The sequence below is a fragment of the Eupeodes corollae genome, chromosome 3 (assembly GCF_945859685.1).
Source record: "Eupeodes corollae chromosome 3, idEupCoro1.1, whole genome shotgun sequence".
Taxonomy (NCBI): Eukaryota; Metazoa; Arthropoda; class Insecta; order Diptera; family Syrphidae; genus Eupeodes; species Eupeodes corollae.
Window position 1 is genome coordinate 43,229,820 of NC_079149.1, and position 203,579 is coordinate 43,433,398.

The 203,579-nt window shown below is 33.4% G+C and overlaps 8 protein-coding genes across 16 annotated transcripts; 2 read left to right on the forward strand and 6 right to left on the reverse strand.

Annotated features, from left to right (window-relative positions):
* Positions 1 to 2,906: 2,906 nt before the first annotated feature.
* Positions 2,907 to 15,137, reverse strand: LOC129950158 (ubiquinone biosynthesis protein COQ9, mitochondrial). The gene is made up of 4 exons (XM_056061999.1): positions 14,964 to 15,137; positions 3,423 to 4,144; positions 3,142 to 3,351; positions 2,907 to 3,073 (listed from the first exon to the last, which is right to left on the reverse strand). Exons 1-4 carry the CDS (start codon positions 15,022 to 15,024, stop codon positions 3,035 to 3,037), a joined length of 1,032 nt encoding a protein of 343 aa, XP_055917974.1. The 5' UTR covers positions 15,025 to 15,137; the 3' UTR covers positions 2,907 to 3,034.
* On the reverse strand, positions 12,678 to 14,755 carry LOC129950157 (glomulin). Its single transcript, XM_056061997.1, has one exon. The coding sequence runs from the start codon at positions 14,550 to 14,552 to the stop codon at positions 12,753 to 12,755; it is 1,800 nt and encodes a 599-aa protein (XP_055917972.1). The 5' UTR covers positions 14,553 to 14,755; the 3' UTR covers positions 12,678 to 12,752.
* Positions 15,138 to 20,288: 5,151 nt separating the features above from the next.
* On the forward strand, positions 20,289 to 192,260 carry LOC129950155 (F-actin-uncapping protein LRRC16A). Of its 5 annotated transcripts, none has more exons than XM_056061995.1 (23): positions 20,289 to 21,062; positions 129,321 to 129,418; positions 164,281 to 164,331; positions 164,397 to 164,525; positions 164,654 to 164,737; positions 172,540 to 172,766; positions 172,833 to 172,994; positions 173,065 to 173,162; positions 176,066 to 176,253; positions 176,325 to 176,402; positions 176,463 to 176,644; positions 176,809 to 176,960; positions 177,027 to 177,278; positions 177,344 to 178,073; positions 180,413 to 180,575; positions 182,384 to 182,458; positions 183,193 to 183,213; positions 183,576 to 184,095; positions 184,152 to 184,499; positions 184,561 to 184,674; positions 184,745 to 184,801; positions 185,198 to 185,466; positions 191,180 to 192,260. In XM_056061995.1, exons 1-23 carry the CDS (start codon positions 21,026 to 21,028, stop codon positions 191,267 to 191,269), a joined length of 4,125 nt encoding a protein of 1,374 aa, XP_055917970.1. In that variant the 5' UTR covers positions 20,289 to 21,025; the 3' UTR covers positions 191,270 to 192,260. The 5 variants fall into 5 exon arrangements, with proteins under 5 accessions (XP_055917970.1, XP_055917969.1, XP_055917971.1 ...); XM_056061994.1 differs by lacking the exon at positions 20,289 to 21,062 and adding an exon at positions 82,233 to 82,385 and having other exon boundaries at positions 183,576 to 184,053; XM_056061992.1 differs by lacking the exon at positions 20,289 to 21,062 and adding an exon at positions 82,234 to 82,385.
* On the reverse strand, positions 59,115 to 77,298 carry LOC129950159 (uncharacterized). Of its 2 annotated transcripts, XR_008782086.1 has the most exons (6): positions 77,121 to 77,298; positions 66,569 to 66,680; positions 66,226 to 66,488; positions 60,066 to 60,215; positions 59,823 to 59,993; positions 59,115 to 59,415 (listed from the first exon to the last, which is right to left on the reverse strand). XR_008782086.1 is itself a non-coding variant. In XM_056062000.1 (4 exons), the coding sequence occupies exons 1-4, from the start codon at positions 60,345 to 60,347 to the stop codon at positions 59,239 to 59,241; spliced, it is 567 nt and encodes a 188-aa protein (XP_055917975.1). In that variant the 5' UTR covers positions 60,348 to 61,480; the 3' UTR covers positions 59,115 to 59,238. The 2 variants fall into 2 exon arrangements, 1 of the variants encoding a protein (XP_055917975.1); XM_056062000.1 differs by lacking the exons at positions 66,226 to 66,488; positions 66,569 to 66,680; positions 77,121 to 77,298 and adding an exon at positions 60,279 to 61,480.
* LOC129950161 (uncharacterized) lies at positions 157,336 to 157,995 on the reverse strand. The gene is made up of 3 exons (XM_056062005.1): positions 157,821 to 157,995; positions 157,591 to 157,746; positions 157,336 to 157,508 (listed from the first exon to the last, which is right to left on the reverse strand). The coding sequence occupies exons 1-3, from the start codon at positions 157,911 to 157,913 to the stop codon at positions 157,431 to 157,433; spliced, it is 327 nt and encodes a 108-aa protein (XP_055917980.1). The 5' UTR covers positions 157,914 to 157,995; the 3' UTR covers positions 157,336 to 157,430.
* On the reverse strand, positions 163,014 to 166,852 carry LOC129950160 (uncharacterized). 4 transcript variants are annotated; one of them, XM_056062001.1, is made up of 4 exons: positions 166,802 to 166,852; positions 163,500 to 163,611; positions 163,269 to 163,424; positions 163,014 to 163,167 (listed from the first exon to the last, which is right to left on the reverse strand). In XM_056062001.1, exons 2-4 carry the CDS (start codon positions 163,590 to 163,592, stop codon positions 163,084 to 163,086), a joined length of 333 nt encoding a protein of 110 aa, XP_055917976.1. In that variant the 5' UTR covers positions 163,593 to 163,611; positions 166,802 to 166,852; the 3' UTR covers positions 163,014 to 163,083. The 4 variants fall into 4 exon arrangements, with proteins under 4 accessions (XP_055917976.1, XP_055917977.1, XP_055917979.1 ...); XM_056062002.1 differs by having other exon boundaries at positions 163,500 to 163,614; positions 166,798 to 166,833; XM_056062004.1 differs by having other exon boundaries at positions 163,500 to 163,614; positions 166,802 to 166,819.
* Positions 192,261 to 201,275: 9,015 nt separating the features above from the next.
* LOC129949537 (probable U2 small nuclear ribonucleoprotein A') lies at positions 201,276 to 202,182 on the forward strand. The gene has a single exon (XM_056061058.1). The coding sequence runs from the start codon at positions 201,381 to 201,383 to the stop codon at positions 202,128 to 202,130; it is 750 nt and encodes a 249-aa protein (XP_055917033.1). The 5' UTR covers positions 201,276 to 201,380; the 3' UTR covers positions 202,131 to 202,182.
* LOC129949538 (GEL complex subunit OPTI) lies at positions 202,181 to 202,964 on the reverse strand. Its single transcript, XM_056061059.1, has 3 exons — positions 202,748 to 202,964; positions 202,553 to 202,656; positions 202,181 to 202,486 (listed from the first exon to the last, which is right to left on the reverse strand). Exons 1-3 carry the CDS (start codon positions 202,853 to 202,855, stop codon positions 202,291 to 202,293), a joined length of 408 nt encoding a protein of 135 aa, XP_055917034.1. The 5' UTR covers positions 202,856 to 202,964; the 3' UTR covers positions 202,181 to 202,290.
* Between the last annotated feature and the right edge of the window lie 615 nt (positions 202,965 to 203,579).

Consider the following 203,579-nt stretch of genomic DNA (forward strand, 5'->3'; position numbering starts at 1 on the left):
AATTCATTGTCATGACAATTTTTTTATGATCCGAAATCTTGACAACTTTGTAAAATTGTCAGGGAATTTTATAAAGTTGTCAATTTTTTTACGGGACCGAATTTATACAATTGTCAGGTTTGTCATTTACAAATTGTCACCTGTCACCTGTCGCACCTGTCAATATTTATGAAATAGGGCCCTGGCTATTAAGAGTGGGGCTCGCCGACCACCTCCAAAGATATCTCTGCCATAACTTGAGGAATGTTGGTTTTAATTCGTTTAGTTTAGGTCTCATGTTTTGTGTAGTCTAACAGACAAAATGTAATGATTTTTTCAAAACGCACGATGTTGGTGGCCAACGGAATTTTTTTTTACACTTCAGAATTTTCAGAAAGTAGTAAGCTTATAGCAAGCGTCAAACTACGATCAGAGGCTCATCATAAGTGCATGTGTTAGTTGTTGGTAAAAAATAAAAATAATACAATTTTAGCCTAACACACGCACAAAATACAAAACATAATTAACATTTAATTATTACCATTGAATAATGACATTACAATTAATTGTAATTATTGAATGCTATTACATAAAATAAAATAAGAACGTTTACGATAGTGGAGCACTGGTTCTAAAAAATGATTTTAATCCAGCCTTATTTAAATTTAAGTCTATCAATGAACAATTTAAGTTATTAAATTCAATCGACTTAAAGCTTCATTCTTCCCACAGTTAGTTCTATGGAAGTCAATATGTATAAAATCAAATGTACGCAGGTGATGAGTTTCGCCTCGGTAAATCAAATGTACACAAGATAGCAAATAAGGTGCACCAATTTCACCAATGATTTGATGAAAAAATACTAAGTCAATTTTAACACGCCTTTGATGGCGAGATTGCATTTGAGACTTAAAGAAGCAGAATACGATGTTCATAGTAAGGCAGATCATAAGGATCATTCCAAGGAATACCTTTTAGGACAAAGCGAATGAAATTATGTTGAATTGATTCAACACGTTTTCTATGAATTTCGTAATAGGGAGTCCATACCTGCAAAGCATATTCAAGATGAGGACGAACATGACAATTATACAAAGAAAGATTAACATAGGGATCATTGAACTCTTTTTTCCAGCTTTTTATAAAACCAAGCATATAACTTGCTTATTGCTAAGTGATGCGTAAATTCTAAGTTGGAACAGAAATGAACACCTAAATCTTTAAATGCGGAGACGCGACAGAGTTTTTCCTGTGATCAAATGCGCTACTGATTAGTTTTTTAGTAAAAGTTGTTGTCTGGCATTTTAAAGGGTTTAGTGAAAGGTTATTTTCCCCACACCAAAATGTGAAACTTCCAATGTCGGCTTGTAAAAGAATACGATCATGGGTGGACTTTATTATTTTAAAAATCTTCGTGTCGTCAGCAAAAAACGAGACGTTCACTTGAGCTTTGACATGACCATACGTCGTTAATAGACATGATGAACAGAAAAGGGTCAAGATGGCTTCGCTGAAGAACACCAGATTGAGCAAAAAAAAAAATTCAGAATGACAAATTCTAAATTTTACCTCAAAGGATCTGTTTTCAAGGTATGATTTAATCCAAGCTAAGAAAAATGGTTAAAAACCAAGAGCTTTAAGTTTAAATAAAATAATTCCGTGGCTTGGTTGGTCAAAAGCTTTAGAAAAGTCATTGTATACACAGTCAACTTCATAATATTGTTCTAAAGCGTTTGAACATACATATGTTTGAGAAGGTCGCATTCACAAAACTAGTGGCTACATAGTCATGGGATTCTGATTGGCTAAATCTAAATACAAAAGTAGTAGAAACTTCCCCTCCGTAGTAACGTAACGTTTCAGACGTTTCAGAGACAAAAGATAAGTTAAAGTTATCAAATCAACAATGTTTCTTATTTTATATATTTGCATTTGTCAATAATATGACAGTTCCAGATTGACTAGCTTTGTAATGTAGTTTTGCATTCACAAAGCTAGTTGAATTTTGACTAAGTGGCCACTAGCTTTGTGAATGCTTCCAATGTAATGAGATTTGTAACGGTTGATCTTTGATTAACAAAACCATGTTGCTGTTTGCAAATGAGATTCTTACTAAAACACTTTAGGAATGCAAGAAAGCTTTGCAATGGGTCTGCAGTTGCTTGTATCCGAATTGTTACCTTTCTTCAAAATTGGTGTTAGAAATGACCATGTGAAATTACGTCACAAGAAAACTTCTCACCCAGTGAACTATAATAAGTCGATTTTTGTGACTTGTCATGATCTTCAATCGCCAACAAAAAAAAGTTATTGAATTTCTGCGAACGCCATTAAATCAATATATTTGATTCATCAGCAACACATCCATTTGCAATTTGTTAGACTTAGCGTGCAATACGATGATGCACATTCCTTGCGACTTACGATGCACGATTATACTAGCTTCAAATTTCTTTACAATTTCTTTTTGTATGATTTTCAAGCGATCCATTATATTTAATGGCAAACATTCAAGTAGTTTCAACTAGATTAGTTGGACAGCTATCAAATGCACCCTCTAGCAACTTAACACCTCGAAATGAATGACCCTTTCTTTTACTTAAATCATGTTTTAGAAAAAGGTTAATATACAAAACTTTACGTAAACATCCCTTAGAAGTGACTTTTAACCGAGTAGAACAGATTCAACCGATTTCGTTTTAAAGTAAAGCTTCCCTGTCAAGAAATTGGTAAGATTTGGCTTTTAACAAAATATGCAAAAATAGCATATTGTGTATTTTATTTCATTTTAGTATGTAGGTACATTGTATAGAATATTCATTAAACATTCCCAATAATTTAAGCATTTCGTTTTGGATCATTATTATCTAATATTAACATAATAAAAATAGTTCCTCCTTTTAAGATGGGTGGGTAAGTATTTTGTGTTTTTGTTTTGTTTTTATATTCTATCTGGGCTAAGCTTAGTGACTTTTATAGTATGTTTGTTTTTGGTTGAATTTTTGTTTTGTCCGTTGCATAGCTTAACGAATGGATTTTCATTTATTCCAGAGAATTATCTTCGATTATAGTTAAGTCCTAAGATGTTTCGAGCCTGAAAAAATAAAAATGCAATCAAAACGCAATTCGCTTATGAGTTTTTGAAAATAAAAGACAACTCACTGTGACGAAGGCAGAATTAAACGATCTCTGGAAGTTATTAGTCATATCACCTGTCTGTGCGAGTACCATTTGAATTTGGGCAGCTTCTTCCATTCGATTTTTTAAGAATGTCCATGTCTCTTGGTGATCTGGAGATGAGTCTTGCAACATGAATACTTCAACCATTTTGAAAATTGTCGCTAATCCAACTCGTCTAGTATACCAACCAAACTGAAATTTTAAACAAAATAAAAGGGTCAAACAATTTAGAGTCCCTAAATAAGACTTTAACGTTTACTCACATCAACTGATCTATCACCAGAATAATAGCACATATCATCAACCATTGTCAGAACCTGTGCCAGTGATGTCGGTACATTAGGTGGCAGAGCTATCAATGCCATCGCTTGGGGCCAATGACTTTTGTATGGTTCTATCATCTGCAAACGAAACTTGACCGAACGAATCAGGAAGTCTAGAGGATCTGCCACTTCTTTCTGTCCATTGTTTGTTTCAGCTTGCATATGCTTCAACAGAGCCTCATTGCACTTGCCTACGAAATGTGAGACCAGCTCATAACCACCACTGGGGAACATTCCGTGCACTTCACTAGGATAACCAGCCTCCTCGGCACCTTGAATTATTGCCTGACGTGACCAACCTTCTGCAGGAACATGTTTTAAGGCGGCATCAAGTATTTTCATACGAACTATATCGGTTTTGGCTTGTCGAGCATTCTCTTGCTCCTTTTCGTCGGGAGGTGATTCACTCTGTTGCTTGTTGAATTCTTCCTCCCGTTTCTCCTCCCTAGCACGGAATTCATCGATATTTGTGGATTTAGATGTGCTTTGAGTGCCAGTTGTGAAATTTCTGCTAAAAGAGTTATAACGAGTGCAATATGGCTTTGTTAACTTTGGACTAGACGGCTGTTGTTCCTGCGTGTGCTGGTGCTGCTTGTGAAAAAAGGCTTTTAATGCTGAATTGGTAGCAACAGTTGATGTTGGCTGCAGTAAATTATTTAAATCTGCAAAGTATGAAAATAAAGAAAGTCTTAAATTTTATATTAATTATTGTTGACAACTTAAGAACATTTTAATGACCCGAATAGCATATCAATGATAATTTATGAGCATTATGCATGCAAACTACTTTCATCACGAATTAATAATTCGGCTAAGTCATTTATTGCTCCGTTGAATATTTTTGTTTTCAAAACGTACATCTATTTATTGATGTAACGCGCGCCGTATATCGGTGCTCGAAGCGATAAAAACAATACAGGTTAGTATATATTTATGATGATAATACTTTGATGTAGATTAATTATTTATCATTACAACAAATGACAGTCTCTTTACATACCATAATAATCAAGTCAACAAGAACACCAATTGAATGACTAATCATTATTATGCAATAAATAAATCACACAATATACAAAGTTGAAGATAAAATATTTTGAATTAAATTAGGCCAATCACGTTTTGGTGTCATAAACAATAACAGGTGCTGAATTGAGTTTATAAATTAGATGATGCTGTTTTTAGATTCAAAAACAATAATCAATTTATGAATATTATAATATATTTTTAGTAAAGAATTTATAGATTTATGAATAAGGAAGGGTAGACTTTAAATTTATTATTATTATTATTTATACGAGCGAGCTGGTACTATTGGATTGGGCTTTGAATAACAAAATTAATAAATTTTTTCATCATTGGACTTTGATGAACTCTGGGTTTTTATTTTATCAAAAATGATTCTTTACCGGAATAACTAACCGCAGTGACCACAACATTTTTTCGATAAGAAATCTACTTAAAAATTAAATGTTTGTTAATTGGTAAGGACATTTAAAAAAATGATGGAAAATAATTTATCAAAGTTATGGGTTTAGCTTCAATACTTGTTATGCGTCGAGGAATATTGAAAAACGTGATCAAAAATAAAATCAAAATTGCAAAGGAAATCAGACAAAATGAACACCCAGACTAAAGCATATTGCACATGAAATTAATTTATTATCCTAACATAAGTGTCAATTGGTTTATTATAATTTAATTGTGTTTTTGCTTGAAATTAACTTTTTGAAATGTGTAAAATCACATTTGTTTGTCCATTCGTTGTTCGCTCTCATGTGCAAAGCCTTTAAGACGAGCTAAACTACAACTTGGGTACTACAATCATCATGTTTATCTTGTATCAATCTTGGTTGGAACATTTTAAGCTATATATAACGTTTCCCTACGAAGAGGGAATCTAGATGATAGACATATAACGTGAATGTAATACTATTTGGAACATTTCATATTCGAGGATAATTTCTTTAAATAGGTACCGCAAAAATATGTACTTAATTTCGTCAAATCAACTTATTTGAAATACATACTGTACAACAGAAATTGGAAATATTGATTTCTTTTTGTAATTAACTTTTATTTTAATTACAATTTATAGTTTTAATTTTTATTACAAATATGTACATAATTTTTAATTGATCACTTCTACACCAAAATTAAACGAATTTATAATTGACAAAAATGCGCTTACTGATAAGTTATTTAGGGAAAAAAACTTTTAAATTACAGTTTAGATAATTGATTTATTTATGTATATATTAATTCAAAGCAAAACGCATACAATATCTTAGAATTTGAGGAAACTATTTTGTAACATCGCATAAAATTTAATTGGCGAAAATAATATTTAATTATATTTTTGTGTAATGATTACTGAAAAAAAACAATGATTACTGCTTTTGGGTAATTGTTTTTGTTAATGTTTTTTATTTATCTGAATATGGTTTTTACAATAGTATCTGCGAAGCCGAAGCTTCTCTACAGAAGAATATTATCAATTATATTAAAATGAAAGTTAGCAAAGTTTACGATTTTATATAAGGTGCAATTTCAAAGTTATAATTTAAAAAAAAAAAAGAATAAGTATCGATTATAATAAAAAAAGGTATAAATATTTAATCTGTACAATCAATGAAATATTTTTTAGTTCTTTTTTCTTTTTTTAAACATGAAAATTTCTCTTGGTAGTCCGTTGATTATACTTGGTACGGTGTGTTGAAGTTTACGTCATCGGTAGTTGTTGTAGTTCCATGGTATCTGTAACATTCCTTGTGCACGTTTTCTGGGGTTGAGTTGATGTTGAATTGGTTGTTTAAATCGGTTATCATCAAAGTATTCTATTATGGTTGTCATCTTAAAAATATCTTCAACTTGTAGTGGCTTAAAAAGTGTGTCATACGTTTGTCAATAATTGCTGTTAATTTGTCTTTTTTTTAGGTGGATTTTAATTTTTTGAATTTTGATAATATGGCTTTTACCTGCATTACCCTAAGCAAGTATAACATATTGACTCCTAGATTCCATCAACGAGTAGTACACTTGTTTTGAAACATCGTGGTTAATGTGGTATTTTAGATGAGATAGTGCAAACCTCGCTTTCTTTAGGTCCATTCTCAATACTTGTAGTTGTTTAATAATTCGATGGATTGTTTTTGCGTTTTAGGGCATTCATCAGTCTGTAAATAAATCTTTTGTTTTGTCGGTTTAAACTGTGGACTTATGATATGCATCATTTTTGTTTTTGATGCATTTTTCACCAAGCCGTTGTTGTGACAATATCTAAATGCCATTATGAATTCTTCTTGAATTATCTTTGTTGCCGTATCAAGAGAACTATGGCGAACGACAATAGCCGTGTCATCAGCAAAAGCGAAGGAAATACTCTGTTTGAAGAGTCGTAGCAATTCGTTAGTGTATAAGACAGACAAAATGGGATCCAGTTCAGATCCCTGCGGAACTCCATATCTCATCACTTTTTTCTCACTCACAGATTTTAACACAAAATATTCTGTTTTGCAGATATTCTGCCAGCCAATCAGCCATAGAGCCTCTAATTCTTCTTAGAGCTTTAATAAGATTTGAGTGATTTAATGTGTCAAACGCCTTACTAAATTTTTTGAAGATTACTAATACGTGATGTCTCTTATCTAAACTTTCGTTGACACAATTCGCAAACTCACCAAGTAACTTTCCTATATTTTTACTCTTCTGAAAACTGTACTGGCTTCTATAAATCAATGCATGTTTGTCAACAAAACGTTGCAACCTGTTGGCAATCACACCTTCCAAAGATTGTTCAATAACTGGAAGAATTGATATAGGCCTATAGTTGTTTAGGTGGTCCTTTGCTCCTCCTTTGTAAATCGGCCATACAACTGCTGTTTTTAAGGTAGATGGAATTTTTGATTGATTTATACTCAAATTATTTAATTTGCATAAAATAGGAGGAAATGCATCCTTATAGCTTTTTATATCAATTGCTCTGATTCCATCAAATTCTGGAGCCTTATTTTCTCCAAGTGTATCTAAAATTTTTTCAATTTTAGTGACATTAGTTGCATATAAAAATATTGAACTGTCATCTCTGTTTTAATTTGTTTCCAATGTTTCGTCGATATTCGTTTTCTTTTGTACTAGTATTTCGTTAATTAGACTCCATGTTTTCCTAGAATCAGTCTTAAATTGTATAAACTTGTTCTTGTAACAGTTTGATTTTTGTAATTTTATGTGTTTATTGATTTCGTTACGTAGGGTTTTTTTACGATTTAATACGCTGAATTTCTCCGATTATTTTTCCATCTTCTGTATAGAATATCCCTTTTTTACATTAATCTACTAATGTTGTTGTTGTACATGTGTTGTTTTGTCTTTTTTTTAACTATCTTTCGATGGTATGTTGATTTTTTGTATATATTATCCAATTTTTGAAATAGTCTATTGTACATCCTCTCTGCATCTTCTTTATCCAAAACTTCTCTCCAATTTTCTTCTCTAATAAGCTGGTTAACTCTTGAGCTAGAGATGCATAAAGAAAATGGAATTTCTACTTTGTTAAGTAGAATATGCTCGATTTTTGGTCCCTTGCTGAAACCGGGTGGTCTATAAATTCCAATAACGATGTAGTTATGTTATCTTCAAACCGAAAAAAATGTGTTAAAATTCTTGGAATTTTCTTTAAAAAAAAAAAAACAACTAAAACCTGGTACAATTTGATTTTTTTCAAATTTGTAAAACTCTTAAAGCATTAAAAACCTTAAACAAAAATAAATACAAAAAATTGAAAACAAAAAACGACACTGACTTTTAAGTTGTTGAAATAGTGCTGTTAATATTTTGTAACATTCAAAGAAATTCTTACATAAAAAAAAAGTCCTACCAAAAATGCTATTTTATTATAGCTATCAGTAAAATCCATCAGTAAAATATGAAACAGGAGGAATATGAAATGTTTTACTGATGAGTTTATAGCAATCAGTAAATTTACGTCATTAAATGTTGTTTTCTTCCGATCATAACATCGAACTCCGCGCCTCAGACAATTTGATTACTGTTGCTTTCATCAGTAAAATTTTTAATGATGTGATCATAACAGTACAAAATTGGAACACCAACGAAATGGAATTTTTTCTGTAACATGTTCAAAAACTAAAAACTAAAATTTTACTGATAGCTATAACCGGCCCCTTATTTAAATTTTTGAATATTTTTTTCACAGATTGCAAAGTCTTTCAATTTCTTAGAGCCCAAAAAATTGACTTGTTACTCAAAATATTATTGATGCGAAGTTATTAGTCTTGGTCGAATACCTGCCACTTTTTTTTTAAACTTTGGATTGTAATAAGTTTGTTAATTTATCTGTTAATCACATTATTTTTTGTAATCAAATTAAATGATTTAATTATTAACTTTCCATATTAAGTTTTTGTAATGGGTCCAATTTGTCAAATTGAAAACTTTAACATTTCTCGACGTTTCAAGGGCCCTAGAGTCGAAATAAAAGATTTTTAGAAAGATGTCGTGCGTGTGCACGTACGTTCGTACGTCCGTACGTTCGAGACGTTTTTTTCGTCGTCCATAGCTTAAGAACCAGAAGAGATATCGATTTCAAATAAATTTTGTTATACAGATAATAGGGCAGAAAGATGCAGAAGGGGCTCTCTTGCGTGGGTGGTATTTTTGACCATAGCAGTTTGAAAAAAGGTGAAAAATTTGGGTAACCCTAAATATCTTACGAACCAAAAACGCTAGAGACTTGAATTAAATTAAATCCAAAATTTTACGACTAAAATATGATTTTATCTCCAAAACAATTTTGTGCAACGAAGAATAATGTTTTTGACATCTGATAAAATTTTGAGAAAAATCGAATTGACAGTTTTTTACAAAAAAAAAAATAAAATAAAAAAAAGTTTGTAAAAGTTGATTTTCGACTCAAATATCTTTTCAAAACTTTGAGATATTGGCTTTAATTTACTTTTATCTTTCAAAAAATATTGTTGTCAACATTCAGTAAAATTTTAAGAAAAATCGAATTGACAGTTTTTTTACAAAAAAATAAAAACCGAAAAAAAATAACAAAAGTTGGTAAAAAAATGATTTTCGACTCAAATATCTTTTCAAAAATTTGAGATAATACCTTCTAACTAATTTTTACTTATAAGAAACATTGTTTTCAACATTAGGACAAACTTTAAGAAAAATCAAATTGACAGTTTTTTTTACAAAAAATAAAACTCTAAAAAAAAAGCAATGCTAAAACTTGGTAAAAATTTAGTTTCGACTCAAATAGCTTTTCAAAAATTTAAAATATTGGGTTCAAACTTATTTTACTTCACAGAAAATATTGTTTTCGATATTCAGTAATTTTTATATAAAAATCCAAGAGTCCGTTTTTTCATAAAAAATAAAATCTACAAAAAATAGTACGCAAATTTGGTAAAAATTGATACGAGTACGTGTAGACAAACTTTTAAGCAAGACAAATCGACTTCTTGATAGAAACTTTAAAATAGATAGTGGCAAAGGGGGTTTATCTCGCTTTAACGATACAAGACAGCATTGAGTTTTCGAAGCATTACATTCTACACGGTTTTTGATTCCTAATTGTACAATGCTGTCAAGATCAGAATTTAATGAGCCTATCATACGCTGCTGTTGATAGTCCACATCCAAAGCACAAGGATGCGAATCTAAAAACGAATATGAGAAGCTGAGGGTACTGTCATCAGCGAAACAATTAAGTGGGTAAGATTCAGACAAAAGATCATTTATAAAAATATGGAAAAGTGTCTGAGACAAAACGGAGCCCTGGGACAAACCAGCGTTTATTTTGTGAATATCAGATTTGAACCCCTCCAATACTGCTTGAATTGAACGGTCGAAGGGTTATTTCTAACCCAACGAAGAAGGGATTCATCAATACCAAAAGCACGCATTTTCGATAAGAGAGCTTGATGCCAAACACTCTCAGGTAGCGTCGAATTAACAGCAAACTGTGCTGCAAGCAAATTGGCTTTATCAATCGAGCTTGCATAGGGAGTGTCATTGTGGGCAAGCGTTGGAACCGAGGATGACGTGGTGTTTCGTACGTTTTTTACAAATGACCAAAAGTTTTTAATATCTTTGGGACATTGTAGTAGTGTTTACCTTAATTATTGATCATGCAAAAATTTGGTTCGTCGAATATGAATTTATTCGGTTTTTCTCAGTCGGGTTGGCTTTATAACAACGGAAACTTACATCTATGAACCTAATAACCTTTTTACAGCTCGAATCAAACCATGAGTTCTCTTAAGGTTTGATAAATTTTACCCTATTCGGGATAAAATTTCTCATTCCACAAAGAATTAAATTTGTAACCACATCTGCACTGGAAGAATTCATTGAGAAGTTGGCTTCCTCATAGGAGTTTTTTCTTTAACTGGGTTAACACATGATAAATTTGCAGATATGATACAATGGTCTGATGTGCCTAGAGGCGGTAATACACTGATTGTGTATTTATTAGGGTCAGTGTTAAGAAACAAGTCTAGGGTGTTTCCGGATTGACCTGCAACGTCAGGAATTCGTGTTGGCTCATCGACAAGCTGAGTTAATTGATTTAACTCAGCAAAGACCTTAACATACCTTCCTTCCGGTGTTGAGTGGCCAGAATAACGAAGCCAACACGAATTGTGTACATTGAAATCGCCCGCAATGACGATTTCAGTTTGAGGATAATGGGCAACAATTCTTTGAATGGAGTCGGACAGAGCATCGAATTCGTTAAAAGTTGAATTTCTGTACAGATTTGGACTTCGATATAAGAAACATGCGTGGATGACGTGCTTATGTACCGCAAATTTTAACCACATGAAGTTAAAGTTTGTGTTAGAGCACAAACCATATTGTGGCTGAAGTTGGTAAGCAACATCATTTCTTATAAATACGGCTAATCCATGGTGGAAAAAGAATAATGGCACTAAGCTATACCCATTTAGATTAAATTCCAAATGATCGGAATCTTCACCTATCTAAGTTTCACTTAATGCCAAAACAGCTGGCCTGTTTGTTGCGGTGTGAACATATGCGGCAGAGAAGTTCTTTCTAAGCCCACGAATGTTTCTGAAATCAACTCTGAATTCATCCAGCATTATAATATTCAAAGACTAATAAAAACACTACTCGGACAATTAACTATGATGAATAATCTGACAAGCTTCCAATTTATATCGTACGTCTTTTAATAAATAAAAATAGTGCAAAAGCAAAAATAATGAAGAGGATTATAATCTGAAAAGAACGCCCAAAAAAGAGGCAGACAAAAACATTACTTGGGAAGTTACAGAAACTGTATCAGCTTCATGAGCAACAGATTTAGAAAAGCCCCACAGATCCTGCTATTTTTGGAAAATGTGAAGTACTCATACATCAAAGGAGAAAAAACTAAGTACACTAGCAAGAAGAAAGCAACTTTCCCTTTCTGGGGAAGATACGATAAGTGTCGTTCTTTTGTTGTAAAGCTCAATAGTTTTTGAACCTATTTATCAAAAACTTTAAAATACCAAGTTATTGCCAATCTATCCATTCCAAAAATAAAGACCTATTTATTTTTCTTATCATATAAATTTGAAGGTAAATATTTATTGATTGGCAAGAATATGAGCAATCTATGGAGGCTTGCTTTTAAAAAAAAGTGTTAATGAACCGGCTTCTTTCATATAAACCACCGAAATTTATTTCTATTTGCTTAGATCATGAACCTCAAAAAATCCTCAAATAATAATCTTCTCATATGCATTAAAAAATAATCTACAAAAATGTGAAACACTAAATAAATAACAATAACTTCCAAAAGATGATGACTAATTTTGGTTAACCGAATTTTGCAAAACCATAATCTTACGATAACAAGTTGCTAATCAGCCCAGACTAGACCGGACCACATTATCTAAACAAACAACAAAATAAACAGTTTTAACAAGATGTTCCACTCCTAAAGTATTTCCCCGCTTTTAAATGTGCAAATGTCATCATTCTAGTAGTCAATCTAGTGTTCTATGAATTCACACCCCAATCTATGCATCGATTGTAAGAGTTAAGACAAACATAAACACTCCACCTACTTAAAGTGCCCCTGAAATCAATTAACACTTCCAAGTCTCTATAAATATAAATATTTAGCAAAAATTTAAGAAAAAAAAAACAACAACAAAATTGCATTTAAAAAAATATAATAAAATTTATTAAGAGAGATTTTCTTTCATGATTTTTAGTTTGGATTTTTCATTTTTATTTCTTCTTGTGTCTTTTCTCAACACATTCTGTAGCGCGTGCCAATAGACATTTCAATAAATCTAATGACGTCAATCCCTGATCCAATACTTCCACCTTTCTTTCGGGGTCCAGAGCGAGAGAAACATCTGAGCCATTCAAAGCAGAAACGCTCAACATTTGTGCCATACGATCGTATTCCTCGTTCAAGCCTTTGTTGTTCTTCACTGTATTCTTTTCCAGCTCGTAATGAGCCACCGACATATTGATGGCCATCCTCAGCGGATCAAGGAAATCTTTTTCGATTTTTTTGTTTACATCCCAGAATCCAGTCAAGTTCTTTTCGTCAGTTATGGCAAAGAATCGAATTGCATTTAGAGCCGGTATGATGCGATCAGAGTTCTCGATTAGGTCCGTTTCGACTCCTTTCTGAAGGACACAGATTTGTTTGAGAATAAAATCTGAAAACTCCTCCCCAGAATAGCACGCTGGAAGTTTCTCTACACCGCTGGTGGCTAGTTTCACAGCTACTAGGTCCTTGTATATCGTTCCGAGATATCCCTGCAGTCCGGGATGCTTCACACTCAGCAGGAGAGATTTGATGGTGACGCATTTTGATTCATCGCTAAATCGAAGGATATACTTCTTCAGAAGCTGAACTGCAGACTGACGAGAACTCTTAATGGACGAGTATGCAATAATCTGGGAGAGAACACGAGTGAAGTTTTGGTGAATTGGCTCGAAGAGGCTCTTGTCGGGTATTTGCAATTCGCCCATATTATCGATAGTCTTGTGGCAAAGGAGAAGTCCCCGCTTCTGAAGAGTGGGCGCCTTGCGCGATAGGAAATCGGTGACCAAGTACAGACACGATTCGAAGATGTACACTGGGCAGTATATCTTGGGAGCGGATTCGAATCCAATCTCCTCAACAATAAGCAGATAGTAGAATATTCCCATTGACTCAATAGGCAACTTTTCCTCCATTTTGAAGATATTCTCCGTGGATGTCAAGTCATCGAACTCTTCTGGCGGATGGGACTTGTTCTTGGCCTTCTCCTCCACCAAGCTCAGCAGATAAAAGGGATCGTCGAGAATTCTGGTGGCCGCTTTGACCAAAGACGCTGCACACTGCATTGTGTAGGTGTTGGTCAGCTTTTCATTCTTAGCCAGGTCCAGATAACACAAAGGTTTACCCAGGAGCTGCAAGAAAAAGCAGCACAGAACGTTCCTGCGGTTAATCGTCTTCGATTCGTCGTCTTTATCTTTTAGAACATCCTCAAGCAGAGGCTCATAGAATAGAGCCAGGGTGATATAGTTAGCCAAGACTTTCAAGACATCGTCATCCTGTTCGAGGAGCTGTTCCTGACGTTGATTATAACCACTCACTACGTAGCTGGGAAGCTTCAACTCAGTGATTCGGTTCACGATCGAGTTCAGTGTCCATTCAAGCGCCCGAGATTTGTCCGACTTCAAACGAAGCAGACAGATCTGCAGACATTTCAAAGCCGTAGTGAAGACATTCTCCGACGGACTCTCCTCGACAATCTGCAGCAACTCGAAGAGCACTTCCTCGGCTTGGGAGTGCGTTGCCGCCAACTTCATAACCTCCTCACAACAAGTATACAACTCAAGGTTATTCTTGTAGTTCTCATCGTTGAGATGCACCAAAAGGATTTCCAATAAGTCTGCAGTGATAAGTTTGAGTGTTTCAAGGTTCTCCACTTGCTCCGAATGAAATAGACCAAGAACTTTGTCGTACTCTTTGTTTTGTAAACATTTTTTCACATTTTCCAAAAGTTTTTCACCTTTTGCGGCCATTTTTTGGATGATTCACTCGATTAGGAACGATTATATCACTGGATGGAATGAGTTTTGTATGATAATAGTGATTTGTGAATGAATTTGGATAAAAAGCACAAATAAATCGACTTTTCTCCTTGAGATTTCTAAAATTAATGAAGACGAAGAGCAAGAGATGACACACAAACACATACCGGCGCACCAAATTGGCTGTCAGCTGTCAGAATAATTTTGACAGCCCAAAAAAAAGGAGAATCGAGAACCTACTGAGAGGAGAGAGAGCGAAAAAACGACAGGAGAACAACTTTTTTTGCATTTTCTTTTTCCAAAAGTGGTGTAATAGGTTTAGCTGAGGGATTTTTGCGCGGTGGGGCTTTTCTAGGGTTTGTTTTGCAAATGGAAGGTTACGATGATTTTATTTGAACTTACTTGAGTAGAGGAGGATTTTTTGTAACTTGGTTATTCGATTAAATGCGCTTAGATTTGCCATAATTCGTTTGGTGGTCTCGAGGATTAACCTGCGCACACTTTTTTTGAATTCTATTTTTTACTTTCGTTTTCTTTTTAAGCGAAGTGTCATTGGTGACAACCGTTTAAGAACTGCTGAGCAGAACAGGGATGGTGGTTGTTTTTGTAGGGGCAAAATGCGATGGCTGTGTTCGTATGGTAGGTTGAATAACGGTCGATGAAAACGTAGTAGATTTTATTTGTTATGAATTAAGCTGGCCATACACGAGTGCTGCGGTAGAATGAGCCAATTAATATGTGACGGATCTTAAACCATCAGTGTAAAACTTCCAAAAAGAAACTATAATCAGACAAAAAGGAATGGAAACAATATAAAACACTCACCCACCTTTAACATTCTTGTTAAAACTAGCAACTTTTCATAAATCAAAATTTTCAAACAGTACTTTGTGTTATATGGCCTAAAATATTTGTGACCTAACTATGGTTTTTAATTCCAGATCATTTATCATAATCGTTTTCTCACTTTTTTACAATTTTTTAAAAGGTTGACTACAAGCTTCACACTAATACAAAAGTTAAGGCATTTGCTTAGAATAGTGGTTAAATATTTGATATATCGTTTAGCAGTTTTAATTTATCGATTATAATGTTATTCAAATGAATTCCATATGAGTGGTGAAAGTAAAAGTTCATAAACAAACATCTTACTTACTTACTTAAGGTGGCGCTACAGTCCTGTGTGAACTAGGGCCTCACCCAATAATATTCTCCATCTAGCTCGATAGCTCGAATCCTAGCTAGATGTCTCCAGTTTCGCGATCAAAGTTGGTCACTTTTCACTTGTGCGTGCCACCTGATCCGAGGTCGTCCTCTACTGCGCTGTCCTGTGGGTGTGGATTCGAAGACTTTCCGGGCCGGAGCATTATTTTCCATGCACTCTACGTGACCCTGCCATCTTAGTCATTCTACTTTTACCCTTCTGGCTAAGTCTCCGTCGCTGTACAGCCCTCACAGCTCGTCGTTCCATCTTCTCCTCCACTCCCCTTCGATGCATACGGAACCGTAGATCACACAAATAACTTTTCTCTCAAATCGACCCAAGGTGCTTTCATCCGCTTTTGTCATAGTCCGTGCTTCTGCACCGTATAGCAGGACGGGAATGATAAGTGTCTTATATAGCAACACTTTGGTCCCTTGAGAGAGGACTTTACCACTCAATTGCTTACTTAGTCCAAAGAAACAGCGGTTAGCAAGAGTTATTCTGCCTTTGATCTCTACACTGGTGTTGTTTTCTGTGTTTACAGCGCAGCCTAGTCAGACGAAATCCTTGACTACCTCAAAGTTACGTCTGTCGAAGGTGACGTTTTGACCAAGACGTCGGTGTTGTATGTCCTTTCTTGACGACAGTATGTACTTTGTTTTGCCTCATTAACCGTTAAACCCATTTTTGCCGCTTCTGCCTCAATACTCACAAAATCTCCTTTTCAATATCATTAGCATATGCTAGTTATTGGACAGACTTTTGAAAGATAGTGCCTCTAGTGTTGATGTGTGAGCTCTGCAATATTCTTTCAAGCACGATGTTAAAAAAATTAACATGACAGCGCATCACATATACAAACATCTGGACCACACCAAACATGAGCAAGCCATCCAGACTTACTTTAACTTCAATTGACATTTAAACTTCGAACTTAACTCCTCATATTTATTTTAATATACTACTATAAACAAAGGAAATACTGCGTTTAAGTAGTTATTATCACAGCAAAATTTTATTTTTGATCTGTGTTTGTAAATTGACAACTGAAAAAGTAAATCATAACAAACAAATGTAACGTAAACTTGCTGTCCAGAAAAATGTCGATTGATACCATAAATAAAGAATTTATAGATACCTAAGATGAGTTTGAGGTACCCGTGGCATGATGGTTAGTGCGTTGGACTGTCATGCTAGAGGTCTTGGGTTCGATCCCTGCCTATGCCATCTAAAGTCTTTTCACGGGTACTGCCTCTTGCGAGGAATTGACAAATTCTCCAAGAGTAACTATTGTCATGAAAAAGTGCTTTCTCAAAAATTAGCCGTTCGGAGTCGGCATATAAACTGTAGGTCCCCTCCATTCCTGACAACATTACTCGCACACAGGAATGGTTGAGAGTTGTAAGTCACTAGGCCTTGGTTCTCAACGGACTGTCACGCCACCCAATTTTATTTATTTAAGATGAGTTTGAGTTATGTCGTGATCTGCAAGGAAAAGAAAAATATAAAAAACACGGTTTAATCCATTTATATTAAGCGACAAGGATTTCAATAAAAGATATCGTTTGGATATAGAAACAGGCACATTCATTATTAACTTACTTAAAATTGGATAACTACGAAGTAAAGAGGATAACACGTTTCTGAAAGTCTCCAGGTTTTAACAGCATCTATCATAGCCAGCGGCCCTCATATCGAACCAAAATTTTTTTGTTTACTATCATCGTAACATCATTTCCATTATCGTCGACAATGTTGATGTGCCTACAAATCGCTTCTGTGACTACGACCAGTTTAACCTAGGGTTTTACTTTTACTTTTGAGAAACACATTTCATGACGACTATTACTCTTGGAGGATTTGTCAAAATAATATCTATAAACATGTTTAGCATCATTCAAGACTTAAAAGGTTTTCCAAAAAGACGTTTTATTCATTTCCCACGTTTTGGGCAGCTTTCACTTTTGAATATGTCATCTTTTGACATTTGTCAAGTGAAAAATACCAATTACCACAAAATGCATATAACTATACATTGAAATTGTCAAAGACGCTGCTGAATGCAACACAAGTAAACGGAAGTTTGTAAGACAAGTTTCCTGTCCTCGGAAAAGTGATCTTAATTTCCAACCGAGAAATCAAGGTTTATGTTAATACTCCAATAGGCTTTTCACACCAAACTCGAAAACCTTCATCGAAAACTCAAGTAGTCCCAAACATGTTTGGTAATCCACAAGTTTTCGTAAACCACAAGTTTTATATAAAACCTCACGAAAACTAAATCCAATTCAACGTTGAACTAAACAAACAAACCTTTCGAAACATTCAGCGCTCAAATTAATGTAAAAAAAAAACAGCTCTCGGCTGCTGTCAAAACAAATATTCCATTTTGAAATAAATTTGGTCGTGGTAAGTAATATGATTTATACAATTTCCTTACAAAATAAGAATTATTGCTTTTTGTTTTTTATTAACAGAATATGGAACATTTTCTAACGTTGAGAATAAAAGCTCCGGTGACTATTTGCGGCACTGACAGTTCTTTTATGATCCTCCGGAGTTTCAAACGCTCTTTGTTAAACGAGGAACCGGAATCCGCTAAGGCTACTGGATGGCGTGACGACCCAAAGGACGAGGAAGACTTGCTCATAGTTAGTAATGACGTTTCCAAGGGATTCGTCTTCCAACTCGTCGCCACAAATATGTTCGACGATTTCGCTTACTACCTGGAGAAGGACTTTCCGGTTACTCTGTTCAATCACAAGGGTTTGGGAGATATGAGAAAGGCTAACGCTAAGTCACAGCGAGCTAGGAAAATTTGAACCAAAATATGCCACAATGTGGGAATCGTTGTTCCAGTGAATAAAACCACAACAGTGGCTATCGCCTGTTGATGGGAAGATACCAACATCAAGAAGATCCTCAGTGCTTTGGACAAGCCAGGCAAGTCCTCAAAGGAAGAAGCGAAAGAGATAGTCATAGAGAATCTGCAGCCCATCATTACAGCTTCAGTGATCGCTCTGGATGAGTGTGATTTTGGTACGAATCTGGGACTAGGAATGGACGTTTTCTGCTCTGGCCAGAAGTACCTACACGAAATCGTTTAGAATCTTCTCAACCCCGCCTATAAGCTGCTTGAACAGCCACAATACATGGCAATTCTGAAGGCATATTTGACCAACAGATGCAAAAGCCATAAGCAGTATTTTTGATTAAATTTGTTGTAAAAGAAGAAGAAAATTTTTTAAATAAAATTATTTTTTGTTGTAACAGTTTTGCTTATTGTTGATTCTAAGATATATTTTCTAAACAATTAGCTTGTGAATTAGTGAATTGTTTGGACCGCTTGAAGTGAACAAAGAGGATAGCTGCAGCCAAGCGAGCTTCTAGTTCTTGTTGGTTCATGTCATGGGCCCATTCCACCCGTCCCTAGAACTTCAGTTGAAACTCTTCTTCGAGACGAGCTAGTGTTACGGCCTTGTCTGCGCTTATATGCTGGTCTATCACAGCACAGGAAAGGATTATTGACTCAAGGGTGTCGACGGCAAAGAAAAATAGTTAGAAAAATGTTTGCACTTCATGAATTTTTAAAAAATTGAATCTTGAGAGAATACATACCATATAGAACACCTTCACTGTGTGATAGAAAGTACTTGGATATTTTCATTTTATCCGCATCCAAGACGGCGGGTGGAGGTATACTGGCAGTTTTTTATACATTGGTATCGCAAAGTTTGTAAAACCACTCAATGACGGGATCCCAATCGTTCTTTTGGAGCTCGTATAGATCTTTGCCTTCCTGAAAATCAACTTGATAAGTACCTACATAAGCCTAAAGTTTGTATTATGCTTTTCCAGATCCTTTAGTTCATTGCAGAGCATATCGAAAGTTTTCCGGCTTATTCTGAAATTTTTTTTATCAATACAAAATTTGACCGCCGGTGTTAAACAAATTTAAATGTCAAATGAAAACGTGAAAATGTTCGGGGTGAACGATTTACGGGTTTTTGAAAACTCTTTTTGGGTTTGGTGTGAAAAGCCTATAAAATCAATTCAGGGCCTTAAAGATGAAGTTCCCTCCTTTTTGGAATGTAACAAGTTTAAAAATTTTGCCTCTTATCCGAAAATTGAATTAAAGTAGAAAGCTCTGCGCAAAAATAGCATAAATTAAGTGTGTTCAATTTTTGATTTAAATAAATAAATTGTTTCATCTAATTGCTTAAATTTGAAAATTGCAAGCAACCCGTTTTTCAAGTTAGATTTTGTATTTAATATTTGTATCACTCTTTAACAGCCCTGTTCTTGTATCACAACAAAAATAACAACACAGTTCCTCAAACTGCCTTAAATTGAGTTTCTCAAACATTTTTGTATTTTTCTACACATTCTCGCATCTTCTTCGTCAAAAATTCCATGCAAAAGAGGAAAAAAACAAAAATAAAGCACCAGAATATACCAACAAAACGTAATCCCGTTCGTTAAAAATTAAATAAATTGAAAGAAAATGTGAAAATTTTGATTTATTTAACTTTTCTCCAGTCGACTTTAAACTTTCACCGAGGCTTGGCCGTGCGTTTACATTTACACCAAGTGTTTGTCCCATCTTCCAGAGAATATATTCATCTTCTTCCTGCAATTTACATATTGCCATCGGCAAATCTATTCAATTAAATTCTTTTAAAATTAAAAATCCTAAATTTTACATAAAATCAGTGAGCAAACGTCAATTATTATCTCGAGTGAAAATCCTTCGTGCAACTTAAAATTCCAGCCGAATGCTGTGAAAAAAAGGGTGGAAACCCAGTGAAGCAAAAGTGTGAACGTGAACGTGAAGTCGACAAAATAAAAGTGCGAAAATGCACAAACAAATTTTGTGTTGAAGAAAAAAAAAGAAAAATAAAACTCCCACAAAGCAGAAAAGGAAGGATGAGAAAATAATAATAATTTGGATATAATTTTATTCCCAATTTTGTGTGCTGGTGCTGCTGCTGCTGCCGTGGTGCGTCGTCGTCGTGTTGTTTTATTCACAAACAAAAAAGGATAAATATTCCCTTTTCCGCTTCTTACCTAAATCAGAAAAAAGTGAATTGAAATACCTAATTGAAGAAAGATAAAGATTTTTTTTTTTGTTGATGGTTTATTCATCTTCGGCGGCGGTCGGTCTTTGTCTTTGGAATCAATTTTTTGCGAATTAGATTTTCCGGGACTCGAATAATTGTGAATCGGCAGAGGCAGAAGGAGCAGAGAAATTCGCAACAAAATGTCGACGCGGTCTCAGTTGACAAAGGATTTGAACGGTGAGATGAAAATAAGTGCTGACACTTTGTCAGAATATTAGTACCTTTTATTTAAGTTGTTCTTTTTATTTTTTGTTTTTGATAATTCCAACTGTCATACTTTGGCGAACTAAAATTTAAAACATACGGTTTTCATATGTGAAATAGATTAATAGGACTTGTTTTGAAAAATTTCAATTTCGTATAGAATTCGTAAGGTTTAACTTCAATCGTTTATTTTGTTTTGGTTGTTATAAGGAAATTAGACCATTCTTGTCTTTGTAAAAGTTACAACAAAAAGTGCTTGGTCAAATAAGCCGTTCCCTAACAATATTACTCGTCCACAGGAATGGTTAGTAGTTGTAAGTGACTAAACCCTAGTTCTGAACGGACTGTTGCGCAGCCTTATATTTTTTTTGTTTAAATTAATTTAAATAGCAGGGGAGTCAACTATCGACCAAATATTCACACTATGGCAGATCTTCGAAAAAAAACCGCGTATGACAGCATCCATAGGGAAGAGCTCTACAGAGCATTGTCTAGTTTTGGCATCCCTGTCAAACTTATCCGTTTGTGCAGAATGACGATGGAGAATGCATGCTGCTCTATCAAGGTCGGAAAAGATCTCACCGATGCATTTGATGTTAAAAAAGGTTTTAGACAAGGCGATGCACTGTTATATGACTTCTTTAATATCGTTCTGGAAAGAATTTCGCAAAACTCAACACTAGAGGCACAATCTTCCAAAGGTATACCCAATTAATATTGGAAGATCAAAGCTTGATGTCAGTGAAGCGTTTTTGAGCATGAAAATCCAGAAATTCAAGAACGAAGTTGGTATTTCTGCCAATTAAACTTTAAAATTCGTACGACCTAGTTTGATTGTATAATCTTTAGTGGACGAAAAATTTCAAAGATTAATAAAGAATCGACAAACTACGGTTTTCGCAAAGACGCCCACACACACTTTTGATCCTTTGCTTCCAAATAGTTAAAAATTTTCAAACAATTTCCCTCTCGCCCGCCGAGAAGGTGCGTCACAAATGTGTAAACTGTTTCTACAAAATTAACCATTTTTTAAGTGGATTGGAACTATTTCAAAACGTTATTTAAGCGTGTATCCTTTAAAAGTAACAGCTGGCCAAATAGCGAGCTATACCAAATAAACCAAACAAATATTTATCCAAAAACTAAATATCTAATTTTTTGTTATCCATAATATGCGAGTGTACATTTTATTCAACATTCCTATTTAGCTTGTATAAAAGTTGATTTTTTAGAGGTGTGGTTGTTAAAAATAAATAAAACACGTATAACTTAATGTTATAACCAAGAACTAAGCTTTTTTATAAAGTTTTTAAATTTGATAACGAGAAAGTAACCGCCGGCCGGGTCTTTAATAACTTTTAGCGGAGAGCCCAATTTTCGATCAATTTGTTTGCGGCTATTGGGGTCACATGTTAGCAAAAAGCCGCCAAATATTGTATTCCAAGGCGTCAATCTTCTCGGGCTTATTTGCGAAGACAAGAGACTTAACATAACACAATACAAAATAGTCCAGCGGTTTTTAATCGCACGATCTTAAACGATGTCAAAAAGACCAACTCCGAAAAAAAGTTTTTTTTTTTAGTTTAAAAACCACACGTCTTAAAAAAACCCTCAAAAAATTGAAAGCTTTAGATTAAAATGGAAATAAAATCACAGAAGTTAAAAGTAAAACAAAAGACCCAAAGACTTGGATTTGAATGGAAAGAAAGTAACAAATTCTGCGATATTTTTGATGCTACAAACTTAACTATTCCTGTTTTGAGTTAAGTTCCGAATATTTTGGAATAATCCTAAAAACTTATAACAATCATTGTACATCTTACAATGGCAAGTGAAAGGGGATCTTAAAAAAGAATAAAACAATTTGCCCTATTAGCAAGAATATGTTTCAATAAGTCATTTTCACTCTAAGGCAAAACCCCACTGTTTTATTTCATCGAATTTGAAACACACTTTAAAATATAGGGTCCGCCAAATAACTCGTTTTTTGTTTTGAAAAAGGGCGCAAAACATCGAGTGCAGCTTTGGCTGTGTGGCACGTAGCGCCGTTTTGTTGAAACCAAATGTTGCCAATATCCTTCCTTCAATTGAACAAAAATTCGTTCAACATGACCCGATAACGATCGCCATTGACTGTAACGGACACTCCTTGCTCATTTTCGAAGAAAAATGACTCTATTATGCCTCTAGACCGAAATTCACACCAAACAGTGACTTGTTTTGGGTGTATCGTCTTTTCGATGTATGCGTGCGGGTTTTCTGTGCCCCAAAGGCGACAATTTTGCTTCTTTACAAAGCCTACTTACTTACTTAAGGTGGCGCTACAGTCCGGGGCAGACCTGGGCCTCAACCAACATGCGTCACCCGAAGAATTTTTCTCTCGAAGCATCCTAAGACGTTCTCATCTTTCTTTGACAGGATCCAGGACTCAGCGCCATTAATGAGAACCGGGATAATAAGTGTCTTAATGATGGTGATTTTAAATGCTCCAGAGAGGACTTTACTTCTCAATTACCTTCTAAGTCCAAAGAAGCAGCGATTTGCAAGAGTTATTCTTCGGTTGATTTCAGCGGTGGTGTTGTTTTATGTGTTTATAGCGGTGCCTAGGTAGACAAAATCCTTAACTACCTCGAAGTTACAGCTGTCCATGGTGACGTTTTTTCCAAGAAGTCGTTGTTCAATGTCCTTTTTAATGAAAGCATATGCTTGGTCTTGCCCTCATTGACCAATAAACCCATCTTCTTTGCTTCCGTCGCAATGCTGAAAAACACTACACTGACATCACGCTTTGATCTTCCAATTATATCAATATCTTCTGCGTATCCGAGTAATTAGATGGACCTTTGGAAGATTGTGCCTCCAGTGTTGAGGGTTGAGTTTTGCACAATTCTTTCCAGAATGATGTTGAAGAAGTCGCATGGCAGTGCATCGCCTTGTCAAAAAACCTTTTTTGACATCAAATGCATCGGTGAAATCTTTTCGGACCTTGATAGAGCAGCATGCATTCCACATCGTCATTCTGCACAAACGGATAAGTTTAACAGGGATGCCAAAACTAGACATTACTCTGCAGAGCTCTTTACTATAGATCCTATCATAGGCGGCTTTAAAATCGATAAAGAGATGGTGGGTGTCGATTTGAAGCTCCTGGGTTTTTTCCAAGATCTGTCGTAGAGTGAATACTTGGTCGATAGTGGGCTTTCCTGGTCTGAAGCCACATTGATAAGGACCTATCAGGTTGTTGACGAACGGCTTCAGACGTTCACATAATACGGCTGAAAGGATCTTATATGCAATGTTAAGGGGACTGATGCCTCTGTAGTTGGCGCAGTTTAGACGGTCTCATTTTTAATGTATCGGCCTAACTATGCTGAGATTCCACTCATCGGGAATGCTTTCTTTCGACCATATTTTGCAGATTGACTTCAGTTTAGATATAGCTATCTTCACTTCGTCTAGGTCGGGTAGGCTTTTGTTTATCTGCGTTAAGTGGTTCTATCTCCCTTACAGCGGAATTCGGTTCGCCATCACCGTTATATAATTTGGAGAAGTGGTCTTTCCATATTCTCAACAAAAAGAATCAAGATCAAAATGAGCTTCATCTGAAAAATCGGCATCTTTTCAAAGTCGATTGCAGGCAATATTTTCCAGCGTTGTTCAAGCGTATACACAACCATATTCGTTCAGCGGAAGAATACAACTAATTAATTGTCAAATCATACATAAGCTAAGTCACGAAATAAGCACTAGTTGAAAAAATGAGCGCTATATAATTTCTAAATTCAGAATAAAAACTATAAATGCAATCCGAATACTCTTATGGAATTTTCTGATATTTGTTTAAAGTTTAATGGTTTAGTTCGAATTTAAAAAAAAAAAGAAAGATTAAATTAAATGCCACTAACTTAAAAAAAAACTAAAACAAAAAGTGGCATCACTGTTTTCATTTAAGAAAGATATTGTGCCAACGAAGTAAGTAAATTACACTAACAAAAACCAGAACAGGATGAGAAGAACAGTAACTGTAATTAATGGAGAAATCAATTTTGATTTATTACACAAATTAAAGGATAGCTGGTTTTGGTAGGAACCCATATAACCATATAAGGGTGCAGCAGTCAGTGTTGTTATTTGTTAGTCCAATGTTTCAATAATTGTTATCCTAATTAGGAATTATTACGAATTCTCTTGTGGTAGTTATTGGTACATTGTTTTGTTTCCACTTTGTGAGTAACCATTAATTCCTGTAACCAGCATAACTATTATACTTACTCCCTAAAATGTCGATTCTGATCCATATACATTTTTATTATATTTTTCAATGTTGTGTATTAACAACGAACCAACAAAATAACAACGGCGCATGGGCATGACGAATTCAATGTTCCTGCTGAGCTGAAGTGCTGAGTGCCGTTCCGTTTTCTCCCAGATTCTGTTCTGACTGATTCTCTGGTTTTTTTCCTTTCGGTTACATATTTTTGATTGTTTTTACTGGTTTTCTGGTTTTCTTTGGAAGACTTTTTTTTTCTTCTCATCCATTTTATCGTTTCTCTTGTGTTGTTGTTGGTTTCTAGTGGTGGTATTGGTGTTGTCCTGGTCCTGGTCGCACAATTCAAAAAGGGAATAAAAACCGGCATTTTCATCTTCATAATCGTTATTCCACTTTGCTCTGGATCTTCATCGTGTTTATGTGTTGCTGCCATTTGAAATCATTTTTTTGTTTCTTACTTCCACAGAAAGGTTTATGGTAGGAAGGAACGTTTTTGGGAGTAAGAGATTCATGGTTCTGGATTTGTGATTCCAGATTCAGAACAGAAATCAGTGAGTCAAATGACACTTTGCACTTCACTTCAACCATGAGCATCACAGAGAGGAGTCTTCCTTTGTTTTGTTCGTCCTGCCACCTGTGTATGATGTGTACATTGTGTTGGTTCTTGATGAATTATTTCATATTCTTTTTTTTTCTTTGGCCCTTCATCGTTCCTCTACGTTTTTAGTCGTTGATTGTTTCAGGTGTGGAAAAAAATTATAAATTCTTAAATCACTGAGAAAGATCCTTTTGAAGCCCTGATGACAATAACGACTATACGAACGCGACGACGACATTCTACCAACATTCTCGTAGGTTATATATTTATACATTTCAAGTTAATGGAAGTCTCATGGAACGTAGAGTATGGCCAATTGTTTATTTATACAAGATGTGTAAGGATGCGCCTTTGCTCTGATGATGGGTGGATCTGTATTAATACATTTTAAAGCAAACACAAATAATAATAAAAAATTAAAATAAAATACCGTTGGAGAGGAAAGTGGATGAATTTTGAAAAGAATAAATTCCCCCCACAGCAGGTAGGATCCTATATCTATGTACATATTCATACCTACCCGCCTTCTAGGGGGTGCTTTTACAAGGAGTTTTGTTTTATTTATGAGAATTGTTTGTTTGAATAAAATGATATCTTCACCATATAATGAATGGATATGGATACAATACTAAGGGGGGAAAATATGATACTCTCGGTCTTGGTTGCATGAACAAGTACCAAGATATTTCTTTGATTGTGATGTTTGAAATGGATGTTGGGGTTGAATTTCATTACAATATGACCTTGGAATGAAAAGTATATTGCAAAATGGATGCTAAAATTAAATCTTAATAAAAGTGTTTCAATGAAAATTGAAAAAATTCTTATGAATGGGGTTGTTGGACTAGGAACAAATTTAACATTCTCTAAGAGTTTTTCTTTTTTTTTCAAACTTCTTAAAATTATTTAATTTATATGTAAGATTTTCGTTGGTTTTCTAAGATTCTAGATTGGTAAATTTCTAAGATTCTACATTTTTCGAGGAAAGGACGTCAGGTAAATTTCTTTAATTTTACAGAAGTATTATTAAAAAACTTAAATGAACTGTATTTAGAGTAATGATATTCCTTAATTGTATGTCGAGACACCGTTACATGTCTTAAAAACTATGTTTTTGCCCGCTTTATAGGTCGGTAGGATAATTGGTCCGTTTTTCTTTAAAAACGATACTGGCCACAACGTAACACTCCAAAAACTATAAATAAATCGATAAAACCTGTAATATAAATCGGAGCGAAATGAAATTTTGGCACTCATGTGTGGTTTAGGGAAACACACACGCATTATTATTCTAATTAAAAATAACAATTAGAAGATGGTCTCAATTGGGTTATAAAGGGATCAGATGATATCATGATCATGTGGAAAACATCCTCATTTGTAGATAGCCGAGAACATTTCCTGGAATGGTGTGTTCTGTAATATTTGTAGTCCTTATTTCTGCTTTCCTGGGCCTCTTCTGAAAGCGAACCCACTAACAAAGATGCACTTTGTATTAGTTCTCTCCGTGTAATAAGATTTTATGACCTGTTGCAAGCATATGATACCAAGGGTATAACGAAATCCCCAATTTAGCTGTCTCTTCAGAATAAACCCTAAATTTATCGGTATCAATTGAAAAATTGCATCAAATTACTTCCAATATGATGATGTGATGTATTGCCGTTATTTTTTGTCCCAGTTCCTTGCTTTACAACGTCAATTTTGATACCAACCTTTTCGATGAATTCAGCTTGGATTCGTTTTTTCCCACTTCTTTAATAGGACACGAATGACCTCATATGTTCTCCATGATTAAAGGCTTAAGTTGTAGCCGAGGTGCAACCCTTATTCCATAAATATAATCCTTGCATGCAGTGATGATATTTCTAATTTATCTTCATCTTCATTCAACATCTCGGTACTGATCTTAGATAAATTATTCATCTCTCTACCACGAGGAGAATCAGATAAAACTTCTGTCTTATTATTATTACTTTCTAATTTAACCACAAATTCACTATTTAACAAGTATATAGTTTGGTTATAACTAACAAACATGTATCGTAAGTTTAAATTGAGAAAAGATTCTTTTTTTTTTAATTTATGTTTTTATCAAAAAAATGTCATTTTCGCTCAAGGAAGGATACTCTTGACACACATTTTTAACTTAAGCATATACTCTGGAAAGTTTCCTGATGATTTAAAAAAACGTATAATAGTTCCATTATTCAAAAAAGGAAGTAAAACAGATAAAGGAAATTATAGACCAATAACTTTGTTGTCTTTAATATCGAAATTGTTTGAGAAGGTAATTAAAAAAAGAATATTGTTTTACCTTAATAAAATAAACTTTTTGAGTCCATTCCAATTTGGATTCAGGGCTGGGCTTTCTACTGAGGAGGCTCTTCTGGAATTTTGCTGCATTTTACAAGAAAGTTTAGATGCTAAGAAAAAGTGTGCTGGACTATTTGTGGATATTACTAAAGCCTTTGACATACATACTCTTGGATAAACTGTATAAAATTGGTTTTCATGGATTCATCTGAATATTGCTGGAGTCTTATCTAAAAATTATATCACACAATGTAAAAGTTGGGTGCACTTCACCCAACTTTTTTCACTTCCTTTCAGAGGTAAAGTCAGAGCCTTTGCCGATGACCTTGGAATTGCATACTGTAGCAATAGACTTTTGAATCTAATTTCAGATATTAACTATGATATTCACTTGCTAAGATTTTAAGTTGCTAAACATGAGTTAATTGTGAGCAACAAAACAAAGTTAATGTTTTTCAGCCTAAGAGGTAGTATCTCTCCCGACATACCAATAATTTTTCATTCTCACGATTGCCTCAGTCATAAGTTACTTTATGGTGAGTGTAATGGTCATCATACTCAATCATACCATCCCAACGTTATAGGCAGTGGAAGCTGTTTTGAAATTAAAATAGTTGAAGACTTTAAGTACCTCGGCATCTATATTGATCAAAACCTTAACTGGGACAAGCACATTTCTATTTTAAAAAACTATCTTCTCTCATCCACCCGTTGTTTCTACCACCTGAAAAAACATTGCTCTTCAAATTTGTTGAATATGATTTGCTTTGGCATTTTTCATTCCAAGTTGCAATATGGAATACCCTGTTGTGGCGGTGCATATGTCAACAAACTACAGCTACTCACCGTTATTCAAAAATCAGCTATTCGTAACGTTTGTAAAACCCATCGTTTAACACCATCAATGGAACTTTTTAGGTCTTGAAAAATTCTTCCCGTTAGACATTTATATTTTTTTTAAAGTTTTAAATTTTTTTTTAAAAAGAGCTGGATATTTGGAAAGTCCGAATTCCTCCTATATAGTAAATATCCCATATTTTCGTACGACAAGCTACAGGAACTCCTATTCCATTGCTTCCTGCAAACTTTTTAACACGCTTCCTATAGAAGTTCGTAAAAAAAGAAATATTGGCGCGTTTTTTAAAGAAATAAAGTAATGGCTTCTTGCCGTAGACCACCAAGAAATAGAAACTTTGCTACGTTACACTGTCTCAAATTAAACTTATGTAAATAACCAAATACGATTTGTTTGCTAAAACTTAACTTTTAAAAAAGATTTTTTTTAATTTTCAAATTTATTTTTGCTAATACTATTTTTATTTTTTTAATTTATAATTTTCAATGTATAATATATATTAAATTTTATTCTTCCATTATATTTTTGTAACCCCACACAAAATAAAATCGATGTGGCATCACCACTATTTTTAAAAAATAATTGTTGTCACTAACTATTCTTATTATACAATGTTATTGTTAACCATGTATTCGAGCGCAATGTAATACATGAATTTATTAATAAGAATAAAGAAATTATCGATCTATCTATCTCTTCGTATAGAAACGATTCTACAAAATTAAGACTTTTAATTAGAACTTCAAAACAGTGTAACTTTAAACAAACTGTGACATGGCAATTTCTTTTTATTTATTCCTAACACCTTGCACAATGAACTTTATAATGACTTTGTATTCCATTTTGTTTTATGTATATATATTAGTGACAACCAAACTATTCTTATTAGTTCTTCCCTATCCTGAAAGGGTTTTCCGGAAAATGGTCTTAAAAGAGAAATTGTTTGTTTTTTATTCATATATCAATTCATATACCTAACATCAAGTATTAGGAAAACCCCATATGCATGTAACACCACAAAATCAACTTTTTTATTTTACCTGGCCCTATTTTTTGCGTAATGTCATACAATACAAAATTTAAAGATTATACCTGATTTCTGTTCATATTTTATTTAGGTACTTACATATTGTTTAATAAATCATAATTTTTTGTATTTTTATTGTAATTTTTTAAATAAAAGTTAGAAAACAATTGGAAAATAAGGCAAAAAAAAAGTTTTGAATATCTCACAGGTTAGTCAATCAATTTTTTATTTTTTAAAGAAAGGAACATGTATTTTCTAAAAATTGAGCTCTTATCTAGTAATAAGTGACAAGTATTTTCGAAGAAATTTTAATTTTTCGGGATCTATCGTCGTCAAAACCGTATTTTTTAAGACGTGATTCACGTGAACAAAATTGAACATAAGTCAGAGGGTTGGATCCAGAAGGATTTAATTCTTTTTGGACTAGTTAGGTGAGTATTTTTGCTTTTAAGTGAATGTAGTCAAAGCGTGTAGGCAAGTGTAGCTAAAATTGTAGCTCTAAGGAAAAAACATTCAAATTCTGACTTATCTAAAATATACATACATATATATATATATATGTATATGTTTTTTCTTAAGCTTAAAGTACATGTTTTTGAAATAAAAATAAAAATTCTGACTTAAAATTTTATAAACGCTATTTTTCGTGCCAAGAAGTTAGTGCAAGAAAATATAGGAATTTCAAAATTAAAAAAATGGTAAATGTAGAGCCCTGTATTTTTCATACTTATGAACAAAAATTGCTCAAATTTTTAAAAATCAGTTGGTCTATGATTTTTAAAACTATAATAATAATAATAATAACTTCATGTTAACACTTTAATTTTTTTGATTTATTTCCGCATTTAAATCACGATTGGCAACATGGAGGACAATATTCGCCTCATTATTGCCGATATACGGCCACAAATATTACCAAAAGTAATCGAAAATCCAAAGAGCCATGGAAACTGGCTGCCCCCCCCCCCACTTCCAGGATAACTCCAAATCCGTTAATACAACAAACTGTCCTGGTCGGGTATTAACTTAACTTTTCCCCAAGGTCTTGTTACAAAAGAAGAATTGACATGGGTTCTCAATAGTTTTGAAACTTATAAATCTCCAGGTCCAGATCAAATCGTACCAGCTGAGCTACAACTTACCATTGATATGACTTTGCCCATCATTGAGATGATCTTCAAAAGTTGTATAAATCTGTTCTATATACCTCAGCGATGGAGAGATGTAAAGGAAGTTTTCATTCGGCAGCCAGGAAAATGCTCGCATGTCAACCCTAAAGATCTAAGAATTATTAGCCTATCATCATTCATTCTCAAAATTCTGGAACGATTGATTGATATCCACTTACGTAATAGCATGGATAAGAGACCATCGATGTCTCAGGTTGCTTACTGCAAAGGAAAATCGGTAGAAACAGCCTTACATACTCTGGTAAGAACTATCGAATACTTCCTAGAGCAAAAGGAATATACTATGGTTGCCTTCCTGGATATTGAGGGCGCTTTCAACAAAGTTGACACATTCGCTATCTCTTCTGCTATGACGACCCTAAATGTCGAATACTCAATCTGTGAGTTGATTAATCTAATGCTAAAAGGCTGAATCATCAAGTCTAAGATGGGGGAATCTTGAACGAAAAAGAGGCACTTCGCAAGGTGGTTTCTGTCCCTTCTCCTGTGGAACATAGTCGTTAACGAACTTCTAATATCCCTTGAGAGGAAAGGCTACAGAGTGGTTGCATATGCCGATGATATTGCTATCGCCGTCACAGGAGAACATATCCTAATACACTGAGAGACCTCCTCCAAAACCCACTCAATATGCTCACTAGATGGGCTAATCACTGCGGACTTAGTATTAATCCTCCAAAAACAGGCCTCGTCCTTTTTACAAGATCCCAGTAATTGTACCTTCTTTAATAAAAGGAGTACCACTAATTTTTACCAATGAAGCCAAATATCTTGGTCTGATATTGGAGTTGGAAATCCAATATACAGGAAAGAGTTAAAAAAGCTACAGCAGCTTTGCAAGAAAGCCATAGGAAGCAAATGGGATTTTCAACCTGGCATAACCTACTGGCTATACACATCGGTCATCCGACCAATAGTTATGCACGGGGTTGAAGTATGGTGGACTGCACTGGAGAAAGTCACATACTACGACAAACTCAGCAGAGTCCAACGCACTGCATCTCTCTGAACCACACCCTCAGCAGCGTTAAACACTCTTCTCCATCTGACACCCATCGAAACTTTCAGCAAAAAAGTGGCAGGGAGTACAGCTATAAGACTCAACGTCTCATCTCAATCGATTAACAATAATGTGGGGCACTCCATCATTTTGAACCTTTTCGATTCTATACCAAAGTACATAGACTACACTATTCTAAAACCCCAATTTAGAAAAAACTTCCAGGTATCCATTCCATCCATAGATGAATGGGAAGACCAAAAAAGTCCTGGATAACAAAAGTATTCATTTTTATCCAGATGGATCCAAGACAATTGAGGGAGTTGGTAGTGGTGTGTACTTAGCAAAGCTTAATCTAAGCATCTCATTCAGCCTCCCTAATCATTGTAACGTCTTCCAAGCGGAAATACTAAATCCGCAGCCACGTTAACCTAACCTAACCTAGTCATTCACGGTTCTCCACCAAAACAAGTTTAAAAGGGTCAAACTGCAGTGACGATGCAACCAATTATTCAAAACGCTGATGACATAAGATTAATACATTCATAAGACTATGTTTCACAAACATAACCAACGTTTCAAGCCAGGTTAAGGTATCCAGATTTCTATCTAGACGCGTTAACAACTTCAACGGGCTCAAGAGGATGGGCTGGCCTGCCTACTTTTCAAACTTGCATAAGAATTGTCAAAAAGTCCACACAACTATTGCCTTACGCATATAATATTCACATGTTTGTAAGAACCCAACCAGCAGTACAGAACTCAACAGCAATAACAGTAGGTGATCATGAATTTAAAGTTTTCCAAATATTTACTTACCCTGGGTCAGTGATAGCTTCCGATGATAAGATAGAAGAAAACATACGCAGGCGTCTCCCTAACGCCAACAGAACCTTTTATAGCTTATCAAGAATCTTTGAATCCAAAAATCTCACCTTAAATTCCTAACATCTTTTGTATAAGACTATGATTCTACCAGTACTCAGTATGGATTCAAGATTTGATTGCTCAGGCAAGGACACCCTAATACTTATCAGCGTTCAAGAGAAAAGTCTTACGGATATTAGTTGAAACCATTAGTGAGGAAGGATAATTCCAGAAGAAGTATGAGAATGAGTTATACCAAATATACTGGGAAGCTGATATAGACATAGAAACAAAACACATGTAACGAAGAAGAGTCCTACCGGAGAGTCTTTGTAGAAGACAGTGGGAAAGACCGTGTCCGAATTTTTTAAAACTAGTTACACTTTAGGTTCACGGAGCATCCAAAAACCTTGTCTTCTTGGTACCCAAAATGTGTCGGTGAACTGTGAATTAAAAAATGTTTTTTTTTTTGTAATTGATCAAAAAACAACACACTGTCGTAAATGTAATGTCAAAAAATACAGTTTTCATAAAAATCCGACCAATGCTCGAAAAATTAAAACTACATCCATAAAAGCTTTATTTATCATTTTTTATCCCTGGACCATACATTAAATCCTTCGCTTCTTCTTCTTACAATTCTAGTTGTCCAGTTCCTTAAGCTACTGCTACATCTTCGAGCGTTATTTATTTTATCAGAAAAATTTCGTCATACCGGCTGTTCGAATAATCAATTCCATATTTTTCATAATATACACCAAGCCTTACCGCAGCAAAAAAAGTAACTTCGGTTTAGAAATAATTTTCAACTTAATAACAAACTGATGAAATTTTTTTTAAAATTTAGAAAATGTTAAATCCATTTTTAGCAATTTACTAACATCATACATCTTACTATCTCTTTACATTTTGCTAAAGTTAGAGTCACGGAATGTCTGCTTTAACTTTTGGCAATGTACTTAATCCATATGGCATTTGCCATTATCCTAAACACAAATTTCTTAGCAATTTTACTTGAAAGGGTTTGTTTATTTTTAATAATAATTGTATGAAGGATAAAGGATTGATGAGGAGTGTAAAGTAGCATTTTTCTTATGAAGAAGTAAACCAAGTTTTGAAAAATCTTAAAGAGCAGAAATCACCAGGTCCAAATGGCATTCCCATTGAACTTTTTAAATACGCTACAAATGAACTGAAGGAACAAATGACAACTGCTTTTAATAATATAAAGAAGCAATAATATTCCTCATACATAAAAAAGGAAATATAGCCGAGCCAGCTTATAATAGAGGAATATGCCTTCTTATTGCATCCTATAAGGCATTTACAAACTCTGGAATAATAGAATGGCACCATGGATTGAGAGTCAAAAACTTATTTATGAAAATCAAGCTGGTTTCCGTAATGGTTACTCAACCGTAGACAACATTTTTGTGCTTCAGAATTTTACTGGCACATGCCTAGAACAAAAAAAGAAATTATTCGCCTCCTTCATTGATCGAAGAGCTCTGTTATATAAGCTCTACAATACTGGAATGAGTTATAATTTTGGAAGGGTACTCGAAAACATGTATGAAGAAAACCGATCAGCGGTTCGCAACAAATATGGGAGTAAGACAAGGCTGTTCCTTCAGTCCTTACCTGTTATCTTTGTTTATCAATGACCTCACAGACTTTCTACCAGGAGGAATAGAGTTTGCTGGGGTGTAATTTAAAGCTCTCCTTTTTGCAGAGGACGTGGTATTATTAGCGTACTCGTCCGAATCATTACAGCTGATGATAAACCTTTATATGTACTGTCGAACTTGGAATTTCCCGGTTAACCTCGGAAAGTCAAAGGTGATGATTTTAAAAAAACCAGGTGTAAGATTATGTAGAAACGAGCAATGGCATTTCAATGGAGAACCAATTGAAGTTGTAAAAAACTACGAATACCTTGGTATGACGATTACTAGTAATCTTAACATGGAGTTTCATCTAAAGGATAAACTTGAAAAAGCAAAAAGTGCAATATGTGCTGCATGGAAAAGATGTTTTTCAAATAAATTCGTTGACCATACCGTTAAATACAAAATTTTCGTTGGAGTAGTGGAATCGGTGTTGCTGTATGCTGCACTATCTTGGGGGTATAGTCAACATGAAACCGTAGAGAAACTCTTGAGATACTATATTAAAAGAATTTTTGGACTTCCAAGTACAACACCCAATTAATGCTGATAATCGAAACAGGCATTTCACCTTTATTTGTTAAAACTTTGAAGCTTCACGTAGATTACATACTGAAAGTTCATGAGATGCCAGACGAAAGACTTCCCAAAATTGTTGCCATTAAAGCTAAATTTATGGTTAGGTAAACTTGAGGAGTTTGCGAGTTACTGATGGATGATATTATTTAAGGATATCAAACGGAAGTCAACCAAAAGATATGCTCTATGAATTCATTTCCAAGGTGGATGGTATAAATAAGGCTACATATTCCTTTCACCGATCGTTGAACAGCACCCTGAACCACAATTTGTGTGAACAAAATTATTTCAGCAACCACAAAAGCCAAGAACTAATATCGGCCATCTTTAAAATGAGGGGAGAACTCATAAAGCTTAACTACATACCACATCGTTAGGGATTTACCTATCTATTGCATATTTACAACCTCGCGGAGCCAGAAGATGTAGTCCACTTTATTGGTAGATGTCCTGTTCTTAAGGAAACTCGTAGATTGTATCTAGGCAGTGATATTAAATCTGAATCTGAAGTAAGAGCACTTTTAAATTGTGAATAAGATGTAAAGCTACTTCTAAACTATTATAAACAAGCAATAACTTACCAAAACAATATTAAAAATGAAAATTTTTAATTTCAAAACAATTTAGCTACAATTTATTTTGTAAATGATGTAAGATGTAAATAAAACACAAATTTCTTTTTATTTTTTATTAAATGCCAATCAAGCAGGCTGCAAAAGCCATGCTTAATGAATTATGTACAAAAATAAAAAAAAATTTGTATCATAATGAAGAAAAAAATAAAATCATCATCATCTATCTATCATTGTTTTGTTTAAAATTATAAAATTGTTTTCGGATGACGAAGATTTCTAAACTATGTATGTTTTATGTTCCCAACATATCTGTTCGAAGAGCAGTATAATGGACAATTGTACTCTAGGTATAGGTTTGACAAGTGAAAATTTCGTTTCTTGATTCACAACCTTGACACCCAATACTGATTTTCAAATCGTAGGCTTAGTTTTCCAATTACGGTAGGCTGATGTTGGCAACTAAGCAACTACGTACAATTAATATTATAAGTTCAGTATATGGAATGTTCCTGTTTACAGTTGGGAATTCCAATTAATAGGTCGATTTTTTTGCTTACCAACTATCAGACTTGTTCAGATTCCAGTTTTTAATAAAAGAAATAAGTCAATTACTCGTTACCAAACGAAAATAAAGGTTTGAAATTTTGGAGTCGCTAGTTAAATGCTTATTATTCAGAAAATTACTACTTAGTAAAGTGTTAAGCCCTTAACAATAGGTTGTCCAAAACTTTGCACTAATATTTTTTAATATTTTAAACCTTTCCAAAAATTGTGTATAAAGTGTTTTAACGAAGCCAAAACGTGTATTTATAAAGTAAGGAATCAGGTTTAAACACTATCACTAAATTCCATTCTAATCAAATTCAATAATGCATATTAACATATTATTATTTTGACATTTTGCTTTAAATTTATCATATTATGCAAGATCCATTGTTCAGAATTAATCTTCATAATGCACCTGTCTGCTTCAGGTTCTTGAAACAGAAAAAAAATAATAATAACAAAATCAATTTCAATTCAGTGACACACTCTTGGGGCTGTTGACATTAACCACGTTTACTGTCTGCCATCTCACATCCGAGGGGTGCTTTTTCTCTTCAAGTTGACATTTGAAAAAAACGAAAAAAATATAAAAACAACATAGTAAAGGTTGGGATGGTAGGTGTATTGAAATTTTGTATCTTATGCAATTTGATGAGATGTTTTCTTCATTTTTTTTTAATATGATGTCTCTTCATCATCATGAAGATTGAAAGCGAGTAAAATTGATTTTGACTCGGCAATTAGCATAAACAAACATTATTTTTTTTATTTTTCTCAAGCCTCCCACCTTGTCGTGATTTTATAGATAGGGACGAGTTCTTGTTTTTCACCATGTTGTTGTTGTTGTTGTTTTTCATAATAATCTGCCTTATGCATGCATGCACGAATACATTTTGAAGTAAACAACATTGTCAAAGTGTTTCACATGCATGAGTTAATGTTTAAGAGTTATTTGCATATTTTAATACTTCCTCTGCAAGAAAATCAGATTCTTGGATAGTCAAAGTTGTTTTTTCATTCTGTATATAAATATATTTATAATAAAAAAGGTTGTAGGTACCTATAAAGGCAAAAATTACGTAATTTTGTAATAAATATATGTTTTTGAGTTTGGTTGGAAAAGAGAAGGTGGATAAACCCCACGCGTTATTGTTTAATACTTTCTTGCTTTTTTTATTTGGAGACAGGTAGATGGGTATATCACATGAAAAAATACAAATTTCCATGCCTTTTATATGGTAATATAATGCTTTCATCCTTTGTGGAAAAGTAGGTCCCCAAAAAACACCATCACAGATTTGTGATGTGTATCTGTACAAGAATGAAAAAGTATCAATAATATGCTTTACACACAATTCGACATCTGAAAAAGGCGTCATTCTCCCTTTACTTTTGCTTAGCAGTGATACAAGAAAAAATATAAGAATTCGGAAACAATTTTGATATTTTTTTACCAGAGTTAATTAAGTCACAATTTCCTATAGATATTTTGTTTTTCAATAAGAGGTTTCATTTTGAATATCAAATTATTTAGACAGTTGACACTTTTGAAACTGTTATCTTTTAGCATTTAACACATGTAACGAAACAAGACCAGGAACAAATATAAGTACGAAATCCAATAACATTTTTAATCGAAATGTTCGGTAAATTTTGAACGATGGCAATTTTAGAAAATATATTTAACTACAGCTTTGTGAAACAATTTGTTGTATAGGATCAAAAATACACAACTTATGGTAAAAAAGTAAAACGGTTTTTGGGTCTATAATACCATTTTAGATAGGATTTTCTGAGTATGTAAGATTTGTGTACCTGATTTTTCCTCAAAATGATTTAGGCGTTTTTTTTGACTATTCCAAATATTTTTGTCTTGAAATTTTTCTTTTCGCAATTTGATATAAAGTTCAATAAAAAAGGGGTCAACCTCGGAATGAGAGAAATACCGAATAAATGTCTGCACATTGTAATGAGTAGGAAATATTGAGTCTGGTAAAGCATTCCACATTCGTGTAGCGCGACAATGCGTGATGACAAGTGAACGGTCTTCTTTTTTTCTCAATGTCTTAGTTGGAGTGTCTCAGGGATCTATCCTCGGACCAATCTTCTTCTCACTATATGTAAACGAGCTTCCACAAGTTCTTAAAAATTATCTGATTCATCTTTATGCTGATGATGTACAGCTCCTTATAAGTCGACCCTTGCAAACAATGATGCCGTAGGTTTAATAAATGAGGACCTGCTCCTCATTCTACAATGGTCCAAAAGGACCATCTTTGCTTAAATCCTCTCAAATCAACAGCTCTTCTGATTAATAGCAAAACCTTTGATTTTTCAGTCCTAAACCCCTTAAAGCTTGAAGGCGAAGTCATTGACAATTTCAGTACTGAAATTTAGGGATAATTTTCAATCGTACCCTTACATGGTTACATGGAACGACCACCTTAATAGTTCCATTGGAAAAGTCTATGGTAGTCTTCGTGCTCTACAGTTCACTCGAAGTTTCATTCCTACTAAAACTAAATTGGTACTTGCCAAAACTCTTTTACTACCTTTTATGTTATATGCCTGTGACGTTTTTTGCAACTTAGACTCTGCCGATAGCCGCAAATTAAATGTTGCATATAATAACATTACCCGCTAAGTCTATAATCTGCGACGGTATGACCACATATCGAAATTTGCACAACGTATATCTGGCTGTAGTCTTGACAGTTTACTAAACTTCCGATCGGTGAGCTATCTGCATAAAATCATTCAAACTAAACAACCAGATTATCTACATAACAGGCTGAACTTCCCTCAGCCCTCTCATTACTGAGCGTACATTTTTTGTCCATGTTACACGCCTTTGGAACTCCCAATAAGTCATTAATGTGAAGCTAGTGATTCGATTTTTAACATTAGCTCCCAAAATCCATTTTATAGCATCAATCCCCAATAATAGTGTTCTACAACATACCCTTTCTGTTATTGTACTTCATTTAAGACACAGTTTAGATTACCTGAACCGGTCTCAATAATTATTTTAGGATCTTTAATTGGTCACTATGCTTCCTCGATAGTGACGTTAACGTCAGCGCTAATATGATCACAAGTTTGATCCTCGTGGGAATGAGAACTTTTATCCCGAATAGGGTTAAAGCCATCAGACCTAAGAAAAACGCTTGGTTCAATGCGAGCTGTAAAGAGGTTATTATGTTCAAGAAAGTAAGTTTCCGTTGTTTTACGGCCGGAAACCCGGAATAAGTTCAAGCAAGCCAGGAAGGGGTGCAACTTCCATATTCGACGGACCAAATTTTTACATGACCAAAAATTACGGCAAAAAATACTGTAATGTCTCAAAGGCAGCACAAATTGTTGGTCATTTGTAAAAAAATATGAGGAATTCTTCCTCTTCCTCGATTCCTACGCTCGTTGTCAATGGCACTCCATTTTTTAGCTCTTTAGAGAAAGGTAATCTGTCTTATGACTCCGCCTGTCATCGAGCGCGTTAGTGATTCTATGGAGCCAATCTTTTTTCGCACTTGCACTGTGGCGAGAGTCCTAAAAGATCTTAACATACATAAATGCGCTAGTCTGGATGGTATCCCCGCTGTTGTTCTGAAGAGATGTTTTTCAACGCTGGCAAAACCACTGCGTAAGCTTTTTCATCTCAAGGCTCGTTCTGAGCGGATGGAAAACCGCATTTGTCCAGCCTATTCCTAAAAAAGGTGCATCTTCCTCACCCTCAAATTACCGACTGATTGCACTTACGTCCCTTCTTTCCAAGGTCATGGAAACGCTGATTAATTATCAACTCAAGAAATATCTCGAAGATCGAAAGCTTCTTAATGATCGACAATACGTCTTTCTTAGCAATATGTCCACTGGTGATCTCATGGTTCATCTCACCGAACAGTGGAGCAAATCTTTACATCCCTTTGAGAAAGTAAGATTATTGCACTTGATATTAAAAGCATTTGAAATGTCTAGCATCATTTTATTTTATTTTAATTTTATTTAGCTTAATACAAGCTATGAAGCTATCAGGCACTCTTATCGAAAATGCGTGCTTTCGGTTTTCATGAATCCCTCCTTCATTTGTATTTGTAATTAGTAATTACCTTTCGAATCGTTCAATACAAGTTGTATTGGATGGATTCAAGTCTGAAAACCACAAAATAAATGCTGGTGTGCCTCAGGGCTCCGTTCTATTTCCAACACTCTTTCTAATTTTTATTAATGATCTCCTGTCTGCAACTTCTAAACCAATACATTGTTATGCTAACGATAGTACTCTTAGCTTTTCGTATTCATTTTCAGACTCGCATCCCTCTTCTTCGGAGGTGGAACTGAAACGAAAAAATATGATAAGCTCATTAAATTCCGACCTAAACAGCATTGTTCAATGGGGATTAAAAAACCGCGTGGAATTTAATGCTTCCAAAACGGAATGCTGTCTTGTATCGTCAAAGCGAGATATACCCCCTTTGCCATTATCCATGGAAGGCACTTGAATCGAAGAGAAACGATAACATACGCGATATCGCCAAAAATGCCGCAAGGTGTTTGGGTTTTCTAAGGCAATGCAAAAAGATTTGCTCCCCCTCTGATCTGGCTGTTATTTACGAGACTAACATACGTCCAAAGCTTGAGTTTAACTCCCATATATGGGATGGTACTCCTGCAACTTACTTAAGCATCTTGGATAGTATTGAACGTAGAGCATTCAGATTGATTGGTGATATTGCCATCGTAAGATCATTTACGTTGCTTGAACATCGTCGAAATGTTTCTTGTCTCACCCTATTTTACAGTTATTTTGACGGTTTATGTTCTAGAGAAATAGCCAGTTGCATTCCTCCCCTTAAACATTTCAACCGTAAAACTCGCACTTCTAGGAATGCTCATCAATATACCCTCGAGCCCAACTTCGGTCGTAATATGATGTACAGAGATTCGTTCTTAAGCCGTACTACGCGAATGAACCTTGCCACACTCTGTCTTTTCCAGCCATTGCAATGTTCAGGAATTCAAAACCAATGTGCACCCACACCTCCTTTTAAGCCCTCTCTCCCTTTCCTAGTGCTCACACTGTGTCTACATAATAAGGGTAGTAATATCCCCTTGAGTGTACGCTTATTATATACAAAAAAATTATCTGAAAAAACTGTACGAGACTTTTTACACAATGTTTTGGAACACCAAAAGGAAGGTATAAACTAATTTCCTGATTAATATCTCTCATTTCGTTGTGAAACTCTTATTTTACTTTACTAAAATCATATTTAAACAACGTTTTAGTTCGGTTCTTCCAATTGTTTGCGTTAACTATTGCATAATGAAATCTTCTACACCATTATGTTAATTTCGAATCATTAAAATCAACTCAAATGGATCCATGAATCAAAAACTGTCAATAATATCTTAACAATAGTTGACAAAACATCAGATAATGTCATGATAGAATATTAACACTTTGCCACAGGCAACTCACATAAAAAACTATAAAAGAAGATGATAGTCCAGCATCCCATTAATAGGTCATATCACACATAAATTATAAAAAATCGATACCTATAGATAGAAAACAAATAAAAATATATATACCGTTCATACTTATGATGACGTTATCCAACATTTCTATCCTATTAATTAATTTATTTCAAAGACACAATTTATTAAGAGTAAAAAAGTGAAGCTACGAGTAAATTAATAAATTTATCAAGTTAATTAAAATACGTATTAATTTGAAAACAGTTTTTTCGTGGTTCTTGATGTAGAATTTATTTTAATAAATTTGAATTTTTGTTTGTATGAAATTAAAAGAAAAAAAACAGGGTTGAGTGGGCTTAGGTTAAATTTAATTAAAAGATAAATATCTTATCGAATTTAAGAACTCCATCATCAAAACAGATAATGTCAAGAACTTCACTCTGGGTTTTAATTGCTTGAGAGAGACTATTCTTCATTTTTTTGTTTGTCATATAATTGGAATCTCATTTAACTTTTAACTTGCGTGGTGATATTTACGTGGGATGCTAATATAGGGCTATAAAAGTTTTCATTTTGCTATTAAAAAAGAGGTGTATCTTTTACGAGAAATCAATGAGGATATTTATTTCATGGTAAAGAGGATGGTATACCATTTACAATGGAACACGGTATCAGCTAAAATGTTTGCAGCACCATTCATGAAGTGTTCCACTACAAATTCGCACATTTCCGGCAGTATGTCCTCGTTAACTTTACGACTTCTATTTTCAAGTTCATGAATCGGTTGTAAAGCATTGGCATATACCTTGTATTTCACGTATCCTTAAAGAAAAAAGGCAATAAACTCCAGTGGCCAATTGTGATTGCCTCTCTATGACTTGACACGTACAGGACGTTTTTTTTTTAAATTCCAAAACGTTGCCTACATCAATATCAACGACAACAATTTCATCTACCTTGTTTTCGAATAAATAATATCCTGCACATCACCAGCCTAAAAAAACGCAAACTTTTGAGTATCATTCTCGAGTTCCGAAAGCAACAATACTGCTTATTAACGTAGTCGATGTGAAAATACGCATTATCACATTTAATAAAAATCCGCAAAATTTTGAAGCATTTCAATGGTCACTTATCTTTTATTCAAATTAGAAAAACTCAAATCCATAATCTTCCCTACGTTTCGTTGGACTTTCCCAACTTCTTCAATGGTAGTTTATTGAGTTAATGTAAAAAAACAAATTTTCACACAATTTACTTTTTTGAAACTTTCATAAATTATTTGTAAAATTTTAATATTTAGGTTATTTAAATTTTGAATATAAATATAAAAGTAAAAATGAACACCTTTAGCGAACACTAAAGGGATTTGTGTATTCCTTTAATATGCCAGAGACACAGTGTGAGCATTAGGCAAAGAGGAAAGTGTTAGATAGGAGGTGCCGGTGTACATTGATTTTGAATTCCTTACCATTGGTAGGGATAGGGAAAGATAGAAAGTGGCAAGGCATTCCACATTCGCGTAGTACGGCTAAAGAATGAATCTCTGTACTTCATAGTACGGCCGAAGTTGGGCTTAAGGTCAAACTGATGGGCATTTCTAGAAGTGCGGGTATTGTCATGCAAGGGGTCTTGGGTTCAATCCCTACCTGTGCCAACTTTGTTTAAAGAAATAAATTTTCGCGGGTACTACCTCTTGCGAGGAATTGACAAATCCTTCAAAAAAGTGCTTCATGAAAAAGTGCTTTCTCAAATTAGCCGTTCGGATTCGGCCTAAAATTGTAGGTCCCTTCCATTCCTGACAACAGTACTCGCACGCAGGAATAGTTGAGAGTTGTAAGTCATTAGGCCCTGGTTCACAACGGACTGTTGCGCCACCCAATTTATTTTTATAATGAAAAATAAATAAAGAAGTTAAAAATTATTTTGAATTTTTTAAATTAAATACTATGCCATTTTACATTAAATAAAATAACTACTTAGTTTTACATTGTATCCGTTAAAAATTTTCTTCTGTTATTAATACATTTATGAAGCCTTTCCCGGAAGTTTTCCATTGCTCGTCGAGTCATTTGTTGTGTAATGGCTGCTTTATCCTGAGTGATTGCCTCCTTAAGTACTTCCAAAGGTTTTTGGCGATGAGTGTAGACTTGGGCCTTTAAATGTCTTCAAAGAAAAAAATCACAAGGTGATAAATCGGGGGACCTTGGTGGCCAGGTAATGCCTCCTCGTAAAGAAAGAAGATGCCCTCTCTCAAAATGGTTAGTGAACGCCGTGAAGTGTTTGCTGTGGCTCCATCTTGTTGGAACCAGACTTCTTTATGATTCCTAATAAACTGATCTAAGTTTGGTTGGAGGAAGGTCTCAATCATGTTACAGTAGCGATCCGCATTAACTGTAAATTTTTGCCCATTTTCTTCAAAAAAATACGGACCTAACACACCAAATTCAGCAACAGCACACCAAACTGTCACATAAGGGCTATGAAGTGGTCGTTGATATATTTCTTGATGATTTTCTGTTGCCCAGTATCTGAAATTTTGATTATTTAAGTACCCGATAAATGGAAATGGGCCTCGTCAGACGAAATTAAAACACCACTAACGGGAATGTTTTGAAGAATGTCTTCACAAACAGCTCTGCGAGTTTCAAAATCTCTCTCACGTAATTCTTGTGCGATCATCATTTCTTAGGGATGCGTATGACGATGTGTGTGAAAAATTCGTTTTACACTCCTATTAGACAATCCAAGGGCAGCTGCATGTTTAAGTGCTAAACGCCTCGGAGATTTCTGGGTAGCCGCACTTACACGTGCCACATTATCCTGCGTTGTTCCGGTTAAAGGTTGGCCAGACGATTTTCTCTTTAGCGCAGAACCCGTCGCTCTAAAGTATGATAACCAAACTTGAATTGTTTTTCTATCCGGAACACTATCATGTCCAAGTTGAAATCGAATGCGAAATGCTCGCTGAGTTGTAATCGCAGAACCACAATTACGGATATATTCCCTACGACAGATTTGCGATGCTCACCGTGCCACGCCATTGTGATTACTAAAAACGGCACGTAGACCTCTATTTATCTATATATCCGGAATACCATTTTATCTATAAATAGCTTTAAATATAAAAGTCTAAAAATACGGGATGTTTTTTTGCCGGATCCTGTATATGTCAGCGGGTGGAGTTTTTGTGTGAAATAAACTTTAAAGATTACCGACGAAAAAGTGCTTTAAAAGTGTCAGCTAGATGGTCCACCATTTCGAATTAAACCTCTTATTAGAAAACCGTTTAAAAGAGAAAAATTCAAAAATTGAAAAATAAACCAAACACCAAAATTATACCCTTTGAAATAGCTTGGAACCAGGTCATTATTTATAAGGCAAAACTATCGGAGTTTAGTTTTTTGATGTCCTTAACTCCTTTTTGTTTAAATTCAACACAAACAATTTTAGGAATGACTTAAATTTTGGTTGAACCATATTAAAAACATTATGTTATTAACATATACAAATATTTTCTGGCATATGGCATTGAAGATTGGGCTTCAAGAAAGCTATTATGTAAGACCAATTTTGGATCTTTTCTAGCATACCTGATCGTGCATAGCGCGTGAAATGTTTAATTCTTACTGGGCAATTGTTGCTAACTCAAAACAAAAATAGGTTCATTTCTTGATATAACTCGTCGGTCAACAAACGTTTCGCAAAGTAAATTGATTCGCATTGTTTATATATATATACTAGCTGACCCGATAAACGTTGTTTTGTCATATCTATAATTTCTGGAGAATATATAAGTGAAAAAGGTTTAGAGCACTGTTTATGGTGACCAAATATTAAAATAACAACACACCAATCAATTTTGTTTAATTCATTAAAATTAATTATTTAAAATTATATACATATTTCTAATTATCATAATACTACAAAAAAAAAAAACAATATCAATTCCTTAATGCAACAGAGTGTACAATATTTTGTATGATCCCATCTTTCGCCTATACAAACAAATTGAATGATTTGCCCACTCAAGAAGGTCCGTAAAGCTGAAAACATCACATTCGAATTTCCAAATTCTAATGATGCAGAAATGTATTCTTATTATGCTAATTTAGTGCTCTAATTCTGACTTGGTTAAAAAATCCATTCCCCTTCAAACTTGTGGTGTTCCACCTTCACTTCAAGCACATGAAGTGCTCAAATGCCCGGTAAATCCAATGAGTTCAAAAACTCAGTTGGATAAGTTACAGCTTCGTTAACATCACAAACTTTATCAATAGATTTGTATAGAACCAAGCCTCCTGGTAACAAATGTTGTATCTTGAGATTTAGTAACTTTTTCAGTAGTTCACGATTCAATTCGGTGGCTATTAAATGAGATGCATTTCGATTTGGTGAAATGACTGACTGATAAAGTAGATAAGAACCTATTATCAGACCTACAGAATGTATATGCAAAATTTCATTGAAATTGGTTAAGCCGTTTCGAAGGAGCATGGCAACTAACACTGACAGGAGAATTTTATATATTACATTATATTTTTCTCCGAATGAACACCTGTGGAATCGTTTTCCAGAAGCGATCGCTATGCTATGCTAAATGCTTTGATGACGTCTTCTGTATGTAAACGGTATCAAATAGTGTTTTAGTTTTGGGACGTATTGGAGTCCAAAGAGCATCATTAACCTTATTCTTCAGTTTATGAAATAAAGTTTGGTAATCAGAAAGCTAGATTTGGAAATACGTTTTCTAGATTTTTGACAGTTATCCCTAAAGAAAGTTCTTTAGGCCTGAAATAAAGAACACCCTATATTTACATTGTAATATAATTTTTCCAATGTCATCTATCGACAAAATTCTGTTCTTTTTATATAAGACAAAGGATACAGTTGTCGTGAATTGAAATTTCATCTTAAAAATTGTTTAACTATCACATCCGGTTCTTAAAATATGTAACTTTAAAAAATGAGTCCCAGCATTACATATTTCTTAACAAAAAAATGTTAGGTGAATTTTTTGTCTTCCAGATGCAATTTAAATCATTTTAGTATCTTAACTAGTTTTTGAAAACTCTCATTTAACATTAGTCTTTACTTGACTCAATGTGAAGTTTTTAGCAAAATTTGATATTATAGTTTTGAATAATACGCAAATATCCGTACTAAAAAAAAAGTTCAACACCTTTTATAAATTTTTTAATATACATATGTACATATTTCAAAAACCTGATAAATTTGAATATAGTTTAGACTTCGACATATTCGTTAAAAGAACAAAAATCCTTTGCCTTATTCTGTCGAAATCCATTTAAGCACAAATTGTTTAATTTTTTTTCAGAATTTTGCAAGACTGATGAAATCTAAAAACTTATCAAGATTTTTTGAAAATTGTATGAAAGAACTATAAATATTTCAACTGGTGTTTGAAAAAAAAAAGGATTATTGATTTGAAAAACTATTAGGAGTTTTATTGGAAACAGCTACTTCATGAATTTAAAAGCCTTCTATTATGTGTATTTGTGTTTATTATTTTGGAGTCGAAATTTAATTAAAGTCATGAAAACCCATAAGGAAAGTGTAGTTTTATTGGAAGTAACACAACCTTTTCGATCATTGTATTTAGACTGGATGGGGTCAAAATACCGTAAGGATCATAATACTGTATTTAAAATGCTATGTCTCAAAATACTGTGTTTCAATGCTATATGATCAAAATACTGCACTTCAATATTCTGTATTTCATAATTCTGTGTATCAAAATTCTGTATTTCGAAATGCTGTAAATAAAGCTGAAAAATAAAAATTTACAGAATTTCGATATACAGAGTTTTGAAAAGGAAAACTTAAAAAAAAACATAATAATACTTTTTCAAACATTATGCTATTAATAATATAATTCCCTTAAACAATAAAATATGAACCTATAATCATTAATACCAGCCACGAACCGAAGCCTGTAAAGACGATCAAGGAAACATCGTAATAGAACCACAGTCGATGCTGAGAATATGGAAAGATCACTTCTCCAAATTATATAACGGCGATGACGAACCGAATTCCGCTGTAAGGGAGATAGAACCACTCAACCTCGGCGACGCAGATCAACAATTCCGCCTACCCGACCTAGACGAAGTGAAGATAGCTATATCTAAACTGAAGTCAAACAAAGCTGTTGGAGCTGACGGCATCGCTGCCGAACTATTCAAAGCAGGAGGCGATAACTTGGTAGGGAGTATGCACCAAGTTACCAAAGCATGCCCGATGCGTGCAATCGCAGCATAGTGTGCCCGATACAAAAGAAAGGAGACCCTCTAAACTGCGCCAACTACAGAGGCATCAGTCTCCTTAACATTGCGTATAAGATCCTCTCTGCCGTATTATGTGAACGTCTGAAGCCATTCGTCAACAACCTGATTGGTCCTTATCAGTGTGGCTTCAGACCAGGAAAGTCCACTATCGACCAAATATTCACACTACGGCAGATCTTGGAAAAAACCCAGGAACTTCAAATCGATACCCACCATCTCTTTATCGATTTTAAAGCCGCGTATGACAGCATCTATAGGGAAGAGCTCTACCGAGCAATGTCTAGTTTTGGCATCCCTGTCAAACTTATCCGTTTGTGCAGAATGACGATGGAGAATGCACGCTGCTCTATCAAGGTCGGAAAATATCTTACCGATGCATTTGATGTCAAAAAAGGTTTTAGACAAGGCGATGCACTGTCATGCGACTTCTTCAACATCGTTCTGGAAAGAATTGTGCAAAACTCAACCGTCAACACTAGAGGCACAATCTTCCAAAGATCCATCCAATTACTCGGATACGCAGATGATATTGACATAATTGGAAGATCAAAGCGTGATGACAGTGGAGCGTTTTTGAGCATTGCGACGGAAGCGAAGAAGATGGGTTTAGTGGTCAATGAGGGCAAGACCAAGTATATGCTGTCATCAAAAAAGGAAACTGAACGACGACGTCTTGGACAAAACGTCACCATGGACAGCTATAACTTTGAGGTAGTTAAGGACTTTGTCTACCTATAGGCACCGCTATTAATGCAGACAACGACACCAGCGCTGAAATCAAACGAAGAATAACTCTTGCAAATCGCTGCTTCTTTGGACTTAGAAGGCAATTGAGAAGTAAAGTCCTCTCTCGAGCATGTAAAATCACCATCTATAAGACACTCATCATCCCGGTTCTCATTTATGGCGCTGAGGCCTGGACCCTGTCAAAGAAAGATGAGAACGTCTTAGGATGCTTCGAGAGAAAAATTCTTCGGGCGATTTTTCGTCCCGTACGCATAGATGGAGAATGGAGGAGAAGATATAACGACGAGCTGTACGGGCTGTACAGCGACACTGACCTAGTTAGCAGAATCAAAGTCCAACGGCTTAGATGGCTAGGTCATGTAGAGCGGATGGACATCAACGCTCCAGCCGGGAAGGTCTTCGAATCTAATCCCGAGGGACGGCGCAGTAGAGGAAGACCGCGACTCAGGTGGCGCACCCAGGTGGGAGAGGACCTCAACCAACTTGGCGTGCGAAACTGTAGACAGCTAGCTAGGGACCGAGCTGGCTGGAGACGCTTGTTGGTTGAGGCCCAGGTCCGCCCCGGACTGTAGCGCCACCTTAAGTAAGTAAGTAAGTAATCATTCTTACCTAAGTCTTTAAATTAATAAAAACCAAACTTATTACTCTGTCAAAACCTCCAGTATGATACATTATTATGAGATACCTTATTTTGACAACACAGCATTTTGAGATTCAGTAATTTAAATGTACAGTATTTTGAAATACAGATTATTAAGCGTTTAGTATATGGTTTGTGTAGATGTTTGTGTAGATGTTGATTTCGTGGTGTTTGCTGTGTGGTAGGTAGCGCCGCGCCGCCGAGCCATCTTGTTGGAATAACATGTCGTCTAGGTCCATATGGTTCAATCTTGGCCATACAAAATTAGTTATCATCGTAATTTAGCGCTCGATTTTGACTGTGACCGCCTCACTAACGTCTTTTTTAAAAAAAAGTACGAACCAATTACGCCGCCAGGCCAAAATCTTTTTCGAGGATGCGTGGTGGTGTCGTCACTAAAGATGATTTTTGAAGCCTAGTCAGCGAACAAACGGCACAGCGTTGTCTTTGGTAATGAACTTTAAGCTCCTAGGACAGTTGAACCTTGTTCGGGTGTAGACTCAAGTCCCGACGCAAAATTCGCCAAGTTGAAGTTTGTGAAAGGCAGAGTGCACGTCGAGGAATAGACTGCCTCGGGTTCTGCTGTACACTTTCACGGACCGCGCCAAAGTTCTTGACCGTATGGGTGTTGGCTGCTTGTTAACTTCCCACAGGAAGTTATTGTAGGGTCAAGGTCCCTAGAGTCGAAATAAAAGATTTTTAGAAAGATGTCTGTGCATGCATTTGTACGTACGTTCACGATTTTTTTCGTCTTCCATAGCTCAAGAACCAAAAGAGATATCGAGAAAGATGCAGAAAGGGCTCTCATGAAAATTGCGTGGGTGGTTTTCTTACGATAGCAGTTTGAAAAAATTTTGGTTAACCCTAAATATCTTACGAACCGAAAACGCTAGAGACTTGAATTAAATTTTATATAATATATTGTAACGTGATATCAAAGAAGTATATTTTTTGGAAAAAATCCATCTAACGGTTTTTTTATAAATCAAAAAAACTGAAAAAAAAATGTATCACCTCCAAAATTTGACTACTAAAATATGATTTCATCTACAAAACAATTTTGTGCAACGGAGAATAATGTTTTTGACATCTGATAAAATTTTGAGAAAAATCGAATTGACAGTTTTTTGTATAAAAAATAAAAATCTAAAAAAAACATTACTCAATATAGGTTGAATATCAATTCAAATATCTTTTCAAAAACTTGAAATTTAGGCTTCAAACTTATTTAACCTTATAAGAAATATTGTTTTCAACATTCTGAAAAATGTTTAGAAAAATCGAATTGACAGTTTTTTTTTTACAAAAAATAAAAACCTTAACAAAAAATTAATAAAAGTCAATAAAAAATGATTTTCGACTCAAATATCTTTTCAAAACTTTGAGATATTGGCTTTAATTTACTTTTATCTTTCAAAAAATATTGTTGTCAACATTCAGTAAAATTTTGAAAAAAATCAAATTGACAGTTTTATTACAAAAATTAAAAACCAAAAAAAAATTAACAAAAGTTGGTAAAAAATGATTTTCGACTCAAATATCTTCTCAAAAATTTGAGATAACAGCTTCTAACTAATTTTTGCTTATAAGAAATATTGTTTTCAACATTCTGAAAAATGTTGAGAAAAATCTAATTGACAGTTTTCTTACAAAAAATACAAAACCTAAAAAAAAAGTATAAAAGTTGGTAAAAATTGATTTTCGAATCAAATATCTTTTCAAAAATTGTAGATATTGGCTTTAAACTACTTTTATCTTTCAAAAAATATTGTTGTTAACATTCAGTAACATTTTGAAAAAAAATCGAATTAACAGTTTTTATACAAAAAATTAAAAACCAAAAAAAAAATTTATCAAAAGTTGATAAAAATTGATTTTCGACTCAATTATCTTTTCAAGACTTTGAAATATTGGTTTCAAACTTATTTTATTTCACAGAAAATTTTGAAAAAAATCGAATTGACAGTTTTTTTTACAAAAAATAAAACTCTAAAAGAAAACAATACTAAAACTTGCTAAAAATCTACTTTCGACTCAAATAGCTTTTCAAAAATTAAAAATATTGGCTTGAAACTTATTTTATTTCACAGAAAATATTGTTTTCGATATTCAGTAATTTTTATATAAAAATCCAACAGTCCGTTTTTTCATAAAAAATAAAATCTAGACAAACTTTTAAGCAAGACAAATCGACAGAAGGGATGGGATGTTATCAGTGTGGGTCGCATCCCAGCCTATTTTTTACTGAACCGTTCGTATCAAATTTGGCCACCAAACGCTGAAGAGTTGACTGTGAAGGGCCACTACGTCTACCGTAAAATGAGAGCAATGCGCCCAACGTTTGTGTTAACGAACACTCATGTTGCTAATAAAGTTTTATCGTTTGAAGGTACTGTTCAATGATTTGGCATAAACAACTAATAAAATAAACAAAAGATTTGACAGATGCCATCACAACAAAATGGCCGCCAAAAAGACCCTATTTTATAATCATCCAGTATCATACAAAATTTTTACCATACAGTTTTTTTAAAATACAGCATTTCGACCCGCTCCCATTCAGACTTCCCCCAACGTACATCATTCGATTCGATAGACAGTCTCACAGTTTCCACTTTTCCTTTCAGCTTTAAGTACTGCTCACATAACATTCAGTCTCTAGAAATGATGACCACTTCTTGAAAAAGATACATAAATATTAATAACAAATTATGTATTTAGGTCTACCTCTAAGAGTAACTTCTTTATAATTTAATTTATTTTATTTATTGCATACGTTCATTTTTTCAACAACAAAAAAAACTAAAATTAATTAAAGAAATAATTTAAATGGAAATAAAGTCTGAATTGTTATTAAATTGACGTCAATTGCAGCGTACACTATGAATGATCACTATTCATTCTCCATCATCATCATCTTCCACCCATCTATCCACCATCACAAGTCATAACCACAGACATTCGTTTGTCATCGTTATGATTGCTTCCATCAATTTAATTCTAGGGAAATCTTCAAAACCATAATACATAAATATACATATATGATATAGTTATAGTACATGTAATTTTAAAAAGATGTCATTTGGGACCAACTTCAATGATGGGAGTTGACTCGACAATTAGCCAGATATACAATAGTATCTCTTTTCATGCAACTGGGATCGGGTTCGTGATTGTGAGGAGTCACTGGGACAGTTTGTCATTTGTATGGTATACTGGCCTGAGATGATGGCTGCTTTTGCTGCACTAATTGAAACAAATAACAATTAATTTGAACCAACCATCATTTAAAAAATAAAAAAATTAATAAAACAGCAAAAGAAGCAAGAAGACAATATTTAAATTTATAACAATAAAACAAAAATAAAACCAAAATGTCGCCAGCTGGTTTATAATGGGTTCAGACGAGGCGACTCTCCTTTGGTTCTTTATTTTGTTTATTCGAGGGACGACTACAAGAAGGAAAATGAGTCATCTCATCACTAAACAACAACAACAACAAGATAAACAAACCCAGAAGCAGCAAATTCCATCCTTTCTTTTGCATATCAATTGATTTATTTTGTTTTGTCTGTTTACACGCAGACATCTCAATGTGGTGAGCAATTCCTCCTTCAATTCACTTCAAGCCCAATAATATATAAGTTTTTATTCCCATTGAATGTCTTCTATTTAAATCCAACTCAATCAACTGAGTTTTTATTTAAGTTTTTTTTTTTGTATTTTTCTGTATAAGCAAAAATAAAAAAAATAAGAAATAAGTAATTTATTTTTAAGGGGCGTTTTGATTTTTATTTTGTTTTTGTTGTAATTGTTGGTGTTGTTGTTGTTGTTTTGTAATCAACGAATGTCATTGTTTTTTCTGTTGTGAGTTTTTTTGTTTATAAAAGAGAAGAATAGTCAAGAATTATTAAAAGAATGGTTGTTCGATCGGGATGAACTTTTGTGTTTTCCAACGCGGTGCGACGCACGAAGAATGAAAAGTTTACTGACTATTGTTGAAGTTTTTGCAGCATTGTCAGAAATGTATTGCAACAGAAAACATAATGGAAAATTATTTGAGGTTTTGTTTTTGAAAACAGGAAGAAGTATCAAAGTTATATTTTCACGCCGCCACAACCGGGAAGTTTTTATCGATAAGAAGTTATTTTAAACAATTGTATTTCTCTACAATAAAACTCGCTTATCCGCAACATTTTTTTTTATTCCCGAGTATTTTTCTTCAATTTACCTTTAAAACACTTCAATAAGGTAAAATTTGGTGTAGTGAAATAATCCAGACTCTTGAAACATATTTTTGGAAAAGTCAACCTCATAGAAAAAACAAAATTTTCAAAAAAATGTTAAGTTTTCAATTGCTTTCAATGGAATAAATCTCCAAGCAATCAATTTATATAAATATTGCAAAAATCCCCAAGAAATATCGATATCCACAACTTTCAATTTCAAATAATGTGTCCACATGAATATGTTGAAGTACTTAATCATACAATTTAATTGCATTATCCACTATTTAAATATAATTACTTAGGAGAATTTGGCTGAGATTATTTTTAACATGCAATTCTCTGTTAGGAATGAGGTTCGTAAATTTTACCAAAAGGTAAAAAAACATCCCAGGGTACCAGCCAACAACCGAAGCCTGTAAATCGATCAGGGGAACATCGTAGTAGAACCGCAGTCTATGTAGAGAATATGGAAAGACCGCATCTCCAAATTTTATATAAGGCGATGACGAACCGAATTCCGCTGTAAGGGAGATAGAACGACTCAACCTAGGCGACGCAGATCAACAATTCGGCCTACCCGACCTAGACGAAGTGAAGATAGCTACATCTAATCTGAAGTCAAACAAAGCTGTTGGAGCTGACGGCATCGCTGCCGAACTATTCAAAGCAGCAGGCGATAACTTGGTAGGGAGTATGCACCAACTCATCTGAAAATATGGTCGGAAGAAAAGAAAGCATGCCCGATGCGTGCAATCGCAGCATAGTGTGCCCGATACAAAAGAAAGGAGACCCTCTTAACTGCACGAACTACAGAGGCATCAGTCTCCTTAACATTGCCTATAAGATCCTCTCTGCCATATTATGTGAGCGTCTGAAGCCATTCGTCAACAACCTGATAGTTCCTTACCAGTGTGGCTTCAGACCAGGAAAGTTCACTATCGACCAAATATTCACACTATGGCAGATCTCGGAAAAGACCCATGAGCTTCAAATCGATACCCAAAATCTCTTTATCGATTTTAAAGCCGCCTATGATAGCATCTATAGGAAAGAGCTCTGCAGTTTTGGCATCCCTGTCAAACTTATCCGTTTGTGCAGAATGACGATGGAGAATGCACGCTGCGCTATCAAGGTCGGAAAAGATCTCACCGATGCATTTAATGTCAAAAAAGGTTTTAGAAAAGGCGATGCACTGTCATGCGACTTCTTCAACATCGTTCTCTAAAGAATTGTGCAAAACTCAAACGTCAACACTAGAGGCACAGCCTTCCAAAGGTAGATCCAATTACTCGGATACGCCATTGATATTGACATAATTGGAAGATCAAAGCGTGATATCAGTGGAGCGTTTTAGAGCATTTCGACGGAAGCGAAGAAGATGGGTTTAGTGATCAATGAGGGCAAGACCAAGTCATCGAAAGAGGACATTGAACAACGACATCTTTGACAAAACGTCACCATGGGCAGCTATAGCTTAGTGGTAGTTAAGGACTTTGTCTACCTATGCACCGCTTTAAACACAGTCAACGACACCAGCGCTGAAATGAAACAAAGAATAACCCTTGCAAATCGCTGCTTCTTTGGACTAAGAAGGCAATTGAGTTGTAAAGTCCTCTTTCGAGCATCTAAAATCACCCTCTATAAGACACTCATCATCTTGGTTCTCATTTATGGCGCTTAGGCCTGGATGTTCGAGAGAAAAATTCTTTGGGTGATTTTTGGTGCCGTATTCATAGATGGAGAATGGAGGAGAAGATATAATGACGAACTGTACGGGCAGTACAGCGACACAGACCTATTTAGCAGAATTAAAGGACATCAACGAAAATCGAACATGATGACTACAAATTGAACTAAACCTTAAAAATAATCCTGATAGTTTTTGGAAATTCGTTGATCGTAAGAAGAAAACATGTGGGTACCCTAACTTAATGACTGATTCGACATCAAATAGGAATGAGCTGAGAATAATTGCGAACATGTTTGCAAACTACTTCAAAGATGTTTTTGTAGATTATAATAATATGAGTTTTCCATTAACACACATTTACCACTGCTATAAAATTCCCCCACTTAAATTCTATCAATTTTGATATAAGTAAAGATACTGTCCCTAATAGTATCCTACAACTTGACGAATGTTTTAGTCCTGGTCCCGACGGTGTACGGTCAGGTCATCCATTTTAAGGAAATGTGCTGCGTATTTAGCACACCCGTTATGTGTCTTTAAGTGACTCGCTGTTTCCTTCCTTCTGGAAGAGCTCCTTCATAATACCAGTACACAAAAAAGGCCCTAAAACGAAATAATAAGCTACCGACCTATTGCTAAACTATCTGTGATACCTAAACTGTTTGAGTCTATCGTATGTAGCGTCCTTTCTTTTCAATGTAGTTAAATTATATATGTGATAACCAGAATGGTTTGTTAAAGCGTTTAACTGTTACAAATCTGTTTCACTTTACGTCCTTTTGTTTAGATGTTTTTGAAAAACTTGAACAAGTAGATTGTATCTTTACTAATTTCAGCAAGGCCTTTGGCAAATTGTAACGACTATTTCATAAACTGGATCTCCTCATATTTGCAGAATAGACGTTATAGTTTTAAATTTAGTAATGAGTGTTCAAGTTCATTTGTTGTGAATTCTGGTGTCCCCCAGGGTAGTCACCTTGGTCCTATTCTATTTGTTTTATTTATAAATGACTTGGTTTCGATCATACAATATATGCTGATGACATTCAAATTTTTAAGATAATTAATTCTACATCTGACTGTCTTTTCTTGCAAGAAGACTTAATATTATTCAGGGAATGGTGCAATAATCTTGTTGACAAATGCAAAACCAAGAGTTTATCACTCAAAAAAATTCCAATCGTTTTTAGTTACATGTTTGATTCTTGTCCTTTAAGTAGAGTATATGCATTTTCTGACATGGGTGTTGCCTTAGATTCTTAACTAACATTTAATAAACAAATTTACTTCATAGTTCATATTAAAGCAAATAGAGTTCTGGGTTTCATTAAGAGATTTGATCGTGATTTTCGTGACCCTTATGTTTTAAAATTACTTTTTGTTTCATTTGTGAGACCAGTCCTAGATTATGCTTGTACAGTATAGTTACCTTACTAAGCCGTACACGTCACAAGACTCGAAGCCATTCAGAAAAGATTTTTGCGTTTTTGTCTACGATCCCTTCCGTGGTTTCATAATATTCAAAAAAACATTACCGCCTTATTCACAAAGACTTTCTCTCATAAATTTCCCTTCTCTGACAAATCATAGAATGTACTTGTAGTTTTGCTTTAGTTTTGGAATAATAAACGGACAAATTTCATCACCACTTGGTAGTTTAAACTTTAGTTTAAGTCGTTCAAGTATAAGACTCCAGAAACCATTGAATATTGATTTAAGCAGAACAAACTATGGTTTGTACTTGTATTAATTCACCAAATGATAATATTAAAAGTATTAATTGCAAATAAATATGTTTAAACAGTCTGGTTTAAGTTTTTTAGATTTTCAGTATACATTAAGAATTGGTAACGTTAGTATTTAACGAATTATAAATAAATAAAAATTGCACTATTGACTATTTTTTTAAATATGGTTGTCATATTGATTATTTTAATAGTCAATGCTACAATTTGGCCAAATTTCAAGTTGACCATTGACGGTTGTTAATATGACAACTTTTTTTTATGTGAAGTTACTTAATATATGAATCCCAAGCCGTTTCCACTTTACAGCACATGAATATCAACACAAGATTATCAAATTTGTCTACATACAACTGTATGCAATAAGTACGATTAGTTTTTTGAAGTTAATTAGTGTTTGACCTTCAACTGATTTTTCGAATGGAGATTAGCTGCCTGAACATTGAAAATGTTGCAGAATTCCTTCTGTCCGCAAGCTTTACCGAACACAAGACTTTATGAGGGCTAATAGAATTATTCTAAGATGGTTGAAAACGCGCTTCGAACAATGCATGGTCATGTCGAAAAAACAAACACTTAAAATTAGTACTCCAAAATCTTCGATTAGTGACGAGGCCTTACTGATTTTTTTTGAGTATTAAAAAGGATTATTGAAAACCAGTTTTGAGTGACTATTTAGGCCTTAGAAAATTTGAATCGCTATTGGTGTGAGACAAGCTAATTTTGTTTAGTCTTAATTCGTTATCTTTTCTTCAAAATTTCGAATCATATAGATGTGTAATCATTACGTTCAATTTAGGAGACCGCTCTGTGAACAAAGTTTCTAATCGATAGAAGGGAAAGAATCCGAAACATAAACAAGATTAAAATCTTAACAGGAAAGGACTTTGCAACGTGTTTTGAAAATAAGAACAGAAGTTAAGACAAGTGTATGTAATTGGCATGGAATTAATAAATATTTAAAAACTTATAAACAAGCACATGATATTTTGTGTCCGCATATGCGAGCTATTAAAACAGTATTTCTGCGATCTGCACAACAAAATCGTACTTCAAAGGTGTTTTGGGGCGTTTTTCAATAGCCTTAGAAAAACAAATTAATAGTCGTAAACCACACTTTTTTGAGATTCAAGCCTTTCCGAATAAAATTGTGATATATTTAAAAAGAAGTCATGAAAGTTTTTTCCGAAATAGTTTTTTTTTTTAAACAATCACTTCAGCTGCTACATTTCTTAAATTTTAAATGCTAACTATACTAAATTAGCAAATATGGAATTAGTAGTCCACAATAAGTCCACAGTAAAAAATAAATTGGGCGGTGCAACAGTCCTTTGTGAACTAGGGCCTTGTGACCTACAACTCCCAACCATTCCTGTATGCGAGTAATGTTGTCAGGAATGGAGGGGACCTACAGTTTAAATGCCGAATCCGAACGGCTTATTTTAGAAAGCACTTTTTCATGACAAGAGTTACTCTTGGAGAATTTGTCAATTCCTCGCAAGAGGCAGTACCCGTTGATAAACTTTAGATGGCATAGGCAGGGATCGAACCCAAGACCTCTGGCATGACAGTCCAACGCATTAACCATCACGCCACGGGTACTACTAAGTCCACAATACTTGTATCAAAAAAATTTCATTCCGAAAATTTAAATTTATACAATAACATACAACAAAATTTCAATTTCACTTGTTTCTTATTATTTCAGAATTTGTATATATTTAGTAAAAATTCAAGTCAACTTAAGTTTTTAAACAAAAATGTCAATTTTACAAAGTTCACTTTATCAATAAAAGATATGATGGTCTTTTGCAGTAGTTGTTAATTCTTTTTCCTCCATAAGCCTCCAATCTCGAAAAAAGCCTGAATGCTAAAAACTATGGTCGGTTTGTTATCGATATCAACAATTGGTTCAAGATCATAGCGATATTCTCCTTCTGGTAGCAGAAGCCTTAGACTGCTAAGATCCAATTCCATGTTTTTGATTATTAGCCAACCCTGTATAAGAGAATAAGAGTTACTTTTTTTTTAATATGATTTTTCTTTTAGTCTTCTAACAAAAGCCTTGAATGCAGTTTAAACCGAACGAAAAATTCCGTTGTGGAAAGTGATACCAACAAAATATTCCGTTTCATTTCTTCGGCGTTCAAATCAATCAAAAATCATTAACGCAAAATTTTAAACAATCCATTGTTAAGGGTTTAGCATTTAACTATTTATAGCTTTTCTTAATATTTAACAATTAACTATATATCTTTTTCTAAATCCTTAGCAAATTTATTTTAAAGGGTGCACCTGAACAGGTCTTAACAGTGACGTTTCGTGAACTTAAAATGTAAAAAAACTGAAATAACTAGTAAATGGCTTAGTTGTTGTTGTTCTAAATATTTCGGTATAAAAATTACCTCATAAGGACAAGTGTGATTAAGATTTGTATATTTTTGTCCAATATTCATTAAAATATTTAAATACGGTGATTTAGCTTTGTTTACAAATTTTTGACAGAAGTCTTCTGTAACATTCACCAAAAATGGTCGATAGATAACATTGAACTTTTTATGCATTTGATGGTGTAGCTATAGAAAGAAAAAAAGAAATATTTAAAAATCATGTTTGAAATAAAAAAACACAAAAAGTATAAACCCTACCATCATATTATCCAATCGCTTTGAAAGCTGACCAATCATGGTCACAACGGTCTTATAACGATTTATTGGCTTCGATGAACATGAATAATTTGTAAAAAATGATTTTTCATGTATGATGCAGACAACTTTTTTAAAATTTCCATTTTGGTCCTAAAATTTTTAAATTAATCAAACAAATTAAATATATTTAAGTATTTTTTTTATTTTACGCACATCACTAGTCACTAATATTGTTAATGTTACTAAAATTCCCACAGCGATGAGTGAACAATTTAGTCTCATTTTTGTTACTATTGGAAATTTTATTTTAAATACATTTGTTTATAAAGGATTTACTTAACAATAATTATATTATAATTAAATGTTTTGTATTACATAAAGTGCTTTTTAATTTGAAAATAATTAAAAGTTTTGTTATTTAAAGATTCTTCAATTTGATTAGAAAATAAAAAAATATTTTTGATAAATAAAATAATCTGAATATTTACGCATGGTTGATAATAACTTAATCAATAATAAATTACTAAATAATAATTGAGTTAAATTTTTAACAGATTTATGAAAACAAGAAATAAAATCTGTGCCAAAATGTTTAAGCCAAGCGATTTTATTTTCCGTTAAATTGTGATTCGGTTTGTCCGTAAATTAAACAGAAAGAAAACCTTCAGTAAGTCCAAAAAATGTTAATAAAGTTAAAAAATTGCAATAAGTAAAACAAATTTTTTAAATCTAAATTCTATTTTTTGTTTTTGAAATATTTAGGTAAAGGCAAATTTTGTATTCAAACAACCATTTTAATTGACATTTTTTATTGGGTCACTTAATTCTGCTCAGCAGCATTAATTATGAATCAATTTTCCTAGAATAAGATGCATAAGTACCTAAGAAATTTCCTTAAGGGTTAGATTCGCAAACCACGGCATTTTTTATAAAGAGTTTTCCAATAATAGGTTTAATTTTAAATGCCCCTCTATTTTGACAGCTGTTACCATAAAAGCTGTTATATTTTGACATTCGAAAAGTTAAAACTAAGCCATTATCAAAAATTGAATTATGTACCCTTTAACGAAGCATTGTAATTGTTTAAGTTCACTACAAATGTGGTGAACACTTTTCATTAACAGTTCCCAGTTTCGAAAGAAAAGTTTGCTGACAATGTTGTTTTGCAAGAAGTTGAAAATTGGTCATTGGGATTATGTGATGTGAAGGTGTTACCTTTGGACTTCTTTCTATAGAACCACCACTGCTCTAGAATCAAGATCTTACAAGTGGAATTCGGTAACTTATCGAAGAGAAATATGCACAAATGCTCGAAATGGTGATGGTCACCCTGTAACCGTAGCCGTGGCAGACATTTTTTAATATTAAAATGGAAAATCATATTTAAAAATTCTGCACCACTAAAAATGATTTTTTTGTCATCCACTAGAAACCTTCAAAGTGATATCCGTGAGTGCATGATTAGTGAGTGCGTATTGCTATCACGCCAGAGGTCTTGGGTTCGTTCAATCCCTTTTTATGAAATATCGACAACTGATTTTTCTTTTTAAGTTTTAAGTTAATTTATGGTAAGTTTATAGTTGTAATACAAAGTTTTTGAGGCATGGTTCTGATTAATCCCTCAACATTGTATCCTTCATTTAGAACTCCCATTCCGGAGTTGGTATGAGTTGCAGTCGCTGATTGTTTGATACAGTGTATTTTCAAACACTTCTGTAACTATTTCAATGTTTAAGTCACAGTGTAAATCGCTATTTCTCATATCCTAAAGACTTTGTTTTGAATTTTTTGGATAGGTTTAGGCAGCTCTTTTCTATTGACCAATACATTCTTCTGTAGTTTAGTTTTAGTTAATTTTTATTGACTTTAAAAGATACAAACACAGAACATTATATTCTTAATTGTAAGATTACACAAGTCTTTAAATCGTTTCCGAAGGCCGTCTACCAAACTGACATTATTTTTTAAATTTAAACATACGAAAAAAAGCTGATTAGATACAATTCAATTAAATAATCCTTATAATTTTCAAACTTTAAAACCTTAAAAATTGTGTTCAACTATTCTGGTTCTATAGCGAAGAGCGTTCAATGAGTATTCATACAAAAGGTCCCAACCTAGTTCTCCATTCAAGATGTTGATCGGTTCTTCTAAACCGAGTACATCTATCCCAAAAATAGCGCAATCGGAACTCCTTGAGTATTGGACAAACTCGCAGGAAATGAAATTTGATTTGTTGTGTACTGTTTTTGGCCAAGAAGTAGGTGTTGTGGTTTAAGAAATAATGCACTTTACTGTAGTAAGATCTGTAAATAGATGCTTCAGTTTAACTCATAAACTTATCGTACATCATGTTGCCGACTTTTTTCAGCAGGTCATCAAAATTCAACTTAAGCACCTCGATAATTTCGTCTGCTGATATTGAAAAGGTAGTTGAGCATTCAATTGCCAGATTCGTCTACTCTTTAACACACTTAACTTCAGAATTAATAGCTTGAGCGAGTACTATTCGCGGAATTGTTTCCTCACCTATCGCCAAAACTCTTGACTAGTAGTTGAAATGTAATTTAAGTGTGTCTAAAAAGGGCGTCGTACTTGGCAACTTGAAAGTACTGTTAATTAAAAACCGGAGGAACTTTTCCACAGCTTTAAACGATTGATACCCTCATACTTGCACTCCGTAAAACTGTATTGCAACTGTTGTATCTCGAAATACTCTGTGTTTAGGTATTTGCTACATTTCTAGTTTAGTGCTTCTCTTTTTTTTTTTTGATGTGCTCTTTCCATTTAAGCTTTGCATTCAAATCCATTTCAAGGTATTTGGCAATTCTGTAAATAATTGTACGTCCAAACACTTACTTTATCAACTACTTTTTGTGTACCAATATTGCAGTATCCTCAGCAAAGGTACCCATGATACGGTTAGTATCCACTGGCATAATTTTTATAAATAAAAGAAACAAGTGTGGTCCAACAACACATCCTTGCGGTAGACCAGCTTTTATTTCTTTAGTTTCGAGTAATTTTGGTCGTATTGTACTCTTTAAGAGTCTGTTCGATTAGATTTCAGTAATTTGTAGTACTGCTTGTGGAAGTTCCTATGCATTTTGCACTCAAGCCCCAAGTGTCAAACCTTCAAGTGACTTTTCCACCAGGTTGGCAGCTGGTTTTTTGATTTTTGGTAAAATTTTCAAACAATAATTAGATTTCTGAAAGTTTTATTTAGCAAATAATGAATGTCTTGAGCCTAAGAGCCAACAAAGATTTAAAACAGCTTTGCGCTACTAAAAAAATAAGCTACAACAAAAACCTTGCATATCAGCTATCATATCAGTGGCGGTAAAGTATGAATATTACCCTCGAAGCTCAGACTCTAAGAGCTCATTTTAAAACTCTGTTGTCGGCTGCTTCATACTTTCACCTTTGCATTACAGAACACGTGTGTTTCCGACCTGGACTGCTCAATATCGTTAAGTGAATTGGAAATAACTCACGAAAATAAACAACAATAAAGCACCTGGAAGCGATGGAATACCAGTAAAGTTTTTCAAAAATGCGAACAATAGCTTAAAGACCTACATTCTGGATTTCTTAAACCGCCTCTATGAGAATGCTTGTGTTCCTTCAAATTTCACAAAAGCCCTCATTTTCACAATAGTTTAGAAAGGAGATCTTAATCATCCTGAGAACTACAGGGGAATATCCATTCTCATCTCGCTTAGAAAGATATTTGCTAGAATTCTTTATGAAAGATTATCTAGCTGGACTGAAAGAACTAATCTTCTCAGCATATTTCAAGCTGGCTTCCGTTCTGGGATCACCACTATGGATCACATATTTGACTAGCTTAGCTAGAAATTAGATTGAAAAAAAAAAAACAAAAAACTTAATTTCTGTTTCGTTGATTTCAAAGCTGCATTCGACACAGTAAACAGACAGGATTTGCTTCTTAAGCTCTCAAACATGGGAGTATCAAAAAAAAAATGTATGCTGTATTTTCAATTTCTGAAATCTTCAAACGCAGCTTATGGCATGGATCTAAAAAGTCAGAGTAGTTCGAAACAACGGCAGGTGTTCCACAAGGATGCATTTTGAACCCTCTGATATTCGCTCTGTTTATTGATGATATTCCTGATATTCTACCGGGTTGCGTAATCTTTGCGGAAACTCTTATCAAAGTTTTGCTCTATGCTGACGATTTGATATTACTAGCTGACAATCCTTTTTCACTGCAACTTCAAATTAATAAATTACAGTCGCATTGTCAAACATGGGATCTGAAAATTAACGTTCAAAAAACAAAAACAATGATATTTGAAAACCGACGATGTAGAAGAGCTTCTGAAAGCGCCTGGAGACTTGGTAGCGAACGTTTTGAATGTGTACGTGAATTTAAGTATCTAGGAGTTCTGTTTACATATAACTTAAACGTTTCCAAGCCTCACAAGGAAAAAAGCAGTGAAGCTTAGTTAGCACTGAATTCAATGTGGCCGACTTTTTTTGCAAATCCCGATATTGACCATTCGTCAAAATTCAAGGTTTTTAATGCTACAGTCAAAACCTGTATGTGCTATGGGATACGAGCATTTGGGGTTACTCCGGTCGAAGAATTTCAGTTGGTCCGAAGACATTTTCTTAAACGCATTTTTCGTTTGCCGAACTCCACGCCGACCTACGCGATTCATGTCAAAACAGGATTACCACCAATCTATATAAGAAATCTTAAGGCTACTTTAGACTATTATACGAGTGAGAAGAAGTGATACCAGTCTTCATAAATTGATATGCATCACCTTTCAGGGAATGGAACCGGCTGGCCCTCATGACATCGCGTTTTTAATAACTGAACGAAATCTGCATGAGTGGCATGATTTTTCTGCGACTATCATCTCAAGAATAGATGGCGCAATATTTGATCAACACTTGACCAGAGCATCATCTTCTACTTCTAGAAATATTTATAGCAAACTCAATCACCAAATACCTACGGAGGAAAGCTATTTGAATGTTAAAAACTCAGCCGATTTAATAAATACAGTTTTTAAAGCAGGGGTGCAAATTCTCAACCTTAATTTCATCCCCCATAGAGTTGATTTGCTGCAAATTTGTAACCAGTGTAACAGAAGAGAACTAGAAGATGTTTACCATTTTATAGCTGTGTGCTCGATTTTGCAAGAAATTCGGCGATTGTATTTCCAAGAAAGTTTTTTGTCTATCAAAAGTCTTCTCGAAATATTAAACGGTGCTCGGGTTTGGTATAAATTGTACAAATTATGTAAACATGCTCAAATGTACCGAAATTGTTTCTAAAATAACACGTGTGCTCAGTTAAGAATCCGAAATCTTTTTCAATATTTCAATATTCCACCCTGTCAATTTATATTTTGTCTTTACTTGGTTTAAAGTTTGACCTTGTGTTTCACCCTGCTGATGGATTAACATGACCTTTAGCAAATAAATTGCTTGAACCATCTTAGATCGATAAAATGCGAACAAAATATTAAATTACTAGTACTGCCCAACTGGACCTTAAACGTTTTAAAATGTATACAAATCTATTTTCACAAACCAAAAAGAAAAGTTAATTTCAACCCGGGTTAAATCCTTAAGTATGTGATTCGTTTACTTGGGATTAACTTTTAACTGAACTGAACGCACGTTTTTTATATCTTATCTGTACCCTCCAGTTAGACGTTATCTTGATTTGATTAAAACATTGTCTTGTGTTTGAGTTAGCAGCTCTGATGTTTTAACTTACCACTGAAAAACGGGTGCTAAAAAAACCCACCCCATATTTAAAGCATGAGGTTTCTAATATATTTACAGGAAAAAGTGACACATTATGTTATATACTGAATTTAAAAATGTGTGTTGTTTTCTCCCAAAGGAACAAAAAAACAACTTTGTAAACCTTGAGGCATATACTCTACAAAAACGAGAACTTTTCATCTCGTTTAATATTTCAGAAAAAGAAAAATACAACGTTTTTAAATATAATACCAGAAAATTTGTATGTAAATGTAGGTATAGAAAAAATAATATACATAATTTTCATGATGGCCCGTTTTTTCCACACAAAGGACACGCTTTTCATATACATACATTTATAATGTAAAATTATTTAGATTTGCTTCTTTTATTTTTCCACTCAACAACCTACCGTCCTACCGTCCAATCCACTTGCAATAATATTAGCAGAGTTCCATGTTCCACCAACCAAACTTAAAAACCAACCAACAACGACATCACTGAAAAATATCAAAAAATATTTAAAAAAAAAAGTATAAAAAAGCAAATCTAGGTCAGAACATGAGAATTTTTCATTCTTAAAGCTCAGAGCGGTTATTGCCACATTGCTATGGAGCCAAAGGGGTTTATATTTTTTCTCATTTCTTTCTTCTTCTACTCGAACTACGTCTTCTTCTACAATTCAACAAAATTATTTAAAAAAAAAGAAAAAATAAATGTTTAAGAATAAATTATTAAAAACCACAACAACAAACCACTGAAAAATAGTGTACAATGTTACACCTGGAGCCGAAGTGTCTGTCCCATTCTCATTGTTGAGGATTGTACATAGAATTCTGATACTGTTTCGAGGGGCGATGATGGGTGCTGGAAATAAAGTAATAATCTTCATAAAGTAGTTGTTTTATATATGGACTTTTGTGGTAATTTGATTCTGGTGAAGGAGTTGTCTGGCTCTGGACTATTAAAAATGTAATCACGTAGTAGTTTAGCAGAAACCAAAAAAGAAGCAGAAGCAGAAGCAGAAGTAGAGGAGAGCTCATTAATGAAGTATCCATCACGTGATGGTTACACCTCAGCTCCAGGTAAAGATTTGCACAGCACCCAACGTACGGTGGAGGCGAGGTTCGGTTGGTCAATCATTGACCGACAACCGGCCATCAGGTGCATTAGATATAATTATTCCCAACTTCATCATCAAGCACCTTAACTATGTATCCACTCTACCGACGAGAGACCGAAGGAAGGTGGAGGAAAATCAATCTGACAGATGAATCAAATTGGAAGTGATATCGATCTGTGAGTCGTGGAAGATGGCTTTTTTTTCTGTTTTTGGAATGAGTTCTGACACTAATGGCCATAAATGAAGTGAAAAGTTGTGTTTACCCTTTCATATATACTCAGGTATACACTTTTATACTTAACGGAAGTTGAAACGACAAGAATTCCTTTTAGGCGAAATGATGTTTCAGGATAATGGAGCAGGTGACAAATTAATTCTGAGTATCAACCAGATATGAACGCTGTACTACAGTACATTTATATATTTAGATGAGGTGTTTTATGAGACTTAAGCGAAAGCTCTAACCGGAGATTAAAAAGAAAAATATTTTAATGCTAAAATATTCCGCAAAAGATGATGGGCGGGTGGTAAATGATGATATCCTTTGAAGAGTTTGAGGAATTCTAATCATTTTGAAGGATTAGATTTTTTATATTTAAGGGGTGTTTTATAAGACGTGTGGTTTTCAATCTAAAAAAACTTTTCTCAGAGTTCTTCTTTTTGACAGCTGTCACTTGATTTATGCTCAGTTTGCTTTAAGCACAAATAACTTATGTGTTCGCGTGACGTATCAATTAATTTACTGAAACTTTATCTTGCGTTATGGGCCTGGGTCGCACAGTGGTGCGAGAGCGGAAAAAAGTCTTTTAAAAAAGTCATATCTATCCTATTGAGCTTTATGTTTAAGTACTCTTAGATAACCCTAGCGTATGATTTGAAAGTATTTTTTAAAGTGAAGTCAAATATAATAACAACCGTATGTTGTGAATTCAATACATTAAAATAGATTCAATCGAAATTCCTTATTCAGTGTTTTGTAGTTGACTTATTACTAATGGTCATGATGTTCAAAATCTTCGACCATATTTTGTTTCTAAGGGAATACCCCAACTTAATTTCTGAGCAAATAGAAAATGTGCTGTAAGAATTAAAGAAACGTTTTATGTCTCATTTTTTAAGCCAATAGAACGCAGTTCATAGAAAAAAAAGTTCACTCATTGGCTCGAAGAAGTTTTCGAAGCAGAAAGTGTATTGCCCAAAACGTCAACTAATATGGGAAGGCCATGAAAGATTTTTGACGAATGCTGTGATCGAGCTAAAAGGTATAAGAGGAATGAAATTAGAAATATATTTTCCCAAGAAGAGATAAACTATGCATCAACACCAGAGAGCTTTTCCGGATAAGACATCAAAACCGTCAAATTTTAGAAAAATGTCAATAACTTTGTTTCTAATTATCAACCAAATTTTGACCAAATATGTATAAGACTAATCTTAATGCTTTAATTTGGTATTGATGAATCCCTTCTTCGTTGGGTTAGAAACTACCTTTCGGACCGTTCAATTCAAGTAGTATTGGACGGGTTCAGATCTGATATTCACAAAATAAACTCTGGTGTGCCCCAAGGCTCCGTTTTGTCTCCGACGCTCTTCCTCATTTTTATAAATGATCTTTTGTCTGAAACTTCTAACTCACTAAATTGTTTCGCAGATGACAGTACCCTCAGCTCTTGATACTCGTTTTTAAATTCTCATCCTTGTTCTTCGGATGTGGACTACCAACGGCAGCGTATGATAAACTCAATCAATTCTGATCTTGACAGCATTGTTCAATGGGGAATCAAAAACCGTGTAGAATTTAATGCTTCGAAAACTCAATGCTGTCTACTGTCGCAAAAGCGTAACCCTCCCCTAAAGCCACTATTCATGAGAGGTACTGGCATCGAGGAGACTGAACAGCTATCAGTCCTAGGTATGTGCATTACAAACCACTTGTTGTGGAGTTATCACATATTTGACATCGCCAAAGATGCTGCTAAGTGTTTAGGTTTTCTTGGACGATGCAAGAATTTTGTACCCCTTCTGATCTGGCTATAATTTATAAAGCCTATATTCGTCCAAAACTTGAGTGCAATTCCCATATTTGGGCAGGTGCTCCTATAACCCGCTTGAGTCTGTTGGATAGAATTCAAAAGAGAGCTCTAAAAATAATAGGTGACCGTTGTCTAACTGATACTTTTGCATCTCTCGAGCACCGTCGTAAGGTTTCATGTCTCTTATTATTTGATCGCTGATTCCATAAGCAATGCTCTAATGAAATAACCAGTTGCAGTTTACCCTTGAGACCAATTTCGGTCATACTGTAAAGTAGAGACATTCTTTTTTTAGTCACACTACACGAATGTGGAATGCTTCACCAGACTCAATATTTTCCACTCAGGCAGGCATTCAAAACCAATGTGCATCGGTATCTCCTTTCAAATCCTATCCTCCCTTCCTAATTAATCGCACTGTGTATAATCATTATAATGGTATTCATATCCCCTTGAGTGCTCGTATAATATAAAAAAAAGAACATGTTTGCCAAATTTCATTTAAATCCGTTGAACCGTTCATATTAAACAGACTTTTTTCCGCTCTCCCATACAAACCTTTTTATTTTTATTTCTTCTTGAAAACCACATATCTAAAAAAGCACCATTTGCACAACTATTAAGGATTGATATTTGTGGAAAACCTTAACTTGTCGGTAAAAATAGTTTTAATTTGTTGTTGTCAAATTTTCGTTTAGATTGGTTATAACTTAATAAAAATTATTCAAAAATAAGCTTTATCTATGAATTCAAATCTAAATTGTAAAGTTTGTTCAGTTTAAATAATTTCTTAAATATTTTCAACACAATTTTCATAATCAAATTACCATAATTTAAGATCAAAAAATAAATAAATTTATTGTGCTCAATCGAACACAGAAAAAATCAATGTTTTGACAGATTTAAATCAGGAATGAAATTAATTAATTTACTAATATAAAATCCCATTAGTCAAAATAACGCATGCGCTTTTTTTTAAATGTCGAATAAAAACATTGTTGACATTTATAATAAGAAAATGCTTTTGAAACGTCAGTTTTTTACTGTAGGTAATTCAATGAACGAAATCAGTTACCAATAAAGTTGTTTAGCAATTGCAATTAAAGTCATGACAAAGAGTTGTTTTAAAATGTTTAGAAAAATAACTTTAATTTTTTAAGAATAGAAGGAATTTTTAAAATCGTGACTTTAGTCAATTGAAGAAGTTTTGACTTGAGTCGGATTATTAAGACTATTGACTTAAAGTCTACTACTTTTTTGACTGATTCAGTCGTTGAAAGTCATCAAACTATCCGAATTTTCATCGAAAAATTATCTTCAGTAAAGAGGTCCTTTTTCACCTCCAAGACTTCGCTAATATAATAAACAATAGTGTCGAATTTGGAACTTGGAAACCACATGCTTGATTGTTGACAAGCCTTTCTGTTTTCAAGGTATGGCAGTATGGCTATAAACCGAGATAAATTAAATAACGTCCAACATTGAACTTGCCAATGTATAAGCGAATCGCTGCGCAAGACCCCATCTGCGGCACTCGACACCTTACTCTACCTCACACCTCTTGACATATTTAGCAAACAAATAGCTGCAATCTCTGCTATTCGCCACAAAGCTTCGTCGCAGTGGACTAACAACAACATTGGCCACTCCGAAATTCATAGCAATTTCCAGATTTCTTTACCTCACAGATCTTTTTGGGAAGATAGGACATTCCTGGAAGATGGGTCAACCCATTTTTATACAGATGGTTCAAAATCAAAAGAAGGAGTTAGTGAAGGTGTGTACTCTGAACGACTGAAATTAAGTATCTCATTCCGTCTTCCCATCATTGTAGCGTGTTTTAGGCGCAACTTTTGGCAATAAAAAAAGTCTTGTCCTGGCTTATAGAAAACGTGATAACAACATCTGATTTCCGTATTTTCTTAGATAGTCAGGCTGCTATCAAATCCCTGGACTCTGTCTCTACGAGGTGTGGCAATTAAGATCCGGGAATTTAGTTCTAATTTAAAAAGTGGCAACACTTTTTCATTTGTTATCATCTGCCTAAGAAGGGGGATCTTCCTTTTAGTTAGAGTTCTAAGTTAAAGTTTAAAGCACGTTTGGTTTGCGTTTTATGCGTGTTTTTTAAAAGTAACTTTTTTAGTGGCGTAGTAAAAATGTGTGACTTAAATTACAATCAATTAAGTGAAATCTGGCGAAAAACCCTCGGAAATCCTCCGAAAATTGCAGGTTGTCTATGGAGACGATAGCATTTCAAAAACGCGTGTGTTTGAATGGACGAAGCGGTTCAAATAAGGGCGTGAATCGGTGGAAGAAGATCCATGTGAAGGAGCTCCCGTCACCTCTCGTACCGTCGCGAATGTTGATCGTTTGCGCATGTTGATCACGTCTGACCGTCGCCTAAGCATTCGTGCATTGTCTTACGAGTTAAACATCAACCAAAAAAAAAACGGTTCGCAAGATGTTATACGAGAATTTGAACATGCGAAAGATGTGCGCAAAGATGATGCCTTAAGTTCTCACCCATGAACAAAAACAAATGCGAAAATCGATTTGCGAGGATCTGTTATCTCGCTTCCCAACGTTACCTCATCCACCCTATAGCCCCGATATTGCTCCCTGTGACTTTTTTCTATTCCCCAAAATGAAGTCGCACCTCAAGGGAACTCATCACGGCGGCGCGTACAGAAGGTCCAAGAAGCTCTAACCGTGGTGTTAAACGGGATAACTTCGGAGGACTACCAAAGGTGCTTCCAATCATGGGAGATACATTGGAATCGTTGTGTAGAGTTAAAGGGAGATTGTGAAGGTCGATAGTTAAAATGTTCCTAAAACTTCATTTTCTTGTTTTTTATTGACAAATTCCCGGAATTTAATTGCCACACCTCGTACAAACTCTATGACAATCCATAATTGTCGATCGTCTTTAATGGAGATGGCACAACAGTTTAATACTCACCTGTGCTGGGTGCCGGGCCAAAGAGACATTCCAGGTAACTGTAAGGCAGATAAAATCACCAGGAACGGTACAGTGCAGCCCATCCTACCACGTTTGGCACATACTGGCATAACAATCGATACTTAAACTGTTTCTAATGCAAGACGCTGTGATGAGGGCAGGCACCAGATGAAACAACATCACCAAGTGTCAGGACAAAAAGCATCTGGCCAACACTGGAATTAAAACGTTCAAGGTGCTTGTCATAACCGGACACTGTCTAATAGTAAAGCACGCCACGCGACTAGGCGTATTCTCAAATAGCTTTTGTATGGATGAAGAAGAGAAGGAAACAGTTCTTCTTTGACGATCTAAATGATATAAATATTAGCATAATCAGTCTCACGTTTCGTAAGGGACTCAAACTGGTTCCATTGAGCTTAGGAGGAAGCCTCAAGATTGATGTGGTATCAAAATGGGCCATTAAACTGGCCTAAGTGTGTCCGTTTCCATCTTGGACAGCCACTTTAACCTAACACAACCTTGGTCTGGATGCGGAGATACGTCCCATAGAAGTATCGAAACAAAAACTTTCCAAGAAAAGTTACCTCAACGTGTTTTTTTCTCGAATATCTAACATAACTGATCACCGAGATCTTGTGATTAAACAACTTTAAACTTTTTAATGAAGGCCACGTAAAATATATGGTCTATTCCATTACTCCTTAATTTATTCAAGACCTTAAAGATGGAATTATCATTATCGTTATAAGCTTACCGATTCTACTTTATAATGAAATAAACATCCCTTGATTTTTCTTAAAAATACTACTTTGAAAAATAAGTATATATAAAAGTGAAACCCATTATTGGAAAACCCTACTTATTGTAATTTGTCTAATTCCCTAATCGAGGAACCCCTGCCCGCACAAGACTATTGTACAATTTCCCTAGATTTAAACCACAACCAAGTGTCAATATCAAATTTTCAAGTTGTGTGCTAGAGAAATTCAATTAAATCGCTTTGTGCGGTATCAAATCCATATCAAATTCAAAAACACCATCTCGATGCAATTCTTGTCACTGACACCTTGTTTCTTTTGCGGTCGCGGTCTTCGTAGTTGGTGGTAATTTGCTTCCATTAATTCATCAACTCTCTTAAATCGTTCATCTCCTTTAATGTATGACTATATTTGAGCATATGACACGTGTTTGATGCAAGGCTCGTGTTCCTCCAGCAAACATTCGTGACCTGCCACTTAAAAAAGAAACTTTTATTTTTCAAATTGACACAGAATCGTGTGCTGTTGCATGTGCAGCTATGGGTGCACTATTAATCGCAAACGAAATCTTCAAAAGATACAAACATAGATCTGAATAGCAGAGTCAAGATGTTCCATCTGTGAGATGTGTAGTGTACTGACGCTTATGTGTACATTGTAGGTACATCGGATTCGTTTGAAGCCATGCGATTGCGATGTAGGTAAACATCAACTTTAAGAGGAGAGGTACAAAATTTTCCAAAATCGTATCTAACTACACTTATGTTTATATGATATAGCACTTTTCTGTGGGTTTGTTGTAGGTGCTTCAACTTCCACTTTGTTGCATAGTCAACTGACTCAAACTCCGATTCCACATCCACCTTCACCTTCACCTCCCCCCCATTTCACTGAAGCTTGAGATCTGTGTTGTGGAAAAATAATTGGCAAACACAGATGATGATTATGATTATATGATGATGATTCAAAGTGAAACTTTTTGTGGTTGACCTATATTTACTAATATTTTATTTTATTTACTTATTTTTTTCCTCTATATGCACAAAACTAATAAATTTATGGTTAGAATTTATTTTTATTTTTGGCATAAAGACATCATGCAGTCATACACAAATAATCCACTTAGGTTATTTTTTGAAGTGCATTAAAATTCCAGAATTCTACAAGTGGTTCTGGTGTTTGGTTTATTTTTTTTTTTTTTGTATTTTTGGGAGGAGGGATAACCTAGTTTATAGGAATTTTATTTATTTTTAATTTTCAATGTTTTCTTTTGGTTCTATATTTAATCGAATAGTGTGGAATTTATCTTGAAAAAGTAGCTTAAGAAGTTGACAGTTTTTTATTCTATCTTGTTGGTGTTGTTGTTTGGGATTTTAGGTGCTGGGGAAAGATTATTTTTTATTTAATTTTTTAATGGGATCATAAAATTTAGGACAGATAAGGTTTGAAGTGTGGTTCTTTTATTGTGTTGCTTGGGGGAGATACCTAAACATGATTTGGGATTGTTGTTCCCTTCACAGTTGTTTTTTTATTGGATTTTAATGGCTAGTTAATGGTTTCTAATTAACAGTCAAACCGGGATAAGTGAGGAAATTTGAGTGACATTCCAGAATTCTGCTGATGCTCAATTACAAGTAGGGAATTAACATTTTATGGAACAAGTTCTTCTTTGTGTTAAATTTAAAGTAGGTAATGAAAAAAGTTTAACAATGGAAATAAAATAAAACAATTATTTTATTGTTAAAATATAAACACTTATTTTGTATTTTCCATTGCAAGTTATTGTCATTGTTGAAATTTATAAAACTAGACTTTGGTAGAACAATTTCAGAAAAGGGGTTTAAAAAAAATCTAGTTTTTTATTATAAATAAAAAGAAATAACTATTTGGAGTCTTTTTGTCATACGAATACAGTAAAGTTTTTGAAATATGGTATAATTAAAATAATCTAATTGAGTTTTTTTTTTACAAAAACGTAAGTAACAAAAAATACTAATAAATTATTAAAACGTTTCGAATACTTCGCACAAAAAATAATGGGCTTCAATTAAACCAATCAAATTAGGCTTTTCTTATAGGTTTTAATGGCTATCACTAAAATAACCATTTATTTAAAACTTTTTGAGGCTATGTTAATTGATGAAGCAGTTTATTTTAATAATAAAACAAGTATCCTTCTCTTCAATATTTAAATCTATGTTTAAATCAAAGTTTCATGTTGCATCAAACATGTTTCAAGAAACATGTTGCATCAAACGCATTTTCTTGCGTCAAACTTGTTTCATCAATGTTGATGCCTTAAACTTCTTCAATGTTCGACTGCATTCAATAATCCATGTTTCACGTTCGTAGTATCTTTCAGAATATTCAGCTGCCATTCCTTAAAAAAAATGTATTTTGTAGGAAATGCAGAATTCAAAGAAATATGCGAGGAAAAAAAACAGAGTTTTATGAAATCGAGGCTCTTAAACTTACGAACTGCAAAGATTCCAAGGAGTTCTAGAGGAATTAAATGGAGCGAAACCAAAAATCAGTTTCAAACTGAATATCGATGTATTGTATAATCACTTCATGTTACTTTTGAACCTAGGACGTCTTCCTCTTCATATCCAATACGCTAACCCTTCGAAATCGAATGATATTTTGGATAGTGTCATAACTCTTGATGAAGTTAAAACCGTATAAGTGAAATTGAAGGACGGAAAAGCTGGATGACCTGATGGTATACCACTGGAATTCTTTAAATATGGAACAGAAAGGCTAACTTTAAATTTAACATAGGCTTTAATACAATTTTGGATACTGGAAGTATTGCAGAACAATTGCAAAATTCTTTAATTTGTCCCATACACAAGAAAGGCAACATTGATGATCCATCCAAATACCGTGGGAAATCCTTTCTCAACGCCACCTACAAGATATTCGCAACATTATTAAATAACCGATTGACCCGTTGGATTCATGATAATGAGTTGCTTGGGAAATTTCAGGCAGGTTTTAGAAGTGGCTACTCGGATATGGACAATACTTTTGCACTGCAAAGCATAGCGGCAACCTCTATTGAACAAAAAAAGAAGCTCTACGTATTTTTTTGCTGATTTCAAAGCAGCTTTTGATACCGTTGAACGCCGATCTCTATTCTTCAAGTTTTACAATTATGGGATGTCAGGCAAATTTGGGCATGTACTAGAAAGCATCTGTGACGAGTGTTTCGAATTGAAGTGTTTCGGAGTGTTTCGAATTGAAGATGGGAGTCAAGCAAGGATGCAATTTAAGTCCAAATTTGTTGTTTTTTTCATAGAGGACCTGATTGATTTTCTTCACTCATCAAAGCTTTGCTTTTTGCAGATGACGTCATATTGTTCGCTTACTCGCCCGAAACCCTACAGTTGATGATTAACCGACTAAATGTGTATTGCGGGTTATGGAATCTGAAAGTTAATTTGAGCAAATCCAAGGTGATGATATTCCAGAATGGTTCTGGAAGAACAGCTAGGAATAAGAAATGGCACTATGACAGAGAACCAATCGAGATTGTTAAAGCCTACAAATATCTAGGATTTAAAATAGCCAGAAATCTTAATATGGAAAAACATCTTACAGAAAACCTGATTCAATCTAAAAATGCAATATCTGCAACATGGAAATGCTTCTCAAACCAGTCAATATCACATAGTGTTAAATATAAGGTCTTTATTGCAGTGGCGGAACCTATTATGATGTATGCAGCACAGGTATGGGAGACGTTTGAAACGGTCTAAAAACTTCAGAGGTTCTTCATTAAAAGATGCTTTCTTTTACCGAAAAAAACACTCCAAATTATATGATCTCAATTGAGACAGGATTTCCACCGCTCTTCATCAAAACTATTAAATGTCATGCCAGATGAAAGACTCCCAAAATTCTGTCATTGAAAACAATTGAGAAGAAAAATCTGTGGTATAAGAAGCTAGAAGACCATGCTGCCTATTGTAGAACAGACTTTCGAATAGTTGATGAAAATGGTAACTACTGCCATGACGACCTCCGGAATCTTATTGCAAATTTATATGAAAAACTGAGAGCCGACGCTATTAATGAAGCTACATCCTTGGTGCATAGATCTACGGACAACCATCTATGTAAATCAAAATTTATGCGAATGTAACTACTTTCGAAATGAAAATAAACAGGAGCTCATATCGGCAATTTTCAAAATTAGAAGTGAAATGACAAGCCTTAATTATATACCACATCCCAACTTATTCTATCGATTTGTTGAATCAATCACTTTGAAAAGCCAATAAAGTGCTGAACATGTTGTATAGTCGGATAATATTTTCCTTACCGCACTACACGAATGTGAAGCAGTATTTCTCTCTCTTTCCGCAATGTGGTGTGCAGGAATTTTCTTTTATTTACAACAACAAACTTTTCTGTGTAGGTACTTACAGTTCGAATTGAGTCTGATGATTTGGAACTTTCTATAGTTTTCAACTGCGCTTAGTCCTTAGTTACCTGCTATAAACTATCACCTGTTGTTTTAGTTTTCCTCACATCCCAATATTTTCCTCGTACTTATAAAAAATGGTTTTTTCCTTACAAGCATTTCAGACTTTTAAAATACAAACGTAATAACACTCTTTCCGCCGAGAGGTAACTGCAGTCACTGAACGCATAACACTTCCTTTTCGAGAGTAGTTTTCTTCTATTAAGCTTTTTTACTATCAATGCCTGATAAAAAATAAAAAGCGTTATTAATGAATTTATATTCTACGTACCTTTACTTTTATATTTTTGTTTGTTGATTTTCTTATCGATATTTTGATAGGGAATTATTTCAAAGAAAATGTTGTATTATCAGTTTAGTAAAATAATTTGCAGTTTGGCATTTTCCTTTTTGATTGCGAATATCGACTTCATATAAAAAGTCCATCCAATAAACAAACTAAGATTTGAAATGATAAATACCTGCAGTTAGTGATATTAAGTTGATTTTGTTTAGTTGAGTGCATCGCAATTGTTATTTCCCTTATCTTAATTTATTGATTAAGTTTTAAATTTTACCGGCATGATTTTTATAGCTTTTATCGGACAATACAAATTATTATTGTCTGCAGTATTGTTGTGCTTTATGTTTATTAAATCAAATGCAGTAGCTTACTGCGTAATTGTTAACACATAGGAAATGATGTGACAAATGCAAGGTCTAATTTAGGTCCCATTATTTTCTTCCAGGAAGGCTGACATTTAGAAACCCACAAACTGTTAAACAATGCATTTTGTTTTCTTAAACAATATTTTTCATTCGAAGTTTCTTATTTTTCAAGTCTTTTTGTAAGCCCTTTTTATCCCCAAAACCTCTTTATTGTAAAGGTTTTCGATTTTAAGTGAAATCCACATTTCCTTTATACAAAAATAGAGGGTATTAAGTTTCAATAATTTAAGATTAAATTTGTGGCTGTTATCTTCAGGTTAGACCCATTTTTGTATATCAATGTTTATAATATTAATAGTCATAACAAAAACATTCTTTTCCGATAGAAATAAAAATACCCTACATTTGTCGATTTGATATGCGGCTTCGGGATATTCAAATCAAACAAAACGGTCTTTTATATTTTATTATTATTATCTTATCATCAACTTTCAAAGATAAATTAAAATAAAAAAAAGCTCAATTCTTCGTCGAAACCAAATACCAACTCTAACACAGTGGATCGCTTTGGTCTAGAATATGGTAGAAACTTTAAAACTTTTAAAAAGAAAAGCAAATATTACGATAAAACAAAAAAATAAAAACTAAAATAATAAAATAAACACTACTTAAATTAAAACACAAAGAAATAATACCAACAAAATAAATTTGAAAATACGTAAAATAGAAAAAAAAAAAAACAGAATTACATAAAATTAAATAAAAAGGAAAACGATTAAATGAAATAAAATATAAAAAAAGGCTCAAATGGGCTCAATTGCTTATAAAATAAAATTGCCTGAAGTTAATATCACTATTGTTCTATTACTATATTCAGCCAAAAAAACAGTTTTTGCCTTTTTTTCTTATAGGTTTTTATTTAAAAAAAAACGTCAATTGGTAAAATATTATCTACATTATTATAAAGCTGAAGTTTTTGGTTGTTTCCTTAAATGCTTTTATCTCAAGAACTACTGCTCCGATTTGAAAAATCCTCTTTATTGGAAAGACTATAGGCTATCTTACATCACCCACCAATAAAGAGTGTTTCAAAATCGGGGATTTTTTTCTAAAACCATCATGCCACGGTAGTACCCATTGAAGCGTCGAATATGGTGTCGACCTGCTGGTATCGTATCCATCGTATCCAAGAAGCGGCTCCTTTCTGGATCTTTTTCTGTATGACAACAGACGACAGTTACAGACAAAGTCGGTATCACCCTCGAAACTGATTACAGACAGTCGAGTACCACAGTGATCACTGCGGACTGGCTGCTGTAATGCAGATTCCGAACGAACGCGTGGAAATGGAAGAATACGTTGCAACGCACTCTTATAATTACAGTAAGATTCGGTGGTCTCGTTTTCCCAATGCCTTAGCGAGAGAACTTCGTTCGAGTGACATAGCGCCACCAAACAACAAAAACCTGACAAATACAGAAATTGACCAACATTTACAACAAATGGACGAAACAATAAAACGAACGATGCAACGGACAATACCAAAGTACAAAGAACGGGACCAAACGGACGCTTACAGAAGAGTGTGGCTTACTGACAAGACTCAAAAACTTGTACAGACGGCTTACAGACCCACACGACTTGGAGGTTAGGACACTGAAGTCGTCAATAAAAAAATGTCAATCTGTAGATTAAGGAGAACTACAGGTTATCAATTAACAAGTACTGGGACCGTAAGATCCGGTCAGTTAATTCCAGTGACCCTAGTATGTTCCCTAAAATCAACAAGATATTCAGAAAAAAGAACGATAATGACCTTCCGTGTCTGCAACTCCAAAGAACTGAAGAGAACAGAGACGTACTCAGGATAGCTCAAATTGATCCAAAAGAAGCCATCTTTGACGATGACTTTTACATAATTGAAGATCCGAAGGAAAAAGTGGGGGCGGTGGGAGCTGCTTTCCAGCAAATGTACAAGGTGAATGTTAGCATCCGCCCCAACCACGACCTGGAAAACAAAGCCCTACTTAATCACTTTTACCTTCGAAATGATTTGACACAATGGCGATATGAGAACCGCTGTTCAATGACGATTCCTTTTCCAATGCCATAATCGCTGAGCAAACGGGACCAAGTCCCTTGTTAGTGACGAAGGTTGAGCTTCAGCTCATCTTCAATTCAATACAAAATAAAAAGTCAGCAGGTGTCGATGGTGTATCCAACGTTGTACTAAGGCATTTACCGATGGAGGCAATTGACATTTACACCACACTCTTCAATAATGCGCTGAATAATATGCATTGGAAGACGCTGTGGTTCATCCCCTCCCAAAAAAGGGAAAGCACAACTCCAACCCGTCAAATCTTCGATCGATAAGTCTTCTTCCGAGTATCAGCCAAGTTTTCAAAAAGATCGTCAATAGGGCTCTGACTAAGTGGGCTGCGGACAACAAAATAATTCCGGATAAACAGTTCGGGTTCAAGGCGGGTCATGAAAAAATTCATGCTGCGTCTAAACTCGTTTTTGATATCCAATGGAATAAATCAAAACAACAATGCACAGTTGCTGTTCTGGTTGATTTGGAAAAGGCCTTTGACACCGTATGGTTAGAGAGTCTTTACCTAAAACTGAGCAGGATTGGCATAAGCAAACCATTGTTGTATATGCTTTATGATACCATTCTGTTCCGGATTCCGTTGGCTAGGGCCACGAGGGATACGTGCAACAATTGGCACAAGATGGTCATCGTTGATCTTCACGAGCAGCGATTAGCAAGCAAAAGTTTAGTGAAGTACCTCGGTATCTGGTTAGATCGCTCTGACAAAATGGCTGTTTTACAGCATTCGGCTTGACCCCAGAGTGAAGGTTATTTCCTACATGACCCTCATACGGCCGTTGATCGTTTATAGTTGTCCTGTGTTGTTCAACGTTGCCCCTTCCCAGATGAAGAAGTTTCGGGTGTTCGAGCGGCAGTCCTTACGACGCTGTACCGGCTTATATCGAACAGCCGAATCTTCTTACGTGCATTACTATTCCAACGATGTCCTATACTACGGAGCTCGAATCAATAGAATTGACAATTTCGTGATAAAACTCGTTCGAGGTGATCTACCCAACGACGAGTATTTTCAGAATGCACGCTTGAGCGGCTTCATTCCACTAAAAGCATTCCTCTTCTTAGATAGATGCGGTCTGATACAGCATAGATTGGCAGTTCCGCTAATCTACCAAGTCAGACGACGAATCGTGGATAGACGACTCCTGTACAAACGGGACGTCATGGCACAAGACGGAGCAGATCTTCGGGTTCAAGGGCTAATATTGAAATTCGTTTTTTTTTTTTATTTTAATAGATCTTAAGGCCGAAAGGCATTAGAATTTAGTATTATAGTTTAACTTACAGTGTCCGTATTGGACCAGTAAGTAAGTTGTAAGTTATGTTTAATCAGGCTAGTTTTATGAATTTTTGTCTAGCTTTAAGATAGGTTTAAGATTGAAGTAATAAAATGAATTTAAAAAAAAAGTGTGGTGGACTGTAATGCCAGAGGTCTTGGGTTTGATCCCTGGCTGTGCAATTTTTTTCACGGGTACTTCCTCTTGCGAGGAATTGACAAATCCTCCAAGAGTAATTCTTGTCATGAAAAGTGCTTTCTCAAATAAGCCGAATCGGCTTTAAACTGTAGGTCCTCTACACTAGGCCCTAGTTCTCAAAGGACTGTTGGTCCACCGAATTTATTAATAGTTCTAAGAAAAGGCCGTGAAAGCATATATCAATCTTTTAAGGTTCGCTCAATATAACCTTTTTTATGATAACCAAATTTGTTCTAAAATAGTATCAAATAAAAAAAAACTTGAAAAAAGTACCGTTATTTTTTCTCAGGATAGTTTAGTCGAAAAACAATGTTTGCCATTATTTGTGGTTAATATCTTGTAAAAAACACTGTCATTTGAATTTTATGCATATTTTACTAGATCCCAAGGGTAATATAATTCAATAAATAAAAAAAAAACTAATTCGAATTAAATGGAATGTTGTACAATTTGAAAACTATTTTTAAAGCTATTATGTTTTGCAACATTTTTATATTGAAAAACAAATTTTGCAGTCAAGTTGCATATTAAATTATTAAAACAAAGAATAATTTAAAATGCAAAACATTTAAAAATTCCAATTAGCAGTTTTAATTTGTATCTAATTTTTACCAAATTTCTTATGATACACCCCACTATATACGATAAACGAACGATAAGAAATATTGTAAAATTAAAAAAGTATACGCTAAAAGCCCTCCATTCAAACCAAGTCAAAAGCAGTTCTTTTTTAACGTTTAATGAAATTAGTTGAATTTTTAAAGAAAAGTTTATTAATTTCCTGTGAAGTTTAAATAAATATTATATTTTGTTTTGTATAAAACCAACAATAACCGAATAAACATCTGTTTCCCTATATTTTTTGTACAAAATGTATACAAAAGAATTAATGAGTCATGTTATCGATTATATAAAAAGTATAATTGAGATACAAATTGTTGATGGTAGCAGAAGCAAACAAGATGAAGGTAAGAGTCAAAAGAAAAATTTTGATTTATAATTAAGTACCTAAGTCCTACACTAGGTAAACCTACCTTGAGCCTACGCTCTACTCTCCTCTCAATTAAACCAAGATCAAAATCTGATTTTGATCAATTTGTATACAAAATAAACAAAGTGTGTGTATTTTCATTTCATTGAGAAAGGAAAACAACCAACAACAACAACAATACAATTATTTGAAATGCGTGATGTAAATTAAATCAGTAGATACATTAAAGTTTGTAAAATGTACATCCGTAATTTAACTCGCACTAAACAACAACAAAAAACATAACACTCCATCGCATGTCTTTCACACATCATTAAGGTTTTGTTAATTTTTTAACCGTTTTTCTTTCTTTCTTCTTTCGAACTCATTTGTTTTGCTATTTTGAAAAAAATGAAAGCTTATTTTCATATCCGAAGTGAAACTTTTTAAATTGCGAAATTCGCAACTTATGTGTATCTAAAAACATAGGTTTAAAAAATGTATAAAGAGAAAGATAAAAATGTAATGGATGAGGCACGATATACGCGAATACAATTTGTTGTATTATTTTTAAATAATTCAATTATTGTATTTTAATTCGTGTTATGATTGTTGTGTATAATAATAATATAAGTGAGTCATTGTTAGTAGGTGATTGTTTTACACGAAGGCAAGTACTACGAGATAAGGGCTCGGTTTGTTTTGCAGTTCCGTGTGCATGGCTGTAGTCTACATTGACTTATCGATTTTTCCAAAACTCGCAACTAAAATTTTACTTGAAAATACTGCATTAAGTTGCAGTGCCTTTAAAAGTTAACACGTTTTTAAGGTTACATAGGGGGTAATTTAATTTTTGGATTTAAGTTGGTGAAATGTCAAATATTATTTGAAAGTCTGCCATTTGTGTATAAATTAAACAACAAGCTAACAACTGAAAAATTAAAGGCTTTTAAGTCGACTTAAGTGGTTTTAGCTATTTATAATTCCTTTGTATGTTTTCAATCCTCAAAGAATTAGTCTTCTTTATAAATCATTTAAAACAAAAGAGTTATGACATTTTGTAAAATAGGTTAAGCTTAATTCGTGGGGTATACTTAAGTAGGGGGTGATTTGTCTTATGTATCAATTTATTTTATTTATCTGATAATAGTTTATGTGTTCAATATTAATCAAAAAAGCAAAATGTCAACTTAAGATGTTTTTTGCATTTACAATTTTTATATTGGCTCAACATGTATTACCATATTTAGTAAATACAAAAAAATGCTTGGATGCGTCTTGCTTATAAGTTTGTAGATTTTCTTGTTGGGTTAAGAAAGTTATCAGTTGAATTATTCTTAAAAAATTTTAAGTTACCAACAATATTTTTCATATGAAGGAATAGTTTAGTTTGAAAATCTAGCTTTGTTAAATTTTTAGTCAAAAACGAATTTTCAACAATTTTTGTAGCATTTCTTAAATTTTTACAAAATTAGATGAATGAAATTAATTTGAGAGATATCAAGAACCGAACATCAATTTTTACCACATTTCCTTACAATTTCTTGTAGATTTTATTTTTTTTTTTATGAAAAAAACGGACTATTGGATTTTTATAAAAAACTACTGAATATCGAAAACAATATTTTCTGTTTTCGGGGCGTTCTATCCGAACGACGAGTATTTTGAAAGTGCACTCTTGAGCGGCTTCATTCCGCCAGAGGCATTCCTCTTTTTAGAGGAATAGATTGGCAGTTCCGTTAATCTACCACGTCAGACGAAGAACCGTGGATCATGGCACAAGGCAGAGCAGAGCTTCTTCCGATCAGTAGGGATGTGTCCGAACGGAACCGAACTGATAGGGTGAAGCAGGAGAACCAGTTTTGGTGGCTTCAATCGGCACTTGATAATGGGTAGTCGGGATGGGGTTTTAAGCCTTAGCCGGCTTACATACTTGTTTTATAGTTTTAGGGTTCAGTTTAAAGTAGAATAGGCATGGTGGCACAAAAAAAAAATACAAAAAAAAATAAAAAAAAAATTAAAAAAAAAAAGAAAAAAAAAACATGGAAAATAAACAAAAAATTAAAAAAAAAAAACATACAAAAAAAGACAATAAAATATAAAAACAAAAAACGTTAGATTTGCTGCTGTGGTTGTTCTAGTTTTAAGTAGTTTAAAGGTAGAATAGGTAGTTTAAGTTAGTTTTAAGTTTTATGTTAGGGACCTTATTTTAAGTAGTTTTTAAGTAAAAATAAAAAGGATATTGATATTCGTTTTTTAAATTTTCTAATTAATACAAAAATAAATAAAATTGAATTGAAGTAAAAATAGAATAGAATAGAAAAATAGGCCGAAAGGAAAAGAATGGATTAAAAAAAAACAGTATTTTCTGTGAAATAAAAAAAGGTTTGAAGGCAATTTTTTTTAATTTTTGAAAAGCTATTTGAGCCAAATTAAATTTTTAACAAGTTGACAATTTTTTTTCAGTTTTTTCGATTTATAAAAAGCCGTTAATTAGGTTTTTGTCCAAAAATATAATGGTTCGGTATCACGTTACAATATATAATATAAAATGTAATTCAAGTCTCTAGCATTATTGGTTCGTGGGATATTTATGGTTAACCAAAATGTTCACCTTTTTTTAAACTGCTATGGTAAAAAAAGACCCCATGCAATTTTCTTGAGAGTCGTTTCTGCATCTTTCTGCATTATTATCTGTATAACAAAATTTATTTGAAGTCGATATCTCTACTGGTTCTTGAGCTATGGACGACGAAAAAACGTCGCGAACGTACGGACGGACGAACTTACGTACACACGAACGTATACACATCTTTCTAAAAATCTTCTATTTCGACTCTAGGGACCTTGAAACGTCGAGAAATGTAAACAATTTTTATGCGACAAATCGGACCCATTACAATAACTTAAGTAAAAAAAAATATTAACAAATTAAATTAAATTGGGTAGGAACCAGGGCCTAGTGACTTACAACTCTCAACCATTCCTGTGTGCGAGTACTGTTGTCAGGAATGGAAGGTACCTACAATTTTAGGCCGAATCCGAACTTCTAATTTGAGAAAGATCTTTTTCATGACAAGAATTATTCTTGAAGGATTTGTCAATTCCTCGCAAGAGGCAGCACGCGCGAAAATTAATTTTTTTTAAGTTAAGGTTTCACACGCAGGTATTGAACTCAAGACTCCTTGCATGACAGTCCAACGCACTAACCATCTTGCCACGGGTACTGCTATTAATATTATTAATATTGATAAATGTTATAATAAATATTAATAAATGTAATAATTATTTATATATCCATATATGTACTCGTATGTAAAGGCAACATTACTGAAAACTATATCTTCATATCCCTCTTAATTTTTGTAACAAAGATTGCAAGTTAAAAATCTGCTTTTGAAAAACAATACAAATACGCTTAGAAGATTTTACCTTTTGAACATAGATATTCCTCATAATCAACCGTTGCGTTAGAAAGCAATTTGTAAAATTGTAGAGAAATTATGAAAAGAGTGAGAAACTTAGGTCTGTGCATTAGTGTAACACTATGTCTTCGTCGGTTCCGACGCTCGTTTTCAAGCTCGATTGGTAAAGCTAATTTGCTTGCTGCACAGTTTGCTGTTAATTCGATGCTGTGACATAACTCCGCCTGTACTTGAAAGCGTAAACGATTCAATGGGACGAATCTTCTTTCGAACTCGGTCAGTTTCTAAAGTACTTACAATTCTTGACATTCAAAAATCCGCTGGCCCGGATAGTATCCCCGCTATTTCTATGAAGAGGGGTTCGTCAACGCTTGCAAAACCACTGCGTAAGCTTTTCAATCTGTCCTATTCTACAGGTCTCTTTCCGGTCCCTAAAAAAGGCGAATCCTCCTCACCATCTAACTATCGTCCAATTGCACTTACATCTCTTCTTTCCAAGGTCATGGAAACGCTGATCAATTTTCAGCTTACGAAATATCTTGAAGAACGGAAGCTTCTTAATGACCGGCAGTATGGCTTTCGTTGCAATAGGTCCACTGGTGATCTCATGGTTTATCTCTCCGAACAGTGGAACAAATCTTTACATCGTTTTAAAGAAAGTAAGATTTTTGCACTTGATATTTCAAAAGCATTTGATAGAGTTTGGCATCAAGCTCTCTATTTGGTATTTGGTATTGATGAATCCCTTCTTCGTTGGGTTAGAAATTACCTTTCGGACGGGTTGAAATCTGATATTTCGAAATTAACGCTGGTGTGCCCCAAGGCTCCGTTTTGTCTCCGATGCTCTTCCTTATTTGTACTCGTATAAATGATCTTTTGTCTGAAACTTCGAACTCACTAAATTGTTTCGCGGATGACAGTACCCTCAGCTTTTCATATTCGTTTTTAAATTCTCATCCTTGTCCTTCGGATGTGGACTACCAACGGCAGCGTATGATAAACTCATTTAATTCTGATCTTGATGGGGAATCAAAAACCGTGTAGAATTTAATGCTTCGAAAACTCAATGCTGTCTACTTTCGCAAAAGCGTAACCCTCCTCAATGCCATTATCCATGAAAGGTACTTGCATCGAGGAGACTGAACAGCTATCAGTCCTATGTATGTGCATTATAAACCACTTGTTGTACAGTGATCACATATTTGACATCGCCAAAAATGCTGCTAAGTCTTTAGGTTTTCTTCGAAAATGTAAGAAATTTTGTACCCCTTTTAATCTGGCTATAATTTATAAAGCCTATATTCGTCCAAAACTTGAGTACAATTCCCATACTTAGGCAGGTGCTCCTGTAACTCACTTGAGTCTCTTTTACAGAATTCAAAAAAGTGCTCTTAAACTGATAGGTGACCGCTGTCTAACTGAAACTTTTGCATCTCTCGAGCACCGTCTTAAGGTTTCATGTCTCTCATGATTTTATCGCTACTTCCATAAGCAATGCTCTAATGAAATAGTAGCCAGTTGCATTCCTCCCTTCAAACAATTCAACCGTAATACTCGTTGTTTTAGTTTACTCTTGATCACAATTTCGGTCGTACTGTAAAGTACAGAGATTCTTTTTTTAGTCGCACTACACGAATGTGGAATGCTTTGCCAGACTCAATATGCATGTTACTTAAAACATACAAATTTACATAAACACAATCTAAAAAAAAAAGGGCGTATTTTTTTTTTGAAATTTTGAAGTACAGAATTTTTTCCTACTTTATTTTGACCCTACAGAATTGACATAAGTACAGTAATAATGCACATACAGTGTTTTGACACCAACCCAGAAATAAGTTCCAATAAGACTTGAGGTTCCAAAAAGAGAGGGCAACAAACCACACTACATGACCAATTTTGGAACTAGTACGTGAGAAAAATCATTATTCAAGTTTTGGCGAAGTCGATTGTTCAACAAAATCATGCGATTTCACAATGTTAATTTTTGTTAACAAATAATTTCCGAACTTTAGACGATAAACCAAATTTAGTCCAAGTTATGGCCGAGATATCTCTGAAATGTAAGAAAAAGTGTTTAAAAATTACCTCAAAAGAATCGCATGCTGCGAATCTTCCTAAGGCGCCAATTTAAAGTGTTTCACACTTAATGCCAAAGTCCATATTTTGTAATGAAGTAAAATGCTTATGTAAAAAATACACCGCTGTGTTTTTTTTTCCATCAATCTGGAATAATAATGCCTTTAAGGTTTAAAGGTGTGATTTGTGGACCAAGTAATAAAATATCCAAAAATCACACATCATATTTATAGTGTTTACTTTTCGTTTTTTTTTTTGCACTTCAGAATTTCAGAAAGTAGTAAGCTTATAGCAAGCGTCAAACTAAGATCAGATTCTCATCGTAAGTGCATGTGTTAGTTGTTAGTTAAATTACAATAATGTGTTCGTTTCCAATTTTTGTTCACCCTTCTTAACGTACAAAGATCAAAATACTAACTAAAATATACTTTTTTTTCAATTAATATTATTTTCTAAAATATGTTCTTTTTTACTTTTTATTTCAGGTATGTACCTCTTAACAAGAAACACAACCCAATACTGTGCCTAATCGTGTTAAACGAACTATTAAATTGTCTTAATGGAGGCGAAAAATAAGACAATGATCAAATAATGCTCTAATTCCCTTGAAATAATTGCATTAATTAAAAATATTCACTATATTCAACTCAACACAGCTTCACTATGTCATGATGACCAAATTGTAGTTGTATGTATGTAAGAAAACACAAGCACACAGGGTGGTACACAAATTAATTTGTTTATATCTTGTGTGATATTTTTGTGGACATCATTTTAAAGCAGATCCTTTTAACAAACTCCTAAGCGAATTTAATACAGTCGGTCAGATGTTACAGACTTCTATGGAATCATTTTTCATTTCCTCGTAAAAAGTAAAAAAATTGTTCTACGCCAGCATTTTCCAACACTCTTTATTGACTTTTGAATTACTTTGTTTTTAAACAATACTTTATGAAAATAATCCTTTTCTTTGATCGGTTATACCTCAGTAACCAGCAGTACACAAGTAACTAACTAAGAGCAGTTCTGAAAATAGAAATGTTTTTCTAAAAAATCTCATTTAAATAAAGCACACTTTTCGTTTCAAAATCGGTGTGTTGAAGATGAAATTGATTAGTTTTTTTTAAATAAAGTAAAAAATATTTTAAATCTTTTTACCTTTGGTATAGAATCAATTATTTACTTCAGTTTCTTTTTCGAAAACTTTCAACTAAAGTTATAAAAATGTTTCCAATACAAAGTTTAAAATGTGTCTTTTTTCTATAATTTAAAGTAAATATGCAGTCTTGAAATTAAATTGAGTCTTGAAAACTCATCATGTGATAACTACTTTCTTTTATACTTTTTCAACAACCTTTAGTAGTTATTTTATAATGGTCCAATTTTTAAATTAAAAATTTTGATATTTCTTGTTTCAAGTTCTGTTAAAGTTGTCATTTTGTTTTATTTTAAATGTAGCTCTAAAGAATATTGCTATCGACTTTAGTGACATTAGGGTGGTGTCCTTTCGCCTCTTCTATGGCTTCTGGTCATGGATACAATTCTCGTTAAATTAAAATGTTGTGGAGTGCCTACGCGAATGATTTGGTGCTATTGGTGTCAGGAAAGTACACCTCTGTGATTAGGGAAATCAAAGAGTCAGCTTTGAAGAAAGTTAGCAACTGAGCCACGAGTTGTGGACTAGGAGTTAACCAAAGTAAAACTGAACTGTTGCTCTTTGCCACCAAAACTAAAGTACCGCCCTTCACGCTACCTCGACCCAACGGTCAAATCCTATCATTGTCTTCTAGTGCAAAATATTTGGGAGTTATACTCGACCCTAAACTAAACTGGAAACTAAATATTGAAGTACGGGTTAAGAAGGCATGTGTTGTCTTCTACGCCTGCAGCAAAACTTTCGGCAAAAAGTGGGGACTTCAGTCGAAGATGAGTTTATGGACGTACACAGCCGTAGTACGCCCAATCTTAACATATGGTTCGATTCTGTGGTGGCCTGCTCTTAGCAAAGCCTAAAATATTAATAAGCTAAAGAAGGTTCAGAGAACAGCTTGCGTGGGCACCACAGGGGCGTACTTGCCCAACGGACGCCTTAAACGTTATTTTGGATCTTCTACCAATCGACCTTTTTATGAAATACATAGTTTCCTGCAGCGCTATTAGGTTGAAGGAATCAAATAGCTGGTTGTCAAAACCTTATGGTCACAGCAACAGTACGAAATTGATTCCCTCAGATATTATCTCGGTAGACACTGACTACTGCACTCCTACTTTGAGCCTTAGTAAGGGTTTTAAAGTTATTTTCCCATCCAGAGAAGATTGGAAGCATGACATCGTGTCGATAGGTTTCGACGCAACCACTGACTGCTCAAAGATAGAGTGCGGAGTTGGTTCTGGGATCTTTTCTGAGTCCCTAAATGTAGCCAAATCCTTTAGGCTTCCTGACTTTGCTAGTGTTTTTAAGGCTGAACTGCTGGCAATAAGAGAGGCATGTAAGACACTTAAACAAAACCCAGGCAGGCAGCTGTCAAAGCCATTAACTCGGCCATATCCTCATCTGAATTGGTCCAGCAATGTCGCGATGAGCTTGCGACCCTGAATATTAACCTCAGTGTCACCCTGATCTGGGTTCCGGGCCATAGTGGTATCGTGGGAAATGAACGGGCTGACGAGCTAGCCAGGCAAGGATCGGCCCTTCATAGCTCACTTGCGGAAATGGTGGACATTCCTTTTCTATCTACCAAACTGAATCAAACCGAAGGTGGAGCAATTTACCCAACTGCATTATATCTAGGAAGATATGGCCCACGTATAACAAAACCCGTACAAACAATCTTCTTCTTGCGGTTTGTACCGGACATTGGCCTATAGGAGTTCATGCAGAGAAGTTGGGTATCTCTTACAACACCTTTTGCCGTAGCTGTAGTGACCAAAGAAAAATCCATTTCCTCTGCAAATGTCCTGCTTTGGCAAACACAAGAATGAAATACTAAAAGCATTCTTTCAAGAACTCGATGAGCTATCTCAGACAAATATTAGAGACCTAATCTTTTTTCTCAATGCGACAAAATGGCTCTAACATAATTGCTATGAAGCTTCTCTATCAATCTATCCCTTTCAATCAAAGGTCAAACGAGTTTTTGGTATCAAAACGGCGCACTACAGCGCTAATTAGATCTCAGGCTAGATTGCCTTGAGATCGCCATTTCTACCTACCTACCTTAGTGGAATTTTGTTTTTGTTTAAAAACGGTCAATAAATTTTTGTATAACCAAAATAAATTCAAAATTTAAAAAATTTCCAGACTTGTTAAAATAAAATAATTTTTTTTTTACCATAGCAATTTAAAAAATAGGTGAACATTTTGGTTAACCCCAATATCTGACGAACTAGTAACGGTAAGGACTTAAAGTAAATTTTAAGTTATATATTGTAATGTGATACCAAACAAATATATTAAAAAAAATATATATTTAAACAACCAAGTAAAGCTTAACAACTCTGCAGAGATCACAGATTAACGGTTTTTTTATGAATCAAAAAAACTGAAACAAAATTTGTCACCTCGAAAATTTTACGAATACAAATTGATTTTATCTCCAAAACAATTTTGTGCAACGAGAAATAACGTTTTAAACATCTGGTAAGATTTTAAGAAAAATCGAATTGACAGTTTTTTTTATAAAAAATAAAAACCTAAACAAAATATTACTCAGAGTTGGTTAAAATATTGATTTTCGACTCAAATATCTTCACAAAAATTTTGATATTATGGTTTTTTAACTAAATTTATCTTATAAGAACTATTGTTTTCAATATTCGTTCAAATTTTGAGAAAGTAGTTTTTTTTACAAAAAATAAAAACCTAAAAAAAAATTAATAAAAGTTGGTAAAAATTGATTCTCAACTGAAATATCTTTTCAAAACCTTAAAAAATTGGCTTTAAACTACTTTTATCTGTTAAAACATATTGTTATCAACAATCACTGAAATTTTGAGAAAAATCGAATAGACAGTCTTTTTTACAAAAAATAAAAAAACTTAAAATAAAATTTAACCAAAGTTGGTAAAAATTGATATTCGACTCAAATATCTTTTCAACACTTTGAGATATTGGCTTTAAACTACTTTCATCTTTTAAACAATATTGCTGTCAACATTCATTAAAATTTTGAGAAAAATCAAACTGTCAGTTTTTTTTTACAAAAAAAAACAATACTAAAATTTGGTAAATTTTTTTTTTCGACTCAAATAGCTTTTTATAAATTAAAAATATTTGCTTCAAACTTATTTTATCTCACAGAAAATGTTGTTTTCAATATGTAGTAGTTTTTTTTATAAAAATTCAGCAGTCCGTTTTTCATAAAAAATACAATTTACAAAAAAATAGTACGCAAATTTGGTAAAAATTGATGTTCGGTTGCGGATATCTTTAAATTTAATTTCATTCATCCAATTTGTATTTGTTTATATAAGAAATAAATTTTTTTAAGAAATGCTACTAATTCAACTGACAACTTTTTTAACACAACACGAAAACCTACAATCTTTTAAGCAAGACAAATCGACAAACGGGATGGGAAGTTATCAGTGTGGGTCGCATCCCAGCCTTTTTTTCAAATTAATAAAATGTTATGCATAAATGTACCTTTTATAAAATTAAAAAGTGGGTAACTCAAAAAATGTCATTTTTTTTAAAGTTTGATTTTTAAATTGATCTTATTTTTCAACCCAAAAAAAATTTTTAAAACATTTCAAATATAAATTAAATTAAATAAACCACATTTTTAGTAACACTGCATTTTATATAAAATTTTAAATATATAAGTAATTACACACCCTCTTAAAGCCGAAACGATAAACAACCAAACAAAGCTTAACAACTCTGCAGAGTTTACAAATTAATCCTTTCCGGCTGCTGTTGATGACGGACTCCCAAAATAATTTAAGGCTATCGCAAAATGTCTGTAATAAATTCTTAATTACGTCAGCATAACATACATACATATGTACATACATATGTACATACATATGTACATCCCAGCCAACTGTATATATAGTCCTGTTTTATTTTTTTTTAAACTCATGGGAACATGAATGGTTTGTGGAAACATTAATTATTTTTGACCTTAACTGCACTGCCTCTGGTAATGGTACTAGAGCGATACTCTGGACTATTTAAGTCTTGGGTCAAGGTTATTCTAGAATACGAGCAATGCGCGAATTGTCTTTTAATGACAACATCACCATTTTTGTATTTATTTGAAGAAAGTCTGTGATGTGCGTTCATTCAATGATGACAAAATAAATACAAAAAAGTGTCATTGGGGTCTAATCCCAATGGACCAAGTCTACTTTTATATTGTATCTGGAACATTTTGAAATATTATCATTATGTATTTTTCTTCCCTCAGTTTTTTTGTTTGTTTGTTTGTTTTCACTGTGTGCCAAAATCTCTGTTATTCGTTGCCATTGTGGTCATTTTGTGTAAGGAATTAAGTATAATGGAATTTATAATTAACCCTTGAATAATAATTATAAAGATCAAAGACCTTATTCGAAGTTCTTTCATTGAGAAAAAAAAAACAACGAGGGAAATGAAGCCTTTAAAAAAAGTTGAATGGTTGTAATTAATTAAATTCTTGGACTTATTACTCATTCGAATAATACTCTTTTGTCTGCATCAGTTCTTCAGTTATGAAACGACTTTTTTATTCTTTAGGAACTTTATATTATTATAGGTCAAGGAGTTTTGCATTTTTGTTTGTTGGTCAGAAAGAATGAGTGATGGATGAGTTATAAGTACCAAAATGGTGTGTTATTATCATGGGCATGTGTTACGTGTGTTTGTATTTTGTGGTCACGTTGCGAATATAATTTGCCAGGAACCAAATTGTTGAACAACTTTGAGATGAACTTAACGCAATGTAATAAATTTCAGGCATTTGAAAAATTAAAAAGTTGGCATCAGAGAGATTTGTTTCTAAGTTTGTTATGACTTGGCAGAAGTTGTTACCACATTTTGTCGGATACGTTAAATAATTAAGATGTGTTTCTTTATTGAGCATTTACATATCTACGAGTATGTATTTATATTTTATACTCATTTGAAGTGAGTCTTTACAAATCGTTAAGAAAAAAGTCCTGAAAATGTTGATGCCATTAAACGCAGCTGGTTTTTTGACAACAAAGTTGTACGTTTGTTTATATTTTCGAGAATTTATAGTTATGCAATTTTATACGCGTTATCTTTGCTAGTAGGCATTAAGCTGCCTCAAAGATTTTGTCTTACTGTAATATGCACCTATACCTACTTTGAGCTTGTACACAAACAATTATTGAGCAATTTTAGCATAACGTGTCAGCCTTTTTTTATCGTGCTGTAAACAAAACGATCGCAATTCAACTAACCATATCAAGTTAGTGACTAACTGGGTTTATTATTTATATAAAGTAATCACTTTTCAAGTTTCATATTAGGCAAATGACCGCAATAACTTAAACAGGCCAAATGTTTGCTTTCGAATTGTGATTTTGATGACACATAGTTACAGTTACTAACTAGATCTGTAATTTCCACACATATTTTCATAATTTTTGACATAAGTATAGCTTATTAAAATGTCGGAATGGGAAGAAGTATGAACAAATAAATAAACAGAAGTGCTCTTAAAAATGTTTAGATGATATTTTTTGCAATTGTCAAAAAAGTCTCGATTGAATTTTTCTAAAAAATTAAAAAAAAAAATAATACCGACAAAAATGTGTACAGATGAAATAAGTTTTTTCTTAGGTCCTCATACCTGTTAAGACCGTTGGGGGCCCCTTAAGGGGCATAGCGCCTCTACTACGCCTACGCGCCATCGTTTACGGTTTCCGGAGATGCGTTTCAGCTACCTCCAACTCTTGCCTAGTAAAGCTGATGCCGCCTCGACTGTCGTGCGCCATGCGCTTCTCGATCGTCCAGCTCTTCTTCCTTCTTGTGTGAGTGGGTTCCACTGCATTGCTTGGCTTGCAATGCAGTCTGTACCCTTTCGAATCGTATGTAAAATCCATTTCTTCGTATTATAGATTCTATAGGTTCCTGACCTGTCCTGCTATGAAGGACCTAATTGGAAATACGGTTTGGCCAGAAAATCACTAGGATCTTACCAAGATATCTATTTACGAAGGTTTGCAGTTTCTTGTTATGGCTTTAGTGACCTTTCAAGTGCTGCACCCATAAAGAAGCACAGATTCGTGCGAAACAGTCGTAGCTTTGTTCTTAAGCTGATAGAGTTATTCCTCCAAATTTTTGACAGCATACCGAAGGCCGCTTTTGCTTTGCCTATACGGTCGATGACGTCTTGTTCGGTTCCGCCTTCGATGAAAACGATGCTTATTGAAAGCTCTCCATTTTTTCCATCGGTCGCGAGAAAATATTTATTTGAGAGGATGGTCGGGTTTCGAAGTTGATCTTTTTTGTTTTGTCGAAATTAATTGTCAGCCCCGCAACTTCAGCTTCTCTCTCCACACTTGTTGTCATTTGATGGAGGTCCATGATCCTATGAGAAAGTAAGCAAACATCGTTCGCGTAATCCAAGTGCTTTAAATAGGATGTCAAAGTCTATTGGATCCCTCCGCTACCTGACAGAGCTGAGCGCAGTACATCGCTTATCACCAACAAAAAGAATATTGGCGACAGAATACAGCCCTGTCTGACTCCGCTTCGGTTTCAAAATCATCTGACAACCTACCATCGTGCAGAACGTGACACTTGGATCCACCATATGTTGCTTTAATAATAGCAATTAGTTTTTCTGGAATGCCTATCCTCCGCAAAGCTAACCAGATATACTCCCTGTTAACGCTATCAAAGGCCTTCTCCAAGTCGATGAATAGCAGGTGTAGTGGTGATCGATATTCAACGCACTGTTCAATAATGATCCGCAGGGAGTCAATATGTTCAATACAGGAGGATCCAGCGCGGAATCCTGCTTGTTGGGCATCGAGTTTGGCCTCAAAGTGTTCTCTGATGCGTTCCAGTATAACTTTTGCTACTATTTTGGCAACGGCTGGTAGAACGCAAATTTCTCTCCAGTTTGTGTCAAATGTAAAAAAAGTCACAGCTTTTTTGATCGTAAAATATCCGGTTTGAAAAAATATTTTTCTTAAGTGCTTTTTTTTTATTTAATAAAACAAATCTGACAGTTGATTTCTTTTAAACTAATATTAATTGTATATGACGTTATAATATGTCAAACAAAATAATGCATCCCACGAATGAAAGTATCTCGAACGAACGTGCGCAGTGAAAGTTTTTGTCTGTAGTCAGAAGAACCCAGAAGTAGCGTAACACTTATTCTTAAATTTGAATTAATACAAATTGCTTTTAAAAAAGTCCGTAAATCTGCATGTTCGTGATACCTTTTTTCATCGGCCATATCTCAGGAACCTGTAAATATATCGGCTTCAACTAAGTTTGTGCATTAAAAAAGAAGTTTCTGACATCTGGAAAAATTTTAGAAAAACCGAAGTGGCAGTTTTTTCTAAACAATAGAAAACAAAAACAACATTTATTTTAGGGTCGAATATCCTGCCAACGATTTAAAATAATGGTTTTAAACTTATTGGTTTTTAACATTTGGTAATTTTTTTTTAGAAAAATTCAATCGACATTTTTTATTCAAAATCAGAATCCAAAAAAAAAATACACAAAATTGATTTTCGACCCCAATATCTCGAAATCAATTTAAAGTATTGACTTCAAATTATTTCATTCTATAAAAAATATTGCTGTTGACATAATTTAATTTTCTTGAAATAATTTAAGCAGTGTCTTTGTTATAAGAAATACAAATTGTCAAAAAAAATGGTTTTCAACTTAAATATCTCGAAAACACATACGTACACTGAAATCAGACTTATTTTTTTTTCAAATTCAAAATATTTTCATTAAATTTTAGCTAATGTCTTAGAAAAGTCTAATTGACAAATTTTTTTTTACAGAAAACGAAACCTAAAAAACAACTAAAAATTGTGAAAAAAATTGTCTTTACAACTTTTTAAATTTTACACAAAATGTAAATAATATATTCTAAAACTTTTGATTACGACAATAGTGAATGGACATAAATGAGAAATTATCTGAATTTAAGAATTGATTTTGAAAATTAAAAAAAATAAGAAGGGAGGTGTCGTTTTAGTTAATAATATACACCTTTACATTTTTCACTTGCGACAAAGCATTCGTAAAAAGATTCAAACTCAAGATTTTTATCAATCATGACTTTACGATGGTAGAGAAGTAAAAAAAAATGAGGGTCCTCCGATTCCGTCTGTCTGTCTCTCTGTCCTAGGTCAAAACATTGACTTAAAATTGGAAAATCAGGTTTTGAGTCAATGTGCGTTAAGCGTTTTCTTAACATATATTTAGTTGGAAAGGAAGAATTTTATAGGTAGGTAGGTAGAAATGACGATCTCAAGGCAACCTAGCCTGAGATCCAATTTGACCTTTGATTGAAAGGGATAGATTGATAGAGAAGCTTCATAGCGATTATGTTAGAGCCATTTTGTCGCATTGAGAAAAAAGAAAGAATGCCAGCATTTCATTCTGGTGTTTGCCAAAGCAGGACATTTGCAGAGGAAATGGATTATGGTTTCACTTTCTCTTTGGTCACTACAGCTACGGCAAAAGGTGTTGTAAGAGATACCCAACTTCTCTGCATGAACTCCTATAGGCCAATGTCCGGTACAAACCGCAAGAAGAAGATCGTTTGTACGGGTTTTGTTATAGGTGGGCCATATCTTCCTAGATATAATGCAGTTGGGTAAATTGCTCCACCATCGGTTTGATTCAGTTTAGTAGATAGAAAAGATTTTACCCTTCATAGCACCAAGAGGAATGTTAACCATTTCCGCAAGTGAGCTATGAAGAGCCGATCCTTGCCTGGCTAGCTCGTCAGCCCGTTCATTTCCCACGATACTACTATGGCCCGGAACCCAAATCAGGGTGACACCGAGGTTAATATTCAGGCTCACAAGATCATCGCGACATTGCTGGACCGATTTAGATGAGGATATGGCCGAGTTAATGGCTTTGACAGCTGCCTGACTGTCTGTAAAGAGAGCTGCATTTCGGTTTTAGTTTGGGTTTTGTTTAAGTATCTTACATGCCTCCTTTATTGCCAGCAGTTCAGCCTGAAAAACGCTAGCAAAGTCAGGAAGCCTAAAGGATTTGGCTACATTTAGGGACTCAGAAAAGATCCCAGAACCAACTCCGCGCTCCATCTTTCAGCCGTCAGTAAATATGGTTGTTTCGAAACCTATCGACACGATGTCATCCTCCCAATCGTCTTTCGATTGGAAAATAACCTTAAAACACTTACTAAGGCTCAAGTAGGAGTGCAGTAGTCAGTGTCTACCGAGATAATATCTGAGGGAATCAATTTCGTTGTGTTGCTGTGACCATAAGGTTTTGACAACCAGCTGTTTGATTCCTTCAGCCTAATAGCGCTGCAGGAAACTATGTATTTATTAAAAAGGTCGATTGGTAGAAGATCCAAAATAACGTTTAAGGCGTCCGTTGGCCAAGTACGCATGCCCCCTGTGGTGCCCACGCAAGCTGTTCTCTGAACCTTCGTTAGCTTATTAATATTATAGGCTTTGCTAAGAGCAGGCCACCACACAATCGAACCATATGTTAAGATTGGGCGTACTACGGCTATAAAATCATCTTCGACTGAAGTCCCCACTTTTTGCCGAAAGTTCTGCTGCAGGCGTAGAAAGCAACACAGGACTTCTTAACCCGTACTTCAATATTTAGTTCCCAGTTTAGTTTAGGGTCGAGTATAACGCCCAAAATCAGTTGAAAGAATTTTATAGGAATCAATTTAAAATCCCATCCCGTCTGTCGATTTGTCTTGCTTAAAAGATTGTAGGTTTCCGTGTTGGGTTAAAAAAAATTGTCAGTTGAATTATTCTTAAAAATTTTAAATTACCAACAATATTTTTCATATAAAGAAATAGTTTAGTTTAAAAATCGAGTTTTATTAAATAGATTTTTAGTCGAAAAAATTTTGTTTACCAATTTAAGTAGCATTTCTTAAATGTCTACAAATTGGACGAATGAAATTAATTTGAGAGATATCAAGAACCGTATATCAATTTTTAAAAAAATTCATGTAGATTTTATGAAAAACGGACTGTTGGATTTTTATAAAAGACTACTGAATATCAAAAACAATATTTTCTGTTAAATAAAAAAAGTTTGAAGATAATATTTTTAATTTGTGAAAAGCTATTTGAGTCAAAAGTAAATGTTTACCAAGTTTTAGTATTGTTTTTTGGAACGTTTATATTTTTTGTAAAAAAAACTGTCAATTAGATTGTTCTGAAAAATTTACCAGAAGATAAAATGATTTAAAATTATTGTTAAATTTTCAAGGTGACAAATTGTTTTTTTTTTCAGATTCAGTTTATAAAAAATACCCTTAATTAGATTTGTATGAAAAAAATCCAATATATTTTTTTTGGCATCACTTTACAATATATTATATAAAATTTAATTGAAGTCTCTAACGTTTTTGGTTCGTAAGATATTTACGGTTAATCAAAATGTTCACCTTTTTTTAAACTGTTATGGTAAAAAAAACACCCACGCAATTTTCTTGAGAGCCCTTTCTGCCTTATTATTTTTGTAACAAAATTTATTTGAAGTCAATATATATTCTGGTTCTCGAGCTATGGACTGCGAACGCACAGCCATCTTTTTAAAAATCTTTTATTTCGACTCTAGTGACCTTGAAATGCCAGTTTTCAATTTGAGAAATCGGACCCATTACAATAACTTTCTATTGGAAGTTTAAAATGCTCCAATTTCCTTAAAGATTGTTTGGACTTTTTGGTTGCGGGTGTAGCCACGTTTTAAACAGTTTATGTCAAAAAAGTCTCGAAAACTAGAAATATATAAGTACCACATAAGTTTTCGACTTCAGAAAATAATGGTTAACTTCTGTAGCGCTATAAAATTTCAATGATATGTTAGCTAAAGTTTGTTTTACGAAAAAGAGAATATATATCTTTAAATTCTTTTTTGAACAACCTAATATTATTGTCAATATTTTTTTCGACTCCCCTTTTCATCCTTAAGTTCATATTTATATATGTAAAGGAACAAAGATAAAAACATGTCCCTTACTACTATAGTAAAATTACAACTCATGCGAAGTAATAATCCTTCATGTGTCATTTACTCGACTTAACTCAAAATAAAAGAAGAACAAAAAGATAAGAACATAGCTTCCAAAACAGTCCCTAAGTTATAAGTAGTAAAATAATAAAAAAATGTCTAAGTCAACAATTTCATAAATCCCTGACGACAAGACGGCAGCAGCAACATGCAAATAAAATATAAGCCAACATCAGTAATTCCAATAACTTTTATAGTCTGGTCGGAAACTTTTACGAATTCCGTAAAACGTAAACATTGCGTAAAATGTTCTAATTACGATTAAGTTCCTGATAGTGGTGAATAAAGTTCTTAGTTTTCATCAATACGCTTAAAATGTTAGAGCTTCTCATTTGAAAAAATAAATACATTTTATTACAATTTTTAAGGATAATGTTATTTTTAAAAGAATTTTAAGATGTTCCGTTTTGAATAGCCCGTTTAAGCATCTGCCAATTCTGAAGCTGTCAATGTTTTGACTTGTTTAAATTACTAAAAATGTAACGATATACTCATTGAAATTGTTTTAATTCACTAAAAAAAGGGTAAAAGAACAATTGTGGAAAACCTTTTTTGTCGATTCCTCGTCGATGCTGGGAATTAAGTTTTCTACAGACAACATTATTTTGTATTTTGGATAAGGACTTTGTTGGATCTCCAACGTAGTACCTTCGCTGACCAAGCCCTTCAAATGAACCGAAAAATCATCATCAGTGATGTGGCTTCTCTTTATCTTGGAAGCTACGTTAAAATTCTAAATTTTTAACATTTTGAACTCGAAAAATCAAAAAATGATTATTGAAAAGTCTTCCCTTCTTCACCATTGGGTAAGGTTTTTGGCCTGGGTGGCAATGTGATTGGACCATATTTATTGCATATGCGTTAATTGTTTGCGGAAAATTTCATGAAAACGATACGATGTTGGATTCGTAGGTGTGGCGGAAATTTTTCCATTCTTATTTTCTTCTTTACAATTAAACCTATTCTTGTAAAACTGTGTTAAACCGATGTTCTTATAAACAATATAAAAGGGTTTTTGCAGACCCCCCTCTCTTCACCCCTATTTTCTCTTAGTTTTATCGCAGTACTCGAATTCTCAGACGTGTTTATATGTCTACCCTGAGTTTAGATTCGGACGTTCGTTGCCGCACAACAAGAATGTGGTATGCTTCAGTCAATTTGATTTTCACTCCAGTTCGAATTTTTGAAAACAAATATGGACCTTAAATTGTTCTATACTCAAATCGCATGACCTTGGTAGAAAATTCACATTACCAACCTCAAATCATTCATTCAAAATGTCAATCGTGGTAATGCGCATCGCCGGCCGCCGTCCTGCCGGAACCACATGTTGTCTAGGTCCATATGGTAAAATTAGTTATCGTTGTTATATAGCCCTCACTCTTAAAGGTCAGTCAGGGAACAAACGGTGTTGCCTTTGGCCATGAACTTTGAGCTTCTGGGTCATTTGGATCCTGTACACTTTCACGGACCCCGGCGATATGTTCTCGGCTGATCTTGCGTTCCTTGAACGTACGGCTGATTGTTTACTGAACCAATCGTCTCAAATTTGGCTACCAAACGTTGAAGACTCGACTGTGAAAGAAGGGCCACCACATCTACCGTAAAATGGGTGCAATGCGCGAAAGCTTACATTAAGTAACATACATTTTGATAATAAAGTTTTATCATTTGAACGTGCTATTCAATCGTTCAACTTGCCATGATGATTGGGCATGAACAAATGAATATTAAACAAAAGATTTGACAGATGTCACCAAAACAAAATGGCCACTACGGGGAACCAAAATTTGCCGACGCCATGAAAAAATCCTTTACTTGAACGGCGACGTTGCAAATGTTGCACAAAATCAATATTTCAAGTTAAAATATTATTCACTTTGAAATTCAATTTGGTATTTGATATTGAAAAATGCAACTTCTTCACTTGGACTATTACAGTATCATAATGAATCAAGGCTTTTTTATTCCAAACCGATGTTATGCGGCCTCGGCATTTTCCCATAGTCTCATCTCATCGAGATTCTGCCAAACAAAAAAAAAGAAGCTGAAACAACCAACATTCATCCGTCACCACAATTTCAGTCGTTCATCCATCGCATCGCATCGTTTCGTTCAAATTCAAACTCCGACTCGAGCTGCGAATCTATGTCATTGGACATTGTGTCAGTGGCATATACTTCGTTGCCGCATATTTATACAACATGTTGAAATATCATCATCATCATCATCGGGAGGGATAAAGAGTTTGTTCCTCACTTAATGCCTACCGCAGTTCATTTAAAGAATTTGCAACATAAACTCAGGCATACTACATCACTTCTGTGTTTTTGTATATCATCTGAATTTGTGAACCTTTTCGTCCTTCCAGTTCTTTTATCCTTCCTGGGTTTGGTTCCTTTATGTGTACATAGAAACATAACACATAATAAGTAATGTACATTATGTTATAGCTTTGTGTATTTTATTATTTAATGCTGATGTGTTACTGTGTTACAGTTAAAATCCTTACATGACCTCGTACATATTTATGTGACAGAACCGAGGACATTTTGGAGATAATAATTTGTGTGGATTTTTTTTTTGAATGTTTTGAAGAGTTTTGAGTTTTCCGGTGTTGTCAGCTGAAGTTGAGGAGGGATAAATTAATATTATATTTAAATGAAATATTAGTGAATATTTTTTGGCCTGTTGTCATTATTATATTTTTTTTCTTTTGGGATATACTTTATAAGTTTTATGGAAAATGGTTATGTTAAGTTGAAATTATTGTCAGGAGGCAGGCTGATGATAGGGAACATAAATATTGCATAAATATATTTTCCTTTTTCTGTGATATTATTTTTTACAAAATACATATAAAAATGAATGTACTATACAACAGATGAGGAAATTAGGTCGGTATTGTTGGTTTTTTAAGCCTCTTTGTCTGATGATAAAATGATTCTTAATTTGAGTGACAGGTTTTTTTTTTGTTGTTGTTATCAGAGTCCGATGTCCTTTATTTTTTTATCTATAGCATAGATACAAATTGAACATAACAAAGTTTGCATATATGTTTAGGTAGATATTTCATTGAAATAGAATAGTTTGTGCAGACTTGTTATGCATCCGAAGATGAAATCGGTTATTGAACTTGTTTCCGTCCTACAGTGAGTTTTATCTCGTTTGTTTAAGGAAATTAAAAAAATAACTTTTGGGTTTGGGTTTAAAATAGAAATCAATATGGTAAAAATCTATATAGGAACAGTTTTGGAAAAAAAAATTATAGAAAAAATAAAAATAAACAAATTATTTGTGAAGAGTAGGAAAATGAAAACTACATAGATAGATTTTCAACAACTTATTGCTTAGATACAATAACTTTTTTTTAAATATAATAATAGGAAAAAATGATACAAAATAGACTTCTAATTAAAATGTTGCTTCCTCCTGGAAAAAATAATTATTAAATACAAAAATTAGAATGGTACTCTTTTTGTAGCGAGAAAGTAACTTAACGGCAAAAGTATTTCAAATTCTTTGAGTATTTCGTAGTGGCACTATTATTATTTATAACTGCCTCCACTCTTCGCCCCATCGAATTCACCAATTTGGTACGTGTCTCTACGGGTATGAAGTACCATTCTCTTTGGATTTTCGACCACAATTCGTCTTTATTTTTGGTTTTATAATCTGCGATCCTTCGCTTTAGGATGCCCCAATAGTATTCTATTGCAGAAAGATATCCTCGATGGAATTAGTAAACAAAAGGAAGCATTCTTCAAGAACAAATTTTACGATAATAGGTCTAATCCAAAACAGCAATGGAACATCATAAACAATCTTTTAGGAAATCAAAATGGTGGCAATGAACTTAAACGCATAGAGTTTTCAGAAAATATGGTTTCAGAAAGCGATGCGGATATTGCAAATAATTTTAATCTGTTTTTCAAAGATGTAGTTAAAAATCATACATCAAACATCGAAAATGTTTGTCTAGAACATCCAAATGATGATTTAGTTTTGTCTTCCTTCTTTTTTAGTGCGGTTACCGTAAATGAAATATCTCATGTGATTGCTAACTTGAAATCAAAAACTTCCTTTGGAATAAATGGCTTAAGTAGCATAGTATTAAAAAAAATAAATGTTTTTATAACAAGACCCTTATCATATATTGTCAACTTAAGCTTTGAAAGTGGGGTATTCCCAAAATGCCTTAAAACTGCAATTATTATCCCGATACATACAAAAGGTGACACAACAGACCCTAATAACTACAGACCAATTTCGTTGCTATCTGTTTTCTCAAAAATTTTTGAAAAATTAATAACTAAAAAAATGCTTAAGTTTCTTGGTAAATATAGAATTCTCAGCTCTTTGCAATTTGGATTCATGAAGGGTAAGTCTACCGGAGATGCAGTAGTGACTCTCTTGGAAAGCATCAATAATGAACTCGATAAATCAAATAAATCTGGTGCTCTGTTTCTTGATCTGACGAAATAAACTTTACAGATATGGATTCAGAAGTAACATTTTAAATTGGTTCTCATCCTATCTTCAAAACAGGTCCCAGCATGTGCGAATCGGTACAACTATGAGTGATTCGATCACTAGTGCATGTGTAGGCGTCCCCCAAGGGTCAGTGCTCGGGCCTTTACTTTTTATTATTTATATAAATTCAATTTTTCAGTTGCCTTTGAAAGGAAATATGGTTGCTTTTGCTGATGACTTAGCCCTTTCGTATTCTGCACCTTCTGTTGATGGAATAAAAGTTTCAATGAACAGCGATCTATCTATTTTGGCAAACTGGTTTAAGTATCATCAGATGGTGCTGAGTAGCAAATCCAAGATTATGTACTTTTCCTTGTCAAATGAGATTTCTGTTGAAAATGTTGGTCTTCATGACGCAAGATGTGATCATTCTAGTTGTGCCTTTTCTTGCATGCCACTTGAATGTGTAACAGAATTTAAATACCTTGGCATAATACTAGACTCAAAACTGAACTGGAAGTCACACATTATGAGTGTTAAAAAAATATGTATATTGTTTTGAACAAATTCTTTCTCTTGCGAAAAATAGTACCAGCAAACCTGCTAAGATCTATTTATTATGCATTAGCTTACTCTCGCTTAGAATATGGTATTTCCTGCAGGGGTAGTGCATTTGTCAGCAACCTACAGCCTTTAATCATAGCCCAGAAGAAGATCATTAGAGTAAAGCTTCACAAACCTAGATGGGAACCATCATTTCCGAGGTTAAAATAACTCAATATATTACCACTTCGGCATCTTTATGTTTATAAGGTATGGAGACTGTTCTATCTACGGGGTGGTCACAATACAGTAAGAAGAAATGAAATAAATCGTTCGTTGAGATCATCATCGTCTACTGTGACTACCAAAAGAACTAGAACAGAGCATATTAGACGCTTCTGCACTGTATAATATATAACAGCAATAGCCAATGCCATAGGTTCTTAAAAAATCTTACAATTTGGCTCTTTTCTAAATCAGATGTGGAAGACTTAATGCGTGTAGTAGCTTGACCTCTTATACATACCACGACAACCTAAACCATAAAAAGATATTTTTACTTGATTTATTTAAATTAATTGCCATCCATAATTTTAAATTCATATCTCATTATAAATTCATATTCTCTCTCACAAATTCCTTGCCCAATCCTGAAATCTTCATCTGATGCAAAAATATATCTCTTTTTTTTGTAGTGTTCTCTCACTCTCTTACAGCAATAACTTCGACGCGGTTTTTCATCTAAATTAAAAGTATAATGAAAACGCACTTTACACTGGTATCCGTACCACAAAGTGCATGATACCTTTTCATTTTATAATTTTTATTTTTTTAGGTCGGGGGATTGTAATGGCCATTCCATAACATTGATTTTTTTTTGTTGTAAGTATTTTTTAGTAATTTTTAAGGATTGATTCGGGTCATCACCCTGCATTAATACCATTTGATTGGCACATCTTCTTCAGTTAATGTTATCATAACTGAATTTAAGATGTGGACATAATCCACATAGCACATCTCATCTCTGATCCAAAATATTGGACCTACACCAGATGCTGAAAGGTGCCCTCAAATCATTACGTTCCCACCACAGTGCTTCACTGTCGCTTCACTCGTCCTGGTAGACTTGCTTCTATAAGCTGAGTTCTGTCTGTCTTAAAGAAGGAATTGGTTTATTTTTACATATTCTTACCAATAGTATATCAAAACTCGAAGAAGTCTATCTTTTTCTTCATCTTTTTTTTTCTTTAGGTATAAATGTAAAGTTTCAAATACTTTTTTCTTCGAATAGTTTACAGTTTTTGAAATTTCAACCATCGTTTTTTCAGGTTATCTAAGTCTTTTCATCACTTCGCGTTCAAAGGGAGTATAATGTTATCCCAACCCATATTTCATAAATTATAGATGACTTTTAAAAATGTTGTAGTTAGAATTTTAATACTGTATACAAATAGAAAAGTCTAAAGAAACTAGAAAATGTCCGTGTAAAATTACTTTTAGAGATAGGAACTTCTAGCATTAAAAACTAGAATTACTCAAGTATGAGAAAATGTTATTAAAATTACCTCAAAAGAATCGCATGCTTCGAATTTTTTCGAGGCAGAATTTGGAATAATATTTATTATTATATTTTTTCTATTTTCGCAATTAATGATTTGTCAAATTTAAAATGTTGACAGTTCTCCACGTTTCAAGGTCCCTAGAGTCGAAATAAGAGATTTTTAGAAATCCGTACGTCCGCGACGTTTTTTTCGTCGTCAATAACTCAAGAACCTGAAGAGATATCGACTTCAAATAAATTTTGTTATACAGATAATAGTGCAGAAAGGGCTCTTAAGAAAATTGCGTGGGTGTTTTTTTATAAATCAAAGAAAAAACTGAAAAACAAATGTTTCACCTCGAAAATTTTACGACTAAAATATAATTTCATCTCTAAAACTATTTTTTGCAACGAAGAATAATGTTTTTGACATCTGATACAATTTTTAAAAAAGTGTTTATTACAATTTTTTTTTATAAAAAATAAAAACCTAAAAAAAATCATTACTCAAAGTTGGTAAAAACTGAATTTCGAGTAAAATATCTTTTCTAAAACTTGAGATTATGGCTTCAAACTTATTTTATCTAATAAGAAATATTGTTCTCAATATTCAGTAAAATTTTGAGAAACATCAAATTGACAGTTTTTTTTACAAAAAATAAAAACCAACAAAAATGGATAAGAGTTGGTAAAAATTGATTTTCGACTCAAATATGTTTTCAAAAATTAAAAATATTGGTTTCAAACTGTTCGAATCTCACAGAGCATACTGTCGTCGGCATAACTATTTTAACAGATGTACATCTCTTGCTCTTGTTAATAAGTATGTTATAATAGATCACGTGATGGTCATACTCAGGATGGTGTTCTGATGCAAGACTGCTCTTTTTGTATTTAAAGTGCTATTTTCAGAGTGACAAAACTATTTTGACGGATGTTCTTCTGTATGCTTGGTAAGTTAAAATAATTTCTTTTACAAATTTAGAGCATATATCAAAAAGTTGAATTTATTAAGGCTCTGATTTGTGCAAAAATGGTTAAAACGGCAGAACTAAGTATTGAGGTTGGAGCATCTATCGTCGCAAGATTTAATTCCGCCGTGTCTATTAAACAAATATGCAGAAAACTTAATTTATTAAGACAAACCGTACACTTCCAAATTAACAAACATAAAAGAACGAATTCTGTCAAAATCTAGCACGGATGAGTAGAAAACGAAAAACTACTCTAAAAGAAGACAGGCACATTTTAAGAGAATTTACCAAAAATCCTGCATTAATCCCTAAAAACTTTGAGCTTGAAATGAAATCCCCCCAAAAAAGTTTCGTTAGTGAAAGAACAATTCGCAGACGTCTCAAAGAATATAATTTTAACAAAAACTAATTAAAAAGATTGAATATGTATAAATAAGCCTCTTAGCTTCTGGAACAAAGTTTTATAGACTAATGAAAGTTCCTTTGAGTTTCATGGATCACCTTAAAAGAAATCTGTTCGAATGCGGAAAGAAATGCATACAAATTTTGCTCCAGTCTTGGAGACCATTTCCCATGGTGGTGGATCAGTAATGTTTTGGTGATGCATTTCTGCAAGCGTTCATAGGGAAATAGTCTCAATCGATGGCTACATGAACCAAAGCAAATATTTAGATGTGTTAAATGAGAACGCATTTCCATTTGGCGATAGACTCATTGGAAACTCTTTCATTTTTCAACAAGATAATGCCCCTTGCCACAAAAGCAAAATGATCACCAAGTTTCTGAACGACATTAGGTTAGAAAAAAACAACTGGCCACCCCAAATGACTTAAATGTCATAGAAAATGTATGGGCTTATATAAAAGGAAAGAGGAATTCATCATTGAGTCGCAGGAGGGGTGAGACTATTTTTGAGGTGAAAACTCTTTGGGAAGAAATACCTCAAGAAATGCTCCAGAAACTTGTAGAATCAGTTCCAAGATGACTTTAAAAAGTCATAGATTCTAAAGGAGGCTACATTTTCTACTAATTTATCAATAATTTAGTTTTAAGTTCTAAGAATTGCGTTTTTTTTTAAGTTAAAATAAAACTATCAAAATAATTATGCCATAACAAAGAGAGATTTTTATTTTTATTCACTAATTAATCTAATTATAATAAAATAATTGTGCCATTAAATTATGTCTTTTTTGCTTAATATCCAATTCCTATTTCAGTTTTGCCAAAAAAATCTTTTAAATATCAAAATAACAAGATATTCACTCTGTCAAAATAGTTATGCCGACCAATGTATTGTTTTCGACACTCAGTAAATTTCTTATAAAAATCCAACAGTCAGTTTTTTCATACAAAATTTAAATCTACCAAAAATAGTAAAATTGGGAAAAATCGGTTTTCGACTTAAAATCTCGTTAACTAAAATGGATTTTGAAATAAAACTATTTCATCATATATGCAAAATATTGTTGATAATTTTTATTTTTGTTAGAATAATTCAACTGACAACTTTTTTTAACAAAACACGAAAACGTACAAACTTTCAAGCAAGACAAATTGGCAAATCAGTCGCGGGTCGCATCCCAGCCTCTTTTTAGCTTTACTTTCGAAACCGAAAACAATATGACCCATGCATTATTAATTGTTTTAAAAATATAAAATATTATAATCTGTCAACTAAAAAAAAAAAATCAAATGGGGTGGCGCAACAGTCCTTTTTGAACCAGGGCCTAGTGACTTACAACTCTCAACCATTCCTGTGTGCGAGTACTGTTGTCAGGAATGGAAGGGACCTACAATTTAAGGCCGAATCCGAACGGCTAGTTTGAGAAAGCACTTTTTCATGACAAGAATTACTCTTGAAGGAATTGTCAATTCCTCGCAAGAGGCAGTACCCGCGAAAATTATTTTTTTTTAAATTATGGTGGCACAGGCAGGGATTGAACCCAAGACCTCTTGCATGACAGTCCAACGCACTTTTTTTTTTTTTTTTTTTTTTTTCAAATTCATTTTTATTTATTCAATCTTAAACCTATCTTAAAGCTAGACAAAAATTCATAAAACTAGCCTAATTATCCATAACTTACAACTAACTTAATGGTCCCATACGGACACTCTAAGCTAAACTATAACACTAGTTACTAATGCCTTTCGGCCTTAAGATCTATTTTACTTCAATTTAAATTTTATTTGTTTTGTTTTTATTAGAAAATTTTGAAAAAACTAATATCAATAACCTTTTTTAATTTATTTTTACTTACAAACTACTTAAAATAAGGTCCTTAAATAAAACTTAAAAACTAACTTAAACTACCTATTCTACCTATAAACTACTTAAAACTAGAACAACCACAGCAGCAAATCTAACTATCTAACATTTTTGTTTTTCATATTTCGTTGTCTTTTTTTTTTTTTTTTTTTATTTTTATTTAATTTTTTTAATGTTTTTTTTTTTTTTTTTTTTTTTTTTTTTTTTTTTTAATGTTTTTTTTTATTATTTTTTTTGTTTTTTTATTTTTTTTTTTTTAATTTTTTTTTTTTTCGTGCCACCATGCCTATTCTACTTAAAACTAAACCCTAAACATAAAACAAGTATGTAAGCCGGCCAAGGCTTAAAACCCCATCCCGACTACCCAATATCAAGTGCCGATTGAAGCCACCAAAACTGGTTCTCCTGCTTCACCCTATCAGTTCGGTCCCGTTCGGACACAGCCCTACTGAACCGAAGGAGCTCTGCTCCGCCTTGTGCCATGACGTCCCGATTGTACAGGAGTCGCCTATCCACGGTTCTTCGTCTGACGTGGTAGATTAACGGAACTGCCAATCTATCCTGTATCAGACCGCATCTATCTAAAAAGAGGAATGCCTCTGGGGGAATGAAGCCGCTCAAGCGTGCACTCTCAAAATACTCGTCGTTCGGATAGAACGCCCCGAAAATTAAATTGTTGGTCGAAGACATAGCTCTTGCAATGTGACCTCGAACGAGTTTTATCACGAAATTGTCAATTCTGTTGATTCGAGCCCCGTTGTATAGGTCCTCGTTTGAATAGTAATGCACATAAGAAGATTCGGCTGTTCGATATAAGCCGGTACAGCGTCTTAAACACTGCCGCTCGAACACCCGAAACTTCTCCATCTGGGAAGGGGCAACGTTGAACCACACAGGACAACCATAAACGATCATTGGCCGTATGAGGGCCATGTAGCAAATTACCTTCACTCTGGGGTCAAGCCGACTGCTAAAAAACAGTCGTTTCGTCAGAGCGAAGGCTCCTCTGGCCCTGGTCAGAGCAGCATTTATATGTCTGTCGAAATATAAATACTGATCTAACCAGATACCGAGGTACTTCACTACACTTTTGCTCGCTAATGGCTGCCCGTGAAGATCAACGATGACCATCTTGCGCCAATTCTTACACGTATCCCTCGTGGCCCTAGCCAACGGAGTCCGGAACAGAATTGTCTCTGACTTCTGGACATTTATTTTCAGTTTCCAGTCGTCGCAATATCGCTGAATCTTGTCGAAATCACGCTGCAAGAGAATTCTAATAACCTCAACCTTTTGGGCCGTTCTGTACGCAATTAGATCGTCGGCGTACGCAATTGCCTTTGTAAGACTACCTATCAGGTCGCTGGTGTAAATGCTGAAGAGAATCGGCGAATTCACCGCTCCCTGTTGAAGACCATTTTTAATTGAGAATGTTGTGGTAGAAGTTACATTGCCACTTTTGACAACAAACTTTCTACCGTTAAGCATATCATAAAGTATATACAACAATGGCTTGCTTATGCCAAGCCTGCTCAGTTTTAGGTAAAGACCCTCTAACCATACGGTGTCAAAGGCCTTCTCCAAATCAACCAGAACAGCACCTGTGCATTGTTGTTTTGATTTATTCCATTGGATATCAGAAACGAGTTTAGACGCAGCATGAATTGTGTCATGACCCGCCTTGAACCCGAACTGTTTATCCGGAATTATTTTGTTGTCCGCAGCCCACTTAGTCAGAGCCCTATTAATGATCTTTTCGAAAACTTTGCTGATGCTCGGAAGAAGACTTATCGACCGAAGATTTGACGGGTTGGAGTTGTCCTTTCCCTTTTTCGGGAGAGGATGAACCACAGCGGTCTTCCAATGCACTGGATAATATGCATTATTCAGTGCATTGTTGAAGAGTGTGGTGTAAATGTCAATTGCTTCCGTCGGTAAATGTCTTAGCACAACGTTGGATATACCATCGATACCTGCTGACTTTTTGTTTTTTATTGAGTTGAAGATGAGCTGAAGCTCAACCTTCGTCACTAACAAGGGACTTGGTCCCGTTTGCTCGGCGATTATGGCATTTGCCAAGGAATCGTCATTGAACCGCATGAAACCGCGGTTCTCAGATCGCCAATGTGTGATATCATTACGGAGGTAGAAGTGATTAAGTAGGGCTCTGTTTTCCAGGTCGTGGTTGGGGCGAATGCTTACATTCACCTTGTACACTTGCTGGAAGGCAGCTCCCACCGCCTCCACTTTTTCCTTCGGATCTTCAATTATGTAAAAGTCATCGTCAAAGATAGCTTCCTCTGGATCTATTTGCGCAGTCATGGAGTACGTCTCTGTTCTCTTCAGTTCTTTGGAGTTTAAGACACGGAAGGTCATTATCGTTTTTCTTCCTGAATATCTTGTTGATTTTGGGGAACATACTAGGGTCACTCGAATTAACTGACCGGATCTTGCGGTCCCAGTACTTGTTAATTGATAACCTGTAGTTCTCCTTAATCAACAGATTGACATTTTTTATTGACGATTTCAGTGTCCTAACCTCCAAGTCGCGTGGGTCTGTAAGTCGTCTGTACAAGTTTTTGAGTCTTGTCAGTAAGCCACTCTTGTGCCTACGTAGTGCGTCAATTGTCGCGTTTCTGTAAGCGTCCATTTGGTCCCGTTCTTTGTACTTTGGGATTGTCCGTTCCATGGTTCGTTTTATTGTTTCGTCCATCTGTTGTAAGTATTGGTCGATTTCTGTATTTGTCAGGTTTCTGTTGTTTGGTGGGGCTATGTCACTCGAACGAAGTTCTCTCGCTAGGGCATTGGTGAAACGAGGCCATCGCATCTTACTGTAATTGTAAGAATGCGTTGGAACGTATTCCTCCAACTCCACGCGTTCGTTCGGAATCTGCATTACAGCAGCCAGTCCGCAGTGATCACTGTCGTACTCGACTGTCTGTAAGCAGTTTCGCGGGTGATTACCCACTTCGTCTGTAACTGTCAGTCTGGTGTCGTACAGCAAAAGGTCCAGAAAGGAGCCGCTTCTTGGATACGATGGCCTTTCAGTAGCCAGCAGGTCGACGCCATATTCAACGCTGTAAAGATTCATCAAATTAAAAAGATGATTACCTCTAGGATTACTATGTTGATTTCCCCAATCTTCATGTTTTGCGTTCAAATCACCGGCCAAGATGAAACAGTTTTCTTCCAAGCTCAGTTTAAGTTCCCTAAAAAGAATCTCGAGTTCTGATGCAAAGTAAGTGACCTGCGGAGCTCCAGCCGCATAAGCCGCAATCATATACATCCGCTTTCCTTGAGAGAGAGAGATGCATACAACGCAAACTTCTAGCGTCTTGAGCTTTCGCAATTCATTGTTGTATATGACTTTATAATTAATGCCTTTTCGTATAAAGAGAGCGACACCGCCCCCTTGAGTGGAGTCGGGCCGGTCTCTTCTTACGATATTGTAATTTTTATGAGTCAATTTGTGTTTGTGGTTTAGCTTAGTTTCGCTAGCCATAAACACATCGGGACTGTAGTCTTTCAACAATTGGAACATATTGGCTCTTCGTTCAATCCTAATCAGTGAATTTACATTCACAGCTAGGACTTTTAGGCGCGTCTCCGGCAGCGCGCCCATTATGGTCTAAATTGCGCCAGGCCAGGCAACAAAGAGTAGAGATGATCTACCCTTTTGCCTTGCTCCTTTATCTGACTTTGCAGTCCTGTTAGTTGACCTTGAATGCTCAACAACAAGGCTACAATGTCAGGCTGCACCTCTGGTGCCTTAGGCACAGGGGCCTTTGGGGCAACCGTTGGTGGAGCCTGTCTCGTGTTTCCACTCCCTGACACCATTTGGGCGTAAGAGAATTTGGGATTCACGAATTTTTGTGTTGGAGCCTGTCGAACTGTTCGACTTCTTTCGGCTTTTTGACTGGCCTGTTTTTGTTTAATTTCTTGGACCTTAGGGCAACCCCTATAACTAGCCGGGTGCCCTTGGTTTCCGCAAAGGACACACTTGAGCAGGGTCAAATCCTCAACCCGCTCATTCCCCAGCTTGCACTCTCCTTCTTTGTGGGTTTCTCCGCACCTCACACAACGCAACTGCATATTGCAGTTGGCATTGGCATGGCCAAACCTCTGGCACTTCGTACATTGTAGAATGTCGTCGTGCCTTTTTAATGTCTCCCAGCGTACAGCTTGATTGTCGAGAGATTCGATTCTCTCGACACTACTAAAACTGCTTTGGGGCGATAATGTTACGAGGAACATTGGCAGCCTATAACCCCCTCGCCTGGACTTCACCGTAGTGAAAGGCTTGACCCCGATAAAATCGAGATCGTCACTGGCTTTTTGGCGGAGCTCAGCTAAGAGCTCCTCTGGTTCCGTGCAGGAACTTATGCCCTTCAGAAGGACCGTCTTAAACTTTTCACTTTTGGGTGTGTAGCTGAAGAACTCAGCTGTGGCCTCTTTAAGCAATTCTTTTACTAGCTTGTATTCGGCCAGTGAGAAGCACTGGACCGAATAGCTCTTTTCTTTTTCATTCAAAATTTTTATAAGAAATTTGCCCTTAGTGGCCGACTTACATACCTGTTTTATGTCCTGTATGTCAACCCGGTAGGTCCTAATAGGTGGCACCTTCTCCTTCTTGGGCTGTGGTTGTTTCTGGTGTTGCTGCTGTTTCTGTTGTTGCTGCTGCTGTTTCTGCTGCTGCTGTTTCTGCTGCTGCTGTTGTTGCTGCTGCTGTTTCTGCTGCTGTTGTTGCTGCTGCTGTTGTTGCTGCTGCTGTTGTTGCTGCTGCATTGCTTTGCTTGATGTCGATGGGCCCTCAACATCCGGGCCTGTCACTGCTGATGGCGGTTTTTTCTTTTGCTCCGCTCCTGTGTTTTTATTAGCGGGCTTGGGTTGTGATTGTTTTTGCTGCTGTGGTTGTTGTTGCTGTTGTTTCTGCTACAGTTGTTTTTGCTGCTGTTGTTTTTGTTGCCGTTGAGCTGCCTCTTGTTGTCGGCGTGCCTCTTGTTTTACCTTCAGCTGCGTGAGGAGGGGCTCCATTTCCTCTTTGAGCTTTCTGAGGTTTTCCTCAAATTGGCTGATGGTTGCTTGTTTGGCTTGCAGGGCCTTTACAAGTCTTGTCTCATCTTGGAGGTCCGCCTCTACCTCCAAAGCCTTCGTTGTCGGCGGGACTGTCTCTGGCTCCGATATGATTAAATCCATATTCGGAGACCTGAAAAGCCCCTCCCCACCTTCGGATACATATTCTGTCTTCTCAGACTCGGCGTAGTCTGAGAATTCACTTTCAGTTGTGATTCCTTCTTTAGTCTTCTCCATTTTTTTTCTCATATCACGCCGCTTAGCTGAGTTGGTTCTTTCAACTTTATTGGGACTGTGTTTTTTTAGCTTCCTCTTCTTATTAGAAGTTGCTTCCATCCACTGGTCAGATACCTGACCAGATGTTGTTGCTGTTATTATTGGTACCGCTGCTGGCACCACCGTAACATCACCTGATGTGTTGGCAGAGGTATCTTTCGATACCCCTGCTTTTCTCTCCCTCTCCATCAGCTTTTCTTCCCAATCAATGAAGTCGACAATTTCTCGATTGTGGAAAAAAGCAAGAATGTTTTTCGTGCACTCCGCACGGGATTCGAACCCACGACCTCTGGATCCGTCTTCGGACGCCACCTCAACTAGGCTACCGATTAGTTAGTAAAAGTTGTGGCTTACTGCCTTCTTAAATAAAAAGCCTTACAAATGCACTTTTAATTTGAAATTATCTACTATCCACTTTTAAACACTTGTTAACTCTTTGAAAGTCAAATAACGACTGTCTGCAGACGCCACCTCCACTGAGCTACCGATGAATTTAAAAAAGTTGTGGCAACTTGCCAACTTTAGATTTCCTAACACACTTTGAATTGTTTTACTTGAAACTAAAATAAAAATAGCACTTCTTCACACTTTGGAAGTCAAAGAACGACTTAATATGACAGTCCAACGCACTAACCATCATGCTACGGGTACTACTGTCAACTAATACAAATAATTATCAGTTTGTATTGTTTTTTTTAGGCTCAAATCAACTGTTCATATTTTTTGGCTAGTCTGCTATAAACAATTACAAAAATCGTGAAAGGCCATATCACTTTTCTAAATCATAATTATTTAAACATAAATCAAATTGTCAAATTTTAGATATTGAAAAACCTAATTCAAGCTATGAAAAAATGTATAACATATTCCTGACAATTTTTACTTCCCATAGAAAGTATTTGTAGTCGGCCCGATTCGCTAAATTAAATTAAATATATCAAGGTCCCTTGAATTTGAATAAAACGTTTTAAAAGCGATGCTCATTCTATGTAAGCATATTCGTACATTCCCAAAAACCAGTATAGAAATCGACTCCAACTAAATGTTGTTTTACAAATAATAACTTCAAAAGATGCAGTGAGGACTTTCAAAAAAATTGAGTGATGGGTAGAAAAAGACTAACTATTTTAAAAAAAATAAAGAATTTAGTTGGTTCCAAATATCTCTCGAATCAATAATGCTAACGACTTTAATTATATTGTACATTAAACATTGTGACGTGACACCAAATTGGTATAAATTCAAAGAAACATAAGCTAATGTTTTTTATTTTATTTTGTTTTATAAAAACTAAGACAAAATATTTGTTCTCTCAAAAATTGTCCGAACATAAAATGATATTACATACTTCCGAAATAATTGTATTCATCAATGAGAGTTTTCTCAAAAAAAATAGTTAATACAAATGGTTTTCGACTTAAATATCTTGTCAACAATTAAAACTGACTTCAAACCACTTTCATTTAATAAAAAAATTGTTCATTTAGTAAATTTTTAAGAAAATCAAAATGAATCCAAATTAAAAAGAAAGAGGCTGAGATGCGACCCAGCCACACTGACAACTTCCCATCCCGTCTGAGGATTTATCTTGCCTAAAACTTTATCATAAAAATAGTTTGTGTGAGATAAATAACTTTAAGTCAATATCTTTCTTTATTCTTCTAACACTTGAGTCATAAACCATTTTGTATCAGATTTGTGTATGTTTTCCTGTTGGGTAAAAAAAAGTTGTCAATTGAATTTTTCTAAAAAATTAACTTAAAGTTAACAACAATGTTTTGCACATGATTAAATAAGTTCGGTTTCAATGTCTGTTTTTGTTCCCGAGATATTTAGTGGAAAATCAATTTCTAACAATTTTAGTATAATTTTTTGAAAGTTATTATTTCTTTCTAAGACTGTTATCTTACGATATCAATAAAAACAGTATAAAAGCATTGTGAATCAATAATTTTATTTATTCAAGAGATATCGAGAGTCAAAAATGTCGTTCTTCGATGCATAACATTATTTCGGAGATAAAAAACCGATTATTGATTTTTTTTTTCAAAATTTTATTGGTTTGGTAAATCTAATATTTTATATATTTTTGGTTAACCAAAATTTCCGCTTTTTTTAAATTGAATTTTTTGCATTATTATCTGTATAACAAAATTTATTTGAAGTCAACATCTCTACTTGAGCTATGGACGACAAAAAGAACCTGCCCGACTTAAACCTTTTATTAAGATTGTAGGGACCTTGAAACGTCGAGAAAAGCCAACATTTTCAATTTAACAAATAGGGCCGATTACAATAACTTCCAATGGGATGTTAATAAAAAACTACACAAAATTGGTAAAAACTGATTTTCGAAAATAAAAAAAAGAATTGACTTCAAAATCATTCCATAAAAAAACTTTCGAAAATGCTACTAAAAATTAGTTAAAATTGGTTTTCGACTTAAATATCTCGGGAAAAGAAAAAATATTGAAAACAAAATTATTTTCATCATACTAAGAATATTGTTATTAACAATTAGTTTTGTTTTTAAGAAAAATTTAATAAACAACTATTTTTAGAAACATCAAAAAACTACAAAAAATAACTACAAATTAGAGAAAAGAAAACCTTTTTTGTAAAACTTTTACAAATATCTATAAAAGGACACATCCCAACCACTTTTTTGCGTTTCTAACATTGAAGAAGAAGTACATTTCTAGAGGCACTTTTTTTTAAAAAAGGATCAATACTTTAACTAATTATTTCCCAATTCATACTTCTAAGAACTAAACATTTTTCCTTCTATTATTTTTTAAAAATGTATTTCCTATATATTTTTTTTTTCAAATTTGATGTATTTCACATACAACTGTTTCCAACGTGCCTCATAGCTTTGGAACCATACGAAAAAAGTTCGTGAAATTAAACCCTTTATATTATTAACACACTAGATCCTCTCATGTTTTTACGTTTTTACATACGAAGTATTCCTTTGAACTTTTCTACTTTTACTATTGAATTTTGTGTATTCCAAAAAATAAGAATGATTGAATTTCAATTTTTTTAAGGACTTATTCCCAATTTACCCTCTGATGGTAGTTAACAGGCACAAAAAAAAAAATCAATACAAATTCTATCGCATTTACCACCCATTGGGCTGCCTATACAAATTGCTTTTTCGAACTCACAGCTTCGTTTTCAAATTTTTGTATATTGCACAAAGTTTATTGACTTGTTTTTCAAGGGCTCTTAAAGAGAATTCTATGCAAAACAGAATTGAAAAAAAAACTACTAAATCAGCGTTAATATCGCACATTCTTTTGCACGCAAAAATACAAAATTGAATATATAAACAAAAGCGAAACTCATTGAGAAGTCCATGAACCACTTCACAAAATCCGATCTCCTATTCTAGTACTCGTAGTCGTCGTAACTCGTAACTCATATAAATCCTATCCTATGCGATTGAATTGAAAGCAAGAGCATAAAGATTGTGTATGTTTCTCTCTTGAGAAACCACTGACCGGCATAAAAATGTGGCAAAGAGCTATTAATGATATAAACAAACAAATGCCCCCTCCCCCCCTCAGCCGTGCCGCCACCTTTCGCTAATACTAGAGTGGAGACCTCTTAGACTTTTATAGCTTTTAAAGCCAGTAGCACCAAGTAAGCATCAGCAGCAACTTACCATTCACCATAAGTTTTTTTTTAGAGATTAGTATTAAACCATCCAACTATACCAACCATACCGCCCGGCCCGAGAGCGAAACAGTGAACAAGAGGAGAAAAGAAGAGAAGGAGGAAAGAAGGTGAATTGCAAATCGAAACTGGGTTAAACATTTGGCCTGCTTTTGATTCTCGAGACTAAAAATAGAACCGATACTTAGGGCCCCTGTTTGACGGCTTCATATATGTATGTATGTAGACATTCCACAGCGAAAATGTGAGTTCTATATCAAAGTTCAAAGTAAGAGCTTAATGGAATGTTTACACCACAATCCACTTTCAAGTGTACTCTGTTGTGTACTACTACTATGAACTAGGTATAGATTTACAACCAAGTTTATAGGCACGTTTAGTTTACGGTATTTAGGTTTAACGGTGCACTTTTTCCACACAAGTGCTTAGGTTCTTGTATTTTCTAAATATTTAAAAGCACAAGAAAGCTAGTTCTTAATTAGCAACACTTGAACGAACGGAACCGAACTTATTACTCGAATCCGAATGAATGATGACTTGACTCCATTGCGTTCGCGAGAATCAAAAAGAACGAAAAAAAAAACGAACAAACCATTCGACACGGAACAGAAGAAGTGAATCATATATGAAATGTTGATGGCCAATTATTTTTGGCTAGACAAAGGATAGACGCAGATACACACTCATTTGAGACGTCATCGTTCCTCTACGTTGTTGTCGAATATGAGCACTTAGCGTTGCGAACGTGTTGATATTTTTAAATATTTTCAGCCGGGGGAATCGAAATTTTTCAACCAAAAAAGAGGGGGAACACAAATAGATGGGAAAATACTGATAGCTTTTTCATATACAGTCTGCAGTACAGGGTGTCAAGTTCAATGTTAACGCCGCCACCGAGCTGGAAGCTATCGCCACCGCTACCGCTTACCGGCAACTTAGTATATCATCGGGCGTCGTTCGCACACATAGTTTATACACACAGTATCAACAAACGTCAGCGTTATTGACGTAATGGAAGGTGGTGCTCGAATATGAATTGTGTGTGGACTGACCCTATCATACGAAAAAAGGTGAAACCCAACAATAAAAAGGTGGATTTGACGTAAATATATACGAGATTATGAAAATATGATACCTACTCATTATAATAATGCTTTCACATATCAGAGGAAAACGACTGATGTGAAAAGTGCTTATAAAAAAAAGGTGCAGCATTTCGATTTTCTTTCATATTTTATTTTTTAATTGATGGTTCAGTGGACTTATTGCATTTCCGCTGTTGATATAACGACGGAAATCATTGATATAATGTGATTGTTATTGTGGGATTATTTGAATTCATCTTTCGAAATGATATTCATGGATTTAATGTAACTAACTCATGACATGACAGTGAAGAAGAGATTATTTTTTGTTTGTAAAACGCGTTAACATTTCCATGGAGATTAATACAGTTGAATCCATATTATTGTGAGTGAGGAAGTGTAATTATGTGATTAATACCTGTCTATGTGTTAGCCGAACTTTCTATCATAAAATCTAATTAAAATCATATAGACAACGTAATGTATGCAGCTATGTGTACACACAAGTTCTTTGTGTTTACTCGTATAGTATGTAAAGGATCAAATTAAACATAGATGATATGTTCAGTAGTTATGATAAAATTAATAGCTTCCATAATATGACTTCTATCATCTGACAAAGTTTGGAAATTCCTATTGGAAAACCTTTCAAAAGTTAACTATGGGTATAAATAGTTAAAAAGAGATATGAATATTAAAAGCCTTTCTGTGAAAAATTGTAATTTTATATTCGATAACTTTCATTTTTAATTAATGTTTTTTTTTTTTTTTGTTAGTGTAACGTTATTTAGGTCAAATTACTCCCAATATCTTTGCTATGAAATATAAAAATTGTCATTTTTAACAGTACAATAGCTTCACGTTAATTTGTATTTAATAAACAAATTGCAGTGTGACAAGTAGGGAATGTGATTTTCAGTAAAAATAAAAACAGAGACAATATGAATAGAATAAAAATGAAATATCTATATTTCAATATTATCACGTTTGATTTCTGATTTGATTGGATTTATTTTTAGAGAATATTGAAATTGTAAACACATATTTTACTTACGTCGTATTGTTGGTATTTTATGCTTCAAATGGGAATTTTATAAAATTCATATGTTTATTGGAAAGTTCATAAGTTGCATTGTTTTTGCTCGTGATTAGGATTAAGGATAAGAAGTAATTCAAAGAAATAAGGTGTTGAAAATGTTAGGAATACGAATTTGACGATACTTCAAATAAATCTAATGCATTTAATGTAACTACTTTATTTTCTTTAGGTACAAATAAAATAAAATGCACGTTTAAAATTATTTTCTGTTGTAAGCTAGGTTTAAGTATAAAAAAAGATCAATAAATATTTATTTAAGTTCTGATTGTACCTTTCCTAAACAAAGCCCTTCCTGTTTGAATTGTTAACAGCTACCAGAAGTATTTTAATGTAAAATCTTTTACAACATAATACCTGTATTTTAAAATTAAAAATGTACCCGTAAAAAAGTTTTTGTTTTTAAATTAATATTTAAAAAAACCTTAGTTTTTAAAAATTTGTATTTGAGAATCTAAGCGAATTCCACCCACGGTTTTTTGCGTAGATCTGTAGACAAAAATCTCTAACTCTTTTTTAAATAATATAATCTTAGTGGCCAATTTATGTCACCAAAACGTGCACATTGATTTTGAATTCCTGAATATAGCAATGACTTGGAAAAACAGAGTGTGGTAAGATATTCCACATTCGCGTAGTACGGCTAAAGAAAGAATCTCTGCATTTGACTGTACAGCCGAAGTTGGACTGCGCGAGTATTACGGTTGAACTGTTTAAGGGGAGGAATGTAGCTGGCAAAGTGGTTGCAGGCGCACCAGCCCAGATATGGGAGTTATACTCAAGCTTTGGAAGTATATAAGTCTTGTAAATAACAGCTAGATAAGAGGGGGAAAAAACTTCTTGCATCGCCTTAGAAAACCCATACCTCTTGCGGCATTTTTGGCGATATCGCGATATCATTGATGGAAGTGCCATCCATGGATAATAGCAAAGGGGGTTGCAGACAGGAGATCATAAATAAACATGAGAAAGAGTGTTGGAAATAGCATAGAGCCCTGCGGCACATCAGCATTTATTTTGAGGTTTTCAGACTTGAATCCATCCAAACTACTTGTATTGAAGGATCCGAGAGGTAATTACTAACCTAATCAAGCAGCGATTTATGAATCGAAAAAGTCCCGTCACTGTCTTGTCTTGTTTCTTTTCTTATGCTGCTCAGCTCGGCTATCCACTTGGGTAGTTTTTTGTCTGATTTAAAAATAGCAACTGAGTTTGACAGCTTGGGAATCCCCAGTCGATTGAGACTCCATTAAAACTGTCCTTGAATGATTGATTCATACAACAATGATTAAAGATAAACTTAAGCTTCTCACTAATAAATATTAGCGAGCTGTCAAAAACTTCAAAATGACACCCTAATAAGAATTTTTTAATACCCATGCAAAATGCAGTGTTAAGTACAATTTTTATATTTTTATATGGTATCTGCAATATAAAAAAACTAATTTAAAACCTATAATTGGTGTGGTATCCTCCCCTAACAACAAAAGTTAACACTTCAATTTAGTTCACACTTCATTGTGACACTTCTTTCCTTTGCTTTTTTGCTTCTTTATTATAATTTCTACATCATTCACAAAGACAGATACAACAAAAAGAAAAAAACACTTAAAACAGGCCCAAAGCTTAAATGAAATTAAATTGAAATGAATTCAAATCCCTTTTGAGGTGATGTTTTCTTCTTTCTGTATATAAAGACACATTTTGCGCAACCTGTTACCTCATAATATAAGTCTATGTCTATTGAGTCTATGTAAGACGGCACAACACCGACACCGTCAAGTGTCGTTTCTATAATAATTAAAACAAAAAAAAACAAGATTAAAGAAATAAAACATTACAAACAAGCCGCCGAAAAAGATGTTGATGTTGATTTTTTAAAAGTGACAAAGCGACAAGTGTTGCAATTATATACTGAAAAAAAAAAAAAAAACAAAAGTAACAAATTGCATCTGCATCAGCATTATAACCCTTTCCCTTTTTTGAAGTTGGTGATGGGGTCAGAGACTCAGAATAAAAATTAAATAAAATGCACAACCTAATGTGCCCTCTTTAAGTAATTCCTTTTATATAGTGCGCTGCTGCTGTGAAACATCAACTACCTCCATGGATATAATGTACGACGTCGACGAGCGACGTTCATATAAGTATATTAACTCAAAAGCTTGTTTTACTTTGATCTTACAAAAGCGGCTGCGGTTGTGCAAACCTCAAGATACTATGTCACATTATGATGGACAAGTGCTAAAAACCGCATACCTACCATCCAATCCACAACCATATGCACCACAGTTACAGCCGCAGCGTTAAAACGAAGAGAACAGACAGCCCCGTCGAATATACTTGCTCATTCGAATAACTTTAGACGTTTCTAAACCACACTTTTCCTTTTTAAGGACCTTTTACCAACCTAACGTTAAGTTTCATTTAATTAATTTTTGAGCAACAAGCAACTTTCTCGTCATTCTACGAGATACTCCGTTGATGGTCACCCCAGTAGAATAAAATCACTATAAGAAGAAAAAAAAACAGGCAACTGTTTTTGTTTGTCGTGCATCTTCTCTATTCCAGTTGTCATCTAAGTTGAATTAAAGACTGGTTAAGAGTTGGTACCTCAAAGCCTCTTGTAGATAGATGTACATTGTTACTACATTCTACTGTGTATCTATTCAACCTCCTAACCACGATGGTGCGGCTATACCTTTGGTAGCGCATAAAGTGCAGAGTAACGAGGAGTGCAAGAAATAAAGAAAAAAACGAAGCCATAAAGGAGAAATTGTGTCACCCAGACCAGGCCAGCATATGTGCGCCTTGTTCCATCCAAGCCAGCGCAGCGTATATATGTATGATGATGGTCGCCCGTTGTAGGAGCTAAGGAAAATACAACATCAATTGCACTTGTGAATTTGTAGGCACTTCGAATTGGGACACCATCACTAACAGAACGTTGCCTTTTCATAGAAAACAACAACGACGACAGTGACATCTTTTGAGGAAGCAAAGAAACACAAACAAACGAGTGTAATAACAAGAAAAACTAGAGGAAATCCTAAGACTATGTGATTTACAAACAAAAAATGAAGAAAAAAAAGAAAAACTAAACTAACAAAAAAGGAAAACCTTTGATAAATGGTGGAGAAATTGAGAGAGGTTTTTTATTTTTTCGTTTTATTTCAAAAAAATGGAATTATAAACTATACATCATAATTTCATATATAAGTCGTCTATATGTAAATAGATAATGTGGAAGAGGTATCATCATAATTATTTCGACACACATCTGGGCTGTTGTATAAGAACGATATAGGATTCAAAAAGATACCATAATAGAGATATCACAGTTTTAAGGATGTGAATCCTGTTGCATGTGTGTAATTAAAATTTTACGCGATGAAATGTGTCATGACAATTTTACACTTCATTTAATAATTTCAATTTTACTTCACGCGCGAAATGTAGAACAGAAATATAAAGGAAACTAGTAATTATCTATATCTTAGCTCATTTGGAAGAAGTTGTACTTTTTTTTAAATCTAATTTGTAAAAAATTATGCCAACATGTGATGAGTTCGAAAATTATAACACCATGAAAGGAAAATCTAGATTGATGCACATATGTTTCCTTATATTTTTCGAGGTTGACGAGACTAATGGAATATAAATTCCATCGTAATTAAGAACGCACTGTTCCTTCATAATTTTTCGAACTCGAAAAGTTGAATTAAAGTCCTAGTGTTATCCAGTATTCCCTTGGATACAGCTTGGGATGATGATGAACGTGGATTTTTAAATAAAGAGTATTTTTTTGGAAATGGGGAATTTTGAACAAGGTTACTGATGTTCTAGGGGCTTTTAAAATCACAAGGGTTAATAAATAAACTTAAAACTACTTTTAAAGTCAACAAAAAGTCAAACAAAAAACATTGTATCCAAAACTAATGAAAAAAAGAGGCTGAGATGCGACCCACACTGATAACTTCCCATCCTGTCTGTCGATTTGTCTTGCTAAAAAGCTTTTAGGTTTTCGTGTTGGGTTAAAAAAGTTGTTAGTTGAATTATTCTTAAAAATTTTAAAATTACCAACAAAATTTCTGATATAAAGTTTTAGTATTGTTTTGTTGTTAGGTTTTTATTTTTTTGTAAAAAAAAACTGTCAATTCGATTTTTTTCAAAATTTTACTGAATGTTGCCAATAATATTTCTTAAAAGATAAAAGTAGTTTAAGGTCAATATTTCAAAGTTTTGAAAGGATATTTGAGTCGAAAATCAATTTTTACCAACTTTTAATTCGATTTTTCTCAAAATTTTAGCAGATGTTAAAAACATTATTTTTCGTTGTACAAAATTAGTTTGGAGATAAAATAATTTTGTATTCGTAAAATTTTCGAGGTGACCAATTTTTTTTCATTTTTTTGTTTGAAAAAAGTATATTAGTTTGGTATGACGTTAGAATATCTAATATATAAAATTCTTCCGTCACAGTGTTAGTTGCCATTCTCCGCCGAAACGGCTTAACCAATTTCAATGAAATTTTGCATATACATTCGGTAGGTTTGAGAATAGGTTTTTATCTATTTTTTATTTTTCTAAGTGCTATAGTTTAATTGCATCAACATCGTACACGGTGCAACGATCTTACATTATTATTCGGTGACTCTTTTTTAAATGAAGCATTGATGGCTATTGAGTATCTTTGCGTTATCATTGCCAACTTACCACTCAGTCATTTCGGTATGTATTCACCAAATCGAAATGCAGCTGATTTAATAGACACTGAATTTAATCGTGAACTACAATACAATACTGTAAAAATGGCAGCGATTGTTGCTCGCATTGTCCCACTAATGAATGAAGAACAAAGAACCATTTTTTAACACATATTGATAAATGCTCGCAGTTTTGGCAGGGATAGTTGGATTTTTTTTTTGGAGGCACCAGGTGGAGCTGACGAAACGAAATGGTATCACATCTTCTGGCATTGCGGCAACTTTATTGGAGGGAGGCAGAACAGCTCATTCAGTATTTAAACTGCCACTAAATATTCAAAATAACCCAGACGCTGTGCAGGTACAACATTTTTTACTAGGAGACTTGGTGTCATACAAATCTATTGATACAGGTTGTGATGCTACCGAAGCTGTAAATTATCCAACTTAGTTTTTGAACTCATTGGAATGACCAGGCATGCCACCGCATAATTTATAACTGAAGGTTGGATCTCCGGTAATTTTGTTTCGTTATTTGATCCGGAGGTAAAAATATTTTACTACGGCGAATCCCTATTATACCTACAGTTGTGACAATTCAATTCAAACGCCTTCAACTTCAAATTAAATTGGCATTTACAATGACTCAAAGCCAAACGATGTCTGCTACGGCACTTCATGTTTTTCACACGGACAACTATATTGGCGAATGATGGGATCACAAAAAAGATTGTTCACTCTGTTGCAATAAGGAATTGATATTGTTTTTTTGTTGTATAGTATATTAGTTATGTGTATATAATTTTAAAGAATTAATTAAATTAAAAAAATTTGTTTGGTGATTTGTTATTTTAATACTTTGTCACTGTTTATAGTGCTCTAGCCCACCCAAGATTAGAGGAATACCATTAAGCTTTTCCGATCAAGCTAAATATTTGGGCCTCATTTTAGACAAAAAACTAAATTGGAAGGCAAATATTGATGAAAGAGTCAAAAAGGCTACTGTAGCGCCTTTTACTTGTAAAAAGGCCATAGGATCAAAATGGGGCTCCCCAAAAATAACCCACTAGCTCAAGGGTAAGGCTTAGAGCCACTTCTCAATGGACCAGTAACAATACTGGACATACTACTATTCTAGACAATTTCAGATCTATCCCAGATCGCTTAGACTATACCACCCCAAAAATGGTATTTGGTAAAAGTTTCCATGTGTCCATCCCTTTAAGATCCTTCTGGTAAGAAGAGAGACCCCTGGAAGACGATGCGGTACACTTCTATACTGACGGTTCAAAGACCGATCACGGAGTTGGAAGTGGTATCTTTTTAGAACAACTGAATCTCAGTCTATCCTATAGACTTCCCAATCAATGTTGTGTATTCCAGGCAGAATTAATGGCGATTAAAGAAGCACTATCCTGGCTCAAAGAAAACGTTATATCTTGTAAGGATATACGAATCTTCTCAGACAGCCAAGCCGCTCTTAAATCTCTCGCGTCTGTCTCCACAAACTCTCAAACAGTCCACGATTGTCAATCATCTCTGAATGAGATGACGGAACAGTTTAACATTCACCTCATTTGGGTGCCGGGCCACAGAGACATTCCGGGAAATTGCAAAGCCGATGAGCTCGCCAAAAACGGAACACTTCTACCTTATGTTAGACAAAAACATAACATAGGAACACACTTGCGACATGCAAATATCTTCTCAAGCAATATGCTCTAGAAACAACAAATGCTAGATGGTCACAAAGTACCACCTGCCTAGCAGCCAAGTAAATATGGCCAAGTATTGACTTAAACGGTCAAAAAGCTTGATATCACTGACCAGACAAAGTATAAGCTCTACAATTGGAGTAATAACGGGACACTGCCTCATAGGAAGACATGCTCTGAGGCTAGGTGTCTACACGAATGACTTCTGTAGAAGCTGCATAGACGAGGAGGAAGAGGAAACAGTCCAACACCTTCTATGTACATGTCCAGCACTCTCCATTAGATAGAATTACTTTCTCGGTAATCCCTTCTTCGATAATACCAGTGAACTGGCAACGATTGACACAAAACGTCTCTCTAACTTTATTAAAAGTACAAAATGGTTTGTTTAAATTCATTACTCCCATGAGTAACCTCATTAGTGGTATCACAATGGACTCTTGAGGTCTACGTGTGTCAATGACATCTGGACAGCCACTCCAACCTAACCATAGTGCTCTATACCTTTCCCACTTATATACCACATTTTACACACTTACAATTAGTTTTTTTATTTCTATCAAAATATTCTCTAGAAATTATTTAATATTTTGGCGGGTCAGCTAGTATTATATAAAATTTAATTCAAGTCTCTAGCGTTTTTGGTTCGTAAGATATTTAGGGTTAACCACAATTGTCACCTATTTTTAAACTGCTATGGTAAAAAAAAGAACCACGCAACAAAATTTATTTGAAGTCGATATCTCTTTTGGTTCTTGAGCTATGCACGACGAAAAAAACGTCACGAACGTACGTAAACACGCACGCACAGACATCTTTCTAAAAAGCTTTTATTTGGACTCTAGGGACCTTGAAACGTCGATTAATGTCAAAATTTTCAATTTGACAAATCGGAGTCATTACAATAACTTTCTATTGGAAGTTAAAAATATGATAGTCAATTATCACCTTAGCTGATTCCACCCCTTGTTTTCGCGAATAGGACCTGTACTCTGGACGAATTTGTATACAACACTTGTCAAATGAGGGCCAATTTTATGATATTGTTTTTCGCACGTAATAAAAAATTTGAAGCCATATAATGCAATGCTATTTTCACCAAAAATCATTTACTTTCGAGACCTTTTACTTATATACATTTGTGAAATTTTTAATGAAATTAGAGCAAAGCGGAAAAGTTTTTTGTTTACATATCTTACAAAAAGTAATGTACCTGATGTTAGAGATAATTTCAAATTCATTTTTAAATATTTTCTTACAAGTTATCATTTATCTTAAAATCCCACATTGCAAATAAAAAGACCATCATAAAAACAAATAAGAACAGAATTTGAAATAAAAGATGAAATATTACTTTTAAGCTATAAACAGATGCTTAACGTTATGTCATATCCATGTTGTGTGAAAATATTTAAATTTTACTATACGCGCCCTACAAATAAAGTGATGCTGTGAATTTACTTGTGCTACAAATGATGCTCACTCATTCTAAAGTCACACATCATTTCCAATCGATTTTGGAAAAAGGGTCTGCACCTAAGGACTTACCATAGTGATACCCACAAAAAATAACGCAATAAACAATAAACTTTATAACATTCATATCCAAACATTAAATGAAGTATATATTTGAATATTGACATAAATATAAACATACACTTTTATACCGTTTAAATTTCACTGATTTTATTGGCGGTGTTTTTATACCTACATACATACGTTTTAAAATGTAATTATTTGTTTTTAACATTTTCAATATTCTTATTTAATTGCAGAAAGCGTCAAATCCATTTTGGGACGACACACAAAAATTTTAGTAAAATACATGGTAAAATTGGAAACAAAAGGAGATAAAACAGAAAACCGTGTTTTGGTAAGTAAAAAAGAAAAGAAAAAGAGATGATACAAAAATTGCATTTTAACTTTAATTTATTAAAATGACGATTATACAAATCGAATGTTATCGACCGATGCAAAAAATGTACATATGTATATGGGAATAATCATATTAGTGAAAAAGTAATCAAGAGAGTTTAATTTACGTACAAACTTCAAATAAATTCAAAAGAACTATATTTACAGAATTTCCCAATAAATGGTTTCGAATTCCATTAGCAATGGGAAATAAAATCATCTCAATAGCCGGTATCATAACGGTTACAGCACCTTATCCCTTCCATGAGCAACCCCATGTTTTCGATGTAGATCTTGAATCGATTGTAGGGCATTGCAGGTATCGTATCTTTTACTTGGTCACATAGACAAAAGTCCAAAGGTTCTAAATCATAAGATCTCGTTGGTCAATTGTGAAATTTTCTTTAAGAACACAGTTTACTTTTCTTGCCAGATTGGATGAAGCGGGCTAGGTTTAATTTTTAGTAATGGTGTAGTTTTTACTTTGAAAATATCATAGATAACAACTTCAAAAGATGACAGCTGTCCAAATAATGTGATGTTCAAAATAAAATCTCTTGTTGGTTAAATCTTTTGTATTCTTGTAGGTTTTAATTATTTTATAAAATAAATTGCCCGTTGAATTTTAAGTAACAAAATTACCAGATGTCAAAAAACACATATTTCTAAGCATAAGTAAAGGTTTTCCAGCAAAGTCTTGACAACTTTTGTTAAACCAACTTTATTATTGACTTGAAGTACATTTCAAATATTTACGCTTGCAGCTGTAGATTCGTTAAACCAAATATTCGATTACGCGGCCAGTTATTTCCGCCGAAACGGAACCAAATATAAAATATAAAGAAGATATTCTAAAGGCGTAAAATTCCACGAACAATTCGGCCAATTGACTGGCCCATCTCTTAAGATAACATAACTTCCAATTTGAGCCAAAAATTCAGAGCTTCGTCACTGAAGATAGTTTTGCGATCAATTTCATCATTTTGGCACAACTTCTACAGAACCCAATTATACAACGTACGTCGCACAGTGACCCGTTTATGCAAAACTGCTTGCAATATTAATTTTTCAAGTGGGTCTATAATGCAAAACTTTTTAGTTCACTGGATTTACAAATATTTAAAGAGCAGGCCAAAGTTGAAGATTTTTTATGATGATCATATTTTTAAGGATTCTCTGTTTTTTATGTGGTGATTTAAAAAAGAAAAAAAGATGATTCTTTTTGTTTATACTTAAACTTTTCAAGAGTTTTAGAGCATATTTTTTAAATCCTGTAATAAAATTTTAAATAATGCATTTGTTTTCGGGTAGGATTGAATTATAATCAGGTACTTTTATTGATAAGGATTAAGAATTTTTTGATAAGGCTTAAGGATAAAACAATTTTGGAATATGTTAGTATAATGGTAGACAGACAGTTAGTTTTATTGGGGGGTCTTTAAGTATAATTAATATAAGGATTAAAGAGTCTTGAGTGCAGGTATTTACTCATAGGTATAAAAAGATGAAATATTTGACTGAAATAATCATTTCTTTTTTTGCTTTTATTTTTCATAACAATTTAAAATGTATATTCCGAATGAGGATTTGTTTGAACTTTTTGTCAATGGTAGCACTTGTGATGAGTTTATGTCTGCCGTGGAAAGTGAATACTAACTACCAGATGCAAATATCTTGGCAATCAATTAGATATTAAAACAATTTTATAACAACCTTGATAGAAAATGGATAGCAGCCAATAAATCGAGAATAACTTCAAAAAGAATGCAGAATGTCTTTCCTTATCTCTGCATATCAATACCGGACAAACAAAACAAGCAGGTGATCTCCCAACTACATCAAGAGAAAGACCAAGGTAACCAGTCAATGAGTACGCAACATGTACTAAAAAACAACAGAACATCACTCTGAAGCTTTGAGTATAAAATACAATAAGGACTATGGGCAAAAGTGATATAATTCAGGCAATATCTTCTGCAAGTCCACTTCGTGTCAAAAGAGTCAAGGAAGGCATTCACACTATCCAACACAATCCCATAAAATACCCCAATGAGAACGCATTAGCTTTGTTTATGGATTTGGGACTCTCAAAAGAAAAATATAAAATCCTGAGAACTTTGTTAAGACATCACAACATAGATGTCTTGCCATGCTAGAATATGATTACAGTTGCGAAAAAAGAAGAAGTTCCCGAAAACTGTGAAGTCCGGAAATATTAGCTAGATTGAAACTTCAAAACTTCATACATCAGTAATGCGGCTAAAAGAAAGTTAAACGGAGCATCAAATAATTGCACTTCCAAGAAGTCTAACGTTACAGAGTAAATGGGCTGCTATAGATCATCTGGACAAAGTGCCAACAAGCAAAAAATAAACACAACAGAAGGTGAAACAGACGCACTCATGTTCATGGGATCACTTGTCCCACTTCGACTCAATAGTACATATGATGAAAATTGGAGGAACTCTCGCCCATCATCAGTTCATTTCTGTCGGCCATTATGTTCCAATATGTTGAAGAGACTAGTGACATCATAAATACCACAGTTAAAAATATTAAAAGTCAAATACCAGATATTCAACCAACAATATATAAACTTAATGAAGAAACAACTATAACTGTGAATCACGAGTTCTTTTTAACTATGATAGACGGAAGAGCATTAAACGAATTAACGGAAACAAAGTCTACGCATTCGTGTCCTATATGCAAAAGGACACATTACGAATATGGTCCACTGTGCGCTAGAATCAGATGCATGGAATTTATTTTGAAGCTTGCGTATACCCTTCGACAAGAAGGAGATGGTACTGATGAATCGATTGGGACCAAGGAGGCGGAAAAAAAGAAGAAAACAAGAGATCCAAAGGCGTTTTCGCGATGAGCTTGGCCTCGATATGGATAAACCAAAGCAAGGGTTTGGAAACACTAATGACGGAAACACTCCAAGAAGATTTTTTGTAATGTCAGATGTCACCTCTCGAATAACTGGAGTCAATGGAAAAGTTAGAATGAGGCTAAAAGTAATATTGAACGTTTTGAATTGCAGAGAAGTAGTGAATGCAGTGATATTTCGGAGTACACTAAGAAAACGGCAGAGCTTTTAAAACAAAAGTATCCTGAAAAACTACTCACACCTACTCTAAACAAAATATTGGTTGATAGTCAAAATATCATTGAATATCCATCACTACCAAGTGGAGAACTGTCAGAAAAAGCCCAGGAATGCAAAAATAAAGACTACAAGAAATATCGATATCAGAATACGTGTAAAGTTTCAAGGATTCGGCAGAATGAGGACCTATTTAACATGCTTCCGACATCTTCGGATCCACTTATATCTTCCTTAAGGCATGTGAGAAGTTAAAAAGATCTGAAAGAACGATACTCTCCAGAAATGATGAGTTTATTACACATTTCCCCGGACTTAGGTGATAGTTTTCAAGAAATTTAGTGTTTATATATAAATTTGTTTTGTCTTTATTTCTTTTTACAATGTTTTACTTTTGATATATCAAAAAAATACTTTATGTATTCTTGAATACTGGAAAATAAAAATAATGTCTTAAAATAAAAAAAAATTCTTGTTTTTCCCACTTTTTCACTCGAATTGGTCCTCTTTCTTTTTGTTCAACTGTTTCAATTCACTTAGATTACTAAAAAATTGATTTTGACGATTGCATATCAAAATACCGCTATGTTTATCACCTTGGGTAAAACTTCGTATTTTAACACAAATTTCTGAAACACCCTGTAAACATTTTTTTTTTTGAAAGTCGCAATTTTTATAGCCTTGGAAATTTCCTTCAAGATAAAAAAAAAATTAAAGCAATATCTTTATTCGCTTAGGAAATATGATTTTTGCAACCAAAAGAGTCAAAACGAACCACTGTGCGCCGCTTAAGTGGTGATTCATGACCGAAAACCCATATTTTCCTTATTGATGAACCTATTGGGCCAAAAATGAGCTTCGTTACTGAAGATAGTTTTGCGATGAATTTCATGATTTTAGCACAACTTCCTCGTCGCTTCCAGATAAAGTGTAAACTAAGATACTCCTTAATGGGGTCTGAGCGATGCCCAATTCTTAAGAACGTCGGGAAAATGACTGATATGGATCGTTTGCTAGCGACGCCTAAATAGCAGCTGTATTTTCACTAACACGGCAACTTCACATAAGGCATATTTAGACTCAAATTTTTGACACTAAACTTGTTACTGCGAAAATTGGATTTAACGTTCTGAAAGTTGCGGTCATTGACTTCGAATTTCGGTAGAATATTTTTGCAGGACATCATTATTTTATGTAGTAAGCATGTTCTATGATTAGGATTTATAAGGGTGCGTTCAGAAATTAAAGTAAAAGTTGCCAAACCGATATAAATTTGAGCTGACATTTTGTTTAGTGTTCGTTTTTTGGATTCATACAAAAATATTAGTAAATTTTGTATGATTTCAAAAAACCTAAAACTAAATTTCATTAAATTCAAAAGCATTATTTCTTTAAAATTTTACAATAAAAAAACACCCACTGAATGTTGAAAGTAGTTTTTGTATATTTTGATGTTGTTATTGTATCAAAACACACCCAGAGACATGAATTCAGATTCTAGGGACCTTGAAGTATCGAAAGTCAAAATTTAAATACTAAGAAAAACAAAAATAGGGTTATCCTCTCTGTAATCCTATTATAATAGTTTACAAACTAGCATCTTGAACTATGCCTAATTGCGATTAAGAACAACCCACTAAAATATGCATTGCATTTTGTATGAAATCCACGATAACTATAGTTGATTAACCTAGACTTTTAAATGGCATTTCGTAATACCAAAAATTAAGCCTTATCTATATCCAATCCACCTACAATCACACATCCAGACCTTCACATAAGTAGTTTCTTCATTTATAAAACTACTAAGTGCACTATTACCTCCCCCCTCCGTCTACTTTCAAGTTCTCCCTATTTTTCCGTATTAGTTTTCTGCTTCTTCAATAAATCCGCATTAACTCTCTTAATACATTACAAAACCAGGTGAAATGTTAAAACAATTTTCCATAGAGTTAAGTTTATTTGTTCGTGGAAGCAGAAAATCTCTCACTTAAACCAAGTATGAGGGAACATTTCATACTCCTCATAGCGTTCAGGAGGTATAAAATACTTTTCTAGACATAAACATCTTTACTATAATTCTAGCTCTCTAATGAAATTCAAAGAAGAAATAACTTTTGTCGTATCGTTCGTCGTCATCGCCATCGTCGACGTCAACATATCGCCCATCCCTAAAAATGAATCCAATACTTTATATGTTTGCTATTTCTCCCTGTGTAAAAATGTCTACCTCCCCTAAAATACATACAATCGCATATAGCCAAGGTAAAGCATTCAAATAGAAAATGTTTTCGTAAAAGCATATAATCCTTGAAAGAAGTCCTTTCATTTAAGGCTTGGGCTCAGGACTCGGGCTCGTGCTCTTGTATACCCGGTATACCTGTATAAGTTTATTGGTAGAAAAGGTGAAAAATTGCACTTAAGCGTTTTGTCGGGGAAATGAAGGAATTTCAAAAATCGTTTCGAATTACCGTAAAAGGAGTTTTCACTTGTGTATACGAAAAAAAAACAAGTTACATATATTTCATTTGTATAGAGAAACAGATACAGGTATTTAAGAAGGTATAAAAAGGAATAGGCTTGAAAATAACTTCCCTTTAAACATTCAACAAATTGATGAACTTGTCTTTTTCGTTTCTCCCTTTTCCCTACAATATTAAATTGAATTGAACTGTAACTGATATCTGCTTTCTAGATATTTTGTAAAATCAATTCAAATACAATTCAATTTAATTTAATTCAATTTTAAAATATAGTTTTAAATGGAAATAAGTTCAGAAAACTTTTATCAATACAAAATATATTCTCCGTCGCTTGTTCCTTGATCCTTGGAATAGAATTTATCCTTTTTTTTGTTGGTCATAAGGCGACACAATGATTATGATGATGGTATGAGGAATGGTAAATATTTTCTAAAGAATTTCTATTTTAACAAAGAGCCACTAGTTGTCAGAAGGGTTCTTCTTCGTTCTGCGTCTGCATCAGGAAAATCGAAAGTGTTGGGGTCTTGAACTTTTCATAGAATTTGAAGAGGGGTAAAGAAAAAAAAAAGTGAAAATTCTGACCCTTCCTTCTTGTGCTTCTTATGAATGTCTTTTTGCATTGTCCTGTTGCCGTGTCAGCTACCAAGATTTAGATTCTCATTTTTCTAGTTGATGTTGTTGGTGTTGTTGTTAAGATGAACAATGGCGATAAAGTTTTCCCAAGTGCGAAATTTATGTTGGTTTTTCTTGATATTTAATTTCGCACTGATTTATTTATGATGAAGGTTAATTGTATCTATTTATTTATAGGTTAATAATGAGTAGGTAGATATGTATATAGAAATAATGTCTCAAACACCAGTTGATATCCGATATTGTGTTCGAGTAGATTAGTAATTTATTAACATCAAGCGCGTAAAATTACGACACTTCGAGGTTATTTGAAAAAAATAAAAATTGAACTCAAATGTTGAGAACAAACATATTTAGAACACAATGTTATCGTTTTTGATTACTATTTGAATAAATAATTGCATATTTATAAAACAATATTATGTTAAGCTATTTGTGATTTCTTGATGAGTCGTCTTATAGAAAAATGACACCAAACGGGAAGGTCTTCGGACAAAGGTATTGTTTTGAATAATAATGATTTTAATTGAAATTCGACGATGCACAAACGACAATGAATTTTTATGATAAACAAAACAAACATATTAACTTGAGGCTATATTAAAAAAAAGTATAGATTGAATTATTTAAAGATAATTAATTCTGTAATTATTGGTTAGAAGAAAATTATGGAATTATTTTTGATAAGAAAATAATTGTTTTTAAGACTATTATTACTTTTGATGTTGTTCTATACACTTAAAAATTTGTATCACAGAAGTGTTTCTGAACAAAAATACAATTCTCGAAATTGCTCTTGTATTGAAAGAGTTTTTTTTTAAACAGTCTCTTTATTTTAAATTCAACAGCATTAAAACGTATGTATTTATATCGGTTTATTAGTTCCTGAGAACATTCATAAACAAAATAAAATTATAGGGAAAGCAACAAACCAACTAATTGTAAACATTTTAGAAAACCTACGAACAAATAGTGACATTTTATTATTTCAGAAAAACGTGCAATTTTTGGAGGTGTATTTGGAATTCTGCATATTACTTTAAAACTCTTTTGTTAATTGAATGTTAAACTATGTGTTTTAATTGTTCAAATATCAGACAGTTTTAAAATAAAATAATGTGGTTTTGACATAAATAAGTGCTGTTTTCATAGGACTGTTAGATTTTCGTTTTGTTTTTATTTATAAATGTTATCGATAACAAAACGCAGCTTTTAGTATACTATACCAAAAATCGCCGAGAACGTAAGAATCGAGGAAAGAAAAAACCCTTGAAAACAAATAAAACAATGTGTAACTTTAAAATAAATTTTATTTCAAAGCCTCTGGTTCCAGAGAGGTGTACTTTTTTATGGATAAATTGTGATATTGGTTTGTAGGATTGATGTTACGGAAGTGTGCTAGCTGCTAACGCGCTTCATTTAACGCACGCCTTTTATTCCTTCCAAAAGTCTCCACGAAAATTCCCTTTTGAATCCTGTAGTCGTCTTCTTTGCAATAGTGTCTCTTTCTATCTCAACTGATCGGCCGTTTTCCTTCATCTGACACTTCGCAGCAAGGTTGTTTCTGATGAGTTCAGAAAAAAAAGATCTGTTTGTGTTGTTTAATTTTATGGTGTACTAAGTCATTTTCGCAACAATACCTTTCGCTTTACAGTAAAAGAATAAACATTCATACATTTTTCTTTCAAAATGCTATTTTTTTAAACCGAAATCAAAATGGTCGTCATTTATAGCAAATCATTTCAGCAAATTCCATTATTAGTACGTTTATTATTATTAACAAACTTTAATGAGCATAATTTCAATTGCTATGGAAGTATGACATTTGTTAAAGCAATAAGTTTTAGAATTATAGTCTTGGTAACTTCATTTTGTAGGCTTATAAAATTAATTTTACATTTTTTCAACACCCCAACCGTGAGCGTATTTACTCTAGGACTACAGTCTGGGCGGCAAGGCTGTTAGTTGCAGCGCAAGTTGAAAATCTGTAAACCAGCTTTTATTCAATGTAAAGTATAGCTTCATCTAAATAAATAAATTAGGTGGCGCAACAGTCCATGAAGAACCAGGGCCTAGTGACTTACAACTCTCGACCATTTCTGTGTGCGAGTACTGTTGTCAGAGATAGAAGGGACCTACAGCTTATATGCCACAAAGCTGAAGACATGTTACAAGCAATTGATTGATAGTTTTAAATGTTCAAACATTGACATAGAAACTTGCGAAAGTCAAAAGGCATACAGAAAAAAGCAAAAATATAAGAAGAATGTATGTTTGTTTATTTAGTTTTTCCAACTATTAATTTACAAATTTTATAAAATACATTCTTGTTTTTGCGTGCTTAAAAAGAGCAAGATGTAAATAATTTAACAACAAATAAATAATTTGAACAATAACTAAGATTTGCTATTACTTATTTTGAAATTTAACAAAATTTATAATGTTCCTTTCATAACTGTTGTAATTGGTTTCGGATTTTAAATCATTTGGCAACTGTTGAAAATTCGAAGTCCTTTAAAGAAAGCACTATTCTGGGCTGCACTTGTTCTTGCAAATTGAAGGCGGAAGTCTTGGTTATTTCTCAGAGAGAATGGTTAAACATTACCTACATAGTTGAGGAAACGAGAAAGATAAGCAGGCATTAAATTATGTTTTATTTTAAAGACAAACAGTAAAACATTCATTTAAATTCTTTGTTCAACGTTAAGCCACATTAACATATCTAACATATAAGCGATTGGAGTACAAATATTGCACTTTAAAATTGTTCGCATTGCTTTATTTTGGAGAAGTTGAAGCTTATTAATCATTTCTTGATTGCACAAAAACAGAATTGATGGGCAGTATTCAAAGTGTGGTTTTATTATCGCATTGAAGATATTTATTGCACTTACGGTTGAAATATTTTTTTCGAATTCTTCTGAATAAGTTAGTCTTTTTTGATATTTTTTCCACTACATAGGTTATATGTTTATTATATGAAAGTTTGTTATCTATAACAGCACCAAGGTACTTTACTTCTTTTATTATATCTAAGTTTTCATTATCAACTATGATGTTTGTCACACTTTCACTTGTATTATTACCAATAATAATCAATTTTGTTTTCGATACATTTAATTTTAGCTTGTTTGCTTTAAGCCAAACCTTAGATTACCCAAAATCTTCCTGCAATTAAGCGACACCTTCTTTTAAATTATTACAACTAGCATACAACAACCCATCATCCGCAAATAAAGCATATTCACTGTTTTGTATTACACTGCCGATGTCATTCATATAAAAGTTAAACAGAAAAGTGCCAAGGATGGATCCCTGTGGTACACCAAAATCATTTAAGATTTCATGCAATAAAATGTTGTTCACTTTAGTCTTTTGCGTTCGACCTGACATATAAGAAATCATCCAAGATAGTGATTTATCACGCACTCCATAACTTTCAAGTTTTTCAAATAATATTGATCTGTCTACTGTCTCTAAAGCCCGTTTTAAATCAAGAAATACACTTATAATTTTTGTTTTTGCGTCGAGTTGTTGTTTCCAATTTGGAATGTCCATATTGTGCACCTTCACAAGAATGCTGCATTCTAAATCCCGTCAATTATCAACTTATGACAATCGAAAAAAGATTCCAGTTGGAAGTGAACAACTTTTTTAAGTACCTCATAGAGAAGGAGGGCATTAATTGATCTAAAATCTTCACACTTAATTGATTTTTTAACTTTGGGGATCGGAGTAATTTGAGACACTTTCCATGAGCTGGGGAAAATACCGTCACAAAACGATATATTTATTATTTTAGTTAAACATATCTTTGAAAATTTGTATATTCAGGTAATTTGATCATTTTTTTATATTATCAAACACTTTCTTTGAATCAGCACACCCAATTTCTTGAAAACGAAAGGAAACAGAATTTCTTTTGATCTGGTTATTAAAAGGGACAAATGGGATCAAGGCACTTATTTCAGTTATGCTGTCTACAAAATACTTGTTAAACTTGTTTGCTAAAAGGGAATTTTCACTGTAAGATATACTCGAATTTTCGAAAACAACTTCGGTTATTTCAGCTTGTTTTTGTTTTAACACAAATTGTTTAATAGTTCTCTACATTGACTTTTGATCTATTGAATTATTCATTTTGTTTTTAATAAAATCCTTTTAGCTTTGTTTATTTCTTTTTTAAACTGATTTCTTAAAACTTTGTAGTTATTCCAGTCAATTGTACTGTTTGTAAATCTATCTCTTTCATATCCTACTATTTTTTGTTGTATATTTTTTAAATTTGATCGGATAACTTTTAGTTAATTCTTGCGCAGAAGCTGCAAAATTTGTTTTCATAAGTTTTTGTATCGCATTAACAGAGGGAGCAAAACTTCAGATTTGTATATGTTTCCAAAAATACCACATTAAACAAATTTGTCGTTGATCAGCTCAGGACGATGCCTGTACCAGCTTAAAAGATATTGGGACCAAATAATATCAGCTTTCCATACCATTAAAAATTATGCCACCAGAAAGCTTAAGTGGAAATTGAAGCTAGATAAATATTGTTTCATTTTAAGGGTTCAATACTTATACTAATTTCTATTTTATCAAAAAAACTTCAAGGTGTTGATACTGACATAGAAACTGTCTCCAAGGTCTACGAGGCACTCATATTGTTTCTGAAAGAAAAACGGGAATGCTTTGTTAATTTTGAAGAGATGGGAAAACCCACAACCTCTGAAAATTGCAAAATGGATCAAATAAGAATTGTTAAGAAGAAAAAAAGTTTCCAAAATGTATCAGCCCAGGGCGCAAAATCCTTAAATACACCCCTGATACCAACTTAAAAAAGTTCTTGAACCCTCATTTTCTTCTTTAGTTAACTTCGAGGGCATCCTTAATATACTCCATGACAGCTAATTCCAATTCTCGAAAAGCGTGTTGCCTTTTATATGTTTGTTTTTCTTCATGCTGTCTGCGTTTTCATGCGCCCAATAAATCATAATTTTCTAAATTATATTCCACAAAAGAAAAAACTTTTAAACACACTCGTATGTACATATGTATAAGAAAATTGTAATAAAATAACAATATTCTGTGCAATAGTCTCTGAATAGCTGACTGTTTATGAGTACTTTTAGTACGATTGCGAGTACGTTGCGCATCGCTGATTTCCTGAATCTGTTTTCCTCCATAAAAACACCAATAACATGGTGGTTATTTCTTTACAAAAAATACATCTATCCATAGCAAGTGCAATATAAGTTTGAGTAATTCATTAATCAAATAACAAAACATTATTCGTATCTTTATCTGTGTGTGCATATCTATGAGTACAAGTGCTCTACATAAAAAAAGTGATATAAAACGCATAGAAATAAAAGCGAGTAATATTTATCTTTTTCGCTACTGCGCCACACTAGAGACCGAAGTGTACTCATAAATCGCACACCCTCATCGTCATCATATTTCGGATTCAATCCCTTCTTCCTTTTTCCTCACTTTACAATATGCGATATAGCTGGTGGTGTACTCATATAAAATTGAAAATTATTCATTGGCCTCTTTCAAGTTCCAACACTGTTTGATCTATCACAAACTGAAAGAATTTCATATTTAATTTCTGAATCTATATAGTCAAGTCATGCTTTACGGTTAATGATGTTCAGTGTTCAGTATGTTCACCAGAGCGGGACTCGGGACATTCCCCTATATGTATCTATGTAGTTGGTGTTTCTTCAATATTATGTAGATGACATAACCTAGTAACAAGATACTGTCCCGCTTTATAATGTACTGTATATGCATTTAGTTATACCTACCTATGGCCCTGGACATTGGACAACATCATATCAATTGCTTGGTATGAGTCGGGTCTCATCTCAACTCGGGTGATATAAAATTCATTCAGCTTGCATTGTAGTATCCGAAGCCGTAGCAGATTTCATCATAGTCGTAGAAAAAAGTCTCACTTTTCTGCTCAGTCATTTCACTTTTTTAGTTCGTTTTGTTTTGTTTTTGTTTATCGTCAACTTTTTTTATACGGCCCCACTTTAAAAGTCGGGGGTGTCCATGTTTATGTATTTTGTTTTATCCAAGAGAGCTTCGAGAGTTCGTCAGCAAAAACAAAACAAAAAACACTTTTGTACCATGTTTCTTCATTCGAAGAACTCACTGAGCATTAAAATCTAATTGACTTAACGACAAAGAAGCGCTTTCACTTAATGTACTAATAGTCGTTCAGTTTATAGAACAAGGCAAAAGACGAAGTATAGTTCTTTAAAAATATTGTGCACTCCAAATAAAAAATGGGTTGGGTACTTAATTAACTGTTCATAAGCGCCTTATATGATGCCATCGCAAAAAGTTTTTTCTGCTGACCTTGCTCGCTTCGATAACTTTAGGTTGACCTAAGACTACATTGAAATAAGACTGGAATAATGCATGAAGAAGATCATGATGGTTTGGAGTAAGTTAGAATGATTCGCACAAACGTAATGCTGTCATAGAGTTCAATAAATTTGACTTGGAATTTTTGTATTCTTCAAACACGCATGCAATTATGAAGAAAACTGAAAAGAAGAATAAAAATAGCTACGTAGAAACAACAAATAAAATTGTCCTACAATTTTCTCAGACCCTAGTTCTAGAACAGTTTTCATATTTATTGTTAAGAACTGAAGATGTGAATGTTAGTTTTGAAATGTTGGATGAAATGCTACTTTGTTCACAGTGGTTAAGGTTTTTACTAACATTTCCTGAGGTTCTACAAAGTGCGATAGAGAAATATTTATTAATAAGCTCATACTCAAGGATAGTTTTGATACCCCTATTAAGCATTTCACATTGGCTTAGTACGGCTAAAGAACAAATCTCTGTACGCCCGAGGTTAGGTTAGTGAAACGAAGCCTTTTCAAAGATTGGATGTTATCATCGGCGTGGGGTGTCATTGGTCCTTATTTACGGTGTATCGGTCCCTTCCATTCCTGACAACAGTACTCGCACACAGGAATGGTTGAGAGTTGTAAGTCACTAGGCCCTGGTTCACAACGGACTGTTGCGCCACCCCATTTGATTTTGATAATTACAGTTCTAGTGACCCGAGTATGTTTCCGCAAATTAACAAGATCTTTAGGAGAAATGATCAAAACGACCTTCCTTGTATTAAGCTTCAGAGGAGCACAGAGAGTTAGACGTACTTCTGACAGCAGGAATAGATCCAGGAGACGCGCGCCGCGCCGTCTTGGACGAAAACTGCTTTGTTGTCGAAGATCCGCAGGAGAAAGCAGAGGCTGTGGGGGCTGCTTTCCAGCAAGTGTACAAGGTGAATCCTAGCATTCGCCTTAATCACGACCTGGAGAATAGAGCCCTCCAGCACCACTTCTACCTGCGTAACGACATAAGGCAGTGACGATCTAAGAAAATCGGTTTTACCAGGTTCAATGACGAAAACTTGGCAAATGCCATCATCGCCAAACGGGACTAATACCCTATTAGTCTTGAAGATAGAGCTTCAGCATATCTTTATTAAAGAAAAAGAAGTCAGCAGGTGTCGATGATATATCCAACATTGTACTACGACATTTACCTGTGGACATTTATACCACTCTGTTTAACAACGTTCTGAATAATACATATTACCCGGTACGTTGGAAAACAGCAATGGGTAAGGACAACTCCAATCCGGCGAATCTCCGGTCGATAATCCTGCTGCCAAGTATCAGAAAAGTATTTGAGAAGGATATAAATAGAACTCTGTCCAAGTGGGCTAAAAACAACAAATAATTCCGGATAATCAGTTCGGCTTTTATATTTATTGATATCCAGTGGAACAAACCTACAAGACAATGTATGGGTGCTTATCTGGTTGACTTGGAGAAGGCCTTCGACACCGTATAGTTAGAGGGTCTGTATTTAAAGTTAAACAGACTTGACATAAGTAAACCACTTTTGTATATGCTTTATGACATGCTTAATCGTAGACGGTTTATTGTCAAAACATGTAACATCTACCAAAATTTTGTACATTAAAAATGGTCTTCAACAGGGAGCGGCGGTTAACTCGCCGATCTTATTCAGCATTTACACCAGTGATCTGATAGCAAGTCTGACTCAGGCAATAGCTTACGCTGACGACCTAATTGCGTACAGAACGTCCCCAAAAATTGAGGTTATCAAGACACTTTTGCAGGGTGACTTCGAAAAGATTCAGCAATATTGCGATGACTGGAAGTTGAAAATCAACATTCAAAAAAGGACTCCGCTGTATGGAGCCTCAAGGGATACGCGAAAGAATAAAAGTGTAGTAAAATACCTTGGCATCTGGTTGGATCAGTACTTTTATTTCGACAGACATATGAGTAACCAGAGCTAGGGGAGCCTTTGCCCTGACAAAACGGTTGTTTTTTAGCAGCCGTTTGGGTACTCGGTATGGTTCAAAGTTGCCCCATCTCAAATGGAAAAGATTCGGATGTTTAAGAGACAATGTCTGTAACGTTGCCTAGGACTAAATAGAACACCAGAGTCGGAGTACAAACATTACTATTCCAACCAGGTTCTATGCAACAGAGCAAACATAAACAGAATAGATAATTTCTTGCTGAAGCTTGGTAGAGGTTACATTGTGAGAGCGATGTCGTCGACTAACAGCTTAATTTTTGGAACTGACTACCCCAACAATAAGTACTACGAAAGTGCACGTTTAAGTGGCAACATTCCCCCCGAAGGTTGTCTCTATTTAGACAATCGAGGGCTGATGCATGATAGGAAGACAATTCCGCTAATCTACCACGTCAGCCGTAAAACTGTAGATAGGCGACTCCTTTACAGTCGAGACATCCTCACACTGGACAGAGCCTAGTGCCTTCGGTTCAGTAGTACTGTGTCCGATAGGGACCCAAGAGATAGAGGCAGGAGAACCAGTTTTGGTGGCTTCAACTCCTCCAGTTTTTTGCTTTTTTCTTTCACGTGTTTCGAAACATTAACACTGTAAAACAACAAAACTCCAAGATATTTGAAAAAATGAACGACCTCAATAGACGAGTTCATTAGGGACCAGTTTTCTTCTGCGAGGGTTCTTCTCTGACGCGATTCAAAAATCATTATTTTTGTTTTGTTAGTATTGACGCAGAGACTCCAGAGTTCACAAAATATATTGAGTTTGTTGATTTGCAGCTGAAGGGTAGATGGATTGTCAGCCAGTAAAACTAAATTGCCGGCGTAGAGCAAAACTTTGATTTGTATACCGGCAAAAAGAATTCCACCCGTAAGTACATCACAAATTTCATTAATAAACAAGGCAAATAATATCGGGCTTAATATACACCCTTGGGGGACACCTACTGTTGTTTCAAACCATTCACAGAATTAAGTTCCGTCCCACACTGATGCTGTAGATGGCAAGAAAACATAAAACATTAAGAATTTACATGAAATTCCTAAGGATGACAATTTGTACATCAAGGCATTTCTATTAATCTTGCCAAAGGCTGCTTTAAAATCCATAAAACAGGCATAGAATTTCTTTTTCTGCTCAATCGACTTCCCGGCAATACTCGTCAGAGCGAATATATCGTCTTGCGTTGAAAAACCAGATCGAAATCCTGCCTGGAACGTGGTGAGTCGGTTGTTGTTCTCAATCTATTCCGTCAACCTTTCATAAAGAATTGAAGTTACAATCTTTCTTAGCGAGTTGAGAATCGAAATTCCTCTATAGTTCTCTGGCGGATTGGTATCTCCTTTTTTGGAGTTTGCGAATATAACCGCTTTCTTGAAATTGTTTGGAACAAAAGAATTTCCATAAAGGTTGTTGAAATATGCCAAAAGATAATTTATGAAGGGTTCCGTACTATTCTTGTAGAATTCAATCGGAATGCCATCCATGCCTGGAGCCTCATTATTTTTTCATTTTACTCAGAGTAGTTTCAAGGTCAGGTTGACCAATAGGATTATCCGTCCAGTTCGCAGATGGTGATTCTCAGCCGACAAACGATTTTTCAAATGGGCTGCTAGTGTCTCAACTTCGAGCGTAGTCACCATGCTTCTATCACGACCAACCAGCTCACGAACATTGTTCCAGAAAGCTTTCGAGTTCTTACAATTTGCCAGTTCTTTCGCAACATTGTTCACGTATTTGGTATTTTTGGTAATGATTTGAAATCCTTTAAATATTCTTCCTGTTTTATAAGCGCATTTAAAAATATACACGGTTTTCCAATAAAAGGTTTCATTTTTATATTAAAAAAAACAGTATATCTTCAAAGAATTCTATTGATGTTTGTTTTGTTGAAATAAGGAAAATATGGCATTGACATTGGAAAACGATTTAAGACACCTATGCTTCAGTTGCAGCATTTAACCACATTCATCGTTCACAGCTGCATGAGTCTTATTTTTTATTTTGGAATAAGTAAGGTTCAATCACACACAAAACCTTCGTAACCAACATTCTTAGATTTTGCGAGAACGAAATTCGACATTTCTGTTTATTACTTAGCCTTTGAAGTGAACATGAAAATCGAGATCATTTTGATGCATTTTAAGTACCCAATCAGCGAATATACGATGTTTCTGGTGGCCCTTATAAAAGATACAATGAAATATTGTTTGTGGGATACCTACCTCTAAAGGTAAACCTGGGGTCTCGTCAGCACTACGGACAATCCAAATCCCAAATCTCACTATTAGCTATTGCCGGCGAGAGACCAAAATGTACTTCACGCCGCCTAAAAACGATTTGGTTTTCGAAATGAAAAATCTTAAACATTTTTGCAGTAAATTTTTACAATTTCAATACTTTTTCAAAACGTGTTTTGAATCGATTTTAATAGTTCTTACTAGTCAAATATCTAAAGATGACATCCTGAAAAGTACCATCTACCCAAAAAGCGGGCTATTCAAAATGAAACTTCTTATCGGAAAACCCTTTTTTTAAACTAACATGCAAGTACTTAAATACATTTAAAGTTAGGTTTTTTTACTTTCTTGTCCTATCATACGTACTAAAACTTACACAAATATTCAATATTACACTGATACGAATTGCAAGCAATTACAGAACAAATATCAAAAGCTTCAGTACACCTAGTCGTATACGTAATTTTTTAAGTATTGCAATTTTTGCTCATTTATTTTGGGTAATAAAGATTTTAAAAACTTTTCCATCATAATTAAATTTAGAAAAGTTTTTATCTTTTAAATTTGTGATTGTACTTGATCAGTTTTCTAAAGTGTCAATAATAAACGATTGGTAATTAAAAATAAGAACAATGCAACAATGTAAAGAAAAAGGGCCTAATGACTTACAACTCTTAAATATTTTTGTGTGTGATTAGTATCAGGAATGGTGGAAACCTGTAGTTTCTATGCACTTTTTCATGGCAAGAATAATTATCAATTCCTCGCAAAAGAAAGAATGTTTAGGTGTCACAGGCGAGAATAGTCCTCAAACCCTCACGCCACATGTTTAGAAATATTTACTATAATATAAAAAAATATTTATATCCACATAAGTACATGTATATTTCCTTTCTCTGCATACATCCTATATGAATTTGTATATTTCAACCATTCGGAAACCTTTGTTCAAAGACCACCCATGTTAAGTATTTTCGTTTGATATTATTACCACCTAGCCTATACCGGATTTTGCAGAATTGTTTATATTAACTTCCGCAAAACAAGAACAAAAAATACTGCAAATAATTGCCTATTCAATAATATTTAAAAAAAAAACATAAATTAATTTTCATTGTATTTATAATTCGGTTTTAATTAAAAGAACAACAAAAGAAAAAACTATTAATAGTACATTATTACTCACGTGCTAAACCCATAACAATACCAGAAGGAAAATACTATCCCAGCAGAAAAAAAGGTTTGCCCTACCTCACATACTTTTTGGTATCAATTAAAAATCTATAAACAAAATAAAAAAAAAAATCTAACATAACAATTTAATTGGCAGGATTATTAAAATAAAATAAGTCACGTTCGACTTTTTTGTTTGTATTTCATTTTTCATTCACTTTGAAAATGCTTTGTCACGTTTCGCCGCGCGTTGGTTTTTTAAAATATTAATATTCAAATGGTGTTATACATTATGTTATGCTTGCACCCAGTCATCAGTGTCTGTCTGTCTATCTTTTTTTCAAATAAATAATAATAACAAAGAAAAGTTTGAAAAAAAGCAACACTCACTCAAAAACTATACAAGGGCTTGTTTTTATTGCGCTCATGGATAAAGTGTTGGCAAAAATTATGAAAGTGAAACTTTTTTATCAATTTTATTTCTACGTGATATTGTAGTTAAAGCTTTAAATCAATGTTCAAAGTTTGAAACATAAGGTTTAAAAATAACTTGAAGTACTCTTAACACATAGGTTTGAGCCATGTTGTGCAAAATAGTCCCTACAGTAATAAAGTTCACTTTCTTTGTTTTTAAAAATATGTGTTAAAACTATCAAAAAGTTGTATTTCAAGATTGTTTTTCCTTTTATTTTTGAACTCAAAACTGTTATTTAGTCATCGCATTTGTTGATTACTCAACTATTCGGTTTAATATCAAAACTCTATATTCATTTATTTTGAGTCCAGAACTAACTACATGGTAATTAATCTTGATATAATTATACTAGGGTATATGAATCAAAAGTCTGACACAATTATTAAAATAATATGGGTAAGACACACAAAATTCCAACACGCTACTTTTCAGAGGACAATGAACTCAATTTTTATTTTTTACCGCACACGCAGTATCAACAAGTGGTGCCACTCCGGTCACGACGCGCTGCGCCGCCCTTTTATTTGAATTATTCACTGATGCAAGTGATGACCAAGTAACAAAAAAATATTTGTATAACCAAGAGGGGACTTTTTTCCCTGCCCTGTTGCAAATGTAACGATTACAAAAAAGGGGTTGCTCACTGTACAAGCTCAAGTGTCACTGTATCAATACCGCCAATTATTCCCTTGAGGGCTACTTTAGCATGTACTCGAATGTTTTGTCATCAAATTAACTAACTTTTGAAAAAGTAAAAATGAAAACTTCCTAAGACTGGGAATAGAACACTTTTAGCTAAAAGAAAGCAAAATCAACAAACCAACACATTCGAACAAACAACAGGATGAAGGACAAGGCATAGAAATCGAATTCAATGCCACATTACCTCACTTCGTCCTGATGGTAACGGTGAGCAGAGCAAATCCCTATACTTACCTACCACCTACCTTTGAATATACTCGTAAAAGTAATCAAAGAGAAGAAGCAAATGTGTTTATAAAATGTGTGTTCTTTTGCTTAATCCTTTAGGGACGAGCATATCGTGTGAATAGGGGATTACTAATATATCAAAACCAGACAAGATGCGGGACAAGCGCATATTGAATTACTTTTATTCACATTGTCATCAAGCTTATCATTGAATAGAAAAGTAATATCATACCAAGACCGATATTGTAGAGTTTTAGGGGAGGCAAACTACAAGAACAACTTAAACAAAGGATGTAATTTAAAGAAGTTAGAAACCGATAAACTTTTTTAGTTTCTACCTATATTAAGAAAGACTTAGTTTTTGAAACTTTCCAACAGGAGAAGTTTTTGCGAAAATATATACGAAATAGGGATGAAAGTTAAAGCAAGTAAATAAAGCTTCTTAATGGGCTTTATATCACCTCGTTTAAGTTGTTTATTTTTTTGTATGTTCATTTATAACCATATCAAATTTCAATTTATGTATTTTCGAACATGAATAGATGAGATCCTTTTGAGGAACTCTTCCAAAGCTATTAATAAATAAGGCAATATTACTTCATCCAAAATGGTTTCCATTTCAATGTAATGAATAATGAAACAAGGCTATTAAAAATGAAACCTCTTATTGGAAACACTTTATGAGTTTCTTCATGTGAAAGCGATTTAAATAAATTAGACGGTTGGGTGGCACAAACTCGCTCTCTGTATGCAAAAAGTGTTTTTTAAGATGTGTGGACTTCAATTTGACCACTTTTTTTTCGGAGTTATCACAACTCAGTTTTGTTTGCCATTTCATAGTGGAATTGAAGTGAAATTTTTGTGAGCGCGTCGTGGACCGGACTTCTTATGTGAGCTTATGTAAAAGCGCTTGGGTACAGATAATATCGAGACGATTGACAACTCGGCAGGTTATTTCTGACATACGGCCCGAAATGCTTCAAGGAGTTGTCGAAAATTGGGCCTCTCGTCTTGAAATCATTCCAGCAAGGTGGCTTGATGTGGACGCATGCGTCGGCCACTTTCCAGAAATAATGTTTAATACATAATGGCAAACCCTTATTTGTATGTAATTTTTATTTCTTCCTGAAAAAAATAAAGTCTACTTATATCATTTGTGAAAAAATATGAGGAATTCTTCCTTTTCATCGGTTCCTACACTCGTTGTCAATGACACTCCTTTTGTTAGCCCTTTAGAGAAAGCTAATCTCTTTGCTAGGCAGTTTGCCGCCAATTCTACGCTGCCAGTGAGAGTTATGACTCCGCCTGTACTTGAGTGAGTAAATGATTCTATGCTGTGACCGATCTTTTTTCGTACTGTGGAAAGAGTCCCTAGAGATCTAAACAGACATAAATCCGCTGGTCCTTAAGAGGTGCTCTTCAACGCTGGCTAAACCACTGCGGAAGCTTTTTCATCTGTTCTACTCCTCAGGTCTCGTTCCGAGAGGATGGAAAACCGCATTTGTCCAGCCCATTCCCAAAAAAAGGCGAATCTTCCTCAGCCAATAATTACCGACCGATTGGACTTACTACCCTTCTTTCCAAGGTCATGGAAACGCTGATTATTATTATCAGCTCAATAAATATCTTGAAGATCGAAAGCTTCTTAACGACCGTCAGTACGGCTTTCGTAGCAATAGGACCACTGGTGATGTCATGGTTCATCTCACCGAACAGTGGAGCAAATCTTTACATCGCTTTGGAGAAATTAAGATTATTGCACTTGATATTTCAAAGGCTTTTCATAGAGTTTGGCATCAAGCTCTCTTATCGAAAATGTGTGCTTTCGGTTTTCATTAATCCCTCCTTCATTGGATTAGTAAATACCTTTCGAATCGTTCAATACAACTTGTATTGGAAGGATTCAAGTCTGAAAACCGCAAAATAAATGCTGGTGTGCCCCAGGGCTCTGTTCTCACTCCAACACTATTTCTAATTTTGATTTATGATCTGCTGTCTGCAACTTCTAATCCAATCTTGTTTTGTATCGTTAAAGCGAGATAGACTGAACATCTCGATATTCTCGGTATGTGTGTCGCCAACCACCACTTGTGGAGCGATCACATACGCGATGTCGCCAAAAATTCCGCAAAGTTTTTGGGTTTTCTTAGGCGATGCAAGAAATATTTCACCCCTTCTGATCTGGCTGTTATCTACAAGGCTTATATACGTCCAAAGCTTGAGTATAACTCCCATATCTGGGCTGGTGCACCTGCAACTTACTTAAGCTTCTTGGATAGTATTGAACGTAGAGCATTTAAATTGATAGATGATAATATCATCATAAGTTAATTTACTTCGCTTGAACATCGTCGTAAGGTCTCTTGTCTGAATCTTTTTTACCGTTATTTTAACGGTTTATGCTCTAGTGAAATAGCCAGCTGCATTCCTCCCCTTAAACTGTTCAACCGTAATACTCGCGCTTCTAGGAATTCTCATCAGTATACCCTCGATTACAACTTCGGCCGTACTGTCAAAGACAGAGATTCGTTCTTTAGCCGTACTTCGCGAATGTGGAATGTAGGGTAGCAATATCCCATTGAGTCATTGAGTGTGTGCTTATTATAAAAAAGGTTGATTTTTTATTTAATTTAACTTTTTTAATTTTTGTTTATGATGAATATTTTTGGTATACTTAAAACACACGTTTTAAAATTAAATTTGTTCAAACATTTTAAATTTTTAAGTAAAATAACGGGTCTTTGGGATTTCATGATACCCTTTTGGAGCCATAAATTATATTCTCTTGAAATTGAAAGAAGCCAAGTTGAGAAAATTCGAAATTTGTATGTGTATTTGAATTGTTATTTGCGCTCTAAAAAATGCCAACACGAATCTGCTTAAAATCTTAACTTTCAAGTTTGAACCTAATCGACCCGATGGTTAAGAAAGTAGGAGCGAGAACAGACATATGAAATTAATCGTCGAACCCACTTTTTACGACTTCTTCATTGTAATGTCATTTTGACGAATGTAAAGGTAAAAATGGCCAAATGCTTAGTTTCTGTTTTTTACTGGATTAAAAACTCTGAAATTTAGTTTTGCTTTGTGAATGCGGTTATTTTAAAAATAAATGAATATTTTATTGATTATTCTAAAATTAATTTTGTTGGCACAATAATATTTGCATTCGTTGCCACTACTGTAAACATAAAACAGAAATATTTTAACAAATAAATAAAAACAAAACACAGAAGCATTCATTCATTCTAGATAAATATTGAAGTGACATGTTTAAAAAAAAAAACGATTGCTAATATCTAACAATGTTATGGTTATTTATCTATATTTAAGTTTTTTAATATCCCAGCCAAGACACTGCCTTAATTTGTTTAGACCAACGAGTTCTATCAGTCAGCTTAGTGACGAAAAAATAAATGCAGGTGTAATAATACTTTCATTTGATTCAAAAATTCTTAAACCGATTCACAAAAAAAAAAACTTCCTACACCAAATTGTATTTTATGCTTTTTACTAGAAATAAACAATACATATCATTTTAATAACATTATTTATTTGATTTTATAAATTTAAAAGATAAGTTTATAAATTTACTATTGCCAATATTTTGTTTTCCCACCTCGAGGGTATCTAACGAAAAAGTGCCAAACAAATGTTCAATTGTTGTTTCTTCAGCTTGAGACAGATATCAATTCAGTGCATGGTCCAAAATGGTTAATTTTCAATTCCTGTGCCTCTGCCAAGAATTTTTTCACGTTGATGCATCAACTCTTCCTCAGTTATCTGAACTTGGCATCTATTTGCATATTTATGACATTTTATATTTGCACAGCATTCACTCGAAGAAACACACTAAAAATATTATTATAAAAGAATTTTTAATAATTTACTTTGTTGAATACACAAATGATTTCGAACTTGCAGGATCACCATGTCTTCCGCAACTTCCAGAATTTTGATAAGCTTCACTCTTTTGGATAGCCAAAATAGTTATGAGGGCAAAAAGTGCCACATATAGTACTTTAGACATTTTAAACAAAAATATCCGTTGCAAGTATAAGTTTGTAAAGTGAAAATACTGCACAATGCTTCTAAAGGTAAAGTAAATTTGATTCTAAATGAGCTTAGGCTTAGAAAGTCAAGTTCACTGAGTAACTGGTAAAATTTTATATTTTCTACTACCACATTGCAATAATTATTATCACTTGTTCATACAAAATTATATCATATCTGCTGACTTATTAAAAAAAAACATTTATACGGTTAATAACACAAGTTCAAAATAATCTTATTTTTCAAACTTGATGCTTTTAAATGTTGACACTGAAAAAGTGCACATTAAAAAAATGAAAGCTTGTTTAAACTATTAAAATTTGTTTGTGTGGCATTTCCTCTTAATTTTGATTACCAAGAGCTTTTAAAATTAGTTTCATATTAATAATAATAATATATATGAAAGAGAAATTTACTAAATATTGAGTTAGAAAATAAAAATAGAAGATCAATTACAAGATTTAGATTACACTGGTCAACAATATAAAAGTTACCGAAACAAAATACTTCTCTAAATAAAAAGAAACAAAATGTTTAAATATCAAAGCTTATGAATTTGTCAAGGTATTTTTTGTTAAATATCTTTATCAGCCTGAACATAAAATTGACGAAAAGTTAAGATCTAATTACTAATCACAGTTTGAATATTAACAATAAGTTAAAGTTCTTGTATTTCAGGTAGAAAAGGACTTAGTTGGAAATATGAGATTTTCGTAAAATTAATTGAAAAATTGAAATCAAAAAAGTTATATTTAAAAACACTGTCTTATTTTTGTATCTTATTGATTTTTACTTGAGTTTTGGAAATAATCTATTTAAGTGTAAATTGAGTTTTTGAGTTTCTAGTTTTGAAAACAGACATTATGATCGGTATGCACATGATGTTTCTTTAACGGCTTGATTTTTTTAAGTAAAAAAAGGCTTTATGATGTTCAATTATTTGAGGTGACCATTTATTCTGAGATATTAAATTTTAAATCAAAGAGGATTAGAAAATCTAAGGACAGTGTTGAAAAATTAAATCTTTTTGCGATTATAATTAAAAAATGTTTTTTCCCATAACATGAATTTGAAAAAAGGCCACTTCCTGAAATTACATAGAATATATCGTTCTGATTCTTGTTTTCAAAATATCTTAAAACCTACATGCAACCATTTTCACTGAGATAAAACAATCTTTAACAAACCTAAATTTGTTTTCTTCCTTTAATTTTTCAACACAGTGTGTTTTAAGAGTATATTAACAACTTATTTCCAAATTATACATACATTATATGAAATTTGATTTTTTTAATCTTAGAAAAAAAAATTGAAATTCTATTTTAGCACCGATTAAATTATTCGTTTATGAGTTTTGAGAATAAAAATGCACCTCTGATTTTTGCCATTAAAATATAAACACTCCAAATGTGATCTAACTGTCGGTTTACTATCGTATATTTCCTTATGGGCTTTTTCCATGAAAATTGGAGGCACTATCAGAAGCATTTAATATATTTCACATATTTTTTTTAAATAAGGAAATTAGAATTAGAAGTAGAATTATATTTTATTTATTCATTCATTTTCATTTTACAACTAGTTAATAAAATTTGTACAATAAATAAAGAATAGATAATAGTTATCATCCTTTAGCTTTGAAGCTATCCTCTAGCTTTAAAGCTAGTGTTGAACGATACATAGCGAATTAAAATTTACATAAACTAAAAACTAAAAATAATAATAATAATACGTTTTTTTATCTCAAATATTACATACTACAAAATAGAAAACGAATTAGAATTAGAACATATTCATAAAAGTTAAAAGAAAAAGAAATATAATAAATAGAAATATTATACATCAAAGTTTCTTTAACAAATATTATCTATACAATTTAAGTCAATTGTAAAAAGCCAGTCTTTTACTTTTTTCAGAAAAGAAATTATTTAAATTTTGAGAAGTCTGATAGATGTTGAGAGTATAAAAGTTAGTTACGAGTATGAACAGTGGGAATATTGACAAGATGCATATTATTTATGCGTAGATTGTGTAACTGCGAGTTCCTACTTTGCTTGAAAAATTCGTTCAGTACTTTAAAAATGTAAAGGTGTCTCAAAGGTAGAATTCCCAAATCTTTGAATAAGGGTCACTTTTTAGTTAATCGATTTTGTTGCAAATGATTCTAATAAGATGTTTTTGAGCAATCAACAATGGTTTTAAAGTAGTAGCATATAAACCACCCAGCTAGATAAACCATATTGTATTTTGGAGTGTGCAAGACCGTAATAAATAATAAATAATTTTTTATATTGAAAATATGATCTTCCACTTAAGATTAAAATCACTTGAAACTCCTAGATATTTAAAATTGTGCACTAAATTAATTTTTAAACAAGAACCGGAACAAGAACCAGCTGCTTGAAAATTACGTCTACCACAACTATGTAAAGAAAGGTGAATTGTCTATAATTTGACCCATGAATTTTAAATTGTAATTGCAAAGCTTATGATTAGAAGTTTTGAATGACATTATTTTAGTTTTTTTCACTAAGAATTAACTTATGAACAGAGAACTGGTAGGTAAACGATATATCATCCGCAAAAACCGTAGGAAGACCATTCAACTGCAAACTAAAGAGAGAGTTAATGTAAACCAGAAAAAATAAAGGGCCGAGTATGGAGCCCTGAGGTACTCCAGATTTTAGATATCGAGCTTCACTTATAACACCAATAACTACTACTTTTTGAACTCTTTCTTTTAAATATGACTCCTCTAAATCCTACATTAAATAATTTACTTAGCAGTAAATCATGGTCAACCATATGAAACGCTTTAGTCATATCAATAAAAAGAGTTGGTATATTATGAATCAAGCTGCCATAGAGTTGACTGCAAAGTCGAAGAATTGCGTCTTCGGGTGACTTTCCAGACCGAAGTCCAAATTGATTTTCGCTAAAAAAAAAAACAGTTTTTATTTAAGAAAGAAGTAATTCTTTTTTTCATTAGTTTTTCGAAAATTCTTGAAAAGGAAGGAAGAAGAGAAATGGGTCTATAGTTTGAAATATTTGTTCTATCTTGTTTTTTATGAAGAGGAATTACCTCCGCACATTTAAATTATTGAGGAAAACAACCTTGTTCAACACTTAAGTTAAATATATAACTTAATTCATCTGATAAAGCATTTTTTTGAATAAGTTACTAGATATTCCATCTGAAGTACAAGAGTTTTCGTTTTCTAATGATAAAATAATTGCATGCGTTTCAAAAGAGCAAATAGCATCGAAAGCAAAGCTGTTAGGTTGTAATTGTAAATCAGTTGCACTCAGCATACAAATCAAAAGACTGCTTTAATTTTTCAGAGAGTCCCGTAAAATATTTATTGAATTTGTTTGAGATATATTTTGAATTGCATGGTGAAATATCTTCTGAATCAATAGTTCCTTTTGCGTTATAGTTCATTTTCTTTCCTAAAATATCGTTGATAAAGGCAAAACAAGCCTTTCGAATATTTGGGTGTTTTTTCAGCTTAGTACCAACTTTGTTTTTATTTTTTATCTGCTTAAGAAGGCAATGGCTTATCCAAGGCTTTAAAAACTTGTTTTTATTTTTCTTAATGGAAAAAGAAGAAAATGTATTGATGCGCTTTTGCAAGATTGAGTTAAAAAAATTAAACGAAGAAGATGGATCCTTTTCAGAATAAACTAGAAACAAAATAAATAGAAAATGACTGGAGCTAAAATATGTTAACAATCCTAAGTCAATTTATATACTACGAACAATCAGAAGACATCAGCGATACGCCAAAAGCAACATTAAGACTTCAGTAATTTTGGGTTGTGATACAAAATTAATTTGATTTTATCTTTAAAGATTGCACTTGAGATTTCGCCCATATCTTCTTCGTCACCTGATTGTGCGAACTACGTACGTTGTTTTAAAGAATCCTGAAAATATCACCAATTTTAAATGCAAAAAATATATTTGCTGAACACTTTTATATCTCCTTGCACTTTACCACATTTTCATCACAAAAATTATAAAAGTTCTAATTATGTCGAGGCAACTCTAAAAGATAAAACAATTTTTTGTAAGTTAAATCCTCCGTTGCTCTTAAGCATTTTTGACAGTATTGTTTGCAAAAGTCAGAAAAATATACATTTATTTTTCACTCTCATCTTTTGCATTCTATTTTGTTTCAGAACAAATTTTTATCGATCGAAGTCGCCTACTATAAAAGTTCTGGTCTTTTATTTGTATGCAGAAAGTTCCAAGTTCAATATCAAGTTCAACCAAACTTTTTATTTTTCATTCGATTTACTTTCAACAACTTTTATTCCGCATATAATTTTTTAAGGGAGTCGTCTGTGGGTTAAAAACGTTTTTTGACGATATAATAATTTAACAAGAATAATTTATATTTTCACCCTGGTTTTTATTCAAGAACTGGTAACTTCAAACTTTTCGGCATAATGGTATAATAATTATTGTATTTAACCTTGACAATTATTAATTTGTTAAGACACATCTGTTAGCATAGAACATGCAAGTTGTTCCCTTACAGCATTCCAAATTGGATCCAAGACACTAAGGAATTAAAATAATTTGCACAAAATTAGTTATTATTATTATTAATGAATAGGAAACACTTTTTCGAAAAAATACTCACTTCACTTCCACGTGCTAAACAATTTCCAGGTTTTGGTGCTTCAACTGCAGGTCTTGGTGGCTGTTCGTCTGGAATAATTAGTCCATCACCAACACATCTGTTAGCATAGAACATGCAAGTAGTTGGCTTACAGCAACCTAAAGACGCTCCAAGACACTATTTAATTAAAAAAAAAATCACAGTTGTTATTTTCAAAACATTATTAAAAAAGGACTTTTAGTTCTAATTACCTCACTTCCGCGTGGTAGACAAGTGGCTTCCTGTGCAAATGTCATGGAAATTGACAACATACCAATGAAGGCCAAGAAGAATATTTTCATCATGATGATAATTTGCTTCGTTCTTAAAAAAAGAATTTATTGATCACTTACTAAACACGGTTAGTATTTAGTACTGAATAAAATGGATAATGGTTTCAACTCCATATTTATAAGAAAAATAAAGTTTTTAAAGAAAGAGATAATGACAGCTTATCAAAAAAAAATAAAACATTTTCAAAGATGTGATTAATTTTTTTGTTAATTTCAATGTACTAAGAACTCAATATCATTTTTGATAAAATTGACACATAAGTGTTTTAAAAACAAACTCAATTTAAAGATAGTAAGCTTACGATTTCCGACAGATATAGTATCGTTAAAAAAAATTACTATGGTGATTATAGTAGCTTGACATACAAATTTGTATTTTTTTTAAGTTTAACAAAAAATGATATTTCTTATTTGATTAAAGATAATTTGCAACATTATACAAACAAATATTTCAAAACAAAGTAAACTTACGATTTAAAAAAAAGTAATGATCACACTGATGGACTAGTAGTATATGCCTTTTGAAATAAGTTACTCTGGTTTATATAAAATCAAAAGTGAAATTTAAAAGTTGGAAAATGCGGGCCTAAGGCTTTGTTTCGAGTTATGCATGAAGGTTGCGGAAACTCCCACGTCTAATTAGATAAAAAAAAAACAAGAATTCAAGAGTAATTCGGCTTATAAAAAATAGCACATCGTTTCATCATTTATTGAAAAATAAAATAGTACACACGAATTAAATAACAAATAAACCAAGGTCAGATCTATACCTTCAGCCAGTGGTTGAGGGGTTCATCACATACTTACCATACTTACCATGAATTAAAATTTTTGAAAAGCGCTTGAAAATGTTCCTCGAGCCCTTGAAAAGAAAGATTGAGAAAATTGGCCCTAGATTATGCGTACACTCTTGAAAACTTATCAATATATACTAATAAACAAACTAACTTCTCTAGGTATTCACTATTCCCTTCTAAAGAGGCTTGAATCATATTTAGCTGGTAAAATTCAAATATTAAAAGTTGATAGCTCTTACTTACTTACTTACTTAAGGTTGCGCTACAGTCCTGTGTGAACTAGGGCCTCAACCAACAAGCTTCTCCATCTAGCTCGGTTTTTAGCTAGATGTACAGTTTCGCGCTCCAAGTTGAGTGAGATCACTTTCCACTTGTGCGCGCCACCTGATCTGCGGTCTTCCTCTATTGCGCTGTCCTGTGGTTGTGGGTTCGAAGACTTTTCGGGCCAGAGCATTGGTTTCCATGCGTTCTACGTGACCCAGCCATCTTAGTCGTTAGACTTTTACCCTTCTGGCTAAGTGTACGTCGCCGTACAGCCCATACAGCTCGTCGTTCCATCTTCTCCTCCACTCCCCTTCGATGCATACAGGACCGTAGATCACACGAAGAACTTTTCTCGCAAACCGACCCAAGGTGCTTTCATCCGCTTTTGTCATAGTCCATGCCACTGCACCGTATAGCAGGACGGGGATGATGATGGTCTTATATAGCGACACTTTGTTCGCTCGAGAGAGGACTTTACCACTCAATTGCTTTCTTAGCCCAAAGAAACAGTGGTTAGCAAGAGTTATTCTGCGTTTGATCTCAGCGCTGGTGTTTTTTTCTGCGTTTTCAGTGGAGCCTAGGTAGACGAAGTCCTTGATTACCTCAAAGTAACGTCTGTCGATGGGGACGTTTTAAGCAAGACGTCATTGTTGTATGTCCTTTCTTGACGACAGCATGAACTTTGTTTTGCCCTCATTAACCGTTAAACACATTTTTGCCCCCTCTGCCTTAATACTCACAAAAGCCCCATTGAAATCACTGAATTCTTCCGATTATGTCAATGTCATCAGCATATGCTAGTAATTGCACAGACATTTGAAAGATAGTGCATCTAGTGTTGACGTGTGAGCTCTGCACTATTCTTTCAAGTACGATGTTAAAAAAATCGCATGACAGCGCATCACCTTGTCTAAAATCTTTTTTGAAATCGATAGGTTCTGTTAAGTTGTTTCCAACCTTTATGGAGCAGCGCGAATTCTCCATGGTCATCCTACACAAACTGACGAGTTTGGCAGGGATGCCAAAACTAGAGATGGCTCTATACAGCTCGTCCCTATAGATGCTGTCATATGCGGCCTTGATTTGGTGTTCTTGGATTTTTCCCAGGATCTGCCGTAATGTGAATATTTGATCGACTGTGGACTTTCCTGGTCTAAAATCACCCTGATAAGGACCTACCGGGTTGTTGACGATGAGCTCTAGACGTTCACATATTACGGCAGAGAATATTTTATAGGCGATGTTAAGTAGACTGATTCCTCTATAGTTGGTGCAGTTTAGAGGGTCTCCTTTTTTCAGGATCGGGCAAACAATACTGAGGTTCCATTCATCGGGTATGCTTATTTCCGACAAATATCTTACAGATAAGTTGGTGCATGCTCCTAACCAACTTATCTCCAGCTGCTTTTAAGAGCTCGGCATCCGAGCCATCCGCGGCTTTATTAGACTTCAGCTTAGATAAGACAATCTTTTCTTCGTCTAAGTCGGGAGGACGGTATTGCTGGCTTTCGTCGTCTATGTTGAATGGATCATCCTGCCTGACAGCTGAATTCGGTTCGTAGGTGCCGTTATATAGTCTGTAGAAGTGGTCCTTCCATATCCTCAGCATTGACCGCGGTTCCACTATGATGTTTCCACTTTCGTCTTTGCAGCCTTTGGTTCTAGGTTTATGTACCTGTGAATTTCGTTTCACCTGTTCATACAACTTTCGAACTTCATTCCTGCTTTTAAACCTCTCAACGTCTTTGACCGCACGGTTCTCATGCGCTCTATTTTTCCTTCTGAGTAGTCGGCGTTCCTCTCGCCTCTTCAGCTCATGAGCAGCCCTCGTCCGTTCGTCTGTCTCCACTTTCCCACAGACTTAACCATTAGTTCGATTGAGTTCAAACTTGGTAATTAAGCTGAATCAAGCTGATTCGCGTTTTACGTTTTTTTAATTTGTTTTTAAGATCAAAAATAAGAATAGACAATGAAAAATTCGAATTTTCTCAAAAACAAAACGAATCGATAGATTTTTATTAATTTTACTCTAAAACTTGTTAGCTTAACTCTAATTTATTGCTCCTGAAGGTTATCACCCCCCATTTATTTTGTTTTTAATTTTTCTAAAGAACTCATGAACCGATTTTAATAATTTTTTACATGTATAAGCTCTTTATAATCTTAATAATATTTGATCAAAGATATCAACATTTTTATTTTGGATATTTAAAAAATATGGATTTTTTTTCAAAAATCGTCATCTCTAAAATTAGTCAATATTTGTTTAAACAAATTAAATATAAATTTCTAAAAGTAGTTAATATTAAAAAAAAAATATAAAATGTATTCTTAATAACTGGTCCTATTTTTGAACAGACTCTTTGAATACAGTAGTCAAACGTTCGATTCGCATCTCTTAATATAATAACTGAATCAATTCAAATCTCAATTCAAAATAATTAAAATAATGAAACTTCAAAACATTGCTAAGGTAGTCATTTTTAAAGTTAAAAAAAATGTGAAATTTTTGTATAAAAACAAATTTTTTGTTTGAATAAATGTATAGTTTAAGTTTCGAAGAACTTTACTAAAAATTCTAGAAATTCTAGAAAAATAAAATAATTAAATATGGCTAAAACGTAAAAGAAATCAAAACGTTTTTTCTTTTTAATAAGTCTATAAACTCTAGCAGCCAAAAGAAGGTTTTAAGTGATTAAACATTTAACCTTGGACAAAAAACATTGAATTTACTCGCTTAAAACAATAATAGAATCATGTTAGTATCGAGGTTTTGCTAAAAATTTAAATCTACTAAACAAATATTTGTTGTAAAAGTTGTTGTTGAAAGTTAATTTTGGAATAAAGGTTTTTGTAACTTACTTCTAAGAAATTGTATCAGAATTACTTGAACTGTTTATTTTGTGTTGAAATCAGAAGTTCAAAAAAAACTAACCAACTCAATATGTCGAACAACATTTTGAAATTCAAAGAATTTTTTTAAAAACCAAAAAATGTTTTACCAAAATGTACATTCAAGCTTTTCACTCTCGCTTTACCCAGCCGAAAGAGCTTTGTGAAATAGTAGAATGTGAGGCGAACACATCCACCATGAAGTTTAAAAAATACATCCAAAACTTCTTTGGAGAAACCTGCTTATCTGAAATACTATTTCATCTCCAATTTTTTGTCGGAAAATTACCATTAAAATAATTCGCGTAAAAGCGAAATTCTCTTGAGTGACAAATCCTTACACGTGAAAATATTTTCAGTTAACATCGAATTTTTGATGTTATCGAATCCAAGCTAGTTCAAAAGATAAAATCGTTTCTACCTCTATAGAAGTTTTAAATCCATTGAAGTCTCATTTTTTCACTTACAGCTAGGTTCCGAAAATCTAGTGAAATCACATCGAAATCAAAATTAAAAATCGAGTGAAATTGTTTTTACGGTTCTATCATTCGATCGATTTCATAACTTTCAATACTTTTCGAAATCACTTCAAATGATATAAACATTTTTAAATTTTTATAATTTTTTTTTATTTTTCTGAGCTAATAAAATAAATATGTATACAATCTCAGTGTTCTTATTTTTATTTTGTTGATGTACGTGACAGCTTCAGATTTGCGGTTGTTTGCGGTAAGCAGTTTCCAAACTTAGGTTATGAAAGACTGTTTTTGAAGTCTAGTTTCTAAATGTGTCTTGAAGTTATATTCGACTTGGTTTTACAGAGAAGACATGAAGTGTGTTAAAAATAAATTTTAAATACAAAGTAGAACTTCTCAACTTGTTTACGAATAAAGTGCATTACATAAAAAAGTTAATGTTTATTTACTTTAAGGGATCCACTAGTACTACTTTTTTTTAAACAAGTTTATCATGTCGAATTTAAAGTTAACCTCCTGAATATGGTCGAAATCAAATCACTTGAAAATCCCAAATCGAAGTGTAGAACATGTAAATTATCTTCATTTTAAAATAATAAATAACATTTTGACTGAACTTTCAACCATGGCTTAGAAACTTATTTCGATTCTTGCATTTAATGTAATAAATTTACCACAAACAATTTATATTTTCAATCTGGTTTTTATTCAAACAGTAGTAACTTAATGTTTGTTGTATTTCAAAACGTATATTTAACCTTGAGAAATTGAGACACATCGGTTGGCATAGAACATGCAGGTTGTTCCCTTACAGCAACTTAAATCGGATCCAAGACACTGTTATAACAAAAACAACAAAGAAAGGTATTGATTTAAGCAAAATTAAATAGTATTACTATTATAAATGACAGAAGATTGTTTTGTTCGTATGTACTTACTTCACTTCCACGTGTCAGACAATTTCCAGGTTTTGGTGCTTCAACTGCAGGTTTTGGTGGCTGTTCATCTGGAATAATTAGTCCATTGCCAACGCATCTGTTAGCATAGGTCATGCAAGTTGTTGGCTTACAGCAACTTAAAGATGCTCCAAGACACTATTTATTTTAAACAAAAATATGTTTTTTTTTATTACAAATCACTAATGAAGAAGAACTTTAAGTAATTATTACCTCACTTCCGCGAGGTAGACAAGTGGGTTCCTGTGCAAATGTCATTGAAATTGACAACAAACCAATGAAGACTAAGAAGAATATTTTCATCATGATGATAATTTTTTTAGTTCTGCTAAAAAAAAACTTTGTTAAGATTGTAGTGTGAACATATTTTTGAAACACAGTTGATTAATTACGAATGAAATGGCTCAAAGTTTGAAATAAGCCAACGTAAAAGACTTTGCATTCTGCTAGGTATTTTTTTCTAAATATTAATGAATTTTTAAAATGCTTATTTTCATTTATTAACAACAATCCATCTAAACACTTTTAAACTGGGATAGCGGAAAAAAAAACAAAGCGAACCTACCTAAATCGAAAGAATTTGAAGTTTCAGAATCTTGGAAGTTATACCTATGGATTTGCCATAATACTACAAAAGCCATTTTATGATTTCAACCCAAGTAAAATGTTGAAAATAGGAAGAAGCTAACATCGTTTAAAATTATTCTTTAACTTGAATTAAAATGACATTTTGACATCTAATAAGAAGTGCCACAAGTCTTAGATGATCTGAATAAATTATCTGGATAATATTGGAGAAATTGTTCTTTTCTTTGTTGATTTAATATTAATATCAAGTTTTCCAAATGTTAGTTTTATAACTAAATTTTTCACTATTAAACTTTTTCGCTATTATTCTCATTCACTTTGCTTTATAACATTGTGGCGACATGTAACAATATAATATGATAAAACTATTTCATTAAAAAATAATATTTCACTTTTAATTTTACAGGTTTTTACACCAGTTCGTATATATTTGCTTATTGCCAAAGTCCCCACAAAGGTAAATATATTTTTTTATGACAACAAAGTAATTTTTTTTTAAATATAACTTTAAAAATAATTTAGATCGAAAGTCATTTCCATTATTTGGATATTCATTCTGTGGAGAGTAAAAAACCCTCACATTTTTGCATCATCACAAATGATAGAACCTATTCATTTGCAACAACCGGCGATGCGGGAAATTTCAGTTCGGTAAGTTGAATTTTAATTAGTCTTTTGCTCCCTGACCCTTTTTTTTATTTATTGATTTTTCTTATTCCTCTTTATATTCATTCATATTGTCATTTAATTTATATATATATATATATTTTTGTATTTAGAATGCCGATGTTATCCTCACAGATCTGGCCTCAGCGATAAAACAAATTTTTCCAACAGTTCCTCTCAAATATATAATCAGAAGGGTAAGAGATTTAGAAGATATCACATAAATTATCGTAGTTTAAGATTTCTATTTTTTTTCTGTTTTCATATTTTAAATGGAACACACTTAATTAAAATGCATCCCTACAATATTTACTGCAATTTAACCCCAATTTTACAAAAACAACAACAACAAAAATGGAAGTATATGACAAATTAAAAAAACTAAAATTTACATTCAATTGTCGAGTTCATGCACTAAACAGAGAGTGTCCCACTTTATATAGAGTACACTCGTATCGTACACTTGTTCATCACCATGTTTAATTCGAGTCATAAAGAAATACTAAAGTAATTTCACAGCCCGCAACATGTTTTGTTTTTGAGGTGGGTGTTATGAGAGCAATGCAATTTAAAACCCAACGAAAAATAAAGTCGTCGAAAAATTATAAAAAAGCAGGTAGTAAAATTTTGCGGCTTGAGTTGGTTTGAAAAGTTTATTTCAAAACAAAAGATAATGAGTTCGAAAATGGAAGAAAAAGCTTTAAGTACATATTCATACTTAAAGTAATTTGTATTGAAAATTCTTTAAATAAAACACAAACCAGAAAATAACACAAAAAACATAAAATAACACAAACAAATATTGCGTATAAGCCTAAGTGAACAACTTGAAATTTATTTCACTCTTATTCATGTGGATGTGGTCTTAGATTTAAAGTTTTTTCATGTAGTAAATTACAGATTTTATTGTTATTAAATCAAACACTTTAAATTCGTTGAAAAAAAAGTGTTACTTTAACTTTGAAGGATTATTTGAGTGAAAGTCGATAAGAAACATAATTTAAGAATAAATGTGATTTGTTAAAGGTCTGTACCTTTCGATGAGGATAATTATCAAACTAGTTGTCATACTTATTATGTGTGTTTGAATTTGTTAGTCACGTTTTCAATTCTGAGAAATTTATTTCCAAAATTCACTTTGTTCACAACAATTGTAACGCACTTTTCGTCAAATTATGTTTATCAATGAGGCTAATTTTTGGCTAAATCGGGGTTGTCATTTTTGTAGTCAACAAAAAGTCTCAATTACATCCCTTCATTACCATAAATTACGAAGGCCAAATAACTGATTTTGATTTGTTTTTCGTTTATTCGAAGAAGATTATGCAACAAGCAATATAGCTCGTGGAACCATCACTTTTCTAAGCCAATCATTTAGTGACCGAATCATTTCAGGAAATGAAACTATGAATTGACCACTTCGTTTCTGTAATTTAAAACGTTTACGCGAGTTCTTAAATCCTCTATTGTATGCTGATAAATTAGGAACGGATAAAGCCAACATTCAATGCACCATTAAAGAAATAAGACTGGATGTAGATGTATCCGAAAAAGTAGAGCAAAATTGAACCGATTCAGCAGGCCTCCTAAACATTATTTTTTAACATTGAATGCCATAAAATTTTACGATAAATTAATTCAAAGAAAATTCAGTCCAATATTTTAGTATTTACAGTATGCTTCTTCTGATGAGTTTTTGAGCGAACGTTTTGTTATTGAACCGATTCAGCAGGCCTGCTAAACATTATTTTTTAACATTGAATGCCATGAAATTTTACAATAAATTAATTCAAAGAAAATTCAGTCCAATATTTTAGTATTTACAGTATGCTTCTTCTGATGATTTAAGGAAATCAGATCTTTTATAAACCCAAGACCTTAAGTCAGAGCCAGATGTATAAGAATAAAAGTAAGATAACACTTTAGTAAGACTACTGCACAAAAAAAATCGCAAATACAACCAATATAACAATTTTACTTTTCGTATGTCTAAATTTGTAAGAACTGTATTTAATTATAATTCAAGTTTATGAAACACAATTTCACTAGTTAACAGGCATGATTTTAGTCTAATATTAAGCAATTTATTTTTGGGATAAACACCTTTATTTATAATGAAAAGAAAATGTATGTACGAAATCAGGAATTAAGAAGTGGTTTAAATTATTTTATTTTCTGACAACAACAATGTATGTAGATTGTAGATGCACTTATGATAAATTAGAATTGTTTCTAATAAGAAAAAAAGTAATAGTACCTACACTTAAAAAGTAGTTATCCGGTGTTAAGGGTTTTTAAAAAAACTTTAAACTGAAATTAAAAGCATCAAATGGATTCATTTTATATAAAAACAGTTTGACGAAGATACATAAATGTAATAATTTGTTGATTTAAGAACACGACCTTAAATTGTGTTTTTCTATTTTATTTCTATTTAATAAACAAATACACAAATATTTGCTTGGTCTTATATTGATTAAGTTGTTTTTATTGAGAAATAGACATACGTAGTGTTTTTCTGATGTAATTTTCTTTAGCAAAATGGAAGAAAATTCTGTCCCAAAATACGCAAGAAATTGTTTTACGCTCTTTCTAATTCCAACATATTTGATTTACTCTAAACATTATATTAAACTGCAAACAATAAAGTTGAACAAACTATTTGTTCAAGTGTCTTACATAATTATAGCCAAAAATAGTAAACACAAATGTGTGCCCAACAGTTTGTAGACTTCTAACTTTCAATAATTACAAACCACGTATTAGTTTAGTCTTAAGACTGATATTGATAATTATCATACTTAGCAATTATAATTAGTTGTGTTTTTCAAGGGATTGCTCTTTATATTTCTGACTTACTTAAAAAAAATAAAACGCATATAGTTTAATGATTTTAAGAATTTAGCTTTATTATGTTTTAAGAATAATTAATGACTGGCTCGAATAAATTCAATCCGAAAGGTCCAATTTTCGAAAATGTTTGCACCAATTCAGCAATAACGCGCCAAATATTCTTTTCAAGGTGTCAATCGTTTCGGGCCTATCTGCTTATACAAGAGACATCACCCAACCCCACACAAATTAGTCTAAAGGTGTCAAATCGAACAATCTTGGAGCCCACGCCACAGGCCTACAACACCAGAAGTTTTCTTCCGTAGCACGTAGCGCGCGCGCGCCGTCTTGATCAAGTCATTAATCATGGCTCTATATCGGTCCACACTGACTGTAACAGAATGGCCGGCTCCATTTTTAAAGAAAAATGGACCAATGATTCCCTTTGCCCGTAGGTCACATCAAACAATGGCTTTTGGAATATGATCACTCCAAAACCAAAACTAAACTTCATAGCTGAACACAATTTTGTTGTGAAAATTGGGATCCGTGGCCATATCGTTTTGGGCCTATTCACCGAACTTGCGATGCTCTTCATAGATTTTGTAAGCCCACATACCAACTTGTTTCTTTATACGTAGAAAACAGTTGTCCGCGAAAATGTATGTTTGATGTTTAAGAACAAGAACAAGTCGTTGTACGTCAAATCAAGGGGTTTGAAAACAACACAGAATATAGTTTCGAAAATTATTCAGAATTATTGGAAATGGCTAGGATTATAAAAAAAAGTAAAATAGAAATTAGACCAGAAAATCTGCAAATTCAAAATCTATATGTAAAAATATTGCAAATCAAAACAATTATGCACTTTTAGATCCGGCAATAGTGAGACTGGTAGACAAATTTGAAATGTTGGAACTAGTAAGTGATGTAAAGAATAAAAACAGTGTGTTTCCTGGCTCAAGAACAGTTGAAAATATTGCTACTGTAGCTCGTGGTGTTGACAAAAACTCAGGGTCGATCTCGTATATCTTTGAATTATGCATTCCACAAATAAAATCACACCATATTTAGCATAAACACTTAGGACTGAAAGCTTTTAAAGCTCGTTTACATAATTTTCATATCTTCAAAAACGATCTTTACCAGTCTTTCCTGAAATTTCTAACCTACTAGGGTTTTCATTGAATTAAACATCCATGGTTAAAACTTTTGGTCTCAGACATTTTCAACTAAACAAATAAAGAAACATTTTAAACTTTAGAAAACCCAACCTAATCAAATCAGATACAAAAAAGAATTAATTTGCGTTTTAATTCCTTTTCACTCGCTTACATGCCTTCTTCCAGCTACATTCATCGTGTAGTAGTTACATCAAATAAAACGCAAACAAAACATGACTTTTCGATTAAACTCAACATTTCAAACAACGTTGCTTTTTGCTTCACAAAAGACAAGTTATCATATCTCTATCTCGATATGATTGTGTTGTGCATCCACATTTTCTTCTGCCCCTGGCCAAGAAATTCCCATTAAATTCAGCGGAAAAAATCGATGGCAGTCCATATGGTTGGTTGGATACTGATGGTTATATCCATGATGTTCATCTTTACATCTTTTTCTCTTTTTTTTTTAATACATAGATGTGCCCTAAAAGCGCTGACCTGAAATTGAGGTCATCTTTTTGTTGTTGTTGTATCCTTTGCTCAGTGTTCATATTCATCCCTTATGCTGTGTGCCTTGCAATTTCTATATATAATAGCGTACATAGGTTACCTGTTACTGAAAGTTGCCTCCAGCCGCGCGTATCATCAGAATGACAATAGGGCTTTTTGCTGAGTTGGACACCATTTCATTTATTTCACAATGTGCATTTAGTTTCCTGAGATATGTCCTCTTAATTCCATATGTGTCAAGGAATCCGAGAGCAATGTGAGAGAACTGAGGACATATTTATTATAAGCTTTTCTTTGAACTGGAAAAATTGTTGCAATTAAACTTGAATAATTGATATATAAGGACGAATGTCTTTGTAGTCAGAGTATCCTTTCCTTTCCGTATATATACAAAGAAGAAGAGTGTCAACGTTTAAGCTTACGCGTGATAGCGCCTAGTGCCTAGTTGATCTGGATTTTAATTTTAGTTTTGAAATCGGAACCTAAACGTGAGAAAAGGAAGCAAACAAACTCATCATCAGGGATAAAAGAAAACACGCCCCATCGTCGTCATAGTCATCCTCATCGTCGTCTTCGTAGTCGTCCTCGTCGGTCGGTGTCATAAAATGAATGGCAGCCTTTTGTGCCAGATTTCCACTTTTGTGTGTTAGCAGAATGAAATTCATAATTCCATGCACGCTTCCGAACTGCCACCGGAAAATAATAATGAACAAACAAAAGTGTTGTTTGTATTCTTAACTAAAAATACCATAGTGCAAGAATTCAAAGAATCTTTGATAACGATGATGGTTAAGATGAGAGGTTTTTTTCTTTTTTGTTGTTTATGTTATTTTTGCTTGTTGTCATTTAGTTTTTGCATGAGTTAACATCAATGTTGGGCTCATGATGAAAACACATTGGCAGTCAGACAAGCGTCAAGGTGGCGATACATATAATAACAGGGTGGACCATGCAGTGGTTTCTTCTTGAATCAAAGGTTATTTTGACACTGACAGCTGTTTGTCACTCGAAATGTAGACAGAAACCCAGTATTGTACCTCAACAGAACGAAACTTTACACTTTTTAAACTTTTTTGGGATTAAGTCTTATTTAGCCCAAATTATGCGTCGTACACAAGTTTAAAGAGCAAACAGCTCGTGAGACTGGTATACTAGTGATCAAAACATTAATGATCCTTGTGGTCGTACTCCGCGAGCAGGCAAGAATGTAGCTCCTGTAGCCGAAAGTCTGAGACTCTATTCACGAACATTAACACTTCGTCTACGGTCTCAACAGCTCAATGTCACGCATTTGACTGATGCCTGGAAAGAGTTCTGCTGAAAAATCTCGTAGCGTTAGAATTTATAGGGTTGAATTGGCTCAGTAATTGGTCTTAGGGCACCTTGAATATGAATAAGCTTTTCTGATTAGACGCATTTTCATCTGGGACTCACAAGACTCGCACGTTCTATTCAAGATAAGACGAAAAATAAGTCCAAGATCTTTTACTTTTTTATTGTGCAACAGGAACAATTTTCAGCAGTTATTTGCCTTATTACACTTAAACAATGCCAAATTGATAATATTTCACTTTCAAGAGTATGGTTGATATACACTCAACGTCGCACCTACCTCAAATACTAAATATTAAAACAGTTACCATACCCACCGTAAAAATAAGTTGGTCTTATTTCTCGACATAAATTGGACTTATTTCACTTTGTCACTGAGCAATATGACCAACTTGTGGAAATTGTCCTTATTTCTATTTTTTAGTGCAATAAGTCCAATTTTCGTAAGCTGGTCTTATTTCACTTGGCTTTATTTCAAGGCAACTAAAATACAACCAACTCCAAAATTGATCTTTCGCGACAAATTTTAGATCCAAATTATAAGCTGTCTTGACGATGTCTATTGGCTGCATCTGAGATGTGATTTGAACCATTTTTATTATATTATATGCAAACAATTTGGTAGCGATTCATCCACACAACAATCAGTAGCTCGAAACCTTCACCAACTTATTGTAAAATTAAAGCGTTACTGCCAAGAAGCCACTTGAACGTCTTGGTGTTCAAAAATGAGTTAGAATTTTTGACCTTACTAATGGAAAAATTTTATTTTATTTTATTGAATTTATAAAATAAACTTTTATCTGCCCCACCCTTTGAAAGAAATGATAGGCTGGTTAGCAACAAAAGTTAATATTGTTTATGTTAATTAAAGTAATGAACTGAGAAAAAATCAAGACAAGGATTCAGCTTCTACTATTATTTAAATTTTCTTAATCCCCAATACTTCATTTAACAAAATAAACTAGAAATAGCATCTTATTTTACTTTATCTCAATTTTCCACTTACCCACTCTTCTTCATAACTTACATTTTCACCAACTCAATGAGTCAGTTTCTCGCTTTCGCAGTCAGTTACTCCTTTGATTTTAACGGATGTAAGTCCTGGATTACAAAGTAACAACAAATGATATTCTTGTGAACAACGCCTTAAATTCAAACATCCCTTTTTGAAAATTAAAGCTGCAAAATGAGCTAAGTTATATCACCTTAGCCATTTGGACTTGACTCCTTCCGTTCATCTTCAGAAAAGAAAAAAAAACAAATCTAAAGCAAGGAGTACCTTAATTTCTTATTAAGAATTTAGAAAACACGAGGTAAACATTTGTGTTCGTTCAACCAGTAACTATACACCCTGAATATTTAATCAACACAACTTGGAACATCCCGAACATTTCTCCCAACTGGAGGAATAGCTTTAAATAAGCAGTAAAATAGATTTTTCTTCTCTGAAGAGCGCTAGTACCTATAGCTTCCTTCAAAATCCTTCTTTAACGTCCTTATGTTAATTGGGACATTTATTGTCACTTTCTTTTGTTATTCTTGTCTTGTGAGTTTTTTTAAATATCCCTGTCAACATCCTCGCGACAAATTATCTTTATTTTCCTAAATACGTACTTGGGAGTACCAACTCGCCTTTTGAATTGAAACTGGACGTTCTCAAAAATAAAACAACAACACTTCAAAACTGGACATAACTTTTTTTGTATATGTATAATGCATACATATATTTCTCTACATAAAACAAAATGTTTGTTACGTAAACATGAGTTTTGGGTGTTATCTCTTAAGTATTCTATTTTCTTAACAGTCCAACAGTCCCAACTTGTGCCTTTGAGAAACAAAAACAAATATATTCTGCCTCCTTTAGAGACAATCATTTTCATTTTTGGAAAAGAACAAGAAAAAAGACCTACAAAACAAAACAAAAAGTCTGAAGGAGAAAACTTTTTAAGTGCTACATGTCCAATCTGGAGCCAGAGATTAATTTCATCTCATTTTTATTTTTCTCTTATTCGTATAACAATCATGATGGGAACTATGATGGCCCCACTTGAACTTTCGAGTTTGTTCCTTATTGAAAAAAAAAATAGAAAAGAAAACTAAACATTTTATGTTGTTTTGAAAAATACATGTAAATAATTATATAACTTTCACAGATCGATATTCATCCGCCAGAACGAGAATCAATTTTCTCCGAAGAACTCAGACCATCTGACCCGCGTAATGTTGGACCATGCGGTGGTTTTAGTACCCAATATGCCTGCATGTGTGATTTTCATGGAGTGCCATATCGAGAAGAAGTCGCTTGGGACATTGACACCATTTACCTATCCCATGACACTAGGATACTGAATTTAAGAGATTTTGATCATTTGGAACCAAAGTAAGTTAAACAAAATTCTATACTTTTTGCCTTCTAAAGTTTATAAAAATGTTTTCATAATTTCAGAGATCTAATGGCGATAGTATCAGCTTTGGAATATAACACGTTTTTTCGTGGTCTAAAAGCTTCCCATATGAGATTATCACATGAAACACTTGAAAGAATATTACATGTGCTCAAAAGGTCAATGTGGCTGGAGGAGTTACATTTGGAGGCATTAGGATTAAGGTAAAAGTTTTGTGTTAAATTAATTTGAGAAAACTGTTTAAAAATATATTAATTCTTTTAAAAAAAACAGGTCGGATTTTCTTCATAAATTAGCTGTATCTGTGATTACAAATAACAATCCTGCGATTCGTACTATCGATTTGAGTCATAATTTAATCGAGGATAAAGGTGAGAGCTTTTATTTAATAACAATTTTATTAAATTCATTTTTTTAAATGTACATACAAACACATTTAATTCAATTGAATATCACATCATTACACCACGAATTGTATTTGTTAATTGTGAAAGGAAAACAAACTTCAAAAAATATAAATAAATAACGTACAATAGCACAAAACCATGTATAGTAAAGTACATTTGTTCGTCTTTCCTACAAGCAATAAAAAATAAATAATGTTACTGTCGCTTTAACACATACATATTTTATATAAATCACAATTTTATGTATGAAATCATAAAGGCTAGAAATCCCATTAAACTGCTTACACTGTTACGATAACTTAATTCGAAATGTACTCATGATTCGTAGAAAGTCTTCCTGAAAAATACCATCTCTGTATTTTTAATGATTTGAATCACACTGCCGTGTCATCCGGAATCAGCGTCCTGGTTTCAAAAATGCTTCCTCCGACCTCGTTTCATTGTTATATTTATACCTCTCGTATATAGCGCTTATAAGTGTTCCCTTGTTAGTCTCTTGGTCCTTTTATGGTTTTCGCCTACAAAACGGTGTCATTAACCAGGACTGCGAAGCCAGTTGCTCTCCAAATTCCTTCAAATAATGAGATTTGGCCACCCTAACTACCTTGACCTTATTGCCATTAAACTGAACTAAATAAAAAAAACATCATAGTACTCTACGGGTTTTGTTTTCAATAAGATGTTTCATTTTTATATTAAAATAAATCGAGTATGCTTTAGGGAAAATCAATGGATGGTTATTTTATTATAAAAAAGGTATGCGAATATCCGCCACGGCTACGGTTGCAGCAACATATTCTTAAGTTCTCCATGATCAATTCGCACATTTGCGGAAGTATAAACTCTATAACTTCACGAATTCAAATTTAAGGTGTTAAACCTATTTTATTGCATTGGCAAAGACTTTATCTTTCACGTAACCCCAACATTTCAGTGTAAGGTTGTTAGTTCACAAAATCTCGGCGGCCAATTGTGACTACCTTTTTTGAGAAATAACACCTCCAGAAAACTTTTTTTCAGCTATTTTATGGCCATACATACATTTTTGATCTGTGTATGTAGTACACTCCATTGACCTTAGCAGTTGCACCAGCCTAATTTTATTATAAGTAATGTCCAATCACAATACAAATACCTAATTTAATAATGACGCGTTGAGGATAGAAAGGCCTTGCAACATTCATTCTTGGATTTTTCGATCCAAAATTGCTTTAATTCTGATTATTATTGAAGCCTTCGAGTTGCAAACGGGCCTAATCACTGAGTGAGACCTTGAAATTCATCCACATTTTTCGGAAAGCGAGAATACAACGTCTCTGATGATTAACCGGCTTGAGTTCTTGTGCATTAAATCATGTTAAAAAGCTTGGAGATCTAAGTCATTATGCAAAATACTGTACAATGTTGTTTTCCAAATGCCTAGTTCCACTGGATTTACTTCAACACTACCAGCTAAAGCAGCAATATTCTCCGCTGCTTTTAAGCGACAACACCAGTTTCACTATGAGCAGTAAAGAAGCTGATTCTAGACGAGCCAAAAGTGATTTAACTAAGCGAACTGCAACTGCAATCTTTTCACAATTTTTGTAGTGTATTGTAATGCAATTTTGAACAAAGTATGGTGCGTTCCATTTTTAAGTAATGGTGTAGTTTGTACTTGTTAAAAAGATAGCATTTCATATATGAACCCTCTTTTATCCTTTATTTTAGTAGACGACTTGTGTGTCATTGGCTTCTTGAAATTAAATGCAGCTTATAAAGTAGTTATTTTTGGGAGGCTGTCTTAAAAAGTCCTGCTAACTATTATCTAAAAAGTGAATCATGGCGATCTCAAGGCAACCTAGCCTGAGATCCAATTAAAAAAAAAAGTGAATCATACTCTAAACATTTCCTTTTTTGTAAATGTATTTTAACATTTCTGATAAATATTTTCGTAATAAATGTAAAGTTTTAAATTTAAAGAGCTGCCAAAATATACAAATTATACTTGAAAATGTATTTCTAAATAATACATAGTTTATTTTCCTTCCGTTCTCTTCAACAATAAGATTTCTTGAAAGCAATAGAGCCTTCCTAGACATTTATCAGAACAAAAACACTTACCACTTTCTATATTAAATAATTGTTTGTCCATCCTCACAAACTCTTATCTTGCAGACAAATTAAAATAATTTTAGTGTAGGTACAAAAGAATCAAATTTAAAGAACTCTCCCATATATCACACTCAACATACAAAATCGATATCATAATATTTTGCAGTACTTATTTTTTAGTTTATATTCTACTAAAAAATTTTGTATTCTTGTAATTCGAGTGTAAAATATATTTTTTTAATGTAGGTGCAACATCGTTGTGTGCCCTACTTGGAAAAATTGTTCAAGGTTTGACTTATGTATTTACAAAAATGTTGATGTTAATATTAATCTAATTGTTTTATTCTTTCCTAGATTATATTTTCAATTTCGATTTAAATTACATTATTTTCAAAATCAGCCTTAAATATTTCATTTGTGCTTTGATGTCTTTTTCACAAATACAATTTATTTGCATATTGAATTTTTTTTTTCAAATGTCATTTAAAAACAAATCTAGCTGTGTTAAGTTCTATTTCCAATAATTATCCGCTGTTTTATTATTTCAAAATATTGTCATCAATTTTGATAAAACAAAAAAATCTACTTTGCATAATTATTTAGTGTTTGTTTATTTTATCTCAATGGGAAGTTAATTTAAAAAAAAATGCTTTTTCACTTTAAAACAAAAAAAATCTTTTTCAATGCACAAATCCTTTTTCTTAATCAGCATTAAAAGTAATATTTTTTTTTATAAAAGATTGAGTCTTTAAAATATTGTAAAATTATTTTAGGCGCAATACATCTTGCGGGCCCAATAGCTAAAGTATCAAAAGGTCTGTGTAAATTGGCTCTGGCACACTGTGGTCTAACATCGAAAGGCGTTAATCAAATGTCACATTCACTGTCACTCAATCAAAGTATTTCAAATTCGTTAACGTATTTAGATTTAAGCGGAAACAGCCTAAAAGATGATATAACCGTAAGTTATAAATTTATTTAATTTCTTATAAGTATGAATTATTTCTTAACTATTTTTTTTAAATATTTTAGAACTTACATAATTTTCTGGCCCAACCAAACGTTCTAGAGCATTTGGACCTCTCATCGACTGATATTACTTTAGAGAATGTAAGTTTCTATTTTTACAAAAAAGAATATTTTATTTAATGAACAAAATTGTATTTACAGTTATTTGGTGCCCTTTTACGTGGTTGTGCAACACATTTAAGCAATTTAAACGTCTCACACAATTCGTTTAGTACAAAGAAAGGAAAAGAAATTCCACCATCGTTTAAACAATTTTTTACAAGTACATTAAGTTTGAAACATTTGAATATTGCCGGATGTAAATTGCCAATGGAAGCATTAAAGTAAGTTTAATTTGAAGACAAACAAAAATATTGCGTGTTATGAAAGCTTTTAGCTAAATTGCAAAATTTATATTGAAAGTTCCCAAACACTCAAAAGAGAAGGATATGAATCCCATCATATTTGTATAACAAAATTCATTCTTATGTTTTTTGTTTACTTTCAGAAATTTACTTCTTGGTCTTGCATGCAACGAGTCAACAGCTGGGCTGTACTTAGATTTAAGTAGCAATTCATTAGGTGCCCAGGGTGCTCATGTATTAGAATCATGTATCCATGGTGTTCGTGTTTTACAAAGTTTAGACATAAGTGACAATAGTAAGTATTTACTTTCACCAATAAAGGAAAAATATTATTAAAATCATACTCTTTTTTAATTTTTAGATTTGGATGCCGAATTAGCATCAGTATTAACTGCTGTATCAAAGAATCCTTCAATTCGAACCTTACACATGACACGTAGTCTTACCGGTATGAAGCCTAAACACATTCCAACTGTAATGGATGCACTGGTAAATCTTATCCAAAAAGATGATTTTCCCTTAGCTGAATTAGTTTTGTCGGAAAACAAGCTCAAAAATGATATTCATGATTTTATAAATGCCTTAGGAAGTAATCAGAGTTTACAGAAATTAGGTAAAGCAATTTTTTTTCTAATTCATAACAACATATCTAAAAAGAGGTATTTATATTGTTTGTAGATATAAGTGGAAATTACATGGGTGACGTGGGAGCTCGGCTATTGGCCAAGGCACTGCAAATCAACAATAAGCTACGAACAATTTACATGGATAAGAACAATATAACCCTCCAAGGCTATGGAGATATAGTTTATGCTCTTGAGAATAACCACTCGATGAGGACGATACCATTTCCGGTATTTGATATAGCGCCACATCTAAAAAATCATCCCGAAAAAACCGATGGTATAATGAGGAAAATGCAAGAGCTTTTACTTCGCAATTGCAATGGTCTTAAACGACAAAATGGTCAAGGATTCCGATTGCAACATGGTTTCATGTTGTCATCCACACATCAACTGGTCGATAAATTAATAGCCGAAACTCAAGACACATTGTCAATAGCTCCGGGTAGTGAGTGTTGTGCTGTGCAACGTCTTATTGATGATGCAGAAAATTGTAAACAACTTATGCCGAAACTTCAAGAAGCTGTGCGTTGTGAATCGCATCCTGTTGAGGTTAAGCTAACAAGAATTGCAAGTGATTTAAGTTATACGATTCAAAGTCATTTGGAAGAAACTATGGAAACTATGATTCGAACTGGGATTGAACAGTGTCCGAAAACTTTTGGCTGCCAGAATGTTATTATTGATTTGAGAAAGGCATTGTGCGAGAAGCTAGTCATTCCGGATGATTTTTTGCAAACGTGTTTGCTAAATAATGCTGGAAGTGAAATCATGAATAAAGTGACGTGAGTATTGAAAATTTTGTTTTAATTTTTAAGCAAATTATTAAGTTTTTCATAAAATGTAAAAATAATGAAGTACTCTAGTCTTTAAAAGAAAAAAAACGATTTTGGAAATTTTCCTTCGTGAACCATATTTTAAAAGATGGAAAAGATTCCATTCAACTAGTAAATAACGGCTTGTTATTTGTACATTTTAACATCTTTTCCCTTTAAATCGGTTGCAAGTTAAAGAAATTCTAGGGATTACTTTTTAACACCAAACCTAGCTTATCTTAGTTTAATAAAAGGTACATTTTGCCTGCACCATTTCTCCACTTCTGAACAAGTTTAGTTCATGCTCAAAAAGCTTACGTATCCTGATCTTTTTTGTCATTACAAGAATAGAGTAGAGCCTTAAAATATAATTATTGAGCTTTAGAAACTGACTAAAAGCACTAGGCACTTCTTTTTTGTAGATTTTTTTTATTTAATTATTTAAAAAAAAAAAGTTAAAAAGCAAATGTTCAAACAAAAAATAACCAATTTATTAAGATGTTTTGGACTTCCTTTGGTCACTTTGTTTTGTTGTTCTCATGTAAACCAAAATCGCTTCCAAAAAAACAGTGTGTCCTGGTTTCCATTTTTAAAAGCGATATTATTGCTAACCAGTAGAGTTATTTTCAAGCTTCTTAAGGAGCTCAGTCTTTTAGACTCATGCTGTATCACAATGGACCCACAATTGGTCAAAGCGTGTATTATTCTTTTCCTGCAGTCACTTCAACCTGACAATGGTAGAGTAAAGTTAACAAATGTTTGGTCCAATGACGCTTAAGCTGCTCCACTAAAATCTTAAAATGCCAGTTCCTGCAAATGATAAAAATTACGAATTAAAATTAAGAACTAGTGTTTTTTTTTCTTTTTAGTCTTGTAGTAAATTATTTGATTGCTAAAGTTTGATTCCTTCTTTACGTTGCAGTTAGCATTTGCTATCGCCTTTGACTTTAAAAAGAAATGCCGGTTTTTTAAGAGACAAATTCAATAATCTACTAAAGTATGCATCATAATTATTATCAGAAGAGTCTCATTATTTTTTATTTTCCATCAAAATTTTTCTTCATCATCTCTATCCGTTGATAGTCCGGTTTTTAATGGTTTCAATAAATCTCATTCCTCAAATTAAAAATCGTTTCATTTCCAGACATCAAACAGACATAGGCTTTATGTAGGCATGAGCTCATCACCAGATTTTGAATGTGTGTCTTTAATCAATATCCACGAAAAAAAATGTTGTGTACTTGAGTAGGTTTTTGTTTGGTTATCATGTTTAATGAAATTACTCTTCTATTACGTACTTTCACTTATCTTAGAAAAGGTTTTTATTTTATCATTTTCTATCTTCTCTTATTCTCGAAATTATTAGCATAATTAAATGGAAAAAAAGAAACGATGTCAATGAAATAGAACAAAATAAATAAACACACAGTAGATAATATAATTCCGTTTAAACTTTATACCAAAACCCGATTCGCATTCTTAAATTCCAACGAAATAATTGTTCGTCTGATATCTCTAAGTGTGAAAAAGAAGTCTTTTTATTTTTTAAATAACATATCAAGCTTTTAGTCTGCAATACCATCTGAGGGCTTGCTAGATTTGTTTTTTTTTTTGTATTCATAATGAGATTGACTCAAACCAGTTAAGATAATTGTTTAATAATAAAATGCGTATGATTTGATGCATATAATAAAGTCTATGTGTCATGCTTAATGAATACACAAATCTAGCAAAAATTACAATCGTATAGTTTCTCCAACAGCTCCGAACAAAACGAATGAATTATTGCGATTGTGCTGTTGGGATGTGGGGCTGTGGTGCGGCAACGCTTTCAGCTGGCCGCTGTATATTATTTTGATAAGAACCCGATGCAAACTAGCTTTTTTTTCGTTGTTGATAAGATTACCCGTCGTCGTCGGTCGTCGGTCGTCGGTCGTCGCTGTTGTGGAGTATTGAGTAATAAGATTTGTAGCAGAGAGAGCAAAATTATTTGTCATCAAATTATTATTATTCTCACCCTCGTATAATTTTCCAACTTGGTTGGTCCGGTCAGTCTCAATAGTGTCGCCGAAGTTGTTGCTTTCAATGAACTTCTGCGAAAGGCTGTTTAGCTGTTGCCAAAGCCCGACATCAAGGGCAAATAACAGATGTAGTAGTAAAAGAGAAAAGCTCTTAGAAAAGTACTTTAGACTCTTTTTTAATAGTTTTGTTTTTATTAGTTCTTGTTTTTTTCGTTTTGTTTTTATTCTATGAGTGAACTCATAAGAACATACATACATATAATTAATAAAATCAATTTTTATATTTAGTGAAGTTGAACAAATCCTTGCGGCTACAATCTCAGATCGAGCTACAGATGAAGTTGTGGAAGCATTGTCACGTAATCGTCGAGGACTGGGCATCTCAGACTCGCCGTCGGTGCAATTGGACGAAGCCCAGACGCCGGATATAGTACGCAGTCAATCTAGTCATGTAAGTTTGTTTTTGTTCTTTACTTTGTTGTCAGAAAAGTATTTTGTTGTTAAGATATTTAATATACATATAAGACAGTGTTATGAAGGCCCTGTCCCCTGTTATCTAAATGTTTGGATTTCAATAGAGAAATGCATGGAAAAATGTTGATATATTTATCAAAGTGTTATTTTTTTGTTTATGAAGTAGTATGGAATAGGAATAGGGTGATATTTTACTATTTTTTGGATAAATTAAAGCTTGAATATGACGAAGTGTTGGTTATCAAAAGAAAAACACTTATTTGGTATAAGCGTCACATTTATTTTGGTTCATTTTTGTAGCCTCAAATTCATGCTTTAAAAATAAAAACATTAATCAGTTTTACTTAATATCATAAATCATAAAAAGAAATACAGTCCAACTTATTGTTTATGATACAGTAATGTAAAAAAGCTCTGTGTGTTTGTTATCATACAAAAAAAATGCTATTCCTATTTTCTTTCTTTTATTTGGTATAAAGACATCATTAAGAGTTGTTTTAAAGTGCATTCAAAGTAGGGCTTAGTTTCTTAAATATTTGGAACACATTAGATTTTGTAGTTTATTCTTTCCCTGTATCGAAAGAACTAACTCTTTAAGGTTTCATCCCGTGAATTAAAACCGATTTGTGAATTCATAAGTGATATCATACAAACATCAGAATTCAAATCAATAAAATACTGTGCAATTTTTCGAGCATAAATATACTAAAGAATGTACTCGTGCTCTATGCGATGCACATCATAGAACAACATCTTTTTTATTGACATGGAACCCGTTATAAGAAAACAAAATATTGTATTTGTATACGCACGATTTGTTTAAATTCCTTTGTTTGCTAAGAAAATGTTTATACTCAAGTGTATTCAGCTGTAGTCCAACTTCCAACTTCTAAAAACAAGTTAATTCAATAGACTGTAAAGAATAAGTACAAAGAATTATATTAAATCTTTGTACCTTTTATTTAATTGATTAAATTGATTGGAACATTTATCAAATAAAGGGTTTTTCAATAAGAAGTTTCATGTTTAATATCCTGCTATTTGGGGAGCTATCATTACTTGACTAGTTAAAAATACGACATTACTACAAAAGTACGATACATGTTTCAAAAACTCATTACAACTTGTTAAGTTCTATCCAAATATAGTGAATAATTTGCTTTTACAGTTCGTAAAACTGAAACACTTTAGGGTTGTCCTGAAGCATCTTCTCGGTTCCTTCAAAAATAACTTACGAGTGAAACTTTTACGGTAAGTTAATGCGCTACCGAGTTATAGTTAACTTTTTCTTATGGCTGAAATCGGAAGATATTATGTTCAACAAGACGGAGCCACGTGGCAGTCGATACAACTACTTTAAGAAGGAATTCTTGAAGTTATCAGAGACATACAGCGAACAATTTGCTTAGTTTTATGAAAATTTCATGAAAATGATAAATCGCTAATATTTTGTTTCTTTGTTAAGAGCGTACATTTAACTTTACAATGAAATAAACACCAGTCATTAAATTCTCTTCCAAGAAATACTCTTTTTTTAATACCGAAATGAAACATCTTATTAGAGAAGCATATATAAAGTTAATTTTAAATTTACAACATTTCACCAAAAGTGTCGATCATATAATTTTGAATTGTATCATTTTTTTTGTTTGTGTGAATATAATATGAAATACTTTTAAACAGCATTCTTTTTTATAATTTAAAAAAAAAATCTAAAGAAACACCAATTCTTTTTTTATTGTTGATTTTTGCAATTTATCAAATTAAAACTTTATTAATTTTTAGGATTCCAATGGTCTTATCATAATAAGATCAAGCAGAGGAAGTGTTCTGCCAAAGCTTGGATTAGATTCACCAACTGTAAGTTATACTCAATGGTTGAAATAAAAAAGAACACACAATTTTCTTTGTTTCTCACCATTTTATAACTAGAAAATCAGCATTTTTGAATCGAAAAATACCAATATTACATACATATATATATTATAATCATATTACATATATCTAATCAAATATATATATAAAACAAATTAGTGCCAGTGAACTGTATTAACAAAATGAGAACATGTTATCTAGAGTTTGAAATTGCATTAAATATTTATAAAATCTAACAAGTGTGAATATATCATAATTACATAAAATATATTTCAAAAGAAATTAATGCTTGAATTTTCCCCCAAAAAAGACAGAAGAAAGAAAAAAAAACTGAACTCATTGAGAAAAATTGGCAACCAAAATGGAAATTCAACATTTAAAAAGCAAATATTTAAAGAAAAAAGAAAATAGTAGTGATTTTATAAACAGATTTTATTTTTAATTTGTAGTTTTTTTGCATTTAAGTTGAAATGTTATGAAAAAATAAGTTTAAATACGAGTTAGATCATCCAAAGTCACCATATTCATCCATCACAAAACACATTCACTTATTCATCATGCATTCACCAACCATAAAATTAAAAAAAAAAAAAAAAAAAAAAAAAAACAAAACAAAATTAAAAACCAAAAAGACACAACAAGTTTTTGTTTATAATTTTCTGTGTCTTCCCATCATGCTCTCTCTGTACTACTTCTCACCCTTCATCCGTTTGTTAAAGAAATTGGAATATCTAAACCTTGTAAGTAGATCAAAGTAAAATCCTTGAATTTCATTCATTGTTTTTTTTTAACTTTTTGTTTTTTAACAACCTGCTAGATTTTATATTATTTTAATTTTATAATTCAAAATATTTTAATTTTGTAAATGAAAAATGTGTATAAAAAGAGAGATAGAAAGATTTATTGCACGTTCACGCCTCATTTTATTTTGTTTTGATTTAGAATCACAGTTTTTCCAATCTCCCTCCCATATCAATATAAAATAATAATACACCTTCCCTCATGTATGTACATAGTCTTCAAAATATTGAATGCATTTGAAGATAAACACTGGAACTGCTTGTTAAGTTACCAAGTCTAACTCAACAAAATTAATTTACAGGCCACTCCACACCTGCCAACCAAACGTCGATCGGTCGCACGAAAGGTACGTCCACAGTCAGTGGTGGAAAACCTTAGCCTGGGCCATATTCCAGATTTACTGGAATCGCCATCATCACATCGAAGCTCATCGAATATGTCATCGCACGATCAACGTGGTGACGACGAATGCTGTGATTCGATTACAGAGCTGCCAAGTGTTTCACTTCAGTTGCAGCATTTGGTGAAGGGTCGACCAAAGAGGGCTAAGACTAGAGCACCTTCGAGGCCATTGGTAGCCGATACGAGCACTCGTGAGATAATCGAGGGCTTAGATCAATTCTTCAGACCAGGATCAGTAACTCCAACAACACTAACTCCACTCGTATCGCCAACATCCGAGGAATGCAGCTCGTTAAGTTTTGCCGATAGCCCAACGATGAGCAGAGACGACAACGGACGAATGACTTCGGAGGAGACTACTCCTATCCTTGAGGAGCGTAAGCCAATCAAATTAGATCGAAGCTCACCACTTTTGAGAGGTATGCTTCTTGTGTTAGATTCTGATTCATTTATTCTATGTGGTTTTTCATTATAGGTGTTGCCTGGGCAAGTCGTTCAAGATCCACAGACAATTTGGAGAAATACTCTCCTCTAGTTGGCCGGAAGTCACCATTGGTGAAAATGCGTACTGAAGGTGGCAACGACGATCGTTTGGATCGTCTACACATGCCATATCGTGACGATCGAATGCGATCCCCAAGCAGTGAGTCAATAAAGAGCCATACCGGCGGAGATAGTGTAATTGTGAAGACCGGCAATGGAATTCTAAGAACACCAATTGTCCTACAAAAACCACGTCCATGGTCTGTAGTAGGAAATGAGCCAAAGTCAGGAGATTTCTCAACGGATTCTAGTAAAACAACACCAGAACAATTAGAAGATGGTAAGATACAAAATACTCCTTATCTTTTTAAGACTTCTAACTTATCTGTTTTTGTGTGAAGATTGCGATGTAGTGCCATTTGGACAACAGACAGGAGGTTCAATTGTTGGTATTAGTCCAGGAATCGCCTTGGCTTCAAGCGGTGGCGGTGGTAGTATTGTAGGAATAACTCCAGGTAAGTTTTGTTTTTCTTAAATTGCATAAAATGTTTTTGATAGTCAAGTGATGTTTATCAAAAATTATAGGAGCAGCATTGGAAAAGAAATCAGTTCGAGAATTAGCAGCAGGACTCAGTCGAATAGGTAAGTGATGGCCTTAAGCTTGTGAATTTTGTTTTATTTCGTTTTTTATTTGGTATGATAGTTTTTTAAATGAAAATCCTTTGTAATTGTTTTGAAATCAGAACACGAAGTTGTGAGCTTTAATTTTCCCTGAAAAATAAGAATAATACAAAAATTAAACTTTCAGAAAAATGAAAGTTAACACTATTGTAAATGATTTCAAACCTTTCACCGTGGATTCCCAATTACAAAATTCTAAAACATCAGTCTTTAGAGCATGTTTTTTAGAGCATGAGTATTATTATTATTTTTTGTTGTTGTAAATTTTGCACTTTCTTATTACTTTTATTTTTTGTACTTTTTTCTTATGTTTGCAATAAATTTTACAACACCACAAACAAATAAAAAAAACATTAGATTTGCCTATGAAACCACCACCAATTGGTCCCAGACCAACTTCAATGTTAAACAGCATCAATAATACATCACGCACAATTATAACCAGCAATAACTCGACAACAACAACAACATCGAGCATTACAAGTGGAACAATTGAAAATATCACCAAAACGATAATCACCACTGAAAATGGTGAATCCATCGATAACTTTTTAAATGGCAGTGAAAAGAAAACCGAAACTATTGTGAAAAGGATTGCTGGCAAGGAAATAACATCGATATTCGAGGTTTGATTCGATTCTCTCCTTGGTTTGGACACAAAAATTACATTAATAACAAAACAACGCGCTTATTCATAATGTGAATGTGGGGTGAAAATTATTAGACTTAAAATTGTGCATTGATTGTGTTTTTGTGTGTCACATTGACGACTTTATTGGCCTTTGGGTGACTAAGATGGGCGGAACATTGGTTTTAATTTTATGTGAAAATTTATTGTCTATAATTTTGTGCGTTAAATTAAGTTATATGTCTTGTCTATTCTATGCATGATTCTCATAAGTAAAAAAAAACAACATATTTTCATTTTGAAAAACATGTATAAGTGATGTCCTAAGATCCATTCAGTGCATGAACAACATTATGTTGGTGTTGTTTGTATTTATGTAATTTATTGTATATAGCTTTTTTTTAATTTTTAATTACTGGCTGGAAATATTTTTAAATTTATGGAATATAACTAACTCTTCCCCAGAAAATTCTAGAATCTAAATAAATGGTTATTAGAATCAATATTAGGTGGTAAGAATAACAAGAAGTTGATTTTGGATGTCGGTACGTATTGATTCGGTCTGCTATTTTCTTATACCTGTACACTAACCTAGTTTAGTTTAAATTGTCTCAGAGCATTCTTATTTAGCTCTTCCTTAGTATTCAAATTGATTGCAAACATTTTAACCCACTGAATTAATCGATTAATTTTGAACTATTTAAGACAAACATTCAAAATGATCGCAAACATTTTAACACGCTGAAGTAATCGATTAAATTTTAACCATTTAAGACAAATAATTCAATCAAAAAAATATAAGTTAGTAACAATTCCCTTGTGAAGATTTTTCTGCAATCAGCCAAATCATGAATTCCACCTTTATGACAAAATTAGTTTAAACTGCAATTTCTTTAACCATTTAGTCCTATCAAGAATTCCATTGCGAAAACTTTAACGAACCCTAAAAAAACAACGAATTTGTTTGAAATGCTAATTGTAACCAATTTTTGATTACTATCATACTCGGTAATAGTTTATTTCGGAATTCGAATAAGTTTCCATCGAATAAAATAAACAACTTTCTTTGTTTTTTCGGATTAAAGTTTGAAACAATTTGTTGCTCCTTTTTATACATTTTTCTGCCTCATACGATTTGTCCCGGAATTGCTTATTTTTTTTCAACTACTACTACTTTACTTTTTTCCCCCTATTTTTGTGGTTAAAGTATGTTATTTTTATTTACTAATTACTCTCCAACAAAAAATTGCGTAGTTTATGTTTCGTAGATTTCTAAAAATGTCCTAAGTCTGGTTGTTGTTTAGTCGACATTTCCTACTCCAACATTGGATTTTTAATGAAAATAATAAATTGTTGTAAAACTTAATTTTGCTATAATACAAATGTGAAACACTTAAAAAATAACAAAATTATTTTTTTCTGCATTTTGGTTTACATAATACTTTTTCAAAAGAATTTTTAGATCACGTTTAATGAATATAACTTTCTCAAAATCCAAACATAATACTCTGTTTTTAAGACTAGGGTAAAAAGAAACTTACATAGTTCTTAAAAAATATATGTACGATGTTTTCACAAAGAACAAATTTGTGTCTTCTTAGTTTTCGTAATTTCTCTGACTTATCAATATCTGAGGTTTAGAAAAACTTTGATTCTAATTCCTTTGTATTTTTGAATAATTCGTCTAAGTTTTAATCCTGATTCGAAATCCGAACTTCGATATTGGCCATATTGTGATCAACCTCAGAAATATCAATATATTTTGATGTTAACCTTAAGATTACGAATTCATAAACAAAACAAAAATTCTTTTAAAAATCGTTTTAAGATTAATTCTTCCGCGTCCTTTAACGGTTATAGCCACACAAATCTAATATACGTTTTTTTGTCGAAATATAAAAGGTTGTATCTCAAAAAGCCTGACGAGATACACTGATTTTAAAGTTTGATAAAGTCATACACATCCTTAAAAAAAGTATAATTTGAGTGCCAGCTTCATAATCTTGTTGACCACAATGGCAGATCCAGGGGGGGGGGGTCGTAGGGGGCATGACCCCCCCTGGGAGATAATTTGTTTTCTTTTTTGTAGGAATTCCCTTCAATTCAAAACAAATCGTATTGCGTTAATGGATATGACCCCTATTATATTTTGAATTATTTATTTTTTGTATATGAAAACAACAGTTGTATTTTATTTCCTTAAACTTTGTGGCTACTTCTTTGACTGAAGATTGAACCAGGAACATAATATGAATCGGATATTCAGCCCTATTCCAAAAACACTGCATCGACATCAACTTTTGACCAATTGACGATCCAGGTGTGGGTCATATGAGCCAAAAAAACTTATAAAGTTAAGTTGTATAAGTAAAGATTTAATTTAAAGATTTATTAGTAATTTAACGACAATCACAAAAAAGTGGTTTGCTGTCAAAAACAACTCAAATTGTGATTTTCGCTCAATTTAGAACTTCAAAAAACTTTAGTCATGATATTTTCATAAAATTTGTTTCTAAGAAAAAGAGCAAATATCCAGGTTCTTAAGAAGAAACCTTGAATAAGAGATCATCAATTTTATATTAAGTTGCCTTTAAGTTCCTTAAACTAGCCTTCAATTTTATTATTACATTTTTTTTGACACACATAAATAGTGATTATTGAAGTGATTTTTACTGCGATATATAGGAACTATATAGCAAGTTTTGCATTAGTAAACAATTTCAAACTAGAGTTTTTAATCAAATATGACTTCACGACGTTAGAGAAGTCGAAACAAGTGGGTTCCGTCCGTCTGTCTGTCTTTCCTGGCTTTTACAGTGCAAACAATTGTTCTGATTGAAATTAAGATTTTCAGCTGATTAGTGTAGGGAGTTTTAGAATTTCTTATAATGCAAAAAATAACAGCAGTCCCCACAAAAATTGTTTGGTTCAAACATATTTTATTTTCTAAAACTTTCTCAAAATTGTGTGTTCTTAATTTGGCTTCTTTCTACAAGAAAAACATATTTTCGTATTGCTCCAGAGGGGTACACCTCAAAAAAATCATTATTTTGTTTTTAAGTTTTCTCAAGAACTAATGGAACGATTTCAAAATTCTACTCTTTCTGTGCAAGCTCTTGTCAATGATCAAAATGATGATGATTTTTTATGATCAAAAATGTATTTTTTTTATTTTAATAAAGTACTAATTTTGTGTGCAAAACTCGATTTTCAGAAAGGGGACAGCATTTTTGTACGAAATTTAAATGTAAAATGTTCATATATTTATAAGCTCTTTATTTAGTGCTTATACCAAAAATATTTTTAAGACGAAATTTAAAATGATTTTCGAAAAAAATAGGTAAATCTAGCTATTTTGACAAATAAAATGGCATTTAAATTTTTGAGAAAAACTTATTTTGGAGGTACATTTTTAAATCTTAAAATATAGGCAATATTTTTAAACATACTTTTTGGAAGAAATTATAAAGTTCTTGCGACCCAGTCGTGCATTTCATTTCTTTCAAAATTAGTTTTCTGATGAATACCAAAGATCTTACAAAATTAAATAAATCTAATTTTGAAGTGAATTTGCTTTGAATGCTCTAGAACTGAGATTCAAACACAAATTTCAATAATACAAATCAAGTGACACTTTTGTTAAACTAATGGCTAAGTGAAAAACATAATAACCGTTTTATATCTATTGATATAAAAGCTTTGAAACGTGTAATTTGTGAGTACTACTAAACTCTTCTTCCCAACTTATTTGTTTACTTACCTTACTTTGTTTTAATTTAATTTTTTTTAGAGAAATTATGTGATTAAATGCAACTATTTCCCTAAATTCAAGAACCAAACCTTTTTGTCTCTACAATTTTTAAGTTTTGTGGACGACTTTATAAAATCCAAATACGAGTAAGCAGATTGATAACGAGAGTAATACGAGATTCCCGGAAATTGAATTTGAAAAAAACTGCATCAAAAAAAGCCTCACATTTTTACATATCAGATTCTCTGTCATTTTCTGGATATTTAAAGTTTTGCAGCGTTCTTCACATTAATAGAAATGAAAACAAGAAAAGTGTGTTTTGTTTTTGGAAAAAAGCAACGTTTCAAAAACAATGTCCTACATTTCTGCGCGAAATGCACCAAAAACAATATAAGCTATTGTATTTTAGCTCCTAAATATGGCATGTTTAGACAACTGTTAGAATCTTGGAATGCTTTCATATGTTAGACCATAATTTGCTGGACAACAGTGTTCTTAATAATTTGATAACTAAAGTTGTCATTTTAGCAATTATTAAATTTTTGTTAGCATCCTGTACAAAACATTAGAGAATATTTTTAAGCGGTGAGTAAAAACTCATCTAAGTGTGTGACCCCCCTGATGAAAAGTCTGGATCCGCCCTTGGTTGACCAATGTTTTTTATGGAATGAAATGGTTTGCGCATTCAACTATTTTTTTTGCAAATGTGTCTAACAAAGAAATCCAACATTCAGATTTAAGTTTTGTTTTGTCTGCAAACAAATCCATCTTTAAAAATTAAAATGCAATTTCGTTTCGCGGTATTTCATATTTGTTTGATGTGTATTGCTATTTCATGGAGATTCGGAAATTTCTGAATTCTCAAAACAACTTTTAGATATAGGAGACGATGCATACAATTACCGGTCGATTTCTGCAAGATTATTGATGAACAAAATGCTCTCATAGACCAAATATTTCCCGATGTACACCGACAATATACAAATAATAAGTGGCCGGCAGTAAGAGCAATTTTAGCAGCAAAAAAACGTGGATGTCATACAAATCTATTGAAGCAGTTTGTTATTCTACCAAAGCTGTAAATTATTCAACTGAATTTTTAAACTCATTGGATTTACCAGACATGCCACAGCATAATTTTCAACGGAATGTTGGATCTACTGTCATTTTTCTTTGTGGAAAGCTACGCGATTGCTAATTAAAAAATTAATGAACAATTTAAATTATGTTATACCCACATATGTATCAATTCAATTCAAACGCCTAATAATCAATAAGTCCCAAAGCCAAACGGCTTAGATTTAAGCACTTCATGAGTGACTTGCTCTTCTAGCAAAATATTCTCAAGAAGTTATTTATATAACAAAACAACGTTTGTCGGGTCAGCTAGTATTTCAAAATAAAATATAAAGTTTTTTTCCTTTACTCTGCACGAGTGAAAATGAAATGAAAGTTAAACTGACATAACTTCAAAGAAACTCATAGTATAGTAATGTGGGTCTAACACCTTTTAAAAATGCCTACTTTTTCATTAAAAATCGTTTGTCATAATCATATTTTGCCAACAAGATGATTGAATAGTGAAATCCAGAAGTAGAGCTTAATATATGAGCCCTGAACCACTACTATCGAAATTAACTTTCGAAAACCAGTTATTTATTACTATTTCTTACTTTTATTTTCCAAACTGTATTTTCAAGCTTATTACCATTCAAAATCATAATAATAAGATGCTTAATTAGAAGCTAAGTAAGAAGAAAAAATTAACAACCTCCAGACATTTAAAAAAAAATTAAAGCATAAATTAACTTCAATAACTGCTTTCTTTTTCAAACAAATCTATTTAACCTTCCAGCCAGTACTTTTGCATGCACATTATTAATAAAATAAAAACAAATTAATATTTATCAAATTTACTAATCCAAAACAAAACTCTTTAAAATATACACTATTTTTATAGGAGACATTAGTTGAAGGTCTACAGAGGTCTTCAGTCCGTCGAACTTTTAGAGATGCACAATATACAAAAGATGATGTTGTTGATGTATAGAACAAAAAAGAAAAAAATATTTTATTTTTATTTAATTATATTCTATTAAAAAAAAATGTATTAAAGCAAAAAAAAATTAAATATTTTATTAGTGCAATTCTTCATTTTAACTCTCAAGGCTTACTTTAAATTAATTTCGTTTTAATTACTCGTAAAATCAAATCGAAAAAAGGAAAATATTAATTAAATCATTTTGTTTATATTCAATCTACAACAGAGTTATAACAAAATTATATCCATTTTTAGTGCCAACGTTTTATTGTATTGTAGTATAATATATTATTATTTAATTTTTAATGTTTTTTTTATTACTTCAGTTTTTAACCATTTTTGTATATTTTTTATTATATAACTACACCCTCTCTTGTAAAAAAAAAACAACTTCTATATATGTTCTATATTTAATCAGTGGTTGATATAAGAATTTAGCTAACGGAGGATAGTTAAATATACATATTTTTAATAAACTTTTTTTATGAATACTTTTTTATTTATTTTCTTTGTTCGATGTATACTAACTTAACAAGATCAAAATTACCTATGAAATTGATTGTGGCTTAAAAAATACTGCCATAGACCATACTGAATGTGTAATTTGAGTTTTCGAGTCGTGAAATAAATGTGTGTGCATATTTGTCCTTAAAATTAAACAAACAAATAATTTTCCATCGAATTTTATGGTCCTTTGGATTTGTTTTTGTGTAAATTAAAAAATAACGATGGCAATTAAATGAGACTCGATCTTCTTAACGTGCAATTTTGTTTAGCCTTTTATAGAAAAAAAAAATACTAAATGTTGTCGACTGCACACTTAAAAATTATTAAATAAGAAAATACCAAAATCTAACAATACTAAATGTTCTTAAAATCAAAAGCAAACAAAAATTATATAAATCTGGGGCTGACTGTCATAGTATTAGAAGACATTTTAACGGTGATAAACCCACCACTATTCGTTTGAGAAATTTATTTTTCCACCAAAAACAAAAACTAGATATTCTTGATTCCATTAAAATTAAAAACAAAACTTATACAAAAGAAACAAAAAATTTAAAAAGAAAAAGTGTGAATTAAAAAAATTAAATTGCTCCAACTATAGTCATTAAGTTAAATTATGTAATAATTGTTATAAAATATTTAAGAATTAAGAATATTAAAATTAACAAAATAAAATAAAAAAAATTATAAACCTATCCTGTGATTTATTTTCGTATTTAATAAATCTTAACTTTTTTGTATAAAAATTAAAATATTACAGAGATTAACCAGAAAAATAATGGAAAACAAAAATAAAATAACAATTTTGTGTATTTCATTGATATGCAAAGTTTGTTTTATTTTTTTAAAAGCTTTTTTTATAATTTGTTCAAACAAAAAATTTTAATTTTGTGTGGTTTATTTTTTGTAATCCCCTTAAAGTAAAGAATTAAACTTAAAACTTAATAAATTGTGCATAAACAATGAAAAATAAAACACATATAAACGAATTAAAAATAGAATCCATATTTAAGTTATATATTTTCTTATTAAAAATGTTTAATTAAGTTAAAAAAGTAAAATAAGTATTAAAAAAGTACAGTAGAAATTAACATTGACACAACAAATTTTTGAACAAAACAAAAAATAATAAAGAAAAATAGAGATTTACTGATAAGAAAAAAATAATAATAATTTTGTAAGTAAAAAGAATGGCAAATTGTTGCGCAAAATCGACATAGTTTTTCTTTTATTTGTTTATAATTTTATTTTTGTAGTTACACTTAAGGTAATCAATTGACAAAAACAAAAACAGCATATATTTATAAACAAAAAAGAAATTCGTATTAATTAAAAATTTTGGAAGTTTTATAAATATTAAATAGAAACAAAAATAAATTATGACAAACAAACAAAAAATTACACATTGAATGTTAAGTTATAAGAAAATATTCTCTACTCCAAACAATAAAATATTAAATACACTTATATTCGAGAAAATAAACTAAAATGCGAAAAAAATACTTGTGGTTTTTTCTTTTATTGTACTTCAATATAAAAAAGATTGAAATCGAAACTTCAGCCGAAAAATTCATGTGAATGCGACTAAATTTACACCAGCAGCAATATTCTGCCAAATGTTCAAATTGGTATTCTGTTCCGAAAAAAGTGAAGTGATCGGTCTTAACCTTCTACTGCACGCACTATGATCCAATGAAAAACATTTTTTTTTCGTTTTTGTTTTTCATTTTATAAAATTAAAAGAATTAAACAAAAACAAATTGTTTAAATAAATTTTATTAAAAGTTAATAACTTTTGCCATATATGGCTGCTTGTGCAGTTACACATATTTCAATAAACTTAACTTTTGCCATATATGGCTGCTTGTGCAGTTACGCATTTTTGAAGCTAACAAAAAAAACAAACATGTATACCTAGAATTTACTTCAACAGTTTAACAAAACAAAAACGTTTTCATAAATATTCGTATCAAAAGCCGGGCGTACCCTTTTCAAACACTTTTTATTCCTGCATAGGTGTTCTGCTATAGCCAACTTAAAATCGAAGAGAGGCATATACGTGTCGCTCTTCTAATCTAAATCTAAAAAGTGGAAAAAAATGTTGATGTACCACGTTTTGGATCGTATGTCAATTCGACAAAGACCAAGTATAGAATCTAAAAGGTCAACACGACCCATATACTTATTATATAGATATAGATGAACTATTATCTTTGGGCAGTAAACATCTACGTACTTTTTTTCTTTTCTTGAGTACCTTCTTTTCTTTGTTGTGGGATTAGCCCCTTCAAACGTGGAAAGCATATTCACAATTTTATTATGGGGCGACTTTCCATTACCGCAGCACGAATTTCCTTCTGATTTTTTTTTTACAGTTAGGTAGGGGTCTCAATAGAACATGTTTTAAATATTAGGGCGAGGAAACAACTTTAAGTCATAAAAAAAAATATTTTCTTTTTCGGACTTAACCCTACTTTCTTTGTATTGCATTTTTTGAGCCTAAAACAAGTTTTTTTTAATTGATAGCACGGCGTAGTAACAGCTAGGTATGTAAGGGGGGGCATGCTGCCCCCCTGCAACCCCCCTGCTTGGGGTCACTATAGGATTTGGGGTGGGTGCGAGTTTGGGTATATGCAAAGTACTTTTCCATTTGAGCACTAAAATAAAAGAAATTACCAAGAAAAAAAAACAAGTATGGCAACACTGAACAAAAAACAGGGAAGAAATGTCAAAATCAACCATTTTTGAGTGTTTTGTATGGAAAAAAGTGAACTTTAAAAATTAATTAAAAATAGAAATAAATGTTTCCTCGCTCTAAAATTGCTATAGGTATTATTTATTTGCACATATCTATCGAATAAAAAAAACCGCGAGTCGAAATTCGTGCTGCGGTAATGGAAAGTTGAGCCTTTATTATCAAACCAGGACACAAAAGAAATATTGACGCCTTCAATGGTAGCCATCTTTTCTATCATATTTCCTTGTCCTCTTTTCTTTCTTTCCTTTTCTTTTGGAACTTCAATGTTGGGAACTCTATTTTGGCTCACGGTCCCCAATAAAAGAAGACCAGCTTTGGTAAGATGCACTTGAAGTTTTGGACTGTTGAACCAGTTGTCAAAGTAAATTTTGTGGTTTATATGTCTTGGCACCGTTGAAACCAACCTGGACACAACATTTCCGCTTACACCCAAATCTGGAAAACCATCTGGAATAACGTTGTTCTGCTCCCCTGCGAATATATCAAAATCATAGCTGAATCTCGATATTACGCTTAAAACGAACCCCATATATGTGGCTTTTTTGGATTATACTGCTTAAGGTGATGTCGACACTTAGTGGGAATTGTTTGTTCGTCCAATGCAAGATGTTCTTCTTTTGGTATAAGAAGAAGTCGTTCCCTTATAAACGGTGATTTTTTAAGAGCTTGAGAACTTTTTAAAAAAAAAAACGCATACAATTTTGCAAAATCTCATCGATTCTTTATTTGAAACGTTAGATTGGTCCATGACATTTACTTTTTAAAAATAATTTCATTTAAATGTTGACCGCGGCTGCGTCTTAGGTGGTCCATTCGGAAAGTCCAATTTTGGGTAACTTTTTCGAGCATTTCGGCCGGAATAGCCCGAATTTCTTCGGAAATGTTGTCTTCCAAAGCTGGAATAGTTGCTGGCTTATTTGTGTAGACTTTAGACTTGACGTAGCCCCACAAAAAATAGTCTAAAGGCGTCAAATCGCATGATCTTGGTGGCCAACTTACCGGTCCATTCCTTGAGATGAATTGTTCTCCGAAGTTTTCCCTCAAAATGGCCATAGAATCGCGAGCTGTGTGGCATGTAGCGCCATCTTGTTGAAACCACATGTCAACCAAGTTCAGTTCTTCCATTTTTGGCAACAAAAAGTTTGTGAGCATTGACCGATAGCGATCGCCATTCACCGTAACGTTGCGTCCAACAGCATCTTTGAAAAAATACGGTCCAATGATTCCACCAGCGTACAAACCACACCAAACAGTGCATTTTTCGGGATGCATGTGCAGTTCTTGAACGGCTTCTGGTTGCTCTTCACTCCAAATGCGGCAATTTTGCTTATTTACGTAGCAATTCAACCAGAAATGAGCTTCCGAACACTGATTTTGGTAATAAAATTCAATGATTTGCAAGCGTTGCTCGTTAGTAAGTCTATTCATGATGAAATGTCAAAGCATACTGAGCATCTTTCTCTTTGACACCATGTCTGAAATCCCGCGTGATCTGTCAAATACTAATGCATGAAAATCCTAACCTCAAAAAAATCACCCTTTATTATTTAGGAGTGGCCTGACTTTGAAGGTTGACCAAATCGAACAAATTCATCATTTTTAGCTAAATGGAGACATTTTTTTTTTCCTCCCACCGCCTATATGGCATGGTCTCATAAACAAGAGGCTGTCCTAATTGGAAGTTCCAATACCGCCTGGTAGAAGGCAATTTTATGAGGGACGTGAAAAGAGAAATACCGACAAATTGTTCAATTTCACTTCGCATTATGTTGACTGGCTTATTTATGTTGTTTTGCAACGCTTTTCTGTTGGATTCCTCAACCAACATATCAAACAGTTCTCCCGTGAAAAGAAAAAAGTCAGCGGGGGTCTCTAAAGAGGACATATCTTCTGGAAGCTCTTTTGTCCCTAAAAAGGGATAATCGCTTTCCATGTATGTTGCACGGCATTTGCTCCTCCATGTTTCTTTTTGCTTTTTTTTCTTATCTTTCAATCTCAAAGTTGACAATTGTTTTTCATCATCCGAATCGTACTCGCTTTCATCGGTTTCAGGCACCTCTATGTGTTCTTTACAGTCCATATCCATATTCTGCTCATCCTCCGATTCAAGGATTTCATCCTCACTCTGAATACCATCACCAGGAACAGCACAAAATCCTTTTCCGTAGAATGAAATAGACAAGATCATTGTTTTTCACTGCAAAAAAAGCACAAGCAGCCATACATTTATGACACCATAAATATTGTTGTGAATGGATAAGGAACCATGTATGGATGTTGTCAAAAATACGCCGCGTCTTGAATTCCACGGACATAATTGAACATTTAAGACTTTAATATTACTTACCAATATTGAATCTTTCTAAAACAAATGTAATGCCAATAAATTATGAACAAGCCAATGAATAATAAGACCAAATACAACAAAAAAAAATATAAACAATGAACTGTTCTAAGATATCAAAATCAAAACGTTACTTTCCAATATCAGTTGCGTAATCCAAGCAGTCGGCGTTTAAAAATCAAAAGCCATATATGGCTTCTTGTGCAGTAGAGGGTTAAATAAGAAACTTGGATATAAAGTGAATTTAAATAATTACACTTTTCTTACAAATATTTTCATTGGAAAACAATTGAATGGGACATTTAAGTAATCGATACAATCGGATTGTAGAATAGGACTTCAGGTCTGGGCTTATATTCACCAATTTCCAAGATTATAGTGTGAGGATAGGAAAAACATGCAGTTTGCTACTGATACTTCTACCAAAAAGATCTAGGACTTTTCAATTCAATTTAAATAACATTTTTGAATTGAAAATCGATCTTTTTTTATTTTTACTAAAACCTTGAAAAAATTATCTTTTAAGAGGACGACTAGACTACCTATGTAAATGTTACAACCACCCTGTATTGCCAAATGCAGTCTTGCCAACTACTTAATTGTATGAATATTATCATTAATTCTAATTGTTCTAACTCTTTTTGGTGATATCTCTTATGATGTGAACATCTTGTTATTGCTATAATAAAATATAATTTACTTTTGTTAATTGAATTACAAATATTCTTGCCTTTTATTTAAGAAACTATAAAGCCTAGTACATACTTCCTCGTGAAGTGAACGTTCGCCAGTGGAGAAAGTGAACTTTTGAAATTGCTCACTGGTACACACTTGTGAGTACACGTTGTAAACATTTGACTTCAGCTTCACCAACAGTTCCCGTACATTTTGCACGTGAATTGCCCGTGAAAGAAAACTCTCCACTTTGTTCTCCACTCAGCTTCACGAGCAAGTTCACGGGTGAACCAAAAACTGAAATTTGTATGGGTTCACGAGATGGTTCACAAGTATGTACTAGGCTTAAAACGCAACAGTAAACTATGGTTTTTCTACAAACTATCAAGAGAATACTCAATCAAAATACGCAAATAAAAAATACATCATAAAGGGTTTTCAATAAAAGGTTTGATTTTGAACAGGCCGCTTTTTGGGCAGCTTTCATTTTTGAAATAGTAAGGACTGAACCATTAATAAAAAGGGAACTAAGCGCACTTCAGCAACACACTGCAATTGTTTGATTTAACTACAATAATGGGTTTATGCTGTATACAAACAATTGCAGTTTTGCAAGAATGAAAACAGTTTCCTCGAAAATGTAAATACAGTAGGTCACATAAATCTTTTTATTTAACTAATCAAGATTTTTTATTAAAGGCCATATAAAAGATAATGGTCCACGATTTATTCAAGACATCATCATTAAGGACATACAGGCTCAAATTTGCGAATTGTTCGTGGAAAATTAGATTTTTTTCCGTTTCATTTTGTTTTTGAATGGTTAACTTCTTATTGATGTTAGTATAAAATTATATTGCATTTCTAGTTACAGTCAAACTTCGATAACTCGAACTTTGATAACTCGTAGTTTTTATATAGCGTTTAGAGTGTATATTCCATACATTTGGGCAGGTTCACGCAACTTAACGTAAATTTTGACCAAGGCAACTAGTTAATTTTCTAAGTGTCATGAATTTCAAATTCAGAACTTTACTCCACAAATTTTTACTTTAAGTTCATAGTACAAGAACTGCCAAACACATTATTGTCTAAAAAACACTCCTCAGAGAAGCTACAAATCGATTACGATTTGTCTTTTGTATTGTAAAGAAATATTACTTATTTCTTTTTTAAATTGAGAAGGAACCTTTTTACAGAAAACATTATATGGAATTTTGCAAAAAATAAATAAATTGTAGAGTAGTAAAGCTCAGCTTTCACTTGAATGAAAAAACATGATCAGTTGTCGTTTTGAAATAAGTTGACTTGACTTGATAGTTAGGGAGATTTTTCTTAACTTACTTTCCAGACATCTTTCCAATAAATTTGCCTTAATTGGAAGGCATTTTTTTGGCAGTCTGGCAATCAGATACTAGAAACTTTCCTTACTTTCAACTTTTTAAGTTCCTTGTGTCACCTGAACCAGCCAATTTACTTTGATAACTCGAACTTGTATAACTCGAATTTCTCTTTAACTAGAACAAAAAAATGACACCTACACTGCGTAAGTCGAATTTTATAGGGGAATTCCCAATTATGAGAAAAAATGAAGTATGCGTTTGAAATTTGATTTTTTGATGGGAATCGCCATTGGAAAATAGGATATTCTGAAGTACAGGAAAATTAACATTTTTATTCATTATACGTGTGTTGCTAATGGAGTGATGATTGAAAGATACAACGTCACTTTTGTAGACAAAAAGTGTGCCATAAAAAAGCTTGTGGTGAAAGTAATGACGTACCTGATGAAGACTATGATATATGGAAGAATAACGTTTTGCCAAATCTTTTTGAAAAGTATGATGAATGCGATATTTTTAATGCTGATGAAACAGGCAACATTTAAAAATGAAAAATGTCACGAGGGCAAACAGCGGATTACTTTAATGTTGGTTGAAAAACTCAAAATCCTTTTAATAGGTAAAAGTAACAAGCCTCGTTGTTATCGCTGTGTTAAATGGTTAGCTGTTGATTACGCGGCAAACTCCACGTGGATGACTGGACACTTTTTTGAAAAATGGGTTGTTAAGTTCGATAAGTAATTTTCAGAAAAAGGGAGAAAAGTTTTACTCTTTATTGATAATTGTCCGGCGCATCCCAAAGGCCTTCCCCAAAAATTTAAGTCAATTGAACTAGCATTTTTTCCGCCAAATATAACTTTAAAACTGCAACCACTTGACCAGGGAGTGATTTAAAATAACATTATCGCCGCAGAGTCTTAAAATAAACTTTGAAGCATATGGATACAGAAAAATCAATACAGTTGGAAAAACTTGGGACATTGACGACAAAAGTCAGACTATAGCTAATTGCTTCAAAAAAGCTGGTTTTGGCCAATTTTCTACATGGGACTTAGAGGATGACATTCCTCTTGTTTTTCTCAATAATATTGATGAAGATTGAGCTTTGATGGAAGCTGAATATGATGTATGGATAAGGCAGAGTGATAAAGCAACGAACATAACTCTGGATGACTATATGGAGGTAGATAACGATATTTGTACGTCGGCCTTTCCTTCAGACGAGGATATTATTGAGCAGTGTAGCTCTGAATCGTTGAACCCAACTTCAACCAATATTGAAAGTGATGACGAGACTTCGGTTGAAGAGGAACTCATTCAGCAGCCCTCAAAGCGTGTTGTGGCAGATAAAGACACAACAGACAAAATTTATGCAGCTCTAAACTAGAATAACTGTGCATGTGAATTTGCGATATGCTGTTGTTTCATTTTAAAATGGTTTTTTATTTTGATGATTCATTTTAATATCTCGAAGTCTTGATAAGTCGAACTTTTTTCGTGGATAGTAGTAGTTCGAGTTATCGAAGTTCGACTGTATATGACAATTTATTGCTTTTAAAAGTAAGGATAGGTCAAAAGAATTTTGTGACCCCTATATGACACGTTTTCTATATATAACGTTTATTCACCCACTGCTCAAATATGCACCTCAAGTTTTTCCCCTTTCCAAACTATTCATATTTCTAGAGACGAGACCATCCAACCTCATATTCTTGCCTTTGCTCTTCTTTGTTTATCTTGGAACAATCCTCTTTTTATTCTTCCCTATGCCTAAAATTTCTCAAATTAAAATCGTTGGAAGAACGTAGGCAAATTTTAGGCATTCTCTTTATTCACCAACTCCTTTCTAGTTCCGTTGACTTTATTTTCCGAGGGTTACACACGTAACCCTCGATTCTTCTTCTTTTATGCATCTAGCCACCGAACCTCCTATGGCTTCAACGAACCTTATATTTCGTTTGCTGCTAAGTCTATTTTAATCTCAATACTCCTTCCTTAAAACTACCTTTCCCTTCATAATTTTATGTTAAGTTCTTAGTTTGTTTAAGTTAGATTAAGAATTATCTTTTCTTTATGCCGAATAAATAGAGTTTTGCCTCCACCATAGTTTCTGTTTTCATTAAAGCCAACTTCTTCGCCAATATCAACGTAGTTTTCGTAAACTTTATTTACTAACATATATTTTATATGCAAGTCCAAAACTCTTCTCATATAATCAGCTCTTTTTTATAACAAAGTTGCTTTGTTTAATTAAGATGTGAACATTGCCTTATTGAAAAATAAAAAAAACTCACTACGTGAACACATCCCGTAAAACAAACTACAAATCGGCTTACGGCTAACATTGGTAAAATGTCACCAAAAAATTTGTTTGACATTTCACAATCACAAAATCGGCAACTTAACCTCATCTAATCGTTTTTCGCATCTTGGTCGATTTAATTTTGTTTTCATTTCTAAAAATCAAAGTATTTTATAAAATATCCCAAGAAAATGGTCAAACTAACTCCTGAACTGATCAATCAATCGATGCAGTTCATAAACCCGTGTCGGGAACGTGAACTAGATTTGCGTGGCTACAAAATACCTCAAATCGAAAATATGGGTGCTACTCTTGACCAGTTCGACACAATTGACCTGTCCGACAATGATTTGCGTAAACTGGACGGTTTTCCATATCTCCCTCGATTGAAGTGTCTTCTACTAAACAACAACCGCTTAGTGAGAATAGACGACTTCGTCCACGAGTCACTTCCAAATCTCAACACAGTCATCATGACGGGAAACAATATACAGGAGTTCAGCGATCTGGATCCATTGACACACTTTAAGCAACTGCAAACGCTTTGCCTGTTGGTCAATCCAGTTTCGACCAAACCCTACTACAGAGAATACATTGCCTATAAATTCCCAAATTTGCGTCTTCTGGACTTCAGGAAAATCAAATTAAACGACAGAAAGAATGCCCAAGAGTTCTTCCGCACTAAAGCAGGCAAGGACATTCTCAAGGAAGTCGCGAAAAAAGCTAAAATGAACAATGCCGCCATGGCTGAGGGAAAAATCGGGATGGGAGCAACTGGAGGCACAATTGCCAATCAAGCAGACATTCAGCGTATCCGAGAAGCGATAAGAAACGCCAACTCCCTGCAAGAAGTCGAACGTTTGACGAGAATTCTACAATCCGGCCATCTGCCGGAGAACTTCTCGTTGGACAATGGACGAGGAGAAGCCATGGAAATGTAGTTCGATCATAAAAAAACGTATGAAGTCAATAAAAAGAAAATTCCACAAAATACTGTTCCCGCTTTTTCTTCATTTATTTTTCACAGAAAAACAAACCACAACTTGGTTCAAAACAGATTCCTTAGCTTCCATCGTACCCCAGGTTTAATTTAGCTATTCCTTATAAATCCTTTTCCGCCATAATACTGTCATAGTGTAGACCCGTATAGAATATAATCCACGTCACGAGGAAGCCTGCAAATGAGGTCATGAAGCCTTCTTTGACTAGTTCCCAGGCTCCACCGTATGCCTCCTCGTCGATTGCTTGGAAGTTAACTGAATATAGATAAACTATTGCACAACTGATACCCGCGAATCTGCAAGACAAGCAATTTTATTATATTTCCCAATTGAACACCTTTAGTCGGGGTGAAAAAACTCACAAAACAAGACCCAGAAATCCTTTAAGTGGGATTATCCCCCAAATGACTCCAAGAATTATGCCGAAAACCTGTCGTGACCAATAGACGACATCGAGGAACTCATCCTAAAGGGGTTAATTAATATCAATTAGTATGTTTAACTCAGTTCAACTAAAAGAGCTAGAATCTAGTCTGGCTCGGCGATTATCCATTTACCTTATCAGGCCATTCTGATTTCGCGGTTAATGCACGCGAGCAGATTGACTTGAGGGTTGAGGTTTTTATTGTGCCGTTTCTTTCTATGGTGTTCGTTTTAGTGGACATTGTGGTTTTTAGGCTGGATTTCTGTTATAAAATGCAAAAATTAAATTCTCCAGAAAAGAAACACGATTTTTTTATCAATCGTGGAAGTGTATAGTAAAATTTGGAGGTAAAATGTCAAATTTGACACCAATTAAGAAGTTGCTCAAAATGAGCTACGTTACAGGGTGGCGTGAAATAAAAAGCGATTGCAGCGAAACTAGTAGTAAGTAGACGAATTGATGAATTTAAATTAACCGAAATATTACTTTTTTTTGGTAAATTGATATCGTTATATAGTTAGCAGCACTAAGAATTTAATTTTTCTTGATGCAAATAATTTGGAATATATTGATATTCGCTGAACAATTTTCAGAATTTGGAGAAAAACAGCTTAAAAATTATTAACAATTAAAACTCATTTGACGTCTTTGGGAAGTTTTTTCTTCAAATGTCCATATTACAAAGTTTATACTTTTCCAAACTCGGAAAATGTTTCTTGGAATTGTAAAATTATTGAGAATTGAAGCAAAGAATAGACAGATAAAAAAAAACTCCTTTGTTACAATACAACGTAAGAACTCATAACAAACTGTTGTCTCAATTTCCAAATACGAAACGTATGTGTGTGAGTTAATTGTTAATGGCTAATGGAACTGTCAAATCATTGACATTTTGTAACAATGCTTCTCCAAATTCTAAAAATGGTTAATCAAAATTGAGAAAACTATTCCGTTTGATTTAATTT

What these genes read in the sequence shown, in the direction of transcription:
- LOC129950157 (XM_056061997.1), bottom strand. Translation starts at nt 14,552, where the DNA reads ATGGCCGCAAAAGGTGAAAAACTTTTGGAAAATGTGAAAAAATGTTTA.
- LOC129950155 (XM_056061992.1), top strand. Translation starts at nt 82,289, where the DNA reads ATGTATACAAAAGAATTAATGAGTCATGTTATCGATTATATAAAAAGT. An exon ending in TTGCCAATGGAAGCATTAAA is followed by an intron (nt 176,645 to 176,808) that starts GTAAGTTTAATT and finishes GTTTACTTTCAG; the next exon opens with AAATTTACTTCTTGGTCTTG. An exon ending in GAAATCATGAATAAAGTGAC is followed by an intron (nt 178,074 to 180,412) that starts GTGAGTATTGAA and finishes TTTTATATTTAG; the next exon opens with TGAAGTTGAACAAATCCTTG.
- LOC129950158 (XM_056061999.1), bottom strand. Translation starts at nt 15,024, where the DNA reads ATGGCAAATCTAAGCGCATTTAATCGAATAACCAAGTTACAAAAAATC. An exon ending in AAAAATCCTCCTCTACTCAA is followed by an intron (nt 4,145 to 14,963) that starts GTAAGTTCAAAT and finishes CATACTTTGCAG; the next exon opens with ATTTAAATAATTTACTGCAG. An exon ending in CTGGTGATAGATCAGTTGAT is followed by an intron (nt 3,352 to 3,422) that starts GTGAGTAAACGT and finishes TTAAAATTTCAG; the next exon opens with TTTGGTTGGTATACTAGACG.
- LOC129950161 (XM_056062005.1), bottom strand. Translation starts at nt 157,913, where the DNA reads ATGATGAAAATATTCTTCTTGGCCTTCATTGGTATGTTGTCAATTTCC. An exon ending in GTCTACCACGCGGAAGTGAG is followed by an intron (nt 157,747 to 157,820) that starts GTAATTAGAACT and finishes TTAATTAAATAG; the next exon opens with TGTCTTGGAGCGTCTTTAGG. An exon ending in GTTTAGCACGTGGAAGTGAA is followed by an intron (nt 157,509 to 157,590) that starts GTGAGTATTTTT and finishes TTAATTCCTTAG; the next exon opens with TGTCTTGGATCCAATTTGGA.
- LOC129950159 (XM_056062000.1), bottom strand. Translation starts at nt 60,347, where the DNA reads ATGAGACTAAATTGTTCACTCATCGCTGTGGGAATTTTAGTAACATTA. An exon ending in CAATATTAGTGACTAGTGAT is followed by an intron (nt 60,216 to 60,278) that starts GTGCGTAAAATA and finishes TAAAAATTTTAG; the next exon opens with GACCAAAATGGAAATTTTAA. An exon ending in AGCGATTGGATAATATGATG is followed by an intron (nt 59,994 to 60,065) that starts GTAGGGTTTATA and finishes TTCTTTCTATAG; the next exon opens with CTACACCATCAAATGCATAA.
- LOC129949537 (XM_056061058.1), top strand. Translation starts at nt 201,381, where the DNA reads ATGGTCAAACTAACTCCTGAACTGATCAATCAATCGATGCAGTTCATA.
- LOC129949538 (XM_056061059.1), bottom strand. Translation starts at nt 202,855, where the DNA reads ATGTCCACTAAAACGAACACCATAGAAAGAAACGGCACAATAAAAACC. An exon ending in AATCAGAATGGCCTGATAAG is followed by an intron (nt 202,657 to 202,747) that starts GTAAATGGATAA and finishes TAACCCCTTTAG; the next exon opens with GATGAGTTCCTCGATGTCGT. An exon ending in GGATTTCTGGGTCTTGTTTT is followed by an intron (nt 202,487 to 202,552) that starts GTGAGTTTTTTC and finishes CTTGTCTTGCAG; the next exon opens with ATTCGCGGGTATCAGTTGTG.
- LOC129950160 (XM_056062001.1), bottom strand. Translation starts at nt 163,592, where the DNA reads ATGATGAAAATATTCTTCTTAGTCTTCATTGGTTTGTTGTCAATTTCA. An exon ending in GTCTACCTCGCGGAAGTGAG is followed by an intron (nt 163,425 to 163,499) that starts GTAATAATTACT and finishes TAAAATAAATAG; the next exon opens with TGTCTTGGAGCATCTTTAAG. An exon ending in GTCTGACACGTGGAAGTGAA is followed by an intron (nt 163,168 to 163,268) that starts GTAAGTACATAC and finishes TTGTTATAACAG; the next exon opens with TGTCTTGGATCCGATTTAAG.